At 36.4% G+C, this 242,727-nt stretch overlaps 1 protein-coding gene and 1 pseudogene across 3 annotated transcripts; both read left to right on the top strand.

The window, feature by feature from the left end:
- The first annotated feature begins 20,526 nt into the window (after positions 1–20,526).
- LOC117027098 (nuclear factor erythroid 2-related factor 2-like) lies at positions 20,527–25,818 on the top strand (annotated as a pseudogene).
- Positions 25,819–38,286: 12,468 nt separating this feature from the next.
- TTLL7 (tubulin tyrosine ligase like 7) lies at positions 38,287–160,211 on the top strand. 3 transcript variants are annotated; one of them, XM_033114403.1, is made up of 21 exons: positions 38,287–38,707; positions 80,708–80,916; positions 81,127–81,258; positions 83,922–84,043; positions 84,911–84,978; positions 89,197–89,355; positions 93,580–93,796; positions 98,711–98,875; positions 103,827–103,985; positions 108,754–108,848; positions 114,230–114,377; positions 114,463–114,536; positions 115,667–115,802; positions 120,646–120,732; positions 124,873–125,071; positions 128,725–128,930; positions 129,965–130,099; positions 131,993–132,073; positions 137,041–137,201; positions 143,707–143,880; positions 154,462–154,922. In XM_033114403.1, exons 2-21 carry the CDS (start codon positions 80,892–80,894, stop codon positions 154,520–154,522), a joined length of 2,604 nt encoding a protein of 867 aa, XP_032970294.1. In that variant the 5' UTR covers positions 38,287–38,707; positions 80,708–80,891; the 3' UTR covers positions 154,523–154,922. The 3 variants fall into 3 exon arrangements, with proteins under 3 accessions (XP_032970294.1, XP_032970292.1, XP_032970293.1); XM_033114401.1 differs by lacking the exon at positions 154,462–154,922 and adding an exon at positions 155,410–160,211 and having other exon boundaries at positions 38,291–38,707; XM_033114402.1 differs by lacking the exons at positions 38,287–38,707; positions 154,462–154,922 and adding exons at positions 51,164–51,182; positions 155,410–160,211.
- The last annotated feature ends 82,516 nt before the right edge of the window (positions 160,212–242,727 follow it).

The following is a 242,727-nucleotide window of genomic DNA, read 5'->3' as shown; positions in this document are numbered from 1 at the left end:
ATTCTGATTTTATTAGTGTGTTTTATCAAAACTATGGCTGAACTTCTGCTATTTCAGTTTTGTGCTATGCATTCTTTGACAGTAATTGTGGATCAAAACTAACACCCAAATTTACAAAACATTTGCTTGTTTATGAAATCACCAAATAGATAGGGCAAGAACTTTCATGAAAACTCTGCTTTCATAATTGAATTTCATCTCTGACCAAGGTGTATCTGGCCCACTAAATTCAAGTTATATTCATGTTAATGATAGTGAAAAACCAGAGTGGTTAGAAAGGGTTTGAGTTTTGTAGTAAAAAATATCTGAGTGCATGTTATGGTATGGTTACTATCTCTGATCTTCACATAAATTATGCAATTTCCTTTGGCCCTAGTTTTCCAAGATGTGAAGTTATATGGATTAAATTAAACCACCTATAAAAAGCACCTAGGATAATTTTTGTTATATAATAGGCACTCAATAAATGTAACCCTGTGCCCCAACCCCCAATAATATTCAGTGTTTTCTTGCATTTGTGTTTCAACAACAATCATTGCACAATCATTGAACATGTAATCATTTGATTACAACAAATTTAAAGAATTCCTACTATGTGCAAAGCATGACGGAGGTACAGAGATGAATAAAATCTATTCTCTGCCCTCAAGAAGTTTTTGTGTAAGGCAAGATGGACATGTAAGTAAGTAATTATATAAAATAAAATTCACTTTGTATTATAGTATAAATATAAACAAATCACTGAGGAAACGTAAAGGGAAGTGCTGCTAAATCATCAACCACATAGAGAACTTAACATTAGATTTTGTGGTTAAATGGGTGGGGAATATCCTTGAGAATTAAGACCAGGATGAGCAGAGATTTGCATGACAATTTTCCAAAGATCATACAAGTTTAGATGTTATGGAAAGATGGTATGAGAGTTGCAAACTTCCCACTGGAAATTAAGCTGTTATCACTAGATCTACTGATGATGTCTTAAAAAAAAAGTAGGTGCTCAATAAATATTTGTTGAATGAGTAAATAAGTGAATGGTAGTTTCAGACTAGATCATGTTAATGTAAAGGAAATCGTAACATGCCGTTTAAAAAATATGGACTTTGTTCGCTATACAATAGAGAATCATTGAAGATATTTAAAGAAAGGAGTAATATAATCCCACATTTTATTTAAGCTAACTTTTATAGCAGTGTGATTAATGTAATGGATGAACAGATTGGCAGCAAGCAGACCTGTAAGGTAGCTGTTGTGATAGAAGAGTAACGTGTAGTTATTTAGTATTAATAGTATAGCAGCAGTGGAAGAGAAAAGAAAGGATGCATGTGAGACATTTGAATATAAGATCAATAGGATTTAGTAACTATTAGGGTTCTTCAGCATAATACAAATATTAGATGCCCAATTCAAACTAGCTTAAGAAAAAATAAGCAAAATTTATAGGGTCGAAGAACTGGAAAGTCTAGAATGGATATGACATTAGGCTTAGATAGATCCAAGAGTTCAAGGCAATGTACCTTCACCTATCAACCATAATTCTATTTATACATTGACTGTTCTGGCAGACAGCCTCTCTCCACATGACATGTTTACGAGTACAGACTCCCACTTAGCGACTTAAAGAACAGTGCCTTCTTTCCCAATATCCATACATTACAAATATATGTATTGGTTCTGTATGGGTCACAAGAGCATTCCTGTGAAGACAGGAAGCTGGCTATTGTGATTGACATGGAATAAGAGAAGTGCAATTTTGTAGAAGAAATTTTCATACAGGGTAGACAAAAAAGAATAGATGCTCAATACAGTGAAAATAATCAATTTTCCATCCTGGGTGAATAGATAACCTTGGGAATGAAGGAGAGGGAACTAGTTTTTTAATTAATGAGAGATTTGTGGCTTGGGTCATACAGAGTTTGAGCGGGTAGTGTGACATCTATATGGGGATGATAAATAGGCAAATGTAGAGTTAGAGCAATACAGGAGTTGTGAATACAGTATAAAGATGAGAGTCAAAGCCACAGCTCTAAATGAAATCTCACAAAGAGAAAAATGCAAAGAAAAAAGGCAGCTAACAATGGCCAGTCATAGAACAAAAGAAAGGAGTCCTAAAAGAAGCCTGCAGTGGCCAGACAAGTTGAAAGAGAACGAGGAAATGCAATCACAGAGATCAAGAAAGAAAGAGGAGTATCAACTTGATTGATTGCATGCTAGAAAGTAACTCTAGGTAATATAAGCAAAACAAATTTACTGGCAGAATATATAGATGCTTGTGGAAAGGGAAAGAATGCTGAAGAACCAGGCTTGGCATACTCAGGAATCAGGAAGCTCCAAAGAGTGAAAATAGTGGTTGCTGCATGACATTTCCCTTGAACGAGCCAATGGAACAACAACAGCATTCATAATATTTTCAGTCTTGTTTCTTATCCCACAATTCAGTTTCTAAGGAGAGAACTCAATTGGCCTACCTTGGTTTAAGTTTCTACTTCTTATCCAGTAGAAGGCAACTGATTAGCAGTTTCATGAGACTCATTAATCGAGAAGCAGAAATTTCCCAGTACAAAAAAAAAGATGAGAAAAGTCAAACACTCAATAAAACAACAAGGTTCACTACAGAGGATTTATTTAACAGTGTTAATAAAGACTAGTGTTTCTCCACAGTGAGCTGGAATGGACTACCCCTCTCACCTCCAAAACATGTGGTGGACTTTGTCATAAAATCATAGACTTTTTGCTGTTAAATATTCCAGAATATTATGTTACCTGATGTGGTGGAATAATGAGTTTAGCAAGATTATGTGATACCAGGTCATTTTAAAATAAATTGTATTTTTATATTTTAGAGAGAAACAATTAGAAATTGAAATTTTAAAAATACAATTTACAATACCATAAAATATATAAAGTACTTAAGAATAAATCTGACAAAAGATGTGCAAGACCTATAAACTGAAACCTATAAAATATTTCTATAAGAAGTTAATGAAGAACTAAATAAATGGAGAGATATACTATGTTCATGGATCAGAACATTAAGTTTTGTTAAGATGTCAATTTCCCTAAAATTCCTCTATAGATTCAATACAATCCCAAGCAAAATAGTAGCAGGGTTTTTTTTTGTGTTTTTTTTTTTATAAAATTGACAAACTGATTTTAAAATCCATATGGAAATGCAGAGGACTTGGAATAGATAACACAACTTTGAAAAAGAAGAACCAAGTTGGGAGACTTTATACTACTTGACTGAAAGATTTATTATAAAACTACAGTATATCAAGGTTCTCCAGAGAAACAGAACTAATAGGATATAGATATAGATATACAGATATAGATTATATATATATGGAGATTTATTATAGGAATTGTCTCACACAGTTGTGGAGGCTGAGAAGTCCCACAATAGCTATCAGCAAGCTGGAGAAACCAGGGAAGCTGGTGGTATAATTCAGTCTGAGTCTGAAGGCCTGAGAACCAAGGGAGCCAATGTGGTGTAAGTCCCAGAGCTCCAAGGCCCAAAAACCAGGAGCTTTGTCATCTGAAAGCAGGAGAAAAATGGATGTCCCGACTCAAGAAAAGAGAATTCACCCTTCCTCCACCTTTTTGTTCTATTCCAGCCCTCTACAGATTGGATGGTGCCCACCTACACTGGTGAGGGTGAGCAGATATTCTTTATTCAGTCCACTCATTCAAATGCTAATCTCTTCTGGAAACACCCTAACAGACATTCCTTAGCCCAATAAAGTTGAAACATAAAATCAACTATCATAAACAGTAACCAACAGAACGTGCTGTTAGTATAAAGATAGACAAGTAGATCAGTGGGACAGAATAGAGAATCCAGAAAGAGAACTATACATATATTTTCCACTGATAATCTTGACAAAGTTACGAAAAGGTAAAATTACGTATTCAGTGAAGAAAGGTAGTCTTTAAACAAATGGTTCTGCACCAATTAGATATCTGTATTAAAAAAAGAACTTTGATCCATATCACACTATATAGAAAAATTAACTCAAAATGTGTCATATACATAAATGTAAACAAAACAGCATTTTCTTGTTAGATTTTGTTACCAATTTCTAGTATTGTTGCATTGCTGTCACAATACATCCTCTATTATTTCACTCTCTGAATTTGTTTAGATGGACTTTATGGCCAGTTATATCAAATTTTCTACATGTTACAAGTCTGCCCTAAAAGAACTCTTCCATAATAAGAAATCAGTTCCATGGCAGTGTCTCCTACTGTCTGCCCTAAGTTATTAAGCTCCCTCATTCATGGATTCCTCATTGCCTTAGTTAATAAAGGAGCCTCTGAGCTCTTCCAGGAAATTGAGTCGTGTGGTGGGTTCTGCAGTCTCCCATTAAATGTCTGTTCAAAATTCTCTCACCTGGAGCCTTCTGAGCTTTACTTATTCCAAAGCATTTTTAGTATCCCTACCTTAATGTAGGCGTCATCATGTCCAAGCTTAACATGCCATCTCAAACCGTATTAGGACTGACTGGCCTTAAGAATGCTTGCCAGAAGACTGACTTATAAGGCATACGAGGATATTCCCCATGTAAATAAAATTTCTTCTACCCAGTCTTATAGTCCCCCACCTCCACTATCACCAATCTACTGCCACAGGTGCTCCCTTAGTTCCTGCAAGTACTTTTTAGCCAGGACCTGAATTTCCTTTTGTGTATAAGGTGCAGTCAATTCTTGTTATGTGAGGTAGTTACGTTCTATAAAGTCACGGAACAATTAATTACTCCTAGGGTAGATACAGGGTTAGATTCCTGATAGCCTTGGTTCACAACATTTTCCTTAACTGATCAATACACAACCTTGTTTTCTGTGTGTTGCTGTTTAAAGACACCTTATTTAATATACATGGTTCATTCATTAATATTGTGTAACTCATAACTGAATGAAGCTAATCAAACACACACATTGTCTCCATAAGGCACATCACAGCTTTCTTGCACTCAGGAACACCAGACAGCATTTCAGAGTTACCTTTGGGTGTCCTTTGAAATAGTAAAATCACCAAGCTAACTAACAATGTGAACAACATGGCACTAGATAGACTGGAAAAAGAACATGCATATAAAATACATATAAGCTGAAACAAGAAGGCAGAATGTATGTAGCGTTGCTCAGCCTCACCTGGGTATCTGTGCAATAAGCCGCCCCAGTTTTATGCAGCTATGCATATGTCGTGCGGGAAGGCCTGCGGGGCCTCTGGTCCCACTCCCCACATAAGAACGCAGGACATGGTGAGGCCAAAAAGGAACACCCACAGAGCCATAGGTAGGGGAGTCATACCACCATAGTCTCACTGGAGGCTGGATTCACATGACGTGCGACCTGCTGTCCGCTTTCTGCCAACTGACCGACTCTCCTTGACTTCCCTCGACTCCCGTTGATTCGACTCCCCAATGTAGCTGCGGCAGTTATATTAGTGGCCAATGGCTCAAGGACCACAGCTGATGGCCAACTAGCCACAGCTGGCGACCATCTACTACCCGAGCCAGCACCTTTCCACATGAGGCCGAGAGCTTGGAAACTGCTCTCTGTGGCTCTGTCCCAACAGCATATGACTAAAAATAACCATGAAAGTGCTGTGGGTATTGATTTGGGGGTCACAAATAAATTTTAGCAAGTAAGTGGATTCACAAATATGGAGTCCATGAATAATCAGGACTGACTGTATTTCCTTCTCAAGCAGGGACTACGCCTCCCTGTTCAAGGCGATGAGGAGTGGAAAAGCTAGATCTTGAAGATGACAAACATTACCTTTGAGGCACACGTCTCAGGTGAGGTTCTTGCAAGATTTTTAGCTAAGGGGAGACAGCTGTCTTCTAACAAGGTGCAGGGGTCTGTTCTGTTCAGAGTATCCTGGTGATATTAGTTTCAGACTTGCCTATGGGTCTTAGGATTCCACCCTCTTCCTGTTAAGGCCATCTTAGACATTCCATCTTTATCATAGCACTGACATTCTTACAAACAGATCTTGAGTCTAGTTTTTTAATAGGAGATCAGGATCACTTAAACACTACTAGTAAGTCACAAAAATATGGATTATTAGATGAATAACTGAAGCTTGTTTGTTTCTCTTCAAAGCTTCTAAAAGAGTTAACAAAAGTCAGTGAAGTCGATCGGAGCTCCACAATCCTTATAATTGCTATTGCTCCCATTCCTTTCAAATCCCATAGCTATCCTAGAACCCAATGTTTATCTTCCATCTTCACCCATCCCAATTCCAATTCACCACTGATAAGAGAATAGCCAGCAAAATTCTAAAATGAAAAGCACTAAGAGGTAACTACCTTTCATTATCTGATGGTAAAATATATTTTAAAGATAAGGTGGAGTGTTGTTGGCGTCATGATGTTATAGGACATCCCTCATTTTTATCCCCCCACGACAACAAATGTTTTGGTGTCCATCCACTAATAAAAATGCGTTTGTGGACACTGTGGGATCCAGCACCATTCTCCAAGTGACCCAGAAGGAGTCTTTCCCACCACCTCAGTCCTGGCTTTGGACACTGAACTGGCTTTGATCCATGAACCAGCTCCAGCTACTCTTGACCTCTCTCCAAGAAGCTGATTTGGATAATCACTCAAGGACAAGAGAGTCTTTGTTGAAGACCAGGTTTCTGGAAGAGAATACCCAGCATTCCATTAGAGCAAAAAATGTGTAAGTTTGAACACATTGGAGTGGGTAAGAGGAACAGTTTGACCTTTATCTTATCTCCCAAGGCAGCACAGGTTAGGGCCAAGAGAGCTCCTCCTAGGCCCATGGTTTCTCCTGTGGGGGCAGGGGAGAGACTCAGCTTCCCCAGCTACATGGGCGGTGCCAAAGAGGCTCATTTCTCTCTTGTCCCATCCAGAGTACTAAGTGGAAAGCTCCATGACTGAGAAGTGGAATGAGTCAGAAAGCAGCACATACCTTGTTTCCCCGAAAATAAGACCGAGTTGGACAATCAGCTCTAATGCATCTTTTGGTGGGGAAACACAGTAGAAACTTTGGAGGGCATTAAACAAACAAGGCTCCTACTGCTTGGTGGACCCCATCAAGAAGCCCATCCGTGAACCACTGGGAAAGCCCCACTTGTGGATCTCCCCAGTTGGCCCATGGACAAACCTAGCGCCTTGTGTGCCTCACCCACAAACACACCCACTCTGTGGCTAGCACTTTGCATGTGCTGCCAAAGGTGGCACATCTGAATGAAGATTCATTCAAGTGACAGCAAGCTTTAGAAGATGACAGGTGAACATGCATAGAAATCAGGCCCAACTCTGCAGGACAGTAAGAGACCACAAACTTGAGCTGTAGCACTACCTTTGGAAAAACAGAAGAGAGGCTGTTTGCGCTTAGCCTGGTGCTTGTAGCACCTAAGAAGGGCATACGAGCTTAAGGATTCTGCCACAAGAGGGAGCAAGAAGCATGGAGCAACTATATCCATAGAAGATCTGAGAAAGACTCAGAATCTTAGCGGGGCTGATGGAAGTATTGTTCTCCCTAAAGGAAGTTAGTAAAGATTGAATGAGGTGCTGCTACTTCAAATGCAAAACTCCAATGGACATGAAAAATTAAGGAAACATGACACCATCAAAGGATCACAATCTTTCAGTAACCAAACTCAAACCCAAAGACATGGAGATCTATAATTTACCTAATAAAGAAATCAAAATAGCTCTCTAAAGGAAACTCCATGAACCACAAGAAAATACAGAAAGACAATTCAACAGAATCGGGAAAACAATACACGAACAAAAGGAGAAGTTTAACAAAGAGGTAGAAATCATACAAAAAAACCCAAACAAATTCTGGAGATGAAGAACTCAATGAATGAACAGGAAAAAAATGCAATAGAGAGCACCAACAACAGACTTGATAAAGGAAAGAACTGGTGAGATTGAAGACAGGAACTTAGAATTATCCAGTCAGGAGAACAAAGAAAAAAGAATGAAAAAGAGTGAAGAAAGCCTACATGATCTATACCATCAAAAGGACTAATTTGTGAATCATTGGAGTTCCAGGAGGAGAATAGAAGGGGGCAGAAAACTTGTTTAAAGAAAGAATGCTGAGAACTTCCCAAATCTGAGGAAAGATTTGAATATCCAAATTTATGAAGCTTATAAGTAACCAAAAAAAAAAATCAATTTAAAGAAATCCTTTCCAAGATACATTATTATAAAAGTGTCAAAAATCAAAGACAAAGAGAGAATCTTGAGAGCAGCAAGAGAAAAAGAAAACCTTGTAACTTACAAGGGAACCACATTAAGACCTTCAGCAGATTTCTCTGCAGAAACTTTACATGCAGAAGAGTGTGGGATAATATATATTCAAAATGCTAAAAGAAAAAAACTCTCAGCCATGAATGCTTTACCTGGCTAACCTAGCCTTCAGAAATAATGGATAAAGACTTTCCCAGACAAATAAAATCTGAGTGAATCCAGTACTACTAGACCTGCCTTACAAGAAATACTAAAAGGAGTTCTTCACGCTAAAATGAAAGGATGCAAATTAGTAACATGAAAACATTTGGAAATATACAGTGCACTGCTAAAGGTAAGTATATAACCAAATTCAGAATACTCCAATACCATAATATAGTGGTGTATTAACTCAAGTACCTAGTGGATGCCTGAAACCATGGATAATACTGAGCCCTATATATGCTTTTTTTCCCCATACATACAAACCTATGATAAAATCATATTGTAGGCTTAGTAAGAGATTAATAATAATTAATAATAAAATAGAACAATTATAACAATATACTGTAATAAAAGTTATGTGAAGGAAGTCTCTCTGAAAATATCTTACTGTATTATACTCACCTTTTCACTTACAGGAGGCACTTTACGGCTTCTCTTCGGCATATCCGAATTACCAGCATCATTATTCTTGCATTTTGGGGCCATTATTAAATAAAATAAGAGTTACTTGAACACAAACACTGTGATACCTCAACAGTAAAGGAATGATTCACTTCCTGAGTGGGATGGAGATTACATCACATTATTCGGAACAGCCTGCAATTTAAAACTTATGAATTGTTTATCTCTGGAATTTTCCATTTCATATTTTCAGACCATGGTTGACAACGGGTAATCTACTACAAATAAAAGGCGACTACTGTACAGCTAGAGTTTTAGTAGATATTATATCAAGAAATAACTTGTCATAATAAGAAAATTGATAATACTGTTCAATACAAAATTTATCTTACATTCCAAATAAGATAGCAGAAGTGACCTTTCCTTCTGGTCTAAATCAATGGCTAGGTCAAAGTCTTATATTCATTTACTATGGCTCAGAATTTGAAGGACTCTTCTAAAAAATGTCTTCTTTAAACTTAAGCCAGGTCACTATAGTAAAGACAAGAAATTTCTAAGCATATTATGTCACTTTCTTGCTTAATTACCTTTAGTGATTTCTCACTGTTTATAAACTCCAAACTCCATAATCTTCAGTTCAGCTGCACAGGAATTAGTCTTTGGCGCTCCACGGAGAAGATTCAAGAATGATGTTTTGAAATGGCTGGGGGCCATCACTATATACCAGGTACTTTCAGTGCCGGGAGCAACCTGATTGAAGATTCAATAAGCAGAACTACCTGAGACTGGAGTGCAAAACATGGGCTAGAATACAGAAGGTAAGCTGGGTGGTGTTAAATTCTAGAGGAAATATATGGCTTTTATTAGGATTTTTAATTGGATTGGGCTAATATTTAGAGACTATTTTATAGCCTCTGGAAAGGCAAATATGATTGAAAAATTCTCCTTTCGGAGTGTGGTTCACACTATACGGTGCAGGTTAGGTTGCCCCAGCGACTGTACTATCTCTTTGAGGTTTCCAATTTAATAAAGTAAATCGGAAACACCAGAAATCATTTGTGGTTGATTTAATTGCACATATCTATTCCTTTTATACTGCAGTTCTGATGAAAATGAGAAGGCTTTTATATATATATATATATATATATATATATATATATATACACACACACACACATATATACACATATGTATATATATATATGTGTGTATATATATATATATATATATATATATATATATATATATATATATATAGTCTCAGCAAGAAAACTCACAGAATATGATAGTGAACAATCAATATAATGTCTTCCCTGGCCCCATGCCCTTGTGTCCTTTTTAAACATTTTCTTTGAAGCTTTAAAATAAGAATCAAGATTTATTTTTCACTCTTCTTGGAGTGTGTGTGTGTGTGTGCGTGTGTGTGTGAGAGAGAGAGAGAGAGAGAGAGAGAGAGAGAGAGAGAGAGAGAGAAATACTAAATTTGAAGAACAATTACAAGGGCAAGAAAGTTTTTACTTTTTGGCCTTGATTAGCCTAGATTCTGGTTAGGAAAAAATGCATTTGAAACTCTCATTGCAATATTACATTAGCTAATATATGACAGCTTGCATTTTTTGTAATGCTCTCAAATGCTATGATATAATAATGAAAAACAGTTTCTGAATGGAAATAAAATTGCTATATTCCTGGGGCTTAACAAGGTCAGGAGTTCTCTTCAATTAAAGATATGAAATATTTATCAGAAAGAAGATCCAGAGGGAGTTTTGTGATGGCTTCGAAACACTAGTTCTGATTTCTGAACTCTAAGCTTATTATTCTTTTTTATTTTAGAAAAATAAATTAACAAAGTAATTGAGTTAAATAGTTTATCTTGTTCTTCTAAAAATCAGAAAGTTTCATTTTTTTCTTTAGGGACTAAAAATTTGGCCCAGATAGTTGTGAGAAACAGAAAAATAATCTCTGGGCTTCAAATAAGAGGATCTGAATAAATCCCAAATTCACGACTAACCCTCACTTCCCTCATCAGTAAAATTGCTGAAATTAGTACCGACTTTGTAGTATTGTTGAGAAGATCAAAATAGGATGAATCATGCAAAGTATTTAGCACAGTATATGAGACAAATTAAACATTAAATAAAAACGTTAGTTACTTCTTGCCAGCGTTGTTGCTGCATCTTTTGTACCAGACAGCATGCATTCAGAGAAGAAAAACCACTATAAAATAAAATATATAGACTATAGAAGATATGTAGAGATATATAGAATATAGAGATATATAGAATAAGAAGTTTGTTTTATGGATTAGACCTTACACAAACATAGAAGCTAGTCAAGAAGTCTATGCCAGACTCTGTGGCCCTTGTGCTCGATATGGGGCCTGAAGTCACTGTAGGTTACCTGGCCTGGCAGGTGAAGAGAGCTGATGAAAACTGGGAGAGAGCAAGGACAAACTAGAACTTGCAATGATGAACGGAAGCCTGGAGAACAAACTGGATTTCATGAGGATGGCTGGAACCTCAGCTGTGTGAGAGACCTGCCGGAGAAGCTGGTGTTCTTTGCCATGGAGTTTCACATATCTATTGCCCAGGACACTCAGAAGAGTTGTGGGGAGAGCTGGAGAAGCTGCAGGCCCTGGTGGTATCCCACACCAACCAGGTTAACTAGAATATCAGCAGCAAGTATGAGCTGCCACACTGTCCAGCACTGTACACTCAACTTCAGAACACAAAAATAGCAGCGTTAACATGTTTTCCACCATACTAATTTTGAACAAATTTCTCTTGGGGCCAACCCCAACCTGAGACTACACAGGACAGGGAATTACGAGAAACATAGATCCAGCGTGGCTAAGCTGAAACAGTAAAAAGCCACCATAGTTCATCTACTGTCAACTTGACATCTGTACACACTTCTTTATACTTAATGGTCAAGTGAAGATGGCAGCAAAATCATGCTTCTACCTAACATGCAGATATCTCTACTATATCCCAAATCATGCAAACCCTCTCTCCAAAGAGAATACAAATTCTCCTTACACATTTTGGGTTATGTCCATTCCTCTTCAAGATGAATCAAAAACATTTTTGGTATCCTCTAACTTAAATTCTGAGATATTAGCCTATTATTACTACATCTATGTTAGATAATAGGAGAATAGGAGAGGGTGAACGATTGGTTAAAATATACACAAACATTCACATCAATATAATGAAGAAATACTCAAAATTATTAGTGTTTGTTTCTACAACTGGTCATAAGTTATAGTTGTATCTATAAATCACCTTCTTTTGTACCCATTTGTCTTGTTCAACAAGTACCTTGGCTGGTCATGATTCCTTCTTTGGTGGGTGATTCCAACTTTCATTTCTGAAAGGCCTGGTCATTAGCAGCCCTGCCTTATTGGGTTGTAGTTTTCCATTGATTTATTTAAAACAGCTTTGTTGAGGGATAATTTGCATGCCATAGATTTCACTCATTTTCTGTGTACAATTCAATTTTAGATAATTTCCATCATCCCAAAGAGATTCCTCACGTCCCTTTGGAAACAAACACTATTCCCACCCTTAGAGCCAGGCAACGACGGATCTACTTTCTGACTCTATAGATTTTCCTTTTCCGCACACTTCGTATAAACAAAATGATAAAATATATGATGTTTTGCGTCTGGCTTTTGAAAAGTGGCATAATGTTTTTCAGAGTCATCCATGGTGTAGCGAATGTCATTAGTTCTTTCCTTTGACTTTAACTTATATCACAGTACATGAAAGTATTTAGAGTTGCTCTCCTGTGATGTTCTGAATTCCAGACATACTCTTCCTTGCCCCATTGTAGAGAACAACACAGTAACCCTTCATAGTCAAATCAGTCACCCCAGTAATCCATTTAACTCTCTTTGTTGATTTACTTGCAAAACAAACCCCAAGCAGGCAGGAGACAATCTCAACTTCTAGTTTAGTGGATCTATTTCTGTGCCCCTTGATGGAAATATGCTACCACTGGGAACGAAGAACACTAGACCAGCAGAGCCCAAAGTCATGAACACTAGAAGCAATAATTTTCATAGAGGATCACAAAGGAAAATGCCTGTGTCAAATGGGAAAATATGCAACCCGATACATATATTTGTCAAAATATCCTCCATTTTTTGAGCCATGTAGAAAAGTTAGCAAAAGCTCTACAATTAAAAACTATGACTATATATGTAGCTCCAATTTGTCTAGTCTGTTTGCAAACCGTTGTCAACTCTCATAAATCCACCTGGTAGAGGTGTAATGGCCGCATGGACCCAGGAACTCTGAGTTGATTGGAAAGCACTGTTCCCTTTGCACAATAACAGAGTCACAAGGCAAACAAAGATGTCATTTAACATTTTTTGTGTATTATTTGTGATTTTTGCATTAAGTTTGATTTTTTAAAAATATTACATCAAAGTATTTATCTTGACTACTAAGTTTTTTGGCACTGCCTTAAATTTTGCACCCTAAATGAGAGTTTCACTCATCTCATCCTAATCCTGGACCTGATTAAAGGTAATATTGAGGGGAAACATTTCCATTTCAAGTAATTGAGACCTATAAATTCTTAGAAATGAGAGAGACAGCCTCATATAATGGTCACTGATTTAGAACATATACTGCATCCTGTAGGACATTGCGTCAGGCTTGCAAGATGTTGTCATCTAGCTGATGCTTTTAACTGAGTCTTCAAAGGACTATTCCACCATTCTATCAGGCCAGCTACTTCAGGGTGATGGAGTACATGGTAAAACCAGTGAATTCCATGTGGCCCATTGCCACCCTTTACTTGCTATAAAATGAGCTCATTGGTGAGAAGTTCTATTGTATGAAATGTGATGTTGGTGGCTTTGGCAGAAGCATTGTATGCAGAAAAGGCAAATCCACATCCAGAGTGAGTGTCTATTACAGTGAGAACAAAATGCTCCATCTCCCATGATGGAAACAAGCAATATAATCAATCAGGAGTTTCTCTGATCCCTCTGGGGAATGGTCCCATTTTGGGGCTCAGTGTTGGTTTCTGCTGTTGGTAGGTTACTTAGCAAGATCAGCCTTGGTGATTAGAAGTTCATGTTGATAAGCAAGTACGTAATCTCCATTCCTGCTGCCTTGGCTAGTTTGTCATGTTTGCATTGTGTAAGGATGACGTGGCTAGGGAATGAGGTTGACTGATGGCCACAGAATTGGTCATCATGTCCACTTGATTATGAAAAGCTTTTCCTGCTAAGCTTGTTCTTCAATGAGTACTTAACCTGGGACCAAATGTCTTGACTTTCAGAGACATCTATCCACGTACCTCTTCTCCAGAGCAGCTTGTCTTCAGTTTTCCAGTTGTGTTCCTACCAATTCTCTGATCTTCCAGCCAAACCATTAGCCACTTTCCATGATTTCCACTACTGGTATTCCAGGAAAAATGAACAACCAGATACACTGGTTAAAGTTCTGCCCACTGGAAGGATTTCCCTTCAAGTCCACCCAATGTGAGGCTACAGTTCTGAAGTTATCCCCTGTCTGCTTTTGTCTAGTGTCAGCATATCATGCAGAACCACATGTAAATCAAACTCCTTTTTCCCTAAGTTAACTGACTATGGAAACTCTTCCCCCATAAGAGGAAGGAAGAACTATAGCAGGAAGAGGAGCCATGGGTATATGGGTTACTTGCTCATGAAACTCACTTGTACTTTAAGGACCTTCTCAAGATCAGTCTCATATATATCATATATATCACTTCTACTTTATGACAGAGTGCTATTGTGCATGCCCAACAGTATGACTTGGTGGATTAGACAACACTCAGTTCACGATAGGCAGCTGAGTTAGTATATTTCTTTATGGACTCTGGTAAGTCAGTATTCCATCTCTGCTAGGGCCCAGTAACAAACCAGATGTTGTTTCTTGGAAGAAGCATAGTTATATGCCAAGAGTGGCATAACTTTGCTCCAAAATCTTAAATGTCTGCCCTGTAATTCATTTATAGGTACCTGTCAAAAACTCCATGCAGTAGCCCTGTCCACTACATACGCTTTAAGCACCATCACCTCTGCTGAGTCAGATGAGCTAAGTGGCAGAGCAGATTGCATGGCAGCCTGACATATTCCAGAGTCTTCATTTCTTCTGCACCCCACTCAAAATTGGCAACTTTTCCAATTACACAGGTAAAAAGTCAGAATAGCATACCCAGATGAGTGTATGTATTACCATCCAAATCCAAAGAGGCCCACTGTTATGCTCATTTATTAGTAGTGAGGGGACCAGATTCACCTTGGAAGGGAGAGCTTAACACGTCCCAGGCCATTGAAACCCTAGAAATTCACTGAAGAATCAGGCCTCTGAATTTTGGGGAACTCATTTCCCATCACTTGACATTCATTCCTCTGACCAAAATGTCTACAAGAATTTCTGCTTTCTGCATACCAGGCCAATCATCATGATATCATGAATGAAATGGACCACAGTGATGTCCTATGGAAAGCAGAGGCAATTAAGGTCCCTGAGGGCTAGGTGTTGGCCTGGGCTGAAGAGTTGCTATAACCTTCAGGTAGGAGCATAAAGGTATATTGCTGGCCCTACTACCTGAAAAGAAACTGTTTATGATGGTTTTACTAACAGGTTTAGGGAATAAAAGCCTATGCTAATTTAAAGACTTGCGTGCAAGTTACACAAGTTTTATACTAGCAAAAAAAAAAAAAAAACTGTACATGGAACAGGAGCTTCAAATGAAGTTAACACCTGATTAAATTTAGAATAACCTTCTGTCATTTTCTAAGGTACATCTGTCTTCTGCATGTCATGTTATTCCTATGCTTAAAAAGCTTCAATGTCTCCCCGAGCCTGCAGGACAAAAATCTAAAATCCTTACCCTCACATATAAGAAACACCTCATGTTATTTTTTTCATGTTTTCTTTCAAGAGTTTTAAGGCTTTTTTTTCTTATTTAGTGAATTTACTCTATTCTGAGTATATTTTTGCATATGGGGTAGGTAAATATATAATTTTTTTCATGTGAGTGGCAAATTTTTTCAATATTTATTGAATATTCTATCATTTCACCAATAACTTGTTATTCCACCCTTGCCACATACCAAAATTTCATTCGTGCATCTGTTTCTGAGTTTTTCATTTGGTTCCATATATCTGTACTTTAATACCTATAATTTTATTAAAAGTCTTGATGACTGGCAGCATGTGTTGTTCTATTTGCTTCTTAATCTTTTACTTTTCCGTCCAATTTATAATCAGCTTGCTAAATTCTGTTGAAATGCTTGTTGGAATTAGATTGCAATTGCACTGTATTTACAGATTGAATTGGAGGATAACTGATATTTTCAAAATATTGAATCTGCCTATCCATGAGTGTGGTATCTTTCTTTATGTATTTGGTCCTTAAGTTTTATAACTTTCTCCATAAAAACTTGCACAATTTTTGCTATATTTTCCCTGGTACTACATGGGTTTTTATTGCTACTATATAAAATTTTAGGAGTATTACACAGGAGTATAAGAAAATTTCTATTATTTATTGGTAAACTTTAAATGTTTAAAATCACAGTCTAAATTGTAAGTTCACTAATAAGTTGAAAAAAATTTATTTTATGCAGTATGTTTATGTGTTTAAAGCAGGTATGTTGTGTATTTTCCACATCAGGTCAGTTCATCATATTTACCACATTTCTATTACTTGGGAATTCTTTTTCTTTTCTTGAAATTATTTTCTTTGCTCCTAAATTCACCGTCCACTCGCCTAGGATTCATTGCCTCAGGGGCAAGGAAAATAATGTTCTACACCAAAGAAGTTTATAGAAATGTTAAGTGGAATTTGTTATACACCCAGCAGGCATCACAGTCTGAAACTAAAGAGCTTTTGATTAGCAAGGGCTAGGCCTTCAGAGGAAGTTATTTTGTTTTGATTTCTAAAAAGATTTGGCTTGGATTATCAAGCCAGAGCCTACAGGACTAGAGCAAAAATATTATAAATAATAAATGTTGAGTAGGACATAATATAGACTATGACATTAGTTCCTCACATGAAGCACAGAAAATAACTGATAAAGAGTCAGTGTATCTACAAGAGAGGCATTACAGCAGGATGCAAGCGAACCTAACAGCAAAAGGTAGACCATCCAAAACAGGAGACCAGATGGAGGATTTAGCTGAGTTTCAAAGAATCAGCAAGCCTGTGAGAGCCAAGATGATGCCTGGGGTGATTATCTAGTCTTACTTATTCTCAGACATCAAACAACAAGCTACATCGTTGGTGGGGGAGGCAAGGAAGAACCAGAGGGCATACGGAGAACCAGACAGCCCTCTTCCACTATTATGATAATGGCTAACATTTATTGAGCATTTGCTATGTACTCGAACCTGTTCTAAGCATTCATATGTTATATTTAATTTAAATCTAATGACCTATGCTGTTGGTAACGTGATTATCTCTATTTTAAAGATGACGCAATGAGGTACAGAAAATTTAAGGTCACATGCCTAGAATTTGATAGAATCAGAGTCTTATTTTTTGTATCCAGACACTACTGAAGGGAGAAATGTGAGGAGAAAATCCTTGAGAGGGATGAAAAGCTAGATGGGGGTTTGAATTTGAAACTGACTGAATTTACATCCTGAAGAAAATTACTCCATATAGTCAGGCTTCTCCAGAGAAACAGAGCCTGTGTGTGCATGCACACACACACACACACACACACACACACACACAGAGAGAGAGAGACTTTATTTATTTATTTATTTATTTATTTATTTATTTATTTATTATAAAAAATTGGATTATGCAATTATGAAAGCTGAAACGTTCTGCTGTCTTCAAGTTGGAGACACAGGAAAGCAGGTGGTGTAGATCCAGCCTGAGTCCAAAGGCCTGAAAATCAAGAGAGCCAATGATACAAATCCCAGTCCAAAGACAGGAAAAGATCGATGTTGTAGTTCCTACAGTCAGGTATAGAGAGCAAATTCTCTCTTACCCTGCCTTTTGTTCTATGTGCTTCCAACAGATTGGATGGGGCCCACTCACACTGGGGTGGGCAATCTGGTTGACTCAGTTACCAATTCAAATGTTAACCTTATCTATATACACCCTCACAGACACAACAAGAAATAATGTTTTACCAGTTATCTGGGCATCCTTAACCTGGTCAAGTTGAGACATAAAATTAACCATCACAAGTTCACCCCTTTCCAACTTGGCACCCATACACATAGCCTTAAACTATAATCTCCAAAGACAACATAAAGTCATAATTCCACCTAACATGATATCGCTATCCTACGTACTGAAAATGCACTGACCCAGAAAGACGTCAAGTCCATGCGTGACATTTACTCTTCTCCTCGATATTCCATAACTTAAATACTATTATGTCAGATTAACAATACTTAAACATTATGATAATAAGTCTATACATCTTAGGTCACTTGATAAGAGAATAAGACAGCAAGGAATATAAAGATATTTGCTTAACATATATATTAATACACTATTATATATAACAAAATAAGGAGGAATACTCATCATAGCCCTCATTTCTTTAACTAGTCACATGGTTGTAGCTGTTATTTATACCTAACTTTTCCCTCTACCCATTCTGTATTCTCTTGTCTTCAGAAAGCAGCTCAGCTGGCTATAGTTCTTTACCTGGTAAAATGACCCAAAGCTCCTTTCCTGAAGGATCTGGTCCATTATTCCTGCCTGGATTGGATTCTTGTAGTTTTCCATTGACCTTAATTACAGGACAGGGTAATACTAAAAGACATCCTGAGGTATCTCTTGTATCCAGAAGTACTATTCCTTACTTCCACTGTGGAGTCAAAGTCCAATTTCCCCTTGGTACTCGGGATCAGTCACCTCAGCCAGCACAGTAACTCCCTTCTTTGCCTGTTGTTTCAGAGGCATGAGGAGCTACAGTGGCCTACAAAAAATTTAAGCTGCAGTCTTAACTTTCAGTTCAATAGAATCATTGTTGTGTCTTCTGGTAGACGCGTTCCTCCCATTGGAATTAAGATCTCTAGGCCAGCAGAGCATAAGGTGACGAGTACAGGAAGTAAAAGCTTTGGCTAGTGAGTCACTAAGGGTAATATTGAGTCATGCCATTCTCATTTTCATCCCCTGATTCCTGGGCCCGTGAACCCTAGATAAGGGAGAAACAGCACTACATATTGGATATATACATACAGCCTTCTGGAGAACCTTGCCCCAGCCTGTAAAGTATTGCCACCTAGCCGGCACCATAACTGAATTTTTAAAATGCCATTCCACTGTTCTATCAAACCATCTGCTTCAGGGGTGGGGAACATGGTAAGACCAGTGAATTCCATGAGCCCGGGCCCATGACTGCCCTTCTTTTGCTGTGAAGTGAGTTCCTTGATCAGAAGCAACGCTGTGTGGAATATCATTGCCGACGGATAAGGCACTTTGTAAGTCCACAGATGGTAGATTTGGGGGAGCATTGAGGGCAAGGGAGGCAAATCTGTATCCAGAGTAAGTGTCTATTTCAGTATGAACAAAATGCTACCCTTTTCAGGATGTAAGTGGTCCAATGTAATTAATCTGCCTCCAGGTGGCTGACTGAGCACCCTGGGGAATAGTGCCACATTGGGAGCTGGTGTTAGTCTCTGCTGTTAACAGATGTGCCTCTCAGCAGCGGTGGTAGCTTGGTGAGCCTTGGTAAGTGGAAGCCTGTGTTGCTGAGCTTATGCATAACCATCATTTCTGCTACCGTGGTCACTTTGCTCATGAGCCTATTCGGTGATGACGGGGGTGGCTGGGGCAAGAGACTGATAGCCACAGAATGAGTCATTATATTCACTTCATTATTAAAATCCTCCTCTGCTGAGCATTTACGCGGGGCACAAATACACAAATATCTCTGCGTTTTTAGCCCATTCAGAGAGGTCTATCTACCGATCTCTTCCCCAAATTTCCTTTTCACCAATTTTCCATATCCCTGACTATCCAGCCAAACCACTGGCCAGAGCCCATGAATCAGTACATAATCCTATATTTGGTTATTTCTCCTTCCAAGCAAAGTGAAGAACCAGGTGCACTGCCCAAAATTTGGCCCAGGGAGGCTTGTCCTTCAGGGATGTGCCAGAAATGGAGCTGTAGTGCTACAGCAGCTTTTGGGTGGTGTGTGTATATTGTGCAGAACCATCTGTAAACCAGGCCTGAGTTGTCTCTTCCTCCATCGACTAATCACAGGGAACTGGACATGAGGCCACAGGTACAGACTGTAAGAGAGAACAATGTAGCAGGAGTAGGGCTCATGGGCATTTGGGCTACTTCTTCATGTTATTTGTGCCTTCAGGGTCTGCATAGGCCCAATCGCATATATACTACTCCCATTTGATTATGGGTGCTATCAGCACCCAATTTTATGGCTTGGTATGTCCGATAACACCCAGTTCATGAAGGGCAGTTCAGGTCACCTAGTAACTTGAGGGCCCATGGTTAAACGTTCAGTGTCTATTAAAGCCTATTACCAGCCCAAGAGCTATTTCTCAAAAGGAGAGAGGCTAACAGTGGAGGATAGCAGGGCTCTATTACAAAGTTTTAAGGACCTGTGCTTTGATTCATCTATAGGGACCTACCTGCCAAAGGCTCCAAACAGCATTCCTGTCTGTCACTTACACTTTCAGCACCACTGACCCTTTAGGATCATGTGGCTCAGATGGCAGAGCAGCTCACACAGCTGACTGGCCCTGTTGCAGAGTCTTGTCCTATTCTGGGCCCCTCTCCAATCGAACAGCTTTTCAGGCCACTCAGTAAAGGGGCCAGAGTAACACACCCAGGTGAGAACTACGTTGCTTTCAAAATTCAAAGAGTCCTACTACCGTGTTTCCCCGAAAATAAGACCTAACCAGAAAATAAGCCCTAGCATGATTTTTCAGGATGACATCCCCTGAACATAAGCCCTCATGCATCTTTTGGAGCAAAAATTAATATAAGACCCGGTCTTATTTTCAGGGAAACACGGTAGGTATGTGACTCTCTTTTGGTTGTAGTAGCGGCTAGATGCAACAACTTACTCTTTCCCTTAGAAGGGATATCCCGGCATGTCCTATACCTTTGAGCCTCTAGAAATTTCACTGAAGCAGAAGGCCCCTGCATTTTTGTTGGACTTATTTCCCACTGCCTGGCACACAAATATCTTACCAACAAGTCTAGAGCAGTAGCTACTTCTTGTTCACTAGGTTCAGTTAGCAAAATGTCCCCAGTGTAATGGACCAGTGTGATATCATGTGGAAGGGAAGGGCAACCAAGATCCTTATCAACTCAATTATAACATAGGGCGGAGAGTTGATATACCCAGGAGGTTGGACAGTGAAGGTGCATTGCTGGTCTTGACAGCTGAAAGCAAACTGCTTCTGATGGGCCTTATTGATAGGGATGGAGAAAAAGGCATTTTCAGATGAATAGCTGCATGTCAGGTACCAGGGGATGTATTAATTTGTGTTCTCCCTGTTTCTTCACATGACTTTCTCTGTATGTCAGTGATGAGGAATTTAAATCATGACCTATGAGAAACATTTGGCTAGAAACATTTGAATGATCTAGAAACAATTAGCCTAGAGGAGAGCAGACAAAGGAAGAGGAGAAAGAAGCATAGGGTCACAGAGTAGAATTAAAACCACAGGCTATACGAAGTTAAGGGAAAACAAATTCCACTAAATGGAAGGAGGAATCTTCTAACACATAAGGCTGTCTCAAATGAAATAGACTAACTTGGAAATGAACAAGTTTCTAACCACTAGAGCTTTAAGCAGAAGTTTGTCAGGGATATCATATATTCAAGTGCCATACAGGAAATCAGGCCAAATGACATTAAGGTCCCTTGCAATCCTGAGACATTTGATAGTCAGTGTCCCCACTTTGAATTTTGAAGATATGTGGTAAGAATCTACCATGGTGCATATGGAAACCAACCAAAGATGTTTAAGTGATTATGTATGAGAACGTGTAAATAATCCACATGGTGGATTATGGAGCCAGAAAATATCAAAGCCCCAGTTGTAACAGTCCACTTTTGCTAGATATGCCGGAGTTACAAACAATCCAAAAATCTTGGTGCCTTCCTACAACAAAGGTTTCTTTCTTACTCTTATTACATACTAGCTGAAGATTGACTAAAATTCTGAACCACGTCCTCTTATCTTGGTGTCTAGGCTGAAAAAGAAGTCTGTCTCTAGACATAGATGGAACTATAAAACCACATGAAGGCTCTTAAAACTTCTGCTTAGAATTGGCATCGCCATTTCCACTTCATTTCGTTGGTCACAGCAAGACATCAAAAGGGCAGGAAGGATAGCCCTGAAAGCGAGGAACTATTTTGACTATATTTGAGCATACTATATCAAGTCATGTAGTCATGGTTTGAAATTTAACAATTCCACGCAGTGAAATAAATGACTTCTAGGGAGTAAGAAAAACCTTTTTATATGTAGCATTTATTTTAGAAACGTATTTTTTTAACAAAAGACAGAGCAATCTGAAAAACTACTACCTACTTCACTACAGAAAGAGAAAAATGAATCTCCCAGGCATTCACAACAGGTTTATTTGCAGAGTTGCAGGTAAAAGGCATATCATTATATTTCTTCATTGCCTGTGAAGAAACATATAGGGATATAAATATCTATGGCTCCTTAAATATAGTTGATAAAGCCTTTGTGCTTTAAAAGTAGAATTTTGAATAATTAATCACAAAGAAAGAGACTTCTCTGTAAGTTCATGACCAGAACTGCTTGGATGGTGGGAGTTTTGACCTTGTTTCACGTGGGGACTGTGCAGCTGGGTGGAGGAGCTGGTGGTAGAATTGACCAGAATGAAAGAGATAAGAAGAGGGAAGGTTTCCAAGGCTCTTTCATTTCAAACTAAGAGCATATCACACTAAGAGTCTAGACTTACTTTGAAGGCTATGGAGAATTAATAAAGACTTTTAAGCAAGGAAGAGGCAAAATTGGTTATATGCATATTATTAAAACAAAACCACTCAGACAACAACATGGAGGATGGATTGGAAATGGGACAAAATTTGAGGCAGGACTATTAGAATTAATGTTAGCTAGAAGTGAACGGTCTTAAACGTAGGCTAGGAGCAGTAGTAATAGAAAAGTAAGAACAAATGGAAAACAATTATAGAAATAAAAAGAATAGGCCTTGGTGACTGATTGGATGAGAAGTCTGAATGAGAAGGAGAACTCCATTGATTACCAAATTTTGGGCTTAGTGCAGCTGGGCGAGTGAGTATTGTGAAATAGTTTAGAAATGCAGATTTAAGTATTAGTTGCTACATTCTAAATTTGTAACCTTGAACAAGTTATTTTATCTTGTTGAGTCTCCATTTCCTCATCCATAAAATTGAGCTGATAATAATATTTTCATCATATTGTGAGAAGTTACATACTATTACCAGTGTCAGATTCAGAGATCCTCTAACGCACTTTAGAGATTGGGGACATGTTAAAATAGGCCAGTCGGCCATCCAGACTGCTGTCTTATTAATACTGTGTTGCCGGAATGCACAGGCCACATAGAGAACAGAGCATTAATGTCTCTAGTCTTGCTTCAAAATGGATATACTATACTTAAAAATGCTTATATAAGAAAGTGAAACACTTTTTCTTTCATGTTGCCACTGTGTCAATTCTGGTTTGCCTCACATATATTAATCTTAATGACTTTTTTTCTCTCTCTAGTTCCTTACCAGATGTCTTTGAACATGAGCATCACCCACCTCCAGGTTCAGTAGATGAAGTACTCAGAATTAGTATAGATCTTACACATTCACTAGGGAGAAATGGTGACACATTTTGGGATTAAATGGTTTGTGTAATAGAAAAGGAAATTGCATACAAAGCAGGCAGTAAAATTTAAAATTTTGGATCAACTATGACTATAAACCCCAATACTTTAGAGGGGAATCAAGCATTGATATCAGTCTCCCAGCTGTCACCAGGAATCCTGCAATTGGTAATGTAGTCCTGCGTTGCACCAGAAATTTCTAATTTGCAGACTAGCAAGCAATCTGTAGTATATCAGAGACATCAAAGATGGAGCTTCCTAAAACTTTCCTGGGCTTTTGCTCCCATCCTTCCCCACCAAATGGGAGGTAGAGAAGGGAAGAAAGAAAGGACTGGGGAAGGAGCAAGGAGCAAGACCTTTCTTGGGGAGCTCTAGCATATGTTCCATAGCCCAGCATGCTGATCTTGGACCAGCAGCCATGCAATTGCTGCTATCCAAGTGAGATGTGGATTTGATTGACATAATTTGTATGCAAAATATAAATCTATGGTAAGTCATGACATGTTTAATTTTAACAGTTATATAAGAATATGAGTTGGCAAAACAGAAGAAACTTAAAAAAGAATGACAAAAACAACCTCATGAGAGGCAAGAGAAAGGTTTTTTTTTTGGCTCAGTTACGACTAGATACCGAGTTTCCCCGAAAATAAGACCGGATCTTATATTAATTTTTGCTCTGAAAGACACATTATGGCTTATGTTCGGGGATGTCATCCTCAAAAATCATGCTACGGCTATTTTCCAGTTAGGTCTTATTTTTGGGGAAACATGGTAAGAGAAGGTTGTATTCTTCCCAAGTCAAAGAGCAGCATACTCTCCCAGCTGCTCCCACACCTCTGGGGCAGATATTCCAATTTGTAAGACAATGAGGTGTCTGCAGCTCTATTTCCATCCCTTTTTCATGATGCTTCTAGCTTCCTTGACAGAGTATTCTCCATTACTCCAAATCAGGCTCAGTTGCCTGAAGCTTCTGTGTTTCTATCAGCCTTGGCTTATACAGTGTAATAATATAGTGATAGGATAGGATCGGAGAGAATAATGATAATCATACAGCAGAATATGATTATGTTTGGGAGGAGCTATGAGTCTCTCCAAAATTACTGTCTTAACATTTGAAATGACAAGCTGGATCACACCAGCAAAGCTCCTAGTCCAGAATCTACACTGATGAGAAATTGACAATAGTTACCATTTCTATACATCAATCTCTTCATTGGAAAAAGAAGTAGGTAACTGTAACCTAAATTTTCTGTATTTTGAGGATTCCTTTGCTAAGCATCCTCCCCACGGAAACCCCAATCACTTGACAGACAACTCTTTAAATTAAATAATGATAAATTTGAATTTGTTATAAAAAGTGATAATAAAGTAAAAAGTAATGTGGTGATTAATTTATTCTCTATTCAGTTCAGTATGAAGAATAGCATCCCCTTCTTTGCTACTTTCAGCCAATCTCTTTCTATACTGCTAAATTATATTGACATTGATATCATTAGTAATATTGCTATTTCTGATCTATCACTTTATAAAGTTTGCAACAAAAACTACCACCCAAACTAGTGCAATTTGATGATTCTGACACTTGGCATTTCATTGAACACAAGTCAGAGCGTCGCATGGCATGACAAGAACACTCAGGGGAATCCTCCATCTATGGAGACACACCACATGGCTTCAGTGAATCAGAAATGGAAGAGACAGACAGAGGCTCTGGAAAGACCACCAGGGTGGTCCTCAGACACAGCAATCAAATCTTCTGGGGACTTACAGCATCTCATCTCATGATCTTGGGGCAAAGCACTCCAGTTAGTGATGTTGGAATGTAAACACATGAAAAAAAGAATTGCCTGTAAATCCTGCCATAATAAACCCACTCACAAAAGATAAACATTCAAGCTTTCTGTAATCTCATGTCACAAGAGATGAGCTAAGGGCAAAATCTCTCCATATCCCTTTCCCTGTAGAATAAATCATTAATCTCCCCATTAATTACTTCAATAAAAGGATGTCAAAGGAGTAATTCAATAAGACTCAACTTGCATTAATTTGAGATATACATATATATTGGAGGGGTAAAGATAAAGTGGTGGCTCGGAATTAGAAAAGGAAACTGGAAAATGCAGTAGAACGAGCAAGATCTGAATCACTGCAAAGATGAATTTTAAAATTTGCTCATGAAAAAGGGAAAAAAGATAAGAGCTTCTATCTACTAAAAATCTTATGTCTTGAGGTCTTCAGTTATGATACACCATGGAGATGGAAAACTTTATTCTCCTAGTTAACACTCACTTCAGCAAACCAGAGATGACAATGTATCATTTGTTCCCCAAAGTAGGAATCTAGCCAGACATTAAGAAAAACTAGAATTGGGAGGATTTTGCCTTTTCTGAGCTAGTTTTTTTTTTGTTTTGTTTTGTTTGTATTGTTATAATAAAGCTCCTACTGTGAGGTGAAATGCAGAATCAGGCACCTGGGATTTGCTTTAATCAAGTATGGTAAGCTGCAGACAAAAATGGTTGCTATGAAGAAAGTTTATGCTCACAGATCCGTAGACAGAGAAGGCACAGCAAACCCCGCAGGGCTAAATGGGTAATGCCAAGGTTGGTCAGGAGGCAAAGGGAGAGGGGGAAATGAGGGCAAGAAGCTTTATTGTGGTTTCTGGAGGAAGAGGTGAGGCAGAGTAAGAAGGTTTAGGATTGGCTAGTTTGAATAATTTCAGCAATCCGTGGAACATAGAGGCTAGTTGTCTGATACCTGGTGCTGAGGTGATTAGGGCAGGTTAATAGTGTCCCTGAGTGTGAGAGCCCTTTAGAGGAAGTGGTTGAAGGTGTGAGCTCTGGATTGGTCGGCTGCATATGAAAGACATGCTGGTACCATGTTTCCTGAAAATAAAACCAGGTCTTATATTAAGTTTTGCTCCAAAAGATGCATTAGAGCTTATGTTCAGGAGATGTCCTCCTGAAAAATTATGCTAGGGCTTATTTTCCAGTTAGATCTTACTTTTGGGGAAACATGGTAGGTAAATTGCTTGCTATCTCTAGGAATTAGCTGTTCCTGGGGAAATTCCTCCAGGTTCAGCAAGGCCCCAGATGCCAAAGTATCAGAATACAGAAGCTAGAAAACATGGTTATTACACAGAAATACGTCACACTTCATAACTGACTCTGAAAAAAAATACAGCCAAAACTTCATATTGAAAATATACAAAACTCTGAAAAACATTGAAGTTCTCATCAGTACGTAGAAGCCATAGTTTCATTTTAACTGCCAATTTACTTTCTTTAGTACTATTTGGAGTAGTTCCTATAGAAGTGTAAATACTGCAAAAGTTTTTATTTGTGCTTTTCTTATTTCTTTGATTACATTCACAAATTTATATAATGGTATGATTTCTGGCTAAATGTAAATTATAACTGCTATGTACTTAAAAATATATTATATGAACAGAAAATGGCATTTTTAATATTAAATTGTTTAGCTTTGGCAAAACAAACAAACAAAAAACAACAAAAAAAACCCTCAAAAACCTGGTACAAGTAAAAAAAAATCATGGCTATTTATTTTTAAAAGATCATATTTCTAGGTCTTAAGGTGACTGTTCAAATATGGCTCAGAAATAAATGTCATTCTGTCAGGAATACACAATCTCTCATACAATCAGATGTGTCTAGGGATAATAAAGCAGTCTCCTTTGTTGGGTCCTCCTCTTCTTCTAGACCTCTTAAGTGTGGAAGGCCTTAGGCTCAGTCCTTGGACTTTTTCTGCTTCTGTCAGTATCCACTCTCTTAGTTCTCTCAGGTAGACTCATAGCTTTCAATTTCATCTATATGTTTGTAACTCCCAATTTTATTTCTCAAGGCCAGAAATCTCTTCCAAATTCCAAACACATACATCTAACTTTCTACTTCGCTGCTCCACTTAGATGTTTATAAACATCTCAAGCTTAACACATCTGAAAATGGAACTTGTTATTGCCTCCCCCATCGTCCGCCGCACACTACTACCAAACTTTTGACTCCAATATGCTTCCACAGATCAGTTAATGTTATTAGTCAGGAAGAATAGGGCCTTCTTGACTCCTCTCTTCCTCTCATATCCACATTCAATCCATAAGCAAATCCTTCTGGAGAGTCCTGCCCAGCTTTCACAGCCCTTTTTTTTTTTTTCTGTTTCAAGTTTGGGAATCTGACCATTGTTTCAAATGTCAAATAGTTAAAAGTTGATTTAGTCAGAGTTCATAACCTTTTTGGCAATATAATTTCCTCACAAATATAGATGGGCTCATGATCTATTTCTCTGCTGAAATTCAGCAGGTTATGTACGTTCTCCAACTGTTACATTTGATCTTTTAAAATATTAATTATAATTATTTTTAAGATTCTGTCTGATAGTTGCATCATCTGGGTCATTTCTGAGTCTATTTCTGTTGATTGTTTTATCTTCTCTCAGTAGGTTGTTTTTTTCTTGCTTTTTGTTCTCAATTTTATATTGACTACTGGACATGACATATAGGATAGGAAAGACTAAGGTAGATAGCGTTTGTTCCTGGATATGGCAATATCTCTTCTTCTGTGGAACCATTCATGTGGATTTGAGTCAATATAGTCAGGAATTGAGCTGGGTTTGGGTATCATTTTTGCTTTTGTTGTTTTCACTGTACTACAGGCTTCAAATTTTTTCAGCAGTTGAACTCCTTGGATTTGGGGAGGGAGACAGAGTGCTAAAGGGTTTCTCTCATTGTTTCTGCTCCTCCCTCAGCTTTCAGACTGCCCACAATCTTGCCCTTCCCCCAATAGTAGAATGCTGTTGTGGGGGGATTCTCTGTTGTCCTGTTCCAGTCTCATTCTTTGGCAGGCCAACATAACTGGGCTTTGGAGGTGAGGCTTTCTCAATATGTCTACACATCCTACCAGTGGCGTTGGTCTTGTGCAGGAGTTTCTTGCTTTTCCCCAAGTGGCAGCAGAACTCTTATTGGTAAGATTCAAGATCTGAGATGTTTTTCTTCCTCTCCTCCAGAAACTTCTACTCCTTCCTTAAATGTAATCAGTCTTTGCCTTTACCCTGTAGGCAAGAGGGTTTGCCACCCCTTCCCACAGTGATTGAAGGCTTTTGCTTAAATGGAGAGAAGAAAACAGGGAAGTCAATCAAGCCTTGTGTCCATCCCCTAACAGCTTCCCATTACTTCCTCACACCTGCATTAGTGAGGTGGCTCTCAGATCTCCTGCCTTGTCCCCAGTCTTTCTGTGAGTACCCCGTGGAAGGCCATGAGAAAAAGCTTGAGGGTGAGAGCAATTTCCCATCGTTTTGGGGATGTTCAACTATCCTACACTGATGCATCAGCCCACATGTGTCTTTAATTTTTTTTTTTAATGTTAGCTCCTTTTTTTTTCCACCCATTTATGTGGTGGCCACAGGTTTTCCCTACGCTGTCATGGGTCAAAAAGTTCATCAGTTCCATCTCTTTTTGAAAGAACATGTCTCTCTTTGGAATTCAGATTACTCAGTTGCTTTGTGATCTCAGCTCTCTGAAATGCTCCAGGAAAGTTATGATTTTGTAGATTAATTACCTCTTTTCTCATTATTAGTTTTAGTGTGATAATCTTTATAACTTTGTTCATCCAAAGTGGAAGCTGAAGTATTATATTCTTCAGTTTTAAGTAGTAGAAATTAATTCTGGCTAATTTAAGCAGAAAAAAAACATATTGATACTGGGGAATTAACAAAATCCACAGGAAAGACAAAAAACCAAGCTCAAATTAGATAAGAACCAGGGCAACTCCAATGGTCCATGCGAAAAGGACAACTTACCCATCTTGTTAGGGTATGTTTACTGGAAAGAATGAATTCCAACTGTCCTAGATTCTCAAGATTCAAAAAGAATTTCAGATTGGTCATTTTAGTCCTCATGCTTATCTCTTGGTTTTATGAAGACACTGTGGTTATACAAATAGAAGATAATAATACACCAAAGTAAGGGTTATATCACTGGAAAAGGATGAATGGATTCTGGGAGGGCAAAAAAAAAACAATTTTCCACTATGCCTATAGATGTTGTTGATTTACTGATTACAATTGCTATAATCAAGATTTCATTCATTTGTTTGTTCAACACACATTTATTGGTTATTTATTCTGTGCAAGGCAATGCTTTTGTTGGAATTACAGACAAATAACCACAAAATAAGAAATGCTTTATGAATTAAATTATTAATTTTGTGACATTTTTAACTCTGTTTTGGTTGCTTCCATGTTTTCGGTTTTATTCTTGAATATTTAGATAACAATGAGCATCTAAAATGCTAACCTATTTTGCTCTGGCAGTGAGTTACAAGGGAAGACTAGACAATAAAACTAGGGAACCTATTTTTACTCACTAAAAATGCAAAATCATCATGTGAATTATTATATGATACTTAAGAAAAGAGATAGAATAGCCTTTGGAAGATAAATGCTCTGTCTAGTATCAAACATAGTTTTAAAATCTTTGTACAATTAGATGAATTTCAATAATTTTTATCCATATTTTGAGAGTTTTATGGGATCTATTAATCTTGGCAGTGACTTACAACAAATAAGCAAGGTCAGAGGCAATACATAAATATGTTTGATAGAATTATTTATTGTGAGTCTGATTTTTATTCCTTGTTCTTCTAAGGAAATTACCCTTCTTGCAATCTGAGAGTGGGTAAAACGGCTTGCAAGTTTAATTTTGTATTATTTGCTTGGCAAATGAAATGAGTTTTCCTAAGAAATTGGACTGATTAATAAAATGTTCTATGTCTGGGATACTTGGGTCCACAAATGGTATCGAATATATAATTAATAACTTCTCTTCCTTAATGAGGCAATAGAGTGGAACGGTAAGGATGAGAGCTCAAGAATCAGGAAGACCTAGATTTAGACAAACTTGGATTTAAGTCTCTGGCAATTTCTAGCTTTGCAACACTGGGGAAATTATTTACTACCTTTAAATTTTCAGTTTCGTCATGTATAAGAAGGGAATAATATGATCTCTTCATAGGGTTTATATAAGAATTAAATGAAGTATTTAGTATAGTGCATTTACTTACAAAAATGTCAATAAAAAGTAACTATTATTATTAGCTCTCTTACCATAATAATCTACCAGGCTCGTCACCTCTCTGGATGGTGTAGGTTGAATTATTTACAATTTTTCTGGAGATCAACTTGATAAACTTGAAATCCTGTTATTAAAATATTGATTTACCATAATTATCAATCAGAAATGTTATAGTCTCTCTTAAAATTACCTGATGTACAAGTTATAATTATGAAAAGGAAGGTGTCTGTCATTGGGAGGAACAAACAGAAAACCTTAAGCCACACCCTTGACAGAGTGAATAAATGGGGTTGGATTGGATAGGAACGACCATGTTCCTTCTTTAAAACACATCACTCATGCATGGGAACCTTGCACAAGACTGAAGATAACTCTCTGTGCTTGTGGACCTGACAAGTTTGTAGTCCCTCAAATCCAATTATAAAATCAAAAAGCCATAATCAGTAGGACAAATATTTGAGAGTTTTTATTTTTTTTATCTGCTTTGTTGACTATTTATTTTGAACCATTTCTTCCTTAAGTGAAAGAGGAATGACACCGTGGGTTATAAGCTGGATGAACTAGACTTTAGTCCTTGCACCCGTCTTTAATTTCTTATGTGACTCTGGCAGATGGTCCTATGACTCAGTTTCCTTTTCTGTCAAACTGATGAGAAAATTATTTCCTTAAACTTCAGCGTCCGTTGGAAAATGGAAACACAGGAATTACAACAATTACTATTCCTACTGTCTTTCCCCATATTTTCTAGTTTTTCCCCCACCTTCTTGTGAGATACCCTGGGAATCCACTCTGCATGTGCCTCAGTTATTTCGGGGAGAGACATGGAGATGGTGGAGAGTTGCCTGAGAATTTAGAATGCCCAGTTATCGTAAAGAATTTGCCATTTTCCTTCCCTTTTGTTTGAGCTTCTAAAAATCAGTCTGTTGCTGCCTCTGGTGCCACTTCTACCCAGTTTGCTGGTATTGCTGATGCTTGTGGTAAGTTAGTCCTTAAAATGGTTCCAGCTGAAATTAGGAAAACAAATAAGCAGCATCAAACCCCACATTAAACAAAAGGAAACACATCTTTGTCATGAAGGTCCCAAATATTACTGTTTTGTGTGTTCAATGTCTTCCCGAGTTTCCAGTAAAACAGGTTTTACTTTTTCTTGAGCCCTGACATTCCTAGGACTTGAACCTGAGAGCTGGGCTAGAGGACAATGTGAGCAAAAGATATCAAGCTGTACTCAAATTCTGCAGAGGCATGGCTACTGAGACAAGCTTGTGTGCCTGACTTTTTCTTTTTTTTTTTTTTTTGCCTTAGGAGGAATTCGTTTTTACCAGGAAAATCTTCAGTTCCTCATCGGATATATTCTTGGCAGACATTAGTATTCCAGACAAGGCCTAACCAAGCTTCAAAGCATGGACTACCTAGGCTCCTACAGGAACCCCTAGCTTCATTGTCCTTTATGGGTCCTTTTTATGATATGAAACTAGGTGTCAAAAAATGTGATAATAACTAAAACAGCCAGTGTGTCTCTACGCGGGTGGAGCCTGCAAAATGGATAGATAACTCAGATCAGATACCCACTTCTCCTGTGTCAACATCTCAGTATCACCTAAGAACTCCAGAACCATGATCCAGTTCCAGGGAAAAATGAGGAAAGATCTGGAATTGACTGAGATTAAATCTTTGCTAACTAATGAAGTGAGAGACTTAAATAAAAGTTAATTCAAGTTATAGAAAAATGCAGTTAGGCCTAAGGGAGATTTTAGTCATATGTTATCATGGACACAGCTCCATTTCCTTTATCCTCAGCTGTACGCTATCTGCCTCTCAAAAGCCTAATGGCTGCTAGCTTTTTCATGGGCAGCCGGTAGAAGTGAGGTCTCAGGCTCTGATGGGGTTCTAGCACAGGGAAATTAGTTCAGTGCTTTTTCCCTCATGGGATGGGCAAAAAACATCATCAGGGAACTAGTGAGGACTAAAAGCAGTGGATTTGGGCAACGCTGGGAGGTCAGAGATCTGTGAATCTCCAGACAGAAGACAATGTTGGCTCAGATCTTCTTGCCCTCACAGCTCTAAGAAAGAGCTACGCAGAAAGACGGATCTCCCTGTTCCCTAGGCTATGGAAGTACCAGGAGACCTGAGAGCAGCAACACGGTCTGGAGACTCTGCTTTATATTACAGGTGACAGTAAGTAGAGATAGCTTCATATTTCATGGTCTGCGAGATTCCTGTCATTTAGCATCTGAGTGCCAATGAGCTGACATAGGAAAATAACCCAGGCAATAGCTAAGAGAAAAGCAGTCGTCAGAACAAACATGCCACTGATAGAGTGTAGCTGCAGGAGATAGTGACATCTTGAATTGAGATTTAAGACCAGCATAACAACATTTTTCCTGAAATTGAAAACATAGCTTCCAAAATAAAATAAAAAAGAAATCAAGAGAAGAACTGAAGAAGAGGATAGTTTCTATTGAAATCTGAATCAGTGGTCTGAAAAATCAAGTGCTAAGAAATATTTTAAAGCATAAGGAAACAAAAAATGAACCTGAAAAGGAAATGGAAGTCAGGTCCACGGGATGTAATTTGTATGAAATTTCAAAGGGAAGAGCAAGAACAAATGTAAGTTAAACAATAATTCAAATAATCAGAAAAAAATTTCTTACTTTAAGACCTAAGTCTGATAAAACTCCTGAATGCTAAGGATATAAGGAAAATGCCACAAGTTTCCAAGCATTTATGAACAAATTATCTACAAAGGAAAAGATATCAGACTTGCATCAGACTTCTTATTTGCAACAATGAAAGCTAGAAGTAAGAATGAAGTTCTGTTCACAGATTATTTTCAGAATAGAATCACAAACAAATAATTCAATACCTGGACAAGATATCATTTACCCCTGAGCACGAAAGAAAGATATTTAAAAATATATGAGAAAAAGTTTACTACTTATTTACTTCATCAGAGAAAATCCACAAGAAAAGGCTTTAACCAAGTAACACATAGACCAGGATAGAAATCTCAAGATGGAAAAAGATGAGGAGAGAAGTAGAACTGAAGTGGAGGAAAGAAAGAATGTTGAAAGAGGAAAGTATTCCAAAAAGCTTATCTTATTCAAGTGGAAGAGGAGAAACGGGAAATATAGGATCTTTGTAAGAAAAATAATAATATCTTGCTTTTATGTTATAGTCCAGTGATAATACTTGAGAGCAAGGGAAAGGAAGATAACCATTAATGAAAAGAAAAAGAAAAAAACAGTAGAACTTGCAAATAAACAAGGGTGAATGAGTGAAATTTGACGAGATGGGCAAGCATAAGATAAAGGTAAAGGGGAAAACAGCATGGAATGATGCATGAGTAAAAATAAAATGCAAAGAATAATGTCAAGTATATCAGGCATTACGCAAAACATGATTTGACAAACATTCTCTTATTAAAAAAGACTGTTAGATTTATTTTTTTGTAAAGAGCAGATTTTTGCTCTTTGCAAAATACATACTTAAAATACAGTAAAATAAAAGAACAACCAAAGGAAAAAAAAAACCTCAACAAAACAAAACAATGAAATTGCATAGAAAGACAGCAAGAGGGATAATATTAATAGCAAATAATGTGGAACAGAATGTTAAAAGCTCTAAATAGGATAAGGACAGACATTGTGAATTGGTTAAAAGCACTGTTTTTAGTAAACAAAAGAAGAAACTAAATGCACAAACAATACTTTTAGGACTAGAAGGGGACATTTTATTTAAATTAAAAAAAGAAAAGAAATGGAAAGTTCCAGTCAATATGGTGGAGCAGGTAATTGCTGTGCTCGCGTCGTCCCAGGACCACATCAGAGTTACTACTAAACTGCAGAACAACCATCATTGAGAACCTCCTGAAGTCTAACTGAACAGAAGACCTATAACTAAGGACATATACTTTATGCTAAAACAATAGGGACCAGTAAATCTGAACTCAGAGGAAAATATATTGCCCTTAATTATGAATCCAAGAAGAACAAGAACAACAAAAACAAAACAAAGAAACTCTGAAAAGAAAATTAAGTGATAAATGTTGAAATTATTAAAATAGATAAAATAGCAGAAAAGAAGAATGAATTCAAAGATTGATTCTTTTAAAAGACCAATAAAACAGATAAGTATCCTGTGAGCCTGATGCTGAAAAGAGAATGAAATCAAAATTAGACAAGATTAATCATGTGAATGTAGGAAAATGATTAGAAGAATTCTAAATAAATGTTAAAGGCAACTCTGGAAAGTACCTTAAAAAAAAAAACCTAGAAGAAACAAATGCTTTTCTAGAAAATATATATACATTATCACAAATGACACAGACTTAGTGAAAACTTGAATAGACCAATTATTATAGAAGAGATTGGAGAAGTGATTAATGATTTCCTATTGAAAAAGGCAGAAGGCAGATTGATTCACAGTTGAATTTTTAATCTGACCATTAAAAAATAGAAAATTTCAATATTATTTAAACTATTGTGGGTCTTAGAAAAAGATAGAAATTTCTTGAGTTAGTTTTATGAAGCCAGAATACCTCAAATACCGAAGCCAAAGAAGGAATTCAACAACAACAACAATAAAAAGTGCAGGCCAATTTCACCTATGACTATAAATGCCAAATGTTTAAATAATATATTAGAGGATATTGTAGAGAAGTGAATCAAAAGAATAATACACCATGACAAAATAGGCTGTATGAGAGGAATGAAAGGGCGGTTCAATTCCAGGAAGTCTATCTACATATTGATCACATTAAAAATTAAAGGGAAAATAACCTGACCATTATCAATAGGTAGTAAAAAGACATTAGATAAAGGTCCATGGCAAACGGAAAAATCTGTTATCATCTTGGATGGAATGTTATTATTATAAATGGCAATTTTTCAAAAATTAATGCATACATTTAATTCTGTCATAATTAGACTCTTAATATCACTGCCTAAATAAGGTTTAACAATCATCCTAAATTTAACAATTATCTCCCCTCCCCCAGTCTCCCTCACTATGACAGAAAATCCTCAGCTGTGTCTCCCAAGTGCTCAGAAATAATTCCACTCATGTTCTACTACTCTACACTCCTTGTCAAGTTATCTTGACCCGGTATTCGTCACCAGTGTCCTTTATGAGAATAGGCCTTTACTGGCCAGAGTCCTTCTGTATTGGCGGCAAAGCTGCACAGAGGTCTATGGCATACTGGGTGAGAGAATGGCCTGCTCTCCAGCTCTGTGCTCTATTTTGTCACCAGGGCGCAAAGTAATACTTCTTAGATCCTAAATACCACAGTCATTTATGAAAAGGATTTCTCAGTTTCTGGCCCTAACTTTCTTACCCAAAGGGCTCAAAACCCCTGGAAAACTTTGTGGAAGAGCAGGGAATATAGGCACCACAGCACTCCCTCCATTGCTTTTGACAGTTTTTCAAAGCCACTGGCACAAAATTTCCCTTTCCTTCATTCAGAAACATACGCTCCAGTAATGTCAACTTATACATACAGACAGATGGCTAGAGACTTCACCAGTCCATCAAGTTTATAACTGATAAAGTTCTAAATCACAATTTGGTCTCAGGTGCACCACCCAAGACCTCATCCTCTTTTTTTATATCCCTGTCAAACAGACAGAAAATACTAATCGCAAAGGTATCTTGTCTCCTCCAGTTCTGTTCCTTCATTGTCTCTTTTTAAAAGGAAATAACTGTGCATGGAGAGAAGAATCACACGTTTCTGAAGCTGAGGCCCTCCTGGCCCCGAGTCACAGCTGCCTGGCTTCACTGGGCATCGAGTGCCCAGGCTCATCAGCAACATGGAGCTCTGGGGATTTCTGTTGGGATGGTACTGACGTGTGAGTATTTATTTAAGAAGGTAACATAATAACAATGACACAACATAAGGGAACAATTTCATTTTATTCCTTATTTCTCAAAAATCTTCCTTAAGATGATGTGAGAGTTAAGGCCTCTTACTTCTCTAAACTCTGGTAAGGTGTATGACATTAGGTCCATTTAAAAACTCTGACATTGGAAGAATAATAGTATAAAATATATTATAGTAATAATAGTTTAAGTGTAGTATAAAGTGTAATATAGTATAAATAATAGTGAAAAACGGTGAACAAATAGGTAATGAAGAGTTCCTCCTCACCCTCAAATGACTCTAACAGTACATTTCTGACAATTGATGTTGCTAAGCTAATTCTGGGTGAAGTCCAGCCTCTTCTTTCTGATCCCTATTCTTAACCTAAGGGTGGTGATGTCCATCTTAGATACTTAAGGGTCCCTTTCTCCACCATGAAACCTAGTTTTCACAAAGGGAGTTTAAACAAAAAGGAAGGATAAACATTCAAGAAATATTCAAGTGCCAATCATGGACATGATAAGGCTTAGGTGTATGTTTTCCAGAGGCTTTCTAGAGGAAAGACAGTTGTCAAAAACTCCAGGTTACATTGCCTATTGGGCCACTCATAATCTGAGATGTGAATCCAGTACAAATCTCTGAGACCAGTTTCTCTCTCTAAAAAAATAAACAAATAAAAAAGCAACAATAAACAATAGTACCAATTTCACAGGAGGTTTCAAAACAACAAATAAAGGAATAAAACTGGAAATACTCTCAGTACAGTGTTTGGTCCATAGTAGGTGCTCAGTTTATGTTAAAATTATGTTAATTTACTCAAAAGAGCACTAAACCTGTATGGAGAGAAAATTACTTTTAAAGGAGAAATTTCATATTATTTGGAGGGTTTTTTTTGTTTGTTTGTTTTTCCGCCCTTAAATTACATGCCCTTTTTTTCACCCATTCTATATTGAAAACTATACATTTGTCTCCATCTCCATCATGGTCTGAAATTAACCTGTGTCGCCTGGGCCAGGGACCACAAAAATGCTTTCACAAATATCGAAGGGATGATAGCGTGGGAACTTCTCTCCAGTTCTATAAAGTTCATTTCAAGTGAGGACACGATTCCCTCCCCGTTCCGAAGACACTAATCTGTGAAATGGTGAAACAATGAACCTCAAATATTTTTCAATTTCTTTGATAATCTTTTATAGATCTGTATGTTAAAATGGTTTCCTAAATCTACATTTTCCAAACTACTATGGTTCAACGTTTTCAGAGCTGTAACGCTGTGATTCCAAACTGTCTCTCACTTCCCGGTATCTACCAAGGATGGGGACCACTTGATTTTATTTTCTAACTTTCAAGCTGGCCTTGGATACCCTTTTATTCTTTACTCCACAATGATGCTGGTATAAAAGATCTGAGGAGTCCCTTCAAGGACTCAGGAAGCCGCGCTGATATGTGGTAAGACGTGCACCGTGAACTGGCGCCATAGGGCTCCACGATGGAACAGGAGGTGGCAGGAAGCCAGGGCGCAGGCCAGCACCCTTTCGCATCTCCTTAGGCAGGGACACCGCCCAGGCGACACCGCCCAGGCGCTCCAGTTGCTAAGTCCTCTGTTTGCCGCGTTCTAAAGGAGCTTCGAGCCGGACCATGGCAAACCGGGAGGGGGGAAGCTTGGAAAAGCCAAAGGACTGTCTTCAGTCAACAGCCAGAAAAAGCAGTTGCTCCTCAACTGGTACCAGCTGTCCCCAAGCGCTGCCGGAGCAGAGGGTGCTCAGGATTCCCCTGGTGCTTGGTTCCTCCCAACTGTCGTCGCCCCGACGCGGGCTCGGCCCCAGCTCCGCTCCGCACGTCGCGCACCCCCGGTCGCAGCCCGCGAATGGTCTAGCCCGTCGGTAGCCGCCACCCCCTTAGGCAGAGACAGCTGCTCCAGCTGCTGGGGGTCCAGCGCCAGAGCCTAAGCAGTGGCTGCTGCTGGCGGTGGGTGGGCGGAGGGGAGCACCCGACCATCAGCTCAGGCTGCGACCGGGGGCGGCCTCCCGCGGGAAACCGGGACGCGCGGGAGCCGCGGAGAGACCGCTTTCAGCGGGGAGGCGAGGACCCGGCGGGGCTTATCTCACTCGGGTGAGTACCTGCTGCCCTGATCCTCCCCGAGTCCCTCTCACGTACCCAGGTCCTCTAGGTCTCGGCCCCCACCCGGGACGGTCACTGCTCTGCGGACTCTGTGCCCCGCCGGAGCATCAGAACGGGGAGCTGCTGCTGTCAGTGCTAATGATTCAGCACCATTCGTGCCCCAGAGGTTTGGGCAGAGTGGGGGAGGGAAGGGGATGAGGTCAATTGCTGCGCTCTCACCTCAGTTTCTAGGCTCCAGGTGAACCACCCGGCGGGTGGGATCCGGTGGCGTGAACAGGGAGGCTCCCCACTGGCTTGTTCTGAAATTCCGACCTTTTCCCACAGCCTGGTACAAACCTCGGTGAGTGTGCAGTGCAGTCTTCACAAAGTGTGTCAAATTAGTGTCTTTTTCACACATGTGAGTGAAGTCTAGGGCCGTTGTCCATACCTCTGTTTCTCTACGTTTTGCCCTATTGGATGACTAATTCGTGCCATCATCCACTTAATTTTACATTGCATAGCATTCCCCCATGTATGAGAAAGATGCTGTATCAAAGTTGTTGTGTATTCAGAACAGGTGGGTTTTGATTGGTCCTGACATAGGAGGAAAAGATTTCAGGTAGGGAAATAATACTTTCAGAGCCTAGGCATATATGTGGAAGGTGAGGAGCAGGGAAGTTAAATTATGTGCTCAAGGTCACAGAACAGGAATCTGAGTACAAGTCTCCCTGACCCTAAAGCCCATGGACCTTTCACTGTATTAAGAAGTTTTTTTTTTTATCTAAGTGTACATTTATATAGTCTATTAAACATAGAATTAATTTTCATAGGAGTAATCTCAAACAACAGCAACAACAACCTATAAACTTCCTTATGTGGAATTATTGTTCTTTTAGTATTAAAGTAAGAGCATGCTTTGAATTATGTGAAAACAACAACAGCAACATATTTTCCAAGAAAGCATATGCCAAAAGATAATCCTATCTAGACAACACTGCAAAGGAGAGCTAGGTCATAACAGGAGATGTCCAACACATTTTTGGCAGTGATACATGGTGGATGCTCAAGTGTTGGACAAATCAGGAAAGTTAAAAAAAAATCTGGATCTTTTTCCTTTTTAAACTTTAGGAAAACAATTGCAGTAAAAACAGTTATCTAGTTCATGGGGTGTGTGACTGAACTGTTTTTGTGGGGTTGTCACCCCATTATAAGGTGACAGATAAACCGAGATTGATAATTATTTGATTCATTACAATTCTGTGATTTGGCATAGCAGATGATTAATTCCGTTTTACAGACTAAGGAACTGAAATACAGAAAAGGTTCAAGATCACATACTTGTAAGTGGTAGAATCTGGATAAGCATTGACTCAAAAAAAGCATGTGTGTTGTAGCAAAATGTAGTTCTGTAGAGTGGGAAACTGAATTGATTTGTTTTTGCCCTGCCCTTCAGAGTTAACAATTATATGGACCTTGTGTGCTCCTTCTGCAAAAATAATGGCAGCTAACTCTTGTTAATGTCTCAGGAGGCAGGTTGCTATAGTACAAATTGCACATTGTCTCTAAGTACTGGAATAGTACTTGATGGCAGACAGGAGCATAGTCATCTTAGCTCATGGTTTCTAAGTTATTGAACCATTTGCAGTGGAGAATTCTTCTTTAAGTTAATGGGGATATTGACAGACTAAAGCCCACTGCCTAAATTAAGCCGTAAAATGTAGGCACACATTTACGTTTGTTGTTCAGACAATACCATAAGAGAAGTAGGGTCTTGTGATGAGTCTTAAGTTTGATTCCGAGGAAGTCATTTCTTTTTGTTTTTTACATGACTGAATCTTGATGAGGCATCTTGCAGTCCAATCTGTTTAATCTCAAGGGGGACAGCAGAACTGGTATGAACGAGTAGGCAAGAAGACAACACCATTGCTATTTTTCTTTCTTTAAAAGAAAGTGCATGTCCTAGGGATGGAAGGTTAGTAGGAACATTTTAAAACAGGCAACACATTTTATTTAGATAACATCACTGAGAGTGTGAATTTAATACCAAATTGGCTTTAGATCTCTCTCTTTCTCACTCTCACTCTCACTCACACTGTGTTTGTTCAGTGAGTACTGTCTATGGACCATCTAAATTCTTGACTTCAAGGAACTTAAGTCTAGCTGGGGAGATACTTACTTACACATGAATAATTAACAAAATAATTAGAATTGGACTAATACCAGAAAAAGGTGGTGCAAACTTAAGTGCTATCTCAATGCGGTAAGAAGAAGGAAAAATTGTGGAGGGTAGGGTCATCAGAGGTTCAGGAAAGTCATCATGGATGGAAGTGAATTAAATAACAGAGATGGGAAGGATTTCGGTAGGCAAAAAGAAAGCCAGACAAAGAGGTTCAGCTGAGAAGTGCACATACACTGTTTGGATACAGGGTGGCAAATTACAAAGAACCTTGAATATCAGGCAGTGAAATCTGTTCCTTATCTGGTAATCATAGGGAACTAGTGTAGGTTTCTAAGTAGGCCAAGTTTCTCTGGCTCCTTTTGCTCATATTCTCCATATTACTTGCTCCAAGTGCTCTTCCAGAAAATGGAATATATCCTGAATACTGATATTAAAAGGACTAGTTTTCAACTAAACCTAGAAAAAGTTTTTATGCAAGTAAAACTTTTTCCAAGAAGTTTGCCTTTTTCAAGGCTTTCCCTCTCCATTATAGAATTACGAACAATTTGGAAATTATAAGACTATAAAAAGGAAAAAATCCTTACTAACTAAAGTCAACCACGATTAATATTTTGATGTGTTTTCTTACACTTTTTTCCATGCATAGTTTTAATCATGTTCTGTATATTACCTTTTATATATTTTTACTTTAAATTTTATAACATTAATTTTCACTTACACTTGGACAGTGAATATTTAAAATGCCTACATAATTTTTACATTGGGTTGATCTACCATAATATCCCAATCATTGCTCATTTTCATTCTATTATTATTGATAGTAGTAAATGACACTGTGAAGAATGTATTTACTCAAAAGCTCTTTTCTGTATCTTAAAATGAGTTCCTTAGAATAGAGTCTCAGAAATAAAATTTCTGGGTTAACAGGTATGAGTTCTTAGTTTGGCTTTTTTTTCTTGAGACATAATTGACAAATAACATATTAATTTCAGGTGTGAAATCAAGTGAGTCAAAAGAGACTATGTACTCACCCATGTGTGCAGTGAGTCTCTGAGAACTACTGACACTGGGGCTTTGCAGTGGAGAAAGATTGGCTATTTTATTATGAATGGAGCCATCCAGGAGACCGGGAAGCTAATGCTTACAAGCCCAAACTTCTGGATGATTTACAGACAAAAGATTTTATAGAACAAAAATCATGACTAATCATAAATAAGGGGCTCAATGTCCTGGGCTGTACTGATTGGTCAGTTCTTATAGAAGCTTCAGCGATATGATTTATTCAGCTCCTGGCGGCAGGCAGTCCTGGTCCTACGTGACTATGGCCAGGTGGAGAGAGAGGTCTGTAAGACATTTTGGGATTGTGAGTCAGTGACCTTATCTTAAGAGCAGAAAGAAAAGAACAACGCTATATGTTTAACGGTTAACAGGTTACATTCTTCTGTTATCTTAAGCAGAGTACACTTCTAAACTTGCTTTAGAGGCAGGCCTACAGGCCCTAGGACATGACTACATTCCAGTGATGCTGTGATTCTGAACAAGGGCTAATTTAATGAAGTTAACTATTAATAAAAGCTAAATTCTAATATATCTGGTCTGTTATGATTTTCTGTTGGTTTCAGGTATACAACATAATTATTCTATACTTATATATATTGCAAATGATCACCACAATAAGTCTAGTTAACATTCATCACCACACATGCCCTGGAAATTTCCCTGGAAATAAAACCTAGCCCGACAATCAGCTCTAATGCGTTTTTTGGAGCAAAAATTAATATAAGACCTGGTATTATATTATATTACATTACATTATATTACATTACATTTTATTATATAAGACCTGGTCTTATGTTATAGTAAAATAAGACTGGGTCTTATATTAATTTTTGCTCCAAAAGACACATTAGAGCTGATTGTTTGGCTAGGTCTTATTTTCGAGGAAACACGGTAGTTATAAAATAAAGTTTTTTTGTGATGCTTAGTTTGACTATTTTATTCAAGTTTTGACACTCTGCTGGATTCTGTGTGTTCTCTTTAGAACATTTACATATTAAGCATAGGATGGTTGCATACTAACAATACTCAATCTAGTTTACTCTTTCAGGCCCCCTCTTTTTTTGAGGAAAAAGACTCCCTAAGACTGGGAAAAAGACTGGGAGAAAGGCAGGCAATTGGGGCCACTGAGGAGAGAAGATGTAAATAAAGTTGGAGAACAGGTTTGGTGAGTGAGCAAGAGTTTATAGTCAGAGAAGGGACATGCATGCTAGACTACTTTCTGGTCCTAATCTTGTATTTGGACCCTTCCTTCTTTAAACATCTGTCTCTTGCAAACTTCAGCTTCTTTCGTCCTCCTGCATCAGATTCCCAGGTCTCCAGCGTCAGTATCCTGCCAGTGCAATGCATATGAACTCAGTCTTGCCCGCTAATTTGGAGAATCCACGTAGGTGAGGACAGGCATTCCAGACCTCCCAGTTCTCAACAGAGGTCCTGGTTATAAGGTACAAGAATGTGTGATGGCCGGTGAAGACTCCCCTCCCATACCCCACACACGTGACCGGAGAGGTCCTTTGAGAACAGCAGTCTCTGGAGACACGTAACATTCCCAATGTCCCCTCCAGGCATTCAAATACTCCCCTCTCCTTGTTCACAATATCCTCCCTCCGAGGAAATTCCTCTCATGGAGGAGAGAGACGGTGCCTCAGTTTCCCCCACCAGTTGTAGGGACACATGGTACTATCTCCTCAGACAGGCACATTGGCCAGGTCCCTGACAGGCTTCCCCAGCATCTCACCTGAGCTTCCTCCTGGTCCAGCCCCTACCCTCCTTGGAAAGCCATTGAGGCAGAGAGGCCATTAACTCTCTGAGGACTGGTGGAAGGGGAGTCGGGATATGAACATGTCTTGAGGTCACGAGTAGGGAGTAGAGAGACAGGTTCTTATACGATGTAGGCCTGGGAAACCTGAAAGGAAACAATAAAAACTGAAGCATCGCATGACAAACAGACAAGATCCCACCCCCCTTTGCAAGACCTGACAGATGATTTCTGGTGGAAGCTGGACACTGAGGTAGGCAGAGTATTTTGGACAGAATTGGTCCTGTGCTTAGTTGGGACCTATTAGTTAAAGCAGTTTGCTTAATTAAGCTTTTAGAAGGTGGTCAATCTATTTCTATTAGGCATTATATGTCAAAGTTGAACTGGACTTAACCAATGGTTTCTCTAGGCTTAAGTTAAAATTAAAAACATCATATAGGCTTGCCTATTGATTCTCCGCTATCTCTTATTTCCATTAGTTCCCATTTGACATTTATCTGCTAACATACTCCTGCCCAAGATACATATCATAGTGGACAAAGCCAAGGTGTTGGGATTGTTTAGGCTTTGGGAATGTGATAAAGACATTTTTCCCTTTTTTCTTTCACTTTTTATTTGCAAGCAAGTGCTTGACCTGTGGGTCTTTGACTCCTTTGAAGGTTTGGAGTTAAGTGTCATGTGATCACTGGGGGTCTCTGGGGCTGAGAACTCTTTCATTTTGAAATTGATGATGTCCTTGGGGCACTGGGTGAACTGAATTATCCGCATTGCTTGACTTTTCTAAATTGGCTATGGCACCCAAGCTTTCAGACTTCTGTGTTATTTTTGTTTCCCTGTTTCTTAGCCTTGTAAAATGGAACATTATGTTTGTCAAAGGACTATTTTGAACATTTCTCTCCTTTACCCACTACTTGGCAAAGTCTGAACTGGTGCCACATCTAATTTAATAAGATGTTAGTAGCTTGTTTTTATAAAAATTCTCCTCTCTTTATTAGTGTATTTGCAGTGAAGTTGACTTTCTTAAGTAAATTGAGCATTTGTAGGTTTGGAAGATGGATCAGTAGTGATCCAGGCTGCAGCTTCAAGATTATTTCAAAGCTCTTGGTTGATTAGAATTTTGGGGCGGCTTAGGTATACCTCTCACTGAAGATACTAATATCTTTTTTCTTTTTTTTCGCAAGAGAAGTGACGTCACCTAAAATTTATTTGTGTAAAATCTGCTTTAATTGATGTGGTTCTAATACTAGGTTTGATGGACTTTGTAATATGAATGGTCACACATAGGGAGATTGGTAGGAAAAGGTAGCAACTGTCGATTTGCTTTGGATCATTGCATTTGATAGGAAATGTAATTTTGTTACCACCACTATCATTTAAAATCCATTTCTTCAAGGTACTTGATAAATAAAATCTGTAACGATGTGTGACATTCATAGTGATTGCTGAAAAATCAGGACAATAATTTTAGCACACATCTCAGTTTATATTTAGAATCAGTCAGTCTGCAGTTACCCAGCAAATATGTGGTAGCTGCTCTGTGGAGAGGAAAGAGTAATTGAACACTTGCCATCATCAGTTTTATGTACATGAAACCAGATGGGGGCATTTTCATTTAGCTTTAGGTTTGATCACATCCAAGATGATTATATTTAGTTCCTTAGCACTCCTCAATCTAGAATGCTAAAGATTGGCAGAGATTTCCTCCATTTTAATAGTGAAAAATCAAGCCGGAGAGAGAGGGGAAAAAAAGAAAACAGGCAAAATTTACATGAAGGATCATAGTAGGATTAGAAACTGGTCTATAGAAACTACACCTCCTAGAAACTAATTTTGACACTAGAAGCTGGTATTTACTGTTTTATGTAAACAAGAGGGTAACCTTTATTAACTTACTGGATAGTTTTGATGGTTTGACTTATTTTAGGATATTTGAGGAAAAAAATAACTTGTCAAACTTATTGAATACTTTTCCCTAATCTCTGACATCTACTTTTAGTCCACATTTGCTTCAAACTTGGTCAACATACACATATTTCAACACATTATTTTTGGGAAATTGAAACAGGATATTTCTGGAACTTGCTACAAAAATGAAACGAAAATAGACATATTAAATATTAAGGAAAGTTTAAAGGAGGAACCCTGGCTTCTTAAAATCAAGCAGACGCTATATTTGTGGAAAAGCTTTTTTACTTGCCAAAAATCAATGCCAAATGAGCATTTCTGGCAGAAAGTAAAGTTTGCTGCTACATATGTAAGGGGGTTGTCATTCTGCATAGGCATTTTCTCTTTTAAAAATTTATCTTGGGTACGTACGTCGAGAGCTATTTTCATTCTTGAATAAGGAATTAAAAGTTACATGTGTTCTCCATTAGTTATAGTATGGCATATTTATTTCCATAATGTGCTTGAGAGTGCATGAATTTTATGAATTTTGTTTTAAGAATCCATAAAGAACCAGAATAATACATATAGGTGGAGTGAAGATCCTAAAGTGTAGGTTCTACTAGGAACAAATTTCAGCACATACATTCAGCAGTATCTATGAATATAGAGAAATACAGAGATTTAGATCTCCAAGTAAAATTACCTAATGGTATTCCAGACCTCCTTGAAATAACTATGTATTCTGGTAATATGAAAGTGGTCATCATGTTTTCTGGAAGAAAAAAGTAGTAACTTTTTCTTTCAGAGTAGTATAAAAATATTGTGATTTGTGTAATTATTTGGGTGATTTCTGGCATTTTGTAGCATTCCACAAATGCAACTTTTTCTTCTAGTTAATATTTTGTAGCACTGGTTATTTTTTTGTATAATTTTTTATTGTGTTAAAAGACACATAAAAGGAAATTATAACGTTAACCATTTTGAAGTGTACAGTTCAGTAGTGTTAAATATGTACACATTATTGTGAAACAGACCTATAGAACATTCAGATTTTGCAAATCTGAAATATTTCATTTTCTTTGGAGCAAACCGTAAATAATGTTGCATTTTAAATTTCTGTTTCCATTTCTTTGTTTTCATATAGAAATGTAATTAGTTTCTGTGTGTTGATCTTGTGTCTTGAAACCTTACTGAACTCACATTTTGGATCTAGGATTACAGCGCGTTGGAGTTTTTGGTGTGTTTTTTTTTTCTTCGTAGACAGTCATGAGATTTTTTTCTGTTTTATGCATAAACAGTAATGTCATCTGCAAATTGAGACAGTTTTCTTTCTTTCTTTTCAATGCATATGCTTTCAATTTATTTTCTTTGCCTTGTTGCAACAGCTAGAACTTTTAGTATTATGTCAAATAAGAACAGTGAGAGTAGAAAGCCTTGCCTTGATCCGAATCGTAGAGGAAAATTACTCAGTGTTTTACTATTAAGTACGATGCTAGCTGTAGGTTTTTTGTTGATGTTCTTTGTTAAGTTGAGGAGGTTCCCTCTCTATTCCTAGCACACTGAGACTTTTTATCCAGAATGGATGTCAAATTACATCAAATACTTTTTCTGCATCAATTGATATAGACATATGATTTTTTATTAGCCTGTTGTGCATTGATTAATTTTTGAACAGCAACAACATTGTTCCTCTTAGGCAACTGGTTTGTTTTTCTCATGGATGAGCTTTTCCATTAAGCATTTAACTTTTTGTGTTTCCCTCTTTGCCTGGAAGATAGAAAACTCGGTATTAAATGTGGGACCATCCCTAATAGACATACAGGATTTCAGAAAATGGGTTTTGTAAGCTAATGTCTCCCCTAGCTCACATCATCTTTTTTTTTCTTCTTACTGATATTCTCAGATTAGTTTTCATCTCATCTTGCATGTTCACACTAACACATACTACATGTCTGCAATGCTACTTAACAAAATCTTCCGAAAACTCACCAAGGTGTACATTTTACCACGTATATAAATTATACCTCAATAAAGTACTGGGGAAAAGTACGAAAGAAAAGCCATCTATAATAATCAAAATCAAAGGACAGTAATTCAAAGATTTCCTGTACTCTCTTAGAGTCAAATCCTGACCAATCGTTCTAAATTACTTCGTCCTTGAATAAGTCATCACTGAGTTAATAATGTTATTCTATGTATTATAATTTATAACTTAAAATATAGTTACAGGTCTATAGACATAGAATCCAGAGTGAAATTTCTGCTACAGTTTCTTTTAAAGTGGCTTCAGTACAGTGTAATGTAAAATGTCCTCAACATCCTTACAGTGAAATTCAACAGTCCTTGTTGGGCTGTTTTTCATAGTGTCCTTCAATATCGGCCCATGGTGTGACTGTGTCCTTGGGGGAAATAACCTCTGAAGATTTTGATTATTTTCTTCTCTAACATGAGAATATAATTTGTCTTGAGAGCAGATCATAGTATGTGCTCAATAAATGAGTCTTCTTCTTCTTAAAGCAGTTCTGTTCAGGTGGTTGTTACCAGCATCGTGGGGTGACCCAGGTGTATAGCTCTCTGATGACCTGGCGTAATCCCGGGATGGATGTTACAGTGTCTCCATGACACTCTGTCTGCTATCTTTTATGTCGCAATTCTTTCATACATATTTTTCATACCTGAGGTTTATGAAGGGCAATGCATTTGAGATTTTATTTCCTGGAAATTACCTGTTATTACTTGTTTTCAGTTAAGTAAAGAATCCTATGATTTGAGAGCCTGCTGGGCTGAGTGATAGGAGGACTTTACCAAATATATGTATCAAAGAGAGGGCCAGGGCCCCTCTGCACTGAAGTGGGATGAAGAAATGACCTAGACATGCTTTAAAACTTCCCCCCAAATCAATTTTGCGTTTGTTCAAATACACAGAAGAGTGGGTGATGGAAGTTTCAAACTTATGGCATGAAATGTAGCTCCAAGAGCCCATTTCAGCTAGTGCAGTGTTATGTACAAATAAAAGAGGCGGAGCTACCACTTCCACCTCTGTTACCAGACCAATATATTTTTTCTAGAGTGTGTTTTAAACTATCAGTTAAGTCTCTATCAAGGGAAAGTTAAAAAAAAATGTTGGGGTTTGGTAAAATCTCACTGTCAAAGTTGAAATAGGCCCTAGATGTTTTTGAACAGAGGAGTAAAATTAGTTTGTAGTCATTCTGAGCATTCTGAGACTACTAAGGTTTGCTGCCTTAGTCGTCTCCTACAGTCAGCTGCCAGAACAATGTAATGGGTGTTTGAATTTTTTTGTTTTTGTTAAATTTTTTTTAATTAAAGTTTATTGGGGTGACAATAAACCCAATAAACTTAGTAAAGTTACATAGTTACTTTACTAAGTTACATAGATTAGTTAGTAAAGTTACAATCTATGTTAGTAAAGTTAGTAAAGTTAAAATCTATGTTAGTAAAGTTACATAGATTTCAGGTGTACAATTCTGTATTACATCATCTATAAATCCCATTGTGTGTTCACCACGCAGAGTCAGTTTTCCTTCCATCACCGTATATTTGATCCCCCTTACCCTCATCTCCCATCCCCCACCCCCCTTACCCTCTGGTAACCACTAAACTATTGTCTGTGTCTATGAGTTTTTGTTTCTCATCTGTTTGTCTTGTTCTTTTGTTGTTTTTGGTTTATATACCACATATCAGTGAAATCATATGGTTCTCTGCTTTTTCTGTCTGACGTATTTCGCTTAGCTTTATAATCTCAAGATCCGTCCATGTTGTTCCAAATGGGGTGTTTGATTTTTTAAAAAAATCTTTTGAGTCTTCGTTAGAGTAGAATTTTCTTTCATTAGTAATCCCTTGAGAATTTGCCTGAAGCACGTCCTACAATCTGCACACATTTTTCAAATCATTAAAAGCCTCTGGGGCTATACATGGAGGACTAACGGAGGTTCTCTGTGGTATCTGATAGCAGGCTACTGAAACTAGTGTGTGGTTTCATCTCTGTTTTGAGGGCTCACAAGAGAAAGAATCCAGACGTTTCCTATCCAAACTAATTCAGTGAGGTCATGCTCTTAGGTTTGAAGTAAAGTAGGTACTTTTAATATGTGTTAAACTAATGAGTGAATTAGAGTCAAATTTATATCCTAGACCCCAGAGTGTCTTGAAATAATATGAAATTAATTTGATAATAACATAGCCAAATACCTTTCGTATCAGAAATTTCCATTTTCATCGCTGCCAGATTAGAGTTTCCAGGTTTACATGAATGTTCATTTATTTATAATATATAAATTTTATCATGTAATTATTGATTAATAATTATTAACATATATTATTATATATTGTGTTATAATAATATGTAAACTATAATTCATAGTTACATCTCCTTCTCCAAATACCAAAACACCTCTTGCTTTATTGGAACGCCTTCTGGTATAATTTTGACTTAAACTGATCCTTTAAAAATGAATTATAAAATGAGTTAACAAAAATCAGTTATGAAGCTATTTAAATTTTAAATACTAGATTTTTGCCACCTATTTATTAGTCTTGCTTCCATAGTTGAGATTAGTAATTTCTCATAGGAAAACTAGTCGAGTGTTTGATTTTTGGCAAAGAGCATTTTTTTCTCTGTAATATGTAGAATCTTCGGTATGCCATTCTAGAGGGTGATTGAGTTGTTTTCCTTCCTTTCTCTCTGTCTTTCTTCCTATGACTGTCATTTATGTTTCATTTGAGTTTAGGATAGGGTTCTGGGTTAGGGTCCCTTTGTTAGGCTGTATCCTCTAATTGTGGGTACTTGTTTGTGAGGAGCTAGCTAAATGGATTGGGAATATGAGGAAAAAAAGCTTTTCTGGTTCATATGGTCCCCTGGGTACCTCTGTAACTCCATCTCCCTTCCTGACTGGTGTCTGCATCATTTTTCCCTGATGGTCCACTTAAGCAGCTGCCTCAGATTCTGTAATAGATGAAGGGTTGTTATTTTAACTCTGTGATGTTTAGTTATATACTTGCTAGGTGAGATAGATGTTATATAAAACCCAATGGACTAAAATGAGGAAAATAGGAAATACTTTGTTTGGTTATAGGCTACCTGGAGGGATTATCTTCAAAGTACAAACTATTTAGCATAGTATAGGTGAAATAGTCACATAGCCCTTGTTAATGGAATTAAATGAACAAGGAAAACATTGCTGTCTTCTAAAAAAATGCCTAAATTGTCCAGTTTTGGGACCACAGTATGGCTTTGCAAATTATTACTGGCACTGTCCCCTGCTGGCTCTTTTTCTGGACTGAAAGAACCACGTTTAAATTGAAATTCATCTGGAGCAAACTGAGTTTTGTCTATTCCGGTCCTTCTGACTGTGCTCCAAGAGGAACTATTTGGCACATGATCAGTTTTTTACCCTCTTTGGATATCCTCAGCACTGTAGATGCTGCAGCCTGTTTTTCCCGAGATGAATCAGCGATGCCGTCTGCCAGTCTGCTCCTGCTACGGTTGGCTCTTGGCTCTGATAGTTGGGCCGGTAGTGTTCAGTGAAGCTGCATAAATAGAAGATCATAAACTCATTTAATTTGAGCCCAAAACTTGAAACAAAAAAATGGTATGTGATTTTGACATTTTAAGATCGTATAAGTTTGTAACTAGGAAATTTGAAGGTTAACGTTGCAGGAGTGAAGACTGGCAGAATTTTTCACATGGATTCCCGAAATAGATTTTTATGGAGCATGATCTCTGGCATGCTTTCAATTTTAATTCTCATTCCTGTGCTATTACAGTTTAAATTTCTTTCTTCTAATGCTAAAGAATTGTAGTTATATTTCAAATTTATATATCAGTAAGTAACTGATAGTTACTATATAATATCTGTTAAAGGTTTACTCAGATTACTGTGATAATATTGGACTTTTGTCTGGTCAGGGATATAAGATTAAAACCATATATTTGTATATGTACGTATATGTATGTGTATATAATATATATTTTTAAAAGACTTCTTTAGTCCCAGTAGTTCAGTAAAGTTAAGAAATGGGAAAGACATGATAAAATGCCTTTATTTATGAATATACACGATGAAAAGAGTTTGATGGTGTTGAGATCAAGAGAATAAATGGTTACTTCTTCCCTTTTGACTGGTGTTTTAGCAAAACTTTTTTTCCCCATTAGCATTCATAAAATGGAAACTAACCACAATTTATTTAGTGTATTTTATTTGGTAAGTGTTCAACAAATATATTTAGTTAAAAGCTAGTACGGGAACAGTAATAGGAAGAGTGAATTTAGTATTAAAATAGAAAGACTAGGCTGGTATAACCAATCCATGTAGGCTAATCCAGTAGAGTTACTTTCAAAGTTTATCTTCCCTCTCCTTTGATGTAATCTTTGGCAAAACTGAGCATTATCCAGACTTGGTGTGGATAAAGTAACTCTAATGGTATTTGTGATCATTCAGAAAAATGGAAAATGTGATTCATTCTTAATTTAGATTTTGTATCACTAAAATTTCATGAGTAAAATAATGGAGAGCTGCTGTATCCAACTAAAAAAATTAATTTTCACTATGTATCAGGCTCTGTTTGGTTCACATTGTTCAGAGAGACACTGCCCTTTCTAATAAAGAACTTTAAAGCAGATACTTTAAAAATGCAATCCAATGTGGTAGACACTGTAATAGTGGTGATGCACCCGAAGGACAGTTAATTCTGCCGAGGAGGTAGAAGGAAAGACCGGACGGCTAAGCTGAGCTTGAATGCTTGGTAGAGACGGAAAACCTCACAGGATTAGAGAAAAACACAAATAAGTGTGTGCAAATTAGAATATGAATAACATTTTCAGGGTTGTCTTTTTAATCTCATGCTTTTATCTCTAGTTAGAATATGTTTCAGACGTATTTGGTTGTAACTCATGGTAAGAAATATGATTTATTTCTTGTCATAGTATACACACACACACACACACACACACACACAGGAATAAAACTTTCAAATCTCAATACTTAACAGTTAATACTTTTCCTACTACATGCAATGCCTCCTGGCACTATTATGATTTCCATCTAATTTATTCTATCGTTTCATTTAAAAATGCTTATTCAGTCTCACTAAGTTGATTTCATTACCTTACTAGGTCATGGTCTGTATTTAAAAAGAAAACAATCAAAAACCTGTACTAGAGCTCGTAGTGAAGTCCCTTTCATACCCAATGTGCATATTTGCAAAGAAATTGTTTGTCTCTTAGCAGGGTTTCAAGATTATAACAAACTACTGATCACTCTAGCATATTTGCAGTTCAGACGGCAACATGGTATATAGTGTGCAAAGGTTTTGAGAGTTGGACAGACTTGTCCAAGTCTTTGACAAGTTGCTGAATCTGAATCTGTTTGCTCATCTGTAAAATAGAATTACTAAAACAATCTATTCAGACTAAATGAAATAACACATCTATTTAAACAGTGGTTCTCAAACTTGGCTGTACATTTAAATCACATGGAGCTTTAACAAATTTATGTGTTTAGGCTGCATCCCATACCAATTAAATTGGAATGCTTGGGGCTGGGGACCCAGGCATTTTTGTTTGTTTGTTTGTTTGTTTTTTTCCTTTCTGAAACTTTATACTCCTTAAATGCCAGATCTCTATATCCCTCACTCCAGCCCCTGGCAACCACCATTCCTCTCTCTGTTTCTACATGTTTAAATATTTTAGATTCCTCATAAAAATTGTATCATGCAATATTTTCTTATATGACTGGCTTATTTCATTTACTATAATGTCCTTAAAGTTCATCCATATTGTCACATATGGCAGAATTTCCTTTTCTTTTTCTTTTTTTTTTTTTGCCCATTTTTACATTGGTTTATTTGTTTTCTTGTTATTGAATTGAAGGAATTCCTTATATATTTTGGATATTAACTCTTTGTCATATGTATGGTTTGCAAATATTTTCCCCCACTCTGTGGGTTGTCTTTTCACTCTTCGATTGTTTCATTTGCTATGCAGAAGCTTTTTAGTTTGATGTAGTCTCACTTGTCTATCTTTACTTTTGTTGCCTCTGCTTTTGGTGTCATATCTAAGAAATCATTGCTAAAACCACTCTCTTGAAGCATTTCCCTTATGTTTTCTTCTAGGAGTTTTATACTTTCAGGTCTTACTTTAAGTCTTTAATCCATTTTGAGTTGATTCTTTTGTATGTGGTATAAGATAAGGATATCTTTTATTCTTTTGCATGTGGATATCCAGTTTTCCCAACACCACTTGTTGAAGAGACTGTCCTTTTCCCATTGCTATTCCTGGGACCCTTGTGGAAGATCAGTTGACCATATTTACTTTGATTTATTTCTGGGCTGTCTCTTGTTCTAGGGGTCTATATATCTATCCTTTTGCCAGTATTATACTATTTTAATTACTGTAACTTAGTAGTATATTTTGAAATCATGAAGTGTGATGCCTTCAGCTTTCTTCTTCTTTTTTAAAAATTGTTTCACTTTTTGGGGACCTTTGTAGTTCCATATGAATTTCAGAATTCTTTTTTCTATTTTTGTAGAAAATACCTTTGGGGTTTTGATAGGGGTTGCACTGAATATGTAAATCATTTTGGGTAGTATGGACAGTTTAACAATATTAAGTCTTTCAATCCATGAACATGGGATGTCTTTCCATTTATTTGTGTCTTCTTTAGTTTCTTTTATCAATGTTAATATTTTTTTAGTATACAAGTTTCTCATGTCCTTAGTTAAATGTTTTCCTAGATATTTTACAGGCATCAGTATTTTTAAACTCCTTTGGTGCAGTCTGTGTTGAAACACCTGCTTGTAAAGCCTGTAGAACAACGTGTGGAACATGATAGGCATTTGATACATGTCTGGTTCCTTTGATTAATGATATCAACAATAATGTATAGCCAATTCTTTTGTGGTGCTTACTATGTTTTAAGCATTGTGCTAAATAAATACTTTTCATGTCATTCAGAAAATACTGTGCTTTGTTTTTGTTATTATTCTGTCAAATGATAGAATAACACGGCTGAAATGAAAAGGGAGAACGCTGCTTACGAGAGAGGAAGATGGCTACATTTAATCATTAGGAGGTTAGTTACCATGTAATTATTTCAGTGAATTAGAGGAATTGGCTTTCATTGAACAGCCTCATGAATATAGTTTGAAAACTTTAAAAAAAAATTTTAGATTCCAGTTTATACCTTAAACAATGACTTTACAGGGCAGGTCTTAACAGATCACGTTGACACAGATAAATACCTCAAACACATACAATTCTAATTTCAGCAGAAATATATTGATATTATGTGCTAGATTGTATCTGGTATATATTTTCTAGATAGTACAAAAAGTGAGCCTTAACCTACAAATGCTTCTGCCATATTATCTTTCACTTGACATCCAAATCTGTTAGGCTTAATGTCATGATGACAAGAACATTTTTATTAACAAGGTCTACATTTTTTCCTGTATTAAATAGATACATTTAGTAGTTTTTCTGGTATGCTTTTTGCTATTGTTGTTTATTTTGATTTTGGTCTTGGAAAGCTTATTTATTATAATTATTTTTCGGTATGATTTTTCTAGAACAATTGCTTTAAAAAGAACATCTAAATGAATGATTTATTTCAAATATATAATTTATTAGTTTTCTTTGCATTTAATTAAGAATTTGCTCTTTCTTGTTAAAATATTTAGTTTGTAATAACAGCTTCTATAACGGGATTGAGAAAGCATTCTTTTTTCATGGAGGTATGTTTTCCTTACACTTAGTGCATGTTTGAAATGAACATTTTTCCCGTGTCAAGAAAATGGATTTGTAAATTGCTACATCAACTTAGATGAAATGCATGCTTATCTTACTTTTTCCTTCATGCATTTTCTTTCAACCTATTTAACTATTAAAATAATTGTAGGATAACTTTACTTTTAAATTCAAATGAGTTAATAGAGGTTAAGGCTCTTAGAATAGAACCTGGTGCTTAGTAAGCATTTAATACATGTTACTCATTGTCCACTGCAGTGACTTAGAAAAAAATGCGTAATGCAAACGTATATTATGGTAGAGTTAGATATTTGCAAAAGAAATGAAAGAATTTTAAGTTTTGTGACTGGATAAGAATTTGTATTTCTGCCTGTCAGTGCACCTAAAAATGAAATTCTTGATATGCCAAGTGGCATTATATGTTCAAAATTGAAATTAGATATTTAATATTGAATTGTCTGATTCTAGAAGGAAAAATGAGCTTTCTGAGGTTTTACAGATAACTTAGTTTAAAAAGCTTTTATTAAGGATGTTAAGAAAATTGAAGAATCGGGAACCTAAAGAAGTATTTAATCCTTTTTTAGCCTTTCTAGACACAAGATTACATTCACTCAATAACAATAGAACTATTTTGGGGGGAAGTTTTAGTAGAGAATGGAGGAATATTTTCTGAATGTAGATTTTAAATGGATTATTTGTTTCCAAAGCATTTCAATATGATAAAACCCATTCTGGGAATAATCCACTTGGATTAGATTCTGCAATTTGTGGGAAGTATCTAAACCATTGAGTTGAATCTCATGAAGACTGATATGTGTTGCCAGTATGATTATCTGCCAGGTGGTCTCATTTTGCTGTATTCATTATCAAATTATTTCCTTTGGCATTATGAAATTGTAAGAGTCTTGTGATTGAAAAATTAGATGTAGAATGTGTCACACAGATAGGTTTTAGGACAGCATTGTCAGAGGCTGTGTGATTTACTTAGGTTGATGACTAAGCATATTTTGTAGAGGCTAATGAAATCATACGTTCCTACGTGACTGAAAAAACTGGCTTGATTTTGCTAGGAAGGAAAATTTAACTCTCAATCCCTGACTCCCATCCTCTTTCTTTTGCTTTCCTCCTTTACTCTATATCTTCTGTCTTTCTTCCATTTCCTTTTGAAAAATTAAATCCATCCTTTTGACAGACTTCCATATAAATATGTTATACAATGCATTTTTTTTCCATTCTAGATTTCCTTTCATTAAAGTGATTGAGATGTGTTAAAATGATGTTAATGAAAACCAAGTCAGGGCATTGTTGGTCCTTAGCATGTAACCATGTGTTGTTTAAGGCACAGTGCTATGTCATCCCATCAACTTTATTGGCTTTTTAAGATAGTGCTCATAGAGAGGTTACTGTAGAGGTCAGTCATGGTTGGAGTGATTTGGTGAATCTGAGTGTGGATAGCAATATGGGGCCAAATTTGGGGGTTGGCTGCAGAGAGGTAAAGACATCAAGTTTTAAAAAAGCCTGGGTTCTAGCTTTAGCTGGTACTTAATTTGGCCTTAGAGAAGTCAACAAACTTCTTAAATCTCAGTGTCTTCAATTGTCAAATGAAAAAACAGTCCTATTAAACTGACCTTACAGTGTTACTAAGAGTAAAAGAATTTAGTGTGTGAATGCCAAAGTAAAATTGCTCTTTGTGTGAGTGGTAGGATACTGGTCTCACCAATTACAGCAATGTAACTTCATCTATTCATCTGTAAAATGGGAATGATGATATTGACAATGTCATCGGGGTTTCTGTAAACATATGAAATAATCTCCATAAAGCATTTAACATCGTATTTGGCACAGGGCAAATATTCATTCACTCATTCAACAAGTATTTATCAAGTGCCTACCATGTCCCAGGTGCTTTTCTAGGTGCTTTGGGATACACCCGTGAGCATAACCAAACATAGTCTCTTTTCTTTGCAAGTTTATAGGCCAGTGAGAGAGAGAGATTTCATTAAAAATGTATAATTACTATGATGTGAAAGAAAGGTACCCAAGCTTTGAGGGCACTGTCAGAGAAGGTGGGCTCTAACTAGACAAAAACCAGGGAGAGAAGAGGGGGGACTCCAGTCAGAAAGCATAGCATGTATAAAGTCTGTGGAGTGGGAATACACAGTGGGTGGTTTCGACACAGACGGTGAAGGGAAAGGTGGCTCAGAATCAGGCTGGCGACACAGGCACGCTCATAGGCATTTGTATGTGTTCGGGGTCCCATCAGAGAAGCAGAACCACTAAGAGTGATGTGGAATAAGATACTTATTACCATAGGGATTAGAAGAAGTCTACAGAGGGCTTGTATCTCTCTCTGCATCTGGTGGTAGCTCAGCAGGGTTGGCAATCAGAAAGAACAACTGGACATGCACTAGAACCCACTAGGACAAATCGGGACCCACAAGAGCACGCTGGAGCCTCTGTCTGACTCTTGCCCCCTCCAGGCTTGATGGCGTCGGTGACTTCCAGGAAGAGCCGGCATTTTTTGCCACAGAACTGCACAAGTCCATGGCCCAGGGAGGCAAGATGGCCAGGATCCTGGGAGGCTGAAGAAGATCTGGCAGGAGCTGGAGGCTCAGATGCTGCCTTGTGCAATGAGGGGAGCAAGCAGATGAGCGTCAACACATACAGGCCACGACAGTACATGGCCCCTATGCTGACCGTCAGAGTGTGAGAGCCACAGCTTTCCTTCTGCCTTCAAAGTCGTGTGCAGACTTCTCTTGTGGCCAACTCTAACCTGAAACCATGCAGGGAAGCGATTTCTAGGAAAGATCATTAGTTTAGCTAAATTGACTGGCACCCCAGGTTATTTCTGGCCATGAGCGGACTTTTGGATTTCATCAGATGAGCATTTAAAAGCCATCAAAGGGGGTTAAGCCAACTAGGGTGGTGAGGGCAAGGGAAACAGGAGAGTAACAGGAGAACATTTGTGATCAGATTTACATTTTGGAATCTGCATTGTAGAAAATGGATGGCAGGGGACAAAGAGTGGATATCAGTAGATCTATTAGGAGCCTAGTGCAGTGGCCCAAATGAGAGATTAATGGTGGCTGGGGCTAGATGTGGAGGTGAAGGGGATAGAAACAAGTAGATGGGATCCAGAAATATTCAGAGGATGAAGGAAAAAGAATTGGGGATGGAATTGCTAGGGGTTGGGGGACAGGAAGACACCGAAATTATGAGTTTGCTTTGGCTGTTTTGAGTTTGCAGTTGTATTGAGAATATCCAGATGGAAATGTTCAGTAGCAGTATGCTATTAATATTAGTCATCGCTATAGTGGTAGGAGCATCCGTAGTAGTTGTTAATATTGTTATATTATCGTTGACTTATTTTCTGGAGGCCTGAAACATTTCTGATTTATTTATGAATACTCAGTGCACTGCTCGTTCCCTGGCATAGAATAGGATTATTTTTTTCTATATCCCTCTCTTACGTTCCCTATATGTTGGCATAATCACACATTTTCTACTCTTTTCCTAGGGCTAACCTCTCTACTTTTGTTCATTCTGATCTCCTTCTGTCTCCTAGAGGACCGTCATTAAGTGTTCAGTGGACTTTTCTGTATAAAGTCAGATGGTTTCTATTGCAACTTTTCAATCCTACCTTTTTAGGACATAAGCAGCCCTGGACGATACATAAACAAATGGAAGGTAGCTACATTCCATTAAACCTTTATTTACAAAACAGGCAGCGGCTTGGATTTGGCCTGTGGGCTGTAGTTGGACTCTTGTGCCTAGTGTACTAGGTGTTTCATTTCTTTTATTTTCAGTTGTTTTTAATCCACTGGTTCTCAAATATATTCCAGTTTTTTCTAGAATATACCTCCCACACCCCATCCCCGCCATCAAAAAAACCTTTTCTTTAGTTCTTCTTTCCTCTAAGCTATAATGCCGTCTTTCTTTTCACATTACTTCTTGAAGGTCATGTCTTCCTGCTTTTTACCTAGTAAACACTTAATAATCTGACTTTACCTGTTGCTGTCTCAAAAATAATTATAACCTCCACTCTTCTAAGTAAGATGATTACTTCTTGATCTTTTTCTTTTTTGATCTTTCCTTCTGTAGTATTTATAGGATCGCTTGTACTATAACTTTTAAATACTATACCATGTTCTCCCTTTGACGTCAGGGACCGTGGAGTCTCCTCCTTCTATGTCTGATGGTTATATATCACTACCTTTTAAAAAACTGAGGCAGCACACACACAAATGTCTATAACATATATAATGTAAATGGAACAAATATTAAGGGTACAGCTTGATGGATTTTTAAGTGTGCATACTTGTGTAGGCATCACCCAGATCAAAATATAGAACATTTCCAGTATCCCAGAAGGTTCCCTCATGACTATTCTCAATCAATTATTCCTGATCCTGCTAAGAGGTAGTCTTTATTCTGACTTCTAATACTTCAGATTTAGTTTTTCCTGTTCTGGAACATCATATAAATGAAATCACACATAATATATGGGCATACTCTTTTGTGCCAAGCTTTTTTCACTCATCATTATGCTGTGGTTGTGGTAGCATAGCTATAGTTCATTCTTTTTTTATTGTTGTGTAGTTTTCCATGGTATGAATATAGTACAATTTATTCAGTCTACTTTTAGTTGGTATTCATTGTTAGTTGTTTCTGGTTTTGGGCTCTCATTACTAAAACTATTTGAATATTCTTGTAAAAGTCTTTTGGTAGCCTCATGCCTTTATTGGAATTGTTGAAGTTTTGAGATAGAAAATACCACTAAGTTTGAAATGTCTAAAGGAAAAGCTTTGATGGTATGGATCTGGAGTTTTTATGGAGAGTTAGGAACTAGAGGTAGACAGTCTAAGTCCCTTTTTCCCATCATGCCCTCCACCACCTTTTTTTTTTTTTTGTCTGCCTCTTATCTTTTACTTTTAGGGTGGCTAGGGCTGTTTATGAGTTTTTACAGGGCAGGGGGCCTGGAGAGGGCAGTTTAAGAGAGAACAGAGGCATCAAAACTTGAATAGCAAGGATTTAACCAAGGACTGTGTGCCAAGAACTAGAAAGTAAATCTGAATGGGCTCTAATAAAATTTCAGGGTCCAGATAAAGCTTTCAAGGATGGGGTACAGAAAAAAGAGTCTAGAAAACTCAAGCAAGTTAGTGAAGTTGATAGAGAATGAAGGGTTTCGTCAGTGTGGCTTTGAGGCGTGTTCTGTAGATGTGAACCACATATGACTTTTTTTATCAGTTCCATCAAAATCGCTTCATTTCCCAAAATAAACTACTTGTATTTGAATCCTCATATTAGACTTTGTTTCTGAGGAATCCAAATCTGAGACAGATCTCTTAGATTATACCTGCAACTATAAAACAGAGAGGGGAAGAACGGCATTTTTTTTTTTTTGATTAGCAAATATTTTAATTTTCAACTGCTTCCTGAAATTTCTACTTGGATGTGCAGTTGATAATCTGAAACGTGACCAAACTGAAATCAGAACTTAAAATTGAATAGTGTTCCTACATTGATTAGGAAAAGAAGATTTTTCAGATTTTATCTGTGTGCTTTCTTTCTGTTCATATCTAAAGGGAAATTTTTTTATAAATGAATTCAATTTGCACTGGTGTTCCTAATTTCCTCTGATTTGGGGTGCGAATAGCACCTCACACAAATATAACTTGTACTGTAACTTCACCACTAGCTATTTTTATTTGATGATCTGAGACTTGGCTTGAATTCCTGGAATCTGGGATTGATTAGTTTACATTTTGATTTACTCTAGAAGTTTTCACCTCAGAGGTAGGTTAGCAAATATTACAAGAACCAGAATAAACACAAAATGTGGTCATTCAAAATCAAAATCCTGTGTAATACTTAGGAATCAGTTTCTTTCGGAAGTAGCCAATTTTCTGGATTATTGTAAGAGGTTTTTATTAATATTGTATAGTGAAATTCTTTCTGACATATGATTCATAATTGATGATTTTCATATTTTTGCTTTAAAATATTCTGAAGTTTCAAAAAACAAATGCAATGTGACATATAAAGCCGATGGGTAGTGAAGATAATAACCCAATGGAGGTATATTTATTTAGGTTTAATAAATTAAAGCAAGTCTTCTGCAATTTTATCATTCATTCATTCATGGTAAAATGAATGATATTATTTAATTTATTGTGAATCATTCATATTCTTGCTCAAATAATTATGTGCTTCCCATCCCAATAAAAATTCTTCATAGTCAGTTTTGAAGACCACACAATAATCCATTGTTTGACTGTATCATAATTTGCTTAATTTCTTTATTAAATACATTTCAGTTACAGGTATAAATAGTGGCTTGATGTACATTCCTGTTCACAAATACGCCTCACTATTTTGGATGACTTTATTAGGATTGATTTTTAGAAGTGGAGTTACCAAGTCAAGAGCATAAACATGTTTACGTAGTTTAGGCTTTTGCTATACTTTCTATTAATAATTGCTTTCTAGAATATTTTCTTTAGTGAGAGAAAAAAATTTTCAGCTACCTTAAAATAAATAGACAAATAAATTGTTCTGTTTGATTTCAGTTGTAGGGATTTTAATTTACTGTGCTCAGTCTTTTAATGTTAATAATACTAAAGTCAGTGGGTTGTACTTCAAATGATGATTTATGTATATAAAAGTGATATATTTAATTTTGTCTTATGTGAGATATTATTTGTAAATAACATTTCAGATTTAGTAATGTCACTGTGATTGGAGTCAGTATAATCAGAGAGTAGACTGCAAACTTTAACCATTGTCTGTCATGACTAGCTTGTTTTAATATATTTATGTCCTCTCTCTAAACTTAAATATTTCTTTTATCAAATTATTCTATTCTACATGGTCATTTCATTAAAAGTAAAACTAAGAAAAGTATGTAATCAGGAAAATACTGATGTTAAATATCATCAGATTGCTGTTCTTGATACATTTTTAAGAATATCTATGTTTACTTTGAGAAAATAATTGTAAACAATAAAATGAAATTGAAATTTTTTTACAGTGATTACTCAAAATTATTAATTTGAGAAATTTTTATGGAGTGCCGACTGTTCTCAGAATATATGCAGGTGTTTCTGTACTCAAAGGGAAAGTACTCTAGTATATATTTTTGTTTCCCATTATGAATGAGCAAGCATGTTCTCATTCTGAGAATAAAGATTTTATATTGAAATAAACGTCTGTTCATCTTTAACTCATTCTTGTCATAAAGCATACATCGTATAAAAATAAGTAAGATACAAAATTAAATAAAGGATAGACAGGAAGACTTTCTCTATACAACTTTAATGTTCATTATTAATTCTCACTGCAGTTTACACCTCCTTGGGTGAAGGAAAATTCCACTTGACAGTTTTATACATTGAGACTATGAAGTTCTTATCCTCTTAGTGGGTGGGTGAGGAGCAGATTAATGAGTAAGGAGGGCAGAGAAAATGGCAGGCAACTTCATTTTGGGATTAGGTGTGATGGAGGTAGGTACTCATGACTCTGGTGTTTTTGTTTTTTTGGTTTTTGGTCCAGTAGTGTTATAGCCAGGATCAAAACCTCAGGCAAACACGGTGATATTGGCCTTCCTTGGTTATTTCCCACTAAGTTTGTGCGCTTTTCGACAGTACCCATGGGCATAGTGCTTTTCCACACTTTGCTCCAAATAGGTCAGTTCCTACAGCAGCCAGGCTGCTGCTTTTCATGCCGTGCCCAGCCCTGGAAGAACTACTGCACTGACGGAACTGGGGGGTGGTGGTGTATGAGGACGGCTCCAGGCGAAAATGCTGCTCCCACTGTTCTTACCCCAAGTTTAGTACTTTTTCTTAAATAACAGCTTCTCCATTTCTTGTATGCCTTTGATCATTTTCCAGAGTCCTGAAATGGTTATTTTTACAATTTTGTGCAATTTTGTCATTCTTTTTTATTGTTGTTGTTGAGGAGAATTACTGAACCTCCTCATTCCACTATTTTGGAAGTTCTGCATTCTGGGTCCAATTTTAATTGGCGTGTTGAAAGTTACATATATTTGAGTGAAGCCTGAATAGAAAACCTCTCCAGATCATGAATGACCTAAATTATTGTTGTTGTTATTTTTTTCCTTTTCTGGGGCCAAAGATTTTAGAATTGTAGATAGAACAAGAAAGGTCTTAATTCTACTTTTTCTCAGATTAGTAATTGGAAACATAGTGCCTTGTGCAGTTATCACACTGGTTGCTCGTGTCAGAATTGAATCACGCGTGTGTCAGTCATTGCCGCCCCTCCCCCTGTGCAGCTGCTGGTACTGATGCCCTTTCTCTGCAGGTGCAACCCTTTGCCATGGAGCTAATCCCGCCTGGTCAAAGAGCACACAGAGGTTCTCAGCCCTGCTCAAGACTGAGATCTGATGGAGTTGTGCTGCCTTGGACCAGAAGCTTGGGATGGGATCTAGCAATCCTACTCAAGCCCTTCAGGAGATTCTGATACAGGACATTCAAGTTTGAGCACTGCTGGCATAGAGTAAAAGCTCAAAAGGTGGTTGAAACTGTCGTTAGTTCTACACACTGGAAATTTTGTTGGCCAATATGCAGCTATTTTTCATCACAGTTAAGATCACATTCATTTTAAGACACATCATTGTTTTATTTACTTGGGCAAAAAGAAAGAAACCCTCTGCAATTTCAACTGTGAAACGATACTTTCTTAGTATTATAATTTTATACATGCTGGAAGAGCCTTTTAAAGGTAATATTAAAATTATCTTTGTTTTATGTGTTCAAAAAAGGGAAAATATAAGTAAAATAAATCGATCAAGGCATTCCTTAAACTTCTTCTCATTCAAAGACAGGCACACTTGAATCTCTTCTTTATTCATTGTCCATGTTTTTCCGTGCTCGGTGTCATCAAGATTTGGTGATGCAACATTTCTTACAAGAGTGTTCCATTATCATTGCTGGGTTTTTCTCTCATCCTCTGATACTGATTCTGCACATTTTGATGTGTATGCACAAGCAATGATAACTATATCAGGATAGCTACCTGGCTCACGGTGATTATAAGATGCAGCACAATTTTAGATGCTTTTGAATATTATACAAAACAAAACAAAACAGTATGGCTTTGAATCAAAGAAAAATTGTGGTACTTATGCAATAGTCTATGTTTGTCTACTCATTTCCTCACTTCTACTCTAGAGATTAATCCTATAGATTATTCTTTATACAACTGTCCTCATCTATTCTTTTTATAATAATCTAGCATCCTTAGTTTAGGCCTTGGTTATGTTTAGGTTGGTAGATATATCTTTTCCTCCAGAACTTTCTTTCCTTATAGAGTATTTGAAATCACATTTTTAGTCTCATGAAGTGTAGCTGACCCTATGGAATAATGAATGTATTAGTTAGCATTTTCTAAAGAAACTTAACCAATAGTATATATATGAAGAGAGGGATGGAGAAAGAGAGAGAGAGAGAGAGAGAAAGAGAGAGAGAGAGAAAATGAACGAATGAATGTGAATGAATTGGCTTATGTAATTGTGGAGGCTGGTAAATCCAAAGTCTGCAGGGCAGGTTGGCAGGCTGGAGACCCAGGGAAGACTTGATGTTGCAGCTCATGTCCAAAGACCGTCTTGGGCTGAATTCCCTTTTTCTTGGGGGACCTCAGTCTGTTTTTTCTTAAGGATTTCAATTGATTAGCTGAGGCACACCCACATTTTGAAAAGGCCAAGTGCTGTGGAGAATGCAGAATATATACACTATAGAGAAACTTACATTCTAGTTGTTTAAAAAAGGCATTCAAGGGACTATTTAATCAAATAACAGCAGAAAACAATAATGTAGGTAGAGATAGTATTTAAAATTGCATACCAAGTGGATATTGCTGTTGTAAGGTTCATCTTTCCATGTTCTTAATGAAAGCACATTTTTTTTTCTTTAATAAATTGACCGGGAAGATATAAATGAAGCTTAGTGTAATGATCAGTTAGTCTAAGTTCCAGCAATGTGCCACGGTCACCAAAGCCAGTTCAGGACAGAAAGAGATGACAATTTTGCAGTACATTGATTAAAATTGTTCTAAAGAATGCACAATTTTTCCTAGTCAGGCTTGTATATATGGATAATTTTGAATACTAGATAAGACTGAAAAATAGTCAATCCAAATCTCATGAGGCACAACTGAAAGTCAGCTGTGTTGATTTGGTATAAATACTTTGTAAAACTGAGGTGCATGTGGATATATGATTACATATCATTTTGTAGATATTTAGGGTCAACTTTCATTCGTGAGGATATTTATAGTTGATATAATCAGTGTGCCAGTATGTTTTGGTTAAATTCTTGTCTTTTAGTTAGTTTGGGATCTGCTAAATCACTTCTCTGAAATAAAAATGTACGTATGGAAGACAAGACACATTTTATTTCTCTCTCACTGGAGCACCTAATAAAATGATGAGCATTAAAAATGTTTCTTGCCTTAAGTAGGAATATAATGAAATAGTAAAGGGGTAATTAAACTTTTAAACAGGTTTGTGATACATCCTTATAATATTTGTTTACGGTGTGAGAAGAGAAGATAGAGGTCAAGAGAAGAAAGAAGAAACAAATTTGTCCTGTTTGAGAGGGCAGTATCTGTGGCTATCGTATTACTGTGCACTAGTTAACTTCGGGCCCCAGTTCTGTTCTGCATTCCATTATTGTTTGTTAGAATGAAGGACAAAAATAGTTGTTTTCCTCTGCATTTCTAAAAAAGGACTGTTTTCACAGCAAAGACTGTGGTGCCCGGTAGATACAGTATTTTTAAAGGTCTGGAATGAGTCTGGGGAAAGAATCTTATTTTAAAATAAGCTAAACTTATTAAAATACAGTTGAATTTAATTAGTTTTGTTAATAGTGGGCCTGTTAGATAAAGGCTCTTAGTACTATATTTTTTTTCCAAAGGTTGATCACGTAAGTTCACTTTGCACCTACTTTAATGACCTAGAAACAAAATAGCCTTATGATTCTGTCCTTCCTGAAGATCTTGTGGTCATATGCTCAGCTTATAGAGGCATTCAGAGCATTACACTGTGTTCCCCCGAAAATAAGACCGGGTCTTATATTAATTTTTGCACCAAAAGACGCATTAGGGCTTATGTACAGGAGATGCCATCCTGAAAAATCATGCTAGGGCTTATTTTCCAGTTAGGTCTTATTTTGGGGGAGACATGGTACAAGCTGGGCCTGTGCCTTTTCCTTTTTCTATATGGATTTTTCTAAACTTTGCATGACTTTCAGACCGTGGCTGAATTTTACTGGGATTTAATTTAATTTAGAAGACTTTGATAAATTTAGAAGAATATGGTAAATGTACCTGATTCTAGAAATTAACATAATTGAAAATTTCTTATTTTAGGTTTAAAAACCTCCTACTGAAGAACTGTAACCCTCTGATATTGTAGCTCAGCAATTTAGTTCCTGTGTTCCGAGCTCTGTATTTAAGATTGAAGTCTATGTAAATTAAAAGAAAATTTTAAAGTGGCTGCCTAGGAGCCACTTGTTTTCATGGAGGAAACATGCAAGGAAATCTCTTCTTACTTCACTTGAGTTATGTATGGCATTTTATGCCAGGACATTTTGAAGTAATTTTCTTTACTTAAAAACAAAATTAAAAATGGAGCCTAAGTTCTTTATTATTTGTATTGGTTAGGAACCTGGTTCAAGCAAAAAAAAAAAAGCAATTTTCTTTGTTTACGTTACGGAACAGTTCAGGAATCTGTTATCTTTCTATCTTTCTGCCTCCTTCGTGTTGACTTCATCTTCAGGCAAGATGGGGCTAGCAATGCAGGTATGTATCCTCTCCGATTCGAAGCCAGCTCAAAAGAGACACTGTTTCTTTAAGAGTCTGAATATGCGCTCTGGGCTTGACTCTCGCTAGTCCTAGTTGCATGCTGTGTTCATCTTTGAACCTGTTCTGTGGTAAGGGGAATGGGATTCTGCAGTCGTTTTAGAGCTAAGCCATTTGCCCAGCCTTGGAGCTGGGATAGGCATCAGCTCTGTCCAAAGCACGTGGAATGAGAGCAGGGAGAGTAGTGTTGCAGCAGAGGAAATTCAGGTTACTCTTCACAGGAAATGGGAGATGGAGGCCGTGGCAAAAATGATTAATGTCTATAAAGTCATCGTGATGGTGACTTTGCATTTAGGCTGGTGTGTCTTTTTCAAAATCCAAAGCAGTACGTTCTTGGAGTAGCATGTCCATGAGAAAGCACAATTTGCGGCTGGTAACAGAAACTTAAAATAACAGCAGTTTTATAAGATGTAGGTTTATTTCTTTCTTTTCAAAAAAAATTTTTTTGTAATTAAAATTTATTGAGGTGACAATTGTTAGTAAAAATATATAGATTTCAGGTGTACAATTCTGTAATACAGTATCTATGTATCATATTATGTGTTCACCACCCAGAATCTTTCTATCGCCATATATTGGATCCCTTTACCCTCATCTACCAGCCCCCTCCCCCCTTACCCTCTGGTAACCCCTAAACTATTGTCTGTGTCTATGAGTTTTTGTTTCTTCATTTGCTTGTCTTGTTCCTTTGTTGTTTTCAGTTTTATATACCACATATCAGTGAAATCATACCGTGTTTTCCCGAAAATAAGACCTAGCCAGACAATCAGCTCTACTGCGTCTTTTGTACCAAAAATTAATATAAGACCCGGTATATTATATTATATTATATTATATTATATTATATTAAAGACTGGGTCTTATGTTATAGTAAAATAAGACTGGGTCTTATATTAATTTTTGCTCCAAAAGACACAGTAGAGCTGATTGTCTGGCTAGGTCTTATTTTCGGGGAAACACGGTACGACCCAGCAATCCCTCTCCTGGGTATCTACCCAAAAGCTCTGAAAACATTTATCCGTAATGATATATGTGTTCCTATGTTCATTGCAGCTTTATTTACGGTGGCGAAGACATGGAAACAACCAGTGTCCTTGGGTAGATGATTGGATAAAGAAGATGTGGTATATATACACAATGGAATACTATTGTACCATAAGAAACGATGAAATAGTACCATTTGCGACAACATGGATGGATCTTGAGATTATTATGTTAAGCGAAATAAATCAGACAGAAAAAGTCGAGAACCATATGATTTCACTGATATGTGGTTTATTTTTTCTGGAGGTAGGCAGTCCAAGACTGATGTAGCATTTCCATGGCAAAACCAATGTAATTTTGAACTGTTGCAGCTCTTGCGATCACATTTGCAGTATGGAAGGAAATCTTCCACTAATTTTCATCCTCCTTTTTAATGTGTTTTACTAGAAAGTCCTGCTCCACGACTTCCACTTCCACATCATTGGCCAGAACTTGGTAACATGACCATATATACCTGTAAGGAAATCTGGGAAATGTAGTAGTTTAGATAGGCACAATGCCACCCCTGACAATATCCCAATAGGTGTCTGGTTAGAAAGGAAGAACTAGTGGATGGCTATTAGGTAGGTAGCTAATAGTCTTTCGACATGTGTTAACTTATTAACTGATATGAATGACACAGGAGGTTTATTCAACAACCCAATGAATTTTATACATTTAAGATTTAAAACTCATTTTAGAAGTAGATGGGAATATAAACAGTGGAACTAATATATATCCTAAAATTGGTAACAAGGTGTCTGTTGAGTGAACATCAAACACGGAGTTCAAAGGAAGAGTTGAAGATGATTCTGTTTTATCTATCACTTGGATTTTTGGCTATGTAGAGACACCCTTTACCAAGATAAGGAACAGAAGAGAAGCACTAGCTTTTCAGCAGAAGTTAAAGAGTTAAGTTTTGGACACTTAAAGCTATAAATGCTGGCATCGGATGACATTCCGGTGATGTCATTTGTTCACCAGCTGCACATTTTGATATCTATTGTGCATTTTCTGGCAGAGAACAGAGAACTGGATATTTTAGAAATTCTCTGCTTCCTTCAGTTCCTCTCTTTCACCTTGTGATGTAGGTTACTAAAAGTTAAGGAGAGTTGGGTCCAAAAGACCTTCAATTCCAACTTTATAGCTTAGAACAAGAGAAGTCTTTGTATAGTCAAGCATACGCATAGATTGGGTGTTTTGAGGATGTGAAATTCAACTGTCTTAGATTTGGTACAGTGTTTTGTAGGGTGAAGGAATGAGAGGAGACACATAGATTTACAAAAGTGAGTGATATATTCAAAAGTTAATTGATAACGTCATATGTTATTCCTAGGGAGTGAGAGACTTCTTTTTTAGACTGTTGGAGAATTATGTAGAACTGCAATATTATTTTCTAGGAGAAATGTACTCAAAGGGCCTTTTAACTCTACTTAAGTTAGCATTTGGTGGTTATAATGTGAAATCACCTTGTCTTCTGTCACTTTAATAACTGAATTATATAGCTATTCTTTCTTTGAACTGTATTTAATTCAACATTTATTGAGTGAGCTTTTTGCCTTTTTTATTATCCTAAATACTGGAAATACAGCTATTAATATGGGAAAACTGCCTTCAAGGTATGCTGTGTTATTAATACCTATTTATCAGTTCCTAGTTGTTCATGTCATACTAGCCTAAATTCCAAAGGCAAGACATTCCACAGGGATTAGTGGAAATTGTGAATGGATGCTATGATTTAACCATAATCATTGAACAAATCCTCATCAGGCTAAGGCAATTTGAGAAATAAATAAGCATCACATTAGTGCGAGCTACTATTGCTCAAGGTCAATATTAATTGTTACTAGAATGAAGAAACAGTGCTTCCGTTTATTCTTACATAATGTCACACCTGGCTCCCTGTCAGGTTTTTAGAAGTGGCTGATCAAATGTTTGTTTTTTTGTTAGGTCTAGAACACATTACAGATCTAGCTTTTGAGAATATACGCAGTCTGAGAAAGAGAAACAAATGTTTCTATGTTCAGGGAGTAAGTAGCGTCTCTAAAAACCCTTTTAATTTGTACACACAATGAGTGGTGCCAATGTATTATTGTTGTTATGACAGTTGTTTGGGTGATGTCATTTGTTCACCAGTCAGGCAGCTGGGCATTTTAGACTCTGTCATTTCTTGGCAGAGATCACAGAAATAGGAGCAGTTATTCTTTGGAAAGGATCTTTCTGTATTTAAAAAGCATTTTATTTATAAAATAAAGGTTTTCCTCATCTCCAGTCAATCACTAATTCTATTGTCCTATTTTCTATTTTGTCCCCATCTATCCTTTTCTGCATATAAAATCTGAAATCATCTTACCCCTTAAAGTGGCTCTTCTTTCTGCAGGTCTTCTCTTGATAAATGGTGCCATCTTCTACCCAGTTCTCCTAAGCCAGAAATCTGCAAGTCATTTGAGATTACTTTTTCCTTCTTGATCACCAAGTTCTGTTGCTATTCTGTAGTAGCAGTATTCTTTCTCTCTGTGTCTGTTCTTCTACCCATCAGACTCTTGCCATCTCTCTCCTGGACTTTTGCAACACCCTCTAAGACTCCCTGTTCTCCACTCCTGCCCCTCTCCCATCCAGCCCCCCTCATAACTGCCAGTGTAATCTATCAGAAAGAAATTTGGATTGTGTTACTCCGCTGGAAATCCTTCAGTGACCTCACATTGCTTATCGAGGTGAGGATCAGACCTGAGTTTCCAACAGTGTGACTCAGAACATGATACTTCCAAGGAGACGTACAGTGGTTCAAACAAAAGTATTTTGGCTATTTCATGCCTACCTATTATTTCAAAAAGGTAAAAGATGAGAAAGGTCTATTCATTCTTTATATTAAGAATTACATCTTCAGTATGTACAAGCACACAGGTGCTCACTCTTTGTAGAACAGGACTGGCTATTGCACCTTCCCCCTTTCTCTTAAGAGGTATTGGACTTGGTGTTTATCATTCCCGTGTATGAAGTTCTTTACACTTTTATTTCATATGTATTAATTCCTAAAATCTATATGTATATCTCAATGTATATCATATATTATAGTTTTACATTATTTACCATTTTATGTAAATGATATATACTACTGTATGTATTCTCCAATATATTTTGATCTGCATTGTTTGTGTGATTTATCATATACCGTGTTTCCCCGAAAATAAGACTTAGCTGGACAATCAGCTCTAATGCATTTTTTGGAGCAAAAATTAATATAAGACCCAGTCTTATTTTACTATCATATAAGACTGCGTATAATATAATATAATATAATATAATATAATATAATATAATATCGGTCTTATATTTTTTTTTTTGCTCCAAAAGATACATTAGAGCTGATTGTCCAGCTAGGTCATTTTTTGGGGGAAACACGGTAGTTCTAGTTCATTTATTTTCACTTGTGTGTAGCACATTCATTGTATGAGAATACCATAATGTTTTCATCCTCTTGGTGATGTTCATTTTCACACCTCCCATTTTTCAGCCATTTATACATAATGTTTTCAGATGAAGCTTCCATGCTCCTGGCCCAATACTTGGGAGTGGAGGGTATATTAGTAATTCCTGTGGTTGCTGTTAATCATACAAGGTGTGATAAAAGGATATGGTAAATGTTTAAATAAAAGAAACTTATTACAGTAAAAGACACATTGCCATTATTAATCCCCCTCACAATATTCCTCCTCAGTTCGAGCACACTTATCCCATCATTCTTGCCACTTTCTGAAGCAGTTCTGGAAGTCGTTTTTCGTGAGTGTCTTTGCTTCATCCTCTGTCATGACAACACTCCATGTCACACACATTGCTTCTAGTACGGCGATTTCTGTCAAATAACACTACAGTGTGTCCATATCCACCTTATTCACCTATCTAGCACCGTGTGACTTCTGGCTCATCCCCAAAGTCAAAATGACCATGAAAAGGAAACATTTTCTGTCTATTCAGTTCATTGAGGCAGCCACGATGGCACAACTAAAGACACTCATTAGAGAGGACTTCCAGAACTGCTTCTATGGGATACGTGTGTTTGAAGAGAGGGAGAGTATTTTGAGAGGGATTAATGGCAATGTATCTTTTACCGTAATAATTTTTTTTTTATTTAAACATTCACCATATCTTTTGATCACATCTTTTATGTTCAATGCTTTCTGGTAGATTGCTTATCTTGAAAATGAATGTCTTATTACTAGGCCATAAAGAAGAATGAAATCTTACCATTTGCAATGATATGGATGGACGTAGAGAACATTATGACAAGTGAAACAAGTCAGACTGAAAAAGACAAATACCATATGATCTCACTTATATGTGGAATCTAAAGAATAGAGTAAATGAACAGGCTTATCAGAAACAGTCTCAGAGATATAGAGAAAAAACTGAGGGTTGCGATGGGAGGGGGTTAGACATGGGGGAGAGTGTGAGGGGATTAGAAAGCACAGTCGTAACCACAAGATTGTTATTGCAATACGAAAGACAGTTTAGGGAGTATAATCAGTAATGTTGTAAAGATTTTGTAGGGCATCTGATGGACACTTGTCCTACTGGGGAGACCACTTCATGGACAGTGTAGGTGCTTGACTGCTGCGGTGTACACCTGAAGTTGAAGCTGAATAGGGATGGGTGTCGACTGTGATTTTACACACACACACACACACACACACACAGTGTATTCATGGGATGGGGAGTGCAGTGCCGGGAATGGGGTCAGTGGAACTGTGGCGGCTTTGTGTGATTTTGGAGGGGTGGTAGATTGGGGGAGGAAGGTTATCACTTTGTGAGGGTGTAAATATCTACCTATCACATTGTTTTGTACACCTGAAACTAATAATCAAAAAACAATAGGGAAAATGACTGTCTCAGTGGCTCAGTATTTATTGGTAGCTGGTTTGGGCTGAAGCAAGGGGTATAATCTCTTTCTAGGTTAGCAAAACCTCACCTCACTCAGCAGGGCAGTCTGCAGCAGCAAATGAGATCCTTTGTAGCAGATTTCTTCCTTTCCAGCTGCTCAGAGCCTCCTTGGCAAATGCTTTCTCCTCCACTTGTTGCTTGACCAGGTGATGTCTAAGTCATCCACATGGCTCTGCTTCAGAAGGCCAGTGAGGAGGGAAAGGTCACCCACTTTCTTGGAGTTTGCACATGCCACTGACCCTTGGCTCTCTTGTCCAGTGGTTCTCACACTTTAGCCTGCGTCAGAATCACATGGAGCGCTTGTCAGTTCTGGAAGTCCTCTTTCGTGAGTGTATTCACTTCATCCTCCATCACAGCAACGCTGGGCCACACCCCCAGGTTCTGATGCAGAAGATCTGCGGTTGGATCTGAGAATATTCATTTCTCATATGTTTGCAGGTGATGATGCTTCTGCTGTTCCTGGGATGATACTTTGAGAATCACTGCTTTAGGCCAACATTTCTCAACCCATTAAATTAAATTTAAATTTAATTAATTAATATTTTGATTTATTGAACCTCTTTAGTATGAAGATATAATTTCACATCACCTACGTGAATTTCAAAATAATTTTATAATTTTTACATGTTATAAAGAAGGGCTTTCAGTTAAAATATTTGCGTCAGCATATTACACGCTGAGGTTGTTTAGAATCTCACTACCCAAAGTGTGAGCTGTGGACCTTGAAACTTACTAGAAATGTAGACTCTCAGGTCCCACCCCAGACCTGATGAATTAGAATCTGAAGTTTGGCAGTTTCCCCAGGTGATTATTATGCACGTAAAAGTTTAAGAGGCAGCTGGCCTAGGGCTCACATGAAATCCAATCCTAGTAATATTCAAAACAAATAAAAATACTTCAAATTTTCATGTTCAAAAAGTGGCGCATGTCATTCCCTTTCATTTTCTTACTTTCTTGTACGAAAATGTATCATTTCTTTGAAAAGAAAAATAATATATCAAATTTGGTTTGGGGACTATGTACTAAAATTTAGTGATGTGTTGTAGGACAAAAATGGAAGAAATCGTATTCATGTTTGGAGATATTACTAATTGCACATGAAAAATCAACTGTCTTATTTTAATAATTTCCATGAAATAATAGATTTCTGACTGCTACTTGCAATAGCTTCTCTATAAATGACACATTATGTATGTGGAGAGTGTTTCCCCCCCAAAGTAAAAGCTTAATTGGATATTGGGTATACTTTTTGCTATATTTATTATTTTTTGATTTTTTTTGGAAGTAGTAGAAACATCTTTCATCAGATAATTACAGTTTAGGAATTCAGAGATGATTGTCTTGAGGCAAAATTGCAGAATTCTTATCATTTAAAAATGTTCTTATAACTTGTATTTTAATATCATGGTTCATTATATCTCTTTTCTTTAAATAACTGTCAATGGGAATAATAACAAGATAACCTTTTAGGGCTGTGAAGATCAGAGTTTTATATGTAAAAACCTAGCACAGTGCCTGGCACATGGTATGTTTTACAAAGTGACTGCACTCTCCTCCTCTTCCTCTTTGTCGTCTTCCTCACTATAGTATTACAGTCCATAGCCACTCAGGATAGAGAAGTTTAATATCTAGTGTGTAAAGCCAATGGGTAGACTGGCTTCGGTACAGAGTTTCAGCTATTTTTTCCAGGCAGGGGAGAATACTATAAATGGAGAGAGAGCTAGAACGTAGTGTCTAGGGGTTGGGGTAGCTAGGTTCAAATAGGGAGTAATAAGGGTTGGAGTCTGCCATGGTTGTCGGTGTTACTTTTTTCCTACTGGTCACTTGATATGATTGCACTTCCTAACTCTTTGGCTAGGATCATGTGAGTGCTTTAGGCCACTGAATTATGAGCAGAAATTTTATGTGTCATTAGTTGTCTGTGTGAGATCTTCCAAAACTTTCTTTACACCTGGCAGGGTGGTTGTTAGGATGATGGCTGCTCTGACAGCTTGGGTTCCTGCGTGACTCTGATGTGTGAGCACTCCTGCCAGTCTTCGGTTGGTATGTAGCATGATCAAGAAGTAGACCTTAGTTGTTTAAAGCTCCTGGGATTGGGGTGTTGTTTATTATTAGAGCCTATATTGACTAATACAGATTTTTTTTCTGAAGGGTTTTGAGAATTGAAAGATGCAATAGGATACTAAGTGTGGAAGTGGGGTGAGGGTGAGCTAGATGCCCAAAACTGTGACGCTAGAGGCTTACTGAAGAGAGTCATCAAATCTAACGTCAGTACTGGGGACACGAGGTGGAGGGGTTGGGATCTTCCTCCCGACCCCCCTGCCCCATTCAGAAGAGTGACACATTATCAAAAGTATGTAAAACCAGTTATATACATTGTAAGGCATGTTTGTTGTACTCCTTGTCAGTGAGAGAATAGTAATTTTAAACTCAATGTAGAAAATAAATACAGTGCCTAGGAAAACCAGGATTTAAGAGAAAGAACTATGTTGGAGGGTTTAAAGATTGGTTAGTACCGCAGAAAGTAGTATGTTTCCCCACTGCCTCCTCATCACACGTTTACATTTACATGTTCTTACATGCCCATATATATGTGCACATATGCATAATATTTTAACAACTCCGGTTGTGATAACACGTCATTCCCCTCCTTGAAATATCACCTTCCCAATGAGACCCATCTGGGTACAATATTTAACATTGCAATCCTTCTTCTTCCTTTCCCTCCACATGCGGTGTCTGTCCCCTCAGTCCCAAAGTACGTAGCATTTTCTTTAGTTTACTTATTTCGTATGTTGACTGTTACTGTTTGTCTCTTCCCCCACTAGAATTCAAGTGCCACACAAAAAAGACAGTTTTTGTACATTTTGTTCATTGAGAACAGGGCTGATACATAACAGTATGTTTACGAAGGAGAAACAGGAAGACAGTCTGAATAGGGATAGCTGCCTAGGTGTTCCAAGAAGAGAGATGAAATCTGATGCAACTTTGGGATCTCAACCATATTTTAAACCACAGTTTGATTCTCTTGCTCTCATTCTGTAGCTTATAAAATAGTTCCAGTCAAGCAGAATTAAGCATCTTTGTGAAATCTTCAACATGTCATGTTTAAAGACTTGAGTTTTGAAGGTGGCAGAAAAGGTAGGAAGGAACATGGCTTTAGAGAAAAAGCATTTCATTTTCGCCTGTTAGCTGTAACTTTGGGCAAGTTACATAACCACAGTCTTAAATTTTCCCATCTGTAAAACTGGAAAAAAGTCAGGGCATTTGTCAGGTGGACTAAATCCACACAGAGATACGTGAAAGTGCTTAGCACACAGTAGGTACTGGCTTACACTGGTTTTCTTTTCCTTTCCCTCCTCACCATAAAACAGCTTTTATTACATTTTTAATATTATTTTACATGTTTCCAATTTAGCCTTAATTCTAGTTCCCGTTGATCTTTTGATAGATTATTTTAGTAATCTATGGTGAGATAAAATTTTACAAATATTAGGTTGGTGCAAAAGTAATTGCAGTTTTTGCAATTATTTTTAACCTTTTAAACCACAGTTACTTTTGCACCAACCTAATATGTACAAAGAGAACCATATACAGAATACACCAGAGCATGGATTTTTGGTGATTGTTGGGGAAGGTCTGACTTTCTGTCATGTTATTGACTCAAAAGATGTTTTGTCTTCCTGTCATCAAAAATATCAACAATGCTATCTTCATTGGTTGGCATTTTAGGCTTTCGGGCTGGAAAGAACCAATTCCCTCCTGTTTCATATTAAGAAATTAAGTTATGTATCTGATAAGTGGCAGAGTAAGGTATAAGAATTCAAATTGAATTCTTGTTTAGTGTTCTTTTTACCATATTATGCTTTTGTCTAAATGAATTATTTTCATCTAAATGAAATATAAAATTTAAAGGGTTTTGTTATTAACATGGTAATGTTGACATAAACGTGTATCACATATGTTCATGCCCAGGCAGTTCATGCCCAGGGCACTAAAGGGTGTACATAAAAGTAAGTGTCCTTTAGCTCCGCCCCCAGCCACAACCGGCCACCACTTCTCTGTGCGTATATTCCATATATTCTTCTGTCATTTTACCCAAATGTAAACTTTTATGTACTTTGATCTTTTTTCACTTAAAATTGTAAAAGTAATATATTGTAAATGATATGTATTTGCTTCTCATATCTCCATTACCATCGCTCCTTACTTCCAGCTGCTGTTAATTAATTAAGTGGTTTTTCGATTCATGAACAAGTGCTCACTGAGCACTGTGTCAGGCACTGTTCTAGGCTCTGTGAGCGGAGGCGTGAACATGATAGAAGAAAACCACTGTCTTCATGGAGCTTACCTTTTTGGTTTTGTGGTTGGTGATATGATAGGGGTACAAAGAACAGTCTCTATAATAGACCTGAAGAGGTAAATAAGATGAATTTATTCAGACATGATCCGAGGAAGCTTTAAGGAAAAAGCGGAAATTTATCTGGATTTTAAGTGATGGGTAGAACGGGGGAAGAAAGCGTACTCTAGCACAAGTGTATTGGAATTATATTTTTGTTGTTTCAGGCTATGTATCTATTATTTTGCATAGTAGCTCTTCAAGTTCTACATTCTAGGTTACCATTTGCCTGAAATTTTGGAATCCTCTTTGTTTGCAAAATATAATTGTTTCTTTCTCTTAGCAATCAATATCTGCTTATCTCCTAATTGTTTTACTCAATTTGTTTAGTTGAAGTAGGGGTAGGATTTTTATAGATGATTCGACCTATTTTTACAGTTACAAGAGTTTTCATCTTTGATTTACTTTTTTCTTATGATTTCATATGTGTTATATTCTAATTAACTATTATTTGCTTCAGTGCCATTATGTGCTTACAGCAGAGGTTGTCAACCTTGGCTGCACACTAGAATCATTTGGAGAGCTTTAAAAATACTGATACTACGGCCCTACCTATGTCTGAGGTGTGGCCTGGGCACCGAGATTTTCAGGAGCTCTTCAGGTGATTCAACTTTGCAGCCAAGCTTCAGAAATCATTGGCTTTCAGTACTTCAGAAGTAACTGAAACATGCTTTCGGCTTTTGGAAAGTAGGTAACCATGGCTAATCTGAGTGTTGTGATCAATCTCAAATCTCTTGCTTAGAATAAAGTGAAATGATTAGAATTGGGATGGCAGGCTCAAGTCCTTGACTTTGTTAAAGCACTTTTATTGTTCACCAAACCATACATGGAATTAAATAAAGAGTATATATATGGATAGACTAATTTTAAACCTTTAAATTCCTATGTAGATAGAGAGAGGGGAAACAGTTCTTGTTTTGATCTCTGTACAACTCAGAGTCATTTGGCTCATTATTTAAGTCAGAAATTAACAAGTTTGTTTTTAGAGTTTATAACAATTACTAATTTGTTGTTAGTATAGTTAGGCAAACATTGTTCTCAGACTCTTGTTGACTTTGTTACCTACTTTCAATGTAATAAGTACTCTGTTACCATAAGAGGATCTTTGTTTACTCCAGTAACAAGATGTTGGTCAAGGATTTGTAAACTCAAACAGTTACCTCCCTGAGGTATCAGAGAGCTTCCAGAAATAAATCAAGTTGAACTTTAGACTATTCTTTTCTTTTATTCTGAAAAAAATCTAGTCTTTTTCCAGCTTGGAATTGGGAGCTGAGATCAGGTCAGGGATGTTTACAGTGATTTCACTGTTTGGTTTGAAGTATTCTGAATTCCCTGAATACACCTATATCTTGCATTATGTACATGTACAGAAATAGGATAGCAAACTTATTTTACATCTAATATAGCATATTAGCATGATGTCTGAAAATAGCGGTGCTTAGTGAATAGGTGAATAGTGTAATCAGAATTGGGTTCAAATCCTAGGCTTTCTATTTATAAACTGTGTTACCTTGATTTATTTAACTTATTAGCCATAGTTTCCATATCTGGAAAATTGGGGGAAATGATACCTAACTTCTAGATTTGTTAATGAGGTAAAATATTTTAGATTCTTAACACGTACCTGCCCACAGTTGGTCTGTAATAAGTAATAGTTTCGTAGTTTTAAGATTGAATTATTCTAGGAATTATTCTAGTAAAAATGATAACTGAGAACACATTAAGCTCTAAATTTTCTTTAGTAATGAGTCTAATTAATAATGACTATTTGGGTGATGTTTATAAGTCATATTTTATGTAACTGAATTTCTGAATTTCTAATAAACCTGATAATACCCTGACATCATACTTTTGTTTATCATGGTAGGTTTTCTGCTTTTTCATTATGTTTAGAGACATATTACAAGAACTAAAAGATTCTTACAATACGAAGGGAGAAATTAGAAAGTTGATAGTATAGACTGGGCAATATAGTATAGTAAGGGCATAAATTCCTAGGTTCATACATATGCAATGAAAATATAGGTGAAGTGTAATATAGACCATGTTGAAGTGCAGCCAAATCAAATTAATTCGTTCATTAAAAAATATTTATTGCATTCCTTTGTGTGCCCAAATAAGATCATCATGGCAATGACTCCTCCCATTTTCTGCCTTTCGAAATTGCTGTCATTTTTAAAGGCATAGTTCAAATGTCTGTTTTATAGTGTACTTACCCCTCTGCCCCATCGCACACACACCATTAAAAGGAATCACTGTTTTCTGCACTCTGTCAGCATGTGACTTTTACCCTGGCACTTATTTCACCGTTTCGTTTTAAAAACATTTAAGCTTATGGCATTGTTTTGGAGGTTATATGGGTTACCACTGCCTTTGACATCAGAGAGATGTTAATTTAATCTCCACTTTGTCACTTAACTTTCTTTGTAAAGATTTCTCCTTTCTGTGATCTAAAAATGTACTTACCTGTAAGATGGGATAAAAGCTTCTAATTCATAGTTTTACTGAAAGATTAAGTAGTAAAAGTAGCTTAAGATAGTAAGTGTTCGATAACCAGTAACAAATGTTGTTATTGTTTGTGTGTGGCTTGTTATTTATTGTATGTAAATATGATACATGACTTAAATAAAACCTCCTCCTCTAGACTGCACACATTTAGGGAATCATCTCTTGGCATTTTGTATAAGGTTTAATACATTAACAAATGTTGGTTGATTAAATACATTAAATACAGAAGCACTATCTTCACTTTTATGATTTCACTCATATGTGGGATATAAAACTGAAACAAATGAGCAAGACAAACAAAAACTCATAGACATAGACAATAGTGTAGGGGTTACCAGAGGGTAAGGGGGAAGAGGGGCTCTAGATGAAAGAAAAGGGGGTCAAGTATATGGTGATGGAAAGAGAACTGACTCTAGGTGGTGAGCACATAATGTGATATATAGATGATGTATTGTAGAAATGTACACTTAAAACCTATATAATTTTACTAACCAGTGTCACCCCAATAAATTTAATAAAAATTAATAAAAAATAAGATGCTATTCTTATCACAAAAAATGAGTTGTATTGGCATATATCAACACTTTTTTATAAAAGTTTTTTTTCTAAATGACTTTGTTTTGAAGTCTGTACAGGTATCTTCTTATCCCATAACGTCAGTGCCCTGAAATCCGAGTATTCCACGAAGATAATATGATAGGAACTTTCAGTGGTTTGGAGCCGTATCCTACTTAGACTAATGTGGGCCTTCCAGATTTCCTGAGAACTTGGTACAGAGCACACACTGCTTGCTAACCGACTCAGGCAATAATGCCATCTCTGCCTCAAGAAAGAGGTAAGCAGATCAACTTAATCACGTTATAAAATATAGATGTATCATATATCATCATTGCTAATGTTTGTAAGAATTAAAAATTAATTGGGGACTCTTAAAAAAGAACTAGAATTTATAATTTTACCTTTTCTTGGGGGGGGCATTTGTGTTCTCAGGTATGGAAGTTTTGTTATTTCAATGATATTTAGTTGGTTTACATTTCTTTTAAAGTTATTCAGGGACCCTCTCCCCTGGATCTGAATACAGAATTGCCTTATCAAAGCACAATGAAAAGGAAAGTCAGAAAGAAGAAAAAGAAGGGAACAATTACAGCAAATGTTGCTGGGACAAAGTTTGAAATTGGTAGGTCTCCTCAGAATCATGAAATTTTCATGCATGTTGGAAAAACTAGATTGATGTTGAAAACAATGTAGAAATTCAGAGAGATATTATTTTTTATATAATGGGTTTTTAAATGACTTCTATAAAATTTTACTCTTTATGAGATATTTAACATATCAACAATCAAATTGAACATCAATGTAAACTAAAAGCTTTAGTTATTAATGGGGATGATTTTGACTAAACTTAATTTTAAATTCAAGTATAAAATAGTAAGAACGTTAAAGAAATTAAAATGTTAGTGTAAAATTTGAGGTTTTTGTTAAATAATGAGAACCTGACTTAAAGAATAGAGTAAAAACATACTTCTCTCTATGTTTAAAAAATTATTTTGATGATGCTGTTACTTTTTATTAATGAAAGTCTAGTTTTTATATGTAAACAATATTTATAATATAAAGAACAGATAAGACTTGTTTTAAATTAAGATACTTTGACCACCATTGTGCAACTCATTATGAATATCATAAGTACTCAAATAATATTCTTCTTTTTAAAATTTTTAAAAGATATTCTTCTTTTATTAATAATTTTGCATTAAAAGAGTTGAGGGAAGTCATAATCATATGAACCTCAAGGATGTTAGTTATTCTTAGCCTTATTAATCTTTGAGAATCTCATTAATAAGCTCCATTTATATTAGCTCACCAAAGTTTATCAGCAATCAATGGACTATTTCATTGGAATTGAGGTCCCCCGATATTCTATTCCAGTGGGGGTTCCTCAGAAGAAAAGACTTTAAGCAAGTTGGTGTGAAAGGGTGAGATGTGAACTGTTCAGGGTTTATTTACAGCATATTTTCTAGAGTGAGAAAACAAGAGTAAGGTGACCATTGTAAAAGTGATTGATGGACGGTGTTAACTTACCCTCTCAACCTACTTTTAAGGTTCAAAGTAACCTTGGTTTAAAGGAGAGTGTGTAAGTGCAGTTTCCTCTCACTTTCCCAGAAAGTATTCAGAGAGTCAAAGTTGCATTATTCTTCATACTGATTCCGGTTCCATTTCCCTCATCAAGGTCTTCCCAGTGATTTCTGAGAGGCCCTGAACAATATCTCTCATGCTGTCAGGTACAGGTCTGCTCATGTACCTCATCATTGTTTTATGCTTGTGAGCCAGTTAAAGGAGCCTCCCGGGCTGCGTCGCTGTTGCCCTGGCCTCCCCATGAGCTCTGGGTGGCACAGTAGCTCCTGAGCCGTCAGGACGCTAAAGCTGCCTGGTGCTCTGTGGTAGGCGAGAGAGGAACAGCTCTTTCTCCAACTCTTGTCACCTGGGCCTTCAGAACAACCCCAAGTTTTACTGAGCTTCTCCTGGAAAACAGCAACTTCAGCTCAACAGCCCCTCCCCCGGCCTCATCCACCTCCAAGCACTGTTCTCCTCTTTTATACCTGTGTTCTAGACAGGATTACATAAAAAGTCCTTTCTTTGTCCTCAGCCAAAAAAACAATCAAGAGTTCCTAGGACTTGAGACCCAACAGGTGTCTGCGCCTCTGTTTCCTGCTTGAGCCAGATAAATTCAGTCAATTATTCCCCTTTTCTTTTTAAAATTTACCTTTTAATTACAGTCAACATTGAATATTATTTTATACTAGTTTCAGGTATACAGCGTAGTGGTTAGACATTTATATAATTTACAAAGTGAACCCCTGGTAAATCTATTACCCACCTGGCACCATACATAGTCGTTATGGCATTACTGAGTATATTCCATATGCTGTACTTTACATCCCCGTGACTATTTTGTAACTACCAATTTGTCATTTGATCCCCCCTTTTTTTTTTTTTTTTTTATTTCTCCTCATATTTCGGGTACCAGTAAAAGTAATACGCTTCAAAATAAAATACTGAAGCATTGCTATATAGTTACACCATTCTATTAGACTTAGAATTCTTTTGGAACCCAAAATTTATCCTAAGTATTCTGCTTATCTTTATTCTAGATAAGAATAAACTTGACATTTATTGGAAGAAAAATGTCAGTATTTTAAGTGGTATCTAAATCAGAGAGGAATATATATAGTTTATACTGAAAAACAAGCTTTTCTCCGAGCATAATTTTTTTCAGTAGGGTCAGAGGGTTTTTAACAAATAGGAGGGACAGTTTCAAAATCTCTGCAGTGAATTCTGCTTTATTATTTCCGATCCTGAGTCAACCTAGCTGACTTGGTTTTAACTGATAAAAATAATTTGAACTTGGGAAGTGGAAAGTATAGCATAAGTCTAATGATCAGAGGATATTTTTACCTTTTCCCTTTTGTATTTAGCCCAAGATTTACAAAAAAGCCATCAAAGTACATTTTCCTGACTAGAGATATTGTCTCAGCTGTGTGTATGTTTTCCTTGTGTCATGAATAATCACTAACCTCTTTAGCAGTTTTGTGTACCTGTTAAATCTCAGAGCATTGAAACTAAGGATTTTGGGTGCAACATGAAAAGTCTTCAGTTACTGTTGAGCATAATTTAGCCCTTGATAAATTGTGACTAAAAAATAAGGTTATGCAATAACTAATGGCTATTTTGCCAATAAAGTACTTTGAGCTAAAATTTATATATAGCTAAGAATGTTTCCCCAGTGAATATGTTTCAGAAGTATTTTACTCGTGGTTTAACTTAACCTTTTACTTGCAGTTCGTTTAGTCATAGATGAAATGGGATTTATGAAAACTCCAGATGAGGATGAAACGAGTAACCTTATATGGTGTGATTCTGCGGTTCAGCAGGAGAAGATTGCAGAGCTGCAAAATTACCAGGTGGCTATTAATCATGACCAATTGTTGCTCATTAGCAAAATTATATGAATTCCCTTATTATTTTCTTTAGATAGGGTTCTTAATATGTTGACCTGTTAAATTTCAGTCCTAACTTACCTGAATAGCCTGTTTTGTTGCTGTCCAGTTGTGCTGATTCTTTCTATGAAGCCTGCGTCCTTTCAAGTTTAGCTTTTAACCTCTTTCCATATTTAAAGAACGAATGATAGAAGAAAACTCTTTTAGGCTGGTGCTTTGCATTGTACTTAAAGATGAGTGATGGAGAATAGGCTGCATAGAGAGATCAGGATGTGGAAATACCTTGTAGTGTTGGCTATGTGTAACCTGGCTTCATTCTTTTATTTTTAGGATGTAATACAAACATATTAAAAATAGACATCTAACTAAAAAGTCAAATGCACAGAATTTTAGACAATTGACATTTTGTATAGTTCTCCTTCATCTGTTAGTATAAAAAGTAATACAAATTTACTATAGGGAACAAATAAGTCCATTTTCACCAGTTTTTCTACAATGCATATCTGTATGAATATAGTAAATTTAGAATACCAAAAATAATTTTGACATTAAATTATCACTTATTCAACACAGAAAATTTTAACTTTAATATCTATATAAACACCTTTTTCTGATTTCTTTAAAATTTTGCAGTTTTATTCTCTGATTTCCATAGACTCTTTAATACATTGAAGGTCATTTTTTAATTTAATTTAAATATTTTACATGAATAATTGTCAGTTTATTAAAACATGAAAACTCATGTTTTAATGGATGTAACTGTATTCTAGTATAAATGAATATATTCAGTAAGTCAATGAGAATATTAATGTTTACCTTTTTATTTTCCAGAGGATCAACCATTTTCCAGGAATGGGGGAGATCTGTAGGAAGGATTTCTTAGCAAGAAATATGACCAAGTAATCTTCATTTTCTTGTAATCGAGAAGACTTGTTCGAAATTTACGTTTTAAGTATTACAGTGCTAATTTTCAGAAGGCTACGTTGATTTGAAATGATGTTTTGATGGAAGAGATAGAATTTTAGAGCTAGCAGGGTCTTAAAAAGTTCTCGGGTTCTATTTCTCCACTCTGCAGAAGAGGTAACTGAGAATCAGAGGAATAAATATCTTGCACAAAGTCAAATAAATGTTAATAGCGGAGCTGGAGCAGAATCTTGGTTTCCAGAACTCAGGGTTCTTTTTACTTTTTATTCAATATCTACTTACTTATTTTCAGTTAAACTTTATAGGGACTACTCTGTTGTATTATGTGCCGTGTGTGCATGTGTGTATCCATACACTGGTTATTGAGCATATAATATGTCCCAGGAACTGTAGTAGATGCCTGAGTGCACACACATACACCTAGACACATATATATATGCTCACCCAGGGATACACACGCAAATATATTTATCTCTGAGACTACTAGTTAGTGTAACAACCTACTTTCATGGGAAAAACTGTTCACGGTTACTTAAGTGTTATACCAAATGAGCTGTAGAATTTTTGTGCAGTTTATGTTTCTGTTGATTAGATTTTTTTGTTTAAGAAAGTTAAGTGATAAACTGAAAAAAATTTTTAAAAAGAAATTTCTTTCACAGAGAAAGGTTGGTAAACTTGTATGTGTGATTAAAGAAATATTCGTATGTATCCATGTGAAAGTTTGTACATCTATTTACTCAACAGATATTTTTTGCATGTCTATTTTATAGCCTAGAGACTGCTAACTTTGAGGTAAACAGCATAAATAAAGCCTACTTCCTGCCTAGAACTCACATTTGAGTAAGGGAGAAAGACTGATGCATACAATACAGTTGGTTGTGCCACATTAGAGTAGAGTCAGTGTATGGTGGTGACAAAGATGGTTGGAGATATTAGTTTTGGGTGGACAGGGAAGACTTTCTGGAGAAATTATGTATAAGATGGATATTGAAAAATGTATAGGATTTCACCTTTGAAAAGAAGGCAAGGAGATGGAAGGCAAAGACAACAGTGGGAGAAATATATGGAGACTTAAACCAATATGATATGTTTGGGGAATTTTAGGCAGTTCCTGTGGTTGCATAGGATGTGGGGAGACTTAACTGGAGCTGATGCCAGAGATAATACAAAGGCCAGGCTATGCATAGCTGACATGATATTATGTTTTATTTAAGCATTGATTCTTTAATTTCTTTAACTACTTAAGAAACATTTTTGTTTATACTGAAATAAATGAGTTATTTAATGGGTTTAAGCAGAGAAATAATATGTTTTAGATGATCTTGGCGGGAGTGTAGATAATGGATTCGATAAAAGTTGGACTAGAGGGAGAAAGCTTTGGAGGAGATGAATGTCAACATCTGGTGAGCGATAGTGAGCATCTAAAAAACCAAAGGAGAGAGAGAATGGGAATGGGGAAGAGAATATAAATCTGAAAAATACGAAGGAGATAGAATTGATAGGACTTCAAAACTGCTATGATGTGAGAATTAAAGAGAAGGAGAGAAGTCTCCAAGATGACTCCTGGCTAGGAGTAGGATATTGCGTAGGTGTTATGATCGACTAACATAAAGATTACAGGAAGACTGGATTTCGGAGGAGACAGAATTACCTCTGTAAAATTTTAGACACGTGTTTCATTTAAGGCATTTATTTTCACTTAACACATATTTATTAAATATCTATTATGTGCCAGGTACTGTGCTAAGTTTGGGCACATGAGGTGATCAAAAGCAGATTCATGGCTTTTACAACTTTGGTTTGCAACTGTGTGATAAGTATTATAAAATAGAGGCACATGGTGTTAAATCAGTCCATAGTGAAGTCTCATTTAGGGAGGCATTAGAGAGTTACCCTGAGGAAGTGAACGGAAGCTGAAATATAGATGATGAGTAGGAGTTTACTGGTGACGATGGTAAGGTACAGCCTTCCGGGCAGGAAGAATAGCATGGGCTGAGGTCATGTGGTAGGAGAAAGCACGAATAGTCAAGGTATTGAAAGAAAGCGAAGTGTAGCTGGAGCACAGAGACACTGGTGAGGACTGGGGAGAGATTAGCTGAAGGGTGATTTTTAGGAATATGGTCTTTGTTCTAAATGCCATAGGAGACGAAAGGGAGATGAAGTTGGTAATATGACCAGATTTGCATTTTGAAAAGATCATTCTGGCTGCTTTGTAGAGAACAGAAGTCTGTATGGATGGGAGAGTCAACAGGCTGTGGCAAATACGCAATTTCTCATTCTGTAGAACCCTTGGAATTCTCCTTATGGACAAAATAATCTTCTAATAGCAAAACAGTTGACCTAGTAACATAACAATAGAGTTAACTAAATCATATGTCTAATATAATTTAGTAAATCCATGATAGAACAATGAGCAGAAATTATCCCAGATTCTTAAATTCCTAAGCAAAACCGTATTTCTCTTTTGAAGGTTTACATTTTCACATTAAATGATTTGTGCTAGATGGAATAAAGTATTAAATGGAATAAAGTATTTCTCTTGAATATATGTGTGCTTAATTTTTCCTTAAATATATATGTAAAAGGATGTTACTCATAAATACTACATGGTCAGTTTTAAAATACAGAGGGTACAAAAACATGTATACACATTTTGGGAAAGGAAAACTGTATTAAAATTGTAATACTCAATATATACCAATAACAAAAGATGAATACAAATTACATTTGACTTCTGCAATTACAAGAGGTGCTCAAAGTGGTTACCGTCAGCGTCCAGACACTTCTGATTACAGTGAACTACTGCTTGAGCAACGTTGACCAAAGTGTCCACTTGTACACATATTTTTGGCACCCTCAGTATATTTTTCCATATACCGGGGGTATAAAAATATACTCTCGGTATATTTTTAACGTTCTTAAAAATATAATAAATATATTTAAAGGTGCTGGAAACAGAAACAAAGACATTAGCATTGTTATTATGTTTCCTTTAGGGGTGTGTGTGTGTGTGTGTGTGTGTGTGTGTGTGTGTGTGTGTGTTTCAAACTAGTCAATGTTACCCTATTTTGTACTGAGATTATTTAGGTTGTTGACTTATTCTGGACTTGAAAGGTGGATTTGATAATTATTTCCCTTTTCATAATGGACTTATAACTTCCTTACAGGGTTCAAGAGCACTTGAAATATGATAACCATATGAACCTCCAGTTGTGGAGGCCAAGTGGCTTATGTATTCCATACTCTAGTCTTAGAATTTAGACCCTACCTCTGTGTATACTATATGCTATGATTCCATTTCAGTTTTCTCTAATTTCATTTGGAAACAATATCTGCTCAGCTATAAAAGACTTGCATACATTTATTTAAAAAGACTTTTTTTGAAACAGATTTTCTTTAATAGATAATATTTTAAAATGTTTCTTCGAATTCATTTTTATTGGAAATCATTATATACGAAATGGTTAACATTTGGGATTCATCAAAAGTAAACTTTTTATGCCTACTATTATCTGTAAATTATGTATATATGTGTGAAGCATGATTTGTAGCAAATATAAATATTAGGACATCCATTGTAGTCATAAAATTACATGTACAGGCATATACAGTTCATATAAACAAAACCTCTACTGACTCAAGGCTTCACATAATCTTCTCAGAAAAGTAGTTAAACTCCAAAAAACACTGGCATAAAAGGCCATCAAAAACTCCCTGTGGTTGACCAGGGGACTCAAATCCATCTTTAAAGAAGCAATATGAATGACACCTGGCTGTGAACCGTTTCCTACTGCCCACCCCCATGCCTGAGGCAGAGTTAAAGACTCTTTGCACACGTTATCTTGCCTTAGAAGCCTTTATTGCACCTATCAATTCCTTAGGGCAGAGACCATATTAATTTATCTCAATATGCTTAGTGCTTAGCACGTAGTGTATACTCAAATAAATGTTTGATCTACTAATATAATATTGTAAGTTAATACGTAAGACAGATAATTGAGTCTATTTTTTTCACTGATGTATCCCTAGGTTAAGTGCCTAGCACATAGTAGATATTTAATAGACATTTGTTGAATGAATAAATGAAGAAATAGAGGGATTTAAATCCTTATAATAAATGTCAGTAACACAGAGAAAGAAAATTTACGGAAGTTTAAGTAGAAATTACTTTTCATATTATCTCTAATTTACAGAATGATCAAGTCCCGGCCTCTGGATTATACCTTTGTTCCTCGCACATGGATCTTCCCTGCTGAATATACACAGTTCCAGAACTATATGAAAGAATTGAAGAAAAAAAGAAAGCAGAAAACTTTTATAGTAAAACCAGCTAATGGTGCAATGGGTCATGGGTAGGTATTTTTCACCCGGAATATATAAAAAAAATTTGAGGGAAAAGAATAAATGTGAGCATTCACTCATAGTTGACTACTAATAGAAAAAAGATAGGTTTCTATTTATTGCTGTTTTTTGGAACAAAATATTTAATGAGTTCTATTACCCTGTCACATAGGCTTCAGTAATTCAGTTTAAAAATTAAATCAACAGGTTGTAAGACTTTAATAGGAGACAACAAAATAAAGATGTTTTTTTATTTTTTAAACATAAAATGTGCCTTTATAATAATTTTAGAATAAGCTTGGAAAGTAATACAGTTGATACAATAGAGCTGGACTGAAGAAAAGAATCGAAAGGAAATTACTCTTTTCATTGAAATCTTAAAGCAAAATGTGTATTTTTGCTTTACAAATAAGTTTTTTTCTTTATGTAACCATGGTAATTGGATTGAAAATAAGTAGAACAAATTAAGCTAAAGTACCAAGAACTAGACATGCTAGCTGAGAATAAATTTTATAAGTTATATTCCTGTTTCCTTTTGCTTTTTTATGTTAGTTTTCTGTAATGTACTTTTTAAAAGAAAATGTGGCTGAGGCTGCTTTTAATAAAAACACATGAGTCATTTTAATCTTTTGTTTTAAATGCTGTGGGGGAAAAATATTTGGAAATGTAGCTGCCAGGTAAATTATTATTCCAAATTTCTCTTTAGCTTTTAATCATAATTTAATAATTTAATCAGACATTATTTTAAACTATGGTTTAGTAATTTAAAAAGTAAAGTTATAGTATTAGTGGGAATTTAAATTGTTTAATGTAAAGTTGGTTTGCTGTATGTTAGTATCAAAGGTAATTTTTTTGGGAGGAATAATTGAAGTTCACATTTTTCTTATTTTAATGTTAAAAATCTTATTTTAATGTTAAATATATATACATATATATATATATATGTATATATATTTACTTTTAACATTAAAACATTATAAGTGAGTATTACTATGATTTGACAACAGTATAAAAAATAGCTGAAAAAGCATACTGTGCCAGGGTTTATCTCATATAATATAGTAGTAGATAGGTAAAGGGTACCTCTCATCTATGCAGTATATCGTTTCTTTGCTGATCTTATGTTTGGTTGTTTTATCCATTATTGAAAGTGGGATATTGAAGACTTCAACTACTATTATTGAACTATCCATTTCTTCTTTGAATTCTGTCAGTTTTTGATTCATATATTTTGGAGCTCTGTTGCTAGGTGCATATATTTTTATAATCATTATATCTTCTTGATGCATTGACTTTTTAAAGTAATTGTATACTGTTCTTCTTTGTCTTCAATAATAATTTTTTATCTTGAAGTCTGTTTTGTCGGATCCCAGTATGTTTTGTCGGATCCAGTTCTCTTTTGGGTTACTGTTTGCATGAGATATCTTTTCCATTTATTCATTTTCAACGTATTTCAGACTTAGAATCTAAAGTGAATCTTTTGTAGACAGCCTATAGTTGGACCATTTTTTTTTTTTGAATACATTTGCCAAATCTTGTCTTTTAATAGGGGAGGTATTCCATTTGAACTAATGTAATTATTGGTAAGGAAAGATTTTCTTATGCCATTTTGCTATTTGTTTTCTATATGTTATATAGTTTTTCTTCTTCAATTCTTACATTTCTGCCCTCTGAGTATTGAATAATTTTCTAGTTTATCAATTCAATTTGCTTGTCATTTTTTTGCTATACATTCTTGAGTCAGCTTTTTTTTTTTTAATGATTGTTCTGAGATTACAGTTAACATCTCAATTTATACCAGTATTGTTTGGATTAAAATCAATTGAATTCCAGTAGTAAACAAAGCAAAACAAAACAGAAAAACTTTGCTCTCCTATATAGCTGTGCCCCCCTTTATTGTCCAAATTACATCTGTATACATTGTGTGCCTGTTAACATAGATTTATTATTATTGTTTTATGCAGTTTTTTTTTTAAATAATATAGAAATAATGAAGAGCTACAAACCTAAACTACACTCATAGTAACTTTTTTATTTACCCATGTAGTCACCTTTATGTGTGTTCTATATTCTTAGTGTGGATTTTATGTTTGTCTAATGTCAGTTTGTTACAGCACGGATTCTCTTTAGGATTTCTCATAGGCCAGGTATACTAGCAACAAACGCCTTTAGTGTTTGTGTATTTGGGCATGTCTTAATTTCTCCTTTAGTTTTGAATAGTTTTGCCATATGTAGAATTCTTGGTTAACAGGTTTTGTGTTTTTTTTCCCCTCTTTTTCTGTCAGCTCTTTGCGATGTCATTTCACTGTTTTCTGGCCTTCATTGTTTCTGATGGGAAGTCAGCTGTTTATCTTATTGAGGATTCCTTGGGCATGATGAGTAACTTCAGTCTTACACTTTCAAGTTTCTTTCTTTGTCTTGGCTTTTGATAGTTTGATTATATGTTTTAGTGTGGATCTCTTTGATTTATCCTACTTGGGTTTCATTGAGCTTCTTGGATATGTAGGTTAATATTTTTCATCAAATTAAAAGTTTTCAGCCATTAATTCTTCAAATAGTCTTTCTGCCCATTTCTCCCGTTCCTTTCCATTTGGGACTCCCATTATGTGTGTGTTGGTATTCTTTGTGGTATCTCACAGGACTCTTAAACTTTGATAATTTTTCTTCATTATTTTTTCTTTCTGTTCCTCAGACTAGTTAATCTCAATTCACCTGTCTTCCAAGTTTTCCAGTTATTTTTCTGCCTTCTTAAATCTTCTGTTTAGCCCCTCTAATGATTTTTTTGTTTCAGTTGTACTTTTTAGCTTCAGAAGTTCTGTATGAGTTCTTCTTCCCTCCTCTCTTTTTAAAAAAGTAATTTCCATTTCTATTGATATTCTCTATTTGGTGAGATAGCATTCTCATGGTTTCATTCAATTCTTTGTACGTGGTTTCCTTTAGCTCTTTGAAAAAATTAAATAGTTGATTTAAATAGGTGAGGCTCTGGTAAGCCTTATGTCTGGGTTTCCTCAGGACCAGTCTCTATTACTTGATAATTTTCCTGTGTATGGGCCATACTTTTGTTTTGCTTTGTACAACTCATAATTTTTTGTTGAAAATTGGACATTTTAAGTATTATAATATAGGAACTGTGGAAATCAGCTTCTCCCGCCCATACAGGTATTGTTTTGTTGTAATTATTGCTGCTTGTGGTAGTTGTTGTTTATTTGTTTAGTGCACTTTCTGAAATAATTTTGTAAAGTCTGTATTCTTTGTTGTGTATGGCCACTGAAATTCCTATTCTGTTAGGTTAGTGGTCAGCTAGTACTTGGACAGAAATTTTCTTAAACACTTGAAACCAAAAAAATAAATTGCTCAATCCTTGCAGATAGTGTGTGTGTGTGTGTGTGTGTGTGTGTGTGTGTGTTGGAGCATTCCTTCAGCACTCAGTTAGGCAGTTTACAACTCTGCCTTAGCCTCCACTTCCTGCTTGTGCCAGAGGTAATACCTTAGGGCCTTTTCAGGTCTTTCCTGAGCATGTACCTAGCCCTGGGCATGCTTATAACCTTCTAGATTCCTAGAAATACGTCAGATTTTCAAAGCTCTGTTCCTCAAAGATTCTCATTCCTCAGTGTTGCTTCCCATTCTTTTTAGTTAGTCTGTTGTTTTTCCCCAACTGTTACTTGTTGCCTTAGGCAGCAGGGACTAATACATTTGTCTTTATATGTATGTTTTCCACAATTGCCTCCCCAATTATCTGCCTCAGCACTGGGAGAATTCCTAGTTGGGCAGGTTTAAAGCATGTCCTTTGACGTCCTCCAGTGAGCCACTGGACAGGTTAAAATAAAAAACACAATGACCATTATAAGAATAAGGTCTGTCCTGCTCCCTCTAGAACCAGCCCCTGTACTGGCAACATGGGCTGTTGTTCAAGGCCATTGCTGACCTGGGGTTTGGGAGATGGGACCAGAGTATGGTAAAATACCACAGCGCTCTTCTACACCGATTCAGCTTTTATTTATTTTTTCTTTATTACCTGATCCCTGGCTGTTACAAGCTTTTGGTTACTTTCCTGTATTCCAAAATAATTGATTCTGACAAAATTTTTTTTTTTTTTGGCTATTCATGGTTTTTGCGGAGGAACAGACCTTAGTGTTACTTACGCCATCATTTGCCTCTTGAGTAGTAACTATAACTTTGTAAACATTATGACTCCATATTAAATTATTCTTTTAATTTTTTTCCTTTAAACTTAGGATTTCTTTGATAAGAAATGGTGACAAACTTCCATCTCAGGATCATTTGATTGTTCAAGAATACATCGACAAGCCTTTTCTAATGGAAGGTTACAAGTTTGATTTACGAATTTATATTCTGGTAACATCATGTGATCCACTGAAGATATTTCTCTACCATGATGGACTTGTGCGAATGGGAACAGAGAAGTATATTCCACCTAATGAGTCCAATTTGGTAAGTGATACCAGGCAGAATCTATGATTTTATTCATTTGTTCAATATGTACTTTTAAAAGCACCCATTGTGTATATAGCTTATATGAATGAGAGTCCCTTTTCTCAGGTTGTTATAATCTAAGACTACTTCTAATTTATAGACAGCTTTGTGAAAATTACAAAAAAAAAAAATGTGTCTGCTGCAGGAAAGCTATTTAGGGAAAAGTACCACCTTTGGGTACTGTGAGCACAAGAATGGATTTCAAAGCACACATATGTATGTGGTGGCCTTGCATAGAAATGACATGTGCATATGCAGTAGCTTTGTATTGAAATGGATTCAAAGCTCATATATGTATGCAATGTCCTTAGGTAGAAATGATTTCTATAGAAATATAAGCAAAAAAGTGATAAGCCATTGGGAAGTACAGATAAAGTGTTACGGAGTTGAGAATTGGGATAGTTTGTGCTCAGCTCCTCACAGAAGAGGTGGCATTTGAGTAGGCTTTATATAAGGGTACGACTTAAACATGTAGAATGTGGCAGAAAGTATATGAAACAGAGAAAGCAAGACTTATCAGAAAAGTTATTTACTTTTGTTGAAATAAAAAAGAAGATTGTAAATTTAAATTGACAAAATGCAATTCCATTTTGCCATAAATGGGCTGTTTCAGTATGATATTTTAAGTCTATTAAGTGGAGCTTCTTGTAGATATTTTTCCATTAAGTTTTCCTTTGTGTAGCCATAACATATTGATGAAAGTCATGACTGTAATTTAGAGTTGATGAAGAACAAACTAATTATCATAATTTATCATGAAAGTCATAGACTGTATAGTTTGTGAAAGAAACTAATTTATTATCTGTATTTATTAATTTATTATTAAGTGAACTTAAAAGTTTAGCTAACTTCTAGCCCTATTTTTGGATCTACTAGCAAAAATTACAATTGTTACAGTATTGTTTCCATTTTGTCACAGGCCTGGTATTGTTCTCCAGTGTTACGCACATAATTAACAATGTTAAGAGTGGTCACATTTTCAAAATTAAGTAATGACTTACCATAAATTTTGCTATGTTCAATGAACTGAAAAATGTTGTAAACCTGGTAAAGGAAGAATAAGGGAACTGTCAAAGTTTTTGCAGGAAAGGAAGATAAAGGAAAGAATCATCCCTTTTAAAGGTCATAAGGTGTCATATATCCAGTCACCACGTAATGTGTGAACTCTAGTGCGTTCCAGACATTGTGCTGGTTTTGGAAAAAAACAGTAACCAAGACAGATACGGTGCTTGATCTCACGAAAGCAACAGTCTAGTGGGCAGGCAGAAAATAAAACTAGCAATTAAAATTCCTGATAGTAAGTGTAATGGTCAAAGAAAGTGAGGGTACTTTGGCATGGCAGTGCACAGCAGGACATCTAACCCAGTTGGAGATGAAGGTTAGAGAGGGAGTTTGTACAGTGAAATCTGAAAAATGAGGGGTTAGCTAGGTTGGAGGTCGGGTGGGGTGGGATGCAACTCCGGGCAGAAGAATAGCCCAGAGGTAAAAGGGAGTGTGGAATGTCTAGAGCAGGAGTGTTCAAACTGCGGTGGCCCGCGATCCATTTTTTATAGGCCTGCAGCAAATTCCAAAAATATATTTAATTTACTTAAATAAACGAGGTGAGGCAATACGTACTTCACCTCGAGTGAGTGGCCCGGCTGTTTGTGTATTTTACCGCATATGGCCCGTGGTGAAAAACGTTGAAAAAAGTTTGGACACCCCTGGTCTAGAAAAAGCAGACACATTCAGTATGGCTACAGCACAAACTGAGAAGAGATGGGTATTCCGATATGAGGAGGGAGCGTCCCGGAGGCCAGACCTTTCAGGGCTTGTAGACCATGTGTAGGATTTTGGAATTTAACCTAAGAAGAAGGGAAGCACGGAAAGATTTTAAAGAAGGGAAAGAAGGAATGAGATTTGCATCTTCAGAAGGTCACCTGGTCTACAGTGTGGGGAATGTGAGATGGGAGTGAAGATGCCCGGGAGAGCTTGGAGTGAGGGAGACAAGAGGCTGTATTCGAGTGTAACCACATGTGAGAGGAAAGATGACTTAATCTGAAGGAATAGTAGTAGGGCTGGACGAGGAATAAGAACACAGATTTAAGATATATTGGTGATAATCTGGATAACGTTGATGTAATATACTGACAGTTTGGATTCGTAGAAGGAGGGAAAAGGAGAGAGAAACTGAGGATAAAACTCAAATATTGGCATAGGCAGTTGTGTGGATGGGATATTTTCAGTGTGATAGGGAATATAGGGGCTATTAAAAGTTCTGCAGAAAGCTGCTGTGTTGGGTCTGATATGCCTGTATGACCTCCACATGGATCTATACCATAAGCATTTGGATATGTAGTATCGGCCTGAAGTTCAGATGAGAGAGCTGAGCAACAGGCCTAATTTGGGATTTGTCAGCACATAGATTATACTTAAATCATCGGAGTGGATAAGAATGGATTATATACATGTAAGCAGATAGTCATGTTTTGAGAAGAAAGAGTGAGAGAAGAGATAGGAAAGGTTAAGACTTGGAGTCTCATTTACATGATAAAGTGATTTATTCCAATATCTTAAGTTATATGTATGTGATTTGCTTAGGAAATCATAAAGAAATATTGGGAGGCAGGAAATACGGCTTCTAGTTTGCACTTTGCCTAGTGCTCTTGAATCATGTAATGTTCTGGCTATGGTTTTTACGTGTATGAAAAGCAATGTTCTCCTATATAAACATAAGTATTCCTCACCAACTCTAAAATTTCATGATCAAATTCCTAGCTTAAGCTATGAAAAAATTAAAAAGTGAAATACAAAATTTTATCTAAAGTGAGATCACTTATGTAAAAAGGTAAGTTTAAGAAAAAAGTCTGGAAAAAATAAACCAAAATGGTCTCATTGGTTGTTTTTGGATGGAAGACTGCTGTACATTTTTTTCCCTTCTTTCTCTTTCCAAGTTTTTAAATAGTGAGCATGTATTTTGTAATGAGCTGTGTGTTTTTATAAGAGACAATTACTGATAAACTACGTATAAGGGGATCATAAGAGAGTATTTCAGACATTGAAATATAATAAACATTTATTTATTGCTACAGTGTTGCAGTCACCAATCCTTGAAAAGTTTAGTATATCCCAATTCATTATATTTAGCCTATATAGTTAAAAATAGGGTGGAGAATAGTTGATCCTTTTCCTCCCTTGCAGGTTGCTATTTGGTTCATAGCCGCTGTCACTTCTCCTAAGGCAAACGTCCACCTGGCAATGGACTGTTTAGAAGGAGATTTCTGTCAAGGTAGATGTGAAACTGTGGAAGTTTTAGTCCTACTTTAAAGATAACATTTTAGGAAAAATGCGTGTGATAGGGAATACAGGGGCTAGGATAGCTAGAGTTTTCATTACTGCTATTATTATTTATTTTAGGAAATTCTTGCCAAATGCAGAGATCCTCAAAAAATTACTTTCCAACCTTTTATAAGTTAAAAAAGTGATATTTATTTTGGAAACTAAGAAATGTTATATTTTGATTATTTTTTTAATGAAGTATTTAAAATTAGACAAGCATAAGGTTTATGCTCTTGCTTTGAAATATCAGTTAATTTAATTTTTCTGAGTTTCGTGTGTCTGTCTTGTTCACCTTCGTATCCACAGTGCCCAGAACAAGTTCCTACCGATAGGAGATAGTGATGTCTCCTTAAACATTGCTTAATTAATGAAAAAAAAAATCTTAATTAGGGTGGGCACATGGATTAGCAAACAATATATATCTCAAATGAGGAGTTCCGCATATTTGCTTTAAAGATTTTAAGACTATAGACCTAAGTAACTGCAGTGAAAATAAAATATGTGCATATACTTGCTTATTAACAAACCAATATATTCATCGTGTGCATGAAGTATACGAGTATATTCATGGTGATGCAACACTGCTGTTTAAAGTAATCCCTGGATGTAGGATCAGGAGGGTAGCATTTACAGATTCGATGAATGTTTATGCTAGATTGATAAGGAGCTATTCGATGTGTATTCATTGACAATTATGGAAAGTTTTAAATTTGGGATTCATTTTCAAGTTTGAGGAGAACAGTATCAACAAACATAAGGCTATGAAGAGACTAAGACATAAAAGTCCCAATTTGGAGCACTTTAAATGTAATGTTAGTCATTCAGACCCTGGACAGTATGGTGTGGTTGTTTCTGTTTGCTGATTGCGTTCACTCTGTCTTGTTAACATGTTAAAGTGGCCTCCTCGTCAGCATAGGAGGGCAGAGGCTGTTTGGTAGTCCTTGCCTCTTGGCTTATGCTACTTACTTGAGCTTTCATTTTGTTATTCTTCTTTGAAAATACAGAGAATGCTGTCTCCGAAAATTCCTTTCCCCAAACAAATTTGAGTAAAAACTGTAAGTGACCAAAAACATTAAAAACAAACAAATGGACAAAAACAAAACAGCGTTTTTCTTACTTAACAATATGTAGTTTCACATTTTCATTTAATTACTCTCTGTATTCTTTTTATTTTAATACTTTTTATGATAGATATAATATTTTGAATAATTTATGAAGTAATTCTTTAGGTAACTACATTCACAATCTTTTTAAGGGAAATGTGCCATCCCAATTAATTTGAAAAGTATCTAAGTAATCATGAGCTCGTCAATCAGTATATATTTTTTAAATTTTTTGGGGTGACAATTGTTAGTAAAATTACATAGATTTCAGGTGTACAATTCTGTACTACATCATCTATAAATCCCATTGTGTGTTCACCACCCGGAGTCAATCAGTATATTTTAAACTTTAAATATACTTTCATCTTTGCGTGCTTTTTTTCCTCTCAATGAAACCTCATGATTCTAGCGTCTCATAGGTGATAACAACTTTGGTTCTTATTTGTTGCAGACCCAGCTATACATGCACCTGACAAACTACTCTGTGAACAAGCACAATGAACATTTTGAAAGGGATGAAACTGAAAACAAAGGCAGCAAACGTTCCATCAAATGGTTTACAGAATTCCTACAAGCAAATCAGCATGACGTTGCTAAGTTTTGGAGTGACATTTCAGTAAGATTATATCATTCCACAATTATATTCTTTCCTTATATTACTTTAAAGGATTATCAAGCATTTTAAATAAAAAGCAGATTACATTAGATTGAACAAATAGAGTGTTTTCATAAAGGAAGTGGAAATTGTGGTGGACCTGAATAGTTAAGTAGTGCTTTCACTTCTAGGGATGGGAAAGAGGGAATTCTAGGTGGAAACAAGAGCATGAGTAAAGGTGTGCAGGTATGAGAGTAGTGGTCGAGGTTGGCACATATGGTATTTGTGGGAAATTCATGGGTACTTATGGCTGCAAAGGTATGTGGAGGCCAAATTTTAGGTCTGAAAATCAAGGCTTACCTTGGCATGCAGTAAGGATTCATTCCTTCCAGTTTTTAAGGTAGGGCCCAAGATTATGCATTTAAAAGGTAAATCTGAAAAAGGGTGTAGTATGGGTTAGAATGAAGACCAAAAAGTAAGTAGAGCAGGGCACTTGGGAGTGATATAAGTGGAAAGAAAGTCCTGAATTCAACCACAAAAAAGAGGTGAAAATGAGGTAAACATTGGAATTAACTGAATGTCCAGAATGAAGGGGAAGTGTTCAGAGATTCCTCTGCAGGTTGAAGGAGGATTTACAGGGAGAATAGCTGTGGCATTTTTGAAACACAATAGGGAGGAATTTATTTTGAGAAGAAGATGTGGAGCTTAGTTTTGCAGATGAAGGAAAATAATTCTGTTTACTTAATTGTTTGTTCATTCATTCAGTAAACACTGTTCACCCTTAATATAAACCTATCTCTGGCTTACAATTTGAAGATTTTTAAGACACAGCTCCAGTCCTCAAAAAACTTAAGAGTTTGGTAGGAAAAACCCTCACGTAAACTTTATTGTTAATGAAATGCAATGTAGGAAGTACAACAACAGAGGCATTCATTGAATTCTGTGGGGATGTAGGAGAAGACCACACCTAGTAGCTTTGGGTGGGAACCGACAGGAGGAGGACTTCCTGGAGGCAGTGACACCTGAACATGTAAAAGTCCATGAGGCGCTGATGATGAGCTACTTGAGCTATGCTGAATCTGAAATGCTATCTCAGGTAGAAAGATCAAGCAGGCAGTTAAAAACATATGTTTAATGTGCAATTGATATTTAAAGCCACGGCAGCTGTGGATGAAACTCCAAATGATAAAGGTAAAGAGAATAAAGGAGGAAGATATGAGAAGATAACTTTGGTGAAACAGTCCCTTTATTAATCCAAGCAGATATATCAAAAAGAAGAGTGTGTGTGCTGAAAGCACTTAATATGATTAGGGCTATGTAATTTGATTTGGATTTCCTTGGGGGACGAATAGTATATAATTTAATGACTCGTAGAAAATGGACATGAAAGTTCGTAGTTGGTTGAATTTGGTTCTCATGAGAAAATCAGAAAAATCGGCATCATTGTATTTTCCTTTTGTTGATTGTTTCGTTGGTTGATTTGTTTTTTATGCCTTAATTTTGATATCACAGAATGTAAATCCAAAGGTTCTTGAACGAGTGTCAGGCAAGTAAAAAGTGAACTTGTCTGGATAGGAGCAAGTAGGGTGTGCTGGGACTGTGGTAATTTGAAGAGCGTAAGAGGTCAGAAGGGCATAGACACCACTCAGCACTGGCCTGTTGTTACCACATAGTCTTTTTGGGCCCAGTATGGTTCATTCTTTTAACTTGTCAACAGAAGCCATAAATCTCCCGATTTATAAATATTGGCAACACATTCAACATTTTTAAAAATGTACGAGCTCCATGAAAAATGTTTGCCGTCTGGATTTGGTTAGATGTCCACCAACTTAACGTTCTATTACATCTTCCTGAGAGAATGAAATACATCCAAACAAGAATTTGATTACAATAATTCTGTGTTTATTTATATTTGTATTTATTTTAGCAAGGCCAATTTTGTGGAAATTCCAAAAAACGTTCTAATAATGACAGATTTATTATCATTGTGGGTCAGAAACATCAGAGTGGGGAAATTTATTATTTTTACACTGTAGCTTATTGATGGAAGCCCATAGATGATATTACCTGGATGATTTAAGGAATGGGTCACTTAGCTCATTGAGACCAATGAAGTTTTATATACCCTCTGATATTCTTTTTTCTTGGCTGAATTTTTCACTTCCATATGTGTTTGGTTCATCAGGGAAGTCTTTGTGAAAAGGTGGAAGCTGTTGGGCTGCCGTGGTGAAGAATATATAGAGAGAATTAATTAATCAGAAAAAATGATCCTTAGCTTTATATACATTGGTTTTACGTGGTACTTTCCCCACGTAATTGAATTACAAGAAGATATAGAAGTAAGACGAATACTACTAAGAGGGTTTGGAAATTACCTTTTCTGTTGGAGCCTTAAGTATTATTTTCAGATGTGAGCTAAACATGGACAATGTGAGCCTATGAAGCTCCGACAATTTCATGCTCTTTGCTATCAATGGCTAACTGTAGCATCATTCTTGCCTGCATTAGTTAGAATGGATATTAATAATCTATAAATAGTTAACACTTAGTAAATTAACTTTTCAAAGTACATTCCTTATAATTATCTTGTCAAATCTGTGTTAATGTATTTACTAATTTGTGTTTATTAAGAAATACGTATACCAGGGGTGCCAAAAAATGTATACAAGTAGACACTTTGGTCAATGTTGCTCAAGCAGTAGTTTGCCGTAATCAGAAGTGTCTGGACACCAATGGTAACCACTTTGAGCACCTCTTGTAAACGCAGAAGTCAAATGTGACTTGTATTCATCTTTTGTTATTGGTGTATATTGAATATTACAATTTTAATATAGTTTCTTCCTTTCTTAAAATGGGTATATATTTTTTGGCACCCTCTATTCTTTATAAAGATACCTGTTTAAGGTGAATGAATGGAATAATATATTATGAAAAAAGAATGACAGGAGGAGGTGGAGAAGGCAATCATGTAGTAAATTTTTACCTAAATATCATAGTTTACAAATTTCATGGATTTAACTTAAGATTTTTTTCGATGACCTCTTTTTTTGGAGGGGGAGGGGTATTTCTCTAAAAAGTAGCTGTCTATATCTGAAAACTAACATTCCATACCTTCTATGAAGCACAGAGATGTATGCTTTTGTACTAGTCAAGAATCAAGAGAAAATCAGACCATGGAGATTAAAATGATTGTAGTCATTCATAACACCATCCTTCCTGAATGCTTTACATACACTTTAGGTACAAATCTACCATTCATATTTCAACGTAATGTCACTATGTTGGGAATTCTCGAAAGCATTAGTAGATTTTGATATGTGTTCGGTTATATCACTCTTGATTTTTACATATGCCTGCAATCTTGCCTTTACATTTCTAAAAGTGTGTTTCTTTTATGTAGGAAAAAAAGCCACAGGTTGGTAATCAGGGTCTGTTAATTCATATTCACTTTTTGCCCTCCTGGATGTCTTACTTCACACAGACATTTACTAGCCGAGGTCTTAACTTTCTTTCGTACTCTCCAGAGGTTTCAGGAATATCTCCAAAGACTTATACGAAATGGCTTTTTTCCTTTCATCTTTATATACTTTGGTCTTACCATTAATTTGTTATTTTGAATACAGTTTTCTGAGAACAACCTCTCATGGCATCTCTTACACTTTTTTCCAAATATCATCTGGTTTGGGATTCTGGGTAACAGTGAGGTTAATTTCTGTCTTCCATATTTTTCTCCACATAATACTTATTGCTCTCACCAGGTAGTGGAAAGTTTATATCTGACCTGATATACGAAATGGACTTCTAGAGGAATGATAGAATGACTATAACAATAATAGTCAAGTTGCTAACGCTTATTGAAGGTTTACTTTGTTCTAGATACTATACTAAGAGTGTTTCATGGAGTCACATTTTGTTTTTTCACCAGTCTTTTGCAGCAGGTATTATTGCTTATTGCTAGTCTACATTTGGGAAAAATGAGACTCACAAAGTTTAAGCAACATGACTGTGGTTGCAATTCCTGCAAGTAGCAAAGCCAGGAATAAACCCAGGAAGTCTGACTTTAGAGCCACATTCTTAACTACCATGCTATGTTGCCTCTGGCTCTACAAAAGCAGTTAAAAAACAATGTATTCTAAGCAAAAACCAGTGACACAGCTTTTCAACAATCCATAGCTTGTTCTCAACCTCAGCAAAATAACTTTTTGCTTTATTAGCATTAGTAATTCACCCTACTAGTATTATGTGTCCTCACAGCAAATGATAATAGCTAGTTCTTTAGTTGATTGTACTTTCATCTCAGATAAACCTTATGAACTACAAAATCATCACTGCTCAAAGAAACTCAACTCTCCTAGCCCTTACAGCCTTTTTGTCTAAGTGGAGGTTCTATAAATGTTGTGAAATTCTCGTTGGGATTTTCTTGCATGCCACTCCTAAACCATTCCGTATGGCTTCTGAGAAAACTAGTGTATGATCCTACCCTACTTATTTAATAAATACAAGCCACATTTATCAATTTTGATTTACTTATTTGTTCACAGATGTTTTTGAGCATCTACTAAATGCCAGGCACAGTTGTTGGCCCAGGGAATGGGGTTGTAAAAGAGACAGACAAGGACCCTGCTGGAACAAAAATAGATAAGTCGGTTCTATGCGGTCTCGTGATGCAGTAACGTATGATGGGTGGGTGACTGCATTTGACTCTGGAGTCCGAGAAGGCCCCCTCTGAATACGAGGGAGCCAGACATAGGAAGATCAGGGGAAGAGTGTTCCAAGAAGAGGGGCCCAGGGAAGGTGAGCATGGCCGAAGCAAAGTGGTCAGGGGAAGAGTTGGATGAAATGAAGTGAGAGCTGGGCAGAAACTTGGCCACAATGTAAGTCTAGACTTTATTTCCACAGATGTAAATGAAATAACAAAGAAATCAGGCATTTTCACCTGTTTAAAAATTTTTTTTAATCACTCTACTTATAGGAGTTGGTTGTTAAGACTCTGATAGTAGCAGAGCCTCACGTCCTGCATGCATATCGAATGTGCAGACCTGGTCAACCCCCAGGAAGTGAAAGTGTGTGCTTCGAAGTCCTGGGATTTGATATTTTGTTGGACAGAAAACTAAAACCATGGCTTCTCGAGGTAAGACATTTCTTAGAAATTATCACTGGTCTTCTGTATTTAAACAAATGCTTTTTAAATGTAAACTTGGCATAGTTGTCTCATTCACTGCGCAGAAAGAAGCCTGAGTAGAGTGTGTTTGATATTACTTTTCCCAAATTGGTGTTGCATTTCTAGACCGGGGATTTTGAATATATGTGTGGACCGGTTTTTACTAATTTGTTATCTACCTATTTTCTCAGCCTCACGGCTTCTTCCACTTCATGGCTTCTGGAGGTTGTCTTTTCTCTCCCTGTGGGTACCTGGGCGTCAGGACCATAGCCTCCCAGTCTTCAGTGTGTCTCCCCTTCAAACCCTCCGAGAGAGAGGCTCCAATGGTTCACTAATCAGTATTCAATCCCTGACACCCCAGCGAGCATGAATTCCTGTGGCCCTATTACATGCCTGGGGCTCCCCACTCCTGTCCAGCCTGTCAGCTGTGTGCCTTTGGGTTTCCTGCCCGTCCCTGATATAGGCAGAGTTAGCATTATTTTACTTTTATTTATTAAAGGCCACTTAACATGTGGAAAATATAGATTCATATAAAAAAGAAATAAAAATGATCTCTGTTCAAGATTTTTATACCTTTTCTCCTAGTCATATTTATGTTTATATTATACCCAGAAGAAACCTTAAAAGTCATGTGCTCCAGTAGTGCCTCATTCAGCAATTCCTTCGATGCTCCCTGACCTGGGGCCGTAGAATACATGGCCGTGAAATATTGTGCTCAGGAAACTTTATCAGGAAAATAGCACACACGTAAACGCTTAGTGTTTACTAGCTTAGTTATATTTTAAGGAACATATTACATAGAAAGCAAAATCAACACCTACCTTTCATTTTAGGTTGCCTCAGTTTTTTGTTAATGATTTAGAAGTTGGCTGTTATATCTGTAATATCAAGGCTTGCAAAAGCAAATTGAATGAGTAATAGGTGAGATCAAAACATTCAAAATACATTTTTTTAGGAAAGAACGCTTTTCCAGTTTGAGAGCCAATGGTTTTGTGTGATTTTTCAATCTATTATGAGCAAATATTGTGTATTATATTTCCAATCAAATACAGTTCTGTCAGGTGTTCAAATTTTGCTTCTACTTGGGTACTAGAAACAATATGAACGTGAGGAATTTTACTTATCTTTTGCTTCCTCCATTGCATGGATAGGAAAGCACTTGGCTCTGCACTATGGGCCCTTCACCTTACTAATGCCTGCCATTTTCTTCTTTAGGTTGACGATTTTGTCTGCAGTCATCCTTTCCTGTTCTTAGCTGTATTTTTTTTCCCCCTACCCCTACCACACGTCTTTCATTCTTGACGGGGTGGGGAAAAAATGAAGGCACATGCATGAAGATGGAACTGAGAGGATAACAGGGAATAATGACTTTTTAGAGATTTAATTACCTGTTTTTAAAAAAGCATTTGCCTAACAGGAGCTTTGCCTTAGCTTGGTAAATCAGAATTGACTGAATGGTTGAATTCTTTATGGTTTTAAAGGCTCAAAATGCCATTGTTTGCATTAATGTTTCTTCATACTTTGTTGTCTCCATCACTTCCAGATCAATAAGAACCATTTGAAAAACTCCACAATAACCAATAACTAAATAGCATCGTTTGCATTAACATATTTTTATTTTTTATTCATTCTTTCATAATTTCAGGATCAACCAGAACCATTAAAAAAAACAAAAAAACAACTCCACAATAACCAAAAGCTGTGGATAATGACCATTTGTTGTATTAAAACAGTTAAAAGAATCTTATTTACATCATGCTTTTTTTCCTTCCATCTGCATTATTGTGGTTCTAATGTTGTTAAAAACCATCATGTTTTGGCGCCATCAAGTGGAATAAGGTAGAAGGTGCTTCTGAGAATGTGATAATTTAGTTCACTGGAATAATTGCCAGCCATAGTTTGTAATCGCAAATTGCAGAAATTTTCCAGCATAGAAAATATTTTTTTAGGGAAAAATGTGGAAATTTGGTGGAGTATGAATTTACTGCTAATACTTTAAGTATCCTGTATTAATTTCTATAAGTCATTGTGCCAGGTGGTAGAGATACAAGAAGAATGAGGCAGAATCTTTGTCCTGGTCTTGTGGGGACTTGTATATGTATTTTATGATAATATTATAGTAGTAACTATAAGTAGCAACCAGGGAACAAGCACAAACAACAGAGTGATTAATCTCTCTGTTTACATGTGTGTATTTGGAGTTAAAAAAAAAATCTTTGCAGAAGAAGGAACACTTGAGCAGGATATTTAAGGCTGTAGAAGGTGAGGTAGAGGCTGGGGGCTGGGAGAAATGGGGTGGGGTGGGGGGAAGTTACCGGGCAGAGGGAATAGCACTAATTTAAGAGCACAGAATCTATTATGGATACTTTGATATGCGCATGAAATGATTGTGTTTGTTTTGGTAATACAACTATGGTTTGGATGACTAATAAGTAGTATATTAATTTAATTTGCTTTCCAGTAATTTTCATTTTTGCATGTGTTTACAAGCTGCAGAGCTTTAAGACTGTAATGTCTGCTGGGTTTTGCCTGTTTTAGGTTGGGATAGGGATAATGAGAACTAAAGCCGACAACATTACGGAGTAGATTTTGGGCCCAATTTTCAGAGCTTAACAGCTTTTTGTTATTGTGTCATCCATTTGTGGTTCTTCTTTTGTTTTTCTCTTTACCTTGCCCATAAAATGTAAAAAAAAAATCCAAAATGTTAACCGAAAAAAGCTTTTCTCCCTTTTCACATACTAGTTTAATTGTGTGGGTATATTTTGCCATAGACCAATTTCTTTTCTATGATAGTAGGGGGGAGACTCTGAAATAGGTAAGAGAGAAGGGTCTGAGATTATGTTGTGCAAAGACCTTATTACCATCCTGGAGGAGGGATATGCCTGGCAGAGTTCCAGACTGCAATCTTGGAATGGAACACCTAAGGAGTTTTATACACATAGGAACATTTCTGTGAACCACTTAATCATCAGTTCTTAAATGTCTGGTTTATTTTATAATCCTGTTACATGTAGTAGCAGAACTATCATTGATTGTATTACAAATTCCAGAGATTTGAGTCAGTATGGAATGGTTGAAACTCTTTTTTAATGTATAAAATACATTACTGTATCCTTTCTCTGCACTTGTAGGAGGAAATACTTCGAGCTTTGAAGTAGCAGGTTAATGAACTTCCTTTCTCAAATGTACCTCGATGTTCTCACAGTTACCAAGCCATTGCCTTCCTTTTGAGACCGCATCACACAGGCAGGGATATGTTCATTTTCTAAATCAGAAATCAGAAAATGAATAATACCGTATGGCATATCTCTATAAAAAATACAATTTGGCATGGCATAAAAAGACTTCATGCATCCATCAAAGTGATGGCGTGGAAGATTTTCATGATGTATTGTTAAGAGAAAAACTTGGGTTTTAGAATAGAATAATTAATATGGACATGTATTCGGAAGGTAAAATGAATATTATAAATATGTGTGCATAGCGAATATCTAGAATGCCATTTCTCGAATGGTTGACAATACACTAGGTAGTCAGATTACAGGTGATGTTTATGTTGTTTGTTTAGCTTCTATTTACTGATTTTTCTGCAGTGATCCTGTACCACATTGACTCTCTAATGAGAGTCATTTATATTCCTGGATGATTTAAGTAAAATGTGGCATTTCCGTTCAGCTGTCAGTTGTAAAATGTATGCCATCAATTTTCTTGTGTCATGTGGTGATGGATTTGTATAAGACGACCCTCTTCTATGACTAGTAGCATACGTGTTTTTTGAGATAGCCTGTGGGTTAGTTGGTGGTCATGAAGCTAAGCTGCATTTTTGAACTTAGCAGTGTTCTAACCAACTGACTTGAGTAAGTAATTTTCTTAAACACCTCCTATTCCACTTATATTTTCATAACAACAACAAAGCTCAGTAACAACAAAGACAAAAGCAAAACTCCAGCTCTTGAAGTGGTGGTATATTGTCTAATGGATTTCAGGTACAAAGAGTTACTTCTTATTTTTCATCTTAATGAAATCCTGGCAATGATGTCAGTAGAACAAACACAAATGGCTCATTTATTCCCATGAGTCCTTATACAGTTAGAAAAGCTCATAGAGGTTAGTTTGCAGCTACCCTTAGTGGTATCTTCTGAGGAATATAATCAATGCCTTTGGAAATGGAAGCTGATGATTTCTTGTTTGAGCCAGGTAGAAAGCAACAAAGTTTATTTTTTATGTCGCAGTAGATGAGATTATCCAGAAGATCTGAAGCAGTGAAAACAGGGCACTGATACTTTCTATGTGCTAAATACAAACGATACATGCATATAATTATTACTATACTGGTCACATGCATATTAATTTTTGTTACCTTATTATTATTATTATTATTATTATTATTATACAGGATGAATCACTTTTACTTCTCAAAACTTGAAACTTAGAGTGCCTGGGGTTTGGACAGAGTGGAGAGGAGAGAGAGGGCAGACATGCTGACTGAAGAGCCTGAGCCCAGGCAGCAGGGGGAAGGGAACGGTGATGTCAGTTCCCATGCAGTGCCTTCACTTAGGGTGGTGGGGAAGGCAGCTGTGGCAATGGTAACTGGGCCTCCTAACTTGGAAACCTTTGAGATTTATCATAGAGTCCTTCTACTGGTTGGGGATTCCACATCAGATTAACAAATATGTATTGAATATTTATTGGCCTACCAACATTTGGCTACTCTCATTGTTTTCTTTGTAAATTTTAGATCAATCGAGCTCCAAGCTTTGGAACTGATCAGAAAATAGACTATGATGTAAAAAGGGGAGTGCTGCTAAATGCACTGAAGCTACTAAACATCAGGTAAAGTATTTCCTCCATCTTTTGGATTTTGTTCCACCACATTTGACATAGAATGATCATTTGTACCTAGGATGGACATGTAATCTTCTGTATTTTTTATTTTGAATTTCTTGATCCCATTCTTCAAACCCATTTAGTTTTTTTCTTTTTAAATACCCTTTCCTCACCTCTAGCACACTGTTTTTCTTTCAGTCCATTTAATGCTCTGAACCTACAGTAAATATAGTTAAATTACAGTGTTAATATAATTATTTAATATGGAGTATGAGGTTGAATTGGAGAATGCCTCAGGAAACCCCCTAGATTATCTTTCTCACCTTACAAGAAGAAAATAAAGCAGAGAGGTCATTCAGAAAGTAAAAACAAAACCACGTGGATTTCCTCTTTTCTGTCCAGAGGTGTTCACGTTATATCTTGCTACCTGGGTAAACAAAAAAGAAAGGCAGTTGGTAATTGAGGATTAACCTTCCCGTTGAAAAACATACACAGGATTTCCTTCTTTTTTAAGGCCAAATGATATTCTGTTGTATGTATGTATGTGTGTATATATATATATATATATATATATATATATATATATATATATATCACATTTTCGATGTCCATTCATCCATCGATGAACATTAGGTTGCTTCCACGTCTTGGCTGTTGTGAATAATGCTGCAATGAACATGGGAGTGGACTATCTCCTTGCATCCTAATTTGAACTCCTTTGGATATATACCCAGAAGCGGGATTGCTGGTTGCAGTGTGCATAATAATGGATGGCAAATATACAACATGCTGTTCTGTGGGAAAGCTTTTGGCTCATTATAAAATAAATTTGTTAGAAGTTTAAACTGGTCATGAAGTAGTGAGTTGTCTGCCATTATAAGAACTCAAAAAGCATTTAGGGTATTGGATTAAAGGACCTCTGAGGTCGTTTAAGCTCAGTGATTTTATGATTTCAGTGGATTGTAATTGTCATTTCAAGAAGTCTAGAAAAACTGTCTGATGCTTCCAAGCATTTACTTATTTTACATGTTTCTAAGCATCTAGCTGATGCCTGACTGAGAAGCGCCTTTATATGGAAAGCATCATTAAAAAAGAGATCGACATATAAACTTGTTCAGAAATTTTCATAATGCCTCCTTCTTTTGCCTGATCAAAGAACGATTTGCCTAAATTCTACTGATATTTGAATTATTTCAATTATGTTAAAAGAAATGAATAGAAAGGAAAGAGAGGTAGAATGGGAATTTTTTGTTTATTTAGCTTATACAAGTGCATCAAGTATTTAAAATTATTTAAGCAATAAGCCTATATTTTTTTTTTTTTTTTTTCATTTACTGTTATTGTGCAGGTAGGCCTTGTATTTTTTTTTTTTGGCATGTCTTTTGTATTTGCCAATGATGGTACAAAAATCAGAACCTTATGTACAGATGTTTTTGGTCGTCTTAAAAATGAGATATATACATTTAAACTGAGTAGTTTCCAGACTTAAAACTAAGGGAGAATTGGAATTCATCTTTATTATTTTTGTTAGTGTTCCACTAAGAGAATTTGGCACAATTCTTAGCATTTAGAGCATATGCTAATGAAGCTTAGGTTTCAGATGCCTCTTTTCTCTCCAACCAGATGGAGAACTCCATGGGCATATATGTGTTAGGTTTGTGTTTCACTGTGGCTAGGTATGGGATGGGCACATCGTGAGAACATAAGCAGGATCTAAGAACACCAGAAAAATTCTTGCCTGTTTATTAAATGTTATTGGGTTAATTTTCATATGAATTACTTTAATTTTGGATAGAATAAATTGTTCCATGATTCTAGAAATTCCTATTTATATTTATTTTACTCAAACTATTGCAATGTTTGTTTTTTTCATTTGTGTTATCTTTCTACTCAAGAACCTGAATGGATTTCTATTGCCTATACTTAGTCTTAAGCTCCTTTCATAATATGATTTAACCTTAGCTTTTCTGTCTTAATTTGCTATTTCTCTCCAACTCAAACTGTTTTAGTTAAGCTGATAATCTCATTATTTTTCTCATATATCTGGCCCATTCTCTCTGATAATTTCTCGTATTCCTTACCCTGAATGCCTTCCTTTACTGCCTATCACTCAAATCCCGTCTCTTCTTATGATATTTTCCTTCTAGCCCAAGTTAATCTTTTCTTTCTTTGAGCTCCAAGAGGAATTATAGTTTGTACAATACATGGCTTATCACTTGGTTTACTCTCTTATGCTCTGTGCTGTTTTACTTGGACTGGGCTGATTTTTCTTTTTGATTTGATTTAAGCTCCTTGAATTCAAGGAGCATGTACGTTGGTATTCTACACAATTTTTAATACGATGCTTTACTTATAGTATGGCTCCATATATACCTCAAAGTTCATTTGGTAAATATATACTTTTCATCTCAAGAAAACCCAAAAAGAGTGTAGGTTGCTCAGGGTATTCATTCCATCACAACCCCTGAGAATACAGAGCCTTATATCGAGGGGTCAGAATTGATCTCCTTTGTATTTAGATGGCACAATATAATTTGAGATCAAATTCAAATAATTTTCTGAAATATTAGGCTTGGTGTCTTCAGAGACAAGAGAGCACAAATAGAGCTATGTGCAGAACAGGTAAAAGAATAATAAGTAAAAATAATAATCAATAGTAAAATAGTAATACGTAAAACAAATATTTTTTTTTTTTTGATAATAAAAAGAAAATCCAATCTTGTATATAGTGGGAGTATTCATGGGTTAATAAGAAGAATCTTTTCTTCTCCATAAATATTACACAGAATCCTTAAAATAGAGTCTAGAAAAGATAGTCATAGTCCCATGAATTCTGTGGGTCTGAAATACTCTATTTGTTAGATTAGATTAGATTACCTGGCCCTTATTTAGAACTAGTTCATTGGCTACAGGTATATGGTGTTTGTAGCATTTAACACTACCCTGCCGTTGGAACTGTATCGTCACTGGCCGCCTTTGAGTTCTCTGAGTTCACTTAACTTTGAGCATTCCTCTGTCTTCTCCTATGATTTTACTTACTTTCTTGCCCCTACGTGTCATTTTTCACTCTGTTCTTGCCCCAGTCCTCTTATCTTCTGTGTCAATCTCATCAATTTTTGTGGCTTCATTTGTGAGTCAGACTCTGGAGTCCCAAATCTGCACCTGTATGTAGTGAGGTGTGTATTGGAGCTCTTGTCAATAGCTCTGTCCCACTTTGGAGCTCCAGTGTTGTCTTTGCAGCTCCCCGCTGACCATGTACAATGGGTGCTTCTGGGCTAATAGGGGCTCAGTAAATAAGTAGTGAGAGTGACCTGGCTAATGAGGAAGTAAGTACATGAATGAAAGGATAAATGTCCTGATGACACTTTAAATTCAATATGGCCAAACTTGAATTATCCTCTCCATCAGCCATATTCCTCTTGTTGGGTTTCTCTCTTTTTTCTAAGGATATAAGTTACCTCCAACTCACAAAGGCTAAATCTAGTCATATATTTAATGTACATTCTTAGCCTATATTGTACTAGAAGCTAGAGATACAAAAATGAGTAAAATTTCCTGTCTTTCAGTAGCTCAGTTATTAAGAGGGATACTATATGCTCATAGAAAAGTACATACAATTATAATTACTCAAATCTGGTTTTCTGTCCTTCTTTGCTTTGTGATTTAATGGTAGAACCATCCACATAAGTGTCCAGGCTAGAAACCTGGGAGTTATCTTTAACTCCTTCTTTTATTATGAATGAACAGAATCCTGTCAATGTATGACTGACTTAACACTTAAATTCTTAGTCTCTTCAAGTTTAAGGACTTCTCATTTCTCTCCTGGATTATTTTACTGGTTTCCTTTCTTCTTTTAGCACTAACCTCCACCCCATTTTGCAGCTTCCACTCTGTTGCTCTGCAAGTCATTCAACAAATGTTTACTGAGTGTCCACCACCATTGCAGCAGGTGCTGGGAATTCAATGTCTCCAATGATGCCTAGATTTCTGGCTTGGATGACTTTTTTGACAATACATCATTTATTTACATAAAATTTTCAGGTGAGAAACAGGTTCAGAGGAGTGATGGGAGAAGGTAGAAAGAGAGACGATTCGGTTTTAAACATGCTAATTTGGAGATACTTTGAGACCCAGGCAGAGTGGTTAAATGGGAAAGTTGATATCCAGGGCCCCAGAAGATAGAGATATCTTTTGACTGGCATCCATGTACTGATAGCCCTTGAAGCTAATGGATGAGAGTGCACAGTTGGAGTGTATATATTGAAAAGTAAAGAGGGGCATGGGCAGAGCCCTGAGAGATGCCAGCTTTGAAGAGATGTTTATGAACTCTGATATTCTCATCACATTGTTACCATACTATTAGATAAACTTTAAACATTGCATCGAGGCATTTGGATCTTTAGATTATATATAAGACCGTGATTGATCTGGCCCTTGCATCTCTCGCCCATCTGATCACTTTTGTTCTTTTCCCTGCCATGGAATTAATTTTTCTAATAACGCTTGTGTGGTGCTTTTCCACATCTTTATGGCTGTGCATGTATTCGCATTTAAATGTACGTTTAGCTTTGTCCCTCCGTTGAATATCATCTCATTTTTTAAAATTTTGGTAAAATATACTTAACATAAAATTTACTACCTTAACCGTTTTTAAGGGTGCAATTTAGTGGCATTAAGTACATGTACATAGTCGTGCAACCATCACCATGATCCTTCTCCAAAACTTTTTTCATTGTGCAAAACTGAAACTCTGTACTCATTGAACAATTCTCTACTGATTGCACCAATTACATGGTAGGGAAGACAGAGGAAACAAGTTCAGAGGAAATCTATCTCACAACAGGACTTTTCCTATGAAAGCCAGACAGCTGTAACTAAATTTTCATGATTGGGCAAAAATGAGAAGGACTATGCAGATGTTTTCAAATAAATAATGATGGTTAGGCTAGGATTTCAGTCAGAATTGAAAATACACTAATGAGTGGTCAGTATAAGTGAGAATTCCTAAATATAAAAGGAATTGGTTGGAGTAGGCGAAAGGAACCAACATTTGTTAAGGACTTATTAATGTTACCACAAGTTAATCTTTTTAAGAACTGTAGGAGGGAAACATTGTTATTATATAATAGACTCAGCAGGTAATTCACCCTCGGTTGTACAGCTAGTAGCTAGTAAGTTGCTAAACTGTTTCCATTTTATCCTGTTACCTTCAGAACTTCTATTTACTATATTTGATAAACTATTAGATGAATATAATGTATGTGAATTTATAATTTAATAAACATTGATTCCTATCCTCTCTGTCTCCTGTTTTGTTATTTCTCCTCACAAGGTAAGATCAGAGCTTATTTGAATTCTAGAATATGGTCTTGTGTTTTATATTTTAGAACCAGTGATAAAAGGAGAAACTTGGCCAAACAAAAAGCTGAGGCTCAAAGGAGGCTTTATGGTCAAAATTCAATAAAAAGGCTCTTACCAGGCTCCTCAGACTGGGAACAGCAGAGACATCAGTTGGAGAGGCGGAAAGAAGAGTTGGTATGAAAATTTTGGCAACACACATGCAATTTGAGTTGCATAATTCATTATTCAGATTTTATTTGTAAAATTTCTTCATTTCTAGAAAGAGAGACTCGCTCAAGTACGAAAACAGGTCTCTAAAGAAGAACATGAAAATCGACATATGGGGAATTATAGGTAACTCTGCTTCCTTTTTTTATACACTTTAGAAGTGAAGTGTCAAAACAATTAGTCGATCTTTTTTAACCTCTTAGGCTTCTTTTAGGCACTGTTTATTTCACTCTGAGAAAGTGCTTTCCATCGAATATCTTTCCAAAATGAAAACATCGTCAGCATGTAGGCGGTTCAGACTTGGGAGAGCTGCTAGACAGTCTCAAGGATGGTTGTGTGAGGTCTTTTAAACCTAATATTTTCCTGTGACCTCAATTTATAATGTGGTATTTGAGTAATGTGGTATTCTTTGTCAGTTCAAAGTGGTTGTTGTACTTTGTTTTAAATTCAGATGTGTCAGGAATCAGGCAAATAATGAAAATGTTTGTAGTAGGCAGGTCTGAGACAATAGGAAGAGTGTGGCCTGTACTGAACTGAACCCCGCCCCCCCACACACACACATAGTATCAGCTTTGACACGATAGAAGGGGACTCCTTAAGCTCCTCTTGTTCGTAGAAAGACTGCCTCTTCTCCCAAGCTTTGACATTAACTCAGCAGAATTAGGAGGACTGGGGGCCACAGCGCTCCTTGCGTTCATGGTAAGACATTCCTTCCTCGCCTTAACACCATCAGCAACAGTGATGAGAACACATTTCCTATTACCCTGCCTCTACCCAATTCTCTCTACCAGAGGGGCAGATTCCTCCACCCCCAGAGAAGATGATCAGGATTAATCTCTGCATTCTCGCATACCTCAGTAACCACACTAAATCCTAGACTTCCAAGTTATTCCGTATCACCTAACCTGTCTCCCATACAGTTCTACGTTTCTCCAATCTGCACCATGGCAATTATTTCCCAACCTCCTCCCTCCAGCCAAACCCTTACACTACATCTTCTGGAACTGCATGGTTCAATAATAATTCTCTAGATACACTTTAATTTGCATGTATGGCAGGTGAAAACTTACAAACTTTTCTTTTCGTGTTTATTTCTAGCACATAGTAAAGTTACTGGCAGAGTAGGTGGTCAAAGACTATCTGTGGAGTTGACCTTAACTCTTACACTACAATAGCTTTCTTTGAACAAGTGGGTTTATCTGATTTTATTGTAGACGAATTTTTTAAGCAAGTTGGTTTATCTGATTTTATTGTAGACGAATTTATCCTCCTGAAGATAAAACACTACTTGAAAAGTATGAAAATTTGTTGACTGCTGCCTTTCAGACCTTCCTTTCAGGAAGAGCCGCTTCATTCCAGCGAGAACTGAACAATCCTTTGAAAAGGATGAAGGTAAACAAATAAGTGTTTATAAAGAGAAAAATGAATTAAGCGAAAAACTATGTCTTTAAAAACAACCTACCTTAGTCCCATTTATAAAAATATTTTACTTTTAAGATGCACATTCCTTCCATTTTAACAGTTGGTAACATTTTATAACCAACAAGTGATTTCAAAAATAAGGTGTTCTCTAACAGGACAGATTATTCGGTAGAGAATGTTGATACTATGTTGCAACATCAATTAATTGTAATAAGCATATCTTATAGCAGATATATGTATATGTAACTGAATAAAAAAAAAATCCATCGAACTTACCAAGTGGTTGGTGATGCTGTCATTATTTGTGTTATAACTAACATTATACAGTATTATTTTTTTTCCTGATAGTGCATAGACCTGGCATATTAGAAGTAATGAAAACACACACACACACATGCACACAACCACCTCCCTACACACACACACACACACACACACACACACACAGAGTCATCAGTTACCTTATAAAAGGTCTATCAGTTATCTATTGCAGCATAATAAACCATTTATTTTTTCATTCTTCTACAGTCTTGGCTAGGCTCACTTGAGTGGTTTGTCTGCTTGTCTTGATTGGAGTGAATATTTATCTGAAAGGTCAGCTGAGGCTGGCAATCCAAGACAGCTTCAATTTACATATCTGGTGCCTCAGTTGAGATAGCTGGAACATCTGGGGAGTTAGCTGGGTGGCTCTTTCTCTCTACTGTATTTCCCTGAAAATAAGACTGGGTCTTGTGTTAATATTTGCTCCAAAAGACACATTAGGGCATCTTTTCAGGGGATGTCTTATTTTTTCATGTACAACAATCTACATTTATTCAAATACAGTCATGTCATCTTTTTCTGGAACATCGTCATAACATACTAAATGCGTCTGTCTGGCTGACAATCTTAACTGGGGCTTATTTTCGGGGAAACACGGTACACGGTACATGTTCTTTCAATAGGATAGCTAGATCTCTTAATATGGTAGCTCGGGGTTCCAAAAGGGAGAATTTCAAGAGGACAAGCCCAGTGTGCAAGTGCTAATCATGCCTCTGCTTGCATTGTGCTTACTAATGTCCCCTTGGGCAAATAACTTTTGTGGACCTGTTAAAATTGTTTGTACTTTACATTACTTTTCACCTCTCTGCAGTGATATACCCCCTGTACCCTATTATACTGAGTGATTCAAAAGTCATGATAAATATGGTCTTTTCACTCAGATCTGCAACAGAAGGTTATAAGGCACTTTCAAACTGTCTAGACCTAAGAGATGGAAGCAGAAAGAACATAGTATATACCCCAGTGCTCTTTTCTTCCAAATTTCCCTTTTGACGTTTAGAAGTTTGTTGCTTAATTGCCATATGTTAAAATTTTGTACTTTTATTTTTGTTAGGGATTTCCAGTTTAGTTGATTGGTGTTAGAAAACATATGCTGATTGCAAACTAGTAAAATGAATTGAGATTTGCTTTATGTCTCAATATAGTACTTATTTTAGTGAATGTTATAAGTCTACATGGAAATAATGTGTATAGTACAGGTGTTAGTTATAGAGATGTATATGTCATTTAAGTAAATTTGGCTAGTATTCAAATATTCTGTATCTTTTTTATTTTATTTTATTTTATTTTATTTTATTTTATTTTAATTTTTTGGCCTACTGGATGTAGCAGTTACTGAGAGAGATTTGTTAAAACTTCCAACTGTGATTGTGGATTTAATTTTCAATTTTTGTTTCAATATGCTTTGAAGTTATGAGGGTGTCTTCTTAATGAATTCACCTTTTCTATTTCATGCTTATGAAATGTTTATCTTTCTCTTGGGTAATACTTATTGTCTTAAAGTTTACTCTGTATGATTAATATAGTCACCCTAGTTTCTTACACTTACTGTTTGAATGTCATATTTTATCCATCCATCCATTTATTTTCAAGTCATCTGTGTTCTTATATTTATATTTCTGGCAAATAGCATATAGCTGGATCATATTTGTTTTAAAATCCAGTCTCTGTGTCTTTTAATCATTTTCCACAATTACTGGTATAGTTGGGTTTATGTCTGCCTCTTGCTCTTTTTTCTCTATTTATCCCTGTGTTTATTATTCTTTTTTTGTTGTTTTTGCTCCCTTTCTTTATTCTTCTGGACACATAGACACATCAATTGAATCTATAGAATGAGATATTTTTGCAAACCATATATGGAATAATGAATTAATAGCCAAATATGTAAAGAATTCATACAACTCAATAACAGCAACAAAAAACACATCTGATTAAATAGTGGGCAGAGGAAGTAAATAGACATTTTTCCAAGAAGACATCCAAATGGCCAACAGGTATATGAAAAGATGCTCTACATCACTGATCATCAGGGAAATTCAAATCAAAACCACAATGAGATATAATCACTTTACACTTGTTAGGATGGCTATTATCAAAAAGACGAGTGACAAGTATTGGAAAGGTTGTGGAAGAAAGGAACCCTTGTACATTCATGGTGAAATGTAAATTGGTTCAGCCACTGTGGAAAACAACCACCTAGGTGCCTGTCAATGGAAAAATGGATATAGATGATTTGCTATATACATACAATGGAATATTGTTTTGTGATGAGAAGGAAGGAAATCCTGTCGTTTGCGACAACATGGATGGATGTTGAGGACATCATGCTAAGTGAGACAAATCAGAGAAAGAGAAATACTGTATAATGTTACTTATATGTGGAATTTAAAAAAGCCAAACTCTTAAAAACAGAGGAAAATCATGGTTGCCACAAGCTGGGTAGCTGAGTGGGGTAATAAGAGATGTTATTTATGGTTCCAAACTTGCCACTAGTAGTAAATAAGTCCCAGAGATCTAGTGCACAGTATACTGAATATAGACAATGATGTTGTATTATAATCATTAAACTTGCTAAGAGACTAGATTTTAATTATTCTAACCTCAAAAAAGAAACAAAAATTATAGAACTTGATAATTATTGATAGAGGAGCTAACTATCCCTTCAATGACAATTGTACTACACTACGAGTATACGAATGTATCAAATCATTATCTTGTACGCCTTAACACAATGTTATATGTCAAATATATTTCAATCAAAAAATAAGAAATGTTGAACTGGGTCCAGGCTGAGTTACAGTAGTTTAGTTTGCCTCTGGTTTCAAATGCCTTGAGGGTGAACTCTAGTCAGTGTATGTTACAGGCCTCCTTCTCTCTTGGTATTTAAGAACTGGATGACTACAGAGAATTATTTCTGGCTTTCCAATCCATGCCTCCGTCCTCCACCATTTTCTACTCACTCAAATTGCTATCAGAGAGACCCAGGTGAACAGAACCAGCTCTGTGGGGCTCCTCTAGATGTCACACTAGATCACATGACCATATGACCATAGAAAACTCCATTGGATTCTCTTTATCTCAGCAGAATCTCTGCCTGTTCTAGACCTGATCTTTGCCCAGTCTTTGTCCAGACTTGACAAATGACCCCAATGTAGAAAGTGGGCCACTCATCTCTGCCAACCTAGGAAGAACTTTTCCCTCTTTTGTATTTAGTTCCCTTATAATACATTTATTCACAGCTTTCTGATGTCTTAAAAATACGATTATTTAGTTTATCTGTCTTTTTCTAGCTGTTATGATGAAAGTATTGTCTATTATGACCTCCTTTCTCCTAAACAGAAGCAGAAGTCCATGGGTTTCTTTTTAACTATTTTGTGCCTTAGAATTCATTGTAGGGTTATTATTTAATCAAACTTTATAGCAAGTCTCTTGGTATTTTAATAGCTAAACTTTCCTACATAGGTATGACGAGTAACTTATAAATTTCCATTGCACAGTGAGATTTCTAGTTGTATTTTAATATCTAAGCTTACCTACATTGATATGAAGAATAACTTATTTTATAAATTTCCATTGCACAATGAGGTTTCTAGTTTCTTCAGAAACCTTTTTAAAGAGGCACTGAAATGTAAATCATGTAAGTCCAGATGCAATGTTTTTATTGGTTGAATAAACAGCTCAATGAAACATTTGATTCTTTCATTATAGCTATTACACTCCTGCTGCTCTGGTTTGCTCAACATTCCCTTGGAAGTTATGTATTTATAACTTTTCCCTTTGATTTCAAAATGACTCTAGAAGAGGATAAAAGAAGGTATTAAGTCTATAGAATGAAAACTTTACATGTGGTTCTGAAGATACTCTTGTGCAGTAGTTAAAGTTTTGAAAGTGTTTTATTAAATCGTGCCCATTAACCAAATACTAATATTAGATTGTTAACTATTAGGCCAATCGTCAGTTTTCTGTCTGAAGTTGAAATATTATTTTCACTAATCAATATAGAAATGATTCATAAAATTGTGGTCTGGAAAATTAGAGTGATTTTTAGAAATTTTAAAGTGTCTCCAACAGGCTCATTATTGACTTATTTTACTCTAAGATTTTAATAGTGTGGAAGAATATAAGGATAAATTTGTTTATGATAATACATAATAGATTTCGGCTACATATTATTTACATTGTCAGATTTTAGTGAAAATTTCTTCAAGAAAGTTTGTCGTGACCCTTTATTACTCATTTGATCTGAGCAATCTTCATTAAATACAGAGGGTGTCAAAAAAATGTATACACATTTTAAGAAAGGAAAAAAACTGTATCAAAATTGTAATAATATATACTGATAACAAAAGATGAATACAAGTCATGTATACATTTTCTTTGGCACCCCCGGTAGTTTAGGAATCCTTGTACACTATTTTTATGGAGATTGATGAATTCAGAAAACTTCTGGAGTTCATTAATTATCACAATTTTAATTAAATATCTTTTTCAGGAGGAAGATATTTTGGATCTTCTGGAACAGTGTGAAATTGATGATGAAAAGTTGATGGGCAAAACTGCCAAGCCTCGAGGACCGAAGGTGCAGTACCTCTGCTTTTCTTAGTATCCAAGTCAATGCGGCTGAGGAGCATTGTTTTTCTCTTTCTATTTCTCGCTGCAGGAATGACTGATGCCATTTTCATGGAACGGTATGGACTATGTGTCCAGTACAGGTAGAGTAGGGCAGATGATCTTATCTCACACACTTACAAGTTTTGTTGTGTTAGTTTCCTTCATTTACTGGATTCTTTTTCTAAAGCTAGTGAAGTCCTGATGAGTCAGGGCCTAGAGGCAACTAGAACTAATACCCTTATTCTGTCCTCAGTATTAAGTTTTGCTCATATCTCTAGACATATGATTATCAGAGAAGTATTATAGATAAGGCAAATCGTGACTCTAGAGATCCTCATCTTTAACTGACCCAGCAACACTGACATTGTGTAAGATAAAGTCGGTAGAGTTTCTAGGATAAGTAGCAAGCGGTCATGCAGGCAAAAATGGCATGTGTTTGCTTTACCTTTATCTGCTCTGTGATGATGACATCCATGTGTTCTTCTGTTATATGTCAAAGCCCTTGCTAGTAGAGTGGGGAAAAATTGAATTTGTAAAATCTTGGAAACTTTTTTCATTCTGGTCTTTTTTACTTTGTTTCAACAATATTAACTATCTCTATATCCTTATACACATCATGCTCTGTTGTCCTGTCATGCTTTTTCCGTGCCTCCGGAATGCCTGCTTATTTAAAAAAAATCATTTATTCGGTGCTTGATCAATTAGAGACCCCCTCCCAATCCAGGTGAACCATTGCTGCCTTTGTGAAATCTTCCCCACTCCCTCAGTTAAACTTAATTATTCCTTCCCCTGCTTCTCCTGCTGTACCACAAATATCACTTTCATAGAACAATTGTGACAAATAATTGCCTGTGTGTTTGTCTTAGTATGAGCTTGTAAGTTCCTTGAGGGCAGGAAGTATATTTTCACCTTTACAACTCTAGCACCTCGTACTGCATCTGGCACTTAATAGGTTCTCAGAAAACATTAGTTAAATCTGTTGAATGTGTCCACAAAGACCTTACTGGCTAGTGGAAGAGCAGATAGGCGGACCAGAAGCTAGGGCATATAATGGCAAGTACTATAATCAAGGGAGTGAAAAGTGCTACAGCAGCATAGAGAAGAAAGGGATTGGTAGACTGGATAACTTCACAAATGCCGTTTGAACCAGGTCTTGAAGAATGAGTCGTGCTATAAATATTTAAGATTGGTGGAAAAGAGGTAAAGGGGTAGAAGGAAGGAACATCAAAGGCAATCACATGAGGAGTGACACTACACAGGGTGTTAGAGAAGCACGAAGATACAAGTGGAAGATTCTCAGAGAGTAGGATGGTACATGATGAACATGACGGAGACCAGAGACTTTGGATATCAGACACTGTTCTTTTGAATTACATCCTCTCTATTGAAGAATTGTGGAAGACGTCATTGATAATTCCTTTGGAACAAACTATTTTAGAGTATCTGTAAAAGTGAATACCTTCATGAGTCTTTGCTTCATGTTGGGAAACACTGGGAAGTTTCTGAGTTTTGAAATTCAAGTTTCTGAATTATTGAAATTCAGCAAACCATATGTGACACACCAGGGGGCACAATATTCATGGCAGAATGGCAACTGCAAAAGCCCTGAAATGGCCTTCTGTGGCGTTCTGTTTTCCTTTGCTACATCAAATAAGACTTAGCCAAAATGTAACCTACCGGAGGGCAGAATTCACATTGTGTGTTTTTTTCCAACCCCTTTTGTTCCAGGCAAGTAGTAGGAATTAACAGTGTCTTTGTTGAAATGAACAGAATTGGTTAGTTCCTGTAGTTATTAATATCAGCAATATTTCAAAGTGGTTGAAAGCTGCATAATAAGTCTGAAGTAAAAGTGTTTAAAATTTTATTAACTTTATTTACATTGAAGGTCTGGAGTGAGCCAAACTTCAAAGCAGACTTTCTTTTTTAGAGGGATGCTATCACATGCCAGACATTGATTTTCAGAGTCTTTACTGATAGAAGAATAATTGATGATAATCAAGATTAAATGAGATTTGTACTAGAAGAAATAATAAGTTTTCACTTATTTGAGAATCTAAGAGATATTAGCTATAAAAATAATAAATACTACAAAATGTGTTAGCATTGTCCTTTTATTCAGCTGAGTGGTAGGTACATGGGTATTTGTTTTATTATTCTTTACACCATTTATATATTTTTTTTATTTATGACCCAGTTAATAATAAAATTGGACATAAATGTAAGTAGTATCGTTTGCATCATAACTCAATGCCAGTTTACAAATTCCGTTTTGTAGTTAAGGCATTGTTTAGAGTTTATGCTGCTGTGACTTATTAATTATTGCCTGAACAGTGTATTGGTCAAAAAGTCCCAAATGTATCTATGGCACAAAGGTTCAGCTATCCGTTTCACCATGTGATTCTTTATAGGGTCGCATAACTCATTATGTAGTCAAGCTCCTTAAGCAAAGTAAAAGCTGTTTGCCTACGTGAAGGAAGGCACTGCTTGCAAGCCTGATTGTGCCAGTGTTTCTTTTGGGAATGCTAGACTTCTGAAGAAACATCCTTCTTCTAGAATTCATATTCCCCAAGACTGTTGAAATGTTTGATGATTGTGTTACTGGTAAACGTTTTTATGCATATCCCTTTGAACATTGTTAGTGCTCAGTAAATACTAGACTCTCGAAAGGAGAATATACATTTAAACACAAGTTGGGACCTTAGTGTATTAAGCTACTTCCCTGGCTTTGGTTATTTTTCATCCTTTGCAAAGGCAGTAACTTTAAGAAGATCACACTTTGGCTTACTGTGTATTCCAGGCACTTCACGAAATGCTATTCCTCTCTTTACCTTTCATCCTACACTGTAAAATGAGAGGATGTGTACCTTATTTCAGTGAAATCCCATGGTCACCAAGGATTTCATTATGGTGTATGCTAACAGCAAGACATTTTCGTTTGATTTAACAGAGAATAAGAAACATATATACAACTGCGGGAACTTTTCCCAGCAGGAATAAGGGGCATATGGTGTGTGTAATAAATAGTCTCTTAAAATGACTAAGTTACAAAACTGTCTTGTTCTTGCTTGTGCATATTCTTTCTGAAGTGAAGCTGTCTCACTTATCTTTTATTCTTTCAGCTGGTATCATTGGAAACACTTTGGAAGGTTTGAAGACAAGGGATTCTAATGGAAATATTGGAACATAATTGCATAGCATTTGAATCTTTACAGATTTACCCTTCTGCATGGCACCAATCCTCTTAAAAAAATTCACACCATACTGATTTTTACATTATATCACTTTTTTTTTTTTTTTTAACATAGCATGGGCAATAAAAAGCTATGCTATCCCATTATGGCCAGACCCTATGTGTCATAGTTAGGAATCTTCTGAGAAAAGGCGTGTAAGTTGTTCATAACCAATTTGGCGAGCGGATAATTAATTTTTTTTATTTGTAAGAAATATTCACAGCAAATTAGACATGTGAGGAATAACTTGCTTCTTTTTGTACATTATTTGAGTAAAGAGGCTCATAGGCTTCTACTTTAAAAGGTGGCCTTTCTGTACCTACAGTGGTTTATCTTATCGTGGTTTATCTGGTTGTTGCTTTCTTTTCTTTTTGCTTCTCTTGCCCTCCTTCCCCTCCTTTGCTCCCCTTCCCTCTCTCTCAAAAGCATGTACATATTTATTGAGTGACTGAACATTAATGATACAACAAAGGTACATTTCTGAGCCTTGATGAGTAATGAGTAATCTCTCTCGTATGGAATGAAGAAAAAACCGATTTATGTTTCTGATTTTTATATTTTTATCTCAAATAATTTTCCTTTATCTGGTTATTTTTTGTTTGCTTGTTTGTGATACACTGGTCCTTTATTCGAATTGTGTAGAAACAGCATTTTCCTCATTGTGACTGAACTATATCATTTAAACCAGACTGTTTTGCAAAAACAGAACTATTAGTAATTGCACTGTAGGCTAATGGCAGCACTGTAGGCATAGCACTTTGGGGGATTTTCAGTGAGAAGCAGCAAGCATAAGCGGGAAACTGAAAATAGTAACTCATCATGTTAATAAGCCTTTTTATTTGAATTGCGACAAAATAACACCTTTCTGTCTATTTTAGCCTCTGTGTTCCATGCCCGAGAGTACTGAGATAATGAAAAGACAGAAGTACTGCAGTAGTGACAGCAGTTACGATCATAGCAGCAGCTCTTCAGAATCAGATGAAAATGAAAAAGAAGAGTACCAAAATAAGAAACGAGAAAAACAAGTTACTTATAATCTTAAACAGTCCGATCACTACAAATTAATGCAACAATCCAGTAAGTTAATTTCTTCTCATTTAATTGTCGTATGAAGACTTATGGAACTGAAATGATGGAACTCAATAAAAGGACCTTGGGCCAAACGAACCTTTGTCATGTGTGAGGATATCTGGATTCTATCCCACTTCCTTCCCTAACCATCCTGCAATCCCTTTTAGGGTCCGCAAGTAGAAAACAAAAGTGTTGAATGAAGGATCGCTATAGTCCATTCTTCTATTTTTCATAGTTTTTGTTAAGTCCTAGATTTTTGCATGGATTTATAAAATTTGCCTCATGGCTGATCTGCTGATTGCATTCTTTTTAAAGCTAATATATTCTCTCATTCCATTTCCTGCTTTCCCTAACTCGGTCGCTAATTTTGTTGTGTATTCTTATCTACATTTTAAAATGTGTGTATCCAGGCATTTGACTTGAATGTGTGTATTAGCCACACAATGATGACATAGTTTTGTTCCCTTCCATTTTCATCATAGGTAAGCACTTAAGTCAGAACTTCTGGTATACAGGAAGTATGCAGGAGACTAACCAACCAGCTGCTCTGTCCCCTTCCTTTTCTGCTTCCTTTTGTTCTCTTCCTTTATTTCTTTTCACCTTTTCTTTCTTTTCCATTCACTTGTCTTTTATTCCTTCTTCAATCCCTAATGTTCACTCCCGTTTTCATGATTCTTCTTTCATTCTCAAATGTCCAGTGTGGGGTCCCTGTTTGCCCAGGCACAGTTGGATACCCCTTCCTGATGTTGCCTCCAACGCAAGACTTACTCTTAACTACTGTCTCATATCTCTGCCTTATCCTTCATTACCCTAAGACTCCCATAGAGGGACTGGTTCAATCGTGCATAAACACAATTGTGAGTCTTTGTTGATCTCCAGCAATCGTTTAATATGTTAGCTTCCCTGATAATGTGTTTATTTAAACCTGACCTTCCACATGAATGGCAAAATGCATGAGGAATACAGAACTATCAAAGATTTTAGTCGTCTTTCATTTACTTCCAACTTATTCCATAAAGATACCCGCTAATGTTCCTGTCTTTGAGGGCTCGTGTGTTTAGAGGGGAAATAATATAGTATTATGTTCCATTTCATTTGTTTCATTATTTACTCATTTAAGATATGTTTATTGAGCACCAGTTTCAGAGTTTGTAAGCTATTTTATCAGTTACTTCCTTTTTTCTTAAAGACACCTTAAGTACTCTGTGTAAGTGTGACTGTTTCTCTTTTGGAAGCTGGCTTTGTTCTGCTCAGATTTTGTCCATTTTTTCACCCCTATTAGCTAATGTGTGCATCCCTAACAGCATGAACTAGCAGAGGATAAGGGTAGGGCTGAAAAAAATTGCTCAGGTCCCCATAGCTCTGAGATTATTCTTTGTTTGGAAATCAATAGGTTAATAAATTGAGATCAGACAAATGGTATATAAGAAAAATGTCTTTAAGTGTGAATTATCATTTTTATGTTAGTCGAATTTAATTAATATCTTTTTCCTTATTGCTATATTTTATTTTTAGAGTCATTAGTAATTGCAACAAGGATTTCACTTTGTTTTATATTCTCTCTTTAATCTTACACTAAGGAATATCATAGCCACAAACCCTCCTTGAGTTTTCTGTCCAAAGTGATGCCAATGACAGAGGACAAAATCCAGATTATGTGTAACACTTTCTGTTAGTTAACTTAGGAAATTCTAACTTGTTATAGTTTCAAATAATATATTTTGGTTTGATATAAGGTAGTCATATACAAAACTATATGAAATATTTTTTCACATAATTTGTGTATGCAAGTCAAAAACATTTTTTTAAAAGAATTTCTTTCTTTTTTAAAATTTTTTTTATTGGGGAATATTGGGGAACAGTGTGTTTCTCCAGGGCCCATCAGCTCCAAGTCGTTGTCCTTCAATCTAGTTGTGGAGGGTGAGCTCACTGGCCCATGTGGGAATTGAACCGGCAACTTTTTTGTTCAGAGTTCACACTCTAACCAACTGAACTATCTGGCCGCTCCCATTTTCTGTTAATCTACCTAAATATCATTGGCATGTCTAGGTACTTATTTATTGTCTGAAATTCCAGTGTATGCAGGGGAAAAATGTGATTCTTTGGTGATTCAAGAGAAAGGATATTTTCCTTCCATATGTGTGATCAGATTATACATGTGTAAACCATCACGTTAAGCCCTAAGAGAGAGCAGGGCTCAGGAGTAAGTTGTAGTACATGCTTTTGGGTACTTTCTTAGTGAAAGACTGACCAGTGGTATGTTCCCCACACAGCCCTTCTTGAGAAACACTATAATTTAAATAATAGTGTGATTTTCAGGTTCAGAAGAAAGTTACTAGCTGGAATAAATGGAAATTATTTAAAACATTTTTTATAGCTTGAGTGAGTATACTTTTTTGTTCTCTTTAGAACCGAATGAGGAGTATTAGGATTATTATCTATACAAAATATCCTTTAGAAATACATCCTAAATATATGGTTTATGTCCATTGCCTTTATAAAGGTTTAAATTTTTTTCAACAGCTAATGAAGAGAAGTATTTGGGTATTCAACCTGCCTTCATGTGAGTTTTATTAAATTACTTAATTAATGTGGATTGATATATTCCCCAAGCAAAGAGAGAATATAGAACAGAGGATATATAAAATATGTGAGCTAAGAAAAATATAAATGTTGATAATATTGATTGATATTCTATTTTCCTTTGTGAAGAATCAAAATTTACCTGGAATAGTTGGTTCTCTCTTTTAAATATTCTCAATATACATTGGGGAAGTTATTCTATGGTTTTCTATACTTGTTTGTTCTTATAACAACCCTTTAAATCCAGACATTTTTTTCTTCACTTAAACCGTTTACTATGGGAATTTAAATCTAGTTTTTTTATTCTTCTCTCCTGTGAATAAGAAGACTATATATGTCTAGTTCCCCTCTCTTGTAATAACCAATTATATATTTAAACTCCATTGAGGTGATCTTTGTTTTTCTTCTGTTTTATTTTTTCTCATGGGTTCAAAATTCTATAACTCATCTATTTATCCTGGCCATTCTCTAGACTCCTTTCGATTCCATCCTATGAGTCTTGCCGTAAAATATTCTGTACACAAATTCTAATAAATGACCAGTCTAATCCCAGAGTAATGGATCGTATGGTATTATATAATCCAGGGATAATGGATAGAGAGAGAACACTGGCATTAGATAGGTCAGAATTTAAACCTGAGCTTGGCCACTTTCTTGTTGTGTGACCTTGACAAAGTTCTTTCTCTGAGCCTCCAAGTGATGGAGGTTCCTCCCTCAGAGATTTCTGTGAAGATTATCATAAAAGTGTAGGATGCCTGGTTTATAGAAGATGCTCCGTAAGTGTAGTTTTTCTATCTTGTCTTTTATGTCATGTTTCAAGAACAGAACATTAAAGTACTGTTTAAGAATTGTTCTCATGATAGCCATTCATCATACATGACAGGGGTTCTGCACCAAGTTCACTGTTTAAATTGAAGAATTAACTCCAAACTCATGTTTTCATGATGATGCCTATGCTTTGACATTTATTGCCACACTGCTGCTATGTGGTCTGATTATTAGTTTATATAGATGAAATACAGTGGGAAACTTTCAATAAGGGCTGCTATATTATCCCTCTTCTCCATCATGAATAGGCTCCATAAGGCGTTCATTCAGTTGCCCTCGGTCAATCTCTTCTCAGTCACCTTCCAGTGTGGACATCCGCCCCTTTTCTGCTCAACAAATGATATCAACATCCCGGCCAACTTCAGGGTCTCGGTCACATTCCTTAAACCGTGGTTCCTCCTACACAAGGCACCTGCCTCATAGTAATGATGCCAGCTCTACTAACTCTCAGATGGTAAGTCATCTCCTTTGAGATTGCTCCTTTGAGATTATAGGAAGCACTGCACTCAGGATTAGGTGGCAAAGGAATCAGCTGGAAGGAGGACAGAATGAACCTCAGATCCTTTCTGTCATGCAACTCATGGTCTCCTGGGGTTTGGATTTGTCGATCTATCCTAGCCTATCACTTAGCCCAGACTCTTAAAAGGCAGACGTAAGTATATCACAAAACTTGAAGATGGACACTGAGAATAGCACTTTATTATCCATGGAGTAGGATAATTTTTGTTGAAAATCATCTGAGTAAATGTATGATTTTGCAGTGTCTTATGCAGTATATCTGTAAATCGGGGGAAATTTTGTTGTATGAAAGTTTTTCCTTAATGGGACTATTAATTAATACGTTAAAAAGTAAGCCATTGATAAGTTATCCTTAGGACACTGAAGGACAACATTGTTTATGTTTTCTGTATATTAAATTTACATATAGTATTCCCTTCTTAGTATGAATCCAAGATTCAGTATTGAACAAGTCAGTGAATTTATTTTGCAACCAGACTTACTTGTAGATGCTCATATAGATAGCTTCAAGTGCCTTCACATAGACCAGGGATTTATTTAATTTGTTTATTTAATGTGGATGATGTTTCTCAGTCAAAGAGTGAAAAATATAAAGTGAATCAATTTCACTTGATGACAATGAGTGTTGTTGTTTGTTGTTTTTTTCCTAATCAAGAATTGCCTAAGGTATATAGCAAATGAAACTTTTGATCAGGAAGTCTTTTTTAAACACTTATATTTTTATTTTAATATTTTGATCTAAATAAAATACGACTGGTGGAAGTTTGAAAGACACTCTTGGGAAACCACACCCATTTAATCCTAAGTATTTAATTCTAAGAATAAATGTAAACAATTATTTTCTTCCTTTTTCACTGTGTTTTTTTTTCAATTAAAAATGTATCATTTTTACCTAGAAATATCTTTCAGATTGTAGTGGCACAATGAAATAAGACCCCCTCCAAATATCTGTATTCTTTCAAATTTAAGAGTGAGTCTTTGCGGCAACTGAGAACAAAAGAACAAGAAGACTATCTAACAAGTCAGACCTTATTTGTTCTCAAGGACATGAAGATCCGGTTTCCAGGAAAATCAGATGCAGAATCATTACTTCTGGTGGAAGATGTGAGTATTTGATGTATATAAAACTCCAAGGAGCTCATACCTTTCTATTCTTAGAATATTAAAATTTATTTCCTGATGGCATTATTCTGACATAGTAAACTTAACTGATGTTCTTTTCAACCTCCACAAGCTTTAGAAAATACAGCAATTATTTTAATTACGATTCATGAGCAGTGAGGTCACATTTATAATCAGCAATACAAAATATCTTTCAGTGTATAGTCCTATTTTAATGATGCAACTGTTACATAAAGTGAAAATAATTTATGTTAAATAATTATTGTCTTAACAAGTAAAGAAATATGAAGTTAAATCTGCTTCTATAAAGATTTAGAAAGATCTAATATAGAATGAAATGTAATGAAAAGAAGTGGGGCCATAGGCATAAAATATCAAGAATATTTGAATATGACACTCTGAATGGTTTTGGTCAAATTTTGAAATGGCTTATGTTGTGTGTATTTTTCTTGTTACACACCACCCAGTGGAACATTCTAAAATGGCAGAGTCCTAAAATTCACATTAAAGTAAATGACTTCTTTTAATTTAGAAAAAAGGTGCAGTCATTTAAATGTTTTTGGTGAAGAAACATTTTTTCATTCAAAGTTCTATTAATATTTCTTCATTCAAACATTCCTTTCAAATTGTCATTCTTAGGTAATTCCTTAGTAATAGAACTGTGTTCTGGTTTCCATATATATATATGTAGATATATATATATATATATATAACATATATATATATATATATATTTTTTTTTTTTAATTTTTCTAGAGAAGAAAGCACCATCTAGTGGCCAGTTATGGGATAAAAACCACAGCTTTGCACTCGGCTTTTTCACTTTTTAGGATTACTTTTGTCTAAAGCAACTGTCTAGAAACAAACACCAAACAAATAATAATAAAATCACTGTCTTAATTTAAAAAAAATCAATAATGGCATTTCTATTTTGTAATCATGACATAGTTGTAACCATAGCCCCCAAATATTATGCATTGTGTTGTTACATATTTTTAAAAGAGCGAAAGTGGCATATTCTTTGCAAATGGGCTGCTATTTGTTACATCAAGGGAAGAGGAAGACAAATTAATGTTAGCTGTAAAGCATTACGCTAAATATGCTTTTATTTACATGTCTTATTCAAATTATTTTCTAAGCATAGCCAATGACTTCGTACCAGACATTTTACTTATACTTTTTACTTATGTCTATTTTAGTTGTTTAGCACCTTTTTGAATCAAGTAGAGGAAAAATTAGATAATCAGAGAGTTGAACTGATATTTGTTGCTAATGTTATTGTTCTATAAAGAACATATATAGGCTTATATAATTAATAAAATATAATTAACAATTATGTCAGACATTAGGTTGTTTATGATATGTTCACTATGTGCAGCAAATATTTTAATCTGTTTGCTATAGTATGTATTACTAGAATATATATTCATAAAATTTTCAGGTTTGCACAAAAAACAAAACAAAGGGATAATAGAATCCTAATTATATACATAGACCTTCTTCTAATGTGTTATTACTCGATCTGTTGTTATGGGTAATGTGGTACAGCTTTTGGAATTAAAGTGGAAAATCTAAGTTTTGGGTTTCTTTCCAAATCTTATGTGCCTGAAGACATTTGACTTTCATTCATTAGAGATTGTATGCTCTTTACAACAAGAAGAGAAAACTTTGGATTCAGTCGCTTCTTTACCTTATGTTAGAAATCTTTGCCTATGTCTTTATATGAAAGTAGAAATTCTTTATTTCAAGTAATGTAATGCTTTCATTTCACAAATTCACTGATAAAATTGGTTTCAACCAATTTATTTACTTTTTATTTGTTACTTTTGAGGAAAATTCTAGTTTAAATTTCTTAATGTTTCTTCCTCACAACAGATCCTTGATAACTGGAAATATCATAAAACAAAAGTGGCTTCATATTGGCTCATAAAATTGGACTCTGTAAAACAGCGAAAAGTGAGTAATGCCCCCAAAACAAGTTTGCCCTTTTGGACTATGTATTAAGCTAGGATCATTAAGCCACATTCATAGTCAACTATATACATGTTCATTTGTTTACACATTTCTTCAACAGATATTTATTGCATACCTGCTATGTTTTAGGCATTGGTTTAAGTTCTGAGGATAAAAAAATGAATTGAAAAAAACAGCATGATCTCACAGAGCTTACAAAAACTTGAATGGAGCAGGTTCAAGAATGAAAGGTAGAGAGGAAAAAAAACACAGCTAGAACAGGCATTTTTTCAAGGAATGTTGCTATATAGAGGAAAGTGAAATGTGGCGGTCACTGGAGTCTGCCCCCGTAGGCCTCCAATGTCCCCGAGTCAGTGTCTCTCCACTGGACCCTAGAGTGAGTGCCTGTTATTGAGTCGGTCTGTGTGTGGTCCCTTTAAGAGGATGTCTGGGTTTCCTGCAGCCTTCTGTCCCACCTGGATAGTCAGAATCCCCACTGTTTTTCACAGCCAGATGTTGTAGGGGCTCCTCTTCCTGGCACCAGTACTCTGGGCTGGGGAGTCTGGTGTGTCCGTCAGTCCTTTGGGAGGAACCTCTGTGGCCGAGATATCCCTCCTGATTCTCAGTGGCCACATGGAGGTTTGTGGCCAGCCCATTTCATGTCTCCACTCCTCCTACCAGTCTCGACGTGGCTTCTTTTTTATATTCTCAATTATAACATTTCTGTTCAGCTAGACTTTAGATGGTTCTCCAGGTTGACTGTTCTACAATTTAGTTGTAATTTTAATGTGTTCATGGAAGGAAGCCTGCACAGTGTTTATCTACTCTGCCGTCTTGGATCTCTCTCTCAGCTAACTGCACTCTTCGAAGCAGGTTAATTCAAATGGCATGTCTCTATGGCTGCCACAAAGGCCGTGTGGGATGTTATTTAACTTGATAAACATTTATTGGTTGCCAGTTGTTTACAAGAACTATGGTAGGCACTTTTGGAGATTTGGAGAGTTTTTTCTTCATTCATTCATTTATTTGCTCATGCAAACATGCATCGAACAATATTAATTGAGGTATTACCATGTCCTAAGCACTATTTTAGGTGTGGAATGCACAAAACTTATTTAAATCTCTTAATTCCATTTGGAGATCACTGTTGAAATGATCTGTTCCATGATCGAAGAATTTACTGGTTGCTCATTAGAATGTTGTAAAGCTCTAAGATTATACTGCCGCGCACACAAACTCTTCCATGTACCTCATTTCAAATTTTCCTTAATGGCTGTAAAATTTAAAGGTCATGGATATAGGAATTAAATACTGAAAAGAACCCTCCCGAGGTGAAAATGGAAATAGCTAATCTTATTTAATGTCATGTTGTGGTAACTCCACACTTGAATAATTTAATTTTCTGCCAAGAATGCAGTTGCTTTATATTGTTTATAAGGGATGTATATGAAGTATGAAAATATTACAGTGTTGGTGGTTTGTGAAGAATGCCAGATTTGATGAAAATTTGTTCTCTGATGTGATATCTAGGCATAAACTAAGATTGGACGATGACGAGAAAGAAGTAGTGATATTACGGTTGTACTATATTTGCATGTATTTTAAGGTTCTAAGAGATCCTTGTTTATCAAGCATTTTTTTCTCTAAACAGCCATTTCTTTTTACTACCCACTGTGGTTGCTTCTGCATGTTTTTTGACGTTATTATTTTCTACCTCTTTTTCATTTGGACTGACATACCGTGTTTCTCCGAAAATAAGACCTAGCCAGACCATCAGCTCTAATGTGTCTTTTGGAGCAAAAATTAATATAAGACCCGGTCTTATGCTGTACAAAGCTGATCATTTTGCGTCAGCAAAGATGCCTTTACCTGGTAGCCATGGCTGCTGCATGCATCATTAGTACAGCATGTAGTAATTTTAATGTTATTTCTAAACCTCCCTCACCTCGTGCCATTATTTTAACTTAAGACCAACTGTTCAGCCATATGGAGCAGTTTGTCATTCAGCTTCTGTGTGTTCTTATAAAATACAAATTTTTCTGTGTGCTATATTTCATATTGCAAAGACAAATCTTTTTATTTTATTGTTTTCATTGACTGAATCTCCCATTTATTCTTTTCCCTTGGAGAGCTTAATGTGGAATTGGGATGCTTTTAAAAGTCACAATGTCAGGAAGTGTATACCTATAGCCTATAGGTTTGTCTCACTTGAATCCACAGGTAAACACAAAAAGACACCCTGCTGACCGTTTGTTTTAGTGTTTCACAAATTACTTATCTTCCATCCATTTTGTTCCAACCCTAAAGCACCCAGAAACCCAAAATAGCAATACAAGTAAAATTGGCACTAATTTGCTTCATCCCAGTCTGTTTTTTGACTGCCCGCTATACTTTCCTCCCATTTTTCAGTGGGTGTTTTCCGAAAGGTGCAGTCATTGTCGGCCCATCTGTATAGCCTTTTAAACAAACTAGTCCCTCCCTACTCCCTGGCCCTGAGAGAAGGGGCGCCTGAGCAGCCTTGTTTATGCCCAGTGACCCCACCAATCTTCCCAAGTATTACTTGACTAGAGGTGAATTTGAATCTAAGAGCAGACAATTTGATTCTCTTCTGGAATTTTGCTGCTGGCACCTAGACAGATCAAATTACTTATGAGGTGTTGAGTAATGGTTAAGAGCTGTCTATACATCAGCGTGAAATCTTGGCTAAGTTATTTATCTACTCTATGCCTGAGTTTTCTCATCCATAAAATGACATCCAAAAGGTCATAATTAATTAATTAATGACAGTCTTCATTAATTAAACAGGAAATTAAAATACAGTGAGATATTACTATTAGGGAAATACTGGGCATTAAGGGGTCAACCATACAATAGTTTTGTGGCAGATAAAAATCTTCCTGAAGAAGTGATGTTGAGGTAAGATACAGAAATTCACCAGGTGAAGAGATAGGGGAAGACTGTTCCAAGCAGAGGAAAGCTAGGTGAAGGCCCAGAGGAGAGATGAGGGGTTTGAGTTCTTGCCCCCTTCATTTGCATGTCCTCATGCCCTCCAAACTACAGGTCTCCGAAACCCACTCCTCTCCCCAGGACCAGAGCTTCCCTCCTTGGGTGGGCGTTGGGAGGTGGAAGGTTAGGGGGTGGAGAGGGCAGAGAGGTGGGATTCCTTTAAAAATGAAGGCAAAGAGAAGCAAAGAAGAATATATGTTCCCAGTGGGATCCTCTGGAAAAGAAGGAGCAAGCTCCTGGGGTGCCCAGACCGTGCTAGTCTCACCAATCTGGGAAATCACTCCTCAGGCAGAGATGCTTGCTGGGGCCTAAGAGACCTGAAGATTTATCCATTCTTGTGTGGGAGGAAACATTAGGAGTGGAGCAAAAGCATTCCCCACTCCTAACTCCCTGGCCTCTTTCTGAAGTTGCTGCTTTTAGTCATGGAACCCCTAGAATTCTGTCTAGAATTAGTAGTCCTCGTTTCATGATGCTGTCTCATTAGATTGTCCGTATATGGCCTGCTTTTATTTAGCGTCTCTAGTGTCATTATACCATTTGTGAACCCAGTACCCAAAACAAAAGATAGGCTCTTGGCAATAACCTGTTATCTAACCAATGGACTCCCCTCTATCTCCTTGGCTCCCATGTCTCAGGTAGCCATTTTCCTGAATTCACGATTCACCAGTCCCTTCCTTTCTTTCTTTATGTATTATTATATCTATGTGTATTCTCCATAAATATTTTTAAAATTTAGTGTTTTTTTTTTTATTTGTGTTATTAAAAGAGTCATACTGTATGTAATCCCTGGTATGTGTTTTTTTTTACTTACCATTATATTACTAAGATGTGCTGTGTTGTTGTGTGTTGTTATTTCATTTACTTTGAGTACTTTATAATATTTCAAGGGAATGAGTATACCACTCTTTATTTATTCATTGTGTCCTTGATAAAGCATAGGGTTGTTTCCAGGTATTTAGAATTATAAACAGCTATTTGAACATTGTTATACATGCCTATTGTTTTTAACCTATGAGAGAGTTTCTAGGTCACAGGGTATGTGAATATTCAACTTTAGGAGATAATGTCAAGCTATTTTCCAGAGTGACTGCAATAATTTGTACTCCCACCAACAATGCCTAAGAGACACTGTAGATCCCTGTTTCTCTAGCACTTAGTATTGTCAAACTTCAAATTTTTGTCAATTAAATGGACATAGAATGATATTTTATTATACTCTTAATTTTTATTCTTTATGTTTATTGGGAACATTTATTTCCTTTTTTTGTGAAATTTCTGTTCATGTATTTTTGTTCACTTTTTTCTATTAAGTTATTGGTGTTTATAGTAACAATTTATTAGACATTCATTACATATCCCTGATACTAATCTTTTGTTGGATGTATATGTTTTGAAAATATATTTTCTCAGTTTGTAATTTGATCTTTTATTTTCTTTAAAGTATCTCTCGATGGCCAGAAGTTCTTAATTTTAATATAATCAAAATCTATCAGTCTTTTATGGTTCCATACTTTTTGATGGCTTAAGTTATTTTTTTTTTAACCCAAGGTTTAAAAGATACCCATCAATACTTTCCACCTAGATACTTAATGGTTTATTTTTTAAACTTAAGATCTTAATTACTCTAGAGTTAATTTTTATTAATCGAGTGAAGATTCTACTTCTTTTTTCTTAAAGACTACTATTTTTAAAACCCATTTGTTGATTTAATTTAAATTTAATTTTAATTTTACATTTAATCTCTTCTTACTAAAGTCTGACCTGCCACCTTTGTCATATAGCAAAGTTTAATGAATGCATGGATTTAGTTCTGAACTTTTTATTCTGTACTTTTATTCTGTTAGTGAGCGAATCAGTAAGCGTGTGTGTGTGTGTGTGTGTATTCATTTTTAAATTATTTTCATCTTTGTATTTTAGAGACACACATACACCTAGATGTTGAAATACTTTGGTTTTCCCACTAGGTTTTGGACATAGTAAAAACAAGTATTCGTACAATTCTTCCACGCATCTGGAAGGTACCTGATGTAGATGAACTAAATTTATATAGGATTTTTAACCGGGTTTTTAATCGTCTACTCTGGAGTCATGGCCAAGGACTGTGGAACTGTTTCTGTGATTCAGGGTAAGCTCTAAGTAATCTTTTATTATTGTAACTTAAAATATTCTACTATTAGTTATAGAGGTAGCTCAATAAAATGGATGAATTTCTTTAATAATCTCTTAAAATATGGACTTTTTACTATGTGTAATTTTAAACTATATTTTATAGCAGTTAAGCTAATTTAGAATCAGATGGTGATTATGAACACAACACCACTCAACTAATTTGAATTCAGTGGGAGAAGGTAATCTTAATTAATGAAAAGTGTCAATATCCAAGGTTCTTCTTCTGTTGCCTTTAGGTAGCCGAATTCCAAAATTATGGCTATATTCCTGCTCCTCTCCAACATTTGAGTCCTGCCAAAGTTATTGTCACTCATGATCATTTTAGCCTCAAGATATATAAAGTCAAACATTCCACCCCTTCCTTTTATTCAGAAATGGCTTCTCTTTTGGACTTCCCTTAATCCCATTGTTATTTTCCCAATCATACAAGTTTAATATCTCAGGAATATTTACATTTACTTTGTGTTCACTATCTTTATTAGGTTATTTGCTAAATCCTGTTAGTTTTTCTGTCACATTCCCACTGTGGCTACTCTAGATTGTTTTTCATTTTTCTTAACAATTATAAAGTACTTACTGCTGTGTTAAATACTTTTGGAGATACAAAGTTCAATGTGACATAGAGCCTGCCCTCAAGAAACTTAAAAACTGGCAATAGCTAACACTGTACAACTTACTTGGGCCAGGCATTGCTCTAAACACTTTACATGTATTAAGTGGTTCAATCCTTGTAACATCACTTTGAAGCAGATTCCCTGATTATCTCCATTTTATAGACAAGGAAACGGAGGCACTGATAGGTGCTGAGGTCCTAGTACAACTGGGATTTGAACTCAGGGAGCCTGGCCCCAGACTTCATGCTTTTAACCAATAATCTCTGCTGTCTCTGGTAGACAAAATAAGAGATACATAAAAGCAATGATTATAAAAGAGATAGATATAAAGTATTATAGGATTTCAGAAAGATGGAGTCTTTTTGGTAGAAGGGCTAAGTGAAATTAATAGATTTCTAGATATTTTTGCCTCCAGTTTTTGTTGCCCTTAACCATCCTATTGTTGGCATCGGTTCCTCAAATCTCTAGTGATTTCCCTCATTTATCATTAAAGTATAGACTTCTTATCTAGAGATACAAGACTCTCTGATGTGCTGGTTCTTTCTTTTTTCTACGGTCTTCTCTCTCATTACTCTCCTACTTGAACAGTGTTCCAGAGAAAACAAACTCATCATTTTTCAAACATCTTAAAATGTACACTTTTCTTTCTCTGAGCTGTTGACGTCACTTGCACATCTGATTGGGCTGCTTCTAAACTCCATTCCTCCAATCCCCCCTGCATTATTTAAACCTTATATAAAGTTCCAAACTATGTACATTTTTTGTAAAACCTTAGCAGACTACTGTAGCCCGAAATGATCTCTGAATGTCCGCCATTTAAATATTCTAGTCATCTAGAACTGAATCATTTATACCATTTGCAGCCTTATTCTCACCACCATAATTTTCCTCAGCTGCCATTCACCAACAGGGAGAATTCATATGGTACTCTGAGTTGTGATGAAATCTGAGAATAATCTTGGCTTTAATTTATTTCTACAGAGACTTAAGTGAAACATTTGAACTGTACTCCATGGACCCTTAGTTGATGTAGAAGTTCTCTCAGTGTGAACTCACAACTGGAATTTTCTTCTTCTGTTTATTGATCCATTGGTTGGAATGCCATGTATGAATCCCAGCTACTCTCCACCATTGAAGGCAGTGAGATAGTCTGCTACTGAAATTGGTGCTTTGAGTCCGTAAGATAATCTCTAATGGCAGACCTTAAAGATGCTCGTTAAGTGGTGGTTCTTTGCCTCTAAGGATCCTCTTTCTTGAGCTATTTTGGTTATATAACTCCAACTAGCTATACAATCTTCAGAATCCTTTTCTCTTGTTCCTGGCACAATGCTCACTTCCCTCATCTGTCTCTCGTAGTGTCTATCACTGCTAGTAATGATGATGAGAGTAACATTTATTCAAGGCTTACTAAGTGCCTGGCACTGTTTTACATATTAAATATTAATTTTTACGTTTTTTCAATTACAGTTGACATTCAATATTATATTAGTTCCAGGTGTATAGCATAGTGGTTAGACATTTATATAATTTACGAGGTGATCCCTCCGATAAGTCTAGTACCCACCTGACACTATACATAGTTATCACATACATATTAAATATTCTTATAATCACCACTACAATATTTTGGGTAATCTATTATTATTATTCTCATTGTGTAGATAAGGAAATTGAAGCATAAATACAGTATATAACGTGCCCAAGTTCTCATAGTAACTAGGTGAGCCTGGATTTAAACCCAGTTTGTCTGAGTCTAGAGCCCAAGCTCTTAACTCCACCTATCTGTGCCTCAGTTTCCTTGTTTATAAAACGGAGATAATCAGAGAATCTGCTTCAAAGTGATATTATGAGGATTGAACCACTTAATACACGTAAAGTGTTTAGAACAATGCTTGGCCCGAGTAAGTTGTGTTGAGTCCCCTTAAAGCAGCATTGCCAGTGGTTGCCAAGCTTGCTTTATTGCAAGTCTATAGCATGAGCCAAATCCCCAGCCAGCTGGACGTGGGCTGGTGGAACGGGAGTAGCTTTGAGTCCAATTTGATTTCCACTTGCTATCCATTTCTTTAAAAACTTGATGGTTTGTAGAGGTGAGTTTAATACTAGATTTTATTTTGTAGCTTTGCAAATAAGTTCCTTAGGCTTCCTCAATTTAATGAGGTTACATGGTATTGTGTGTGTGTTATTCTCAGTTTGAACCCAGAATAGTTCTACTTATCTTTGGATCATGTCTAGTCAATGTACACTCCTTTAACTTTGGCTCAACAGCCTAGTAGTCAAGGTAAAAATCTACTCTTAGCTCTGTTACAAAGGAAAGATTTTAATGAAAGGTACAGCTATCTTTCACAGTTAGGTATGAAATCTTGGAAAAATATAATCCAAATAACTCTGGGTCACCTTGATTCCTGTGTTTACCTGTCAGTACCACTAAGTAAATAAACCATTGCCTGTCCACATGCAGAAATATGAAAAAATATTGTAGGTATTTGTGGCAGGTTTCTCTAGAATTGGCGTAGTGGTTTTACTGATGCACCACATATAAAACCTCCTTATCTCTCTCTCTTGTTCTTCCAGGCTGCTGAAGTCCATGCTCAGACACCCTTTTATTTATTTTTTTAATCACATGCAGCCTCCTGGTGTTATGATGCCCCATATTCTGGTATTCTATCTAGGGGAATAGCTCTTGGAATAATCCACATGTTTTACTGGGAAAGGCGAAGTCTAGGTGCTGTGGGACTCAAACCAGGCCTGAGAGCTCAGGAAATGTGGCCAAGCGAAGTAACATTTCAGCTGAGATTTGCAGGAAGAGGAAGAATAGGAATTTGCTGATAAAGAGGAGGATGCAGCGGCTAGTTTGGGAGAAGGAATGCTTTGTTTGGAAACGCTCTCTCTACTCAAAACCCTAGTACATAAACCCCAAAGAAGAAAATCTGGGGGCAAGAAGAAATTGTAAAGAATATTCTAAGGCAGTCTGTTTCTAGGTTGAGTTATATGCCTACTTGAAAATGTATGCATAACGTGTGGACTATTTAAAATGATGTAAATCATATTGTTCGCATATCATTTTCATTTTGATGTGTTGTTGTTAGTACTTTTCAGCTCATTAATCTTTCTGTTGCTGATTATCCAGTTGGTATAGTACAGATTTTTTTTTTTTTAACCTTCCCTTCTCCCTTCTTGCACTTAACTTTGAGCCACTCAGTTATCCATTTGGACTTTACCAGAGAAGAAGAAATGAATCAGTTTCACTTTTTAGATAACTGCTTTATTAAGCATTTTGATGAGAAAGGGGGTGAAAATTATTGGATTTACTGGATTATATGAAGCTTTTCAAGTCTTGGGATTTCATTAATAACTTCCCTTTGTTGCCAGAGGTATTCAGTATTCTGTATCTTATTGTTATGTTACTAAAAAAAAAAAAAAGGAATGTAATTTAAAGTCATTTCCTTTTATATTTCTTTGAGGATTAGGGAGTGCCAGAAAGAACTTTTTAACCATTTAATTTTCCTTTTTGAACTCATGGATTTTGGCCCTTTCATGTCCTTGAAATTTAGATTCAGAAAACAGACAGATACAGACCCTGGGTTCTTTGATAAAGGCACTGGTATTTTTAATTATGTCTACATCCTTTCACCTTCTTAAAAAGTGTGTTTTGGTATTGAAAATTGTGATACTGTAGTGTTCCAGAGGCATTTCACATTTACTCAGCTCTGCCAGGCGGTGGGTAGGAAGTGGGGGACTCAGTTTGAAAGGTAGGTTTCCTCTGTGCACGGGGGCTTGCCATTAGCTTAGTACCAAATGAAGCAAGTTGTAGTTATTTTCTTTTTTCTTTATGAGGGCTTCTGGTGTGTTGAAAAATGTAGATAATAGAATACAATGCGGTCTTTGGCTAGTGGTGGTGAACATGCTCACCAAAAATAGGTAGAGGACCTTGATTCATATGTTTATGTTAAATATTTAAGGGAGAATGGGAAGCCAAAGCTGCTCATGTTATAACTCACATATTACTCAGAATGTTCCATCAAATTAGAGTGTTATAGAAGAAGCTCTTTTATCTTCCATTTTATTTGTTCTTTTCTTACTTCTATACTCCAAGTCAGAGAAAGAAAAATTACCATGATGTGAGTGACTTGATACTGCATCTAATCAAATGGCTCCGAAGGATCAAAATTATAAATATATACAAATTGAAAGGGGAGAGTGGTGAATGAGCTAAACTTTTGTAGAAATACCCAGAATCCCAATGGAGAGAAAAGTGCTAGGCAGACAGAACACAGGATGATTTTCTGTGTGTATTTGTATTTATATGAAATTTTTATTTCTTTGGGTCCAGACATGTAGGGCCTGCTAGATTAAGACATATTAATTATAAATACATTCCATAATTAATTGATATTCTCCAATATTTTTTGATCAAATTAGGTAAATTGGATATATATGTATATATAAATAGAGATATGTATATATGTATATATATGTATAGATCTATATGTATAGATATATATACATATAAATATATATAAACGTATATATCTAGTTTTTCTTATATTTAGTAATAAGTTAAATTTTAATTTTAGAGTTAATTTAACAAGCATATTACCGGCATACTACTATTTAGTTCTGAACATATCAGAACATGGAAGAAAATTTATTCCTTTTAATCTACTCATTTGAATCTATTCCTTTTAAGAAAACCCATCATTCACTGATGACATGCTATCTTTTGGGGACCACATTTCTCCTGAAAAAATAAACAGTAGCCTTTCTATGAAAAAATACCTTTTTGAGTTTCTAAAGCATTTTTTAAAATTCCAAAGAGATCAAATGTCTACAGAAGATTGAAAATAGAGTCTTTGAATTTCCCATTGGGAAGTACATTTCTTCAGAAAAATATTTTCTTTAATATTTTTTTCTTTCTGAAAATCTACTCTTTTCTCTCTCTGAGGGTTAAGTGAATTGGTTTATGTAAAATGAGACTTGAATCATTACCAAGTCTCAAACCAAACTTTCCCCTTGAGAATTGAAAAAAGTTTCATTTACACTAAGGAAATAAGTCTCTCTTGCTCTCTCTCCCTTTTTTTCCCTCTCTTCTCTCTCTTTTGGTGGTGGTGGTGGGGTGATGAGGTATTTCCTGATTTGGCCCATGACAGTAAACTTAGGAATTGTAAAACAAACGCAATTGAAATTTACCAACAACATGTGCACTACTGCGTGGTTTAGTATAAGCTGAGTGCACGAAAGGAGGGAGAACACCACCTCGGGATTGCAGTAGGGTAGTATGTGTTCAGATAACATTACTTCTAGGGTACAGAACCTGTGCTCTAGGCATATCATAGATATAATTACACCTGAAAGTGTTTTGAAAGGGGTGGTTATAATCGAGGAATTAACCTAAATTCTCCTAGTGCAAAGAGGTGACAAATTAATTTGCAACAACTTTTTAATACATTTATGGGATTATTATTAATGTAAAGGGAAATATAGCTTCCTAGAAACCTAAATTCCTAGAATACCTAACCTTTGAGAAATTAGCTCAGTATATTACAAATACTTTCATATAGAGTAACTCAAGTTTTTACGGGGTGTTGGGAAACCATCCTATCAGCTACACATAGTGGGCAGCAGTAAAGTCTTTAAAGACAAATAGCCAATGAATTCTATATTGTGTTGTTTAATACAAAGATTAATTTCAAAATATGTATTTATTTTATATCTTTCAACTATCTCTAGTCACTTCAAATGTGTGAGCTCATTTCTATTTTTTCTTATTGCTTCATTGCTTGGTAAGTGATATAGCTGGTTACCATTTTGAACAGCCTCATGAGGTCATGTCTGTTTCCATGCCAACAGATCCTCTTGGGAGAGTATTTTCAATAAAAGCCCGGAGGTGGTGACTCCTTTGCAGCTCCAATGTTGTCAGCGCCTGGTGGAGCTTTGTAAACAGTGCCTGCTAGTGGTTTACAAATATGCAACTGACACAAGAGGATCACTCTCAGGCGTTGGTACTGATTGGGGTAATTCCAGGTACTTGTTTACATTTCCTAGAATCTGTGAGTTTTATATGACATAATGCCACAATGCAGTTTGAAATCGGAAGTCTCTTTTTGCTTATATGGCTAGAGAAAAAGCTAAAGGCTGAAAATTCATACGTACTATTATCTACAAAATACCTTTCATTTGTGATCTTTATCTTTAAAGGACCAAACAAACCTAAAGGTGACAGAAATAACTAACCTACATGAAAATGAGATTATTTGGTTTACATACTTTTGCTTTTAAAAGTCAAGTAAGAGCAATAAAAAATGGTAATAAATTTATTTTTTCTCCCAGTATGGATATTTAAACATCCTTCAGCCTAACAGTTGACAAAATGCCTTTAGTTTATTTTTTATTGTTCAGTATGCTTCTGCTACTCCCTTCATCACCAAACATATCAGTGGGAGGTAAATTTTGTTAAGTCCTATTTAAAAATTGAAGTTTTATAAATATTGTCCAATGAAACTAGGTAGTTTTCCAAAAGCATAAAAAATAATATAGTTTTTAAGTTGCAAAAATATACAGAGTAAATAAGAAGTACATTTTAGCACTCCTCAAGACAATCATAGTTTCCAATAGAAATAAAGATGAATATGTGACTTTATTTTCAGTATATGTAAGTTGTAGTACTACTCAGGATAGAAGAGCATAAACAATGACTTTGAAAAACTAAGTGATTGTGAAAAGATGATAAGATTCAACTAACAGTTAAATACGTGTAAACAGTGGAGAGAATGAAACCACCATAGAAATCGCTTGGGTTTCCTTTTTGAAACACCTTGAAATTGATCTGTTTATTAAAAAGATCACAGAAAGTTTGAAAAAGCCAACTTTCTACAAAACTGACCTGCAACAGCAGAATGGCTTCCAATTATTTTTCACAAAAAATATTGAGAGATGTATTTTTAATCTCTGCTTGCCCCGGATTCTGTTTTTATGCTCTTGCCATACCTTTAAGCTATTTTAACTCTTCTTCTGCAAAGAGAAGCTGATTGATCACAACAATGGTAGAGGTAAAGTTAGCTGTTTCTTTTTAAAATATGTAACTATGTAACTATGTAAAATATGTAAATATGAAAGCTATATTCTACAGTTTTAATGGTTTGAAGCAAATTGTTGAAATAAAACTTACATTACTTTCGTTAATATTTCCATATGATTTAAAAAAATGATGAGTATCTTTAAGACATTACAACACATAAATGAAGAGGCTTTTTTTTAAGGAGTGATACTCTGGGCATGATCAGGAAAACCTTAAATTCCAGTCTAGGAAGGATGGTTTTAAACTCTTCAATGTCGTTCTTGCAATTCCAGATTTCATAACCATTTCTCGTGGAGGGAAATCTTATTAATTTTGTGAGTGGGCAAAATAGGCTGAGTCTTCCTGGTTACGCTGGGAGAAGAAGTTATACCTTACAGTTACTTCAGGCCGTTTTATTTTATCCATATCTGGTGGTCAGAGAAGAGGTTCCTGACCCTATAATCTTGAGTTTTGGACTTATGCTTAAATACTCAGTATATAACCCTAGTATGGTGATTTATAAGCATTTAGGTAGGGGGTTGGGAGGTTTGTCAGTTAACACACCCTTTATTCCTGCCCAAGTTCAAAACCCTTTGATAGAGAAATATAGGCATCAGATGATGCTTCATTACTAAGAAAAGCTACATTGAGGGACGTGGTGAAGATGTGAGAATTAAATGTACCCATTCAGTTAAAGGAAAAGCAGGATCAACCCAAACCTTCCACTAGCACTACCTCATAAAGTCTAATTCTGTTAGTATTGGTAGGAGAGCAAGTAAGAATGCATCCTGTCTGCAAGTAGGCTGATCCAAAAAGAGAAAGGGGCTGTGCTAAGCATGCCAGGTTCTTTCTTTTAAACCAGCAAAACACACAACTCACTTCTGGTGAGATGCCAGAAAGTTTCCACTGGTGGAAGTTCTTCTACATAGGAACACAAGGAAGAGAGAGAAATAAACATGTTCTCCTAATATCTAGCTATTAAAACCCAAGTTAATGTCACATTTATTTAAATATATGGGAAAAGTGTCTTTATCTTCTTTCTCTTGTAAATTAGGAATCTATAGCATTTTACTTTATATGTAGAAGTCACTTAATTTGATATTTATTAATATATTGATAAATTTCATTTATGAAGTATACTTAATAAAATATAAATTATATATAAATACCTATAAATAGTCTTAATATAAATAATTTATGCAGTATACCTAAATACTTTATGAGGAGATATATATTTGGCTAATGTATCTGTAAAATTAAGAGAGAAGAAAATAGAGTTAATAACATCAGTCAGGTTTATGACCATGTTTGTCTTGATCAAAGATCTACAGGATATTTCTTAAAAGGCTTTAAAGAGTATATGACACCTATTACCTGGAAGGAAGTGGCCTTCAACCTTGCAATCTCAGAAAAACAATAATTTATAGGCACACCAAGTGAAAAGCTATTTCTCAGCAACTAGAAACTAAGCAACTAGAACTGATATATAAAGCCAAATGGTCAAATATATATATATATATATATTTATATATATATTTATATATATATATATATATGGTACTAGAGTTCTTGAGAGCAGCTCAATATTTCACTGTTACTAGACTTGGGAAGCTTTGGGATCTCCAAACACTTTGTAGACTCAGCATCTCAGTGTTTTTATCTTTCATGCACTTAGCTTCCATACAGTCTCATATGATGGAATGGGGGTGGGGGTTCCATGCCTAAAAATATTTTTAAAAACAACTGAGTTAGAACTTCTGCCTTTGGTAATAGAACACGAGGTATTTGGACAAATCATCCCTCTGGTGACAACTAGAAAAGCTGAACAAAACACCAAAACATTCTGATGCTTGAAGACCTCAGAGAACGTTAACCAGGTACTTGTTAATGAGTACTTGTTAGTACTGAGTAGTGCTTTTTGACAGACTCATGGGCCTAAGGGAAAAAGTAGGCGTCCAGGGTCTGCAAATGTGGGGGCCATGGTAAATACCCTAGATTCCTAGGAGTAAAAACGTTCCCAATGTTTTGCAAAGTAAAATTTGACAAAATTACAGGGGAAAACAGACATGTCTACAATCACAGAGGGAGATTTTAAAATATTAATTTTTTTCCCCTCAAACATAGAACATTTTAATAATATGATTAACAGACTTAGCTGTTGTATGTAAATCCAATAACCTCAGAATACAATACACCAAGCACACCAGGAACTTTTACAAAAATTAACCGTATATGGAATATTAAAACATAGTTCAACAAATTTGAGAAAATTTAACTCAGACCGGGTATTTTTTTTCTGACCACGTCATTAAGCTAGAAAACAGTAACAAAATATAACCAGAAAATTCATACTTTGGAAAGAGAAAATACACTTTTAAATAATCCATGACTCAAAGAAGAAATCATAGTAGACATAAGAAAATATTCTGAACTGAATGATCATAAAAATATTACGAATAAAAACTTGTAGTGTGTAGCAAAATCATTATTATAGGGATATTTATAGACTTAAATGAATATATTAGGAAAGAGAAAAGGGAAGAATTAAATGAGCTAAGCTGCCATCTTGACAAGTAACAAAATGACATTAAAATAAACCCAAATAATACAGAAAAAGGAAATAAAACTGAGAGCAAAAGTTAATAATACAGTTGTACCTTGACTTATGGGGTTACGTCCTGATAAACCCATAGTAAGCTGACAATACTGTAAGCCGAAAATACACTTAATACACCTAACCTACCAAACATGATAGCTTAGTCTAGCCTACCTTAAACGTGCTCAGAACACTAAACGTTAACCTACTGTTGGGTAATTATTTTGAGTTTCATCTCTAGAGTAGTCGCCTTCACCTCTTCTCACCAGAAGCAGGAAACACAGATGGGCATTTTGTAGACATGATGGGATGTGAAAACACAAAACACAATATCCAACAAATGCTGGCAATACAGTACACTGTAGAGGATCGGTTGTTTACCCATGTGATCATGTGGCTGACGGAGCTACAGCTCACTGCTGCTGCCCAGAATCACAAGAGAGTGTCATACAGCATGTCACTAGCTTGGGAAAAGACCACAATTCAAAATTTGAAGTACGGTTTCTACTGAATGCATGTCACTTTCACACCATCATAAAGTCGAAAAATCATTCAGTTCAACTCATAACTCAGTCTGTATAATGAAACAAACAGAATAAAAAAATATCAACATGGCCAAAAGTGTGTTTTTGAAAAGACTAATAAAATTGATAAATAACTAGTGAGACTGATCAAGAATATAAAAGACAGAAATAGTTAATATCTAGAACAAAACTAGAGACATTACTACAGATCTTATAAACATTAAATATTTTATAAGAAAATATGAACAATTTCATGATGATACATTTGGTAATTTAGATTAAGTTAACAAATTCCTGGAAAAACACACATTACCAAAAGTGACATAAGACAGTATAGAAAGTCCTTAATAGTCTTAACTATTAAAGAAATTGAATGAATACTTAAAAGCCCTCCCACAAAGAACACTCCAGATTCATATGTCTTCATCATCCAATTCCATTAAACCCACTCAGAGAACAGAAGAAGAGGGAACTTTGATGGGGCTACCATACCTTTGATACTACAACCCGACCAGGACATTATGGCAAAGGATAATGACAGTTCAATCTCACTCCTGAACATAGATGCAAAAATCTTAAATAAAATATTAACAAAATGAACTCAGTGACTTTAAATCGTATAATGTATCATGACTAACTTCTGTTTATTGCATCAATTTATGGGTGCAATAACATTAACGAGTGATCAATGTCATTTTTAACAGAATAAAAGGTCATTCCAAAAGATACAGATAAACTACTTGATAGAATTCAATGCACATTCATGCTTTAAAAAATGATTAGCAAGCTAGAAGCAAAAGAGAAATTCCTTAATCTCCTAAAAGGTAACTGCAAAATATCTACAACCAACATACCTAATGGTGAAATGTTGAAGCCTTTCCACTTGAGACGAAAGTGCCTGTGACTACCATTTCTATTTAGATTGTACTGGAGGTCCTGGCTGCTTCAATGAGGCAAGCAAAAGAAATAAAAGCCATTAGCTTTGAGAGAAATAACTAAAACTCATTACTAGTGGATATGACTAAGTTCATGGAAATCTAAATAAACCTACAGATAATTTATTAAGTAAATTTAACAATTTTGATGAAATCAAAGTCAGGATAAGGAAATCAATTGTATTTTTTCTATATCAACAACAGCTACAATATGAAATTTCGATATGATATCATTTTTAATAGCATCAAAGCATAGGTAACACTTAGGAATAAATGTACCAAAATTGTGTAAGACCTTTATGCAGGAAAATATAAAAATTGAAAGATATACCTCATTCATTATTGGAATCAATATTATTAACATGTCCATTGCTCTCAATCGGTATGTCTATAAATGCAATGTTATCCTACTATAAAAACAAAAATTTCTTGGGGGGTGTGCAGTATCTGATCATGGTTATTGTTACATTTATATAGAAAAGCAAGGGGCCAAGATTAGCTAAGAAACCCTTGAAATAGAACAATAAAATGGTAGGATTTATGAACTACAGTATATTAAGTTTATAATAAAGCTAAAGTAATTTAAGACAGTGTAATATTACTAAAAGGATAGGTAGACCAACGAAACCATTCAGAAAGTTCATAAATAGACCCAGGCATATATAGAGACTTGATTTATGATAAAAAGGGGTACACATAATTTATGACATATGGGAAAAGGAAGTTTGGTTAAACAAATGGTTCTAGGACAATTAGATTTCTAAATAATTAAAAAAAAAAAGAAAAAAAGAAAGAAAGAAACTTGAGTTTATCCACACTGTATACAAAAATAATGTAAATGAATTGAGTATACAGACATGAAAGGCAACACTAAAGGTTTCAGAAGATAATATATGGTAATATTTTCATGACCTTGAGGTATGCAAAGATTACAAAAAATAGGACCAAGGAGCAGATCATAAATAAAAAGATGAATTTTACTATATTAAAGTTAAGAACATACATTCATTCATCAGAAGACCCATAAGAAGGTGAAAAAACAAGCCTCAGAGTGGAAGAAAATACTTGCAACCCATATAAGCTATAAAAGATTCTTATACGGACGAGACAAGGACACCTCCAAATTTCTCAAAAAAAGACAAAACCTTCTATGGAAAAAGGGGGATATAATTGAAGAGGCTGTTCATAAAAGTTAAAAGAAAAAACACAACAAACGGACCAATAACCAATTGGAAAAGGATTTAAGCTAACCATCGAGGAGATGCAAAACCTCCAAAACACTGTGTACTCAGAGTTGATGAGAATATAGCGAGAATAATGGGAACTCTGACACTGCTGGTGATAGTGAAAATGGGTACCTCTAAAAATAGTTTGGCATTACATATCAAAGTCTACCCTTTCTATATCTATTCTGTTACCAGTAATTCTCAGTGGAAATGTCTGCACATGTGCACTAAGACCATTGTTAGAATGATCATAATAGCTGAAATTGGAAACAACCCAAATATCTATTCATGGAAGAATGGACACATCTTTTGTAACATCCACATGATGAAATATTATACAGCATTGAAAATGACCAAACTGCACGTACACATAACAACATGCATGAGCCTCAAACATAAAGTTAAGCAAAAGAAGCCAGACCCAAAGGAATACATATTTCATTTCATTTATTCTAAAATAAAAAAAAAACAGGCAAAACTAAATTATGATGTTTATGGAATGTGTACTTGGGTAAACAAAGAAGGAATTACCATGGAAGTCTGGATAGTGGGTAACTTGATGGGGAGGGAGGGTGCTGTAATACAGGGCTCTGGGGTGCTAGGTGAGTTCAGTTAGAGTGGGTAGCAGTTATACAAACAATCACTTCATGACATTCATTAAATTGGACACATAGGTGTTACGCACTCTTTGAATTTGGGCTATACTTCACAATTAAAAAGCTTTAAAAATTGAGTTAAATATGTGGTACCATTATGGCCTGAGGCTAATATAGCTTGATACATCTATCTCAGAACAGGGATGGTCTTGCTAGTGAGCCCAAAGTTCATAACACATAAATAATATTTTACCATGTGCACTATTTCATTCGCTCTGTACTTCTGAAACAGGCATAGCAGAAATTACTGGACTCTTCGTGGATCAGAAAACAGGGCCAAAGAGGCTAAATGGCTTACCCAAATCCACATTGCTAGCATATGGCAGAGGTAAGCCTTGAAATTAGGATTCCCCCACCAAAAAAAAAAAAAAAAAAAAAAAAAAAAGTCTAGGTTAAAAACATAGGACAATGCACACCCACTAGGGTGTCTATTATTAAAAAAATGCAAAATAGCAAGTGTTGGTGAGGATATTGAGAATTAGAACCCTTGTGCTTTGCTGGTTCAGAATGTAAAATGGTGTGGCTGCTATGGAAAGCAGTTTGGCAGTTCCTCAAAAAGTTAAACAGAATTACCATATGCCCCAGCAATTCCATTCCTAGGTATCTACCCCAAAGAATTGAAAGTAAGGACAATAGCAACATTGTCCACAATACCCAAAGGTGAAACAACCCAAGTGTCCATCAACAGATGAATGGATAAATAAAATGTGGTATGTACGTAGAGTGGAATATTATTCAGTTTATATAAAAAGCAATGGAATTCTGATACATGCTACAAACATGGATGAACCTTGAAAACATGCTAAGTGAAATAAACCAGACACAAAGGGCCAAATATAGTATGATTCTACCTATCTGAGGTATGTAGAATAGACAAATTCATAGAGACAGAAATTAGAATAGAGGTTACTGGGAACTGGGAGAAGGAGGAAATGGGAGTTTAGTGTTTAATGGGTACAGAGTTGCTGTTTCGGATGATCGAAAAGTTCTGGAACTAGATAGTGGTGATGGTTTCACAACCATTGCAAATGCACTTAATACACTGAATGGAACATTTAAATAGTGAAACTAGGAAGTTTAATGTTATGTACGTTTACTACATTAAAAACAATCAACAAAAAACACAGGACAGATATTGTGATGAACTTTATTTACCTTGTGTTCCCCAAACGAGGAAGCTGACTTTATTCTGGCCTTACTCGAGGAAAATCTCAGAAGGTGACTTAGCTTAAGTATTCAAGGCTAATTCCCTAACGGTCTTGGAATGCTACATGTTTTAGAGATCCTCCATGATCAGCAATAAGTTGGTACATGACAGACCAACCAATTCTTCAGCAAGCAGGCATTAGACAAATGCATATTTCATGTCTATACGCTGGATATGTGAAGATGTGTAGAACTAGCCTCAGAGATGAGTTAGGGTATGTGTGTGAAGCAAGTAAGGTAGTGTGAGGTATTTCCCCTTGCTATAAATTAGCTACAAGTTAGCTATTTTTGTACATCGAGAGTAAGCTGGAATAAAAATAAAGCTGTAAAGTTTTCATATGTTGGGCTGCTTTAACACAAATTCTTTAGATATAGGCTATAAATCCACTTCCTACAGATATTCTTTCTGCTAAAAAAAAATCAAATTTATTATTTAACTTGGTTGCAGAGAACATTTCAAAAATAATCTTTGATATTTAGCTAGTGTGGGATTTCCCAAGAGAGAGTAATGGAGATATTAAGGCAAATAATCCACTGAGTTTCCCTGTAATACTTTAAAATATCCCACAGCACTTGCTTTAGGGAAGCAAAGTATTTCTTCCAGTGTGATTTCATATGCTTTTCTGTGTTCATACTGAACCTCTTTTTCTTTTCAAGTCTCAAAAATAGCTTCGTTTTTAGCTATTTCTGATTCTATTAAAAAAGTTTAGGTTTGTGGATATATAATATTTTTCCACTTTCTAAGTTCTATTTCATATTTCTGAAAAACATGAGTATAATTGTATCCATTAGTTTTAAAACTGGGATTCATACAGAGAAATGACAATATATTATAAGTTGCTAGGAGCACTGATGCTAGAGCCAGCCCACATGGATTTGAATCATGGCTCGGCCACGTCCTAGCTGTGTGACTGTGGTCAAAGCCATGTCACCCCCACATGCTTTAGTGTGTTCATCTATAAAATAGAGCCTACAATAATATCTACCGTGTAGAATCGTTATGAGAACTGAGTTAACATTGTAAAGCAATCAGAGTAAAGCTGGGCACATAGATAACACTATTTAAATATTAAATAGTGTTAAATAAAATAATAAAGTTAGCTGTAACTCAGAATTTGTGTTTTTATTTTTTCATCTGTGTAATGGAGAGATGTGTAGCTCAAAAGGATATGTGAATGTTATTGTAACGTTACTAGTGACTATTGCTTGGAAATTCTTCAAAAGAAAGTTGGTAGAAGTTACTGTTTACTGTGATAATTATCAATGTAATCAGAATGCATTTTCAATAGAAGATAAAATAACTCTTAACTACTAAAAAAAGTAGGTTATGATCAAACTCCTTATTTATTTTTTTTGCACCTTTGCCCTAGATATAAAGGGTAGCTTTTTTAATGGTAGAAGATAATAGATTAATCATCACGACTCCACTAGATCTTGACATAATAATTAATCCATATAAATTACCTGAGTGATATTAAGAAAATAATTTATATAATCTGTGATGTGAGAAATCAATTGTTTCATTATTTATTACCCATTGTGCAATTTTGCTTTAATTTGGTTTGTTGTATATTATTTTACGGCTCTATTAACAATGATTTGAGCAATTTTTTATAGTTTGTGATAGTAGGTAATTGATTAAGGGGATATTATTAGATAATTTATGATAAAATGATGCTTATGAATATTATGGATAATTCTGCCATTTTAATCCAAATGCTGCCTACAATTTGATCATAATGAATCTTCTACAAAATTTATATCAACCTTAAATATAATTTTCCATTGACATAGAGGTATAGCAGTTATCAACATTATTTAATATAGACTAGGTAGCTGATAGTACCCTTGGCCCTGAATTTCTTAATATATTCATGGAAGTATACTGTTGCTGGAAGATTCTAATGTCAAGTGAAGAAAATAATATAAATGATTTGATGCTCTACCATTGTTTATTTTTTCAAGACAATTACTAATTACAAATTTGTTTCTATTGTTACTTCTGCTCTTGGAAATGCCTCATAGATGTCTTTGTCTTGACTTTATAGCATGTCCTTCTCATTACCAAGACTTAGACTTTATTAGTAATGCTTATTTGCATTTGCTCATGTGGATTTCCTAGATCATTTCTCTCTAGACATATAAACTGAGATGGCCTAATGCTAATCAAAGTTTTTCCAGAGGAAAAGAGAGTTTACAGGTGCACATTTTTATTTGCAATTATTATTATTTTTTGAATTATTACTTGAAATTCTTAATCTCAAATCTCTGAAAACAGAAAAAAAAAGTAACCTATGAATTAGCAAATCTGACTTGAATTGACATGAAGTTATTTATAGTCTTTATCTGATTTATTGTGAATGTTTATACATTTTGCTATAGCAATATTAATGTTTTGTTTACAGGGTGCTGTCCCAAGGCCCTGATGGAGATGTTACATATAGTGTATATACTTTATTGTCCTAAAATCTGGAAAATTTGTGTATTCAGAAATACATTTGTCAGCAAGGGTTGCATATGACTTGTAATTGTGATTGTTTTTGGTATTCTGTAATCACATGCACTGTGTTGTCTAAGAATGTAAGATTTATAATCTAGTTATGAATATTAATCTTTAACTTTTTCTTTAAGATTACCCATAATCATAGTACATCAATGATGTATTAAATTATAATTAGTGGTTCCCACAGCCTTGAATAAAACACTTACTGGTAATGTAGCCACATTCTCATGCCATATGTTTTTAAAAAATATTTGACTAACTTTTTCTGTCAAATAATATTTGACACACATTATTTACAAAGGTTAATGATGAATTCCAAATTAACATGAGCTACATAAACAGTTTTCCAGCATGTAAGTACAATGGCTCTTTATGGGATATCTTGGGATACTAAGATCATATGTTGCTTCTATGTTCAGCCTTTTGGGTGAGGCTTTATGACCCTTTCCCACTCCCGCACCTCAATCTGGGAGAGGAAATCTTTTTATATGGATTGTATTTTTCTTTAATTAAAATTTATTGGGGTGACTGGATAAAGAAGATGTGGTGTATATATATACAATGGAATACTACTCTATCATGAAAAAAGATGAAATAGTGCCATTTGCGACAAAATGGATGGATCTTGAAATTATTATGCTAAGCAAGCGAAATAAGTCACACAGAAAAAATCAAGAACAACATGATTTCACTGATATGTGGGATATAAAACTGAAAGCAACAAGTGATTACATTGTTTTTATAATATCATTTCTCATGAAGGATATATAAATTATTAGCCACATAACGTGCTAGTAGCGGATGTTAATACTAATTTGCTTGTAAAAGTCTAATTGTTTATTATTTTTAGGTATTTACTACCAGGGAGTACACAATTCTTCATGAGAACACCAACCTACAACTTGAAATACAATGCACCTGGAATGACTCGCTCCAATGTTTTGTTTACACCCCGATATGGCCATTTATGAAACAGAAGGGAAGCTCGCCATGGATTATGCATAATAGCAATTAATCTCCCCCTAATTTAAACATGCAAAGAAAGCGACCATTAAGTGCTGTTTTATGTATATATGACATATATATGTGTGAAAATATATACACACATGCACTCAACATGTATATTTATTATAATATATGAAAGAAGAATTAGTAGAAAACTGGATGTAAGACTTAACCCTTCTGGAAATGTAATAAACCATGTTAATAGTGTTTACACAAATATGAATGTCTAGAATTTGCTAGGTTTATAATTAATACCTTCCTACTAGAAATGTTATTTTTGCTGCAGAGTATATAAAACAGAATTGATCTGAAGATCCCATTACAGTGTTAAATTATTTTCTAGATGCATCTTTTGACTTGAAAAAGCATTAATAGCATAATGCCATATGAATTCTCTTATGTATAGTAGCCATTTAAAATGAAAGAAAAATTAGAAGCCTGATGTTGCTTGATGATAGCATTAAGTATAAAACGGGTTTATCATTACTGTAGCACACTGTAAAGTACTATGAAAATTCCAACCTGATTCTTCAATATTTTTATTCCTCATTTTGGAACTATAACTACTTATTATAATGTACATTTTCAGTAAGGATCTAGTAAGATCATATTATGGTCTAAAATGGAAGACAATCCAGTTGGTTAACAATACAACATAAACTAGCTTTTCTTTTTCTTTTCACCATGAGTCACATAAAGGAACACAAAATGATGATAATGATAAAATCTTTTCATATAATTTTTGTATCTGATACCACTCACTTGTATTTGGAAAGTATATCTCCATGGGTACTTATGGTCAAATACAATTTATTCTGTTTCTCAGAAGTAGAAGAGTTGACATTTCAAACTCATTTCAGTATTACAGGATAATTTGTCACAATTATTTTGTAAGGTTTTCAATGTTGAGACCAACTTATATTGCAAAGGCTAATATAGAGTCTCACGTTGCACCATAGAAAATGATCTAAATTATTGCAAATAGGAGATTTTGATTACTTAGGTATTATTAGTCATGATGCACTCTTGAGAATTTTTTAAATCAAAATAGAGTGTGAAGTTCCTTTTTGTTCAAAGTTATTATGCATAAGTTTCATAGCAGTTCACTTCCTTTTCTTGCTTACAGTTTCAAAAACAATGAGTGAGCTTTCAGTTTTCCATGAAAATATAAGCAACACTATCATTGACATGGAAATCCTTAGAAATTGCAATATTCACCTTTTAGAAGTTTGTTTCAACTTCTTCCAAAAGTTTTATTTTCTCACAGATGATAATTATTTACAAAATTCATGAATGTTTTATCTCCTTTCATTATATGAAAAGCTATTCCCAGTAAATCAAGAAATGGCCCCAAAGCAGAAGAACTGAGAGAGGCAAACTGGCCTGGTTTAATTAACAAGCTGGATAATTGGCAACCCAAAGTTGTAAGTTAGATATACTTTGCTTTTAAAGCCATATTCTGAGACTGTCTTAGGCTAAAATAGGTTATTCCCTAAATTATTGATAGCTACTTGGTTCTTTATGACTTACTTAACATCCATATGCCAATTGATAATTTTTCTTGCTAGATGTATCCCAAAGAAGAATTTATTGTCTTTGAGGCAAAAGAGGAAAAAAAAAATGTCAGGATGAAGTAAGTTATGGTGTAACTGAGTGTTTATGACTCTATTTTGTGAATTCTTAAATATGTTATAGATTTTTTAGAATAAATAATACAAACACTGGGATATTACAAAATCCTTATAAGAATAATCAGTAAGTAGGCTTTTTCATGGAGTATTTTTAGTCATTTTTCTTTTAAATTCAGAGTTTGTCCATGAACGAGACGCAATTTCAAGTGTCTGATGTGTGATATCAACAGTTTGTTGGCCACTCACATGCATTAGTTTAAATAAAAATGGTTATTTAATTTGCTAGAGTGGGTGGTTTGGAACTTCTGTCCTTAGTTATGCAAGAGTAAAATTATTTTTTAAGACAAAAAGAAGCATGTCCAACATGTAGATGAACCCTCTCTCCCTAGGAAAGAACAAACAAACAAAAAACCACAAAATATTTTTAAATCCAAGAGTAAATTTAAATGTATGAAACTACCAACTAATTGATTAAAAAATTTTACTTCTCTAACTACTTGTCTGCCTTTTCTTGAGCACTAGAATTTTATTGCCCACATTTGCCTATTTATACTGATCTAGTTTGATATGATGGAGTTTGTGAATAAAGCCATGTACTCATTATTTATATATACTACATAAAGTCTGTGGCTGCTGTAGTGCTTTTCCCTAATGAGAAACTAAGAAGAGAATATGCAGTGATAAAGCATGGAAGTTTCTAGACGCCATAGAAATGTTATACAGGTATTAAATATTCCTTAGTTTTTATTATAGATTTTTTTATTCATGGAGTTAAAACATTATCAATATAAGTGATAGTACGGGTCTGATTCTTTCTTCTAGGAGAGAAAATAACCTTATCTGAAAAACTCCAGATGCTATTCAAGCTTATGAAGAGTTTTTAATAGGGAATTTGGTTTACTTATTATGATGAAAGCATATTTTCATTCTGTTATAAAAAAAAATCCTTGATCATTCTGTAAATCTAAGATTGGCATGCTTCCTAGAAATGTGTATGATTGGAATAATTTCCAGAATTATATAAAAGCAACCTTTTTGTTTGAAATCATTATATATGAACATAGTATCAGATTGCGGATTCATTTTCACTTTAATAATCCAGCATTGTAGATTAGTTGCCATTTGTAATCTGTTGAAGGAAATACTGTGATTCTTACTATGATTATTTTTACTAGCAACACATTTAATTTTACTAGCATTTCACTTACCTTGTATGTAGAAAAATGAAGTTACAATAGGATCAAATGTGGGAATGGCAATAGTAAGCTCTGCATAGAATGTAGTTGGATATCCCTGGTTGTCTGTAAGATGCAAAGATCTATACTAATTTTTTGTAGGTCTAAAGACACAGAAGGTTTCTACTAATCCCTCCTCCCTAAAACCTAAAATGAACCAAACTCAAACAAAAACCCCAACCTTCTTTTCATCTAACATTTATACATAGCTAGATGACAGTGGCTTCTAGACATCAAGGAAAAGATTTTATCCTAATTCTCTTTTTAATTTGGAAAGTATATGATTATAGAATTTCATCTAACTGGAAATTGTAGATGTTTTAATATAAATTAATCCAAATACTTTCTTTAACATACCAAAGCCATTTTGTTTAAAAATTCTTGTTAAATCCAAACATACATATCACTTGACCTTTTCAAAAGTACCAAAAAATTGATAGTTGCTTAAATGCTATTATTTCTAGTTTTCTATAAAGCACCAATTCATTCTTAACTGTATATTCTTTTAAAAATAGTAGCAAATATCTCTAGTAGAATGACAGACAATAATTTTCTGTTCTTTTCTCTATTGCTGATATACATTTTGAGTCTTAGTTAACTTGATTCTAAGGGTTAAACAATGAAAAGTGTAACTACAATTAGTGTGTTTTGGTGACTTAGTGATTTTTCAAGATTGCTTTCCTCTTTAAATTGAGAAATTTAAATTTTCAAAGACTGAATTAGTTATCTAAATATTTTGGGTGAATATTACTTATGAATAAATTAAAGTTATAGAAATATATTCAGGATCAAAATTTTATTCCTCACACTTCCCTTCCTTCCTTCCTTCCTTCCTTCCTTCCTTCCTTCCTTCCTTCCTTCCTTCTTCCCTCCTTCCCTTCCTTTTCTTCTCTTTTAAAACTTTAGGTTCTCTTTGAAGTTTTGACCTTTGCATGGACAAAGTGAAAAAAACGAAATCTTGCCTTATTTTTGCCTCAGCAACAATAAAAGTTAGATAGTGTGTCATTGAATCTAGTTCAGTTGGTCTGCTGAGCTTTTTAAAAATCAGGTTGAAGTCTCTATGCCTAAAAAGCATTGTGTGGATTCATGTGAACCGAGGTACATGGCTACAAATAACAGTCTTGCAACCAAAAATTGATATATAGAAACTTATTGCACTTTTTGAGATTGCTGCCCTTTTTCTTGGTGTTTATTTTTTTCCTTTTTTCCTTTGCCTTGTCCTAAATGGGCATATGGTATATTGAAGGAAAATTATTCAGGTAACACATTCTGCATTAACTGGGCTGTATTATCTAAGAACATCAATCTTTTATTTTATCCCCACTTACTAACTTGAAAACTATTGGTAAAATTGTCATTCCATATACTAATATTTTCTAAATTAGTAAGAAGACTTACCTTACAAAAATAATCAGATAATGTTGATATTTCTCTTTCAAAGGCTAACAGCGACAGTTCTTGGTCTTGAGGTGGTTCATACAATAACTACTGTACTTGCTACAAGCATCGAATATTAATCGATTTGCTGAAGATTCTGGGTTTGAAGATTAGCTTGAAAGCAATACTTTTGCTACCATGAATCATGGCTCAAATGATCCCGATGTGCTTTACCACCTGTATATGAATGCAAATGTTGTTACAGAAAATATGCTTGAAATGTCAACACAATGTGTAATTAGTATGGCATTGTCATGCTTTAGCATGTGATATCTGTATGGTGAAGTTATTTCAATTACTCAGATATGTTACTATAATAAAGGATGTTTAACATAAGAAAGCTACAATATGTCATCAAATGGTTATTTCTGTTTGACACACACACACACACACACACACACAAACACAAACACACACAGTTTTTAGTAGTAAAAAGAGCTTGGTTCTCAATTAAGCATTTAGGGGGATGAAATATATTTTCACAGTAAGTTTCTGTTGTACAGACAGCAGTAGCACTGTGGGGATAACATTACCTGCTATTAGAGTCGGGTCAAGTAAACAAAATGGGTGTAAATTTCTCTCAGTATAGCTGGAAGACACGCTTTTCTAAACTTTAGAATTGACACTTTTATATCTTTTTAGCATAATTGATTACAACAGTATTACTCATCTGAACAGAATTATGTCAGCCTCTCAGCTATGCAGTTCATTTTTTTCAGGAATTTATAATTTTATCTTTGTTAGAACATCATACTAAACCTCAGTGAGAAGCATATCCTAGTCTTATTGCCATTCATACCATTGTTCTTTAAGATGATTATATATGAAGGAATTAGAAATTTAGTAAGGAAGCACTTTGGATGAAAATCCTATTGTGTGGTAGGAGCATTAATGCTCCTTCCTTTTTCGAATTGTGCCTTCCTTTTTGGAATTGACAGCCAAATGGTATAAATGTTGACTTTTAAATATGTATCTTGAAATGTGTTATTTTTATAAAGTTAAAGTATTGTATGAAAGCTTAAAACGTTGAATTTTTGAATCTTTTTGAGTGACAGATAAAGATTGGTATCTCCCTATTTCATCAAATAATTTGTAACATATATATATGTAGATGTCTATGTAGATATACATAAATTTCATTCAGTTAAACGACAGAATCTTTAAATTATAAAATAAATCATCCCCAAATAATTTCAACTGCCAGAAAACTTCATATAGTCCCTGAAGACAAAATTAATATTTAGCTCTTTTGTAGAAAGTAAGATTGTAGATCTTCAATTCGGAGAGAGTTATCTCTTAATGATTATTCATGTATGTATAGAATATGGTGACAACAATGCCCATCTCCATGGTGTGGTAAATTTGGAAAACTTTAGGTGTAAAAATTGGAGTGCGTTTCTCTACTTTCAGGACCTCTCCTAGTCTTTAGTATCTTAACATGCATAGAGTCTCCAGCAAGGGACTAGAATGTGCATCAGTGCCTAAACTAATTTCACTGTGGCACCTTTTATTGAAATGCATCTCCCAGGGCTAGTTTTTATTGACCAAATTTTGGAAACCATCAAATTAAAACAATTCATTTACTAATAAAGTGATCAAGGCACTTACTTAATCATTTATCAAATATACACCAATGGTATAATTATGAACACTGACAAATCTAGTGCAAGAATTTGCTTGCAACTTGTCACTTGAGAATTTGATCATTTCCAGAGGAATATTTGAGCCAGAGTTTCAACAGGGAATGTCTTGGCCCAGGAAAGATGCCCATAGATAAATAACCTTAACGGTAAACACGAGCTACGTGAGACAGTGGTAACATATGCGATGTGCAAAGTAATATGTATTGCTTAAGAATGTGGTCCAAGCTCTTATGAAAAGATATGAATGATTTATTGTGTCTAACATGATAAAACTTTGTCTTTAATGAAAGTCTAACATCACCCATCAGCAGATGATAAGAGCTTTGTATAGCACACAACATATCTAGAAATGCTACTGGCCATCTGAAAGTATTTTGTCATACAAACAAAAAGGCCTTTTTGTGGCTGACAAGCTTCCTTCAAAGTTGGAAATTATTAAGTTTGTTGTATTATTTGTGAGCGACAGTTTATTGAGTCAAATGTTTTTTCTGTACCTAAGTTTTTCTTAAGGGGTATGTTATGTACTTTTGAAGTCTTAAAAAGTTTTGTCACACTCAGTTTTGTTTTGTCCCATGTGAAGTATTGCCAAATTAATCTCCTTTAGAAGAGATAGTAGATACGCTATTATTTAGTATACGTAGGGAATTATTTACTGAATGGTACTATAGTGGCCTAAACTAAACTATGGTATTTCCTATAGTTATCAAAAATACTGAAATTTGGCTTAGAAAGCAGTGTCTAATTTGTACAGAAATGGCACCGTTTTGATAACTAGAGCAAGGCAGTCTTCAGTATTTGATGTAGTAATAGAAACATATGGTGAAAATAAGCAAATTCCATATCCTTTACTAAGAACAGGTGTAAGTGGACATAAACCCTTTAAGTAGTAAATTGACACTATTGTGACAAGAATTTTCAAGGATAATTAAAAAACTGTATAAATTTAGCTGAGCTCTTTTCCATTATACTGTTACTAGTGTTAGAATAGATAACTTTTAGAAGGTCAAGAAGCATAATAAAATTTTTTTTAAACCTGCAGTATGCTGGTTAGCAGCAAAAACATTTATATATCTGCATGTTTATAGTATATCTAATTTAGGGGAAAATATATGACACAATGTATGTGAAAAATCTAGAGTATATAAACCTTTCTAGAGTATATAAACATTTATACAATCTAAGAAAATACCATTCAGCATATTACCTCATTTTCATTAAAATGATGAAAAAGTGAATTCAGAAAATTGTTTAGTCCTTAGGCTAAAAATAGATCATCAAAACCTAATATCATTTTTGTTCTAATTCGTATTTGTTCAGTAAGTGTTCTACATCATAATGTGAAAAGTACAAACAAACACTCAAATCTGGTGAAGAAATTGAAGGTATTTTTTAAAATAAACAAATTTAGCTAATTCCATTATGGTTTTGACTCTTCTCAAACTGAAGCAATAGACTTGTTGCCATGACACATTTACTGAAAATACAGAGTAAGTAGATTCCTCAGAAATTAGCTTGATTTGTGTATTTTAGTCTCAGGTTCCTTAGCCAAAGATTACTTATATTTGCTTTTTGACTTTTCTTTTATCCTGACCATTTATAGTTTCTACATTTCATCTCATTCAGTTCCACTGTTTCCCATGTTGCCACATTACTCTTACTCTAAAAATACTCAATAATCATTGCTTATTTTGTTGTTTTAACTAAAACATTGAGTTCTTTTCATAAATGTATAGGAGGAGCTAAAGACAGATTGCAATTTTGCATTTTTATTAACACTTTTGGACTAATATACTTTTTTTTTTAGCAATTTGGCCACTGTCATAGGATCCTATTTCTCTGAGCAGCAGGTGAATGATACAACTTCTGTAAGTTCTGTGGCTATTCAGGATCTCTTATAAATGTATGTCTTGGTAACCATCAGAAGCCCCCTTCTAGACCTGAAATGTCCTAATATTGATCTTGCTTCTTTCTACACATGCTATAAATTTCCACAGCAGTTTATAAAACTGACCTACGCACATACTATAAATTTCCACAGCAGTTTATAATTCTGACCTAGCCATTTAATTATTATTAGGTTGGGGCAAATGTAATTGCTGTTTTTGCAATTATTTTTAACCTTTTAATTTTTACCAAAATTACTTTTGCACCAATCTAATAGATGGGGATTACAGGTTTCTAAAAGATTCCATAGCATTGAGGTTCCTCAAAAAATTAAAAATAGAACTGCCATATGAACCAGCAATCCCACTTCTGAGTATTTATCTGAATAAATCCAAAATAATAATTCAAAACGATATATGGAACCCTATGTTCACTGCAACATTATTTATTAGGTTGGTGCAAAAGTAATTGCAGTTTTTCCAATTATTTTTAACCTTTTAAACTGCAATTTCTTTTCCACCAACCTAATACAATAGCCAAGATATGGAAGCAGCCTAAGTGTCCATCAATAGATGATTGGCTAAAGAAGATGTGGTACATTTATACTATGGAATATTACTTTGCCATAAGAAAGAATGAAATCTTACCTTTTGTGACAATATGGATGGACCTAGAGGGTATTTTGCTAAGTGAAATAAATCAGACAGAGAAAGACAAATAAAATATGATGTATTTACATACATATATATATATGTAAATATATATATATGTAAATGAAAAAACAAACTCATAGATACAGAGAACAAACTGATGGTTGCCAAATGGTAGGGGGTTGTGGGGAAGGGTGAAAAAGTTGAAGGGATTAAGTACAAATTGGCAGTTACAAAATAGTCACAGGGATGTAAAGCACAGCATAGGTGATATAGTCTATAATATTATATATAGTGTCAGGTGGGTACTAGACTTATTGAAGGGATTACTTCTTAAGTTATATAGATGTCTAACTACTATGCTATACAACTGAAACTAATATAATGTTGAATGTCAATTATAATTGAAAAAAATAAAACCACAGTGAGATCGTACTAGACACCCACTAGAATGGCTAAAATTAAAAAGAAACAAAATCCTCAAAAATAAATTAATAATAGACTCCATAGCACCATAACACCTTGCCAAGTAATCCCAAGGTTTTGGGAAAATAAAATGAAGTTTTTTACAAAGATTATTATCTCTCATCTATTGTATTATTTGTTTTCCTAAGGTAATAGAAAATAGGATGGAATAGGAATCAGATGGTGTAGGTTCTGATCCTAGTTCTGCTATGAATTACGTTGGTGGGACAGGGTCTTTGCTTCCTAAAAATAAGTATCAACTTTGTCTACATGAGAGTTTTGTTGTGAGAAAAATAGGAATCAATAGTTTCTGTAATATTGTGATTTCCTCATATATAACAATATCTCAGATGATCAGAAGACTCTACTTTGTGATTCTAAGTCTGGTCAGGTATCATTCGTTGGGCTTCAGGTTCTGTAAGAATGGCACTAAGGAAACGTATCACCAGATGTTCATCTATTTCAACAAAAAGTTTGTGTACAATAAATTCAGTCTCAAGATCTCAAAGTAAGTTAAAATTTATTCACATAGCTAGGAATTTTAGATAAAATGAAATAAAACTCCTAGATTTTGTTATTCCCAATAAAGAAAGATGGCGGTTAAAAGAGTGGCGTTAGATGCCATATGTCCTGGGTTTCAATCTCCAGTGACTCAGGGGAAAATGACTCTTAGCCTCAGTTTCTTCATGTAGGTCTTGCCCTGTATTGTTGTGAGGAAATTAATTGGTATGTTCTATGTGAAGTTCTGAGCCTGGCAACTACTTCCAAATAAATGTTTATTGTTCTTATTTTTATTTCCATACAATGCCTTTCTCCACCATCCCCAGAGAAACACAACTCTCAATACATTTTAGGACTGAGTGCTTCCAAAGCCAATATGGCATTCTGGGGCATCCTGCAGTTCCTTCCATCACACATTTTCTGGTCTTGCTGTCTATCTCGTGCTTCTTGTAACATGTCGATTTTGAGCAAGAGGACAATGCAGTGATTGAATCCAAAAAGTTCTAACTATTGAAATCTTTGAATAGACATTGAGTACAAGGGACCATTTTGCAATCTATAAAGAACAGTCTTTTCAGTATTTGCTCTTAAAAAATGCTAAGTATAAACATCATAGAGTTACCATCCACATGCCTTTTCTGAAACAAGAAGGTATTGAGAAAAATCATAATAAAAGCTTTTAATTGTTACTTCTAATTTTGCTCAACATGGCTTGATGAATGTTGTTTGCACCCCACCCCCCAAAAAAACCCAAAACCCACTAGGACTACTACCTGCTAAGCACTGCTAAACTCTGCTCTGGTGTATAAAGAATTCATATTCTAGGTGGAGAGATACATACTCACTACTAGATAATACTAATGCAGACAGATGGTACAATGGGGGTTTTGTGGGAGGATAGCAGAAATCGAGTATCCTGTGTAGAAAAACTGGGGAGAGTGTCACAAGAGAGCAGTTGAGTTGGGTCTTAATATGTGAGCAAGATTTCCACAACAAATAAGTGGGTTCCAGACACGAGATATCAAAGGTGAGAGGGCTTAAGTCGAAACAGTAAAGTCCAGCATGACTCAACGTGGATTGGGGTGTTGAGGGCATGAAAATGTAAGTTGGGACCAAATTGCAAAAGCCTTACATGCAATGCTTAAGAGTTTGGATTTTTCCCTTTACACAGGGGAATCAATGAACATTGTCAATATCGGGTGATGAGGAGTTGGGGGTCTGCATCTTACGGTGTTGGCCTCATGGAGGAGGGAGGAAGACTGGCTTTGGAGTGGTTCGTGGCTACAAGGAAAGTAGTTAGGACACTGACTGGTATGCAGAGAGGTTAGGATGAAGGCCTAAATTTAGGTGGGGTGGAGATAATCCAGATTCAGGAGACATATCTGAGGAAGAATCCTTCAGACTTTTAAACCTATGTTGTATGAGGAATGAAGGCGATAACTCAAGGAATTGTCTAAAACTTTTTTCATTGTTACGAAAATTTTTATTTAGTGTAAAAATGGTCGTGTTGTTCCTTTCAAGGCTGCTTTCCTTGCCTATGGCATGTAATTTCATTTTGACAAACATGTACTGAGTATTGGCTGTGTGTTAAGAACAGTGCTAGATACCAGAGAAATGAATTAGTAATAAAATAACATCCTCACTTTCCACAATCTCAAATTCTAGTACAGGAAAACATCATCTAAACAAATAATTATAATAAAATGTACCAAGGCTAAATAACGGAGGTATATGTAAGGAATTCTATAAAATGTTCTATTATTGTTAACGTTGAACACCTCTGTATAAGGTGAGGGCTTAGCTCTGGTTCCCAGAAGGAATGGCCCTTGTGGGCATCATGGGCATCACGTATAATGAATAATTTGCTTAACAGAAAGCAGAATTGTGTCTCTAATATTGTAGACTATAAGTAGGAGCATAGAGTAGAAAGAGGCAAAGAACAGGTTAAGATAAACTCTCTCTCCAGAAAGAACTGGATTTTCTATAGTTCTATATTTAATCCAAATGATGAGAAGTGTGTAATAGTTGGTAAGAGCCTGGACTCAAGAGCTAAATTGTCACGGTTTAAATCCAAGTTCCACCACTTGCTAATGGTATAGCCTGGGATAATTCCTTAATTAATTCCTTAATACCTTGTTTCCCATTGTCCTTATCTGTAAAATGGGGATAATAATGATAGTACTGATACAGTGGTTACGAAGACTGATTTGTGCATTTTTGAAGTCATGAGTGAGATGAAGTCTCATTTTCATTCCTTATAAGAGAACCTTAAGAATAACTGTACGGCAGGTCAGGTGGTTGTTTTTTTTTTTAAGCTTTTATTTAAAATACAGCTAACATACAATATTACGTTAGTTTCAAGGGCACACAATAATTGTCAACACTTCTATACCTAAAGAAGTGATCACTATGATAAGTCCAGCAACAGTCTGACACTGCACTATTGTATCACAATATTAGTGACTATATTCCCTATGATGAACATTATAGTCCCATGATTACTTGTTTCACACCTGGAAATTTGAACCTCTCATTTCCCTTTACCATTTCTCCCCATTTAAAATTTTTCAATTATGATGACATTCAATATTATTTTATATTAATTTCAGGTTTACAGCATAGAGGTTAGACATTTACATAATTTAAGAAGCGATCCCCTAACTAGCTTAGTACCCACCTGGCACTAACAAATCTAGTACCCATCTGACCCCATACATAGTTATTACAATATTATTGACTACATTCCTTATGCTATACCCTACTTCCCCATAACTACTTTGTAACAACCAATTTATACTTCTTAACCCCTTTCCCTTTATTTATCCACATCCCCAACCCCACTCCCATCTGGCGACCATCAAAATGTTTTCTGTATCTATGACTTTTTTGTTGTTGTTGTTAGTTTGTTTTGTTCTTTAGATTCCATATGTAAGCAAAATCACATTGCATCTGTCCTTTTCTGTCTGACACTCCATTCAGCACAGTACCTTCCAGGTCCATCCATGATGGCTCAGATGGCAAGAACCCATTCCCTTCCATGGCTGAGCAATATTCTACTGTATATATGTACCAACTCCTCTTTATCCATTCTTCCATTGATGCCAGGCTACCTCCACATCTTGGCTATTGTAAACAACACTGCAATGAACATATGAATGCACATGTCCCCCTCAAAGTAGAGTTTTGGGTTTCTTCAGATACATACCCAAAAGTCGGATTACAGGGTCTTTATTTGTGTCTTGTTATAGCCTTTGTTTTAAAGTCTATTTTGTCTGGTATAAGTATTGCTACCTCAGCTTTTTTATTTGTTTGTTTTGTTTGTTTTCATTTTCATGAAATAAATTTTTTTCATCCCTTTACTTTCAGTCTACGTGTGTCTTTCAATCTGAAGTGAGTCTCTTGTTGGCATCATATGTAACTGTTTTGTTTTCTTATCTATTCAACCCGCCTATGTCTTTTGATTAGAGCAGTTAATCCATTTACATTGAGAGTAATTGTTGATTGATATGTAACTATTGCCATTTTATTATTTTTAATTTTGATCTTTTTTTTTTTTTTTTTTTTTTTTTTGGTTTTAAATAAGTCCCTCAAGATTCCTTGTAATACTGGTTTGATGATAATGAACTCCTTTAGCTTTTTCTTATCTGGGAAGTTCTGTATCTGTCCTTCGATTTTAAATGATAGTCTCACTGGGTAGAGTAATCTTGGTTGTAGATCCTGGCTTTTCATCACATTGAATATTTTGTGCCAATCCCTTCTGGCCTACAAAGTTTTTGTTGAGGAATCACCTGACAATCTTATGGGAGCTCCCTTATAAGTTACTAGTTGCCTTTCTCTTGCTGCTTTTAGGATTCTCTCTCTGTCTTTCACCTTTGCCTTTCTAATTATAATATGTCTTGGTGTGGACCTGTTTGAGTTCATCTTATTTGGGACTCTGTGCTTCTTGGGCTTATATGTCTATTTTCTTTACCAGTTTAGGAAAGTTTTCAATTGGATGAAGCAAGGTCTCAGGGAGTCACTAGAATAGGAAGAGTTGTGGTCACTGGGTTAATGTAAATTCAGGTTTGGTGCCACTGCTGAGCTTGAAACTACTCAGCAAAAGTCTCGGAGCACCAAGGCCAGTTGCTGCCTGCGTGGAGCCTGTGGTCTCTGATAGTCTTCATAGAAATAATGCAATGTTAGTGGGGCTGGCTGCTTGTTGAGAAAGTGCCTCCAGCATTGGGGGAATTGGGTAGGGAGGGGTCCCAGTGAGTCAGCGGGGTGGAGCTGTGGAGCTCACCAGGCCAATCAGATTTAGTTTTGGCTTGTGGGGGCGGGCTCAACACAGGAAATAGGGCACCCACCTCCTGGCTGCACAGGAGAAGGTCCTCACACAAGGAAAATGCCGACTGTCCTGCAGTCCTCCCTCCAACACCTCAGTCCGCTCCCCTATATGTCTCCAATGCCTCGTGAATCACTCTTCCTCCGCTGGAGCCCAAGGTAAGTGCCTGCAAGTGAGTGGGGCTGTGTGTGGGCCCTTTAAGAGGCCGTCTGGGTTTCTTCCAGGCTTGAATTCCACACATATGGTGGGAATCCCCATTGCTTTTCACAGCCAGATATTGTGGGAGCTCCTCTTCCTGATACCAGTACTGTGGGCTGGTGACACAAGTGTGGGCCTGGGGTCCCTCGCTCTGTTGTGGGGAACCTCTGCAGCTGAGATATCCCTCTTGGTTCTCAACCGCCACACAGTTGAGAGATTTGGGGCCAGCCCGTTTTGTATTCCTGCCTCTTTTACTGGTCTCGATGTGGCTTCTTTATATTTTTAGTTATAAAATTTCTGTTCAGCCAGACTTTAGCTGGTTGTCCAGGTTGATTGTTCTATAATTTAGTTGCAATTTTAATGTGTTCATGGAAGGAAGCCTGCCCAGTGTTTATCTACTCTGCCATTTTGTATCTTCTCTGGAGGTCAGGTTTTTATGTTATTAAATAAAAACCTTATTGATTTGGTACTGTTTTTAAAATGTTATTTTTATTATATAGTTTTTGCAATAGGTTCTGATTATAGGTTGTATTTAAACTGATTCTCATATCTCTTCAATTTAAAGATTTGTAACATTGAAAATTGCATTCTCATTGATTGTTCTTTGCAGTGTGATAATTCTGGCTATTTTACTGATATGATGATCTTCCTGGCCTCTGAGCAATGTTAGAAACAGTCTTATACCACTTTGTATTCTGAGATTTTAATAATAAGAGAGAACTCTTGCTGCCTTAAGCATTATATCTCCTTTCACATCTTTTCATCTAAATATATACTTTTGTTATTAGTTTTCATTATGAGGAAATACATGGGAAAATTAATTTAAAAGGCTATGTTTTTGTCCTTGATGTTTGGTACTGTTTATCAATTGCTCAGTTGTGCTGTCACTGTTAGTGACATTGAGTTATTTAACTGAACTATCACTCAGACTCTTTCTATTATTTATATGTGATCATTAATTAATATTATATGTTTTTCAATAAAATAGTTACCTTGAGGTATAACATCTTCACGTTGATCCTGGAGGCATAGGCAGAACTGGAAAAATAATCAATCAAACTTTCCCTTGATAATCCTCCCCACACAGTGAGCTGTACCTAATGCAAACCTAAACTACCAGACCATGCATTATGAGTTCATTTCAGGGCCTTTGATATATGTGAACTGCAGAAGACTGGGATGTTTTATAAGTTGTTTTCGTATCTTCTAGATGTGAGGTCCTGCTTTAAGGTTTTAAATACCATAACAGTTTTTTCCTGAGGTTATTTCTGTAAACTTATGGGCAAGTCTTCCAAGAGAAGGGAAGACTGAAAAGTCCTGGAGGCTTGTCTTCCAAAGGTGATTGTAACTCAATGAACACACGGGGGGGGTGGGGCGGGGGGCTTGGCTTCTGGAACATCATTTTCTAGTTTTGGTCAAACTTGCTTACATCTTTTAATCATCATTCATGATTAAACATCCACTTTATTCAGTCTCATATTTAAAATACAAAAGCATACAAAACATTCTTTCACTTTGATTGAGTATGGTATTTTGATTAGTTAAAAATTTCCCAAAGATTACTGAGGTCTATTTGCATACTGTAAAGAACTGGTTCAAACTAAGGCTGGAGTGTCTCTCTGAAAAGACTCTTGATTTGGAGGAGAGAAAACAAAGAAATGCTAATTGTGAACAATTTTTATTCTGACCATAAAAATTCTATATATTGTTTGATTTATAAGTGGATTAAAGAGAGTGGGAATGATACACTTTTGTTTAAAGATACTACACTAATTTTAGTAGTATTTTCACTTATATAAAGTTTATTATATAATAACTTCCCCTGAGAAGTCCTTTATTCAGTATTTATATATTTGTCACAATTAGAAAAATTTGTTTATATACACACACACACACACACATACACATATATGTATATATGTGTATGTGTGTGTGTGTGTGTGTGTATATACATATATATATATATATCAATTCACTGATCACGGGAAAGGTCTTATTTTTGCCATGCTCTTTGGCATTTCTAGTGGTGTGCTGGTAAATGTTTAGCAACCAGTCCCCAAACACATACCCATACACACACACACACACACACACACACACACACACACAGTGTGTGTGCTCAGCAAGCAGAACAAAACCCTGATTTATAGAGTTTGCCAATTTCTGTAGGGTAAATACTCCCATCATGACAGATTCAGCTATCAAAATTATGTCACTGAGCAAGGAGTTGGGAAGTTATGTGCATAATCAGCTCTTGCAAGCTGCTACCAATTAGCCCCAGCAAACTACTGGTTCTGATTTTAAAATTGGTAATCACACAAGTTTTTTATTTTTTTTAAACATTTGGACTTTTATTACTACTTATGTCTATTCAGTAAATTTTCTTTTCAGATAGATTGTAATTTGTTTCTGCAAAAATGTAAAGGGGTAGAGCACTTAGGAGACTGTAAATATTTTCACCTTCTTTCAGTGAATCAGGTTTCAAAACTGAATACCTTATGTAGTTAGTGCCCTCTTATTCATTTTCTTTGGTACTTTGTTTATCATAAAACAAAATTTCCTGGGAGTCCATAAATGAAAACATTTGAATGTGTGCTCCAACTGGCTTTTAATTCACATCAATTTAGAAATTCAGAATTATTTAAAGTAGCTCTAGCTGTTCGAAGGTTAGCAATTAGCACTTTAATTTGTGCAAATGGCACTGAAAATGCTGTATCAAAACAAACTTTTAACAAGAAAATCTTTAAAAAAAAAATAGTTGAAAAACCTGTAGCAATCAATTTGAACAGTACTACTTTTTCACCAAGAGAGAGCAACATAACCACACTTTACAAGAAATACATATAAGTGGCCATTTTATATTGTAAGTGATAGTGTTATGTCCAAGCTTTATTAGGAACCTCTTACTTTTCCTGCCTCTGGCCTTGATGGATGAGGGACAGTGATTAGGGAGGGTTATGGCAGTTGATGATGCATTCTATAGAGATAATATTTTTGTCTTCAGATACTTTTTATGCACAATATGTTTCTTCATTAGAATTTCACTTGTCATCTATGTGTATGGGTTTCTGAATACTGACATTGTTTTTTGTGTCAAAAATAGCTTTCAATAGGATACATTTTCTTCTGGTATAATGAGGTTAAGTACAACTGCAAGGGTTTCAAATGTGTGAGTAGTAGAATTTTAATTTTTATATTGTCTAAAAATAATTAAGATACATAATATCCAACTTTAGAGAACTGGTATGTCTGGAAATTGTCTTTAGGAAGATTTTAGTATTATTAAACATCATAGCAACTCTCAATATCAACAATTGACACTTGGCCATAAAATGGAAGTATGAAGATTTCACCAATAAATTTTGAACTTTTAAAGAATTAATTATGATTAATTAGAAATTTTGCTGGATTTTGTGGCTTAATGTCTTGCCTTTATTTTCGGGTCACTATTTCCTCTCAAGGTTTTCATACTTCAGTAAAATATAATGTCTTTAGGTTGCAGTAACTAAATATTAAACTTATATTGCTTCCATATAACAGCAGGAATACCTGCAAAACATATCAGTTAAAACTCGATAAGGCCAAATCTTAAAAATGCCAGTGACAAATGATTTATTATACTTATTAAACTCATGTTTTATGGATCTTTAGATACTTGTCAACCTCTGGGGGAGCATTTACCAGGGCAAGGGAATAAAAAGGAAAAAAAAAAAGAAGGTCATGGCTACAAATAAATGCATTAGTTCTGTGCTTTTAGGAAAGTTATTTTCATGTGATGTTAAATTCAAGAAAATTCAGAAAAAAATCTTAAAGTACATCTAAAGCCTTATTTTTAAAAGATTTATTTTTAGAAGTCTTTATAGGAAGAAGCTTGAGGATTAAAAAAAATTCTGTGTAAATATTTGCACGGTTTCTGTAGCTTGCTGTTAGGGATGTTGACAGGCGTGTTCGGAATGTTAATGCCACAAAGAGGCATTGCCTTGGGTCATTGTACCCTTGAGGTCTGGTTCTACTCTTGTCCTTTCATACCTAGTTTCCAGAAAACAGTAATTATATCGAAAACCCTGGGTCTAATTCTAAACTCGACAAAGTTAGCTCGGAATATAACAAATATAACAAACTTTATTCAATGAGTTTCCTATTTTTATAAAAAGAAGTATTCCTAGGTGTGTGTGTGTGTGTGTGTGTGTGTGTGTGTGTGTGTGTGTGTATGTTTGTATTTATAACTGCAATATCCCAATTTAAAAAATGCAACTTCGAAATTGTTCTACACATGTGAAAATATGTCACTTTAGGATTCCTTTGCACAGAAAGCTCACCTAAAGGATTTAAAATGTAAATTTAATGGTAAAAATCTTGACTTACAGTCTTTAAAAGAACCATTAGTCAATTGATCAAGCAATCAAACAGGTATTTACTGAGCACGTACTATGTTCCAGGCACTCCTATAAGTACTAGAGATCTAGTGGTGCAATATCTGTGCCAGTGGAAGAATATTCCACTGAAGTTTAAACATCCCGAAATGGTACAAGATGGTGTGTTTAAGGAACATGTCAGCTTGCATGGCTGGCCTGGATTGGGTCGGGGAGGATGGTACAGATAAGGATGGAAAGGAAGGAGCTATTCACACAGCACTTCCGTGACCATAGTGTGGAGTCTGGATTTAATTTCAGTGGAAAGTCACGGAAGGTTTCAAGCAGAGGATTGATGTGTAGCCATACACGTTTTAAGAAAGACAGTTCTTACTCCGATATGGAAAATAGATTGTAGGGTAGCAAGAGTGAGTGTAAGATGGTCAGTTGGAGGCTAATAACACTGTCCAAGAGATGATGGTAGCTTTGATTAGGGTGGAAAAGAGGAACTGGAGGTGGAGATTTAGCTTATATTTGGGAGGTAGAACAGATGAGACTTGATGGTGTAGGGCATCAGTAAAGGGAAAGAATCAAGGATGTTTTTAGATGATTTTGACTTGAGCATCTGCATGTGTGATGATGCTGTTTATTGATGTGGGGAGGAACAGTTTGTAAGGGGCTGGAGAATACAGAATTCAGTTTGGACATGTTCAATTTGATGTCCAAGTGGAGGTGTTGTATATTAAAATATCTATTAGCTCCATTTTCAAATGAGAGAAGTGAGGCACAGAGAGGTTAAGCAACTAACCCCAAATCACCTAGCTTAGTTTAGTCAGTGGAACTGGTATTAGAATCCAGAAAGCCTGGCTCCCAAGTCTGTACTTTTAGCCACTCCTCTGTCAGTTTGACCTTCAGGATTGCTGATATTTAACACTGTTGAGATGAGGTATGGAAGAGAAGGTACATAGAGAGTAGAAAGATGGAGAGTAGAAAGACGCACAGCCATACATGAGTACTCTTGCATTAGAGGTGGTGAAGGAGATGAGAATGTAGCAAGGGAGACTGAGACAGAGCGGCGCCTAAGGTGTGAGGAAAACCAGGGGTATGAAGGGTCATAGGAGGCAAGAGGAGAAATTATTTCAAGGTGGTTGAAAGCCACCGAGACATTGAGTAAGATGAGAAGAGAGGTAGACTGGTGAACATGGGGCTGTTTCTGATCTTCACAAAAACAGTTTCAATAGAGCAAGGGGTAAGGAAGCCAGTTTAAATTAGGTTGAACATACAGAGGGTGTCAAAAAAAAATGTATACACATTTTAAGAAAGGAAAATTGTATTAAAATTATAATACTCAATATATACCTATAACAAAAGATGAATACAAGTCACATTTGACTTGTGCAATTAGAAGAGGTGCTCAAGTGGTTACCCTTAGCGTCCAGACACTTTTGATTGTGGTGAACCACTGTTTGAGCAACATTGCTCAAAATGTCAACTTGTATACATTTTTTGGCACCCCTGGTATTATAGGAAGCACAATTACTGACATGGAACTGAGAAAGCATCTCATGTTTTTATATATGTGTAATATGTACAGTGAATTGTATTCTGTTGTGAGACAGTCGAGTGGAGAGCATGGATTCTAGAGTCAGACTTGAGTATTACTTCTAAATCTAATTGTAGTTTTGTCATCTTACAACTTTTACATAACCTCTCTGAGCCTCTCTGCTTATTTGTAACATTTGCTTCATGCAATTCTTGGCAGAAGCTCTGCTGTTTACCTGTTGGCTTTTCCTTTTGTAAAATGCTATTCCCTTTATCTGAAATCTGTCAAAATCTCTATTTGCCCCTATCGTCCTCACTATTAACACGTGCCCTTTATGTTAAGGCTTATATGTATTTCTAAATTTGCATCGAAACATTTTTATGTGATTATTCATATTTTTTCTCTTATTAAATCATGTGTTAATTAGTTAAAACAAGTGTCCTGTCTTTTCATTTTGTATCTCTAAACACTTATCAGATTTTGAGACACAGAAAATGTATTCTGAAAATTTCGACAGAATTCCTTCAGTCCCACTATGTGAGTTGCGCAGGAAGTCAGTCCGGATGATTGTGAAGGTAAGCAGAGGGCGGGGAACGTCTGAACTGCACAGATGCTCTAGGCAGCAGTGTAAGTGGCACAATCAATTTTTAGTTTCAAGTCCAAATGCAGGCATGTGAGAAAAGAGCTTTAAAATTCTCCCATCACACGACATAGACAGAAGGCAGCTGTCAGAACAAAGGACCGCAGGTCACTGCAGAGAGAACTCAGACACGTTGTGGAGTTTCAGCAATCTACAGCCACGGCTGGGAGTTCATAAAGTAGATTGGAGGGAGGCGAAGTTTTCAGGAAAACCCAGCTGACAATATATTCACTCAGCACTTTGAGATAGGACTTTAGGCTAAGGCTTAATAATACAGAGTCCCAAAATAAGAATGAATAAGGTGAATAATCTGACTGGTTTTAGCTTATTGGAGTCTCACAAAATAGGGTGCAATTAACATACTTATAAAATGTGATTTCATTTTGTACTGGGGAGGTAATTATATAGGGGTATGAAATAAAGTAAAATGGCGATTGATCCAGGTTTGTTCATATGTTATTTTTTAGGCATTACAGATCTTTTTCTTTATACTCATAATCTGCCCATTTCCTGATTTCCTTTAAGGGTATTTTTTTTTCCCCTCTCAAATCACTTTATCCCAGCCCACATACTATGAACATAAAAGAAATCGGATCAAGCCTAATGAAAATCATAGAGTGAAACTTTTGCTATCAGACAATGAGCAGAAATGAAAAATGAATGTAATCATCCCTCTATTATTTATGGGTTTTATTATTATTGTATCTCATAAGAACCTGTTTTGAGATAAAATCTAAGTATATACAAGTATATATGAAAACCTTGAAGCTGTCAGCTTAGAAGGTAGAGAACTTGTTTTCTGTCAAGTTCTAGTGACATGTAAAAGGACAAAATCTTATAAGGGCTACATAAATAATAGAGAAAAAATTTAAGTGTAAAAAAATTAGGATTTAAGACCAGGGAACATAAAAATCTAACAAATATAACAAATAAAGTATACCTCAACTTAAATCATGAAGAAAAAAAGAAGGTGAAAAAATTTGAGGTGGAGGGCAAGAGAGAATCAGAAACAGAAATAGACTTCTGGCATTCACATGAAGAGCTACCAAGAGAGGGAGAGAGCATCAGATTTCCCCTCAAACACAGTGACACAAGTATGAAGGCAAAGTTTAACATGCACATCCCACTTATGTAGATAAATTGAATAGAAAAAAAAGACAAAGCCTTATAAATACACTAAATAAAAGAGATTACGGACTCCCTAAAGGCAAGGTTTATTTCTCATTTATCTTTGTGTCTTCAGCTTCTAGCACGCCAATGTAGAGCCTTAGTAAATGTTTGTTGAAATGTTGAAAAAGCAGAGAAAACAATTTTTTTGTTGAATAATATCTCATCGTGTAGCCTACAAAAGTACTTTGTAACTATAGGCATGAATAGAATATAAAAACTGCAGTCACTCCTCAAGGACTATAAGAGATTAACTGAATATTGAAGGTTTTCCACCTATGCTTTAGCCTATTGAATTGGACAGCAATGGAAAGGAGTTGTGACTTGGAATTGTTGAGGTCAGCATTGATAGTTTCTGAAGTAATCAATACAAATACATTTCAAAAGACCTTCTGGAAAATTTCTCTGAGGCTGAATGAAATACTTGCTTTTAAATATCTAGAGAAGTGTGGAATGCCCAATGATGTTTTCTAGGAGATGGTGAATTTTAGGTATTTAAACTTGGAAACTGAATATTACCAAATTCAGTATATAGGGGCTCTAAATTCTTATGTTGATTTGACTTTGGAATTCCTCACAGACATAACATGTCTACATATTCTCCGTCTTCTTATTTATTTATTTATTTATTTTTGATAAGGCAAGGAAACTCTCTGACCTAACTTATAGGTTCTAGTAAAGAATAAAGTATTCTTTTTATATTGCGCTTAATATATGAAACCGAAAGGGAAATTGATTTGAAGCCCAGCAGCCCAGGAAAGCCCATTTTCCCACATGTTCAAGTTGAGGAAGGAGGTTTGATAGATACTTTGAATAACTTGTCGCAAGGAAGATGGAAACTTGACTTGCTTTATTCTGCCTTTTCCAAATTGTCAGGTGTAACGTTTGTTGTTAGTATGCTTTTCTCTAGGTAAGCCTTGGTAATTTTAGACGTTATCCAAAGAGAAATAACCTATGTGTGGTGTAGCATGGGGGCTGCAAGACGCATTGGGTGAATAATCACTCAGTACAGCCCAAGTGTAGGAGCTGGGGGCTGGTGGCTTCTCCTCCCACAGTGATACTACTACCTTAAGAAAGACTGCAGAACATGTGTTGGGGACTTTCAAGTGACTGGAGCTTCTCGACAGTCATTCAGTGGATGTAGATTGTCCACAGAGGATGATTCACTTGGGGCTGAACATAAAAGCATGATCACCAGGTGATCAGTAGACTGCATCAGATAGCGGGTTCCCCCGAATGGTAGTGGAAAGCACAGCTGATAGAATTTCTCAGCGCAAGTGATGTGCAGTGGTCCATTGGATGCTCTTAGAATGGACATGGAACAATGAGATGGTTTTTTATGCCTCCGTAGTGCTGGAACATGTGACTTTTGTTCTGGCAAAGCCTGGGCAGTTTCTGGGTGCACTGTTTATCCTCCAGACTCAGGCCCCCATCCTGGTTCTCATTGACCTCTCCCCTAGTCACATTCTCCTTCATTATCGTGTTCCCTCTTCCAGCCCTCTGAAATCTTTATCTCCTCTGGAGTGCAGTAACCCAGCTCTCTTGTGCTCGTTCTAATTAGTGTTTATGGCATAAACTTTATGTCCAGAGCTCCTTCAGTGCTTTGCCTTTTTATTCCTTGCCCAATTCCCCAAACTGTGCTTTTTGAGTTAAAAAAACAAAAACAAAACAAAACTTTTTTTCTTGAAAAATAACGTGGTTCTTGCAAGGAAAAGCTTTAGCTTTCACACTTTGTCTCTGTTATCAGTTTCACAAATCTACTTTAAAAATAAAAAACTGAGCATTGACTGTTTCTTTTCTGTCTCTCCTTTCATTCCTCTTCTAACAAGGCTGATCAGGAGACAAAGAAGGCTATTCATTATTGAGTGATGGGTTTATCAAGATTTTGTGGGGCTTATAGACCCACCTGTGCAGGGAAAAGGGGCGGTATTAAGGCAAGCATTTGCTCCCATCACTTCATGTCATGCAAATATGAATTTTCTATAAAGCAAGTAAGTGCTGGAGGTAAGCAGACTCCAGCTGCTTTGATAGGACTTGTGTGTGTGTGTGTGTGTGTGTGTGTGTGTGTGTGTGTGTATTAAGAAGTTAAGTGTAGAGTGCGGTTCTGAGGTACACACAAATAGACCCTGCAAGAAAGCTAACGTGGCAACACACGGATGGCATGTAAATAGTTAGGGATAGCAATACAGAACTCTATATGCAGCACCGCCTAAGTGAGAACGTCCCTTTCTTTGCACACTCCTTCTCTTGCTCTGACTCTAGATAAGCTGAAGCAGTTGGTGAAGGAGATACAGGGAGCAAGAACGGACCATGCCTAGCTTTTCTTCTACAGGAGCCTAGAATCAGATTGGGCCTGAATCCGTGTTAGAAGGGGTGTGCGTGTGTGTGTGTGTGTGTGTGTGTGTGGTGTGGAGAGCGGAGGAGAAGCTTTGAATGAGATGTGAAATTAAAGTTTCCAATTTAACAGAACCTTATTACTACTTGGAAGTGAGTCATAATTACTGAAATAAGACTGACTTTTTGCCGTTGTTTTTGAAAAGAACCGGAAAGTTATACCAGCTGCCTGAAATGTCATTAAGGTATGGGAAAGGGGAATCTAACATGTAGAAAGACAATGGTAGGAAGAAAATACAGCTGCTTCCTGTTTGTAATCATTATGTTCAGCCCTTTCAATACACTGGTTACACATCTATTGATTCTTGGGTAGTCATACAGTGACTAATAGAAACCAACACTGCATCTCAACTGCTTGAGAGCTAAAAGACAGAGACTCATAGGCAGAGCATGGAGAGGTTCAGATTTGCCAACCTACAGACAGGGATGGATGAGCCGATCTGTGTGTCGAATGGGTCTATGCCTGGAACCCAGAACTCTTTCTCCTTATGCTCCTCAAGCCCCAGGCTGAATTTGTCAACATTCTCCTTCTAACCTTCTTCTCATCTTATGTTTTCCAGTTTCTTTTGGCAGGACCATCCTCACCATCACCTAGGCTTGAACTTGCTTTTGACACCTCTTTTAGCTTTACTGTTCACATTTAAAAGGCAACAAGCCTGTAAATCTACCTCGGCAACAATTCTGAAAACACCCCTGGTTAAAGCCTTCCTTACTCTCATTGAACCATTAATTAATTTATTCACACATGTTGGAGGGCTCCATGCTAATGATAAAGCACGTGGCTAGACAGGAAATGCTTCTTATTCTCTGGGCCCCTGTGGTTTGGAGAGTAATGGACTTTAAAGCCATTCCAATGCAATGCGATGAGTGTAATAGTGGATATATGGTCAAGGTGCTATGAGAGCCTGGTGAAAGGAATGGCTAACTGCTTAGTCAAATGGAAAAGGCTTGCTGGGGGAGGGACATTTGAACTGATGCTAAATGCAGAGACGTGAAAATCAAGGGGGAAAAAAAATCAGCCAGCAGGAAGCCATCATGCAAAGCGAGACCCTTTGCAAAGGCAGAGAGACAATGGGAACTGCAAGTAGTTCTTTGCACTAAATTCCTAGGAGCAAAATGCTAAATGTCATTAGTATTTTTGCTGGGAGAGATGGGGAACACAGAGCATTCTAACAGAGGCTTTAGGAAATGTTGGGAATATGCGTGTGTACGTGTGTGGGGGGCGCGCACGCCCTCATTTGTGCTGGAAGCAGATAATGCAGGAAAGGTAAGTCAGGCCAGCTTTTGCTAACCTGATATACCATGTCCTTTTAAAATTGGCAATATGGAGCCCTAAGTGGTTTTGAAATAGGGCAGTGAGGAGCATACGTACCTTTTAGGAAAACATGATTCTAGCAGTAATGAGAAAGTGAGGCAGGTAGCTATTGCAATCCTCCAGGGCCTAGGGCAGGGGGAGTGAATATGAAATGAAGACACAAATTGAATGAGAAGACTGAAGGCAGCCAGTGGCTCCACCTGCTGCTGGCTGAGGTCCTGAATCACTTGTGGAGAAGTATAGCTGTATGGATTCAAAGGCTGTACCCCAGAGCCCCTCAGTCAGAATCTCCTAAGCCTGACAATTAACCAAATTTGTGAACTATAGCACTAACTGGTTTGCCTTTGCCTTCTCTCCCACGTCCTTTTACACATAGCTATGATCCAGCCTAACCATTTAGGCTGTAGTAGGTCCTGTGAGCTACCATGAGTGCTTCTTTGCCTGTTTACATGTGCCACAGCATTTTTCTGGAATGTTCTGTTTCCTACTTTCCTGTTTGCCTAATATCTACACATCCTTGGAGGACCACTTCAATTGAAATCATATAAAACTCCCCCACATCTTCTCCCTCACATGACCCTGCCCTGCCTTCCCCGGAGTTTAAGACAATAATCTTGTCCAGAGTAGGCCCTTCTCTCAAACTCCAGAATAATTTACCTATAACGCACTTATGAAACCATCACCTTCTACCTTGTAATATAGTTACATATGAATTTATCTTTTCTCTTCTCTCAGGCTGTGAACTCCTTATAAAAGGAATTCTGTCTGGCACATAGTAGGTGTTCAGTAAGTAATCTTTACCAACTCATGATTAAAGAATAGTATGAAGGTTTTTTTTTCCTTTTTAATAGAGGAAGACAAAACAACTTTAAAATATGTGAAACATAGTATTTTAATTAAATCTTTGGTATATTTGCACAACCGAGCAATATATTTTCTGACATTGAGGTCCAAATATATCAATCATATTCATTCCTTTATTTTAAATAGGGATTAAGTTTTTTTCAAAGGAAAACTGTAATCCTTCAATAGTAAAATTTACAGAAATGACTCCCATAATTCTGTTCTGAATGGGAGGGAAAATCTCAGAAAAAGAAATGTTATCAGGTAATAACACCCATGTTATTGTGACCTGTTACAGCTTTTCAGGGAGCCCATATTAGATAGCTTTGCTATTTTCCAGCGGGCATCTTTATTCCCCCACTCCCCCGTATAGTAAGTTGCTTGCTTAGGGTTTCCTGGAATGTTAAATTATTTCTAGCAAATTACAAGCAATATGGATGAAAGAACATGTAGTATTTCATTTTTGCCTCATTATGCTTTAGATTTGGGATCTCCAGTTTTGTAAATGATAGCTACGACATATCAGTCCATCTTTACACATGCCCATGCTTGAATGCCTCCTGCTTCTCCTCCCACATGGAACAGTGTCAATCATGATGAACAGCTGTTATTCAGCTACATCCTGTGTCTACAGAAAATCACCCATAAGTATTTGTTATGAAATAATGTATAAGACTGCAGGAAAACACAAGAGAATTGGTCTCGGCTTTTAAAATAAGCCAACAAACAAACAAACAAACAAACAAACAAACCCCTTTGGCATATTTTTAGGTAGAGTGAGGTAGGAGGTATTCTCTTTTCTCAAGGCTCCAAGTTTTTCGCATTGTTCCTGCTGCCCAGCCCCCCCTCCCCCCCCCCAGCCTGACCGAGGCATTTGCCATCATCTTCCTGTACCTCAGTTTCTTCATTTGTAAATACTTCTTACAGTTGACAGCATTTTGTGAGGAACAACAAATAAAAATGCGTTGAGAGAGCTTTGCAAGGCTACAGTACTCTCTAAATGCTTAATGATAATAATATACAGTAGGGCATCTTCTCTTGAAAACAGCAGGAGCGTTTCCTTACATAATGACCTGACAGATGGGTTATGGTATCTAATCCCCTTAAACCCCCAAAGCTCTTTGATAGTAGATGTTGTAAAAGGCCAGATTAGAGCGCATGCTGCTCTTTTATTGAGCCCTTTCTTTCTGTATCTATGCCATATTCAATTGCTTCCTTCTCTAAGTACGGTGCATGTTAACCTACTACCTGCAGGAACAATTAGGAACAAAAATAGAGACTAAAGGACAGTGCACTCCAGTAGGAAAAATGAGTTAATGCTTGTTGTCTCCAATATTAAAAATCCACTTTGGCCTTTACATGTGGCTTTTATCGAAAGTTCCTGCCCTCTTAATTCCTGACTATTAATCTCAAGCTGTGGGTATTTGTCAATGTTGAACATAAGCTGTGTGTGTGTGTGTGTGTGTGTGTGTGTGTGTGTGTGTGTGTGTGATAGTCCTGTATGTGGTGAGAATGAAGCTTTAGTGATATTAATTCTAAACCAGTGAGGCTTACAGAAATCACAGGCAGTTTAGGATATTGTAACATTTATGGAAGAGTGGGAGCTTTCAATTAGTTCAAAATGAGGAAAGGATGATTAGGAGTTATTCTACTGTAACCTTAATTCAGCTCTTGAACCTGGATTGGACCAAGATATTTTTACATTTCCTCTTTATGCTGTGCTTGTCTTTTGAGAATAGCTATTAAAGTTATCAGTGTCTAAAACCTTTTGTCAGAATCCCTTACCCAAATACATCATCCTTTCTTAGTTACAAAGTTTGCTTTCTTTGCATGCTGGAAGAAATATAAATTGTTGTGAAATCAGCCATGATGTGTAATCTGTATAATAAAGAAAATAAAGGGAAGCAGCAGCCAATATTATTATTCTTTTCGTCTTTTTCTTTGTTTGACAACTGAGTATATGCCAGCTCTGCAGCAAACATTTTAATTGCACTATCTCTTTTAATTTGGGCTATTTAAGGAAACCAGGAGTGTTTCAAAGGTTTGTCCAAAGACCATTTGAAGACCCCCTCCACTTATATGCTGGAGCCTCCCCATCACACCTTCTCAAGAACCTCACTTCTACATGTGTGTCCTTTCTCCTGTATCTTCATATATTCCTGTTTTCTGAATCATGGTACAGGTATGCTGAAATGTCACCTGACTTTTAAAACAACCTTACCTTGACTTCGCATTCCCTTCATGCTCCATTTTTCTGAATCTCTTTATAGCAGAACTTAGCTAAAGAGTTATCCCTACTTGTTATCTCCACTTTCTGTTTTCCTATTCTCTCATTCTATTTCTCTCTCCTCTTTAACATCTCATACAGACACACACACACACACACACACACACACACACGCACATGCACGCACACACACACACATCTGAATATTCCCCAGCCTCAAAGGCAATCACTGCTCTGATTTTTCATACCTAGATTTGCTGTTTCTGGATTTCATGTCAATGAAATAATAAAGTATGTATTTAGCATTTTTTGCTCAACATAATGTTTCTGAGAGTCATCCAAATGTTGCTTTGTTCAATAATCCATTCTTTTTGTTATTGCTGAATAGTAACTCATTGTATGAATATGCCATTTGATAAAATATGTTCTCTTCTTGATAGATATTTGCATTGTTTCCATTTGGGGGCTATTATGAATACAGGTACTCTGAACATTCTTGTACAAGTATTTTTGTTTGGCATCTATTTTTATTTCTCTTGATAAGTATCTAGGAGAAAAACTGCTAGGTAACAGGGTAGATTTAGCTGTGTAAGAAACTGCTAGTTTTGAAAGTGGTTGTCTCATTTTTATGCTCGTGCCAGAAGTGTATGGGAGTTCCAGTAGCTGCCTCTTCTCACCAACATATGATGTTGTCAGTATTTTAATTTTAGCCATCCTTGTGTGGGTGAAGTTGTACCACAGTCTGGTTTAAATTTGCGTTTCCCTGATGAGCACTTTGCATGTGCTTATTGGCCATTTATAAATCTCTTTTTGTAAGTTGTTTGTTCAAGTCTTTTTGCCCATTTTTAAAAATCGAGTTGCTTTTGTTTTTTATTATTGACTGTAGTAGTTCCTTTTATATTCTGTATACAAATCCTTTGTGAGATGTATGTGTTGCCTGCTTTTTTATTTGCTTAAATGGTATATTTTGTAGTCTATTGCCTGCCTTTTTATTTACTTGAATGGTATATTTTGTAGTCTGTTGCCTGCCTTTTTATTTGCTTAAATGGTATATTTTGTTAAGACCAGGTCCTTAATGTTGCTGATTCTTTATGATTGGTATGTTTTTTGTGTGTCCTATTTAAGAAATCTTTGTGTACCACGAGGTGATGAAAACGTACTTTTATATTTTCTTCTCCGAATTTTATAGACTTAGCTTTTCTATTTAGGTCTATTACCTGTCTCAAATTAATTTTTGTGTATTGAATGAAATAGGAGTTGAAGTTCATTTATATTTTTGTAAGGATGTCCTATTGTTTCAGTGCCATTTGTTGAAAAGATTTTCCTTTACCCATTGAATAGTCTTTGTACTTTGGTCAAAAATTTCTTGATCACATATGTACCTTCACATATTTTTTTCATAGCTTTGTTATGCCTATCTTTACCCTAGTACCACACACACATTGCTTAATTACTGCAACTTTATATTAAAGTCTTGAAATCAAGTAATGTTATCAATCCAGCTTTATTTTGATTAAAAGTTGTTGTTGTTGTTTTTTTGCTGTTGTCTGGCTGTTGTAAGTCCTTTATATTATCATATAAATTTGAACATATATATGAGGTCTGACAATTAAGTTAGTGAACTTAATTGTCAGACCTCATATGTCAATTTTTACAAAATGCTTTTGGTGTTTTGATTGGGATTACATTGAATCTAAACACCAATTTGGGTAAAATTAACATCGTAACATTATTGAGTCTTCTACTCTATGAACATGGTTTATCTCTGTATATTTATTTAGGATTTCTTTGTTATTTCTCGAATGGTTTGAATTTTCAATATACATATCTTGTATTTTTGTTGTTAAGTGTATTGCTAAGTGTTATAAATTTTTGTGCCTTTTAAATAGAAAACTTTTACTTTCCAATTTTTTTTTTTTTTTTTTTGCTGCTAAGATGCAGAAATATAATTGCTTTCGTTTATTACCTTGTATCCTGATTCCACCGGAGGTAGATTCTTCATCCTTCATGTTTCTGCCTGACAGGCGAGTACCTGGAAGTCTTTCCTTTCTTACATAATATGGCTCCTCAATTTCTGGTGTTTGGTTCATCTGTCATTCTTTTTATCCTGAGTATTTTGATTGGTTTTATAATACTGAGATTTTTGTAGTTTGTCTGATCTGCTTTGTTTTGGTTGTTAGCGTGACAGTGATGAACTCTTGCAACTTTCTATATCTAAACTAGAAATGGAATGGTCCTTAATATAGTTTTAATATCTGTAAGATCTGGGGTGGTGTCCCCTCTTTTTGTGTCTACTGTCTTAATATCTTGTTCAGTCCACTAGAAGTTTATCAATTACTTTTATTTTTTCAAACAACTATCTTTTGATTTTGTTTATTTTCTCAGTTTTCTATCTCATTGATTTCTGCTCTGACATTTATTTCCTTCTCTCTATTTATCTTGGTTTTTATTTACACTTTGTTTCTTAGCATCTTAAGGTAGAAACTTAGATCACTATTTTTAAACCTTTTTTCCTTTCTAATATATGTATTTAAACTTATACATTGCCCTCTAAGCACTGCTTTAGTTACATCATACAAATTTTGATGTTTTATTTTTATTGCCACTTAACTAAAATCGGTTTTAATTGGATTAAAACAGTGATTTATTTTTGGCCCGTGGGTTATTTAGAAATGTGTTTCTTAATTTTAAAAATATTTTGGTATTTTGTAGATCTCTTTCTTTTATTGATTTTTCATTTACTTCTGTTCTGCTCAGATAACATATTCTATAAAATTTTAGCCTGCAGTTTTTAGCTATTTTTAAAAACAAATGTCAGTTACATCGACTTTGTTATTATTCTGACAGGTATTTTACTCTGGTCGTTACATCAATTGCTGAGCGAGGGATGCTAAAAAACCTGACTATGATTATGGATTTGTCTATTTATCCTTTTTAGTTTGGTCAGTTTTTGCTTCAGGTATTTTGAAGTTCATTAAGATAGTTATAAGTGCATCAAATCACAAGATCAATAGAGTGAAAAAGCAATCAACGGAGGAGAAGAAAATATCTGCAAATAATATATCTGATAAGGGATTAATACCCAGAATATGTGAAGAATTTCTACAACAACACAATAAAAAATAAACAACCCAAACCAAAAATGGACAAAGGAATTGAATAAATGTTTCTTCAAAGATGATACACAAATGGCCAATAAGCACATGAAAAGATGTTTAGAGAAATGTAAAAGAAATCCACAAGGACAAATTATTTCACACCCATTAGGTAGTTATTATCAATTAAACAGAAAATAACAATATTGATGAGACTGTGGATAAATTTTAATACTTGTGCATTGCTGGTGGGAATGTAACGTGGTGTAGTCACTGTGAAAATCAGTATGGCTGTTTCTCAAAAGACTAAAACTAGAATTACCATATAATCCAGAAATTCCACTTCTGGGTATATACCCAGAAGAATTGAAAGCAAATAATTGAGCAGATATTTGTACACTCATGTTCGTAGAGGCGTTTTGCACAATAGCCAGAATGTGGAAACAATCTGAAAGTCCATTAATACATGAATGGATAAACAATATGTGGTGTATATATAAAATGAAATACACCTTATTCAGCCTTAAAAAGAAATAAAATTCTGACATATGCTACAACATGAATAAAACTTGAAGACATTTTGCTAAGTGAAATAAGCCAGACACAAAAGGATAAATATTGTAGAATTCCACTTAATGAGGTACCTAGAGTAATCAACTTCATAGAGAGAGAAAATAGAATGATGGTGGGCATGGAGTGGAGCCAGGGGAAAATGGGAAGTTATTGTTTAATGGGTATAGAGTTTTAGTTGGGGAGGATGAAAAGTTTTGGAGATGGACAGTGGTCATGGTTGCACAATAATGTGAGTGTACTTAATGCCACTGAACTGTACACCTGAAAGTGGTTAAATGGTATATTCTGTGTTATACATACTTTACCACATAAAAAAAAGATTGTTATGGCTTTATGATGAGTTTACCCTTTTAATATTATAAAATGTCCCTCTTTATACCTGGTAATACTTCTTATCTTAAGTCTGTTCTGTCTAACATTAATATAGCCATACTAACTTTCTTATGGTTAGTGACTATATGATATATTGCTTGACATTCTATTACTTCCAATATTTCAGAATTGTTATATTTTAAGATTATCATAGACAGCTGTTATTTATATGTAGCATATAGTTTTAAACCAGACTGACAATCTCTGATTTTTAATTGGTTTAGACCATATGTATTTAATGTAATTATTGATATGGTTGGTTTACATCTTCCATCTTGCTATTTGTTTTCTATTTGCCCCATCTGTTTACTTTTCTTCTTATTTTTTTCCTGTATTCCTTTTCTGTTTTTCAATATTCCATTTATTTCACTCACCACCCAACTATGGTCACTCTATTCACTGCAGAGAACAAGCCAAACACAGTTCTTTCTCCAGGTTTTGCCTTTATTATTCCCTCTATTTATTAAATTCTTCCCTATATATCCTTACAGCTCACTCCCTCACTTCCTGTCTCCTCCACTGTGACCTTGAGAAGCCTTTATTCATCACCCTTATTCATTATCCCTCTGACCTTGCCTTATTTTTCATTATAGCACATTTCACCACATGACAGTATATTTACACTTGCTTGCTGGTTTTGTTTCTGCTCAGAGGAGAATGTAAGCTCCAAAGAACAGACTTTCGTTCTTTGTTTTGTTCATGTATGTATCATCTGCATTTAGAATGCTACCTGGTAAATAAAAGGCTTCCAGAAACATTTTTGGAATAAATAGATTAAAAGGACATGTACAAAAGATTGAAATGAGGATATTTAATCATAGTGATTAAAAGGGAGTGTACTAGACCTATAATAGTGTCAGCCAGATTAAAACATAACATATTGAGGTTTGATTTAATTGTGAAAGACTGATGGTATGATATTGAAAGGAAAAAAAAGAAAACAGAACTCCTCAATTGTTTTTGTTTCTTCTATGTTATCTGTTAGGGAAACTATTTTTCAAACTAAATGTGATAAAACTGAAATTATACAAGGAAAATAAAGCCAAGGAGACAAAGATATTTTAAGAAAACCTAGATATCCTAAATGATGTTGAGCCTTTTAGCACAGATAACTTATACTCTAAATGTCATTTTTCCCATGACATTGGTCATGCTAGGAACCAAAAGACTGGCTGAATGGGAGTTAAGGAAACTAAGCAGAATATATAAGAACTTACAGAAGAGTTTCTACCATCTGTGGTGAAGTCAAGCAGACATCTAAGTCCCCTAAATGTAAGAGAAGATATCAGATTCTAATTCTAGCCAGGACTCTGGTCATGCAAGGAGGCACTCTGAGCTAGCAGAGCAGGGCAAGGCAACGGTGTGTAACTGGTAAGTCATATTGTTGTATAAAGTCAGTAACAGAAACATCAGAAGCAGGATCCAGTATTTGGCTGACAATAAAGAGAAGAGTTCAGTACTCCAAGCCTAGTGATTAGTGCCGAGCCTCAGTTCTAGTGAGAAGTTGGGTACATGGGTAGTCAGGTATATACTGCGTAGCACAGAGTCCAACATAACTAGCTCCTTTAGTTATTCAGGGCACAAAATTTATTACAGGATCACAAGGTATGAGAGTTACAGACACAATTCACTACTTAGGAGGGATAGGACTTTCCTGTTATCAGCTCAGTGTCGATTCAAGGCTAATACTATCTATAACTGGATATTATTTCTGGCACATCTAGGGCAGAGAACTTCCTGAGAAATTGTGGAGGAATCAGAAGACTAGAAACAGATAAATGTCATTTTGGTTTTTCAAAAATTGGGACAGTTTACCAAACACAAGACATGTTCCTTGTCCATATTGCCCCAGCTCTAAGACCATCTTAATATTCTGATGACTGGCCTCTGGTTCCTTCTTGTCCCAAAGACTGAACTCTCTAGTCTTCCAATTATTTGTCCTTTTAATAAATTCTTTTTATTACTTTAGTCAAAATTATTTTTTATTGCTTTCACCCAAAAAGCCCTAAGTGATACAAGACTGATATATAAAACTTGAAAGTTTAATCTATTAATTTACAAAAATACTGAACATTTGCTGCAGAGGTGTAGTCTTTTCCTGTAGAAAAGTTCCCTAAGAAACTAGGATAGTAGAATGTTTTTCTTTCTTTCTTTCTTTCTTTCTTTCTTTCTTTCTTTCTTTCTTTCTTTCTTTCTTTCTTTCTTTCTTTCTTTCTTTCTTCCTTCCTTCCTTCCTTCCTTCCTTCCTTCCTTCCTTCCTTCCTTCCTTCCTTCCTTCCTCTCTCTCTCTCTCCCTTCCTTTCTTTCTTTCTTTCTTTCTTTCTTTAATTAAAATTGATTGGAGTGATAATGGTTACTAAAATTACATAGTTTTCAAGTGTACAATTCTGTAATACATCATCTATATATCACACTGTGTGTTACCAGAGGGTAAAGGGGGAGGAGGGTGGTAGATGAGGGTCAATGGGGTCAAATACATGGTGATGGAAGGAGAACTGACTCTTTAACACACAGTAGAATATTTCTTGATGGGCATAGAATCAGAATAAGGAAAACTATATATGTATGATTAAGATCTCTAATTATATGATCTTACGGTTGTAGTATTCTCCTCAATATAGATAGACCTGTCAAATTACTATATGCATGTTGACCTGATAGGACATCCTGTCTCACAACAGTGTTTGATGAGCACCACCTGTGCATTCCTCCTGTGACTCTTTTCCTTTGCTTTGAAATGGTAGATCCATTTTGAATGTACCAATTTTTTCAGTTAGGTTACTGGCAACTGCTATGTCACACAGGCCTCAGATCCCGTCCATTTAAGTAAACTTTGTATTCATTCCCCTACTTTGAGAAGAATACGTTTATTTCCATCTTTGAGAATTATCAGAGAGTCCATGAATTTTCTTTTTATTTCACACCCATACATGAACTTCCCAGGTCACCTAAGATCATGGATTTGTCTTCATTTTGGCATGTTTCAGTACATTTTACTACCATGTAATCCTCAAATCCTTAGCCCGCATGTGAAGCTTAATGGAGACAGGACTTTCTTTGGGTATATCCACTTAGCGTTTGACTTTTAACTGAAGTACACTCAGGGCAAAGTTAAAAGTTGGGCAAGAGAATAAGAAGAAAAGCCATAGACTGGGAACAAATATTTGCTAGAGACACGTCTGACAGAAGACTGCTCTCCAAAATATACCAATAACTCCTAAAACTTGACAATTAGAAAATAAGCTGCTAGATTTAAAAATGGGTCAAAGACCTTAATGGGCCAGGCATCTCACCAAAGAAGATATACTGCAAATAACATATTGCATGAAGTATATTGCCAATAAACATATCAAAAGATTGTCCACATCGTATGTCATCGGAGAAATGTAAATAACAACGAGATACCACTACAAACTTGTTAGAATGGCCAAAATCTGGAACACTGACAACAGAAAATGCAAGGGTGTGGAGCCGCAGGAACTCGCATCGATTGTTGCCAGGAATGCATCCCTGCGCATGCACTTAGAACAGTTTGACATAATCACAAAACTAAGTATTTTCTTACCATAGGATTCAGCAATCACTTTCTTTGGTATTTATCCAAAGGAGTTGAAAACTTATGTCCATACCAAAAAACCTGGGTATTTATAGCAGCTTTATTCATAATTGCCATAACTTGGAAACAACCAGGATGTCCTTCAGTAGGTGAATGGGTAAATCAACTGTGGTCCATACATCCAGACATTGAAATATCGTTCAGTGCAAAAAGAAATGAGCTTCAAGCCGTGAAATGACATGGGTGGAACTTAAACGCCAGGCTAAAATTTCAAAGTGAAAGAAGCCAATCTGAAAGGCTACATACTGTGTGATTCCAACTTATGACTTTCTGAAAAGGCAAAATTGTGGAGACAGTAAAAAGATCAGTGATTGGCAATGGTTGGGTTGGGGAGAGGGATGAATAGGTGAGGAACAGATGATTTTTAGGGAAGTGAGAAGACTGCGTATGATACTAAAATGATGGATGCATGTCATTATATATTTGTTTAAATCCATAGTACGTACAACACTAAGAGTGAACTCACATGTGAACTATAGATTTGGGGTAATTATGATGTGTCAATGTAAGTTCATCAAATTGTAGCAAAGGTACCACTCTGATAAGTGATGTTGATAGTGGGGGAGGCTGTGTGTGAGGGCAGGGAGGACATAGGGAATATTTGTACCTTCCTCTCAATTTTGCTGTCTACCTAAAACTTCTCTAAAAAAATAGTCTTTAAACCTCTGAAAAAAGGAAAAGCTGGCTATCCTATAAAAGTTTATCAAATCTATGTGTCATTATTCAGGGATATTCCTAGACAGAATGTTAAATTTCACCAGTATTTAGGATAATGGGTTGCATTGGTCATGATACAATGAATAAATGGAATTGCAATTTCTTTAGGGTTAGCTGGGTCAGATTGATTTTTTTTTTCTCTCTTGCACAGTGTTTGCCTGCAAAGCCAGATATGCTAGATCTAGTTTTACTAATGACTTTTCCCCCAATACCTAATTGCTCTGTAATTGGTCTGCTGTTTATTACAGAATGTACATTATAAGATAGTCTCACGTTCTGAATATTTATGTAAGAACTTTCATACTTACTGACTCTAAGCCCTCCTCTCAGAATTAGAGAATGGATTCTCAATTTTAACAAGTCAATCAGAGAGTTAGAAGATGAAGAATCTATTGATAACAGTTAGTCTCTTATATATAGAGAATATTAGCCACATGTTTAATCTAATGTCCAAAGAACATCTACTTGGCATGCTAAAACTATGAACTTTAGTTTTAGCAACACAAACTATTTAGCCATGTGAACACATCAATATTGATTAAATCACATAAGAGATTCACTATAAAGAAGAAAAAAGACATGAAATAATAGTGGCGGTATGTCAAGTAAGAAGTCAAATCACAAAGTTCAGTTCAAGAGTAGAGTGATTTACATTTTTGTCTTCACTTCTTATTAATTGTGTGATCTTGGGCAAGCTGTTTAATCTTCTAAACTTCATTTTCATTGTCTATAGAATGCGAATAAAAATGGTATTGTTATTATGTTTTGTACCAATAGAATGACAGTGCTATTGCCCTAAGAAAGATTCTGAGGCTGTGTCTTTGAGTTGCAGCAGTTTTGCTGCCCCATTTGACAGCCCTCTACTAAGATGTTTACCAGATGTAACAGGATACTGAATTGAACTCTTTCTATACTTCAAATTTGCAGCTAAGTCCCCCCAAACAAGAAGAGTAGGCCTCCAATTCTAAAAACAACCTCCCAAAGGCCTACAGAGCCTAATTAAAAGATGGCCAAACTACCATCCTTTTCATTTGTATAATGGTGGCATGGAGAGTAATGAGAGAAATTCAGCTTAGCAGACAGTACAGTCTTGGAGCACCTACAATCCTCCCCCACCCCACACACCAAATAAGTGAGGGTACATCTCAGTGAAGCTTGTAAATCTCTAGGGGTGACTGCGAGGAAGGGAGACTGACTTCTTCTCTGCAGGTGGACATCTGTGTATGAAGTGGACTTGCTGATTGAATAAAAGAGAAAGAAACTGGTCACAGACGGGAATGAAATATTTCCAGGAAGAGTGGGAATGGAAATATGCCTACAGTCACAGCACTGTTTGACCTAGTAGTATTCTTAGAGTTTCTTTTGGACCTTTTAGGACTCTGTAGGAGCTGGCTGGGTTTGAACCCTCTGGCCAGGATGCTGACCAAGTGCTCGATGTTGGGATACCAGCAGCTGGGAGTCTGTGGAGAGTCAGGCCAGGGGCAGATAAAGAGAGAAGGTTGGGAGAAATCCAGAAAGCAGAGAGCATCTTTCCTACAAGAAAGTATGGAGCAGGGATTGAGGCTTGCAGTGTTCTAATCCTTCAATATATATTATAATACTACTTGTATTTGCTTTCTATGGGATTCTTATCTGCAACCACAACAGGATCATGATAACGGTGAAAAACAGTAATCCTTGGCTGAGCACCTTCCAGTGAAATCACTGAAACCCTACTTCCCCCAAATCCTTCCTACCAATAGAGAAAGTATTCTCTCCTCTATTATTCATTCCTTTGACCCGCTGCCCCCGCCCCTCCCCCACACCGATCTCCACATACGTCACCTTGCTATTTCTGCTCTGACATTCTCAGCCAGGACCATGATGCTCTGCGGTATTATCTTTCACTATTTTTCAAGGGGCTTAGTTCCAGTTGTTCTTCAGTCTTGCGCCAGTAGTCTCCACATGGAAGTGGGAAAATAGTCTCTTCTTCTAGTTCTTGTTTTGTTCCCTTCTCATCTCTAGTGGCTTGACTCTTCCATGTGACTCAGTATGGATTATAAGAATTTTCCTTTAATACGAATGTCACTAATCTGAAACTTAAGGTCATTCATCCTCTGTCACTGCTCCCCCCCACACCCCGCCCATGTCTATGGGGAAAGTGTTGGACTTTCACCTTCTCTTCTTAGGATGGCTCGTTTCCCACATCAAACCATCAGCATCATCTTTCATCCCTTCATCCCTTCACAGTGTCTAACCAGGTGCGCTGCTTGGGGCTTGTGGAAAAGCATCATTCCTGGCCAGTTTAGGATCTTAGTCTTGGCAGTCATGTGCCAGTCTTAGTTTTTCTAAGGCTTTCCTGACTCCTTGGGTCTTATTGCACATGAGACTTAGCTGGCTTTCCTCGCCAGCCTCTGGGACAAGAAAACCCCACTGGATTTTGTAGTATACGTTCAGTTTAAACCTTGGTTTTGGGACCCCCTCAAAAAGCAAATAATTCTTGCAGGTGATGCTACTGGAAAAAAATGGTCTGAAGAAGAGAGGGTGTGTTCATAGCATTTCAAAGAAAATTCTCTCCATTTATTTCCCCTGATGAACCAGATCATCATAATTCAACTTTACCATGTTGAGAAATCTCGAGGCTTTGCTTTCAAACTGCTTTGAGAAACATCATGAGCTACAGGTGATGGCTACCAATTATTCCTGTTATTTTGCAATATAATGAATAGTTACAGAGTTTAATAAAAGGGAAAGGGCCATGCAAAAATTGTTGACAAGAATAGCAAAATGGAGCATTTCACAAGATTTGTTTCCAAACTGTTATTTGGGAGATTCCAATACATCTTCCTAAGTGCTCCAATTTTTGAGCCCTAAGTGTGCCTTAGTTTCAAAAAAAATTTTTTTTTTACACTGAGTAAATAGGAGTTTATGGAAAGACCTTTGCAGTTGCTGGTTGTGATGAAGTGTTTCTCTCAGATTCATGGAAGGTTATGCCATGAAATTTGTGAAAGATGCTTTCATACTAATTATGCTGCTTAAAAAGCTGTCTCCAGTTCTTGAGGTTTTTAAAGACAATGACAGTATTTTGAGGATTCAACCATTTTGAGATCAAAGTCCCTATCCTGGGTCATGCTAATTTGAGCAGATATTTTAGTGCTTAGCAAACAAAGATGCACTCCTCAACTATAAATTTCAGTTTCATGTCATAGAAACCCCAAGAGTGTATCTGTCAAAAATGGAATATTTAGATTAATTGGGGCTTTGTGATGGCATCTGACCCAGGAGGACCTAGTCACCCCAGGTAGGTATGGATTGTCCTTCAGAAGACCTCCAGGCATAGAGGTTCCATAACTTTCCTCAGTTATTCTCATCATCCAAATGTCCTGTGCCTTTGAGGTCTTCCTTTCCTATTTTTTTTTTCCTTCTAGTGAAGGACACAGCTTTTATACAGCTGGTCCATATCTTTATACAATTTCTCTCTTCATAATAGTCTTACCCCTCCTTTACCCTGTTTAAAAAAAAAATGAAATCCTAATTTCTTAATGGAAAATGTTCCTTAATTAAAAAAACTAAATTCTAGTTCTATATAAATGTAGTCAAAATTGCTACTTACCGAAACCATAGGCAACACCTTGTTTTGAAATGTGTCATTTGCCACTAAATAAAGTTTCAAATCTCTTTGTAACTAACATGTATTGAGCAGAGCAGTCTTCTTACAAGAGGACTGTCTTCGAGGAAACTGAGGCAGGTGTATGTGAATGACGTGGTTTTCCAGGAGCCTTGTCTTCCCAGGGTGGCCTCAGAGACCTGGAATGACACTGATCCATACTTCCATCCTCAGGCTCCCTAAATTACCTAACAATACAGAAGGTATGACCAGGATCATTTTATTAATGCTTTGAACGAGTCAATCCCAATGTTTGAGAATTAAATTAAATAATTGTGAACTAATGAAAGGCCAATTAGGAGAAAAATAAAGTCATGCCTAACATTACCAAACTATCACACATTTTAATGATCTTGTTACTTCCTGTGTGGATGAAGATTTTAAAAGCTGAATTTTGCTTGGCAATACTACAAGTTCACAGCTGTACAAGCTGGCTTTCCTCATATTTCTCAATTTATGACCATTCAATGAGACAAAAATTATTTCATATCTAGAGACATTTTAATAAAAGCCTTAAGCATTCACGTCCTTTCTTCAAATGTTTAACAGATGACAATGCATCATTCTTGATTCTTAAAGAGACAACTTGCTTTAAGCAGTATGAAAAGCACAAACTTAATGTAAAAAGTAATGTATATTTCTAGGCCATAGGCTGAAGAGAGAAAAAAGTTAAAACCATGTAATAGTGGACTCATGTTATTTTACAGAAATTTCATATATCTAATAATGCAATGAAAGCTGCAGTATAACTTACTGAGTGGCTCTTATGTGTTGATCATAATGCTAAGCTTTTTATGATATTTTATAACCCTTAGAAATAGTTATTACCTTCTCTGCTTAGTGCTCTATTAAATAATGGAACTTCTGGAGGAAAAGTGATGTGTCCAAGGTCATTCATTTCATAAGTGATTGAGCTAAGATTTGAACCCAAGCTATCTGACTCCAAAGTTATACTTTTAAGCCATCTGATGGCACTTCATTTTCCATTAGAGAAACATCGGTTATTCACTCCTTGAGGTCTTTCAAATCTCAAATGTTTTCCATTTTAAAATTACAAAATCATACGCAAGCAGTTTAAAAGGATATTGAGCTCAGCCATCCTGAATGTCAAGCCCTTATCTGTCCTGGGAGATTCTTTCTGGTCACCAGTGTTTCAGAGACACCTATTAGGTGCAGCAATTATATTTCTCCATTAGCAAAATTCGTAGAACAGTATCTTATTCTAAAGCTTTTTTTTTTTCTTTTTTAAAATGCTTGGAAGGAGACTGACTTTTCCACTTACTGAAAAAAAGAAAGGTAAACCTTTACCTAATTTATACAGAATTGCCCACACCCAGTTTATCTCATGTTGACCTTTACTCACTAATTTCATTTCTCTTATCCCAGAGGGACTGCTTCTTGATTAAACAACGGGCATGATGACATATGGGCACTTCACATAACTCCAATCTGTTAGAAGATGACTTGGGTATAGGTGAGCTTTGAATATATTTCCTGTCTAAAGGTTTTGGTCATTTCTCTCTTTTTTTTCATGTTTGATTTCTTTTGTGTGTGTGAACAAAAAGTTGTTAGTCCTATGATTCACACATGTAACTTAGAGCTAGAACCATCTCCAGCTTATCATATCTATGGTTTGCTATCTAGAAAGTTATGGCTCTCTCTAAATAATGTAATCAAAACAAAAATAGGACGGTGAGTTCTTATGTTATAATATTCATTTGTCCTATTACTAGAGACTATATATTAGAAACTTCCCTCATTAATTAAAAAAATGTAGAATTTCAAAATCCAGTATTTTATACAATTAGGGTTACATATAATTTAAATTAGTATTGAATTTTGAAAATTAAAATCCCCTAATTTTCCCTAAATCTTGCAGTTCAATTTATAAATATTACTGTTGTTGTTAAAAATGTAAATTTATTAATAATTAACAACAGTAACTTTGAGCAGGAATTAAGTATTTGATCAACTTAACAAACAAATTTCTCTTTAAACAATCAGTCTCATTTACAAAGTTGGGCACTTTAAACTGCAGCTATAAATGTAATATATTCAGTTTTCTTTTTAAGCACTTCAGGTACTTGACCCGATAAGTTTATGTCTCTAATGAGCAAAACTGTCTTGAGAATTTAAGTAAGTCATTTTAGCTTAATAAATTATTAAACTTATAGATATAATAAATCTAGTTCTCTTAAACATTCTAATTCTGTTCACAAACTTAGTCAAAAATCTTATACCTTCAACTTGAAATCATAAGTCAATTATAAATTTTAAATTGAAATCACAAGGCTAATCTGTCAGAGTCTATAATATACCAATTCTAAATCATTACAAACACTTTAAATACTGAATATATACAGATTGTCCCAATGATTAAATACCTATTCTTGAACTTGACACAAACGTATTAATACTTCATCATCTTTGTAATTAATACTAAACCATCCTGGATTTGGAAAGACAATCACTAAGGGAATAGTTTTTTCATTTCAGATGTGGAATCTGAGGCTTTGCATGTTCAGGGTTATTCTTTTGATCTCAAATATGGACACCTGGAGACTTTTTAGTAGTTTCTATAAAAACAAGGACTTCAAGGTATGTCCTTCAGATGAGGTTTGTTTTGCAACTCCTATCTCCTGGGTTCAAGATATGTTTTTTTGCTATTTGCTTCTGCTTATTTGGTTAGGTGCCAGTCTATAACAACCGAACAGGGACATAACTGTTAACACTTTGATCTTTATTTTCTAGATTTCCTGATTAAATTCTAGATGCTTTCCATATTTTTCCTGCCTCTCTGGGCTGCAATAGTCATGGATATTTTAATGATATCTTATTGGATTTTTCATATTTCTCATACTTGTCTGATCTACACTTAACCATAAAGACATGCTAATGACAAATACATTTTTTTGGAACTATATTATAAATTGGAAACTAATTTTAGTAAATTCTTGATCAAAGATGAGTAGAGAAAAATCATAGAAGATTCCTTTAATCTTTCTGTGTCTCAATTAATAAATTTTTATTTTCAATTAGTTTGTGAGTCAAACTTTAAGAAATAGATATCTTCCAAGAGGCTTTTTCAGATATGCCAAAAGCACAAGGAACAAGAAAATGTAGACAAATTATAGACTTTATTAAAATTAAAGACTTTTGTGTGTCAGAGGAAACTATCAAGGAAATGAAAATACAACTTGCACAATGGAAGGAAATATTTGCAAAATACGCATATGTCAGATAGGGCCTAGTATCTGGAATATATAAAGAACTCTTATAACTTCACATCAAAAAGACAAAAACCTAATTTAAAATGGACAGAGAAATTTAATAGTCATTTCTCTGAAGATGAAATACAAATGTCCAACAAGCACATGAAAAGACACTCAACATCATTAATATTAACGAAATGTAAATCAAAAGCAAAATAGTTACTACTTCACACCGACTAGGATGGCTAGGATTAACAAAAATATGGAAAATAGCAAGTGTTGACAAGGCTGTGGAGAAATTGGAATTCTTGTACTTTGCTAGTGGGAATGTAAAATGGTGCAGTCACTATGGAAAAGAGTTTGGCAGTTCCTCAAAAAAATTCAATATAGAATTACCATGTGACGTAGAAATTCCACTCCTAGATATCTATGTAAAAGAAATGAAAATAGATATTCAAACAAAAACTTGAACATGAATGTTTATGGCAGCACTATTCACAATAACTGAAAAATGGAAACAACCCAAAGTTCATGTACTGATGAATAGATGAAAAAAATGTGGTAAATCCATACAATGGAGTATTGTTTACTTGTAAAAAGGAATAAAGTGCTGATCCATGCTGCAACATGGATGAGCCTTGAAAGCATTATGCCAAGTGGAATAAGCCAGACACAGAGGTAACATATGGTGTGATGCTCTTTATATGAAATATCCAGAATAGGTAAATCCATAGGGACAGAAAACAAGTGGTTGGTTTTCAAGGGCTGGGGGAGTAGGGAATGGGGAGTGACTGCTTAATGGCTATGTGGTTTCCTTGTGGGTTCTAAAAATGTTTTTGAAGTAGGTAGAGGTGATGGTTGCACAACATTTTAAATGTATTAAGTGACACTGAAATTAGACACACTAAAATGATAAATTCTATGTTATATGAATTTTACCTCAATTTAAAAAAATTACCAAAAAAGACTTTTTCAACAAATTCCCTGTTTTTTTTCCCTCCGCTAAGTGTGATATTAAGAATCATATTATCACCTGCATTCTTTCTCATAACTTTTCTGGTGAAATTTGGCCACAAATATGGAGGCTTTCTCATCTGTATAAGGAGTGAACAATGTTCTATAGACACATTCTGATCCCAGCTATCTAGGAGCAAAGTGGCCTGACTTCCTCTTATAAATGAGATGATTGACAATGATGACATCGATTATAAATTTTCTTTGTCATCTGGGCCACCAAGAAACCAGCATCCTCTAATCCTTAATAGTAATTTTACTAAGCACCACGATATGTTACTCAGGACTGAGATCGGTAAAAATTTTGAAAATATTTCATATGTGACCCTTCCTTCTCCCCCATTTGTTGTTTTAATATCTGTCAATTATCTTTTATAAATGAAATGGATCCATTTTTATGATAGCATGCTGTAAAAACACATATCATAAAAACTTACAACACATTTAATCCTGAGAACAAGCTTATGAGATAAATAGTATTATTATCCTCATTTTATAGAGAGGAGATTGACAGAGAAATGAATTGGTCAAGAATACTTAGCTAGTAGGTGGTGGAACTAGCCTTCAAACCCAGTCTTACTCCAAAGCCTAGGCGTTTAAGCGAATGCTTTTCTTTTCTACTTGTCCAGGAATCAGTTTATCAACCCGATCATGCTCTAGGTGAAGGAAGATACGGCGAATGTGCTTTGTGCTCACCAATTACCCATGTGTTTCCCTACACCACCAGCCTTCTTTCCAGTTGCGCTGAGGCCATGTGACTAATTTTGGTCTGTGAACTGTTGGTAGAAATGATCCGTATCACTTCTAATCCAAGACAGTTAAAAGCAAGGGTGAAGTCTCCATGCTCTTTCTTGCCCATCATCCAGGCTGGAAAGGAAGAACTTTGAGCCATCTCTGAACATGCAAGGTGAAAGCAGTCTGGATCCCTGAGTCACTGTTAGAGGAAAGTTATCCCAACCCCACCCCACCCCTCAAAAAAAAGGCTACCAGACCCACATCAGACTTTGACGCGAGTGAGAAATAAACATTTATTATATTAATCCCTGAGGATTTTGTTACCAAAGTATGTCTTGGTCTCTTCTGACTGAGGGTTGTCATATGACAAATGACACAAAGTCTTGACGCATGGGACAGAATTTTCCCAAGGGTCTCCTGGTGTCTCCTTATTGATTGTGATGGGTTGAATTGTATCTCCTTCCCAAACTGAGATGTTGAAGTCCTGAGCCCAAGTACCTTGGAATGACCTTACTTGGAAATAGGTTCATTACAGATGTAATTAATGAAGATGAGGTCATTCGCATGGACCCTAATCCAATATGACTGATATCCTTATAGAAAGGAGAACTTTGGACCCACAAATATTCATCCAGGAAGAATGCCATGTGAAGATGAAGGCAGAGCTCTATCAGCAAAGGAATGCCGAAGACTGCCCGCAAACCAGCAACAGGTGGACGAGAGGCCTGGAACAGATTCCTCCTCACCACTGTCAGAAGGAACTCACTCTGCCAGCACCTTCATCTCAGACTTCTAGGCTCCAGAACTGTGAGACAACTAACTTGAAGCCAGCCAGTCCACGGCAGCCCTAGCAAACTGATCCAGTGACCCGTGTATGCTGCATCTGAGTGGGATGGCACTTGGAATGCATTACACCTGGGCAGACTGATCAGCACGCAGGCGTTGCACACTCGCAGCTGTGATTCTCCACTAACTGTTCACAACTACCACCAGCCTCTTAAGAATCCTTTGGGACACTGGATAAAATGTCTCAAATGAAGTAATAATTCTTTTGTTTCTAAAGAAAATCCCTTTATAAACATGCATAGAACTGATCATAGGGTGAAAACCATGTTCAAACAGTGGTAGGAAGTATATTACAAATACATGGTATAGACAAAACTTGAGGCCCAACATGACAATTTTGTTATCAGAAATTGAAATTTCTCACTAATAAATTCTTTACCCTGTGAAAAAGGGGAGCCTTGAATGGGAGAGCTCTTAACGTTTGGGAGCTTGTTCAGACACTGACAGCAGACTCGATCTTCCTGGGCCAGGCAGACATAGAGCCCCATATGGAATCCTCTTTCTTTCTTTCTGCCTCTGGATTCTAGCTACTCCCCAGCCTCTCTGAGTTACTCTCTCTGCATCGTAAGTGAAATACCTGAGGCTGGGTCGGAAAGAAGGCTGCCTCCCTTGTTTTGGCAACCTGAGCTTGCAAAAGGAATAAACCCTCTCAAATTCCAATCTCAGAAAGGAAATATTCTGGTACAAGCAGCATCCTTATAACAGGTCCATACAATACAAGAAAAACCCTGACATATATATGTGGACCACAAAATTCCCTGAGGAACATTTTTTTTATCCGAACAAACACTGTAAATGTGGTTAACAAATCACCCAAATCACCCAAGGTGATGTGCCTTGAATCTGAACTGAGCAATCCAAGTCTGTGTGCAATTTACAATCTTTATTATTTTCCTCTCACATTCCTTGAGTAGAAGTAGATTAACCGCTATGAATCATGTTTGCTCCTGCTATTTATTTACTCAGATGGTTTTTGTTCCCTAAACATTTGTTTTACCTGTCTACCTCTTAGGTTCCCTGGCTATGTCTTTCTTCACATACCCTCCAGCAAGGTTTGTTTAGTGAAAGTTGTAAGTAAGTGAGATATTGATCGCCAGGGGGATATTACAAACCAACAGCCAGTCTCTGCAGGGACTCCAGGGAGCATAATGAGCCATAGTTGTTGGCTGGGATCTAAGGGAAAAGGAAATCATTTGAACAGGACTTCAGTTCCCACTCCAGGGAGTGCTAAGCTGCCATGCCCATTTCCCCAACTGTGTGCTTCCTTGTGCCAAACAGGGAAAATCTGAGAAATGGAAACATTTGCCTCTATGGCAATACACTAGGTCTCCCAGCTCAGGAAATATCTGCCAAAATAGAAATCCTCACCTTGCAGTCAGTCAACAACCACTTAATGAGCACATCTGTTCACTTCAATTCAGTTATTTGTTGAACTCTCAGGTGCAAAGCAGTGATAGGAGCTGCAGAGATGTAAACTTGAAGCAAATAGAGTCCTGACCTCTGGAAATTCATAAAGAAGAAATTGACATGCAGATAACTAATGCAAGGCACATTGCAATCAGCATCCTAACCCAATTCGATTTGATTAAAAAAATGTTTATTCAGTCCCTACAAGGAGCATGGAAAGACAGTAGAGGTAAGCAATTTCTGGCAAATTTATTTGGGTGGATCACATGGAAGAGGTGGGGTATTAGCAGGGCCTGAAGGATAGGTCTTTGGCTGATACAGATGTGTATTCCAAGGTGGGAAGAGTAGACAAACGCTGCTAAACTGAGCACAGGATATTGAAGGAATGATGAGGAAGTGAGGAGGATGGAATCCAGGATGCTTGTGGTAAGGAGGGTCCTGAAAATGGTAACTGGAAGTCGGGCATATCCTGCAGGAGATTTCCAAGAGTGGTACAGCAGGTCCTCGAATAATGGTAGGTCAAATCGTCATTGCAGTATAACATTAATGAGATGCCATAGGAACTTAACTCTTGTTTATAACAATTAGCCTCTGGCAAAATTGGTTTTGTTACACGTCATTTTGCTTAAAGTCACAGAACCTATCAAAGACATGAGGTGAGGGCTTACTGCACATATAGATCTCTGCTCTGGAACAGTAGCCTGCAGTTTATATAATTTTAGGGGCTTTCTTTAAGAAAAAGAGTAGGAAATTATGAATGTAAAATTACATACATAAATTAAAAATTATTTAGAATGAAACAAAATTTTCCTCCAAATTATTAGAGCCTTAAAGAGCTCTCTATCCTCTGAGATCTCTTGAAGCAATTTACCAGAAACATACAGACATGTTTAAAAAGTAAAAGAAAGAAAGGAATGCTCATGACTGCATTCTGTCTCCATTCCCTCTCCACCAGTACACGCCACAACTCCCAGCATGTCCACCGCTCCCAGGAGCCTGTTCTAGTCAAGGGCCCTGATGTTTCAACCTATTGTCCTCATAGTAAATCCACCTGTGCGGAAGTCTCCAAATTTTGCTGATTCCTTATCAGTAAAAAGTTTGCATGTACCCTGGCTGTGGCCAGGGGAATGGGATGCCATGTTTAGTCCCCTCTAGGTCAGGTGCTTACCCCTGTGTCCAGGAGGGGAAATTTTTGTGATTAGTAGTATCTTCACCTCACTCTGAAACATACAGAATAGGGAAGCAACAGTTCTGAAAGACCGGAAGTGAATAGAAACTTGTGCTATCCAAATAGCACACGAAGAGACAACTATTGGAAGGTTGTAAAGAGGAGACTGGGAAAGGAGAGGCTTTAGGGTAGAGACCCAGCAAAGAGACTATAGACTAAATCTGACAAGGCTGGGGATCATGGGAAAAGAAATGAAGGATTAGCAATGAGTACTGCTATGAAGAACGGACTAAGAAAACGTGGACTTTACAGCTTTCCCCACCATTAGTATATCCATAACTGCTTCACAAATAGCCAAATGCCAGCTACTCTTTAAGTGTGTATCCAGCTGTTTGAGTTTTATTGCATATCTGTTCAGTGCCCTCAAAGTGAGCCAGGGATGCTAGCTGTGACTTGTTTCAAACCCTATAAATATATGCCCACTCCCCGATTCCCGGGGTAGAGGCTCTTTCCTTTTTTTGCTTTCTTTCAATGAAGTCACCACACATATTGTCCTTGCATATTGAGATGACAGAAAGCTAGTGACTTGATTACTCAAAATGATCTCCTAGGGCAATCTTGGTCTCTTTTTGCAATAGTAATATTATTATTTCTTGAATACCAGTCTCTGGCCTCCATATAAGTAACAGTCAGGTCAGCATCCATAGGTAATGGCTCCCACTCAGACCATAAAGTTTTGATATACTTAAACTAGTCCTTCACCAAAAGTTTGCAGTAAACAACTGGCCTATAAAGCTTTCCAAGAGGGAAGAAAACAGCCGCTCTGTTGCTATAATTATTACTTCTCTCTTTGTGATGACCCATGAGGAATATAGTCAAAAAGCAGAGATATCACCTTTCTGTTTTTCTCCATCTGTTTATTTTGCACAGTAAATTGCCAGCTCTGTGTTTGGCATAGGAGTAAAACACTGCTGTGCCTCTTATCTGTAACTCTTGAGAGTGCAACAAAACATATACCCTTTAATTCCAACATAATCAAGAAGTTACGTCCTACGAACTACATTTCATTTTTTTCCCTCTCATATGGCTGTTGGTGTTTGGAGTAGTTTCAAGTTGTTTGAGAATGTGCTTGCATCAACAAAATTGGCAATTTATTTCTGTGCACAGTGTAAAAACAGAGAAATGGAAATTCCAGTGAGGTTAATGGGAAAACTACCTGTGGCAGACTTGTTCTCCTGGCCTGTGACACTATTACTCAAAGTATGCTTAATTAGGCAACGTGTTCATAACAATATATGCTGTGATCCTAACTGTGGCAGGCCAAGTGCTTAGGATTCCACACCATTTTATAAAACTCAAAACCTTCTCAGCTGAGAAAAATGGATTTTTTCCTCATTACTTGAGACCCAGTTTGGCAATATCAGTTAAGCAATTGTGTCTCTGAATAACATTCAGAGTGGGGCAAGCTTCTTTCTCAGGGGAATTTAGAAAATGGAATAATTGATTGTACTTTGAGTAGTTATGCACTCAGAGATGGTTGAGATGCAAATTAATTCACACATCTGCAACCTTCAATTCAGTTACATTCAACAAATACTTATTTAGTTCCTTACCCTCTGTACCAGATACCACATTATGGGCTGAGTACTCAAAGCTGAATAAAATATGGTCTTATTCCTGTCTTCTGTTGGAGGAGGAAGAATTGTTCATAGATTATTTTAATGCAGTGTTATAAACTCAGTGACAGCAATGTGTATTGCACAGGGTAGCATGGGATCAGGGGACCCTACCTTGTCTACAGGGGCTGGGAGATAGTCGGGAAGGGTTTCCTGGGGGAGGGCCTACTGCAACTGAGTCTCTGAAAGGAAGTAGGACGAAGGGGGGACAATAGAGGCAAACGCTTGGCGACATGAAAAAGCATGGAGTGTGTGGGTAATAATAAGCAGCTTGAATTTTTAGCGATTAAAGAACAAGAAAAAGAATGGAGAGAAGAGGTAGAGAAGTAGGCAGAGATGGATTCTGGGGGTGTTTCTATGCCATCCTGAAGGGGTGAAGCTTGATCCTGTAGGTAGTGGTGGGGGGTGGAGTATTAAAAGTCATGAAGTGAGTAACTAGTATGGTTCCCCTTGTGTTTATCAGCCTGGGCTGAATGGATTTGAGAAAGGCAAGACTGGAGATAAAGGACACAAGACATTATAGTAGTCCAGGAAAGAACTGGTGGGACCTGGGGAAGGACAGTGGGAGAGAAGATAGAGGGAATGGGCAGATGTAAGAAATGTTCTGGAGTTGAAGCTCCAGGGAGAGTTTAGGTTGGAGACGGAGACGTGGGAATCATGACCACGTAGGCTGTGGTTAAAGCCAAATTAAGCATGATTAGCATGTTCAAGTGGAGTGTGTACAGTAAGAAGACAAGAAGCTAAGTACAGTCCTCTGGGGGATACAGCTTCTGTGAGTGGACAGAGGGAAAGAGGAAAAATGAGAATCAGCAAAGCGTGGCATGACAGAAGCCAGGTGAGCAGAGCTGGAGACAGTTTAAAAATGATGCTGAATCTTCACATCTGGCACAGTGCTGCTGGAGCTAAGATTCATTAATTAATTCAACAAATATTTACCGAGTACCAACTATGTATCATGAATCTGATAGTATACAGCATTTTTCACATACAACTTTCCTAAGATTGACTTGAAAATGACTAGCAAAATGCAAGCGACAAAATAGGTTTTCTGGATTCTACTCTGTCAAGTGTTTCTCTGCTCTTTTGTTTTGGTCCCATCATTGTTTATAGCTTCCCCCTCTACCCCCATTTCTAACTTCAAGATTGTTTTTAAATACAGTATAAAAAGACAAAGACTTCCATCTGAGCAAGGCATTCAGAAGGGCAATGGCAGAGATGTTGATTGCTGGTGAAATACATTCAATAGAATGAGGAAAGCGTTTGTTCTTTTCATCCCTTAAAGTAAGCAAGCTGGACTATGTGAGAAGAGATTATGAGTGTTCCTCACTTTTTAACACAAAAATTGCTCTTCATTAAGAATTTTCCTCTTTGTGCTTCTAGTTTCCTTAATCGATAGTATAAATGTGTCATAGTCTTTCAACACTGTCATGTGTATGCATAGACTTACTACCTGCTAAGTATATGATATGGGACACTAAAACCTGACCAACTTAGGCTCATCTTCATGTCAGACTAGTATATTTTGCTATTTTAAATCATCTCCTAATATGGCAGGAAAGAACCGGGTTACATATAAGTGGTTAAGGATGTTTTATTAATTAAACAGTTGGTTTTTATCCTTTGGCATGCGCAAGCCACACCTTAACGTGAAAAAATCCTCACAGATCTGTTGACCAATGAGACTAGTCATTCTTTAGTCAACAGACTTTTGTGAGCAAGTTGTTAGGCTCCATATTGGGAGCTAGGGTAACAAACATGGATTAGTTTTACTTACAGCCTTTGAATGATGCACAGTCTAGTAAGATAATTCATATATGTGAGAGTTCTTTGTAAACTCGTTACCTCCTGGTCCTTTAGATCTCGCACATCCCACTATGCAGATAAAAGCAAGAAGGAGAGATGGCTCACATGAAAACCACAGCATCTGTTGTGGGCGGTTGTTCATCTCTGCCATGGCATCCTTGCCTTGGTGGCTGATTTTAGCTCTCTTCAGATTTCCATTTCTTGCACAGTTCCTGGCTCTGTTATCTGAGTTAGAGGGCCCTAAGCTGTCAGGGATGAGACATTCTCTGCTTCTTGGCCTTATAAGACCCTCCACTGGGAGAAGTGAGTGGGAAGATTCATATTTCTAGATAAACGTTAACATCAGTAATCGTACATTAAATCCTAATATAATCACTGCATTCGAGCACTTGTAATTACATGATGACCAACATCTTATTAATTAGTAAAAGACATGTTTAATGTAATAGTCTCAGCAATATGCCCTATTTTTCTTCCTGCTAAGTGTTTATGTATATGGATTTGTTTTTATGATTAAAAATCTTATAATTACATTCTCTTCATGCTCTCAAAATACCATTTGGCTTAAAGAACTGATGTTTTCTCTGGTAACTTCCACATGGCATCTGCTCAAACTACCCTTTCAAATTACTGCATTAATTTGCTAAATGTTTATCTCTTTGTACTTGCCTTGTGGAAACCTATCTTCACTAGTTCCCTTTCCCCTAAATTTGCAAAACCTCAGCCTGTTCCATCTGGCAATGTCATTGTTTTCCACTTGGCAATATGGTGTATTGATTATGAACATGATCTTTAGCATTTATTAGGCCTGCGTCTGAGTCTCAGTTCTAGAACTTTCTAGACATGTGATCTTGAACAATTTACTTCAACTCACTGGGCTAGATTTCCTATCTGTAAAATAAGTAAACTAATGTTAACCATCTTATAGAGTTATTGTAAAGTGAGTAGCACAGTGTCTGGTCCAGAATATATGCTTCTCTTTTCCTTGTTAATAATATCTTCCTCTTTTCCTTGTTATTGTTATAACTTTCTTGGTGTAGTGGGAAGCATACAGACATTGAAATCAGATGGACTTGTTTAATCTATGTCATTGGGAAAGCCAGTTTCATTTCTGGAAATAACAATACCTTACAGTGCTGACGTGCTATTACAAAGGCTAATTAAGGTAAAATACGTAAAAAAAAAAAAAAATCTGCCATGGTGCTTCCATGATAAAGTGATAAATATTGCTTATCAAATCTTATAATGGGCTTCTGTCATGACTCAATCCCCACACCTAAAGTATCTCTCTTTGTAATCAGTCTCTTGCCCGATCTACAAGTATATTTAGTACCATAGAAGGTTTTACTACATGTGAAAAATATGGTCTCCTTGACCGGTTATATGCTGTTAACTAACCATAAAATCCTTTTCTAGTTATTTCTCCTAATGTCCATGAATAAATCTTTTAATAAGAGATTATTTTATCTCTAAATCCTCTTCAAATTGTCTCCAGTTATGCTGTCATTTGCCTACCTTGAAGCTCTGCTGGGGATGTGCCAAGGCATGCATAGGTTTATTCACAATATTTGTTGTACATCTACTATGTCTTAGGCAGTGCTCTAGGTGTTTGGGATAATCAACAAATAAACTAAACAAACATGTGTTTCCTTATAAAGCTTGTATTCCAGTGGAGGAAGACAGACAATGAACAATCATAAGTGTAAATTATGTCAAATGTTAGCAGTTATATTGATACGTTTTTATGGGAAGAAAAGAATAAGGAAGATTAAGGAGATCAGGAGTCTGGGGTGAAGTTGCAATTTTAAATAGGGTGGTTAGAAGTGATGTCATTGAGAAGGTGATGTTTAGACAAACATTTTAGGTAAACATAACGCAGAAACAATTAGAAGAGTTTTATAACTCTTATAAAGTTTTATAGCTCAATAAATCCTCAATATTTCTGACTTAATTACCTCATGCTTTCATGGACCCTGATCTGCCTCTGTCTTACTTGGGTCTCATTATATTATTCTTGCCTCCTGACGGTCTCCGTATCCTCAGCCCTCTTTCTCTGTAACTGACAATTCCACGCTGCCACAAAATGGTTTTCTAAAACCATGGTCCTTCTTGGCAGGACGGTCATGGCCCTGGGATGCTCCTCCAGCTACATCCCTCTATGGAGCCATACTTCATCCACTCTGAGCTTCCTGCTCTTTACATGTCTTTGTCTTTGCCATCGTTCCCACCAGAATCACCCTTTCACAAATTATATGACGTTGGACAATTAAGTTCGTGAGCTCATCCTAGAAAAAGTGCTACATATCTCATTACTGAATATCATTGTGGTCACCTAAGAAGTACTCTCCTTGGGAAGCTATGCACTGAGGTCAGTGCCTAGTCCACCCTTCAAAGCAATTTTGGAACTCTTTCTAGAATGGCCATCAGAGCTGACGTATTAGCCTTGATGTCCTGAATGTCATCAAAATGTCTTCCCTTCAATATTTCCTTTATCTTTTGGTAAAGAAAGAAATCATTGGGGGCCAGATCAGGTGAGTAGGGAGGGTGTTCCAATACAGTTATTTGCTTATTGGCTAAAAACTCACTCACAGACAGTGCCATGTGAGCTGGTGCAGTGTCGTGATGCAAGAGCCATGAATTGTTGGTGAAAAGTTCAGGTCGTGTAACTTTTTCACACAGCCTTTTCAGCACTTCCAAATAGTAAATTTGGTTAGCTGTTTGTCCAGTTGGTACTAATTCATAATGAATAATCCCTCTGATGCCAAAAAAGGTTAGCAACATTTCTGCAACCGGTTCGCAAACTTAACTGTCAGACCTCATATGTTTACTAGAAATTGTACTCACCTTTCAAGTCCCAGCCCTAATGCTGTCTCCTTTATGGAACATTCTTATGCCTTGCAAGTGAAGCTCATTTTCCCATGCACGTCTCCATTTCCTATGCCCTGAGTGCTCTCTGGTGCGAGGATTAGATGGCTGACTTCTCTTGAAATGGTCAATTCTTTCCCTACAGGAGATAGTGCTGATTTATCATAGAATCAACTCAGAGTTCAGTGTACTGCTTGGCCAATAGGAGACAACTCTGCTTACTTGAATTTATCAAATTGGGCAAACCACCTATCATCTTTGAGCCTCTGTTAATGTCTTAAAATGGGTTAATGATACATTTTCATGAAGAATAGATAAGTATTAAATGAGATTACATGAGATAATGTTTCATTATTTGAATGCTTCTTGTGGCTGGCATGCAGTATGCATTCAATAAATATTCTATGACTCTGACTTTGTTTTCTAGATTGCCTTTTAATAATAATGGAGTTCCATCATCCATCTTATTTTTTTCATTGCATAATGATTTTATAATTGCCACTGATCTTGCTTTTTTGATTTCCAGAGGAAAACACTCCTTCAGTTTTCTGTTTCGAAATGACTTAGATATTTTCTCTTTTTAAAAAAGGAATAAATTTTATTTTTGAAAGCAGCTTTTGGTTCACAGCAAAATGGAGTGAGAAGTACAGAGGTCTTGTATATACCCCACACGTGTACAAAATTCCCCTCTCATTAACATCCCACAACAGAGTGCGACATCTGCTACAATCAATGAACCTACACTGACACATCATTATCACCCAAAGTGCACAGTTTACATTAGGGTTCACTCTTGGTGGTGCACATTCTATGGGTTTGGACAAATATATAATGACATGTATCCACCATTATAAAATAGCATCATACAGAATAGTTACCCCACCCCCCAAAATTCTCTGTGCTCTGCTTGTACATCTTTCCTTCCCCTCTAAGCCCTGAAAACCACTGATCTTTTTACTATCTGCATAGCTTTGTCTTTTCCGGAATGTTGCATAATTGGAATCATACAAGGTAGAGACTTGAGAGATTGGCTTCTTTTACTTAGCAGTATACATTTAAGATTCCGCCATATTTTTTCATGGTTTGATAGTTCATTTTTTTTAGCATAATAAGTTTTACTGTAATAAGTTTTTTTTTTTTTTAAATAATACTATTCTGACCCAGTTTTGAAGCCATGGCCAAAGGCCAGACAGTTCCATATCTTGGGCAGCTAATTAAATCCACCCCCCCCAGTCACCTCTCTTATCAAGCTCTCACACTCTGGGCTACTGTACATCAGCCCTAATCACTCTAGGGCCACACACCAGGCATCCAGCGACAACCCCATGCTCCAGAGTCAGCTGAAATTATTCCAAGAAGTAATATTTATTAGAGCTACAGGTTGAGGGATACAGACTACTAAACCCACATACTGCCACTTACAAATGTTAATCAACCAATCAAATATTTATAGGCATTTAATAGTTTTCTAGACACTAGTAGAGCTAACAAGGAAGTAAATGGCATGGTTACTGCTTTCAAAAGATTCATAGCCTAACAACATTGAACTTTTATCAAATTCAGCTGCTTTGATTCAACAAGCCACGACAGTTAAAAACAAGGATATCAGAAAATTTTTAGAGGGTATCTATGTTTCTGCAAAAGGGACAGTTCAGCAGGATGATGAATAAGATCTAAGTTGTCCCACGACAGAAATAACAAGATATAGGATGATTCCTCAGACTTATTTGTGATATTTTAAAGATGCAATATAAACCAAGTGTTGATTTAAAAAAGAAAGATTCGTAGCCTATTTGGAGCCTAATTTAAATTAAAATGTAATGCTGGCTTTGTGGTACTGACTAAATGCAATAGAAACTTAGAGAACAGGAGTCCATGTGAACTAGAACCACTGAGAAAAGATTCATGGAATAGATGCTATGAGGGCTGACGTAGGCCTGGAAGGTCAGGTTACTCGTGGCTAGGGAGGAAAGAATAAATACAAAGCACTAGTCAGAGCACCTTGTCATTAAGTGCCTCAAGTATTGTTAACACTTAGTATTTTTATTACATGGCTAGCTCCTCAAGAAGGCAAAGCAGACAGCTCCTAGTAAATGGTTGATTTGAAAGGGCCAACATTACCCCAATTTCTGTTTTAAAATGTCACTCCTATTGCTACTTCTATTGAATACTTGTGTTCGACCCAAAGAAAGCTTAACTCCTAATGTGATGTATTACCATGTTTCCCCGAAAATAAGACCTAGTCGGACAATCAGCTCTAATGCGTCTTTTGGAGCAAAAATTAATATAAGACCCGGTATTATATTATATTATATTATATTATATTATATTATATTATATTATATTATATTGTATTATATTATAACCTGGTCTTATATTATAGTAAAATAAGACTGGGTCTTATATTAATTTTTGCTCCAAAAGATGCATTATAGCTGATTGTCCCACTAGGTCTTATTTTCAGGGAAACACGGTAGGAGATGGGGCATTTTGGGAGGTGATTAGGCCATGATGGTGGTGCCCTCATGAATGGGATTAGTGCCCTTCTAAAAGAGACCCCTGCGAGCTCCCTTGCCCTTCCACCATGTGAGGACATAGCAGGAAGACAATTGTCTGTGAACCAGGAAATAGGCTCTCAGCAGATACAGAATCTTCTAGCGTCTTGATCTTGGATTTCCAAGGCTCCAGAACTATAAAAAATATATTTCCGTTGTTTATGATTGACCCAGTCTATAAGCCTGAACAGACTAAGACACCCACCATCGATTTACACCTACCACACCACATTAGATATTCATTCACTGGGCTCCAAAAAACATTTAATCTTTAAGAGACAATAATTAAAAGAGAAATGCGTCTACAGAGTGAAGAGATGGTTATAATTTAAGTGTTCATCCATTCTTTTATGTAATCCTTAATTTTATTTATTCAACGAATGTGAATATGGGGTACCTACTCTGTGGCCAGCATTATGCTGAATCTTGAATATAAAAGATGAAGAGGCTATACCCCATGCCTCAGGTTGCTCAGAGTTAGTGAGAAAGGCAGATGTGGGCACCAATGATTATGGTACAATGGAATTCGTGCCATTTTTTCAGATAAGAAAAGAGTGATGGAAGATTGTGGAAGCCATAGAGTAATGGGAGGCTGGAGCTGGCCATGTGGACAAAATAAGGGAGAGGGCTTAGTGTTTTTCTTTATCTTTCCCCCTTGGTTTCCCCTCCTGAACAATTCTCTCCAAAGGCGTTAGGAAGGACCGAGTCTAATGGGTGTCTTTGGGAGTGAGGGGGAGCCCCTGTGGTCCTTCCAACCAGGGGAAGGAGGTGTCCACGCAGGTGAGTCATAGCCCAGGTGGGACGTGGGAGCCTGAGCGAGGCGAGCAGCGCTGCCCCACAGGAAGATGACCTGTGCAGGAGTCAGGGCTCAAGCACAGAAGGAGGCTTTCTATATGACGAGACAGCAGTGGTGGCTATAGAGTTTCATCAAATAGGTAAATACATTCAGAATAATGTGGAGCAAATTTTTTACCGCTGAAGAAAATTCCGCATATAGAAATAAGAATGAACTCTGTAGTGTTTTAGAATTGGAGATTTCAGTGTGAACTCATTACTTTCTCTCTATATAAATAGATATACAGAAACAAATATATGAGTGTGTGTTTCTTTGCGTGTGTGTGTGTGTGTGTGTGTGTGTTTCCCAATTTTGTACACAGAGGGTGCCTGAGAACAGTGATAAACCAATAGCAATGAACATCCCAAACACCCAGATCTCTTGCTGATTTGCTAGTTGGAGCAGGGACATTACAAGATGAGCCTGCATTGCAAAGTCTTGTTCTGGAAACAGGGAAGTGCTCAAAGAATGATGAGAACGTGACAAAAGGACACAGGATCCAGCCTGTAGGGGCTCCAACTGGCCAATCCTGAGAGAATTGGGGAATCAAAATAAATAAAAATGGTAATGGATTATAGCCTTCTGAATAAAATAAGAATCCATGCACTCAAGCTGTTATAAATAACTGAATAAAGGCATTGAAAGTTTGATTAGGAATGGAACAGCTATATAAGTTGGAAGCAGTTCCTCACAAAACACTTAATTACAAAAAGAAAAAAAGTAACTGTTCAGTGGAAAGTTTGGCAGAAACCATCTTCATTAAGTAATCAATGCTAACATCATCAGAAACAGGAAAAATCAAAATAAAGTGCAGCCTGATAAGGTACATGAGATACACACATCATCATTTCTGTAATATTCTTGCCAAAAGTATAAAAAGCTGATTCTTATCACGAGTACACATCAGACAAAGATAAAGTGAAGTAACATTCTGCAAAAACTGTCCTGTCATCTTCAAAACGTTGAGGTCATGAAAGTCAAGAAAACATTGAGAAACCATGATACATTGAATAAAACTATGACAACTCATTGAATAAGACTATGTGATTCCAACTGGATTCTTCTGCTATAAAAGACATTTTTGGGAAACTTGAATGAGACATGTAGATTAGATGGTAGCAATGTATCAATATTAACTTCCTAATTTTAATGATTGTAATTGATAATATACTGTGGGATTTTAAAAATAATATAGGAAAATTATCCTTGTTTATAAGACATATACGAGGTGTGACAAGTTCGCAAACTTGTTGCAACGGTGTTGCTAACTTTTTTTTTTTATATCAGAGGGATTATTCATTATGAATTTGTACCAACTGGACAAACAGTTAACCAAGTTTACTATTTGGAAGAGCTGAAAAGGCTGAGTGAAAAAATTAGATGACCTGAACTTTTCACCAACAGTTTATGGCTCTGGCATCACGACAATGCACCAGCTTACATGGCACTGTCTGTGAGGGAGTTTGGAGCCAGTAAACAAATAAGTGTATTGGAACGGAACACCCTCCTTACTCACCTGATCTTGCCCCCAGTGACTTCTTGGGGAAATATTGAAAGGAAGACATTTTCATGACATTCAGGACATCAAGGGTAATACGAGGACAGCTCTGAAGGCCACTCCAGAAAAAGAGTTCCAAAATTGCTTTGAAGGGTGGACTAGGTGCTGGCATGGTGCCTAGATTCCCAAGGGGAGTACTTTGAAGGTGACAGTAATGATATTCAGCAATGAGGTATGTCGCAGTTTTTCTAGGATGACTTCACCAGCTTAATTTCCTGACCTTGTAGACTTCGGTATTTAGGGATTCAGGATATCACGTTGGCAACTTTCAAATGGTTTCGAGAAAACAGTTTTGTGAAGAGTATGCACAACTTTCTACAAGTTAGAGATTATTAAAAAGACGAAGTGGGGGAAGAAAGCATCTACGGCGAGGCCTAAATGTGTCCCCAGCTAACACATCACTGAGGACTTCTTTGACAGTCCATTGAGAACATGACTACACTACCAGTAAGTTAACCTCCCATGGCTCTAGGTGCACGGCTGGGGCTGGGCGTCGAGGGGTGTGGATTCCAGGCCCCTTTGACAGTAGACAGTAGAATGAATGCCTTTAGAGGAAGTACTTGCTTTCTCTGGATGGCTATTTCCTCATCTGTAAAGTGAGGGCTGGACAGAACTCCCTTCCAGCTCTAAAAGTCAGCACTGTGATTTCATCTTTTAATATGTTAGAGCTCCCCCACCAGCTCTGTGGTGGTCCTTATTGCAAAGTTCTCAGCTCTCCACATCCAGCTACCCCAGGGAGGTTTCTGACGAATGTGGCGCTGCGTAGTTTGGCAGTTTGGTCAGCTTGGCCTGACTTAATTCTCCTCAGGCTGGAGGATTAGTGTTTCCGACATGCAGAGCTCCAGGAAGGGAGCACAGCCTGGTGTAATAGTACAGTGAGGGTCTTCAGGATCCACCCATGCCCTCCTCTGGCCTGTAGAATTCCAGCAGCATGACTAGAGGCTCAGTTGGGTACTGGCCACAGAGAATGTTTCCTTGGAGGGTCTCCAGATGTTAACTCTGGAGATGATGTTGGATCCAGAAGGTGATGAGCCAGATGGGCAACACCGGCCCATGATGAGATGCTCATCTCTCCACACCCAGCCCCGTCTGAATTTCAGAACGCCTGAGGAAAGTTAGCAACCCCCATACACGCACATGCCAACCACACATAAAAAACAGTTCCTCCCGTTGACACTTTGCCAGTGGAAATTAATATGCTGTAGTGTGCTGAGAATGCTCTCCAGTTAATAATAACCAGACTTAAGAGAATGAGAACAAGATGCAAGACTACTGAGAAATGAAGGGCAATGATCTGTATGTCATATTTTTTCATATAGCGTGAATTTCCAAATTCTAAGTGCAGTAGATTTTACATATAATTTAACTGGGGACCTTTCTGTCAGGTGTTTGTTATTAAGAATCAGTGATGTGTCAGGAGGACTTGGTTGGTCCAGAAAGAACACCAGCAGGATTTCAGAGTTTCTTTGCCAAATTATCCTAGTGCCTGGCACATAATTGATGCTCAATAAACATTTGTTGAATGAAGAGAAAACAGAATATTATATTCACCTGTGAGGATGATGTTCACGGAGCTGGGCTCAGGCAGCTAACTATATTTTTAAAACATTTTGCAATTTAGTTTCTTTAGAATTCCAAACCCGATAGATTTAATACGAATTGGTTAAAACTAATGATAAATGTTTCCTCAAGGAAATAGAGAACTCAGTCTGAGAAATCATTTTCCACACGCTAGCTAGAATTTTGTTTCCCTTTTAATTTTTTCAGCTCCACCACCAGGTAAGACAGTTTGGGGGATACTTTCTGCTCCACATCCCACCCCTCCAACCCTGCAGGTAAAGGCACCATAAACTAGAATGATGCTTTCTTACATGAGCGCAGCGATTTCTCCAGTGCTGCTCAATCCTGCCACAGGGGTGATGGCTCGCTTCTTAAAGCTTGGGTAATGAATAGCCCAAGATTTATTTTCACATTGATTTAGGACAGTCTTCTCTCTGTCACTGTGCCAAGACCATCAGCACAACTAGATGCTGCATGAAAAAGCACAAGCTTTGGAGAAAAAACAAATAGCCTGAGCTTAAATATCTTCTCTGTCACTAATCAGTTGCATGGGTTGGTAATTGAGCATATTTGAGCTTCGTTTTTCTCACAGCATTGCTTTTTCAGCTGAACAGGATCATATCTGCACAGCTCCTGGCACCTAGTAGGCCTGCAGTGTTGATTTTTTTTCTTAGTTAATTTCCTGTAGGCCCACTTTGCCTCCTGTCACTTCAGCTTTCTTGGTTTCTGCCTGTCCTTCCCTGTTTCCCCTTCTCTCTTGGCTAACCTGAGGCAAATAAAACTCACTAGCTCACCCTATAGTTGGACCATTTCTGTGAGGCCGTTACTTACTGTGTCAGCCTCTCTTTGTCCATCTCACAGGGAAGGTAAGAATTTGGAACGCTTGGAAGTGCCCAAGGGCGCCTTCTGCCAGAACAGAAGTCTGACTTTGAACCATGATGACGTCAATAGAAACACATATGTTTTTTTAGGCTCACATTCGACATTGAAGTTCACATTTCTGGTCAATTCATATAGTCCATATAGTCCACTTTAAGAATTTTCTGTAGGGGCAGGTTCGAGTTGCATTGCCTCAGTTTCTGTGGGTACAGAGGATGGAGACACCAGCAATCACTGCAGTTGACATTCAGTACCATGGTCATCTCTAAACATCGAGTGGCTCTCACCTATCATTAGTATCATTAGTATTACGGTCTATTGTTGAGAGAGCAGCCAGAGTGATTCTTTAAAATATGACAGATACTATATAACACTCTTGCTCAGTGCTGTCCAGTGGATTCCCATGTTACCTACAAGAAAAGTCAGGGCCTCACATCCTATGGTCTGAGTCTATGGGACCTGGCTTTGTCTACTCCGCATCTCATCTCTTTGTCTCTCCCTTTTTTACTGTGTTCCGACCTCATGGGCCTCTGTGGTGTCTCCAGCATGCAGAAGTCAGGGTTCCACCTCAGAACTTTCCCACCTGTTGTTCCCCATGCCTGGATGCTCATTTTCCCATATAGCCACATTATTCAAGTCTCTGCTCAAATGTCACCTCTTCAGGGAGGTCTTCCCTGACTACCCCTGTCTAAATTAGCACCGGTGGCCACCATGTTCTGTCCCTTAATCAGCTTGATTTTTTTGACACACAAACACACATTTATTTGTTTAAAGCCTGTCTCTCCTTCTAGAATATAAAATCTCTAGAATGTAGAAACTGGTATTTCCATTACTGCGGTATCTCTTCAGCTTAGAATTTTGGGCCTAAAGCTGTCCCAGAGAAGGTGCTCAGTAAATGTTTGGTGATTAAATGAAGAAACAGATTAATTGAGGACTAGCCCTGAGGCTGTTCTGTGGTTTGGTAAGAAAAAGGCTGTGAAACCATTTTGCTTTAAAGACACCGAGACGCTATGTCTCTGTAATAAGAACAACAGCCATGTAATAGCTTCACATTATTTAACATTAGAAGTCTTGCTCAATAGGAATCTGCAAGTTGTTTGTGATCATTTATGTGCTTATAATTTTATCAGCGTTGTCTATGGAAAAAGTTCATTATCTTATTCAAAGGTTATTACAAAGAAAATATGCAGTTTTTAGATTATTATACTGATAGTGCTTCATGAAAATGATACTCCCATCCATTGAACATTGTGTCACAAGAGGTCCTCTTATGATTTTAGTCTTTTCCCTGACACATCCCTAAACACTCTAGCCTGACTACCTCCCGCCCCAATTCCTGCCAAACAAATTGAGACGAAGTATCAGGGGGCATAAGGTTGGGATTCTGAAGTTGGGCAGTAGTATGTATGAGACAGGTCTAGTTCAAACCTGTGTGGCCTTAGATAAGTTACTTAACATCTCTGTGCCCCAGTTTCCTCATCCCTTAAATGGGGATAACAAAGTACTTACATTAACAGGTATGTACTATTTGAGGAGTAAATTAAATAATAATTTGATTAGCATGGAGTCATTAACTCAGTAATCATTAACATTAAAATAAAAAGCCTCAGTGTTTGGGGCTTAAGAAAGGCAGTTCTTGCTCCTACCCAAGATTTTCTTTTCTAATATGGGACAAGAAATACTTTTCTGTAGGATATGTATTTAAAGTTACACCAGTCAGCAAAAATTCATACAAATGTGCCAATATGCAAGCTTAAAATGTTGATAGATTGTTGCTTTATAAAATTCCTTTCAAATATAAGTTCTAGTCCTCATAGCTTTCAGCTACATGAATTTGGCACATTTAGGTCTCATCCTTTGGGTGGAGTGAGTGAATCTTTAGGATTTTTTTCTTTCTTTTTTTTTTTTTTTGTATAATTTGTACCAGTTGCCTTTCAAAACTCCCTTGTGAGTGGTGTAAGAGGAGTAGTTCCAGTAATAGGCCTAGAGAATAACTGGTTTGCCTATACGTGGGGACATGGGGTCAGGTGTGAGAGAGTTTCACTGGAGGTGGATTCAGACTACAGCCATTTGTGTCACTCAAAGGGAGTGTTAAGTGCTGACATCTTTCTCTTAAACCACAGGGACTTCTCTTAAAGCACACGCAAAAGCATGCATTACTGCCCTCACCTAAGTGCTAGGGCTACTTTATTAGTATTCCTTTTGTTGAGTATCAGCTTTTATTTGGAGGAAGAAATATATTATTTTGAATGATTACGTCTCTCTCTCCTCCACATACACATGTACACATTTGAGGCTAGGGAAGATCCAGAGAGATCAAAAAAATATAATAATAAAAAATAAAAAAGAACGATAATCCAAGGACACATCCCTGAAATGATCTTGAGTCAACTTTTGAAGGGAGAAATTCCTCAATAACCACCCATTGTCTCGCCAGGGTAGATTTTATAGTCAGATAGGAAGTGTCAGTGCAGAGGTCTGCAGGAGGCCAGGTGTATATGTGTGTGTGGTTGGAGGGGCAGCAGGGTAAGGAGAAGGACAAGAAACAGATATTAGTCCGACAGAAGTAATTTCCTATTTCTTGCATATCCTCCCACTTACACTAAAAATATACTTTTCCAAATTACACATCGGCTATTTGCAGTGTATGAGACAGAATGCCTGGGCTGTGATTTTTTTCCAAGCAGGAAACCAGGAAATGAGTCATAAAACATTAATACTGCCTTGAAATAGGGTAGGGTGATCCAAAGACGAACTCGAGTTGAGCACCAGAGGGAAGCTACAACCCCAGAGGCGAAATTTCATTAAAGAGGGCTTGCCCTTTCCCATGGAGAGTTCTGAGTCTGGCTTCTTGAAGCTGGGAGGGCCGTGTCATGCTGAGGGGGAATCCTGGCTGCTTCTCACATATGTGGAGCACACCTCTTCTGGGAAACAGAAATAACTGGAAAAGTGAGGCAATCTTTCTATTCTAAACAAAAGGATCCTAACACATCAGCTGGCCCATTGTAAGTGTTTTTAAGTTTCACAAGCTCAATTAAATTTCGGACCTCACGAATCTGGATATGTGATAACTCAGGAGGAGCTGGCTGAGATATAGAGTAACAGTTAAGGGCACAGGTTCGGGAGTCAGACAGATCTAGGTAAGAATCCTAGCTTTGTCTCTTATTAGCTGTGACCTTCAACAATTTATTTACTGTTTCTCGGTCTGTTTTCCCTCTGTAAAACTGGGGCAATTCTATCTAATTATAAAGGAGTTTTGAGGATTAAATGAGATAATGAATGCACTAGAGTCGATGAAAAAGTAAAGTCACATTATGTTTCATAGTTAAATTGTCCTAAGCCCTTACCTTACTGATTATAGGAAGTCCAATTTTCCACTAGATCTCCCTTCCCCAAGTTATTTCTGGGAATAACAGAGAAAATACTTATAAATTCTACAAATTAACCCTTATAGTTATTACTCCTCGGAACGATTTCTGCTCTAGATATCTCCTGTAACCTCATGCCGTTGTATAACTCACTTCTCTGGATTTGAATTCATTCAAATGAAGCCACAGCTAGCCCATATACTGCCTTTATGCGAATCAGCAAAAGGCGACCCTTCTAGATAGGGCCACAGTTTCATGAGCAGATGGGACCTTTGGATAAGTTAGAAAATGATGTCTTCTGTATCCAAGTGGACTCCACCCCATACCACGATCCATGGTTTGCTGAGGGGAGTGCAGGTTGGATCTCTGCCCTCCCCTTTCTTCCTCAACCAGACGCTTTTAGGCAATAAAAAAAACAATGCAAGTCTGAGCGACAGCCTGGGGTAGTGTCTGGCTGCACGTAACCGAAAATCCCAAAGCAACACTGGTTTAAATAACATAAAGGTTTCCTTGCTGCTCATGTAAAAGGAAGTGGTCCTTCCAGGGTTGATCTGACTACTTTGTAGTGTCATCAGAGTGCTAGTTCCTGTTTTTCTGCTCCGCTAGCCTAAGTATACGGCTTCCATTGTCAAGGTCATATAATGGTCCACGAAAGCCGCCGAGCTCACGCTATCTCATACAAGTTCTAAGTAGCAGGAAGGAGGAAGGCATGAAGATGGGCATGGCCTGTGCATAGAAGGATGTTTTTGCATAAATCTGATTGACCAAAAGTTGATCATAGACCACATGTATCTGCAAAAGAAACTGAGACATGTCATTTTTTTAGCTGGGCACATGGTTGTATGTTGATTCTATTATTGAAGAAGAGGTGAAAATGGATGCTGGGGTTAGGCAATTGACAATTTCTCATAAGACTTTTCTTACTCCCAGTTCTACACTGCTCTAAATATGAATCCACTCACTCCCTCACAATTACCAACCCTCCCCCAGCTCCAACCTGCTAAGCATCTGATTTAATAAAATATAATTGAATGCATGAGAGAATAAAAAAAGCAATACTGCAGAGAGCTGAAGTCAATGAAGCGCATGGGTTCTAGAATCAGATTGTCTGGGTCCATACGGTGGGTGTAGGATAATTTCTTAGCTATAAAACTTTAGGCAACTTTCCCCCTAACTTTTCTGGGCTTCTGATTTTCCCATCTGCAAAATAATAGTTATGAGTATTAAATGAGATAGTACACAGGTAGCCCATTTAGTGCAGAGTGGAGGTATTTTTACAAATTATCACTCTAAAGGTTTTGAGAGCAGATGGGCTATGACATATCTCTGGCCATAGTTTCTTGCACGACACTTATAAGATTGTTAATCCATCCTCCATTCTATGATAATATTTATGAAGTCCTTCCTAATGCCAAAAGACCCACTGATCCCTAACTGCCTGCTGAGCTTTACCCTTGGTTTGCTCCATTGTATCCTTGAATAGCTGGAAAACTTACATTTGAATAGTTAGTATAATTCCCATTCTTTGTGGCAAGTGAACACTTCACTTAGCTTACCTTTGTCGGCCATTATTAATCAACACTATTTGCCGGAAATAAATGACAGAAAAAAGCCACAGAGGAGTAAAGATAACAATGCATTCAACTCTTTGAGAGTGTCCGCAGCATCTGACTCCCATGTTCCTTGACACATGTGGAACAGTATGATCTGCTCTACCAGCTCTCACGTATTACCCACGTGGCCGTGTGTAGACTATATTGAATGGCCATATACAAATGCTCTCCTTCTTGAATTTTTTTTTTTTTGGAGTGACATATTTTAGAGACAACAGAATTATAATGAGTCATTATGGTGGTCAGTAACTTAAATGAGTTAGAAGTATGTATAAAAATTATACTACTTAACTGAGGGAAAGTGAAGAAATAAAACTGATATACACTACAACCAAGAGTGATTACTTTTGGGGTTTATAGGCGCTGACGCCCATTTGAAGGTCTTTGCCTCGATCCCCACAGGTTCCCGAGTAGCAGAGGCCCCGGGTCTCATGAGAATCTCTAGATCTCACAATGCTTCTCCCTTCTAACGCCCCCGCCGGTGTTGGTTCTCAGCACGTAATGTCAGTGGGGGCCCTCCTCTGCTTCTGTTCAAGACCGTGCTTTTCCTACCTGAGCATTTCCTAGCCAGAGAATTGGCAAGAAACAAAACAAAACAAAACAAAACACCATTCACTTCCTTCACTGGAAACTCCTAACCTCACCCAGAGGTATCTGACCCCCGTTGTCCAGACAAGACAATCACAAAAGTTGAGAGTATATTGCTTAAAAAGTAGGTTGCCAATTTAAGTAGTTCCAAATTAAGTAATGTGTGGGCTCTAAAATGCAGTCTAAATCCCTATTTTTGGAAACACTTTTCTCTACATCTGAAAAGATATACAGTGCAGCTAAAGCTTGATCTAGTTTATATTGTAGTAATAAACAAAATACTTAATATTTTCGTCAATAGCATTGTCATTAAGATTTATAGTGACAGCACATTTTCCCCAAAAGCCATCGATAGAAATTTGCTTTGCATTAGTAAATTTCCCTCAGAATAATCCCAACCTCACACCCCCAAAAGGATGTCCCAAAGGTCTCTATCTGGAGAAACGGAAAATGGTCAACCACTCTCGAATTGCATCTCTGCTGTTGTAAAAAGAAAATAAAAAATTCTCTTTCACTGGAGACCTCACTACAAATATATATCTTGGCAGTGATTAACATATGATAAGTGCTAAAACAGTAGCTATTGTTTCTATCTGCTTCTTTCTAAAATAATACTGTTCATAACTTTGAATAAAGGGCTGCAGTAAAACAAGGTTACACTATTGTAAAATCAAGATCATGTAAGAGAAAAGACCTATGTTAATAACAAAAGGCAATACATTACTATGAGTTTCGTTGGAGCCAGACAAGGAAAGGAAACGTGTCAAACTTTATAACTCAAAGATGACTAGGCACATTTATTCTTCAAGGGAACAATTTTTTCATCGCAGTGCATTCTAAAAGATATCCCCTCCGTGGAATCTTCTAAAGAAAGCACTGAGAGAATACCGTGTTTCCCCCAAAATAAGACCTAGCCGGACAATTGGCTCTAACACATCTTTTGGAGCAAAAAGTAATATAAGACCCGGTCTTACATTATATTACATTATATAAGACCCAGTCTTATATTATAGTAAAATAAGACTGGGTCTTACATTAATTTTTGTTCAAAAGACGCATTAGAGCTGATTGTCTGGCTAGGTCTTATTTTGGGGGAAACACGGTATGTAGTTTCCTTGCAAACAGATTTGTAAAATCTATACTAATAGGTTTCATATGGCAACTTCTTGTAAGAACTGAGCATAGCTAAAAGCACAGAGTGTTTGTACAACTTAAGACAATGCTAAGGGCAGCTAGGCTGAAGTGCAGTCTGCTTGGGGAGTCGATGCAAGTTGGCTTGTGCTTTAAGGCTTACTGCTCAAGTATTCCTTCCTTTTAGCTGTATTGCAGACATTTAGGATGAACTGTCTGTCTAGTGGTTATTATTTTCGGAGGATGTAATAAAAACCAAAGGAGTAGATGATAAAGTTGAATGTGACCTTGGATGTATCTTCAAGAAAAGTTTGCTGAGTACCTTGAAATACAAAGAAAATGTCTGTAAATACTTAAATACAAATTTATATTGTCAAGTCTTTTATTATAAAAAATACAATAAATACAATACAGAAAGTTGGTTAATCAAAACATTACTTACACTCCTGTAAGAATAGTATAATTACTGTGTGATTTTAAATTATATCCGTAAATTCTTTGATAATCCTCCTTTCTAAAGGTGGAAGCCAATTTCTCTCCCCTCAAGTGAGGGCTGGATTTAGCAACTTGACTCTAACCAATAGAGTGTGGAAGAAGCAGTGAAGATGTGGGACTTCCAAGTCTACGCCATAGAAAGCATGTAGCTTCCTCCTTGCTCTGTATCACTTGCCCTGGAGGAAGACAACCGCCATAGGGACATTCAGGAAGCCCCATGGAGAGGGCCACAGGGTGAGGAATTGCCGCTTCCTGCTGATAGACAACAAGGAACCAAGGCCTCCTGACACCAGCCATGTGAGTGAGCCTTCTTGGAAGCAGATGCTTTAGCCCCAGTCGAGCTTTCAGTTGACTGCAGCACTAGCCCACAGCTTGACTGGGACCTCATGGAGACCCAACCAGAACTACCCAGCTAAGTGATTCTCAAATTCCTGACCTACAAAAAAACTGCAGATAATAAACGCTTGTTGCTTTAAGCTGCTAAATTTTGAGGGTAATTTAGTTACACAGGAACAGATAACTAATATGATCACCATTAATACCCTTTTGGTTTATTTACTCCCATTTTTTTTCCCTCTGCTGCAGAGAAGTGTTTGCTCTATAGGTCCCATCAAAATGTGCATAAACTCTTCTCTTATGTTTTTTTTTTTTACTTCATGTTTGAGAGGCAACATAATGAAGTGATTGAGAATGCAAATTATGGAGCCAACTTACATGAGTTTGAATCCCACCTGCTTTCTTTCTATGTGATTTTGGGTACGTGACTTTCTTTGCGCCTAATTTTTTTTTGTATGTAAATTGGACATGATAATGATACACATAGAGTTATTGTGAAGATTAAGTGAGTTAATATGATTAGAAGAGTGGCTGGTGCAAACAAGTACTATAGAAAAGCAAGTGATTACCACACCATATGATTATTAACAATTACTTTTCCCTCATTTTTTATTGTGGTAAAATATGCATAATTAAATTTGCTTTCTTTACCTTTTTTAAGTGTACAGTTCAGGGGTATTAAGTACATTCACATTGTTGTGTAACCATCACCACCATTCATCTCCAGAACTCTTTTTACCTTGCAAAACTAAAACTCTGCAGCCATTAAATAATACTTACCCATTCCCTCCTTCCTCCAGCCCCTGGCAAACACCACTCTATGTTTTGTCTCTATGATTTTGACTACTCTAAGTACTTCATAGAAGTGGAATCATATAGTATTTATTGTTTTGTGACTGTCTTATTTCACTTAGCGTAATGTTCATCCATGTTATAGTATGTCAACATTTCCTTCCCTTTTAAGGCTAAACACTATTCCATTGTATGTATTATACCACATTTCATTTTCCTTATCCATTGATCTGTTCTTGGACACTTAGGTTGCTTCCATGTTTTTGCTATTGTGAATAATGCTGCTACAGACATGGATATACAAATATCTTTTCGAGATCCTGCTTTCAGTTCTTTTGAGTATATTCCCAGAAGTGAAATTGTATTTTTATTTTTTAAAAAAAATTTATTTTAATTTTTTTTTAGAAACCTTCATAGTGTTTTCGATAGTGGCTGTACCATTTTTCATTCCCACCAATAATGCACAAGGGTTCCAATTTCTCCACATCCTCACCAGTACTTATCTTCTTTCTTTCTTCCTTCTTTCCTTCCTTCCTTCCTTCCTTCCTTCCTTCCTTCCTTCCTTCCTTCCTTCCTTCCTTCCTTCCTTTCTCTCTTTCTCTCTCTCTTTATTTATGTATTTATTTATTTATTTTTATTGCAGTCATCCTAATGGGTATGAGGTGCTATCTCATTATAGTTTTGATTTGCATTTCCTAATGATTAGTGATGTTGAGCATCTTTTCATGTGCTTATTGGCCATTCACATATCTTCTTTGGAGAAATTCAAGTCCTTTGCCCAGTTTTGAATAGGGTTTTTTTTTTTTTTTTTTTCATTGTTGAGTTTTAGGAGTTTCTTATATATTCTGGATATTAATTCCTTAGCAGATATAGAATTTGCAAATATTTTGCCATTTTTACTCTGTTAGTGTCTTTTGATGCACAAAAGGTTTCAATTTTCACAAAGTCCAATTTGTCTATTTTTTCTTTTGTTGTCTGTGTCTTTGGTCATATCCAAAAAGTCATTACCAAATCCAATGCCATGAAGCTTTTGCTGTATATTTTCTCCTAGGAGTTTTGTAGTTTAGGTCTACAAGTAGGTCATGGTCCATTTTGAGTTAATTTTTGTATATGGTATTATGTAAGGATCCAACTTCATTTTATTTTATTTTATTTTTTTGCATGTGGATACCCAGTTTTCCCAGCACCATTTGTTGAAAAGACTGCCTTTCCCCCCATTTAATGGTCTTGGCATTCTTGTTAAAAATCATTTGACCACATGTGAGGATACATTGCTGGACCCTATTCTATTTCATTGGTCTACATGTCTACCTTCATGCCAGTACCACACTACTTTGATTACTATAGCTTCACAGTAAGTTTTGAAATCAGGAAGTGTGAGTCTTCCAGCTTTGTTCTTTTTCAGGATTATTTTGGTCATTTTGGGGTCAGTTCTTTGAGATTCAATACGAATTTTAGGATGATTTTTTTTCTATTTCTATAAAATTTTTGGGATTTTGATAGGAATTGCATTAAATCTGGAGATTGTTTTGGGTAGTATTGACATCTTAACAATATTATTTCCCAGTCCATGAACATGAAATATCTATTTCTTTTTGTCTTCTTTAATTTCTTTCAGAAATGTCTTATAGTTGTCATTGTATAAGTCTCTCACCTCCTCGACAAAGTTATTCCCTAAGTATTTTATTCTTTTTGATTCTATTGTAAATGGGATTATTTTCTCAATTTCTTTTTTAAATTGTTTATTTTTAGTGTATAGAAATCCAACTGATTTTTTTGTGTCATCTATGAATTAGTTTATTAGGATTTTCTTGTGGAATCTTTAGAGTTTTCTATATATAAGATCACAACATTGTGAAGAGATAATTTTACTTCTTCCTTTCCAATTTGGATGATTTTAATTTTTTTTCATGCTTAGTTGTTCTGGCTGGTACTTCCCATGCCAAGTCATATAGAAGTGGGGAAAGCAGGCACCTTGCCTTGTTTCTGATCTTAGAGGAAAATATTTCAGTCTTTCACCAGTTGGTATAATATTTATTGAGGGTTTTTCATATACAGCTTTAATTATATGGAGGTAGTTTCCTTCTATTCCTAGTTTTGTTTTCTTTTTTTCCCATGAAAGCATGTTGAATTTCCCTACCAATTGAGACAATTGTGTGTTTCTTTTTCTTTTCCTCCATTCTGTTAATGTGGTGTATCACATTGGTCAATTTTCCTATGTTGAACAATCCTTGCATTCTAGGAATAAATCCCACTTTTTAATTATGTATAGTCCTTTAAATATGATGCTGCATTTGGTTTGCTAGTATTTTGTTGAGGAATTTTGCCTCAATATTAACAAGGGATATTGATTTTTAGTTTTGTTTTTTTCTTGTAGTGTTTTTGTTTGGCTTTTGTATCAGGGTAATGCTGGCCTCATAAAATGAGTTAGATGTCCCCTCCTCTTCAATTTTTTGGAAAAATTTGAGAAGGACTGGTTTTAGTTTTGTTTTTTAAATGGTTGGTAGAATTTACCATTGAAGTTGTCAGCTCCCGGGCTTTTGTTTGTCAGGAAATTTTTGATTACTGATTAAAGCTCTTTACTAATTATAGGCTATTCAGATTTCCTAATTCTTTATGGTCTAATCTTGGTAGGTTTTGCATTTCTAGGAACTTTTTCATTGCATCTAGGTTAGTAAATCATTGGTGTACAATTGTTCATAGTATTCTCTTATAAACATTTTTATTTCTATAGAATCAGTGGAAATATCTTCACTTTTTAAAATTTCTAATTTTAATAATTTGAATATTCTCTTTTTTCTTAGTCCATCTAGCTTAAAGTTTAGTCATTTGACCTTTTTAAAGAATGCATTTTTGTGTTTGTTGATTTTTTCTATTATTTTCTGTTCTCTATTTCACTTATCTCTGTTCTAGTCTTTATTTCCTTCCTCTTGCTAGATTTGGTTTTAGTTTGTTTTTTTCCTAGTTCCATAAATTGTAAAGGTAAATTGTTAATTTGAGATCTTTTCTTATATTTTTGGAGGGTTCTCTTCTTGAATCTTTGTAGTAGCATGTTGGCATCTCGCCTGAGTGTGGACAGCTCCTAGTGGGGTCTTGGAAAGCTCAGGAATTAATTTCAGTTGCATTTGGATGCATCAAAACTCATAACTGTGCCAAATTCCAAACAGACAGGATGGTGGTCCCAGACACCTGGGAATCAAGACACCTGAGTTTAAGTTTTGGTGCTGCTGCTTACCAACTGTGTGACCTTGAGCAAGGTCAAGTCTCATTATTCTCAATTACAAATTTATGAGATAACAACCTTATAAAGGATATAATGAAGATATGATGAAATAGCTTTTGTCAAAGTACAAAGTAAAAATATAAACAGTTATTATTTCTAGAACTGTGAGCTTTCCAAAGACAGGGAACTGTGCTTTTTTCTCCTTCTAGTAACTAAATTCCATAGTAGCTATGACTGTGCTTAAATTACATATTGGGCCACATATCTACCATCTAGCACATAATAGGCATTCAGCAAATGTCAGTTGAATGAATGAGCTAATTACTCTTACCTTGAATGGTGACTTGTGTGACCTTTGGCAAGACGTTCACCATCTGGATCCCTGCTCTCTGTCTCTCACGGGTGCAGCTCCTTCATCAGGAGGAATTCCTTCAGGGGTCAGCTCTTCCACAGGCAGAGCCAGAGGCAGCACTAATGTTTGCCATTATCACGTGAGAGGCCCCAGGACTTCACTAGATGCTATCCCACTGGGATGACTGAGAAGTAGGAGAAAAACAAGCAAATGAAGTCGCCTTAGCTTGTCTCAGTGTTTCTTCATCTGCTTCTTGTCATCTTTCTTGCTTCCCTCACACACACACCCAGACACCCCCACCCACACACCCGTCTGAGTTCTTCCATCCAGAAAGACATATATGCTCCTCCCAAGTATCATTTTAGGGGTAGAATCCAAAGTCTTCTCTTATCTGAAATTCACTGTGCACTTGCCACTTGGCAGAGCCTGCAAACAGCTCAGGGGGTGTTTTTATAGTCAGCACTAAAAAAAAAAAAAAAAAAAGAAAAAGAAAAAAAAGAATCACCACACCACTAATAAAATTTTCCTTATTGTTGTAACTGTTGGCAAAGGTAAGTGTCTGGGGAAACTGACTGCCTGAAAAGCTTCATTATGCTGCAAGAATATTTTTGATAGAATTTCAGCAGCTCCTGACTGACTGTCAAATTCACTATGCAGCTTTCTAAAGTCGCCCCCCACCTCTCCCTAATTGTTCCTCAAACTCACAAAAAAATCTGAGGTCAGTTGTTGAGAATCTGAATCTTTCCAAGTAATTAGCAGGTAAAGTTACCAGGTAGTAGGCAATGTTTGCTTGTAATCCGTCAATAGGGGCTGCAGTGGGGGTAACTGTCATCTTGAGTGTCCTTGCAACCATGTCTAATCTAAAGTGTCAATAGAGAGTTTATTTCTGTCTTTTGTTCCTACTGCCAGGTTGTGAGTTTTCCCTTGAGAATCCAGGCTCAAGGTAACACAGAAATTTCAATGAAAAAATTTCCCCAGCAACTCAAAATATGTAAAAGCATTTAGGCGTCATTCCTCTATCCACATGATTTAGTCAGGTTATATCAACCTATATATTCAACCTATATATACAGTATCTCAAGATGGACATTCAGCCTTTTACCAAGCAGCAAAGTTACAGTTTGCCAAATGGATTGGGCAGAAGAGGGTGCAGATGAGGGTCTTTTAATGCTCACCGACACTTGCTTAGTAATATCAGTGGCTGCTACCACTGCTATGCTTCTTGCTTTTGACTTACATCCTTTCACTCTTAATTCCTCACTGAACAGTTTTCCAGTTCAAGATAAATTTGCCAAAACGACAGAGCCTGCATTGCATATAGAATGTGCCTAGATTTACCGAGCATAAGTTCAGGAACATATTTTTTCATTAACAGAGTCTGGTCTTGGCTGACAAAGTTTTGTGACTGCTCTTGGGATCAGTCTTGAGTTGAGCTGCTGTGAGGTTTAGCTGACTGCTTCATTCTCATAAATACCTTCCCTCTTTGAAGTCCCCTTGATTGGACAAAATCGTTCCTTGTTTTATCTTTAAAGACGGGGTCCCATTTTCTTCCTTTCATTCTTTCTTTTCTTTCTTTTTTTCTTTTTCCTTCTGACTCACATATAGAACCAAGATGTTGGGTTCCAGAAGCCAATATGGTAATTCCCAGATGGCTTTTAAGGATGATTTTTTTTCCTTGCCGCTTTAATCATTTAGGTAATGTTCTTTATTTTTCAATATAGGATAAAAACCATTCTAAATATAATTCAGTATCATATGCTGCCTAGTGATTTCTTCAGGTATAGTAATCAATATGGTTTGGTAATTGTTGTGAATGAGACACAAATTTAACTATGAGGTTTTTCTTTGACTTGCTTTCTTGAAGATTTCATTTAAAGTTGAATTTAAAATGCTGCTGATATAACAGCTGGTATTCAGCATTTGTTTTGCATTTGTATCTAATCAAGATAAATAGATTCTCCTTATAAGTAAAAGAAAAACTAGTATGGGGGAAAAAAAGTAATGTGCTTGTAACCAATACATTCTGTTAATATATTTTAACTTGAAGTAAGTATAATCACTTCTTTATTGGGGAGGAAACATAAGGGCATGCAGACGAAAGTGTTTTCACACGGCATTGTCCAAGGCATTCAGTTATCTATTTGGCTTTAGTAGGTCATCCTATAGAGACCAAGCTTGAGAGAACAAACCCATTGGAAACTTACCTCTATAACATTTAGGCGATTAAAAATCTTGTCACCTCAACCCCTTTCATTAGACAGCCATCAGCAAATACGAGGTGATCCTTATAACTTTCGGTATCAAAACCAGAACATGTGTTATGAGCCTATCCTTGATATAAATAAGCTTCATTGCATACGTCCCACTGATGGTGATTCCTGATAAAATCTGATGCAAACTGACAAATGTGTCACAATGTCTAATCCCTTAAACACCCAAAGCTCTTGGACACTAGATGTTTTAAAAAAGAAAATTGGAAAGTACGCTGTCCTCTTATTGAGTTTTTTCCTTCAGTGTCTATAGTGCTTCCAAACCCCTTCTATCTGCAAAGTAATAGGGAATAGGCAAGATGTAAATCTAGGCATTTAAATAGTAAGAGGGAAACAGGAGCTAGACGGTGTTTTCCTGCTGCTAAAACAATAAAATATAAAGAGGTGAAACAAAATGGTCTTGCCTTTCCCCAGTTAAAAGCCCAAAGCTCTACCATTTTAATAAGAAGTCCTCCTTCAGAGGAACCCCTCAGACTTGCATACCTGAAGGTTAAAGATGGGCATTCCGGATTGGTGTCTGGGAAGGCTGAGAATAAAAGTGGAGGTATTCTCACAGTGAAAGAAATAAGAGCTTCCCTCTAAAGTAGAGATCCTCGCAAACCCACTCCATGTGTTTGAGCGCTGGTCCACATTTCTGGATTGTATAAATCCATACTCAGAGGACGGCATAGTGCCAGATTCCATGGAGGCCAGGAGGTGTGTTCACGAAGTGCAGTGACACCCTTGGAATTGCACAGTTGTGAGGTCTGCTTCTCAGACATTTGGACAACTGCCACGAGGTAGGGAGGGAGGAAATTGGGCCAGTTTGCCTTCTGTTATAGACCAGGCTTTTGGATGACAGGATTCTTTCCAATCAAAATGCCATGGATTACTCCCTGCTGTGAACTAATAGGGTGCTAATTAGCATATTTCATTTATTTACTTAACTGGGATAGAAACCATTGGGCACGTGGCCCACTTAGAATGGTTTCCTGGGGAAGCCATGAACTGCTCTAAGCACTACCTCCAGGCATTAAGGAAACCAGTTCACAGAAGCACAATACCCTGCGCTCTCCAGCCCCCCTTCTCTTCTCTCCTTCACACCTCCCTCTCCTCCAAATATACACACACAGAACATGCACTAGGGCTGGAGTCTAATCTGGTCTCACTTCAATAAGAATCTGAAATGAGAAATGAAATTGCATGGACATTTCCAACAGTTCATCTCCGTGGACGCTTTTTGGCAACTGCATGGACCCTCTTGACTTTGTGCTTCACCTGTAATAATGACTCTTGAGCATCAGAGGAAGCAGAGGCCTCCTTGATCTCTTTTATCACTCTCGATTTCAGACGAGAGCCAAACGCACGCAGCGAATGAAGGTGGTTGCTGAGTTCCAGGGCCCTCTCTGGACTATTACCTGGGGAAGCTTAAAACACCTGTTTGCCTTGGTTTCCTCCTTACTTAGGAAAGTAAGTAATTCTCACTTTTTAATTCTCACGCTACATTAAAGTACTTTTAGGTTCTTTGGAGTTCCATGCCTGTTAATCTCCCTAATGGCATGTTTTCAGTTTGTTCAGGGGCAAACCATTAACGATGAACAGAAAGCAGCCCAAACCCACGTAGCAGAGAGAAACTGTCCCTGTGGTGGGGAGGCCCATTGTCCTAAGCAGTGAGAAGCAGGAAGCGAGGGCTCTACAAAACCCTGCCTGAGTATACAAAAGAGCTCACAAGGCAACCTCCCACAGTAGGAGGGTTTCTCAATAGCTTGGTAGAAATAAATGTGTGTAAAGGGTCTTGTGGTGTTTCTACATCAACCTTCATTCACCAAGGACTCAGTTAATTACACCGTAATCCTCCCTACTGTCCGAGCCTAAACACCTTAAAGGGATCACAAATGTTTCCTGTAACCCTAAGCAATCACTGGGTCTTGTCATGTTATCTTCCTGACTGCTTCTAAACCATGTCCTCTCTTCTGCTTTTCCATTGTCACTGCCTGGTTCAGGTTTAGGTCCTCTGTCACCTAGACACCTTGCTACCCAAAATATGCTCTGAGGACTGGAGCCTCAGCTTTCCTTGGGAGTAGGTTAGAAATTCAGAATGCAGTGACTCCCTCAGCCCCAGGGGGAAAAAAAAATCACAATTTGCATTTTAACAAGCTCCTCAAGTGATCCCTCTGCACATTCAAATTTGAGGATCACTGAGTTAGACTACCACAGGCTGCCATCTATTAGGTTGGTGCAAAAGTAATTGTGGTTTAAAAGGTTGAAAAATAATTGCAAAAACCGCAATTACTTCTGCACCAACCTAATAGTATGTTTCTCCTAGCATCCTCTACGCACCTTTTTTTGTCGTACCCAGATCTGATTATGTCACTCTTCTGCTTAAAACTTTTCCAGACTTCTCCATTATCTACAGAATAAAATCTTGTAGCTGATAAAATGTTTTCAGTCTATAATATCAGGTGGCCCCAAGATAATAACTTTATTTTTGTACATAGAATATAGCTTCTATTTCAGGTTTTCTATACTCTCTGATGGTGAGAATTTCTTTTCTAGTCAATTCAAGATGACACCAGTCATGTTTTTCTCTGTCATTTCACAGTTAAACTCAGTTGATCATGATTTGCCATTGTTTGCTTTTCACCTCACTTTCCTGTCATTGAAATTCCTAGGTGTTTATGTAGTTTTGTGGCATCACCTGGAAGTTAATTGGCTATTCATCAGTGTCTGTCCATGTTGGAGCAGGTCTTCAGGCATGGGCTTTGCTCCATGCTGGTGTTCACCCATCAGCCAGATCCCAGATCTCCATGTTTCCACACTGTCCCTGCTTTTATGGTCTTTGCTGCTGTCTCTTGTGGCACTTCTTTGTGACAAAGGGTATTACTTTTGGGTCAGCTGGCTTTCTCTCTTTTTCAGTTAATTTGTGAACCCATCTTGGGGGAATGGAAAGACTTCACTGCTTTTGGTCACTAAGAGAGATGCAGTAGGGCTGTCCGGTTCCTCTGTAACCTAGACACTCCCACACCTATCTCTGTTATCCTCCAGCAATTGTGTCTGGGCAACTGGGGTTTTTTTAATCTAGTTTTCAGCTTTTCTACTCAGGTCTTCAGCCACCCCAAATTTTGGACTTCACCTACTGGAACCCTTATCAACTGAAATAATAGACTTCCCTGTATTTTCAATCTTTTTACAGAACAAACCCTTCACCCAAATTGTGCATAGGTTCACAATCAATCGATCAATCAATTGACATACAAATAAATAATAAAATGACATTCTATCATATACTTATAAAATGCTTTGTGCATTATAAAGCTCTTTAAAATTCTCCTCCCTCCCTGAACTTAATCAATTCACATAGAACCCCTGTGAGGTAGGAAAAGTAGATATACCAGGATATCATCCCCAGATGAAAAAACCTTACTTCAGAGACGTTAAACAACTTTCTGGAATAATCTGAGGCCTAGAAGGTAGAGAGAAAAATAACCTTGAGGACTTTTGACACTGGACTTTCCCATATTTCTTGCAATATACCATACAGAAAACTAATTTCTAGTTCTCCACTCAACTCACCTGGTTTTTATGCAGATCACTTAGGTTCTCTGCATCCTTGCCAATCCCATTGTAAAATGCTTATGAAAATGCTACTCTCTGCCAGGTAATTGTGATGTGCTTTGAGCCCCACGGGAGAGAAAACAAAAAACCAAACAAACTGTAGGTAGCATTTGCGTTTCTTATATTTTGTCTACAAATTTTCTCCCACTTTATTTTTATACATCTTATTTCACCTCTTAGATATTAGGCAACTTATTGGGCAAAGACTCTTTCCATACCTTCTTTACATCTTTGTAGTAATTAGTGCAATATGGGGTAGACTCTTGATGCCTAGTCAGTACATATTTAATGAATAAATAAATAGAATCCTACTCCTGTATTTGCTGAACCATATGAAAGGCTCTGGATCTCTGTGAAGTTTGTGATATGTCTTGTTGCTTTATTCAACAGTGTCTTAAATTTAATATCACAAGCTGTTGCTTAATTTAAACCACTGGTACTCGACTTCAGAGTTCCAGCTGTATCTTGCCAGAGGGTAACACTGAGTTCTCTTGTTGAGGGCAACAGCCTTCCAAATGAATCAGCTGAAAAGTTTCATGTATTAAGCAGCAATTTATTTTTCTCTCATTCAGGCATTTCTTTATTCAGGTGTTAATACCTAACTTAATTAACCAATGAATTTACTTATTCACTGATTTATTTAAACCCTTCCCAGAGTGCTCTTTTTGGAAATCTTACCTTGTTTCTCAAGTCTTGATTTAAAGTTTCCATCTCCATAAAGCCTAAGATTTTTCTCATTGGTCTCAAATGGATGTAATTCTCTCTTTTAAAAAATTTACCATAACTTTACTATTTTTCTGCTCAAATTTGAAGTTCTTTTAAGAGCAGAAACAGTATGTTGCTCCTTTTATGGCCTGCAAAATACTGTATGTAACGGTCTAGGAACTATTTGAAATTTGTTAACTGAAATAATAAGACATTCTAATTTTATTTTTGAACATGAGAAAAAGATAATTTCTTTCTGGAAATATTATGGCAACTATCAATTAATATTTTAATGTTATAGCCTACTTCTCCTCCTAAGATTTCATCCTAGCAACTGAACTCTCCAAAAACATCAATGGATATGCTACTTGCAAGAAAATTATAGGAAGAATGGAAAGAAGAGTTTCTGATTGTGGGGACAGAGCCCCCAAAAGCAGTTTCCAGGTTCTCGGCCTCACATAGAAAGGTGCTGGCTCAGGTAGTAAATGGCCGTCGACTGTGATCAAATGGCCATCAGCTGAGGCTGGTTGGCCGTCAGCTGTAACCAGTGAGCCATTGGGCACTAATATAACTGCTGTGGCTACGCTAGCAGAAAAGGGAGGGAGCTAGCAAGAAGATGGTGGCTGGGCCTGCAAGCGGCGCAGTGAGGGTTGCGAACAGTGTGGCTCCTGTTTCCTGTGTCTCCAACCCAGCCGCCAGTGAGAGTACAGAGATATGACTCCCCTACCTATGGCTCCGTGGGTGTTCCTTTTTGGCCTCACCATGTCCTGCGTTCTTATGTGGGGAGCGGGAGCAGAGACCACGCAGGCCGCCCCGCACGACACTGATACTTTTTTGTTGTTGTTGTTAGTGCCAGACTTCTCTGGGCTTAAGTAATAGAGAGAATTTATGATTTAAAGTTGTTGTTTACATGCTAATTTTTTTCATATCTTGCATTACCAGGGCCTTGAATTGTAAATGTATCCATGTCTGCTATCCATTCTGCTCCTCTGAGCGTCCATCTGCTTTCTATTGGAAAAATAACTATGGATCTTATAAACTCGTGAGAGGTAGACTGATTGAAGCTCCAAATCAAGAAAGTGTCCCTACAGAGAAAAAGCTACATTTTAAACTAGACACCAACAGTTACGAAATACATAACCCAGCAAATATAGAAAAATTAGATTGGGACCACATTTTCAATTTTAGGGAATACACTGAATCACAGGTGAGACTATCTTCTCTATATTATAGAAATTAGATAGGACATGTTTAGGGCAAATAAAAGGCAAAATAGTGTAGTTGTTGACATTACTGAACTAGCTCCAAGGTACAAATGGGCTGGGATTTCCTTGATTTATTGAGAGTTGAGACATGATAAGAAATGATGTGACAGTAGGAGTTAAACTCCTCGGTCTGGCTCTATGGGATACACTCTTTCCAAAGGCCCAAGTGTTACAGCTGGCAAGACATCTCTGGGTATATAGTTATGGGCTGAATGTTTGTGTCCCCCCAAAATTCATATGTTAAAATCCTACCTACCAACCCCTCCATGACAATGTGATGGTGTTGGGAGGTGGGGCCTTTGGGAGGTAAGTAGGGTTACACGGGGTCGTGACGGTGGAGCCCTCATGATTAGGATTAATGCCCTTGTAACAGTCAGGACAGCTTGCTTCCCTATTCTGCTCTCTGTGGTGTGAGGAAACCATGAAATGTTGGTGGTCTGCAACCCAGAAGAGGACTTGCCTCAGAACTCGACCATGGCGGCACCCTAACTCAGAATTCCAGCCTCCAGAACTGTGAGAAATACATTTCTTCTGTTTGTCAGCCACCCCGTCTATTGTGATTTGTCATAGCTGCCTGAACATATTAAGACACTATCACTTCCTTACTTGGGAGTCCCCTGCGAAGTAGACTATGGCGAGCAGAATATAAGGGGGATAGTCAGGAAAAAAAGAAACTTTTGGAGGATCAAAAACATTGACTAAAAACCACACTATCCTTCCCCTGCTTCTTTCTGCAGCTTAGCAGTGTGCATTGGTTTAGAGGAAAGCCAGACGACCTCTCATGAAACATCCTATTCAGGAATTTCTGTTAAATCATGATCCCATTCCTCAGCTTACCCAAGGATTTCCTAAAGGTCATTCTGAGGATGTGTTATTTCCTACTGTACATAATATTAGGGGAAAGGGAGGACGCCATAAGACTGTAAGTTATAGTTGCTGTGGTTTGAGAAGTGCAGTGAGCTCTATAAATCAAGGATGCGGCTGGGTTTGCTACGTGCAGAAGTTGGTCCATGGTTACTCTTCAAGGATCCAATCTGTAATAATTGACTATTAGTTTAAAGATGGTGAGAAGTACATGGGTAAATCAAAACTTGAAGAAAATGAAAATAATGTTGTTTCCTTAAGAGCTTGGAGAGCTTCTAGCAGCTGCAGTTGAATTTTCTGTAGCATGACAGTCCACAGAGGCAGAGAATCTCTTCATCAAGTAAGGGTGGCAGTGGCCGGTTGGTGGAGATGAAATCTCTCTCATAGTTTTGTCTCAAAAATAGGGCTTTTAGCCACTATTTTGGAGTATGTGATACTTGTGAAATGGAAAAGGAAAAGTTCGCAAAAAGTGATGACCCCCTGTTTACCCCCGGAAGTCCAGGACAATCTCACTTGCTGCAGTCTTATACACGTAGCCTGCAATGGGATAAGCTAAGAGGCAATATGAGATGGTCAGGAGTCAGATATCCAGAAGAAAACCAACTCAGTTGGAAATAGAGATTTCTGGTACTGAGCTTCTCCGGGCCCACCTCACCATATTGGGGAGTACACAATATTTAGCAAAAAGAATAGTAAGGTCTTCCTTCCTTAGAATACAGTCGTGGTCTTTGGGCCAAATCAGCAACCATGAAATTACTAGATAAAAATGTACAAAACAGTGGAGAGTAAGACAGAGACCCACGACCCCTAGAGTGACTGAGTGTTTTGGTTGCCCTGACGCCGCTTTCTCCATAGCTAATGACATCAGGGGCAGAACTCCCTCACCAGACCTTTTGGTGGACAGATTCTATCCCAGAATTCCACTTCAGAATTATCAAATGCGCGTACCTTAGAGCTGACCAGAGGTGGCGGCCTCAGGTAGTTGATAAAAGCTGTGGATCATGAGGTATCAGCTGGACGCAGCATGTTGAAATATCATCAGAACATGTCTCCTTGGTTTGAGTGACCATTTGAGATTATGTCCAGTGAGATCTGGATGGTAGTGAACTTAAAATGTCACTTTGACTCATCACCAGATGCAGATGAGGTTGTGGGTGTCCAGGGTGTCTCATTTTGTAAAGACTGTATCTCTTTGGAGCTGCTGGATCACTGGGAGCTAGTAATGTTTTCAGACAGGTAATGCTCACATGGATACCTGGGTTTTCCTGGCAGAAGTAAGACTGCCTGTTCTTTAGAAAAGATCTTGGATCTTGATAGGGAGAATGGAAAGCTTGATGACCTCCTACTCTGAGTTGGTGTCTGTATCCTTGTGGAATACCTTGTACTTGGGTTTGGAAAAAAACAGGGACATGAAAGGTAAATTTCATATTATTTGTATAATCGTATTTGTGATATGGGACCAACTCCTAAGGTTTGTTGCTAAACAAACATGCTCAAGAATTTGGGGGGATTAGCATTAAAGTAAGGTGCATGCAGTACTCAGCAGGAGAGGATGACAGTGCTGGCAGCAGATAGCTGATGAAGGGAAATCCTGGGTTTTCCAGAACATGAGTTATGGGATGAATAAAGACCTGGAAACGAAGGGACTGTGTACAGCAGTTAATGGAAACAACCAGTTTCTTGCCATTCACAGCTTGATGGCAATGGTTTTCAGGATTATTGACATCTCAGGAAAAGAGCAAGGGGCTTACAACAGGGTAGAAAGCTAGTAAAATGGCCTAGAATTTGTTCTTGATACCAGCCTTTGGCCCTTCAGACTGTGCCTACTCATCTCTGATGCAGGAGCAGTCAGCTCACTGCTATAAGCATGACACTTCCCTTCCTGGTGGTGAAATACCCGAGTATGGCAGGGCTGGGGCTGGCAGCTTTCTCTGAGGTGGGTGGTCCTTCCCTGCAGAGTTCATCTACGGATGATGGTAGCCTTCCCATTGCAGTACAGGAATAGCTGCCCATCTAGAGGTACTCATTGTAGGCATCAATGTTATGGGTATGAGGAATTAGCAGAGGTTTTTTCTGTGTCTAGGTCATGGTGAGGGTCAGCTTTTAGTAGTTTGATTTACTAGCTCCTACAGGCCTTGATGTCAAAGCTTGGGTTTTCTTTTCTTTCTTTCTTTTTTTTTTTTTTGCCTTTTTTCCCCTTTAATTAAAGTTTATTGGGGTGAAAATTATTAGTAAAGTTACATAGATTTCAGGTGTACAATTCTGTATTACATCATCTATAAATCACATTGTGTGTTCACCACCCAGAGTCAGTTCTCCTTCCATCGCCATAGATTTGATCCCCTTTACCCTCATCTACCACCCTCCTCCCCCCTTACCCTCTGATAACCAACCACTAAACTATTGTCTGCGTCTATGCGTTTTTGTTTCTCATTTGTTTGTCTTGGTCTTTTGTTGTTTTTGGTTTATATACCGCATATTAGTGAAATCATATGGTTCTCTTCTTATTCTGTCTGACTTATTTCGCTTAGCATTATAATCTCAAGATCCACCCATGTTGTCACAAATGGTCCTATTTCATCTTTTCTTACTGCTGAATAGTATTCCATTGTGTATATATACCACAACCTCTTTATCCATTCATCTATCGAAGGACATTTTGGTTGTTTCCATGTCTTGGCCACTGTAAATAAAGCTGCAATGAACATTGGAGCACATGTGTCTTTATGTATAAATGTTTTCAGATTTTTTTGGATAGATACCCAGGAGAGGGATTGCTGGTTTATACGGTAGTTCTATTTGTAATTTTTTGAGGAACCTCCACACTGCCTTCCATAGCAGCTGCACCAGTCTGCATTCCCACCAACAGTGTATGAGGGTTCCTTTTTCTCCACAGCCTCTCCAACACTTGTTACTATTTCTTGTCGATTGATGATAGCCATTCTAACTGGGGTGAGGTGATATCTCATTGTGGTTTTTATTTGCATTTCTCTGATGATTAGTGATCTTGAGCATTTTTTCATATGTCTATTTTCCATTTGTATGTCCTCTTTGAAGAAATGTCTTTTCAGGTCCTCTGCCCATTTTGCAATTGGGTTGTTTGTTTTGTTGTTGTTGAGTTGCATGAGTTCCTTGTACATTTTGGATACTAGTGCCTTATCAGGGGCACTGTTTGCAAAAATCTTCTCCCATTCAGTTGGTTGCCTCTTTATTTTGTCGATGGTTTCTTTTGCTGTGCAGAAGCTTTTAAGTTTGATATAGTCCTATTCATTTATTTTAGCTTTTACTTCCCTTGCCTTTGGAGTCAAATTCATAAAATGCTCTTTGAACCCAAGGTCCATAAGTTTAGTACCTATGTTTTCTTCTATGCAGGTTATTGTTTCAGGTCTTATGCTTAAGTCTTTGATCCATTTTGAATTAATTTTGGTACATGGTGACAGATAGCAGTCCAGTTTCATTCTTTTGCACGTGGCTTTCCAATTCTCCCAGCACCATTTATTGAAGAGGCTGTCTTTCCTACGTTGTATGTTTTTTGCTTCTTTGTCAAAAATTATCTGTCCATATTTATGTGGTTTTATTTCTGAGTTCTCAATTCTATTCCATTGGTCTATGTTTCTGTTTTTCTGCCAATATCATGCTGTTTTGATTATTGTTGCCCTATAGTACAAGCTAAAGTTTGTGTGATACCTCCAACAATGTTCTTTTTTCTTAAGATTGCTTTGGCTATTCTGGGTCTTTTGTGGTTCCAAACAAATCTGATGATTTTTTGTTCTATTTCTTTGAAAAATTCCATTGGGATTTTGATGGGGATTGCATTAAATCTGTTTATTGCTTTGGGTAATAGGGCCATTTTAACTATGTTGATTCTTCCAATCCATGAGCACGGAATGTCTTTCCATTTCTTTGTGTCTTCTTCAATTTCTTTTAAAAATGTCTTGTAGTTTTCAGCATATAGGTCTTCCACATCCTTTGTTAAGTTTATTCCTAGG

This window comes from Rhinolophus ferrumequinum, chromosome 9 (assembly GCF_004115265.2).
Source record: "Rhinolophus ferrumequinum isolate MPI-CBG mRhiFer1 chromosome 9, mRhiFer1_v1.p, whole genome shotgun sequence".
Lineage (NCBI taxonomy): Eukaryota > Metazoa > Chordata > Mammalia > Chiroptera > Rhinolophidae > Rhinolophus > Rhinolophus ferrumequinum.
The sequence above is the reverse complement of the archived record's forward strand: the minus strand, read 5'-3'. Positions and strand labels throughout refer to the sequence as shown.

Coding starts and splice junctions, on each gene's coding strand:
- TTLL7 (XM_033114401.1), top strand. CDS start 80,892: ATGCCATCTCTGCCTCAAGAAAGAG. Junction 120,733..124,872: donor CCAAGCCTCGAGGACCGAAG/GTGCAGTACCTC, acceptor TGTCTATTTTAG/CCTCTGTGTTCCATGCCCGA. Junction 130,100..131,992: donor CATTACTTCTGGTGGAAGAT/GTGAGTATTTGA, acceptor TCCTCACAACAG/ATCCTTGATAACTGGAAATA.